Source organism: Cladosporium halotolerans, assembly GCF_011745625.1.
Source record: "Cladosporium halotolerans strain TM138-S3 chromosome Unknown Sca10, whole genome shotgun sequence".
NCBI classification, from domain to species: domain Eukaryota; kingdom Fungi; phylum Ascomycota; class Dothideomycetes; order Cladosporiales; family Cladosporiaceae; genus Cladosporium; species Cladosporium halotolerans.
Window position 1 is genome coordinate 1 of NW_027191461.1, and position 227,261 is coordinate 227,261.

The following is a 227,261-nucleotide window of genomic DNA, read 5'->3' on the forward strand; positions in this document are numbered from 1 at the left end:
GGGAGGACGGGGTTGTGGAGGTTTTGGTGAGGTTGAAGGGGTTGGGGGCGTCTTGTGAGGGGGCGGGGCGCGGGGAGGCGTGGAAGGGGGGGTTGGAGGTCGCGGCGGGGTATTTTGGGGGCGGGCTGGTGCCGCTCGTGCCGTATTTGGTTTTTGGCGGGTTGGGGGAGGCGTTTGTGGGGAGTTGTGTGGTTATGGTTGCGGTGTTGTTTGTGTTTGGGTGGGTGAAGACGAGGTTGGTTGGGGAGGAGGGCGGGTGGGTTTGTGCGGGGCAGGGGGTGCAGATGGTTGTTATGGGGAGTTTGGCGGCGGGGGCGGCGATGGGGTGTGTGAAGGCTATTGGTGGGTGAGAGGGGGAGGTTCGCGCTGAGGAGGGTGGAAGCGTCGGCTGGACGCGCTCTGATTGCCGCTATCTCGCTTTTATGGACTGGTCTTGGGTCTTGGACGACTCCTCGGTGGAACTCCCGACATCCGAGACGATAAGCCCGAGGATCCAGCAGTTCACGCTGAAGAATACCGCGCTTGCCATCCAGAGTCCGGGAACGAAAGTTGAGTTGCCGAGAAACTCGAGCTCGAAACCTTGCTGCAGCCACAATGCCTGTCCTACGATCCACGATACAAGAGCTGAAACGCCTAGCGCTGGCCGTCGAAGGAGTGACGATGTGGGTAGGTAGAAGGGCAGGAAGACCATGTACCAGAGAAAGTACTTGAGCCTGTGTCAGCATATCGACAGTAATTCGTGCTTGAGATTGTACCTACCTGACTTGTGCAGACTTTGTTGAAGGTGACGAAGGCAAAGGTCTGCGCAAGCATGGTGCTAGCGAGGTCCTTCTTGGCCAGTGCAATGGGCATTACGATCAAGGATAGAGCAATCTGAGGAATGAAGGCGAGAGATTCGATGCGAAGTCCCGAGGCAGTAGGCCGCTGAGAGCTCAGATGCAGCAGCGTGTTGTAAATAGAAAAGTTGTGGCGGTGATCAAGGCGGCTCAGATGATAGGTGTAGCTATGTTCAATGAAAGGCTCTCCGTACCTACCTGATTTCAGCGTCTATTGTATGAGAGCGTCATGATTTGAGAACGTACTGCTTGAACATTGCCACATTCAAGAGCATGAAGGTGGAGAGGCTCGACAGTGCAAGGATCATTCGCTCTCGGCTCAGGAGACTGCGAAGTAAGTTCACGTCAAGCCCTGAATCAGCTCCGCCTAGCCACCAGAATATGCTGGCAGCATAGATGAAAGGATATATCTTGAAGTGAACACCAAAGCCAAGGAGACAGCCCGCGAGCATCGTGCGTTTCTGCAGTGCTGCCCACAGCAGACCAACCACAATGACCACGACAAGACCCTCGGAGCTGCCACGCGTGCTGATGTTGGCCACCATTGGGTTGAGTAGCCAGATAGAGGCGAACCTCATCGACCTCTCGGGCTCCATGCCCCGTCCACGCAAAATACGGAAGATCAGCCATCCGGTGACCACGTCGCCTGTGGCGAAGAGAGCCTTGCCGAATTCGAACCACATGCCACCCCAGGTTGTCGGATACAAGAGCCAAGCCAGGAGAGGGGTATAACGATAGGTGGCTCGCTCGTATGGCGAGCGGCCGTGGGCCAGGAATCGGGAGGCATCGGTGAAGACCAGGTAATCGATATCCGTATATTTAACAGGGCTATTGGCATCCTGCCATCGACCATAGAAAAGCAACACCAAACGAAGAACTATCGAGGCGGCGATGACCGCCCATGGCCTGGAGAAAAAGGGCGAAAGAAATGTCATGATAGTCCTTGTGACCAGCAGGAGACAACGGTGTTGCGTGATCCTTGAATGCGGTACTATAATTCAATAGAACACGTTCCCTGCCCCGGCGATCGTCACGCTGCTGCACGTCCAGAGTCGGGGCCTGCGTGCGCACCGGCGTGTCTGAGACCTCAGGCCTGCAGGCAAGCGGCGATGATGCCAGCTGCCAAGCCGACAGCCCTCCACACAAACGAAGGAGCAAGACGCAGCCCAACCGTGGAGCCTTGCTCGCCCTGGCCCATTACCTCACTCGCTCCTGCAAGAAGCACAGCTTGCCTAGTCTGCCTTCTCACGGCCTCACTTCGCCTTGCCCGCCTCACGCCTCAGCCGTATACCACCGCGCACCTACAACACTCGCCTACCCCCACCCGCGCACTCAACAGCTGGATCCACGGAGGCCCGCGTTTCCCCAACCGAACGCACGCGCGCGATCCTAGTTGTCCCCACGACAGCTGCATAGAAAAAGACTCGTCCGGCCAGGCGCGCCTACTATATTTTATCGAAGGACCGAACACCCTTTGCGCTCCGCATACCACCTCCAACACCGCCAAAATGACTGGAGAAGCTTGGTAGGACAGCTCGAAATGTCGCAGACCACGGCACCGCGCGGATTGCTGACATACCTCAAGGCTGTTTCTCCTCGCCGTGCTCCTCAATGCCGTCAACCTCTTCCTGCAAGTCTTCTTCACAATCATGTACTCTGACCTGGAATGCGACTACATCAACCCGATCGACCTCTGCAACCGCCTGAACATGTACATTGTCCCCGAGGCTGGTGTCCACGCGTTCTTGACCGTCCTGTTCTTGATCAACGGCTACTGGGTGCCACTTATCCTCAACCTGCCTCTCGTGGCCTGGAATGTGAAGAAGTATGTACACTTGAGTCTGGTGCCGGATTTGCGGGGCAGACCTCAGCTCGTACTGGGATCTTTATTTACTAACTATATCTACAGGATCCTCGAGAACCAGCACCTCCTCGACGCTACCGAGATCTTCAGGAAGCTCAACGTGCACAAGAAGGAGTCTTTCATCAAGCTTGGCTTCCACCTGCTCATGTTCTTCTTCTACCTCTACTCCATGATCGTTGCTCTGATCAGGGACGAGAGGCGATAAGCGCGTACAGACCAACAACAAACTCCCCAGTACTTCTCGATTGTTGCAGAAATGCTGGTGGAGCGAAGCGATGCGCCGCAAATACCTAGGACGTAGGGGATATTATCAGAATGAAATGGCGGCGTAGGGAGAATTGTCGCGAGGGAATGGCGACTGGTGGAAGAGGGGTGAGGAATGCAAAGATAACTATGGTTCAACGTGATCACGAGAAAGATGTATATGCCTGCATGGGTACTCGGCGGCTTGATGAAAAGTTAAGCGTAATGGCGCGGATAGAGTATTCTTCAATGATAATGTCATATGCATCCTTTTATCCTGCTCATGGCAATCTTGGTCTCCCAGTGAGTGGTTGGTTGGACACTGCACCGCAAATGCTTCTCTCTTTGCTGTCCAGATGTCGCATGATCTGAGACGCATTTACCTATAGTAAACTCATATCATTGAATGCCTGAAGTTGGTGCCTGAAATTCAGCTTTGCGCCTGACTCGTGCGTCCAACTTTCATGCGGCCAAGCGATACCGATCGCTCAAGGTCCCCGCTACATCTTGCGCACAGCGACATTGACCTCGCCTTGGAACGAAGAGACTGCTCGTGTGCGCCCAAACATGTCTCTCGTTCCCGCACGCAACGGCGCAAACGCGCCGCCAGCGCGCAGCTCAGACCTAGCTCGAGACGTCGGCAAGACGTCGACGAAGGGCAAGGTTCCCACTGGATACGCCGAGGAGATCGCGATATCGGAGCAAAGCTTCCGCAGCCTGCACCGCGAAGTGCAGAGTCAGCAGTCGGTGGGCAAGAAGCGCAAGCGCGAGACCAAGGGCGACAGCGGAGTGGTCTACGGCGCAGGCGCGTACAAGGGACCATGGGCGAAGTACGAGGAGCGCATGATCGACAGCGACAGTGGCGAGGAGGTCGAGGTTTCGGGCGATGAGAGCGGAGAGGAAGTGATTTATGAGGAGGATGCTATTGCGGCTGTGCCGGGCAGAGGCACGCTTGCTGGCACGGGATACGAGGAGACGAGCGCGGAGAAAGAGACGAGCACATTCGAGGGCACGGAAGAGCGCGATTACCAGGGTCGGACGTACATGCATGTGCCTCAAGATCTGGGTATCGATCTTGTGTCTGACTTTGAGAATCTGGACCTCAAATGCTATACACCGAAGAAGCTGGTGCACACTTTCAAGGCGCATGGGAAGAACGCACATGAGAAGGCGCTCACGAGTCTGAAGTTCTTCCCCAACAGCGGACATTTACTTCTGAGTGCTGCTGCGGATGGAAAGGTCAAGCTTTGGGACGTCTACCATGACCGCGAGCTGCTGCGATCATACAATGGACACACGAAGAGCACCGTGGATGTCGACTTCACACCCAACGGAACCAAGTTCGTAACAGCATCTTACGACAAGCAGATGAAGGTCTGGGACACAGAAACAGGTCAATGCACTGGTCGATTCAGCACAGGTTCCACGCCGCACGTAGTACGATGGCAGCCGGAAGATCCTTCGGGCAAGGAGTTCCTGGCTGGTATGCACGACAATAAAATCGTGCAATTCGACACTAGAGCCGACGACAAGAAGCCGGTACAAGAGTACGACCACCATCTCGGGCCAGTCAACACGATCACATTCTGTGACGAAAACAGACGGTTCGTCACAACATCTGATGATAAGTCTCTGCGCGCATGGGAGTACGGAATTCCTGTTCCCATCAAATTCATCGCCGAACCTTACATGTTCCCTATGGTCAAGTCTGCGACGCATCCCAAAGGGTACATCCTTCTGCAGTCCTCGGATAACACGATCAAGGTCTATTCAGCAGGTGACAAGATCCGGCAGAATCGGAAGAAAGATTTCAGAGGTCATAATAATGCCGGATATGCCATCGACGTCGATGTGTCGCCCGATGGCGGTATTGTTTCTAGCGGTGATTCGGGCGGATTCGTCTGCTTCTGGGACTGGAAGACGTGCAAGATGTGGCACAAGATCAAGGCCAGTGATTCGGCGGTCATCACGACGAAGTGGCATCCGAGGGAGACCAGTAAGGTGGTGACTGGCGATGTGAATGGTGTGATCAAGTTCTGGGATTAATACCTTCAACCAGCAAAGCACGATTAGTCACGAATATGTAGCGTACAGCGATACCCCGTCCACGAAATCTCCCAACCTGCCAATCCATCGTGCCCAGTAATATGACGAAGTCAAGCTTAGTTGCATACAAGGATCGGAAAGAAGACTTGGACAGACACTTGTCAACTCAGCTGAGGTAGTCATGCGGATTGACGTACAATAGCGTCAACCTCATCCTTCTCGCGGGGACAAGAAGAGACATTGTCTAGATCAGCCTTTGTGCTTTGTGGGGTGCATTGAATCCAGCAGCCATTGCTCCACGATCGCGATCTGATGTCTTGTGATCATGATAACATGCGATCTGTCAGCTCGTTGCGTATGGAGATTTGGTAATGACACCGGACATGCTCATGATCCAGACGGTGTATCGCGTCGCGAGCGCGTTAAGTGCATACATCATCGACAGGCGATGATGCTATTGCTGCGTAGGGTCCAGCTATGCCTTGATTCTTGCTACAGTAGTACTTGTCCCTAGTGGCCTTGGCTCCGCGGACGGCCTCTTGTACCCGAGATCACATATAATACGAGATGCCATTGCGCCTCTGAATAAACGCGGCAATTCTTGATTCCTCTACAACCATTACTGCAACAACTTCACATTTTAATACTCAATCTCCAATATCCAATACAAAAATGGAGGGCCTATCCCCCGAAGACAAAGCCAACAAGATCCGTGGTTTCCATGCGTACGTGTCGCACCAGTATCCTTTGGGCATGCTGCTTACCAAGATGTAGCACCCTGAGCAACGACAGTGTCTCTCAAGAGGCAAAGGAGCACGCCCAGGAGCAGCTCAAGGCTCTGGGCGCTGGCAACTTCGACTATGAGTCCAAGGTTCCCGACGAGCAGGACAAGAACCCTGGCAACGTTGCCGGAGGTCTCAAGGCGTAAGCGACACTACATCCTGCATATCTCGCGTTTCAGCACACTGACATTGCGCAGTGCGATGCACAACCCCAATGTCTCCGCCGAGGGAGCGAAGGATGCGGAGAAGAAGCTCAACAACATGTGAGGAGCCGACCCAGGATGGTTGAATGTTCCTGTCACTGGCAGTACATGTGGCAGCTTTATGAATCAAGAAACGTACGCTGTACAGTATTCATGACACGATTTGACGCAATTGGAAACACCTCCACTAGCCGCCAAGAGGTGTGCTGTCATGGGAGTACTTGACTCGCGCAATGTCATTCCAACTACGAGCATTCGGATTGTCTACACCCGTGGCGCCGCGATTACAGTTGCGAATGAGTGATCATCGAATCCATAGACCACAAAGTTTCTCGAGGCACGGGTAGTACGAGTAGCTGCACTGACCTGTACCGATTTGCCACTGTCATGAAAGAAAGCGGGGGCGACGTGCAATACCTTCCCTGATATGGTCAATGCACCGATTTGCAATATATCGCCGTTGCCAAAGACACCGTTGCTTGTACAAAATGCTCATCAATTCGATCGAAGGAAGAATTATTATCCTCGGATAGTATCTGTGCCTGCAGAAAGAATCCTTGGTTCGAGGGAACCACCTTCAGTGCCGCCGGACTTCAACTCCGGCGGTTTACATCCGAGTGGCCATGCCGCGTGAAAGCGACAGAGCCCTAACCGCGAGAAATGCCCAAGCTCCTCCAACACAGATAGACCTTAACAGCAGTTTAATATCATGGGAGCCAAGTCACTCGCGGGGAACCCGAGGTCCCTCTGCGTCGGCGGCAGAAAGCCGTCGCAGAATCCGTGCCCACGCCTCAAGGTCGAGCGCAGTCCAGCGCAAGACCACTATTGCCAGCAGAGCTCAGCAGCAAAAGCAGCAAGTACAGCAAGTACAGCAAGCAACTCCTCCCCGTACACCTGACGAGGTCGGCCAAACGGCGATTTCGCAAGCACAGCGCCTCCATGCAGCTCTCGTCCAGTCGAATCTGGCATCCGTCCACTCGGCCTCTGCACATTATGTCGACTTCCAGGAGTTCGTGAGCGTAGTCGAAGGCCTACAATCGCAGAAGAACTGGCTCAATCGGGCTTTACGAGAGACGACGCTGGCACAGACTTCCATAAGGAGAGACATGCGTGGCGCTATGACAATCAGCCCAGCATTGTTCCAGGCTACTCTGTTCATCTCGGGGACTTTTAGCAACACGTGCGGCTTGTCTTACGCGGACGTCAAACTAGGCGTCGGCATGGCTTTCATGCGAGGCGCATCGCTGGAGGCAGTCAGGAGCGCCATCACCGGCGCCGAAGGCGAACATTGGATCTCTTTGGCCGTGGCCCTGCTGGCAGGCTGGGAACTACGCTTCGGCGACCGAGAATCTTACGCCATCCATATGGGGGCATATCGACAGATGTTCGGCTGCCCTCTCGCACTAGAAGAGAACAGCACGGCGCGGATGCGCGACTTCGCCTGGGAGACCCTGCGCGAGCAGCTGAACGACCTCACCATCTCGGCGCCCATGCGGAGCTCCAGGCCGTCCCAGTTCTGGCGCACGCCGCAAGGGTTCGACGTCTTCGCGCCTGCCGTCGCGCCCGAGGTGAAGAGCCTGCTGTCGATCATTCGTGATCTGATCGCTTTCGACCCAGAGCCGCTCGAGAATCTTCCGCGGATTCGGAACATCGGCCTAATGACCATGTCGTGGAGCCCTCACCACGGCGAGTCTTTCGAGCCGTCAGAGACGTTCGAGGGGCATTGGGACGCCGCTGAGCTGATTGCACTGCTGCACGTGCGAGCCGCCGTCCTGTCTATCGTGGCTCTCAACTCTCACATCTGCCACACGAGGCATCGGGCGAAATCTTACCTCGACATCATGGGCGCGGCAGACGTGCACGCGTATTCTTGCGGGCACTTGAGAACGGATGCGTTGATCGGGACGAAGTACCAGTACGCTGCTGTCTGGGCTCGGTTCGCTATCGCTTCGGTGTCGCGAGATCCGTCTCGCGACGCGTGGCTGGTGCCATGGCTCAAAGCCACCAATATCAGGACATGGGAGTCTCTGCGGGCGCTCATGTCCCAGCATATTCTGCGCGATGAGTTTGAGACCCAGGCTCGCATTCTGTTCGACGCCATTTCGCACGAGCTGTCGGAATGATGATATCTGCCATTGTTGCAGCCGAGGGCGTTCCCTTTTTTTTATCTTGTTTTTTTCTGTCCCAGCATTTTGAGCGCAGTAAATACCTCCAATCGTTACTTTGCTTGTTCATATGCACTGTGAGCCCGATCAAGCCGGGTTGTACAAAATACGAGAAGGATGCCTAAGGATTGGGAGTGGGCTTGCATCTACCTGCTCAATATGGTCTGTCAGGTAGCTGTGATGTTGGCTGCTCGCCTCAGGTACGTTGAGCAGTGCAGATGAAGGCCGGATAATAGATGTTAGAAATTGAACATTGGAGCTGGATGAAGAATGAAATCGTGCATTCATAGTTGTCTATATCGTCCCGCGTGCCATGCCGGCGTGCGCAGACTCGACTGTAAAGTGGCCACTATGGCCCGCGAAAGAATCCAAAATCTACAAAACCTCCTTCCTCTCCTCGCTGTTGCCTCCGCTGGAGTGCCTGTCCGCCTCTGCCTTCTCGCTCTTGCCGCCAGCCACGCCCTGGGCGGCAGCAGAGTTGGTCCTGCGGGTCATGCCGGCCTCGAGGAACTCCTGCTTCCTGTTGCCGTAGCGGTCGTACATGAAAGGCTCCTTGATGGAGATGGGGACGACGTTGAAGACGTTGGTGGACTTCTTGAAGATCGTGTCCATCTCCTCGAGCGAGCGGTAGCGAGTCTCGGGGAAGAAGAGGTAGACGGTCGGGAAGATGAAGGCGTTGATCACGGCGAAGATGATGTAGGTTTGGTAGCCGATCGTCTCGAAGGCGACGGGCGTGATCATCACGACCATGAAGTTGAAGATCCAGTTGCCCGAGGTCGATAGGGCGTTGGTGGGCGCGCGGATCTTCAGCGGCACGATCTCGGCGGGGTAGAGCCAGGTCATGCCGAGCCAGCCGATGGCGAAGAAGCTATTGAAGACGAAGAGGAAGACGGCCTGCGCGATACCCGCTTGGGTGTTGACGTTGTCCGGGTCGAGGGTGACGAAGTAGTTGGAGATGGCGAGCGCAGCCATGGACAGAGACATGCCAGCGGCACCGAAGAGCATCAAAGGTCTACGGCCAACCTTCTCGACGATGAAGATAGGGATGAAGGCAGCCATGAGGTATTCGGTACCGTTGCAAGCCGCGAGAAGCTTGGGATAGTTGTTCTGGCCAAGACCGATTCCAGCGTAGAGGGTGGGCGCGTAGTAGGTGATGAGGTTGATACCTGGAAGTAATTAGTTTTGACGCCAAGAAGAGACATCTGATCATCTTACCGGAGATCTGCTGGTACATCTGGTTGACGTACGCAAGCACAACACGGTGGAACTCGCGGTAGTCGGACATCTCGAACAAGCTGCGGTATGATCCCTTGGACATCTCGACAACAGTCTGCTTGACGTCGTCAAATTCCGTAATAATGTTCGGGTCGTCGCGCGACATGTCGTTGACATATTCCAGAACTTCCAAAGCCTCATCTTCTCTGCCTTTCATTACTAGCCAACGCGGGCTCTCGGGGAGGTTCATGATGGTTCCGAAGATGATCAAACAGAAGACGATTTGGAAGGCAAGAGGGAACCGCCATGCGACCTCATTGTCACCGATCCAGGCACTGAATATGTCAGCATATATCTCCTAATAAGAGGTGCTAGAAGTCGCTTACAAGCCATAGTTGATCCAGTAGCTGATGGTAATACCAGCCGTGATCAACATGCCCTCGATCATGACCAGCTTACCGCGCTGGTGAGACTTGGCGGTCTCGGACTGCCACATGGGCACAGTACTGGTGTTCATTCCGTTGCCCCAGCCAGTGACCAGTCGACCAACACTACGACTTTGTAAGTGGGGGTCAATTTCATGTTCGCAGATGCATACTCACATCCACTGAGGAAGGTCGTAGGAGGTGCACTGGAGCAATGCGCCAATAGTCATGATGATCGAACCGATGAAGATGGTCTTCTTGCGACCAAGAGCATTGCCGACGAAGATGGTGAAGACAGCACCACAGAAACATCCTAGGTTGTAAGATGCGACTGCGATACCCTGGTAAGTCGATCGGGTGCCTCGCGGGAGGTCAGAGGTGTTGAGTTCTTCGACGGTGTTGATTGACGGGAAGTATTTGACGAAACTGGGCAAGTCGAGAAGGCCTCCCGTCACGCCTTGGTCGTAACCAAAGAGCCTAGATATCGTCAGATTGAGTTGCTTGAGAAGACAAGGACGTCACTAACAGGAAGTCCAGTCCGGCAATGAACGAGATAGCATAGCTAAGGGTGTCGCCCCGCATGCCATAGTATTTCTTGACTCCCAGCATCTTGAAAGCCAAAGGGTCCAGTCAATGGCTGTGTGGTGATGCGGATGTGACAAGTGAGAGTCGCGTGTCTGCAGATCGGGAAGAATGTCGAGACATGTGGGGGATGCGAGCATATAAAGGGTAGCAGCACCAACATGCAGCGCCCAAGGGCCGGGGCTAATTCTCCCTCCATCAATAGCGGCGGGACCCCCATGACCATGTGGCACATGAGAGCATGTTCTTGGTCTTGGCCGATGAGACACGCATCGCATTGGCCCCAACAGCGTCCGCGCGGACGTCGAGTGCGCACCGTCCGCGGCGGACTCTCGTAGCGCCCAAACAGATGCGACGCCCCAGCATCTCCGCACCCACACAGACTGGGGCCGAGCCTGGAGAGGCCGACGACAGAATTGATGTCACATCGCTGGTGCTGTGCGCGCCGTCGGTTTCCCTCAAACGGGCAGCTAGCCTCGTTGGCCACACGTAACGGCCGGAGTTATCGGCAGCGGTAGGGTTTGGGTTCGTCCATCATGCGGCTCTGCGGGCTCTACTGTAGACGCCACCGCGCTTAAATTGTGTCGCCCTGCGATTCAACAGAGACGTCTCACGTTTGTGATTTTGACCAACGCGCGCACACCTGAAGTCAAGCCTGGCCAGCGAATGCCACGCTGCTAAGAGTATGCAGCAGCCTCTTGACCGGCCAAGCTCACCGTCACGCCCACATATCAAGCGTGCCCAGAGGAGCTGAGCACACGGCTTAGCGAAGAGGGATCGGGCGCGTCGGGTTATGACAAGACGCTAGTTCCGACTCTTTCCATTGATCGGCGTATCGGCCATGTGCGCCACTGACGAACGCCGAAAAGTGCTTGTCTTCGCGACACAGCTGCGTCGGCCCAATCACACATTTTCCAGCCTTGCAGATTAATCTCCCGCATCATAATAACAATGCTCGCGAAGCCGCCGCAGCCGTGGAGGTGCGAGCCTGGCGCTTGCGCAGGATTGCCTTCCCCTTCTCGTGTCGTCATCCTTCGCGGTGGCTCTCGGCTTCCCTCTTTGGGACAAGTCCGACGAGACTCCAGCTCCACCTCCATCGCTACATGTGTGGAGTCGCCACGGGGTGTGCGAGTGGGTCAGTCCACTTTCCCAGCGGCTCAGAGTGCGCAAGACAAATTGTCGGGTGCGACTCTCCAATTGTTCGATCGAGAGATCGGCGTCATCGACGTGGAAGCTTTCGGTCCTTTTCTCAGCCGTCTGTCACCCTCGGCCGGATTGTTTCTGAGCCAAGACCTGAGCAGTCACGTTCATTGGATTCACGAGATGGTAATAATTAGCCTGTTAAGGGCTCAGTCGATCGTCGAAGCAGGTGCAGCCGCTCAAAGGGTCTTTGGCATGTATGTTGAACCTCTGGCAGCATTGAAAATAGCAGCGCGATTCAGTGGAACCGAAGGTCGAGACTTCGAAGAAACCAGCGGGGTCGCGCGCCTTGTATGCGATCGACATCACCGGCAACTCTGTATGGAGTCCCAGCGTGCGCCTGCCCAGCGGCAGCACGTGGCAGTGGGAAGATCAATGATGTGCAGAAGCGCCAAGGCCGCAGTATCGCAACGCTTGAAGATGTTCGCGCGTTCCGTAGATCGGGCACCAAGCTTCATCCCGACGAGATGTCTCGCAGCTTGGTAAGGGAAAGCATTGTAGGCATTTCTCGTCACCTAGAAGGGGCGAGTCATGCGTATATTACGAGTCAAGCATAGACGGCAACGCGGGCATCTCGCCGTACGGTGAGGATAGCCCGACGGAGTACTAGTTCATCGCGATTGCTCAGCCGCGTGTCGGAGATGAGCGAACGGATGCCAGAGCTTCCTCGGAAATTGTTACAGCGTGCTCAGGTAGCCTAGACTTCACTTGCCCTTTGTAGCGTGCTCGAGTCTCGTGGGAGGTTTGTCGTTTGCGAGCATGAACGGCTAGCTCCGAGTGATACAGGCTTCCTCGGATCAAACCAGTCCGCGTCATTGTGGTGCGATATCAGATAGCAGCTAGCTGAAGCTAGAATTAGTACTGTAACATCTACGGTCCACCAGATTGTGGGCTACTGCCAGGGCTGTTGCCATCACTCTTCACAGGGTGTCCGTCTCCCCGGTGCCTGAGAGGTATTGATTAGCACTGACCCACTGTGGAACTGTGTTGCGAGCTAATGAATTAGCAAAAGGTCCAGAAGTAGCATCTTCGAATGTAAAAGCTATCTAGGCTCTGCTGGGCCGCAACTTCTGTTTTCTTCATGACCACTGTGATCGCGTGTCGTATACGAACGCCTGCTTTTATGAGGCCTTTCTGAGACAGTGCCGAATTGACGAAGACTTTGATCGCTGGCACAGGTAGCCATTTCTTGTCCCTATCCCATGAAGACAGGCCTTCCATTAGTGGCCGGCGTTTGAGGCGTGTGGCAAGAATATTGTGGCAGGACTGGGCCTGCGAGCATTGATGAGCGCACTCCCTGTGGCTATCATGCAGGATTTTCGACAGCTCACCTAAGCAACAAATTCTTGCAAAAGTGTCTCTTGCTCGATTCGCGAAAGGCGTCTCTCACGTACATGCTCTTCTTTGAGCGTTAGAATTATCACGGGATTCTGCGGCGCAATGATACATCGCACCCATTCACTCTGGAGCAATTGATGCCGAAGAACACCGATACGGTCTTCGAGATTGTTCAAGAGCCCGGCGCCCTCGCCAGTCTGCAAGCGTGCGATTGCCTCAGATGCTATGGCCGTCATGAACGTATGCAGAGAGGCCGAAAACGTCACGGCCGGACTGTACAGGCGCTGGTGCTCGACCATGAGGATAGCGCCTGTGTAGAATCCGCCAGCGCTGGACACGCATCCCTCAAGGCTGCTGCCAATGATGACATCAACGTTCATTGGGTCGGCATTCAGCATTTCGGTCTATCTTCTGCCAGTGCAATCTAGCATGCCATATGACCATCCACCCAGATGTTAGCGAGCAAGCATTCTCTGTCTGGTTCGAGGACAACTCGCGTCTCATCCAGAATGATCCGGTACTTGTAGTTGTGCTTGATCTCGATCAATCAGAGCAAATCAACCATTTCACTAAGTTACTCAAACACAGCCTCTGTGAGAACAAACCTCCGAGTGAGCGGTCTACGTTCTTCGGCCAAATGAGAGAGCACACGTTCCAGATCGTCCCATGTCGTTGTGATTGAACCACCTAACAATGCTCCTGGAGGCGTGTATTCACCTACGAAAAGGGAAATCGACCAAACGATCTGCAACGATGATATCGCCCCGTTTACAAAATGCCGAGATCATGCTGCTGATAGTGGAGAAGCTCTGCGAATAGACGAAGGCGTCCTCGGTCCCGAAATGCGAGGCGATATCTTGCTCGAGCTTCAGATGGACATCGAAGGTGCCGTAGAAGCCTGGAGCAGAACAGGGGCCGACACCATGCGTGCGTATAGTCTCGACTGCAGATTGGATGAGCTGTTGGTCTCCGGACAGGTTATGGTGATTGTATTTGGCGAGCTTGGTGACTGTTCTGCCCTCGCGGAGCTTCGTTTTGGGCCTGAGAATGCGTCCCGGTGTAGCACGGGTAGCTTCTCGTCCAGGAAGCGCGATTCGGAATTATCTTCGACAAGAACTTCCGGCGACCACTCCTCGACCAGGCCCTCTATTTCTGCTTCGCTCAAAGAGATGCGGTTGCTTTTCTTGTCCGGGCTGTAGCTCTTCGAGAACATGTACCGCAAAGCGAGAAGAAAGAGAATTAGCTCCACTATGCTGCTGACAACATCATTCTGGTGAGGAGAGCGCACGTAGCGAACGATTATAACAGAGCCAGAAATGGTGTGGAAGGCTTTGAACACTTGCCGCGAGCCAACGGGCCTGATTGGATACCGCATGTGATGTCTCGAGCATCGGAACCACCACCAGACCCTTTGACGCTTTAGAGTAGCGATCTGATGACCTTTGGTATTAACCTACTGTGAGACTAATGGAACATCTTATATAGAAACCATTTCAGGCAACAGCAATACAGACCCAGCATTGCACGGACAACTATCGTGCGCGACATACTCGCTAATTGGTTGCCGCCCGAATCCATCCCTGAGACTCCCTGGTTCGGCCGGGACTGCAGGAGGTGGTCTCCATGCTTTTATCGCAATATCTCTGGGAAACGTTCGTAGCGTTGTCTAGACAGGGCAGCATTCCCTCTGTAAACACAGGAGCTGCACGACAATCGAATTGGGTGCGGGCTGGCGCCAATGAGAAACGACTTAGGGCTGTCAGGGTCTTCGGTACGTCTGAGCCGCACAGGCGGCTCTCCGAGAGCCGCTCGTGGCAGAGGCATTTGCATGTGATCCTAGCACATCCAATGGCTGGCACAATGCTCGGTCGGCTGAGCCAGAGCCGGCCATATATCTGTCGACAATGTACATCGCAGTTGGTGAGGTCGCGTCGGCCATTTTCAGTGGGGTCAGCGCTTTTGCAGACGGCCAGCCACGAGGGTAATGGAAACGTGCTTGAGCTGCTCGAGTCGCGAGGCTATATCAAGGAAATAGCAGGGTCAGTAGCTTTCCTTGAATGTACATATCAATTGTGCGCAGCTAACGAATGGCACAGCGACCGCGATGCGCTCAATCAGATCCTGCAGAAGAAGCAGGTCGGCATCTACGCCGGTATCGACCCCACCGCGCCGTCCCTCCACCTAGGCCACCTCCTCCCTCTCATGGTGCTCTTCTGGCTCTACAACCACGGCCACCACACCGTCTCTCTCGTTGGCGGCGCAACAGCACGCGTAGGCGACCCTAGCGGACGCTTGACTTCCCGCGAAAAGACGCAGACCTCGATCCAAGAAGCGAACTTTCAGGCGCTGTACAAGGAAGTTGGAAGACTGTGGGAGAATGCTGCCAAGTATGGGCAAAGGCATGGCTTCGAGCCAAAACAGACTTGGAGGAAAACACTGCTGGACAATGCGGAATGGCTGCTCAAACTGAATGTTGTGAGCTTCCTCCAGATGCTAGGTACTGGGATGCGCATTGGGACTATGCTCGGCCGGGATACGTACGTAAGTCCTTTGCAGAGGAGATATACTGGGTGGACATCCATTCTGGCTGACACACTGCAGGGTTAAGAACAAGATGGAAAAGGGCGACGGCATGTCGTTCGCCGAATTTACTTATCCATTACTTCAAGGATGGGACTGGTGGCATATGTTCGCAAATCACGACGTGCAACTGCAAGTCGGAGGCAGCGATCAGTATGGCAACATCGTGGCTGGAATGGATGCAATTAAGCACATCACGCTTAACAACCCCGAGACCCTCGAAGGCAAAGACATGCTGGACGCCAGCGGGAAGCTCAAAGACGAACGCTCTCCTATGGGCATCACTGTACCACTTCTCACCACCGCCAGCGGCGAGAAATTCGGCAAGAGCGCTGGAAACGCAATCTGGCTGGACAAAAACATGACCTCGCCTTTCGACCTCTATGGCGTAAGTTTACAATGTCCCTGCGCAGGCCTTCTGGATTTCATAACTCACGCACGCTCTACAGTTCCTCCTCCGCTCATCTGACGCCGACGTCGCCCGCTACCTTTCTCTATTCACCTTCGTGCCGCTCAGCACCATCAAAGCAACCATGGCAGCGCACGAGGAAGACCCCGGGAAACGCCTCGCACAGCACCTCCTCGCCAGCGAAGTGCTCGAACTCGTCCACGGAAGAGGGGAAGCCGTCCGTACCCGCGAGCAACACCAGGCGATGCGCAACCCTAGCATCGCAGGACTGAGAGAGATGAAAGGCGAGCGCACAGTCCTGCCCAGGTCTCTTGTCGCCGGGACGCCGTTCGCCCGCGTACTGTGGCACGCTGGGATCGCGGGGACTAAATCCGAAGCGGCGAGATTACTGAAGAGCGGCGGAGTGTACGTCGCTTCTGGCCCTGAGCAGCAGTTTGCTCAGGTGAAGGACCAGACGCCAGAGGACATCGAGAGCTTCGCGGATGATGTGATTGTTCTTAGGATGGGGAAATGGAAGGTGAGGATCGTTGAAATTGTAGATGACGTGGTGTTTGAGGAAGAGGGCAAGCAAGCTCAAGGGTGGGAGGAGTGGAAGGAGAGCAACACGCGCTCTTGAGCGCATGTACAACACGTAGCTGTAATCATACTTGTAACCATAGAAAATCTTCGCTGCAACAACTCAAGAGGACGAAAACCATGCCTAGGGTCACTTTCACAAGGACATGAGGTGCTCGCACGAAGTGGGTTCCGAAAGGCCGGCATTGCATAAAGAAGGTTTAGAACAAGCAATTCCCATATCCACGAAGGAAACCCCCTTGTAGGCGCTCGAACGCTTCGTCAAGCAAATGATCGTGTCTCGTATCTTCATAACCTCATATGCCGCAATCAGCATGAATACCACCCTCAACCGCATCCGTCTCCACACATTCGCAGCGAAACCTCTCCCGGAACTCATACGGCGCCAGCCCCTCCAGAGCCTCCATCGCCAATTTCGCCGCCCTCACGCGGGAGTATCTGGCCGATTTTCCCCTGTCGTGCGCGATGATCTGTTGGTGAACCATCACGACCACCACGACTTCTTTCTTGCCCGGCACGTTCATTGCGGGGACTTCTTTGGCCATCATACGATATTTCCTGCAGCCGAAGGTCTGGTCGAGCATTTGGTGCAGTTTGGTACAGGGGTGATTGTTCGCATAACCGTCGTAGAGGCTCATGTCTGCGAAGTACGGCAAGATATGGATGTCGAAAAACCGCTGAACCTCATTGTAATTGAAGTTGGAGTCGATGAAAACAGCACCTACGTATGCTTCGACGATGTCTGCTAGACATTTCGGTGGTTCTGAGACCGTGGTCCAGTAGTCTTTCGCATCAGGGCCAGTCAGCTCTTTTGCGTCATGCAGCTCCGTGACATAGTCCCGAATCTGCTGCTCCATGATTGCATGGTTGTGGCGTATGTGCTTGTAGAAGCCTGTGTTGACTGCGATCATGCCGAGCGCGCGGTTCCCGATCATGGCCATCTTGTGCTCTGTCAGCCACTGTGGATCCTTGTCAGGAAACTTGTTGAAAATGTAAGTGATGCTGGCCATGTCCAGAAGTGCGTCCCCCAGAAACTCGAGACGTTGATAATTGGGCAGCTTCTCGTAAAGGAAGGGCTGTGAGGGGTGGATGAACGCCGAGCGAAGAAGTCGTGGGTACTGGAAATGGTAGTCATGTTTTTGCTCGACCTTCTCGGCTGTGTCTCTTTGCGAGGCCGACGATTCCGCTGTCTGGTATTCGGGTAGCTTGTACGTTGCTTCGTAGTCACTCCACTTCAGCATCGTGTGATCCTTGCTCCTCACGAGCTTCGTGACCACACTGACAGCGTTGTCCCATTGGTCGCGTTGCCAATTGCCCGGCTTGTCATGGGCCATGAACGCAGCACCGATCATCGCCTCGCAGACATCAGCAATTGTCTTTTCGCCCAAGTTGTGCTTTGAGCCAACACGGTGCTCTTCCTCCGTCTCTTCGGTCTTCACCGCACCCTTGCCCTCAAGCAGCTTCATGCCTTCGGGATACCACAGACGCCTGGAGAAAGACCTGCTCCGAATGTATTCGTAAAGTTTGAGCTCTTGGGCAACATGAAAAAGATTCTTGTTGCAGAGCATGAGCATGCGTTTCACGTGGAGCTCGAACTCGTTGTCATTCGGGTTCTGGATGAAAGTCGAGATTGTCGTCGCAGTCTTGAGAAAGCAGTCTCCCATGAACTCCAGGCGTTCGTAGTTATCGCCCATTCCATCCTGAAAATTGATACGCTCATCTGTCTCATGGTCTCCACTGTTGTCCGAGTCTTTGGTTATAGTTGCAAGTGCTGTTGTGAGGTCGCATTCCACACCAATCATATCTGCCGCTTCACTTGCAATAAGATACGACTCGAAGCGCCATATAATTGCAGGCCAAATGAAGCAAGAGACAGCTATGCAGATAGGAAGGACCGAAATTTGCAGCGGCTGCGGGCAAATGAAGGCTTTGGTGAAATCCTGAAGTTCCTTGGAGGATGGTGCGGCGAGAAAGTTGCGCCGAGTGACCACTTTCTGTGCCTCCATTACTGGTTGGTCGATGTCCCAGACGTCTTTGAACTTCTCGCGAGTGCTTTTCCACATGCTGTTGCTGTAATTGAGAATTGTACCTTTCCATTTGCTTTTCGCGGTGCCCGCAGGAACAGGGTCCAACGCTTTGCGTGATGGATCGACGCCCTTTGAGTAGAACTTTCTCCCGCCATCCCACTTATCGACAATGAAACGATCAGTGAGGGCCTCGTTCGGCATATCTGCAGACCACTGGTAGCCCTCGAGAGCTGCAACCTCGTGCAGGAGACTCCAGTCAAGGAAAGATGATGGAGACGCGCTGCTCTCATGGTCACCGTTCGTCACGGGAGCAAGCCAGTAAGAAAATTGGCGAACGTCATCCTCGTATGTCTTGCTGAATACATCTTTGAAGACGCGCAGAGTGAACGTAGTTAGTAGTCTTACGACTTCATCCGTGCACAAGAGCGGTTGATTGACAGACTGCGACACAACTTGAGACATTTTGCCATCGTTCAGGAAGATCGGGAAAGAGGGAAATTGCGGCATTGGTGTCTTTGTCAACATCGCAAATGGCTGGTGGTCTCGCTCAAGGCGGTCGGCAAAGTCAATGACGGTCAGAAACAGCCTGTCTGGTGAGTCGCCTCTCGACTGCTTCCAGATGATTGGTTTCGTCTTCATGTCATAAGCCAGAGTCTTTTTCATACTCACAGCGAGCAAAGCGTTGCGCATTGCTGGTAGCTTCTTCACGTAGGTCGGATGCAGATGGATGTCGAGATATTCCTTCCTCCGAAGTTCAAGGCATGCTTCGAATGCCGCCGAACGTTTGGCTAGTGTCTTCTTGGTGTGAACGCGACCGATCATAGATTGGATGGGCGACTCCACAGGGAGCAGGACTTCGGCCACGAACTTTTCATCACAACTGGTCACCACGTATGTCGGATGTCGTGGCTCGTTCGTGTCTGTTGGGATTGCAGAGACGAAGTTCGCCAGGAAACCCAATGCATTACCGTAAGTCAGCTTCGCCCCTGTGGAGGGTTCCGTGTAGACCTGAAGGTTCTTCTCCTTGGCCATGATTTGGTCGACCTGTTTGTCGTTTCCTGACAACAATCTGTCTTCTGGTAATTGCTGGCAGAAGCTTCTCATTGCCATTTCCTGGTATCTGACCTCGCTGACAAGTTGCGATTGTGAAGAATTGTCTTTCTCGACCATGTGAATGAATTTGGAATTGTTTTGTCTGGCTCTGCCGCGAGATTGCACATACTGCACCATCGTGTTGTATAGAGAGAATCGGACCACAAGGTTGCAGTCAGGGACGTCCAAACCTTCTTCGGCAACTGAGGTTGCGAAGAGGCAATTGATTTCGCCTTTCCTGAATTTCATCATCGTCACCACCTGCTCTCGGAAACTAAAGCTTTGCTCGTCCAGTTCACGCTTGTTTTCCCCAATCAAGAAGCCAGCTCTGAGATGCTCCGACCCGAGGCGCTTGAAGACTGCAGCAAGTAGGCGTGCGGCACGGCGCTGATTGACGAAAACAAGACATCTGTAGTTTGAAGGCTTTTCGAACTCCATGCCCAAGAATTTCGCGAGTTCTCGGACCTTATCGCTCAGACCATTGTCGTCGGATGCGCAGTCTGGGCGAGCTTTCCATCTCCCAACCACATACTCGGAAGCCTTGCGAAGCTCTGCCAGTTGATCATCCAGCTCCACTCGAGACTTACCATCAGTAGAAGCGTAGAAATTTTGCTCCACAAGAGCTTCATACTTTAGTAGCTTTTTCTCGGCAAGAGCATCGACAAGGTATTGGTCAGCACACCAAGGCCCCAACTCTGCAGCAATGTCCATAGCAGTGTTGAACACTTTGTGGAATACAACGATGTGAGAAAATCGTGCCTTCGTGGCCGTCAAAAACTCGGTCTCAAACGGGCTTCTGAGGGGGCCATATAGCATGACGTGCTCGTCTTTTCTCTTGAGAAATTGCTGGAGACTCAAGTCTGTTGCGGTCGCAATGCGACTGTGAAGAAGACCCTCCAACTCGTGGGCAGCTTGAAGAACGTCCGCTTTAGAATCGATCGGGCTTGCAGTCATTCCAAAGATTCGTGGGCGATCACTTTTGTTGGGTACGGTGAGATAGTGGTCCTTGATGATTCGAGCATATGGATGGTCCTTCTTCGTGTGATGAGCCTCATCAATGACGAGCAGATTGATCTGCCTGATCGTTATGTAGCTCCGAGCAAGGCAGTCGAGTAGTATATCGGCGGTGCAAACAACTACTTTGTTCTCCGAGAAGTGCCGATCCCAGACAGACTTGTTCCATCTATCGACCTTCATGGCACCGCAAAAACGAGCAATGTTGTGGTCCAAGTTTGCTTCAAGGACGGCATGTTGCTGAAACACGAGGGCCACAGAAGGAACGATGAAAAAGGTGATCTTGGGGGGATCCCCTGTGGCCCGCAGCTCCAGCTCTTGGTCTAGGACCCAGCGAATGAGAAGTACTGCTATGAGCGTCTTGCCAGATCCAGTGTCAAGTACAGCAACGGTGTTTTCTTTCTTGGCTCTCTCAAAAAGCTCCAATTGATATTCACGTGGATTCTTGACAATTTCAGTGCTCTCTTGTCTCGCCATTAAAGAAGGAATGCTAAGCAGTTCATCGTCCGGCTGGTCGGTGCTCTCTTGCCTTAAACGCAGCCTCGGAGTCTGCGCTGCCTCGGACTGCAGCCATGATTCGAACAGAGTGTTTTGCAACCTTCGTGTGTCCGATGACGCCGTTGGGGCAGCTGCCAGCTCGTCGTCGCTGTCGTCGCCACCGTCCTTCATCTCCATGTCGTCGCCAAAGGTATTGTGGGCAGTGCCACTTTCGTCGAGTGTCATCTCCGACAACATGACCGTGGCGTATTCTGAGCTGTGTCAGCGTCACATGGTCGACGAGGAAAAAAGGAAGTCGAAGTGTTTGTGGTTGAAACAAACACTGCGAAAGTTAGGAAAGCAGCATCAGACCTGCGTCAACGCCTTCGCCTTTCCACCCTTGTCCATGCATGATACCAAAAGAGGGGCTCCGCCGTGAGTTTGCAGCGGAAACGGATGCAGATGCAAGGAGTAACGAGGCTCGGCAGCTACCTACTGTGCCACAAAGTTGTTCGTTCGTCAACAGACTCCAGCAAAGGCAAGCCTGGACTTTGGATAGCGGGGCAGCGATGCGGGCGCGGGGCGGCCCGGCCTTCACATGCGCCGATGCGCGAAGTCAAAGGTGGGAATGTGAGCTGTCCCGCCTACCTATCTAGGAAAGCCCTCGATTTCTCATTTCATCTTTTGCAAGACGCCCAACATGGCCGAGGAACCACGAAGCATTCGCGCAGTATACGATGATGCCGAGCAGCGACGCGCGATTCTGGAGAATTTTCCAAGCAACTCCTCTACGTTCCAGGACAGCCTTCTTGCCGCCCTCCAGCTGTACGAGCAATGCTTGAGCATCGCGGACCGCATATCGCTTTTCAGTCCAAACGAGTCACTAGAAGACATCACCTCCGCCGACCTTCAATTCCTCTCATTGCACTTCCGAGTTGCCGAACTATGCATGAAAATCAATGGACAAAACCGCAAGGAAACTCTACATGCGGCCCAAAGGCACTACGAGCAGTACCTGAAGCTGCTGGACAGCTATGACATCTTGGAGAAGAGTGATGCGAGCTTGTTGGAGCAATACCGCGAGTCACCCGACACTTTTACCACAGCGCAAAGTAGAGACCCTGCAACGAAGCGAGACATAAAGATCAAGCGGTTTAAGGAGGAAAAGTCGCTGAGGCAAAAGCTCGAATACCTGCGGAAGAATCCTTCGGTGCTCCACAACGACGATGATGCGTACCGAGAGCTGCAGCTCACGGACATTGCATATTGCACACATCAGACGTTTGCATCGTTGGAGTCAATCGGACAGGAGCTGCACATCCTGTCTCTAGCGCCTCCTGGCCCGCCGCCCGACTACGCGCAGCAAAGGCCAGATGATTCACGCGATCGGAACAGACAATCGGATGGATACTCGGAACGCCTCGATGCCCCACACCTGTCTGCTGGTATGAAGGGACCCCTCCTTGACAGTAAAGGCAAGCCGCTGCGACCTTTTACGCTCCTCGGAAGTAAGCGACAAGACTTTAGAGACGGGGTGTTCAGGCCAGATCACAATCTGCCGACTATGTCGATTGATGAGTATCTGGAGGAAGAAAGGAAGCGCGGCGGTATCATTGAAGGAGGTGGAGAACAGAGTGGCATCAAGCCTCAGATTGACGAGGACGACTATGAGCTCGCAGATCGTGAGACTATGAAAGCGAGAGAATGGGACGAGTACGTGGAAGCGAATCCCAAAGGAAGCGGTAATACCATCAACAGAGGGTAAGCAACAGCATATAATCCAACGCATGCAGCTCCGACCTAGAAATATTGCTCGTAACTACAGCTGCGATTCAGTGACAGTGAAAACGCACGACTGCGCGGACTGGCAAAATGGTGAAATGCATGTTGAATTCGTGAGCCTCATCACCAGCTAAAAGCCTCAACCTTCATTGGGAGGCTGTTCCGTCGATCATCACAACGCCTTGAACGCCAAGCTGGCTTTTTTCCAGTTTGAATTAGTAGTAACCTCGGCCTCTGCGTCCTCTACCCCTTCCGCCTCCACCGTGACCTCCCATGCCACCCTGTTCTTGTTGCATGATGGCGATCTGCTGCGCACTGAGGCCCTCTGTGTTCATGCCAGGGCCAAAGCCTTGCCCACCGCTTGGTCCAGAAGGCGGCTGGAATTGACCTTGCGGGTGGGGCGATTGGCCTCCAAACCCACCTTGGCCGCCGAAGGCTGGTCCAGAGGGCGGCTGGGGTGTGTGTCCACCGGGACCACCGCCAGGCATACCACCCATCATAGCCATGAACTGGTTCATGTCCATCTTGCTCGGGTCCATGCCTTGCGACATCATTTGCATCATCTGGTCCATGCCAGGCATACCGGGTGGTGTGGGTCCGGGCATTCCTGGCATCCCTCCACCAGAGTCTCCGCCCATGCCGAGCATGGCTTTCATTTGCATGTCCTCGTCTTTCTGCTGAGCGATCGTGCCAGCCATACTCTGTTGGCGTACGCAATACTGTGTCCAAGTGTACTCGTCAAAGCCGTAGTTGAAGAAATCGGTCTGGTCGGTTCCAGGCAAGCGCCAGAGCTTGGAGTTCTCGGCAAGGTCGGCATCGATGTCAAGGAGTGTTATGGGTTTGTTGACGCCAGGCCAGCTGGGATTGGCACTGAGATTGACGGTGCTTGTGCGGATCTGAGGAAAGTCTTTGCCCTCTTTACCGCCGTGGGTAGGCGCGCCTTTGACCGTGGTGGTTGCGGAGGTTCCATGCTCGGTTTTCGGGACTTTTGATGGGGGTGAAGGATCGACTGAAGCAGTGCGATCAAGCGTCGCGGACTGTGGTTTCGCAGATGTTGCGCGAGGTGGTCTACACGAATGTCAGATGAGAGCGGGCGGTGGAAACTGGGCGCATCACCTACACTGATTCTGCTTTCACCCCCTCTGGCCTCTCGGTTGTAATTTGAATGTCCTACATATCACAGTATTAGAATCGCATTGCTTGCTATGTATGTGGCAGTGGTCGCGTACATCCTCGCTGTCCTCTTCCTCCTCGCTCACGTCCATTTGCTCTGCCTTGACCTGAGCGTCGCCATCCGCAGGAGCCTGATCGGCGTGATCCTGGGTGTCAGTGCCGTAAAGATCATCCTCTTCGTCCTCCATTTTGCAGTGTGACGCGAGTAACTGCGAGTCAAATGGTCAATGGTGTATGGATAATGAGTGAAGGTCGAGACAAGGTTGTCTTTAGCGTCGCACGGCACGCGCCAGGTCAAAGCTCTGTGTCCAAAGTTCGCGCAAGCAACGCGCGAAGCTGCACCTCAAATCAACCTCACTGCATCAACCTTTTTTGCGCCACACATCCAGCGTCCCTTGTTTCCTGTCTGGTGTCAGATACCCATTGGCAGGCAGCTTTCCGACATCTCTAAGCCCTGCGTATTGTGGTTGAAACAGTCGCAAAACAGGTGAGCATCCCCTGTGTTTCCTCCCTTCACACGTACCCTCCGCGTCCAGCAGAGAAGCCTGACAGTCGCAGTAAAGAGTCGAGTGTTCAGAGACATCGAAAGTCTCGATCTTGCCGCAATGGCATTCGGCCGCTCAAACTCTTTGAGCATCAATACTGGCGCAGCCAATACGTTGTACGTTCCTCTTTCTCTATGTTCACTCCCCAACAATCTTTTTTCAAGTCGGCACCGGTCATGAATGGCATTGCGCCTTTGACTTCACGCAGCGAGTCGCAGCGTGGAAGCTGGACTTCTTTTTGTGAAGTGCACGGGCTAGTCACCGCCTGCGAAACTCCTTCGGCGCCAAAAGGCCAAGATGCATCGCTGGTTGGAGGAGAGTCCTTACGCACGAAATTAAGAAGATCTGGCATGACTGGCTGTCTTCTAGAAGCCGGTGGTTGTGCGCGCGATGCAAGTCTTGGTTATGACCCGTGGCTTGCCAGTGACTGGAAATTGCCTGCTACCCATCATCGCTGGTTGCAGAGCCTACCGTTAATGAGATGCGGCCGTTTTGACAATTCCAGCATATTTGCCGAGTCGAACTTGTTGGACGAGGTCCAAGAAAGAAGCTAACAACATGCAGTGGATCACAGCCAAGCGGGGGCCTTTTCGGCGGTGCCGCATCGACGTCTCAACCTCAGCAGAGTGGCGGTCTTTTTGGTAGCGGCACCGCTCAGACAAGCCAGCCGCAGGGTGGAAGCCTGTTTGGCAACCAGCAGAGCACCGCACAACCATCTACAGGCGGTCTGTTCGGCAATAGTCAGTCGAACCAAAACCAACAAGAGCAAAAGCCTGCCGGCGGCGGCCTTTTTGGCGGAGCTCAAACGACCCAGACCCAGCAACAGAACACCACTCAGCAGCCAGCTGGCGGCGGCCTTTTCGGTGGGCTACAAGCAGGCTCCAGCACTATGAACAAGCCGGCCGGTGGCTCATTGTTCGGCAACTCTACTACGCAGCAATCGTCGGGTGGTCTCTTTGGCGCCAAACCTCAACAGCCAGGAGCGAGTCTCTTTGGCAACAGCACAACTCAGCCGCAGCCAACATCTCTTTTCGGTTCTACACAGAATCAGCCCCAGCAACAGCAGCAGCAGCAACAACCTCAGCCTAGCCAAACGTCGCTGCTGGGCGCTTCCCGTTACAACCAATCTCAATATCAGCCGTTCGTGACAGGCCGCCTTACCATGGGTCAGGGAGGTGGGGCAGCGCCTCAGCCCACCACCACGCCCGCCACCAAGCTCGATTGGTCAAATGTACGCAACACTACACGATTCAACGACCTTACCGACGAAGCGAAGCAAGATATCGAGAGGATCGACAAAATGATTTCCACGCAGGAGGAACTTTGCAAGCAGATCGAGGCATTCCTTCCAAACCATCAGAACGCGCTCGAGACGCTTGGCCCTGACGTTCAGATGATCACCGAAAAGCTCGAAGAAGTCGATCGCAGCCTTGCGGTCGACGCGCAAGGCGTCCAGCAAGACAAGAACATCACTGAGAGAGACGAGATCGACATTGCGCGCTGCATTCGCATTATCGACAACCTCCGGATGCCGGCGCAGTATGTCTACCACCCAGCTGCGAACAGCGGCCGCCAACCTCAGCCACCCGCTTGGGATGAGACCTATGATGTGGACCTTGTCGGCAACTATTTCCAGCCGCTCACGCAAGACATGGCTAGACTGCTTGCTGGATATTCAAGCAACCTGGCTGAGATCGAAAGCCACATGGGTACCATCGAGCAGTCAGCAGTGGTGCAGGCGCAACAGCTAGCCGCGGAACGCTCTGGGCTCGGCGGACAGCGTGATGTAGGCGCGGACAGCGTCAGGCAGCTTGCTGACACTCTCAGAGGCTTCGAAGCAAGCATTCTTGCCGCTGCTGGTAAAGTCGGTGGGTGTCGCGAGGGCGTGAATGAGCTTGTTCTAGGAAAGCTGGGCGGCTCGCAATCTGCAAGGAGGCCTTGGTAAATGGCGCTAGACAGACAACTACGGCCAATTGCGGCGGGACGAGGAAATAGGTGTGGCCAAAGTGGTATCAGTGTGTCCGGTCAAAGGAAGACGATGCTTTGCGCCAACATTGCATGGGTTTGTAACAGTATAGCCGTTCGAAATGTAATGGGCATCACGAGCTTCTCCGAAACTCGATCTACCATCTTCCATATTCATTCCTAGATGAAAGCGTTGCCTCAAATGACGCTAGGTTTTCTCGCTACCCACGCGCGCGTCATTGCCATTTCTTCATCGGGGAAGCAGGCTCTGGGGGCAAGCAAGGTAGGTTTGCAATCAAAGCTTGGGGTGCGGAGGGTTAGGGTTGGGGTAATCCACCAGTAGACGCGATCAATGGATGTACTGCAAAACCGTGGTTTGCCTGTAGGAACTGTATGACTGTATTTTACAGACAATGTTTCTCTCTCTTATTCAAGATTGAAGCGAACGGATACACGACACAGGGTCAGATGTGGTGTAAATCATGACGCTACTTGCGATGTCAAAACGACGCTTTTGCAACCAGACTGAGACACCATCTCCTACTAAACAAGCTATACCCAAGCCTTCTCGTAATGGAGAAAGATCGTAGCTCTACACGCTCTCGATTTAACGATGTAAGACGCGAGGTTCAACCCTAATTGCTACCCAATACATATCCGCGGCCCACCGTTGAAAGGCAGGAATACGCACCCAGGTCGAAAACTCCTTCCGGTCCACCTCTCGGGAACGAACGAGTCTACCTCGTCACCATGCACGTCTATCATACGATGCACCGAGAATACTTGGTACCCAATTCGTGTCCCTGGGGGCATCAATATCCGATCACATCCATCTTGTCCACCTCCGAGTGGCGATATGGTATCGTTCAAAGCTTCCCTCGAATTCCGTGGGATAGGTGGATGCAGACGCAGGGACTCATCAAAATATCCTCATAGATACTTCATTACTCGCAGGTCATGGAGGCTCGGCATGTGATCGGAACCAGGAACCATCGCTCGAATATATTCGGCAAGCTTGTCGTGGATCTTGGGGTATCGAGCAAGCATAAAGAAAACGTTCCCCAATAAGCTCGACGTCGTATCAGGTCCAGCTGAAAAGAAAAGGCTTAATAATCCTCCGCGTATCGTTGCTCGGTCGTCCGTCATCTTGGCGAACTCTACGAAACTGTTTTTCGCGCTTTTGTGTTAGCCCTCATTACGTTTTTCTGCACTCAAAGCGCTGTTGACATATCTGGACATGAAGTCATGTAAGATCCTCTGATCCTGCATAAAAGTGGATCTCGGATCCATCCACGCCATCAAACCGAGAGCGAAAGCGCTGACAACATCTTTCGTGGCTTGCGACTAAGCTCGTGGGTTCAACCCAAACAAAGATGCGCAGAAAGACCGCCTGCTCGCATTGGCACTCCCTTCTTTTTTCGAAGGCCTTAAAATGAAGCATAATCAAGAACTGAGAGCTGCTGTCGCTGCTGTCAAAGAGTGTACGGGAAAGATGATCGAAGGGCGTGGCGCAAGACTTGACAGCGAGACACCCAATGTCAATGAGGAAGCTCCTGAGAACGGCAGAAAGGACATTATCGGCATGCTCATGGCAGACCACGGTGTCAGAAATTAAGAGACGCTCATCAACCAGAGCATGACCAACCTCGACGCTGGCCATGACACTGCCCACTTGACGATCAACTGCGCCATCTGGGAAATGTGCAAGCATCCCGACGTGCAAAAGCGTCTCCGTCAAGAGATCCGCCAGAACCTCAAGGATCCAGCAACGGTATCTGGAGACACCTCCACTGATGATGGCAGTGTTGACAGCCTTCCTTATCTCCAGGCGGGTTGCGACGAAGTCCTCCGTCTACACCATTCGGGTCCGACGGTCAATCACGTTAGTATCGAACCTACTACAGCCAATGGCCAAGTCTTTCCAAAAGGCACAACCGGCATCATGCCCATCAGCGCATATAATCTTGCCCCTCAGCTTTGGAAGAGTGATCCATTGTTCTTTGATCCCGGGAGATGGCTAAATGATTCCTCCCTTGGTGGTGCGTATGAATGGAAGGCATTCTTGACATTCTCAACCGGCGCTCGTGTCTGCCCAGGCGAGCGGCTTGACGCGCAGAGCTGAAACATTTGCTGGCCGGCGTAATTGGCAATTTCAATTTCAGCTGGGCAGGTAGAGGTGGAAACGGGCAGACCCAAGAGCTTATCCTTGAGCACGGCATCACCAGCAGGATGATCGGTGGTATGAAGGTGAGGATAAAGCAGCTTGATAGCTGATGATCTAGCGGGTTGACGATCTGAGCGAGTCAACGCAATGCTTTCGGTAGATGCGTACGCACCATTTGGTACACTGTACGCGCATACGGAGGATAACGTGGACTCGGACATAGAGAGCGTCGAATATCATCGTCAATAGCTTGCTCTTTGAGCCATTGGTACAGTAGTAATAGTTGGCTCACATCCAGAACGGCGCCGTGAGCTGCCAAACGAAGTGCAAGAGTCCCTCTACCATGTCATTGACGCTGATATGCGCGACGTGCAGTTATGGGCTCTCGTGAGAATCGTAGCCGGTCAATGTTTTTTGTGAGCGATGTCAAGAACGCGTAGTTTTGGAGTCTGTCGCGAGGTCGGGTCCTGACGTCGTCAAGCGGCGTGTCGGCGCGGCGCGGGCTGCCACCGGTCGCCGTCATAAGGCGACACGTGAGCTCGAAAGGATCACTCTTCCTCATGCATCGTTGGCGGAACTCAGTTTTAAACCTTTCTTTGCTAAGGCAGTCATTGACGCCCTTTGCCTTGCAAGTGAGTTGTAAAAACAGTAGTCTTCCGAAACGAGTGGGAATTGGCTGGTTACGCCAGACTCCGCCAACGCGTGGCCCCCCGGAACCAGCATCCCCGAAACATGCTCCCACGCCCTTGAAAAGAAGGCAGTCTGCGCCCGCGCACTCGACCGTCCTCGCCCGAATGCAGCATGCCCTACCACTCTCGCATCTTGAGCAAAGATGAAGAGCTCGGGAAGCGCGACGACGACTTCCGTCCCAAACGAGCTCCGACCTACAATGGCTTCAACGTCTTGCGCTGGCGCAAGCGTAGGCTGTTCGCCCTGATAGCCGGCCTGGTCCTGGTCTACCTTTTCGTCGCGAACCCTCCTGCCGACCTCCGAAGAGTGGATGGAAGAAGATACGGTCAACCTGCTGCGCAGCGATCATTCGAGACCGTTCCAACTTCGTACTCTCGCCGCGAACCAACCGGACCTCCCCCTCGACTCGTGGACGACAGAGAAGAGGATGACAAAGATAAACAATACTATGAAGGTCCGATCAAGTTTTACAGACTTGCGTCAAGTCTGCACGCTATCGGACGGACAATGGGTCAACGGAACAACAATCGCAACGTGCTATTCGCGGCATCGTCGTTAAAGAGCGTCGCAAACTTGATGCCAATGGCTTGCGAGATGACAAAATGGGACAGGAACTACGTACACATGGCAATCATGGGTCGCGAAAATATGTCTCTCGACCAAATACTAGAGATCAACGGCGTCTCGAGAGATGAGTTCCCCGTCGCGTTCCATGACGGCCGAGGAGACTACAGCGAATACAGTACGGATCTGCGTCTGGAGGTAGCTGTCGGGGGAGCTATGAGGCACATTAACGAGTTCATGCATCCGCAAGCGATCATCATGGACGACAGTGCGATTGAAGACAAGCCCTTTACGCGCGCCCTGCGCGCAAGGGGGAAAGAGTATCGCCGCCCTGTCATTGAGATACCCGAAGGCGCATATGAAGAATTCATGTGGATCACCAGACTCGATTCGGGCAGTCTGGGTGGTTGGTTCAAGCCGCAGATCGACATTCTCGTCCACGCCCCGAAGGAAAGCTCTGGCTCGCTCATTAGACTATTAAAGAGCCTCGAAGATGCAAACTATGCCGGCTTGCGACCACCGCGACTCACGGTGGAGCTGCCCAACAATATCGACAAGTTCGCCGGCTCATACCTTAGCGGCCTCCAGTGGCCACCTGGCGGCGACAAGTCACCCGTGGGCGAGAATACGCTCACACTGCGCCATCGCATACCCGTCGATCACGCCAGCTCCGAGCAGTCCTCCTTGCGCTTCTTGGAATCCTTCTTTCCCACCTCTCCCGATTCCCATGTCCTGCTCCTTTCGCCTCAAGCAGAACTGAGTCCTCAATATCTCCAGTATCTGCAGTACATCATTCTAGAGTACCGATACTCATCATTCGGCTCCCCATACTCTGGTGAGCTGCTTGGTCTCTCCCTGGACATTCCTTCGACATTCGTGAACGGCAGCGGCGGCTTCCAACCGCCTGTTGTAGCAGAGATGAAAGCCCATCGATACACTGACGATGAGAACTTCAATCAGAAGTCGCGGACGCCTTTCGTCTACCAAGCACCATCGTCAACTGCTAGCCTTATTTTTAGTGAGAAATGGGCCAGTTTTCACGATTTTGTGTCAAATCGGTTGGCGGCCAGCCACAGTGGGAAGGCGCAAAAGGTGAAGAAACTGGTCTCTGAGACTGAACCGGCCTGGCTAGAGTATATGTTGGAGCTTATGCGTGCACGAAATTGGCACATGCTGCATCCCGCAAAGAGCTTCGTGACGGTCCACAACGAGCTGGCGCAGTTGCCGGAGGAGTTCATCAGAGAAGAAAAGGCCCCCAAAGAAGACGATTCTACTCAGCCACCGTACCACCCGGAAGAAGAGGCTTTCTTGACCGCGGACGAGCCGCCCAAGATCGTTCCGCATCGCGAGAAGGAATCCGTTTCGGGTACCCAGGCGCTGCACGAGACAATGCCCTTCAGGGGTGATCTTCCAGAGATTCCACATCTACCCCTCCTTGACTACCGTGGCGAACATTCCAGCTTTCCTGAGACCAACGAGATTCGGCAAGAGTACGTTACCTATTTCCGCGAGCATATTGGTGGCTGCGACGCACAACAAGCGAAGCGGAAGCGCATCGGTCATGGTCTTGGAACCGATGATCTGTTTTGCCTGCCGGACCTGGAACCGGAATACGATGAGGAGGACGAAGATGAGCAGGTTGCAATGGCGATTGCGGAGGCCAGCAATCCTACTCCACCGCATGCGCGAGAAGCTTGAAGAGCGCAGCTGCAATGATCAGCTGTTGATGAGGTCGCCCGCGAGAGTCTTATCGCCTGAATTCTAGAGTATACCCAGCATGTCACATTCAGTATAGAGCACATTTTGGCCAGCTTCACATGATTTCCCAGGCGATATGCGCAGGCCGTCTCGACTGCCATTCCCCCGTTCCCCACACGCGCTCTTCTAACGTCCAAACGAACAGAAAAAGCAAGACCAAGCGCGGCCGATGTCGATCCCTTCCATCGTGCAACCCGCATATCTCCGCGCGCTCGCGGGGTCTTTCATCCGGGGTCAAGGCTTCACAAGCCAGGCGGCTGAGAAGCTTGCCTGCACGCTTATGAACTCTTTCCAAGCCTCCCATGTGCCGCGCGCGTCATGAAATACGATCTGTCGCTATCGGCTGGATGTAGAGATGATCTTCGCAGACGGCCGTCTCGCCGTTCGATATGTATGCATAAGTACTTGAGTCTTCGCTTTCCCGTCTTCATGGATCCTAATTGCTCTGCTGTTGCTTCCTCCTTATCCCATTTGGACTAGAAATCGCCGGCTCAATCAATTAGGCTGGCGTGCAATTACAAATCGATGAAATACGACAGATCGCAAACATGGGTCAACTAATGAAGATGAACTGGTTCGGGAGAGGATTGCGTCTGCAAGTGGCTGTGATGGTCTCTTGTCAGATGGCATTTAGTATGCACCGTCTTACGCCTCTTTGATTGTGCAGGAACCACTGACGACCCTTTAGTCCTCTTCGGTTATGACCAAGGAGTGTTCTCCGGAATCGTGGGCAACGAGGACTGGCTGAATACATTTGGACACCCCAGCAGCGGACTCGAGGGTATAATCGTCAGCATCTACAACCTTGGCGCTTTCTCTGGTTGCATCTTGACTTTCCTTGTGGGCGAGAGGCTCGGTAGACGACTCTGCATGTGGGTCGCGATGATCTGGATCGTAAGTTGGAGAAAACATCCGCATGCTCGTCCGCCCAATGTGCTGATATTCGATAGATTGTCGGCGCAATTCTCCAATGCACCTCGTATTCCGTCGCGCAGATCATGATTGCTCGTTACATCACTGGCATCGGCACCGGTATCGAAACCAGCACCGTCCCCATGTACCAGAGCGAGCTTTGTGACGCGGAGCGTCGAGGAAGACTGGTTTCTTCGGAGCCACTGTTCGTGGGTGTCGGCATTGTCATCGCGTACTACTTCGACTATGGCATGAGCTTTGTCGAGGGCGGAACTGCCTGGCGAGTTCCCATCGCTTGCCAGGTTGTCTTTGCTCTGGTGAGTTCAACCTCAGTGCCTCGGTAAGGTATTGCTATGAAATTCGCTAACCAACACGATAAGGTTGTCGTCGTCCTGACATTCGGTGTACCGGAATCTCCACGCTGGCTCTACTCCCATGGCCGTAGCGACGAGGCACTACAAGTGCTCTGCGAAGTATACGATGGAGACCCTGAGCACCCTCAAGTGGCGAAACAGCAACAAGATATTCTTGAAGCCCTCGCGCTGGAGCGCAGACACGGCGAATACAAGTGGAGCCAGATCTTCAAGCGCGACGAAGTGCAGACCGGAAAGAGAGTTCTATTGGCGTACGGCATGCAATTCATGAACCAGATGGGAGGTATCAATCTTGTCGTGTAAGCAACGCCGATCAATTGCTTGGAGTAAGCCTGTCCATCAAGCTAACCACGATACAGATACTTCGTACCATCCCTACTGGAAAATAACGTCGGCCTTACTCCGAATCTAAGCCTGCTTATCGGAGGCGCAGTCCAGTGCATGTTCGTCGTCGGTTCCATCTTCCCGACAATGTTCCTCGATCGCTTTGGTCGTAGGAGACCCATGATGTGGGGATCTTTCGGACTGGGAATCTCTATGATGCTGTTGTCTGTCATGTTGAGCTTCTCATCTCGACCTCAATTCAGCGAGAGCCTGCGACAAGGAACATCGTACGCTAGCGTTGCGTTCTTATTTACGTACATGCTAATCTTTGGGTGAGTGAATTTGACGCTTGAGATGGACATCAGATACTAATAATGGACGATAGTGCATCTGTGAATTGCATCCCTTGGGTGTAGGTGACGACCAATTTTTTCATCATCTTCTAGATGCTAATGAGACGGACAGATACGTGCCGGAAATTCTGCCGTTGCAGGCAAGAGCCAAAGGTGTGTTAACGACGCTTCTAAGCTCTTCTGCTACGCAAGCTAACGATTCCACCAGGAACCGCCATTGGAATCAGTTCGAACTGGCTATGGGTATCACGAATCACTCTTTGACCCATGAGAACGAGGGCGGCAGCTAACGAGACTCTAGAATTTTGTCGTGGTGATGATTAGCCCGTCGCTCATCAACAACGTAAGTTTCCTGCCGGCAAGATTACAATGCGTGGTAACATGCTGACCTGTCTCCTAGCTGGGGTGGAGAGCTTACTTCATCTTTATGTGCACCAACCTTCTTTTCGTTCCCATTATATACTTCTTCTACCCGGAGACCGCCAAGCTCACGCTGGAGGAAGTCGACTACCTATTCGTGAGGGACGGACACAAGGGCGTCAAGCAGCTTTGGCACAGGAGCCAGCCGGTGCTGATCAGCTTGAAAGAGGACGTGGGAAGCAATGTCGCTGAAGAGGGGTTGGCAGACTACGGAGAGACCAAGGGAGAGCAGGAGAAGACTGGCGATGTGCTCAGAGAGGAAAGCGCGGATCACATCGAGGCGAAGTCGCGATAAGCGGGCGCACCGTGTAACATCGCTGGGGAAAGGGAGAGGAGGCAAGATGAGGCCACATATCGTTACAAGTCATACATCTCACGCTCTTCGATCACCAAGTTCAACTCCTCCGTCTCCTGCGTCATTCCGAGAGGAAAAGCCCTCATTCTGATGTTCCAACCTCAGTCGTCCTCCACTCAACGTTCCGAGTTTGCTAGCAACCCAGTTTGCGACCCTTCTCATCACGCCCCACAGCTTCTCTTGACCGTCTTTGACACCTGCTTCATCCCGCGGATTCTCGTGCGCTTCAGCCTGGAACTGATATTTCAGACAGTCCTTCACAGTGACCAAACCCGTCACCCTGCCTCTGTGCTCTACCAAAATCACGCGAGGACCAAGTTTCTTAAACAGTTCCATCACTGTCTCGAGAGGTAGGCGGGGGTGCACGGCCAGTGGCGTTGAGTCGACGAACTTGCTGAAGTCGACGCTGGCAGCATTCGCCGTTTCCGCCATATCGTCGAAGCTCACGGCCGGTACCGATGCTGACGGCGTTGTCGCGGAGCGGCTCGTACTTGTGTCCGGGGAGAAGGTGCATTTGGCGCGGGATGACACGAGAGAGTCACGCCTCGCGCGGTCGAGAGCGTATCGCAATTCCGTGCGGCCGATGTAGCCAAGGAGAAGCTTGGAGTCCCTATCATCGACTATAGGGAATCCTTGGTACTGAGACTCCGCAAGGATTGCTTCAACTTCGTCGAGACGGAGGCCTGTGGCTGGCAGACAGGTCGGGTTCGCAGTCATTGTCTGACTAACAGGGACACCGAATGTGTGCTCCTCCTTGTTGTCGAGGAAAGGCATACCGTTGAACCAGATCATGCGATCCGCGATGCCACCTTTGCCGAATCGTTCAGAAACAACTTTGGTGACACCTACAGCAATCATAGTAGGCAGGATGTATGTCAAGGCACCAGTAAGCTCGAACATGATGACCACGACAGAGACAGTAATGTGCATAATGCCACTCAAGGCAGCTGCCGCGCCAAGGAAGGCATATGTACCGGGTGTGATGCATGTCTGATTCGGTTCACAGGCGGAGAAGAAGCTAGCGTCAGGAAACGCCTCGTGCAGAGACTGAACCAAAATGCCAACCATGCGACCGAAGGATGCACCGATGGCCATGGACGGCACGAATATACCTGCGGGAACCTTGCAGCCGTAAGATATGACGACCAGGAATATCCGAAGGAATGTAGCAATGAGTAGCGCGAAAACCGTAGAGGTGCGATAGCTGGGGTCGCAAATTTCGTCGAAGTCATGGCCGCCCTCGCATTCCTGGAAGAGAATCTCCATACTCTCGGTCATGTCAATTCGCAAGAACATGTTCGGGTAGCACAGAATAGCCGTGAAAGTCGCTAGCAAGGTCGCTTCCAGAATTGGGTATTTCGCAAGGTATTTCTTCCTGAAAGCTTGGGCTCTCAGGTTCCACTTGATAACAAAAGCGCCGTATAGTCCGCCAAAAATGCCAATTAAGATGTAGAAAATGATCTCGAAGAAATGCCAACTGCGATCATATTTGACCGTAAACATGACAAGTTGGCCAGTACGAAAAGGATTCATGCCAGCGAGGACTGCCGTTGCGACCAGGGCGCAAAAGTAGGAACGCCACATCGTCTTGAGGGGGAAGTAATTGCTCATCTCTTCAAGGCTGAAAAGTACACCTCCGATTGGGCTACCGAAAGCGACAGCCACGCCAGCCGCAGCGCAAGCAGAAAGAATCTCTCGAGTCTTTGCTGCGTTGCGACGATACTTTTCGAACAGTCTGCTGATAACGTTTCCTGTGCAGACTGCATAATGCACACTTGGCCCTTCCTTTCCTACGCTCAGACCCGATGCAATAGCCAAGGGGAGGCCAATCGATTTGATGACGAGTGTCCGGAGCCCTAAGAAGCCCTTCATGACGAAGCCAGCAATGATACATTTGATTTCGCTGATACCGGATCCAGCGGCATAAGGTGCGAAGCTCTTGACCAACCGGGCAGAGGTGAAGGCAAACATGGTCGAGAACAGAATGTAGAGCAGGTAGTTGATAGGCCAAAAGGTGCTCCAGTGGTGCCACTCATCGCAGCCGTCTTCAGCGCCCCAACAACAGAAGCTTTCGTTCAGGTAGAAAGCCGTGGTGCAATATCCTCGCTTGATATCAGACAGCCATTCCGTGACAATGTTCAGGAAAGCTGCGTTCAACCCGATCGCGGCTCCGATCAAGCTGACCACGATCCAGCCCTGTCCGGCATCGTATGCTTCCCAAAGCTTCCTCCTCCATCCTAGCCTGCCTTTGCGCTCAAAGAAGCCCGCGCGTTCCTGTCGCCGTGCTTTGCGCCGTTGTTGTTCTCTTGCTGCATCTTGTACCCAGTCGATGGTTGTGAAGTCTTCGTAGCGCTTGATTTCGTCTATCTCTTCAGCAACGACTTGATCAGCTTGAGATATCTGCTCGCCATCGCCTTGTTCTGCAGTCGAGAGCGCGGAGAGTCGTCGGTTCAGTGTGTTAGATCGCGATGAAAGGGAGGTCGCGTAGCTGGGACGGCGCGAGGGATCCGGCACCGAGCTCGTGCGGCGGCTCATCGCATCCTCATTTGTTCGCAGTATAGTCCTTGAAAGCGTAGCTTATTTTCTCCATTTAATCGTCCACGGCGTCCTGTTATCCACCGACCAAACAGACGTCGGATGGCTGATGCCTGAGGTGTCTCAGCCCCATTCGCGGGTACTGCCGTTCAAGGACGGCGAGCTGTAGGACGTCCGACATCATGCATACCGAAGCAGGCAGCTCATCACAACCGCCTCACTCCACCTCCTCGTTTCCTTCTTTACGCGCCAATCATGGGCGGGCTCACGTATGGCACCTATGGTGCTAGCACCGCGCTCACCGTCATCGGACTTTGTATGTTGGGGACTCTCAAGAGCTTGGAATACTGCAATACGGAGGGCTAATGCGGGTTGGCAGACATGCTGTTTAATGGCGAGGGCGAGGCATTCAACGTATGGCACTTTTGATATTAGATGGCCAAGGAGCATGTCTGACAGCGAGGGAACAGGTCGGCGCGTTCATCGAATCGATTTCGCCCTACGCTTGGGCTAGCACTGGCATCGGCCTCTGCATCGGCCTCTCAGTTGTCGGCGCTGCATGGTACGAACAACCCTCTGAAGGATAGAGCGAAGGATATGGAGGACTGGCATGCTGAGACAAGGAATTACAGGGGAATCTTCATCACCGGAACATCGATCCTCGGTGGTGGTGTCAAGGCACCGCGCATCCGCACCAAGAACTTGATCTCCATTATCTTCTGCGAGGTCGTCGCCATCTACGGTGTCATCATGAGCATTGTCTTCTCCGCCAAGCTGGGCCAAGTCAGTGGTGATGCCGCATACTCTGGCAGCAACTACTACACTGGCTATGCTCTCTTCTGGAGTGGAGTACTTGTTGGCATGTGCAACTTGGTTTGTGGTGTCAGTGTTGGCATCAACGGCTCCAGCGCTGCCCTTGCCGACGCTGCGGACCCTTCGCTGTATGTTATTTGGACACTGGAACAATCTCGTGTTTGAGGATCACTAACATGCCCACAGTTTCGTCAAGATCCTCGTTATTGAGATCTTCTCCTCTGTCCTTGGTCTCTTCGGACTCATCATTGGGCTGCTCCTTAGTGGTGGAGCGAATGACTTCAAGTGAGTCTAGCGTCTGCGACAGAAGCAGAGACCTTATTTGTAGAGTTCCGCGAACTCTAGTGCCGCCGATACCCCAACACCTACAGCATCTCCGGGCGTTCTGGACACGAGCGAGGAAGCCGCGGATTCGAATTGCCTTGTATAGATACTTGTACGTATGTAGAGCGAGGAATGATCTTCGATGATTTGATTTGCACATAATCATTCCCGATGTCTGCTTTGCATTACTTACAAGTTGCTCAAAATCTTGCCCATGATTAAGGCGTCACAAGTCTCACCCTTCTTGAGCGTTGGTTGAGTTGTAGGCAGGCAGAGCAAACCATTCGCTCCCTTGAAGCTCCCAATCCTCGAACTACGTTGGCCGCCGGTACTCGCCGCAGACAGTCGCCCGTCAGACTTCACGGAAACGAGTACTCGGTGGTACTCGTTCCTCTTGGTATCGCACTTGACATCCTGCTCTAGCACCACCTTCACCCTTGGGAGACCCACTGGGCTAATGCCGCCCATCTTGTGGAGAGACGGCAACACGAAAAGGTGGTACGTCACCACCGCCGAAGCAGGATTGCCTGGTAAAGAGAAAATAGACTTTGTCTCTCGCTCTCCTGTGTTGGACTTGAATGGCACGGTGGCATACGTGGTCGGCTTGCCAGGTTTCATGCTGACGCGGCCGAAGTGAATGGTGCCGCCGAGCTGCCGTTCGATGGTAGGTTTCAGCAGGTCGAGCTCCCCCATGGAGACACCGCCAGAAGTGACGATCACGTCGACGCGTCTCATCGCATCTCGCAACGTCTGCTCTAATGCGCCAGGCTTGTCGGAAGCGATGCCAAGATCGATAGCTTTGAAGCCCGAGCCCCGGATGGCGGTCAGTAGCGTTGGTCGGTTGGTGTCGCGTACTTCTCCGTGCTTGAGATTACCAGAGCGGTTGTGCGGGATGATCTCGTCTCCTGTACTGAGCACACCGATCACCGGCTTCTTATAGACTTGGACTTCTTGAGTGCCGACCGAAGCAAGAAGGCCAAACTCACCGCCAACAGCTGTGATGCCTTCACCCTTCTTCATTACGACATCGCCGGCTTGTACATCAGAGCCGACCTCGCGCACGTTCTCGCCGGGCTCAATATCCGCTGTGAGCACCTCGATCTCACGCTCTTCTTTGCCGTCTTCGGTGAGCGAGAGGAGTACGGTGTCTTCGACCATTACAACAGAGGTAGCGCCTGGTGGCAGCGGAGCACCGGTGGTGATTCGCGAAACTTCGCCAATTTTGAGATCGTCTACATCGCCCGTCCCAGCTTCAGCGTGGGAGATACCAACCACAGGGAAGCGACCCTTGGTGCTGGGAACCATCATGTGCTTTGAAGCTATGATCGCGTAGCCATCCACGATACTAGCGCGGAAAGCGGGCACGGATTCTCTGGCCGTGACGTCTTCCGCTAATACTGAGCCGACTAGGTTCTCATCTACAGGTGCGGTTACCACCAAAGGATCAGGTGTATGCTCTGAGATTTGCTTGAGAGCATCTTCGACGGAGAGCATTGGGTAAGGTGATTCGCGGTAGCGTCTGGTAGGGCCTGCGTTGGGATCATTCGATAGCGGCCGGTCCTCAGCTGACGTATGTGCTTTTGGCATCACGTGTCCGCCATGGCCGTGTTTGTGGGAGTGGCCGTGATCGTGGTGGTGATGATGGTGCGAGTGGTCAGCCGCTGAGGCTGCAGACCCAGAACCAATACCGGCATCCTGTTCGAGCTTCTGAGTGCCACCGGAGTGCAGGGATCTGGAATCCATTCCAGCGGCCTGCTGACATGCGTGAGGGAGCATCTTGATAACGGATTGTAAATTCTCCTTTGCTCCCTTCGGCGAACCAGGTAGAGTCAGGATGAGTGTGTTGTTGCGGACACCCGCTACCGGACGAGACATCACTGCGAAAGGTGTCACAGCAAGCGAGGACGCAAGCATACCGTGAACCAAGCCAGGCGCATGTTTATGAATGAGAGGAGTTACAGCCTATCTATCATCAATTCCTGTACCAGTCCAATTCGGCGCACCGGTGTTGCGCAGGTTATGTGAGCTTACCTCGGGCGTGACATCTTTTTGCGCAAACCCAGTGCCACCACTTGTGACGACTAGATTAGCGGAATGGGAACCATCAGTATATCCCGTAATTGCCTTCTGAATAGCAAGTACATCATCCGCGACTATCTTGGTCTCAGCCGGCTCCCAGCGGTCTCCGCCATCCTGTTGGAAGACGTCTCGCAGGGCAGGAATGCACTTATCCGTCAATGGATCCTTGCTTGCCGTCTCGGAGACGACAATAATTGCAGCTCGAAGTCTGGCACTCATCGCAGCTCGTAATTGGGTCGCCATCATGTGACGTTACGCTTACAGGCGGGCGGATGATGTTGTCGTTTGGGCCTCAAGCGCGGGCCAACTCCGCCTCATGACAGGGTGTGGCGTCGGCTGCACAGGCGATCCAAACTGACTGCCGAAACGGGCAAGTGACGAACCAAACATCAACACGCTGCGAATCGCCATCCCGCCCTCGCCGCCCGCCTCCGCCACTACAATGGGCGAGCTCAGCAGGGCGTCGAGCAGGCGGCCGCTGATAGTGCCCCAAGATGATACGGACTCTCTGACCTCGTTCCCTGACCCGGCCCCTGGGTCGCCGACTGCAGAACAGTCGCCTCCTGGACAAATGGACGAGAATCTCTACGGCCTGCTGGACAGGTCGGGCCCTACTATGTTTGACGAGCGCCCTGCAGTGAATGCGGATGATCCTCGAGCGCTCTCTGCGGCGACCAGCACAGTCCTGCAAGGTGTCCTGGACCACCATGGTGCCATCAACCTGGTCAAGCGACTATCTGAGACCCTGGCTGAGCGCGATGCACACATCACTGCTCTCCAGCGCCTTTGCGAAGAATACAAGGTCCCGAAAGACCGCGTCGCCGATGCTGCAAATCGCGTCAAACAAGCCGAACGCCGTCGTCTATCTCTTTCGGCTGCATCCGAGGATCTAGTACCGTCCGGATCTGGAGGTACACAATCTGAGAGCAGCGTATGTTTACATGCAATCTTACTCGTGTGACAATCTCTATTCTTGGTCATCTAACGCCCTCTCAGACTCTCGATATCCCCCCCAAGGCATCAATGACCGCTGGTGGGACTATAAGAGGGCTCACCAAACTGTTCGGTGGCGTGCCACGGAAACGTGATCCAGGTGGACGATCTATGTGCGTTATCTCCCTTCAATAAATGGTTAGAAGTGCTGACGCTTTCCTTCTAGTACTCCTTCTTCTTCGCGATCTGCCTCAATGTAAATACTGCCCGTATCCTCGAAACCCCAGTAGTCTGCTAACATTCATCTCCCAGCGCCCCGAAAACCAGCGAACGAGCAATGTCAATCGACAATCGCTCGATCGATGCTCAAAGCCAGGACAGTGCGAGTTGGACCGGAATATTCACCGGAGGCACCATAAAGCGCCGAGAATCTAAACCTCCCCGTGAGCCCGTCGAAATGCAAGCACAGCACGATCCAGACGACCTACCACCGACCTTGACCGAAAACTCCCAAGACCCACAGGAAGCCGAGTGGAACCGCTTCATCCTCCGACTCAACAACGCCCGCAAGCAAGGCGGCCAGCAAGAAGCGCAAGGAACGCTCCTCGGCGCCGCTCGCTTCGGCCGCGAAGGCAGCGCCGGCCGCGCCAAAATGGAAACCCTCCACCGCCTAATCATCGGCGGCATACCCAACCGCCTCCGCCACCCGATCTGGATGGAGCTTTCGCACACCTACGCCATCATGAGCCCGGACGAGTACCGCCACTACCTGGCAGAAGGCGAGCGCGAAGACCCCGTCGAAATCGACGCGATCCTCAAAGACGTCCCGCGCACCCTCACGGAGCAGTTCGACTACTACGTCGACAAGGGCCACGACAAGCTCAAGCGGCTGCTCATCGCCTTCATCGCCAAGTACAAGGGCCTCGGCTACACGCAAGGGCTCAACATGATCGCCGGCCACCTGCTGCTCGCCATCCCGGCCGAGGAAGACGCCTTCTGGGTCCTCTGTAACATGGTCGACCACTTTTTTCCGCCAGGCTACTTCTCGCGCGACGCGCCGATGCACGGCGCGCTGGCGGACAACGCGGTTCTGCGCGGCTACGTGCGCGAGCTGATGCCGCGGCTCGACGAAAAGCTGTCCGAGCTCGACATCGACGCCGCCGCGACCTTCCAGCCCGGCTGGCATTTAGCAGCGCTCGCGAATCGCTTGCCTAGGACGGCTTTGCAGCGCGTCTGGGACGTCTGGCTGTGCCTGCCGCGCGCGCAGACGTTCCTGTTCAACGTCGTGCTGGCGATGATGAAGCTGCGCGCGGACGAGATCCTGGCGCTCGAGTCGGGCGCAGAGTACAATGCGCTTGATTGGAGGGTGCCGGACGAGCCGGGGAAGATCGACGAGCTGCTGCGCACGGCGCTGCTGTTGAGGAAGAAGGTGGACGGTGAGCAGGTGGCGCAGAGGCGGGAGGCGGAGACGAAGAAGTTGAGGAGGAGCTCGAGCACGCATGCACTTTACTCGCGCGACTAGAAGTCGCCGGATGGGTGTCAAGAGTGTTTGTGGGCGGCGGTGGGAGGTGCTACTGAGGATTGATTTCGCGGCTTCGCAGGGTTACTAAGACGTCGCATGGTTTGGATCAATTGTTTGCAAAAGATACCCCGACATTATTCCTCAGGCGGTGCGTTTGATTGTTATCACAAAAAGATACAAGAAATAAATAGCGTAAAAGCGTTATCTACATGCTATTGAACATGCCCATCCCAATGCGACCAGATATCTTCCCTTCGCAAACGCCGCGCTGTCCGAAAGCCATCATCTTCATAACCTGAGAAAGAAAAACCCATAAGCCAATGCTCCCGAGCATCACGTCAAAACGACGAAACAGAAATCATCTCGCAAAGGTCCACTTACAACCGCGCGCTCTCGCCGCCGATCTTCTTCGAGCAGAACGCAGCGAAGTACTCGTTGAGCGCGTCGACCGTGCCGCTGCCCTCAACAAGCTTCACAACACAGCCGACATACCCATCGGGACGCACGACGACGACGCCACCCTCCTCCTCGCTCAGCCCCATCTTAACGTGCGCCGCGGCCTTCGCCTTCGGCACGCGCACGTCGAAGACGTTGTCGGCGTAGACGTGGTCGTAGTAGCGCGAGAGGAGATCCGGCAGGTCGTCCTGAATCTCGACTTCAGGGCGGTTGGCGTTGAAGACGGTGGCGAAGGTGAAGAAGGCGGAATGCGGGTTGTGCTTCTCGAGGTGGTTGACGGTCGCGATGTCGGGGCGCTGGTAGGTGGCGAAGAAGGAGCCCTTCTTCTGCAGGTTTGACGCGAAGTCGAAGAGCGCGGCGCGCGTGCGCTGCTTCTTGCCGGCAAAGATGTAGATGCGGTAGGAGCCGTTGAGGGGAATTTCCTGCTCGAGGTGCACGGGGTTGGCGTCGGAGACGCGCGTGACGGTCGAGGGGATGAGGATGCGGCCGGAGCGGAGGGCGGTGGTGCCGGCGGCGTTGGAGAGGAAGAGGGGGTTCTGGGCAGAGTGCGAGTCGGACCAGTTGAAGGTGTTGGGGCCGTAGGCGACGCCGTAGCCGGATGTGAACTCGCAGGCGGATTTGAAGGTCTTGATGAACTCGTTCTCTTCGGCGGGCTGCTGCTCGCCGGCAGTGTGCTTGTTCACGCTGCCGACCTCGCCAGCGCTGGGCTGTCGCTGGGAGAAGAGCTTGGCATAGGCGGCGTCGAAGTTGAGCAGACTCTCGGCGACAGCCTTACGCTCGGACTCGTAGGACTTGAGGATCGAGCGGTCAGCGAAGCCAGTCTCAACGTGGTGAATCTTCCATGCGAGGTTCTGCGCGTCGAGGAAAGCGGTGTTCATGCCCTGTCCGGCCTTGGGAGAGTGGGTGTGGCAGCAGTCACCGCCCATGAACACACGCTCGTCAAGAGTGTAGCGCTCGGCAATACCCTGGCCAATAGGGTAGACAGAGTACCACTCCACGCGATCCCACTCGATGAAGTAAGGCTTCAGGATCTTCTTTGCGTGTTCTTGCACTTCCTCTGTGGTGGCTTGCTTTCTAGGGTTCCAATCGTCGTCGGTGGAAGAGGCGATCTGAATATACAGGCGGACCATGTTGTTCTCACGGGGAATAACCATGATGGAGCCAGCGTCAGAGTGGATCGTGCATTTCATCTAGAGCGGTCACGTTAGTTTCTCCTCATTTCCTCGACTTGAGGGCCGCCCATACCTTGATATCCGGAAAGTTCGTCCTCACGACGCCATCCATCACGCCCCACACGTGGGCAATGGGGTCCTTGTGGACGATCTTAACACCCAGCTGCTCGCGGACGAAGCTCCTAGCACCCTCACCGCTGAACAGGTATTTGGCCCGCACCGACTGCTTCTCGTGGCCATCGACGTGCGCCAGATCGACCGAAACCGGGTATTCGCTGTCCGCGCCATCATTCTTGAAACCAGCGATCTTCCAAGGCCTGTCGATGTGTACGCCATTCTTCTCCAAGTCCGCAATAAACACCCTCTCGATGAGACCCTGGTGGAGCAGGGTGGTGAAGGGGTAGCGCGCGTCAATGAAGCCAGGGCACGAAGGCCAGGTGCCCGTCCTCTCAATGCCCTTGCCTGCGGGATCCCAGAAGGCGACTTCGTACACCTTCGCGGGGTCGTTGTCCATGATCGCGCGCTTCAGGCCCATGTTGCGCAGGAGGTCGAGGGATCGCGGCTGAATACCGTCGGCACGACCTGTGAGGGTAGGTTCGGGGCGCATGTCGACGTGCTTGATCTTGTAGCCCCATCGTGCCAGACAGGTCGAAAGCAGCAGACCAACGGGCCCTGCGCCGACAATGACAATGTCGTACTTCTCTTGCGTAGCCATCTTGATAATGCTGGAGGTGACGGACGAGAGCCTCGTCAGGAGATGAGCGAGACTATAGGTGCGCGACGGCTATAGAGGGGTATATATTGACTGGCGCAAACCGTCAAATGATAGGATGGGAGCTATCCAGACACGCGAGGAATAGCAGGAGAAACGTGAGATTGACGTGAGATGCGAAATAGAGGAAGGCTTGTCATGGCGGGAGATGGCGAAAGGGTCATACTTATATCTGCCGTCGAGGCTCGGTTCAGTGTCTTCGTACACGCCATGGCCCAGGACGATGGGCACGGCAAGCAAATCGGTAGGCACAGGCACAGCCAGATCAAGTCCCAGGTTTAGCATCCGACCAGCGGGGGCCGACGCTAAGGCGCGGGTGCCAGACTCGGCAGCGCGATGATGACAGCACGCAACGCGGAGTGCATCACAGCCCATTTCGGAACCGTCGTCGCCTGCCGAAGGTACCCGTGCACAGAGATGCAGGCCATTGGTAAAGCCGAACATTCTCAAAGCTCATGGATGACCGCTGGAGTAAGCGATCCAGAGTGACAGTCGATTGTGCAGAGTCGATACAAGGCGACTGATATTCGTGGACAGGACCTTGATAGCATTCTCGAGTCGCAACACGATTCAAATGAGGTCTTTCAAGATCGACTCTCGCCCCAGCTCAAACTCTTGGCAAGCGACAGCCTTTTCCTACGTGACGGAGGGCGGGCGAGGCGGGACACCCTGGAAGTGTGGTCAGCACTCACAAGAGCGAGGCCCCTCACTGGCTGGGGCCATTTCTCGGACCTGGGGGTAGATCAGCCCTCCACCACACTGCACCGGCTGTGTCGGTGTCGTTCGCACAGATCGGTGCACTATCGCGTGGCCATTAGGACGATGGTATGCAATGTGCCTGATCATGCCAGGTGGCCGGCATACAGCACATGCAAATGATAGCTAAGGTCAGGCTAGGCGGCCACGCATCTCTCATAGAGTACAGGCAGTGTGATCTTGTACTTCATATAGACGCGTTTCCTTGATCGACCTCCCGAGGTTGTGAACAGCGCCCACATTTCCGTTCCACATCCGTCTCCGCCTTGATAAGGCATCCCTCAGCCCACATCTCCCGCGCTCAACAGCCATACTCACCAAGGCGTGCAATCGAGACAGGCAGCTGGCAATCGTAGTCGGCAGCTCAGAATCCAATTGTGCGGCTCGAAAGACTTGCAGCACAATCGACTTGCGACAGGAGTCTCCGGCCTAATCGGAACTTGTGAGCTATACAAAAATGCCGTCTAATTTGTCTGCAGGCCTTGAGCCTAGCACTACCTCCCTCTGGTCACCAATCGTCTTGATCTTCGTGCCTATTCTCACATGGATTGTGTATCAACGCTTCTTCCACCCTCTAGCCAAAATCCCCGGCCCCTTCTTTGCTAGCCTGACTCGGTTATGGATTACCAAACACTCATGGGATGGTGACATGAACACCACAATCATCTCTTTACACAAGAAGTATGGCCCTCTCGTCCGCACTGGCCCCAATGAACTCTCTATCTCAGACATCACTGCCATCAAAACGATCTATGGCGCCGGCACACAGTTCCGCAAATCCGATTGGTATTCAGTCTGGCAAGGCCACAGGAAATTTGACCTCTTCGCGGAACGAGATGAGAAAATCCACGGCCAGCAGCGTCGCCTCGTCAGCCGGGCATACTCAATGGAGGCTCTTAAGGACCTCGAGCCTCACGTCAACACCGCCGTGAGCACGTTCCTCTCGAAAATGTCCTCGCTCAAGAGCAGCACCATAGACATGGGCAAGTGGACGCAGCTCTTCGCCTTCGACATCATCGGCGAAATCACCTTCAGCCAATCCTTCGGCTTCATGGAAGCCGGCGCCGACGACGGCTCTTTCCAAGCAATCGAAACCGCCCTTAAATCCGCCGCCTGGATCGGCCAAGTCCCCTGGCTCTACTGGCTCCACGACTCCCTCGCGCCCTACATCGGCACGCACCTAGGCATCGCCGCGCGCCACGGCAGCCTGCGCGCCACCGCCGCCCGCGAGGTCTCCGCGCGCCAGACCCGCGGCTCCGACCGCAACGACATCCTCTCCAAGCTCCTCGCCACCCACACCGAGCACCCGCAAGCCTTCGACGCCCAAGCCCTGACTTCCATGGCGACCTCCAACATCTTCGCCGGCTCCGACACGACCGCCATCTCCACGCGCGCCATCATCTACCACCTGCTCAAGAACCCTTCCCGCAAAGCCCGCCTCGTCGCCGAGCTCGACGCCGCCCGCGCCGCAGGCGCCCTCTCGTCGCCCGTCTCGCTCGCCGAAGCAGACCGCCTGCCCTACCTGCAAGCCGTCATGTACGAGGCGCTGCGCCTGCACCCCGCCGTCGGCATGGCGCTGCCGCGTGTCTCGCCCACGAGCGGCGCGACGATCGCCGGCCGCTTCGTGCCTGCCGGCACGGTCGTGGGCGCCAATCCGTGGGTCATACACCGGGACGCGGGAGTGTTTGGTGACGATGTGGAGGCGTTCAGGCCGGAGCGGTGGGTTGAGAAAGCGGCGGCGGAGAGCGAGGGGGGTGGGAAGGGAGGGTATGGGGATATGCAGAGGTTCTTCTTTGCCTTTGGGTCCGGGGCGAGGATGTGTTTGGGGCGGAATATTAGTTGGATGGAGATGTGAGTCGATTAATTTTCTTCTTTTGTGGGAGTATGGTTTTGCTGACGGGAATACTTTGCAGGTCTAAGCTCATCCCTACCCTCTTCATGCATTATGATCTGGAACTCGAAGAGCCGGAGAAGGAATGGGAGACGAACTGCTGGTGGTTCGTGATGCAGAAGGGGCTCCACGTGCGCTTGCAAGAGCGTACTCCGGTCTCTTGAAGGGATGAGGACTGGACACAGGAACTCGCAACGTAGCTGAAGAAAAACGTGCTGCGAAGTATCGGCGCGATATTGGGTTGACGTATATTGTTCATAGCATTTCACATAAGCGTTGTTTAAGCTCTTCTATCGACGGATGGTCCGGCCTCAGCATTTCCCGCACGCAGGCCTCCATCTTCCCAGACGGGTCTCCAATGCGATCGCTGAAGTTGGTTGGGAAAGCGTTTTGTTTCAGCGCGTGCAGAGTCTCGTGTCGCTCCATGCCTAAAGAGTAGTCAGTAACAAAGCCTTACTGACGAGGGATCTGTTGTGGATACTTACGCGTCCCAAACGGCCAGAGCAACTCCACCGCCACAACGCCCGCCGCAAAGACATCCAGCGCGGGGCTCGCGTTTCCCCTCCCTTCGTCTGCCGGCCTGTACAATTCCGTCCCGACAGGCGATTTGCTCGAGTCAGAGCCGTTCACATCAACGCCGTCGCCATCCTTCGCCAGTGCAGTCACAAGCCCAAAGTCTCCGATCCGCACTCTAAGCGATATCGGGCTTGCCTGTCCACTTCCGCGACATCCGTCGCAGAGGAAGAGATCGACGGAGCCGTCTGGATGGCGCGGGTCAGTGTTGGGCGCGAGGAAAATGTTCCCCGGTTTTAGGTCACGGTGGACTATTTGATGATGGTGGAGATAGGCGACACCGTCGAGGACAGCGAGCAGAATGCGGATTGAGGGTTGGAGATGAAAGCAGTGTCTCAGTGGAGGAGCCGATGTCGATGGGACTTGCTCTTGAGACAGGAAATCTGTGAGCGTCATTGGGTACATGGCCATTTGCATGTGGACGGCGAGCTGAGGGCCTGACGTGTCGAATTGCATTCCGTCGGTGCCGGTCACGATGCTGGAGTCGCTGGCGCGGGAGATTGACTCCACGTCTTCGTCGCTGACTGTGGCTCGGGTAGCGTGGGATGCTGTCCGGCGGAGGTCGTTTTCGCTACCAGTGCTGGCTTTCGAGGCAGTGCTGTTTGTGGTTGCTCGCGATACCTGGGATACGAGTTAGCATACCAGCTGGAAGACGGCTCAAACCGGACGTCCACGCACACTATCCTCGAACAATATGTTGTCTTCGCCCGATTCCGTTATGACTCGGCCTAGAGAAATACTTCCGGTGCGTGTATTATCGGCACCTCCAGCAGCATCTGCAGAACCAGGAGACACCACGTCAGCCGGCGGGTCGACATTGATGTAGTCAAGCCAGCCATTGTAGTATCTGACGATGTTCGGGTGGTCCAGTTGAGCGAGCGTTCTCAGCTCACTCAGCAAGGCATCGATTTCTGTCTGACCGCGAATCATGATCTGTTGTCGTCGGCTCTCAGAAATTGGGACTTTCTTGACAGCATAGGTCACACCGTCCAACTTGTGCTTGCAAGCATAGACAATGCCGTACCCGCCTTTGCCGAGGACACCTAGTTCCTCAAAGTCTTGCCGGTAGCGAGTGCCGAACATGGGTGGTTGCGGCACATATGGCCCCAGAGTGAGCGGAATGGAGGCAGTTGGGCTGATGTGCAAGTCCTCGAAGGGCATGTCGAAAGTAGACGGTGAGTGTTCCGCCCCAGTCAACAATCGACGGGCAGGAGGACGCAAATTGGCCGATACGTTTCTTGACCGGGCATTGCTTTGAACAAAGGCATTCAATCCATCGCGGTACTGTTGGCGGACAGATGAATGCGAGTCTTCATCAAGTCCCACTGCTGCTAGACCAACCTTGGCCAGCTGAGCGCTCAAAGCCTGATACCTGGTCTTCCAGTCAGTCTTTCCCGCTTATTGGACAGGAAGCACAATACAAAGCTTACCTGTGACGTGCTTCAATCACAATTGCTGACTCGCTCGTTGATCGACCGGCATGTTCCTGGCGTACATCGCGCAAGCACTTTTCTTCGAGCAAGGCGTGTAACAGCACATCCTTACTAGGACCGGCGACTGCGACAGCACTGGAAGGCTCCTCTTCTACCGGCGGTGTAGCCAAGTCTAATGCCTTCGATCGCGAAGCACTCGAGAAGTCTTGAGAGGTCTCGTTATCGTCTAGTTCCTCACTGTCGGAGGCGCTGGAGCTGGAGTCTGAGTCTGGCTGTCTGCGGAAGAACTTTGACATTATGCAGCCAGGCCAACCATTCTTTGGATTGACGGTGTCGTGAAGGCAGACCGTATGCGTTCGTTCTTGCTTCTTTAAGGAAAGTGGAGAAAACGATTGAAGTTGTGTAATACAAAACGTTGATACAACAGAATGGAAATCGTTGGTAGAGAAGCTGATGAAAAGACGACTGACGAAAGCCGGCAGGCAACCGCAGCCTTGAAGAGATATTGATCGTGACTACCATCCAACGTTCATCAATGACCATCTGGCAGCATTGGAGGACAGGGCGTGGGACGACAAGTCGGATTCGTCTCTCTTCCACGGCCTTCCTCACGCGCGCCGCGACAACACTTCGCCGCCTGCAGATGCGCGCGTGAGTAGAGTCACAGAGCCCCAGCCGTGCTTGACGTCCAATCTGTGATGCCTCAGGCACCAAGAACCCCTCGCTGCCGCGCTGCAGATGGCACAAGGGCAGCTGCTCGGAGGTCTCTGCTTGGCACGTCTGCTCCGCTTTAGAAACGCTGCTACGACGCCAGCGCCCAAAAAATAGCAGCCAACGAGGGGCACGCCCACATCTACCACGACGACCTCACCCTGGACCATCCGAACGCGCACGCAAGCTGTGATTCACGCGTCACGACCGCATACTAGACGGCCCGAAACACACACCGATTTCACGGCCAGCAAAACGAGCGTATAGCCTGCCATGGCGGGCATCTTCGAAGGGCCGCGCAACAACGGCGGCACTCTCTTCCTCGGCGGCCAGAAGATCTCAGGCTCCGACATCAGAGATCAGAATGTGCAGGCTACTCAAGCGATTGCAAATGTAGTCAAGTCCTCTTTCGGCCCCAGTGGCCTGGACAAGATGATGGTCGACGACATTGGCGAGGTGACAGTCACCAACGACGGTGCGACGATTCTGAGCTTGTTGAGCGTGGAGCATCCGGCGGGAAAGATTCTGGTCGATCTGGCACAGCAGCAGGATAGGGAAGTGGGAGACGGAACTACTAGTGTGGTCCTCATAGCCGCCGAGCTGCTGCGGAGAGCGAACGAGCTTATGAAGATGCGCATTCACCCCACGACCATTATCACTGGATACAGGCTGGCGCTGAGGGAGGCTGTGCGGTACATGAACGAGAACATTAGCACAAAGGTCGACAACCTGGGCAGGGAATCGCTCATGGCGATTGCGAAGACCAGCATGTCCTCCAAGATCATTGGCGCCGACTCGGACTTCTTCTCCAACATGGTCGTCGACGCCATTACCAGCGTCAAGAGCGTCAACGCTCGCGGCGAGGTCAAGTACCCTGTTAAGGCTGTCAACGTGCTCAAGGCGCACGGTAAGAGTGCGACTGAGTCCGTCCTGATCAAGGGCTACGCCATGAACTGCACCGTTGCCTCGCAAGCCATGACGACTCGTGTGACCGATGCGAAGATTGCCGTCCTGGACATGAACCTGCAGAAGGAGCGCATGAAGATGGGTGTGAACGTTGTGATCGACGACCCTGCCCAGCTTGAGAAGATCCGCGAGCGCGAGGCTGGCATTGTTATCGAGCGTATTGAGATGATCCTCAAGGCCGGTGCCAACGTTGTCTTCACCACCAAGGGTATTGACGATCTTTGCTTGAAGCACTTCGTCGAGAAGGGCGTCATGGGTGTGCGTCGTTGCAAGAAGGAGGATCTCAGACGGATAGCCAAGGCCACCGGCGCACAGATGGTCTCTACTCTCGCCGACCTCAACGGCGACGAGGTCTTCGACAAGGCCAACCTGGGTGAGGCGAAGGAGGTTGTACAGGAGCGCATCAGCGACGATGAGTGCATTCTCGTCAAGGGCCCCAAGGTCCACACTGCTGCGTCCATCATCCTTCGCGGAGCCAACGAATACAGCTTGGACGAGATGGAGCGTTCCGTCCACGATTCGCTATCCGCCGTCAAGCGCACTCTGGAGTCCGGCCGCATCGTCCCCGGTGGCGGCGCCGTCGAGACTGCCCTGCACATCTACCTCGAGGAATGGGCCACAAGCGTTGTAAGATGTAGCCCTCCCCTAAGATTTTCCCGTGCTGACCCATTCTTTCAGGGCTCAAGAGAGCAACTCGCCATCGCAGCCTTCGCCTCCGCCCTCCTCGTCATCCCCACCACCCTCGCAGTCAATGCCGCCAAAGACTCCTCCGACCTCGTTGCCCAGCTTCGCTCCCGCCACGCCCTCTCGCAGCGCACCTCGGACCCCGTGCCGCACCCGCCCACGCAGACGACCGCCTCCAACGGTCACCCCTCAGCGCCCCCTCAGCCTCCCTCGACCTCGGACGCCGACGCCAAGGCGATCGCCAAGGCCAAGGGCTACCGCAACTACGGTCTCGACCTTACCAAAGGCCGCGTGCACGACAGCATCAAGGCCGGCGTGCTCGAGCCCAGCATGGGCAAGGTGAAGCAGCTGAAGAGTGCCGTCGAGGCGTGCGTTGCCATCATGAGGATCGACACGCTCATCAAGCTCGACCCCGAGCAGAGGGGCGAGGACGATGGTCACGGTCACTGAGATTGTTAGAGTGGAAGAGTAAATGAAGAAGCTATTGTAGTGAAAACGATTCGATTCGATATGCATGTACGCGGATAGACGTTTGTACGCAAGCCGTATGACAAATACATGGAAGAGATGACTTCTCTATGGCTTCTTTTTATGATTTTCTGCAACTATGCGTATCCGCATTTCCTTCTAGCCCCGTGCTAACAATCACAGTCTTGGTCTAATTGTCGATACCTGGCAGCTGCCGCCGCGGACCGAAAAACAACGCCAGATTGGCTCCTCAAGGCGATATCGCGTAACTGTATACCGTTTCAGCGCACTGTAATCAATTACATTTGTTTATGAGTGGTATCGAACTACTCGGCTGGAACAGCCTTCTTCGCACCACGCCTCGTCGACTTCGCCCCACCTCTCCCGTTCCTGCTCTTTCTCTTAGGCGCTTCAAACTCACTCCCTTCGTCGTCCTCATCTACACCCGACCCAGGCTCCGCCGCTGCCTGCTTCCTTTTTCTGCCTCTTGGCTTCGAGCTACCGGCAACGGTCGAGTCCGCATCGTCAGCGGCAGCAGCCTCATGTTGCGGCTCAGGCTCAGCAGAAGCAGACTCGCCGGCCCTGCCAGTTCTCTTCTCTTTCGCCTGCGCCGCCATTCTCTGCAAAGCTCCTCCCATACGCTTACTCGTGCCCTCGAGCCGCTTCCTCGGAGCGAACGCCTCGCCGCCGGGCCCTTTCCCAGCTGCTCCGACGCCCACAGACCCATCGAAGAACTTCGTGATATTCGACTGCGTTCCCTCGTCCATCCGCCGATTCATGTCCCGAATGACAGGCACAAGGACCTCGTCCGTGCGCTCCTGCGACCAGCCGATGGTGGCCATGAGGAAGCTGCGCAGTGCATCGAGGTCGGGCACGCCCCACTGGAACTGCTGGGGATCGGAGTCGACTTCGGGGTCCGTGTAGGCGGCGTTGACGCGGATGTCGGGGAACCCAGGCGGGAGGAAGAGCTTGGTCGCGTTGCGGCGGAACTTCTTGCGGAACGCGTTAGTCTTGTCGTCTTCTTTCGTGATGGCCTGCGACTGCACGCCTTCCCACCAGCCTCTGAAGTCGTCGAGTCTGGGGAATTCGCCGATGATTTCGAGGGCGGTGACGGGGCCGATGCCGGGAAGGCCTTCGGTGTAGTCCGATCCCAGGAGGTGGGCGACGTCGATCATTTTCTGGCGCGTGAGATCGAATTCCTTCTCGAAGTCGGAGGCGAGGTAGCATTCGACGAACTTGGCCTGGTTGAAGAAGTTCTTGTAGATCCGGGTGCCGCCGAACAGGAAGCAATCGCTGTCGTCGGTGACGATGCCATCAACAAGGCCTAGTTGTACCAGTTCTGCGCATTGGGCTTCGGCTTCCATCGGCGCTGTGACATATGGTAGTCCGAAGAGCCGCAGGAGCTGCTGGCATTCTGTGATCATAATATGGGTCACCTCGTCAGCGTCTCGGCGATCTTTCTTTTGCTGATTGCGTAGTTGCTTCAGCTCGTTTTCATAGTCCGCGATATTCTGCGCTGTTGGCTTGTTATTCAGTTGGCTGGCAAAGCGGGCGTGCTCTTCAGCTTCCTGTGCGAGGGCACGCATTATCTCCATGTCTTCGGGATCCGAAAAGTCGTCAAAGTCGTCTTCTTCGTTGCCTTCTGCAGGTAGCGCCTCTTGAGTGACCAGCCCAGAAGAATGAGCCTCAGGCGCGTCGGGATCGAAATCGATTTCTTCCTCTGCCGGTGCAGCAGCGGGCGTAGGCTGAGCTTTCGCCGTCATATCCACATCCTCGAAATCTGCAGATGGTGATCTTGATGCGTGTTGAACGGGTCCACCGGCAGGTTCAGCAGACTTTTCTTTTAGCTTATTGGCCGCTTTGGATGCTCCGTCTTCGCTCTCACTCCACTCGAGTTGTTCATCTTCTTCGGCGTCCTCGGCATCTTCGGTGGTCGGCTTGGCCGTCTCGTCCTGACTTGGCTGTTCGGCAGGTTGGTCCAAGTCGGGCTTGAACGTGTCGCTCTCGCTGTCGCTGTCAACCTCTTGAAAAGGAGCTTTCGTCACCGGCTTCGGCGGGGAAGGCTCTCTGTGATCCGGCTCGCCTGGCGTTGGTGGCTGAGCGCGTACTTCATCTGCGATGTCACCCAGATTTTGTGGTTCACCTTCGGCAACCGGTTGATCTTCATTCTGATCTTGAGTCTGATCGACTGGCTCGAACTGTTCGTCTTTGTTTTCTGGCTCATCCGCTTCCAGGTCAACGACTTCTCCGTTGGCAAAGCCACGCTCGTCTTCAGCATCCAGGTCGATCACTTCATTTTTCTCTTTGCGAAGCGCATCAGCATTTCCGCCTCGATCTTCGAACCGGAATTGCTTGTTGAACTCCCTTGCTTTCCTACGGTCTTCGTTCTCCATCTCCTGTTGCCTTTTCATGTCGGCCTCCACATCTCCGCTGAACCACGGCGGCAGCGGCTCGGCCTTCTTCTTCTCCTTTTCAGCCAGCTCCGGATTTTCAAAACCGCCTGCTGCTTCCTCCTTCCTCTCCTGCATTTTCTTCTTGCCGAGAAGACTACTTCCTAGGTCGAGCTTCTCGAAAGGTAATGGACCACTGAAACCATGATTCTTTGCTACACTGGTAGGCTTTGGCTCAGTTGGTGGAGCAGGCTTTGGTTGAGCCTTGGGCTGTACATTGTTGAACTTTGGTCCAGGCGGAGTCGCCTTTCTCTTTCCCTTGCGACTCTCGGCGAGGGCAGCCTGGAAGTCCATAGCTTCGTCTTCGCTTCCACTGCTGTTCTCATCGTCTCTCGGTGCTGGAACACCGAAGGAGGTGACCTCATGCGACTCAGGCGCGATGTCGAATGCGCGCTTGTTGACGATGCTCGCGATGGCTCGACCACTGCCCTTGGGAACCGGCTTGGATTCCTCGACTGCTGACTGGCGAAAGACTTCAAGCATATCATCTTCGTCTTCAGACTGAGCGCGGTCTTGACGAGCTCCGTCATCGTCTTTCTGCATGGACATAGCAATTGCTCGTTGTAGCTCTTCGTCTTCATCATTCTCACCGTTCTCTTCGAAAAGATCCTGATCGTGGTTCGCTTCTTCGCTTTGCTCTGCATAGTGATCTGCAATAAACAACGAGTTTGAGTCGTCCTCCACGGGTCGCGTCGCCTGTTGTCTGCTATCTTGTTTTCGAGATTGATAGAAAGCCCGCCGTTGCCTTGTCGTATCATCGTCTCGTCGTTCTTGCGCTTTTGGCTGCTTTGGAAGTCGGTTGAGACCCTCTATCGCAACGTCTTCAAACTCGTCCTCCTCAGACTCTTCCTCCTTGACCACAGGCTCGGGCTTATCGATATCGATCGCTTCGTTGGCGGAGGTGCCCTCGTTACTCACAACACCCAGAGCCCAACCGCCTTCCACGCCATCGTTCTTCACCAACACGTATTCTCTTCCCTTTTCACCCGAAACTCTACCGACGCCATTGAGACCGAACGATGCATCGTCCATGCCATTAATGTGCATCAGGCGCTGCGTCAACTCGTTCCTTTCTCTCACTCGCTCGATTTGGAATTTGGAAAATTCCATGCGATCTGGGAACATTGTGTCCAGCTGCTCTTTCGAATGACCCATACGCAGGCGGCTTCGAAGCCTGGCAGCATTGAGGATGTTGTACCGATCTGAAGCCGGTAACGACATAAAGAAAGGCGAGTCGTAGTCGATCTTAGAGAAGTCATACACGTTGAGGTCCTCACCTGTATCGAACTGGCGAGCATAGGCCTGCAACTCTTCTATGCTCATGATCCTAGGGTCGTTCTCCCCACTCATCTCGTTCATCGAGACGTCCAGATCCGGCAGGTGATATGCGTCTTTCTTCCTGAATTTCCGATTCTGCTGCCTCTCCTGCTGCGTCATCTGCAGCTCATCCACATACACCAGGTCCTCGTCACGCACAGTCTCTTCCTCAACGGGCGGCCTGTCCCTCGCTTCTTTCCTCTTCTGCTCTTCCTCTTCGGCACGGCGCTGCATCTGCACAGCAAGAAGCTTTCCCGCCGTCCTAGCCGCATCATCCCTTCTGCCCTCTCTCCTCTGCTTGCGCGCGCGAATGACATTGCGCTTCAGCGCCGGCGCGCCGCCGTCGAAGACGAAGACCGGCTTGATACCGAAGAAGAGCAGCTTGCAGATACGGCGGAAGAAGCCGACAACGTGACTGTTGCGCAGAGCATTTCCCTCTTTATCGCGCACAGCTTTTAGAAATTGGTATATCCAGATGGAGGCATCGACAGCCAGGCGCTTGCGGTTCAGCGTTTCGAGCTTCGTGGGCCGAGCACATGGCTGCACGATGGACCAGAGGCCGGTGACACCCATGGCGGATTATGTGTGTGAGCGCCTTGGAATATCGGCGCCGCTGCGCGACACGGCGCGGGAGGTTCACGGAGTCAAGAGAAATGTAAATGTGTCTAGACATCTACCTCGAATCCGCGAGACGCGAACGTTCGCGGTCGATGACGCAACTCGGCTTCACGGGCGTGGGCGTGGGAGGACGCGGTTGCCTTGGGCCCGAGCCCTACAACGATCTCTAGACTTCACTTGAAAGCAGTGATAATGTACTTGAAGGATGGGGCAACGACTTCCAATGTCCTCTCCCGATCGCTGCTGCTTACGAGAAGCCATGGAACTGTTCACGATATGCTAAGGTCATAGAACCGAGCGCCATCAGCCTAGCTCTAGCTCAAGCCAGTGGATAGGTAAGATATAACTAGTGATGCTAGTGGTAGCGATCATCTTTGTCACGAAACAAGTTTTACAAAAATACACACCGCCCAAGAACAACATTGAACTGTTGCAACAACATCTACCGAAATCATGGCCTCCCCCAAAGCAGCCGCAGAGGCTTTCGTCAAGTCCTACGCCGACGCCATGGAGCTCTCGTTACAATCGAACACTACCGTCGAGGCTTGCGCTCACGCACTCGCATCGCACTACACTCCCGCCACCATGAACTTCACCATGGGCCACCAAACCTCTGCCAATGGAGTCCCTGATTTTTGGCTCACGGGAATCATCACTCACCTCAAGCGGTTCGACAAATCCGGCCTTGGGTGGAGAATCCATCTGAAATCATCTCGTGTAGAGCCGCTGAGCACGACCGCCGCAGCTTGCTTTCTGACGTGGGAGATTGAGCCCGCGAAGGGCGAAGGCTGGGCCTGGGAGAACATCTACGGATGGAGAGGAAGTCAGGATGCCGGCGGTAAGGGTTACTGGGAGTATATCGTCAGTGACAATGAGATCGGGGAGTTGATAGGGCGATTCCCGGAGTTCATGCAGTTGGAGGTGTGATTGGTTTGCGTGGCTGATGAGTCGAACGGGGTCGTTGAGTCTGCCACATCTTGAATGCAGCCTATTACTTTCAATAATATCTTCATTCACAACAATGAATCCAGTCTCTCTCTTCCATAATGTACACACACGTTGCAATGCCAATTATGCAACAATTGAAGCATTCGGTGAAGTGAACCCCATGCGCCGGCAGCCTCGGCCCGCGTCGATCTTCAAGTCCCCATGCTCCAGGAACCATCGACCGAAGGCCCTCAGCGAAACCATTCCGACTCGATACAGCAAACAAAAAAAGCAAATTTCAAACCGCAACAATGGGCTGGTTCTGGGGAAACAGCGACAACTCTCAAGGCTCAACCGCCACCAATGACCCCTACAGCAAACTCGACCCAGCGCTGCGCGAATTCCTCGAAAAAGAATCCCCTCTCAAATACATCGACACGCAACGGCAAACGCCCGCCTCCGACCCCTCACACCCCGACTACCGCGCCCAACTCGGTCTCGACAAGCCCGGCGTGAATCAAGAAAACCAGAACGCCGCCCCGCGCGCCGACAAGCCCGCCGTCCCGGCCGAATCCCTCTACCAAGACGGGCGCTACGCCCACCTCTGGGCGACCTACCGGCCGGAGAGCGAGATCCAAACAGCCTCGAAGTCGGACCAGGACCGCATGCGCGATGTGTTCGACGCGTACAGCGAGCGCAAGGCGGCGATCGGGCGCGCGGCGATCGAGAACTGCGTGATGGAGCAGATCGCGGAGAAGGAGTGCTTCACGCACGGGTCGTGGGCGAAGCGCATGACCATGTGTCGCGAGGAGAACAGGGCCTTCCTGCGCTGCTACGAGATGCAGAGTCGGTTCTTGAAGGCGCTGGGGTACCTGAGCCAGCCGCGGAGTGCGGATGAGGAAGAGAGGATTCAGATGCATGCGGACAAGCTGTATCAGCAGATGCTGGATCGGGAGGCGGCGGCGGAGTTAGCGAAGAAAGAGGGCCTGGAGGCGCCGAAGGCCGCGCCGTTGATCAATGAGGAGGCGACTACGAAGGCGCTTGGGGAGGACAGTGCGTGGTCGAGGACGAGGAAGCAGGCGGCGGAGAAGAATATTTCTACGGCGCTGTCTTCATTCGCGCCGGAGAAGCAGGCGGCTATCAAGGAGAGGATCAAGAATATGAATCCGCAGGAGAAGGAGCTGGAGCTGCAGTTGATCGCGGCGGAGACAAGAGCACAGCTTGAGTATGCTGATCAGGTCAAGGGTGCTATGGATCAGGACAAACAAGACCGTGCAGCACGGAGAGAAAGAGGCAAGGAAACGCCAGGCGATACTCTGAAGCGACTTTGGGGTTGGGATCGGTGAGCCTGGAGGAAGAGAGCAAAGCGTAGCAATGTGGGAGACAGGGTTACTCCCGTGTATAATTTACTGGACATGTCTACATAGCAATGATGAACTCTCGGTCGCGGTCCGTCAGTGGGATTCACAAGATTCAGACCTACACTTTGACATCCAGCTTGAACCTGTTGAGCGGGCTTCCTCGCACACCAACATCAATCTTGAAGACAGCACCTGCATGCTTCGTGCTCCAAGGGTACTTTTCCGGCTCCTCCTCCGCCGCGCTCGTGATCACAAGCTCCGTTCCGCAGAAAGCAGGGCAAGTGACGCAGCGTGTGGGCAGCTCGATTTCAGCCAGCTTCTTGCCCTGCGGATCAATGCGGAAAACACGTGCAGTACCGTGGCAGGCGACCCAGAAGTTGCCCTCCTCATCCTGGCAGTGACCGTCAGGAACACCCCCTTCGACCGGGCACGTGAAGAGAGTGCTGGGCGATGAGAAGTCAATGTCGCCAGTCGCGGGGTTGTAATCGTAAGTCGAGATCTTTTGAGTAGGCGAATCGGTGAAATGAACCTTCTTGTCATCCAGGTTCCAGCTGAGGCCGTTGGGGATGGTGACTTGCTTGCGCACGCGATGCAGCGAGAGGTCGGAGTCGAGACGAAATAGGATGCCTTCGTCGGTAAGGTTGCCGTTCACAACCGTCGGGTCGTTCATGGTGCCCACGAAATACCTGCCCGCAGCGTCGACCGCGCCGTCGTTGCTCCTCATCCTCTCCTCAAGCGTCCTGCCCACGCCGGGCTTTCCACCGCCATCCTCCTTCCTCTCCTCATCCGTCCAGAATTTTTTGATCCATCTGGTCTCGCCTGTCTTGCGAGTGTAGATACCATATCCTAGCTTGCCACCGAAAATGAATTCCTCATCAGTGCCCTCAATGTCGGCGGTGGTACCAATGGAGTACTCCAGCTGCTGCTCCTTCAGTGAAGACTGGCCCTTCTCAAGTTCGACAAAGAAGATCTTTTTGTTGATGATATCGACGAAGCGGAGGGTGTTGGTGCTTTTCTCCCAGAAGGGCGCCTCGCCCAGACCACAGGAGGTGGTGAGCCATGGCTCGGTGATGGTGTACTTTTTGACTTCGTTGGCCATGACAGAAGCTTGTGACAGGCTCGCAGCGACTATAAAATGTAAGTCTGTGAAGTAGAGGCACAGTGGCAAAAAGAAAATAGATTCGTAGAAGTTCCTACTTGTCCATATCAACAGAACAGTGCAACGTCATGTTTGCGGCTCTTTTCCCCACCAAAAGCTGCTGGACCCCTCAAAATGGGACGGCGGGGCGGCACCGACGGACCGCAACGAAGACCGACGCTCTTTTCGACCACGCCTCTTTCGCATGCTTGTCGACCGCAATCTAGACATAATCGTGATGGTACCTTATTGATCGATCGAAACAGCAGCGCAGGGCCGCGAGCCGTACTTGCGACACAAGGCTTGCGGTTCTCGCCGAAAATCGCCTCGCTACAAACGAACGAATGGCAATAATAAATCCGCCAGATTCTCCATCCAGCCTATTACAGACGAGTGCGCCATTATTACGAAGCAATTTTGAAATTACTGCCGTCCTTGCGAATACGAGGCGAAACAACAAATCAGCCTTCTCTCCGGCCTTGCTCGGTCGCTCACAGACCTCATCATTGCTTTTCATCTCATCACATCTCCCAAATACACCGAACACTTCACCGTGCCAACACTAGCAATCACTAAACCCCCTTAGCCCTTATCATTACTGAACCAGCGCATCACCCTCAACACCCAACACCTCAAGCCCCCTTCCCATCGATCACACAGCCCGGCGCTTACACACCACGCGCATGCACCCACGCATACGCGCCGTGATCGCCCGCTAACCCCACGCCGCCCTGCATGACACCTCACTCATGCAATGTGTAAAGACCGCCATGGCGCGCAGAACGCGTCTCCCATCCGCATGAAGGGCAGCGCGCCCCGCCCCACGCAGACATGTATGCAAGACACTCCGCCCGCCTGGCGAGGCTGACTGCTCTGACAGCCTCGATCCAGGCTTTCAGGGCGCGCGAAGAAACGGCTGCAGCGGGAGCGGCGTGGCACGCCTGGATTCGACCGAGCGGCCGGTCGGCCGCCTTGCAGACGGTGAGTGACAGCTGCGCTGGGCTGGTTGGCGTGTGTGGCGCGGCGGGGAGGGTGTGGTGTTGCCGCGCTGGTGGGATTGTGGGAGTCGAGGTGATGATGATGACGACGCCGCGTATGTACAGTACATACGGTGATGTCGACCAGCGCGTCCGTAGCGGCGGGCTCGAGGCCTGCGTTGGGTCGCATGCGCGGGCGGTCTTGTGACGAGCGATGCATGCGGGAGGGCGTTGAGCGGCCTTGCGTGCTGGGCTGGCTCGTGGGTGTGGGTTTGATTTGGCTGTTGGTCGTACTGCAGTTGAGGGACTTCGGGAGTGCTGCAGCGTCTGTTGGGTTCGCCCGACTTGGGTGTTACAGGTGCGACGGTTCGTGGGCCAGGTTTCGCCAGCGCGTGTCAGCGGGGTGTGGTGTGTTCATTTCGGCAGGTCCTGAGTGTCGGTGCTGTGGTAGCTGAGGATGGCTGTTCGTTTACGGCACGGTGTTGATTGTACTGGAACGGAAGGGCTTCGGCGGAACATTGTGATGGAGGGTTGGCCAGGATCACAGTCCATCCTATCATTGAGGACTCGAAAATTTGATCGATGTTGGAATTCATACGCCTACCTATATTCTTCATGAGCTGTCGGCGCTCCCCAAGAGCGAGACGACGTTGGACGTAATGTCAATACTGCCACGCATCAAACCGGTCATCAAATATCGCTACAAGCTCACGGTACCTGCACTACCCGGCGATACTTGCTCGTACATTGACGCACAAACGAAGGTACCCAATGAAGAGCCGCATCGCGCAACCCATACACAAAGAAACGGGGCAGAGTCGGCTACACGCATCTACATCCCACCGTCGCGGCATTCCAGCAAGCCCTCGATCGCGTCACACGTAACCGTTCGCCGCTGCGCCGCGAAAACGGGTTGCGCCGTCATCCAGATGCTTTTGGTAAGAGATCCGAGATTCCAGGCGCCACGAGGAAGGCGGGAGGGATGGAGCGTCGTGCGAAAAGAGTAGGGTCCGGCCGGGCGACTCCGCGTCTACAGTAGTGCGATGGTGGAAGTTGAGTTATTAGAATGATGGATTTCGCCGAGCGGGCGAAGTGCGTCGCGTGCGAAGCCGCGTGCTCGTCGTGCCACGTGCGAAACGGCTTCCCGAGCCGTCCAATTCCTTCTGCGCGTGGCCTTCGCGAGGTATGCACATAGCCGCGGGATTATTATGGGCCGCCGGCGATACTACCGTGTCAATAAAGCATCGTTAGAATTCATACTGACGGCATGGATGCCCCCGCTGACGGCGCGCCCTCCGCTCTCTTGTTGGCAGACGGATAACCCGGCTGTTGTCGACGCCAACTGCCGCGCCGCTGAGGCGCTCCATCCGCGAGACAAGAAGACGAAGCCACAAACGCGCGCGTGCGCAGAACGGGAGCTGCAGCCGTGCCAGGGCTGCGTATCAAGGTTCGCAGCTAGAAGGTGGCTTCTAGCTGCGAACTCATTTACACGAGGCGATGGCGCCCCGCAATATCGCAGATAACGTTTCTGACATGATTACGAATTTATGACTTTCAAAAAAAGCCGCAGATCAGGCCCCAGCGACGAATACAAAAGCGGAGCTGCTAGAGAAATTGGGGTGCCGTCAAACACGTGGACTTCGCGCGCGCCGGGGATTTGTACCAGGTGAAACTGCAGCACACTTTACCCGGAGGAGCGGGTTCGCCCTAGATACAGTACTACCGTTCTAGGTGTACCATACCGCACAGGAGCTTTCCCCGCCCCTTCCACTGTGCATGCAAGCCACCGAACGGAAGCTTGCGCCATTTCCACGCGCTCGCTTAGATTCGCGGCGCAGGAACCGTTTCGGTTTTGGGAGCTGCAAGGCGGGTGGCTGGTTGGGGCGTAAGCGTGCCGGGGAAAGGAGGATGAGGGTGGGCGGGTGGGAAGCTGGGTGGATGCGAGGGCCGCGCCGGCCTGCGTGGGCGCGCGGATGTTCGCATGGACGTTGACTGCTGGCAGCGCGTGGCTGATCGCGGTGACAAGTCGCTACTCGCATGGCGTGGCGAGATGAGCCTTTCGCTACGGTAGTTGATTCGTGGGGCGATTCCCGACGTCGCACGACATCAAGCATGTCTCGCGTGCCCGCCGCCGGGGAACCTGGGACGCATGGGAGCGTGCAGTTTGCAGGTCAACGGCAGACGGCAGGCCCCCAGGGCGCGAATCCACTGAGCAAGCGTCCAGGCTAATTAGAAAGCTGCTGACTTCGCGCTGCAACCTCAATACGAGCTCCGCTTCAGCGCCAGGATCGAGATCCCTCCAGTTCGCTTAGGCAGGCGTGGAATATACGACACGTGCGCGGTGGGAACCAGGCGTGCCAGGAATGCAACGCTAGCGGGGGGCACGAGGCGAGCGTCATTTTGCGGACGCTAGAAGGCGTGGGAAGGCACCAGCACGGGCGCAGGCGGGCTGCTGCCGGAGCGTCCAGCAACAAGTACCTCATGTATGCGAGGCACAGGCGGGAGTGAGACAAGCAGAAACGGGAGCTCATTTCGCACGCAACTAGGGCTGAAGTCGTGCCTGGCCGCGGCGGGATGGTGTGACGCGGGCGGCGCGCGCAGAGGCCCGCGTCTGCGCTTCTGGCTTGAACCACGTGCGGCGCCGTCACTGCGGCAGTAGCTCCGGCCTAGCTCGAGCTTCGAGAAGAAGTCGGACGGGCGCTAGAGGGCGAGGAGGGTCGAGGGCAGCGATAGGGGCTGGCGCGATGATGGTGGAGGTGGGGACGAGGGATGCGAGGCTGCGAGATCGAGCCGGCGGGCGCCTTTGCGACATGACTTGCAGCAGGGAAGGCTGACTCGCATGCCGGTAAGCGAGGGGGGGACGGCGGGTGTGTGACGCATTGGACGGCGGGCGCACAACAACAGGCAGACAACGGCCAAGTACCCAGGTTGCGACGGACGGCGCGCATTGTTGCGCTGCGCAGTGCCACGGTGGACGTCCCCCGGGACGGACGGGGCCAGACGCTGCGGCGCTCTGACTCGTGCAAGACTGACGATGGCGAGGGCGGCGACAGAGTGACAGCAGCAGCGGCCGTGCATAAGGAACGTGTAGTGCGTGAGAGTGCGTGCAGCATGCAGCCGATTCAACGCACCGGACTCGACCTGGGCGCATGGTGCGGGAGCAGCGCGGTGCGGACGAAAAACCAACGCGCGAGCGGCCAATGGCGATCAAAGAGAATGCGAGGCTGGATGGCGGCGGAGGAGGAGGTGTGCGCTGTCAAAACAAACACCGTCTGCGTGGCGTGGCGCTCACGCTCGCCCACGCCGCCAGTCGCCGCCCGCCGCGTCGCCCTGCCGCAGAGCACATGATCGCAAGTCGATGCACCTCTGCGTCTCGGCCGCAGACAGCCCGGCCTGCTGTCTGGCCCTACTGCGCTGCAGTTGCAGTCGCACGCCCCGACCAAGCACTGAAGCACTGCATGCACCAGCTATTGTTGCTCGCGCGCCGCGCCAATCGCGCCGCGCGACGTGCGCGTCTCACCAACTCACCTCGTCCGTCACCGCCACGCCCTACCGATCCCTCTGCCGCCGGCGCTCACGCAACGGCATCTTCCACCCTGCCAACGTCTTCACGGATCGCGACGAAGCCCACCCGCTGCGCCTCCCGTCGCCTCAATCTCGCTGCCCATCGCGCCCCGATGCGCTCCGTGGGAGGACTCGGTTCCTTCCCACTCTTCCCTGCCTCGAGCACACCGCGGCGGCGCGGCAGGCCGGCAATGCGCTCGCGAAGCACCGCGGTGGCGTCCCCGATCGGCGAGAGCCCGGCTGCCTGCAGTTGTCAGCCGATATAGCGGGCGCGCATATCGCTGGGGGCACACACGGCGGCCGTCGACGTGCTTGATGCCCAATCTCGCCTCGCAGGACGAAACCAAGCGTGCGCGCCAGGCAAGCGAGGTCGGCGACGTGGTAGCTGCTGCACCATCCACCCTCTCATCGACACGCCGCGGCGCCTGGCCAGCCGTTGACTGCGTCAAGGGAGGTGCAGGTGATGTTGCAAGTGGCGGAGAAGGCATTCGCTGCGGCACATCCTCCTAGTCCCTGGTGTCTAGCAGCGCTGATCGGCCACGAGCTAGCTGCACGCCAAAGGAAATTGCCCACGACCCAAGGCCCCTGTGGCTGCCTTGCCTCATCCTCGCCGTGTGGCCTAGTGGAACCATCGTCCCACACTTTGCTCGCGGTGGCAGTCGAGGCGCAGCAAAAGCAACGCTGGCCAGATGGGGTCAGATTCGTGATTAGGCACTCGCCGTGGGATATCGCAGAAGTCTTCGAGCTTATCACAAATACTATAAGGCCTCCCACCCGCAACGGCCCCCGAAAGCTTCCGTGACATGAAGAAGGGCAACCTAGGGGTGTCGAGGCATCAAACGTCCCGCGGCAGGCTGTGACGAGAGTGAGGATCAGCCCGAAACGAGGAGCCCTTTTTTTTCCGACCTATCGCAAAAAAGCATTGTCGCATCGCAGCGCCAGGCAGGGCAGGGCCGCAGCGAGACAGAAATTAGCCTTCCACTTGACTTCTGCGGCTCGTGCTGGCGTTCGGCCAGCGCTCTGGCGCGCTAGATCCCACTCCACTAGCGCGGCACACCTGCCTGTTCCTCCCCACTGCCGCAGTCGCAGCCAGCGCGTCCGGCATCTGGCTGCACCGCGCCGGCGTACAGTACCTCTACCTTACCCACTTGACGAGTGATACCGCCGCGCCCCGTCGTCCCAGGCCCACGGATGTGTCTCGCCCGCCCGCCCGTCTACTGTGATCTGACCCTTCCCCCCGAGCGCCGCTCCACCGCAACGGCGCCGCGGGTCTGCACGACAGCGCGGTGGGCGCGTGTCTGTGTCGTGCCCACTGGTGCCACTACTGCCCACCACGGTGCGCTGCTGCTGTGAGCCTGCGAGTGATGCGTGCGCGTGCCCACCGCGGCCTCCTTCTGGGCCGTTGGTATGAGTACTTGCAGGAGGGATGCGCGTGCGAGGCCGCCATGCTGTGCCGGACGGGCGTGCGTGCCAACACCTGCACCGCCCGGTATGCCGTACATGAACTCATAATAACGACCACGGTGGGCGTGCGCGCTCTGCGGTGCGGCGAGCCGAGTCAACCTGAGTCCAGGGCCTCGGTGATTTACTGCATGACGTGCGCAGCGTGGAGTCTGGCATCGACTTCCGCCGCCCGGCAGCAGCGCCAACAGGGAGTGCCAGCGACGGAGGGCGGCCTCGGAGTGCGGTCGAGAGTCAGTCTGCGTGCTGGTCGCCGTCGCCGTCTTCACCCACCGCCACGCCACGCCCACCTACCGCGCTGCTCCTGACTCGCCTGCAGACGGGCCCTTGGGCGGTCTGCCGCTGGCTGCCACGACGATGATGCCTCGCCGCCGGCCTCCAGCGCGGCGGGCGGCGGTCGTCAGCCAGCAGGCGGCGCACCCGCTAGCGACGTGCGACGTGCAGTGCGAGGCTCCGGCGCACACGGCGCGATGGATCTGCGGCGCACGAGTAGTGACGAGTGTCTGGCTCCTGCCGGCGCGCGCGCGCACGCCTGCAACCGCACATCCCGGCCCCCGCGGCCCTGGCGCCCCCCCGGCGAAGTCTCGTGTGTTGGTGCTGGTGTCGGTGCGCTGATTGATGCTGCTGCTGTGCTGTGTGCCTGGCCGTGCTGGCCGTGCTGGCCTCGCCGCCTCGCCGCCTCGATGCCTGGCTCTGGCTCTGGCTCTGGCTCTGGCTCTGGCTCTGGCTCCTGCGTGCTGCCGCCCTCCTCGGCGCCTGACGCCCGCTGAGGCCCGCACGCCCGCCCGCACCCCCCAAGGCACGCGGTGCCAGGCTGCCCGCCCAGAGCCAGGGTCGGGTCGCGCGAAGTGCTGCCGCCACCATGCTTTCACACCCATGCTGCTGGTTCGGCCTCCGCTGGCTCTCGCGCACGCTAACCACCATGACCCGCCTAACCCAAACAAATCTGACATCGCCCTCGCCCTTGGCTGGCGCGAGGGTCCTCGCTCGTCTGCCATCACACCGCTTTGGTATATCTACTGCCCATGACCCGGGCGCGGGCGGCCCACGACCCGTCTCAATCCGCCCCCGACCCTTCCTTTAGCCTCCACCTCTCGACTGCGCACCCTTCACGCCCGCTGCCAGCTCGTCCTCATCTGGCAACCCAATACGTGTCCCTGCCCAATCGCTCTTCCCTCGCCATCCCGCCCCGGTCTCTTCCCAGGATCCTGCTTGCCCGCCGCCCGTTTCTCTGACTCGACATGAGTGGCACGACTCTCTCTTGATATTGCCGTTGTCACCCTCCCCTCACCTGTCGTCGCTGCTGGATAGCGACGAACTCCTCCGACCCCATCCAAGCTCCTTGTCCGCGTCGGACGAGCGAGCGACCCGGACCTCCATCCAACGTGGCTGCCACCGACGTCCAAGGCCTTCACCGCGGTCCCTTCGCTCACGATCGATCCACTCCGTTGTCCGCCCACTGCTCGCCTCACTTTGAGCCTTCAGTGCGTCGGTTCAACGGCAGCCGCAACGCTTTGCGACCCGAGCTGCTTCGCTCATGGTCCGACAAAAGCGGCAGCGAAGGGCACCAAGGGAAGGATTTCATGTCCAAGCAGACAGGTGACTGGAGTCTGCAGGGAAGCTCGGCCAGGCTTGCCGGCGACGCAGGACGTCCAGCTACCTCGTCAGCACAGCTCTCTCAGCACGGTCAGCAGAGCAACTCCGTCAGCCTGACGAACGACTATTCGACGACTCCTAGACCAGTTCAGCAACAAGGCGGGATCCAGCTTCCTCCACTATCGCAAGCAACCAACGCGACTCAGGGCGGCTTTCCTCCGCGTTCCGTTGGACTTCCATCGATTCTCAACCCTGCGAACGACGATGACCTGCCCCGTGGCCAGAGGCGGAAGGCTGATCAGCTCGACTCCCCGCCGTCATCGGTAGCTTCGCTTCCTCCGCTTGTTACTACTGCAAACTCAGAGCACTCTGGAAACCCGCTGCAGACGCCCTCCAAACCCGGTCCTCCCTCGATCAACCCTCCACAAAATCGACCCACTCTTACTCCGAGATCACCAACATTTCAGCGGCCTGCTACTTACCAGTCTTTCCAGCCGCCCACGGGAACGATTTCTGCGCAAAGATCACCATTTCCGATTTCACCGCGCACGAAGAATTACACCATCGAAGCAAACTCCCAGCCATTCCCGACTCCGCCTGCTGCAGTCCGCCCTGGCGTTGAATACCCCGCCCCCTCTTTCGATCATGCGGTTGCAGCTCGGAGGATCAGTGGCAACGAGGCTCGCACGACAAGGGCACCATCGTCCAGCGCGAGCCCGAGCACCTCCTACTCGAGTTTCAGCCAAGCCGGTGGCACGGACGACCGCCAGCGCCCGGTCGGGATCCCTATTTCGTCGTCTTCTGGCCAGAACGTTTACCAGATGATGACCCTCGAGACGACGTCTGGCACGGTGCAGCTTCCCGTGGATGTGCAAGCCGCTTCCAAAGTGGCTGACGAGAAGCGTAAACGCAATGCAGGCGCCAGTGCGCGATTCAGGCAACGCCGCAAAGAGAAAGAACGGGAGTCATCAACCACCATTGCCAAGCTCGAGCAGCGGCTAAAGGCGGCTGCTGAAGACGCCGACTTCTACAAGCGCGAACGCGACTATCTGGCTGGCGTTCTCCTGCAGGTCCCAGGCGGTGACCGCCATTTTCCTCGCCCGCAGTCACCTCGCCACCGACGCTCTTCGACCATCCCGAGCGCCATGAGCGCGTCCGGCAGTGCTGGATACATGTCTGGCCCCGAACAGCTCGTAGCGCGCAGTCCAGACCAAGGGCGGAACGTCCGCCGAAGGACGTCTGTGCACTCTCTACCGCCTCCGGCATCTGTGCCCTTACCAGGACCACAGCCAACCCACGGCTTCGCCGGTCAACCTTACGCAAGGACACCTCTGGCTCCACAACCGCCGCCATACCACCAGGGCTCTACAACTCTGCCGTCCCCACTTGGCGGCGTCGGCTCAGCGCAGTTACCACCACCGCAGCTGCAGCCACCGCAGCACACTAGCTCGTCCAACCTGATGCAGGCACCGCCGCAGACTGGCCCCTGGAACCCGTATGCGACCAACCGTCACTCGCAGCCCCCGCGGACGCAGTCTTAGCGCGATGGCAACTGGCAAAAGCCCTAGCAACGACAGGTCACACCAAACGTTTGGATGTGATATGAAAGAAATGCGGCCCAAGCACCGCTTAATGTTTCCTTTGTTACTAGAAAGCTAATCCGTTTCCTTCAACCCGGACTCGCATTCCAACCATGGAGCGGCGGGTGCCTCTTTGTCCCGAGGAAGAGGACAAGAAAAAGATACCCTTTTGCTTTGCCATTTCTGAGCTCATTCACTTTGTCGTTGGTGGGAGGCATTACGGGGCGGATTCTTGTTACTGTTGCTCATCGTCTTTCTCGTATCTTCTGCTCTTCCGGAGGTCTACTGTGTTTCCCTTTCATTCAGATTGTACTAAACTCGAAGATACCCCCAGATCGTTAACTTTTTTTCTTCCTTACCTTTGGCTAGCTTTTCCCCGTCAGCGCTACGCTCGCAGTTACTCCTGCGCTTGCTGCTGCCGCATCCTCTAGCAATTCGATCACATACTGTACCTAAAACCTAATTGTACCAAAACAAACCTTCACAGCTCAGCGCCTGCCCACGTTTCAGCCTAAGAACTCAAAAAGAACCGTCAACGCCTAATCTCCAACCTCGCCACGCTCCGGGAAGTCTCCTACAGGCCCGGCCTGGGCTCCACCTCACCAAACACAACGCAACGGTCGATGATCACGAGATACGCAATGGCAACAACTGAAAAATTTCCCGCAGCTCGCCACTCCGCCGATCCCCCAATCAATCCGTCAATCAGTCAGCCGACGCCGCAGGCAGCGTTACTAAGCCCCCCCGACACCTAATCCGATCCCCATCGCTGCCCAAGGGCACGACCTCACCCGGACGCTCCCCGACCGCCGCTCGCTGCAGCTCGGGGACAGGCCCGCGAGGCGCTCGCTCGCTCGCTGCGAGCCGTACGACGCGGAGCCCTCTCTCTCTTACTCTTGTGGAGCTCGATCGGGGTAATGCAGGCATTGAGAGGAAGGGCGCGCCCGCGCGCGGCCCCGCGCTGCGCGGTGCTGTCTTCCCGGCCTCCCCTGCTGTTTCTTCAGCCACGCGGCGCCGCGCGTGCGCGGGGATGGGGCGGCGTGATGGGAACGGTGATGTGACTGCCTGCGTGCCTGGACGCGAGAGCGAAGGCGGAGCGGGAAGGGAGGGGAGGGGAGAGTTTTGGCTGGGCGGCGTGACTCGGTTTGCTTTGGGGGATTTGCCTGGCTGGCAGGCAGGGCTTGGACTGCTGTTGATGGACGGCGGTGGCGGGGAGGCGGCGCGCGGACGCCGCTTGTAGTGACACTGGGTTGTTTGGTGGTCGGAAATAGAGTTGGGGAGCTCATGCGCGGGCGTTGAGATGCGACAGGTTGGCGAGGATCATTGACGTTGCGGACTTTCTTTTTTGGAGTTTCGCGCCCGCGGTTGCTTTGGGCAGTGAGTTTAGGCTTTTGGGGTGCGAGGCGCGATTTGGCGCGGTTTCAGCGTTCCTGATTTGAGTGTGATGGCGTTGCGTTGCGGTAGCGGACCTTCCTTGAACAGTGGTAGGCTTGTGTGATGATCTTTGGGTCGCAACGTCTCTATGGCGTGATCGGTGTACCTGAGATTTGTGTTTTCAAGAGAGCGGCGGGCGTTGATCCCGTTGGGCTGTTGTTGGGCCTGCTGACGGTAAGGTTTGGACGGCCGTGTTGGTTTCGAGGACGTGGGAAGAGGTCCAGCCCGGCGGTCTCACAGGGCTTATGGGCACGCGGACTGGTTTGCGGCGGATATGTTGCGGTGTTTCTTTTGGCCATTCATTCGGAAATAGATTCATTGGTCTTGCTGTTGGTGTCTTCAGAGTTTCGCTTATGTGCATACGTGTGCCGATGGTGTGGGGATGTGCTGGTCGTCCGTCGGCTAGCGATGCCCCATCGCCCAGATGCTACCCAAGCAAGGCTTAAAAAGGTATACTCTCGGCAGCCTCCCGAGGTTTCTTCAGCCCGCGTGGTCGAAGTTTACAATTTGTAACCCGCGGTCCAATCGACGCTCGGGGAACCCATTCCTTTTACGAGGTACGAGACTTGCACATTGACTTTCTCTTGCAACTGGAAGTCTACGCAAACCTTAAGCACGTGTCGACGTGACAGCTTCGTCAGCAACACGGTGGAGCGACGGTTTGATTGACTCTGGACGCTACCGTGCAGCACACATTGTTAGGTGCAGCGATGATATAATTGCATTCCATTTTCGTGATTCGCCATACCTCGCCTGGCCGACCAGGCTAGGGGAAGCTAGCATTGCGCTCGTGCGGCGTTGTGCACAAATAAACCTTCGGGGCGAGATGCTACCGTTGTCCATCACAAAAGTTTCACTCAAAGCCAAGGCGTGAAGTGGCTGGCGAGCAGTCGACTCCGCAGGGCGGGATGGATGATCCCTGTAAGCGGCCGGTACCTGAGTGCGGAGGGGCTCCTTTGGTCTGACGCAACCACCGCGCGTGACTCGCGCTTGCAGTAGCGCCAGAGGGCATTGCCGACCGACGCCGGGTGTTATTAAGCTTCCACTTCACCTCCACCGCGGGACTGCGACTCCACAGAATGAATCGTGGTCGATGGTATTATTATGCGTCCGCTATTGATTTTAAAGTCACCTGAGGGCCTGACACGACGTGCATGTTGCCGTGAACCTTCAGCGCAGACTTTACACCTCGTCCTGGCGATGATGCGCTGATGCAGATCCACGGGAGTGTCTGCACCGTCCACCGCCAGGAGACAAGGAGCCATCGTGCCATCATAAATCATGGCGGCCCATTACTCGATGTTGAAAAGCTTTCAGCTAGCAGAGCCGCTTCAACACCGTCACGCTGTCCTGGAGGACAGTCGACGGGACCATTTTCATGAATAATGACATCGAAAAGCCCTGCATAGCCGTCACGGCAATACCTGCTGCAGGACGCAGTTTGAGCTGCGTACTCAACTCTGCACCACACGCTGACGTCTGCTTGTCAGAACCTTGCCCGAGAAACCTGCGATGCTATCGAGCAGATCGTCCAAGTCCATGTCTTTCACGCTATTTCCCTCGTCTCGGCCCCGGCGTGCTTTGGAGCTTGGCTGTCGAGATACTGCAGGTTTAGGGCGCTGCGGTTTCTCAAATAGCCAGTCCAGATCTTCATCTGACGCTACCACATGGCGTTTCCGCGCAGTGGGGCTTTTGAGGGCACACGGGCTCTCTCTCGGGGTTGGATCGGGTTTCGGTTCCGCTTGAGGTTTACCACGGCTTTTGGAGACTCCAGAATTATTGCGTGGCTGATCGCGTACACGAGTCGGGTCTTTTGTAGGTCTTGCCGGGCCGGGCCGTGTTATGGCATGGAGCTCAGAGGTGTGGGCTGGAACCATATCAGGGCAGACGGATCCCTTGGGCGAAGTGGAAAGTGTATTCTGGATGCGCTTACAAAGCTCCTCTTGCGGTCGGGAACGGCGGACAATATTAACGTCCGTTTCCGTAAGGGCACCACGGCCTTTCGTGGCTCGCCTGGTGGTCTTGCTTTTCACTGGCTCCTTGACAATATCACTGCCGGTGGCATTTGCCTCGCTGACAAATGTAGTCGGCTGTTGTAGTAGTTCGTCCTCTTGCGGCTCGCTTGTTGTTGTGTGAGGATCCATCTTCCTAGCTCGCGAAGAATGTCCATTTGGTTGACTGGCTGCTTTGCGACTTCGCCGCTTAGGCGGTTGCGAGGTTCCCTTCTCCAGCGACTCATCAACCCTGGGTGAAATAACATCTTCGTGTATCTCTGGCAGAAGCGCTTGGGCAGCCAGGGAGGGCTCTTGCACGGCGGCCTTCTTTCGCCTTGCCGGCTTGCTTTCGGCTTCTGGTGCACGCCTCAGTTTATCTGTAGGCACAAGATCTGCTTCATACCCCAGTGTGACTTTCTCCGTAGCACTGACAGCCGCTTTCCTCCTTGGCCTTTTAGATTGTACCGCAGACTCGCTCATTGCATTTTCAACAACATCCGTCTTGACTGCAAGATCTTTCGTTGGCTTTTTCTCCTTTTTAGTCGTGTCTCTCGACTTCTTAGCTTGAGTTTTCCTCGCAGCCGTTTCGTTGCTTTCCTTTGGCGCATTAACCGATTGCGATTCAGGAGCTTCCGGTTTTCTTCTCTTCGCTTTCGCAGGTACCGTTTTCGGAGGTGAAGCAGGGGCATCTTCAGAAACGACTTCTGGTATTGTTGATACCGGCTCTCCCTTATCGCAAGCCCTCTTTCTCGATTTCAGTCCAAAGATGAATGTGTCCTCAGCTGCCTTGATCGGTGCCTGCTTTTTCTCTGCGATGCGCGGCTTTCGAGCCGCTTTGATCTCGCTCGAATCACTGGTCGGTGCCAATTCTTCCGCAGGAGCATTCGAAATGCTTTTGCCGTCTAGTGTCGTCTCCAGCAGCTTCCGGCATGCTCGTTGGGGCTTTTTGCATGGTTCCGAGGCCGTCGACGCTGTCAGAGGTTCGTCTTTTTGGCCTCGCAATGGAGACTTTGAGATTTGCTGCGCCCTTGCGATCTGCTTCCGTTCTTTGACAGCCTCTTCTCTCAGATGTACAAGCTTTGCGTGACCATCGTCCGCCTCTTTGCTCACTCTCCGTCTCTTTGAAGGGGGCTCGATCGTTGGTTGCGCTGGTGCGATTTGCTCGGCTATGGATGTGGGAAGGGCGAAGGAAAAGCCGAAGTCTGCTGTGATTTCTCGAACACTATTTGGGTCAGTATAAAGACTCGAAAGTGCATAGACAAGGCATGCATACCCCGCTCCTCTCTGTCGCATAAGATGTCGCTCGATTCTGGTCTCTGAAATACCGTTAGCCTTGGTACTGTGGAGAAGAATGTGCCATGATATTACCTCGAGTAGGAGTACCCTGTGACATGTTTCCTGTATAGTATACACTCTGCGCTTCATGCGCCACAGGGATGGTGTTGGAATGCTCTCGTGTGCGGACTGTTTAGAGCTTGTTCGATGCATGTTGACGTCTTTCCTCTTCGAGATACGGTTTTGGAGCTAAGGTTCGGCGCGACGCGGGGACGGCTGCGGGCGCGGCTGCGTTGCCCCTCCGCCGGCGCTGTTTGTGTACGGAGGACGTTCGTCAGGTCTCAAGCCGACTGAGAGTTGGTGAGCACAGCGATACCGACCAACGACAACGGCGCCTATAGCGGCCATCGTACTAAGAGACACCCGTAAACATGGTATGCGTCTCCCCCTTGCACTCCAAACTATCGCCATTGCTAACGAGCACCAGTCTACATTCCGCGCCTCCACACTTTCACCTGGATCGGAAACTGGCAGCGTCCGCCAGTCGCCATTCCGCCGCCAGAACTCGCACGCCGGCCAGAGAGAATCCACGCCTTCGAGCTCGCCTACCAAATCTCCCGCCTCTGGATCAGCGATGCGGATGGGCTCTCTTTCACCTGAGAAGGCTTCACCTTTCGTCCGCCGACCGAGCCAGATCAACAATCAAGCCTCCGAGCGGCCATCCAGTCCACTCGCGCGACCACCGAGCGGATTCGGCTCTCCTCTCAGGAACGTAGCAGGCGGAAGACAAGCAAGAGTAGAAAGCAGCAGCGACGCGAGCATGGACAGACTGGAATCCCCACAAGCCTCGCCAACGCGTCGCATCTCCCCCGTCGAGATCCCCAGCTCGCCCGTCCTCGACTCCCCCTCGCCTCTAGACGGCATGCGCCCGCCGCCCATCCGCGAACCCTCAAACACCGCCCTCAACATCCCCAACCAAGCCAACCTCCGCCCCACCTCCCACCGCACCGTAACCGCCTCCTCCGCCTCCACAATCCGCCAACCAAACTTCACCGCCTCCGCCGCGCCGCGCCCAACCCCCAACCCCAACACCAGCCTCTCAGCAGGAGCAGGAGCAGGCTACACGACCCTCCCGCCACCCCTCCTGCACGCCCTGCGCTCCAGCTTCGAAATCCTCGACCCCTCCGCAACCGGCAGCATAACGCCCGCCACCCTCCCCACCACCCTCGAACAAATCGGCCTCCCCGCGCCCCCACCCAGCCAACTCCCCGCCTACTTCCCACCTCCGCACAGCACCTCCCTCAACCTCGCCACCTACCTCGACACGCTCTCCAGCCCGCTGACGCAACTCTCGGCCCCCGAAGAGCTCCTCGCCGCCTTCGCGGCCTTCGACACCGACGACAGCGGGCAGATCGACGCGCGCGAGCTGCGCGAAGCCCTGCTCAAAACTGCCCCCGAGCCCGGCGAGGAGGACTACAGGATCGGGGAGCGCGAGGTGGAGGCTGTGCTGGGGGAGTTTGTGGGCAGGAGGGCGTTTGGCGCCAAGGGGCTGAATGCGAATAAGGGGAAGGGGGATGTGTTCCGGTATAGGGATTTCATGGCGAATTTGACGGGCGGGGGTGGAGGGGAGGGGATGGAGCAGGGGGTGGGAGCCTGAGTTGGAGGCGTTATTTCGACGCGAGGGTACATTTCTATTTGATGGGTTTCGGAACACGATGGAAGGGCGTTCAGTGAGGACTGGGAAAGAGAGGGAAGGATGAGCGGGATTAATCGAGATGACGAGTCACACGTGAGACCGATGCCTTTAATTCGCACTGTCTGTTTTGTTTAAATACCAGGGTATCTACGCTACGAGAAAAGATCCGACAACGCCTTGCACATGCTGGATGTTTTGACTTGGCTGGCCCCGCCAGCACGAGCCCTTGTGTGTGTGCTGTCATATGTGTGAAGAAGTACCGTATGTCCTTGCCTGCCTGAACTGCGCCTGTACACGGAAAGCCGTCGTGTTTTTTGGTCCCTGCTTTGACCTGGGACTCCATTGGGGACGTAAAGAAGGTAGAGGTGGTATGTGTGTGGATGCAAGGAAACGTTGTCAGATTGTGTCGACTGTTCTTTGAAGAGTCGCGAATTGGACGCCGACAGCGCGTCGCGTCGATGTTGTGAAGCCTCAGAAGGAAGATACGAAAAGCCGTGATGACAGAAGAGAGACATGGAAGAGAGAGAAAAGGTCGATATGAGGAGGGTGGCGTGCAGGCTTCCGCGCCAGAAGTTTAGTAGACGCCGATCTCAGCGACTCGCACGCGCTCACGTAGACCCGCCACACCGCCAGACTCCAAGGTCTTTCGGCAGCGAGTGCACATTCTCAAGGCACACCAGCTGCAACTCCAGAACTGGCCTTCGTCGTCGGCATGGCAGACAGCGCATTCCACTTGGGCGTACTTGTTGCGTGAAGGTAACAAACGCGTGTGCGAGCGGTAGCACTTGATCTGTGTGAACGAAAGCGGGGGAGCGTAGGCGAAGCCGGAAGACTTGAATTGGTGGCCCAAATTGCGGTTCGTTGTGTCAATGTTCAAGTCCAGGTCCGCTTCGGTGGCTGGTTGGGGAAGCGCGGTGTGAGATATTGAGGAGTATGGGTGTATGGTGGAGGCGGTGGCAGAGGTTGGGAGGTTGATGAACGGGGGTGTTGCGCTGGTGTAGGCTGATGTTGATGTGACGACGGTGTTGGCGGACGTGCTGTTGTCGGTTGCGTTGCGCGACTGAGCTCGAGATTCGGCGCGGCGGCGTGCGGTGCTGAGGCCGTTGAGAAAGGATGAGGCGGATTGCAGTGTTCGGGCTTCCTACAGGTAAATGCATTAGACGGTGTTCAGGCGCACATCGGCGAAGTGAGACATACATTGAAGATAGCAAAACCACTGCTGCGTCTTCGTGCTCTCGAGACTTCAACGTCTGGCGCCGGCGGTGGGGTGGCGTCGTCCGGAGTGTCCATGCGGTCTTTGAGGCCATACTTGTGTGGACTATCTTCTGGGATAGGCGAAGGTGCAGGCAAGGTGGGAGACAACGCGGACACGCGTAGGTGCATCGGCGATTCTTCATCTTCCACAGAGCCTTCGGCTTGAGTGTTATTTGGCTGGTCGGTTATAGTGTCACTGGCGCTAAGTGGCCTAGACGCCCTCTCCTCAGTTAAAGTGGCTGTGGGCGATTCGCGAGGCATCGGCATCGAAGGTGACGGCGCCGAATGGCGATGTGCATGCCTCGCTCTACTGCGCTCTTGCTCATCTTCGGTGATTTGATAGTCGTCGTCGTCGGCCGTGCCATCAAGGTTGGGCGCCGTGGCTGCCCTCGGAACTTCAATGACAGTCCCGGTCAGTTCAGCATGCAGAGGGGATTTGCCATCCAATCGCTTGAAAACGTTCATCGAGCTGCGGCGCGGCATCCGTGCAGTCTTCGTGCGCGATGCTCTCAGCACGCTCTGGGTCGAGTTGGCGTCTGAGTCGTCAATGGCGCCATTCTCCACAGAGATGTGGTGCGAATGCTGGTTGCCCATGCTGATTTCACTGTTCGAACGGTCGTTGAGGTGCAATGCTGGTGTTCTGCGATGGCGCGGTCGGCCTCGTTCTGGCGAGAGCGATGCGGGCGTGGAGACCACGACCTGCGATAATTCCTGGTTAGGGTCTGTCCCACGAATTGCCTGCTTCAGTTCATAGGCGGGTAGGGAGGAGGCGCCGTTGGTTCCGTCGACGGACAGATTAGCAGGGCGATGCGAACGGGAGAGCAGAGAACGTGGTTCGCGTGCTGGTGTTGAGGTATGCGAGGGAGTAGCAGGCGGCGAGTGTTTGTGCTCAGGCACGTGGGAAGCGGGTTGCTGCTGCGTGTTCGTTTGTACTCCGGGCGTTCCTGCTTCGACATCAATCCGGGAAGCGCTCGTCGTCGGACATGCCGTCTCATTTTGGAACCAATCGTCCTCGTCTGGTCCGGTGGTTGTTGGTTGGCTGGATTGAGATTCCTCGTTGGTAGATTGCAGCGGACGTTTGCGCTGGTCGTGCGGGAAGTCTTCTCTACACGGCGAAAGCGAGTCTGTCGGTGAGCTCGACCGCTGGTAGTGGGCCGTGGCTGCCATGACGGACAAGATGTCCAGCCGCGCCGACTGAGGGCGGAACTTGCGTGAAGCAGGCGCCATTGGCGAGGTGACTTTGTCCTTTCGACTGTTCGATATCAAAAGAGGGCAGCATAGGGAAGGGAGGCGAGGTAAGGCACAGTCTCAGGTGTTTAGCTGGGTACTCCACCTCAAACAGCAAGCGAGGGCAGGCCCGAAACATATAGCAAAGTACCTACCTGCTGACCGCATCGACGTACGGCGAACAGACCATGCGGCCACGACATACACGCCCCGCGCACGCCGCCTCGATCCGGAGAGTCGGGTGCCATCACGATGGCATCGCATCGACTGACCGATGCGCACAGCAACAACCGGGCGGCCGAGTGCGCAATCAGACGACGGGCGGTCTTACGGCGCCTGGCCGAGCTGCTGCCGCCTGCACTGCGTCCTCTGCCGCCGCGCGCGATGCAGAGACTGCAGGTCAACGGCGCACGAACGGGCAAAGTGCATGGACACACCCGGTTGGAGGGCATGGATAGCACAGAGGGCTGGCCGGGCGAGGATGGCAGTAGACGGCAGTGGATGGCTCGCGTGCGGTAGCACCAGGCCAAGCTTCTTCCACGCCGGGGTCTGGCACCTTCCTGTAACACGCCCAATTTCGCCCAGCAGCCTATGCCTGACGCACTGTGCGGCGCATGCCGTCGGGAGGCGTGCTCATCTAATCGACGCGCGCCCTCACGGAAGCACCGAAATATGGGCGGCCATGCAAACGAGAAAGACATCGGCGGTTGCCTCTGCTGTACGAGGACCGCGCTTTAACACCGATGGACAGCGGCGGACGTGCCCTCGGTGCATCTCACAGATCTGCGCAGGCGATGCAGGAACGCGATCACCGTTGGCCGCGCGCCAATCAGCGCCCGCTGATCCGCCAGCTCAGCACTCGGTGACGACATTTTGCTTTGGCCAGGCCTTTGCCATCTTACATCCTCCGTCCAGCACGAGGACGATGCCATCTCCGACAGATAGACAGCGTGCCGGGCATGCCTTTGATGCGCATTCCCTACACCGCGCCTCTTCCACCGCCTTCATACATCCCAGCATCAGCAGCTAGCACCGAAGGCGCACTTCACGCGCTGCAGTCTTTCCTCACCTCCACCAAACATGGCCAGAGGGGCAACGGGCGAACACTCCTCCTCACCGGCGCCGGTATAAGCGTTGCTAGTGGCCTCGCCGACTACCGCGGCAGCAATGGCACATACACCTTGAACAAGACATACCGTCCGATCTACTACCACGAGTTCTGCGCCAGCCATGAGGCGAGGAAGCGGTACTGGGCCCGCAGCTTTCTGGGCTGGACGAATCTGAACCGCAGCAAGCCCAACCCTGCCCACAACGCCGTCGCTGGTCTCGGAGATCTCGGCCTTCTATCCAGCGTCATCACGCAGAATGTCGACTCGTTCCACCCTCGAGCACATCCCGATCTGCGCACCCTGGAGCTACACGGCTACCTCCGCAGTACAGTCTGCATCTCATGTCGGACTGAATACGACCGAGCGAAGTTCCAGGCAGACCTCGCCTCTCTGAACCCCGCATGGGCCGATTTCCTCGCCGAAATGCTGGATTCGGGAGCGCTCACTACGGAGAACCCGGAAGAGAGGAGGAAGAGAGGGCTGAGGACAAACCCAGATGGTGACGTGGACGTGCCCGGGGTGGAGTACAGCTCTTTCCGCTACCCGGCGTGCCCGGTATGTCTGAATAAACCTCCAGAGGGCAAGACGGTGGACGTGGACAAGGATGGTGCTTGGGTTGCCAAATCCCCTGCTACGGCCGGCGTGCTAAAGCCGGCGGTCATTATGTTTGGAGAATCGATACCTAATCCCGTGAAACTGGCTGTTGAGAATGCCGTCGACGAAGCCAGCCGTGTTCTTATCTTGGGGTCTTCCCTCGCGACGTACTCTGCATGGAGGCTGGCGAAGAGGGCCAAAGAGCAAGGGAAACCCATCGGCATTGCGAACATGGGAGGGGTCAGAGGCGAGAAGCAATTCTTTGCCGACCTGGTAAACAGCGGAGACGGAAGCGAGGGAGTGAGATGTGCGGAGACTCTCGAGACATTCCTGCCGCAGTTGGTGGACAGAATACGACAAACTGGCTTCACTCCCTCGCCAATAATCGAACGCGTTATGAGGAATCCAAACTTCCAGCCTGCGCCTTGGGCCTAGAGATTCGTCACCAACATTGCTTCAGGCTGGCAGAGATGTATCCTCTGGGCAGTGCTGACAGCTGGTAGCATTTGCCTGTCAACTCATGCCGCTTTTTGGCGCAGCTGGATCTATTAACAACGGCATTATCACTTGCGGAGCTGGAGAGGGCTCCATGAGCTTACAGATCGAAGGAAGCGAAGCTCGTGTCATGCTCCAGCCAGCCCAGATGCCTTGGAACAATGGGACACTGGCGACGAAGGAAGACAACTGTGTCAGCGCCGCTTGCGATCAGCTAAGGCGTCCGTCCAAGCATCGGCTCAGCCATGAAGTCGAAGCACAAGCAACGAATATTCACACACCCTCACCCCGTCAATGACCCGGCTGCTAACATGTGACCTTCGCAAAGGCATGCCTACACGGGCTTGAGGCTTCGGAAAATAAGTCAATTTAGCAGATAAACTTTGATGCATTATGATCGCTCGAATTCTTACTGCTCGGCTCCACGATCGTGAATAGAACAACGCCAGTCTACATTCATCCGAGCCTTCAGTGGCGACTTGCTCCGCGACCGCTAGAGTAGTAGTGGTGTAGAGGCATCCCACGGTCGCATTCTCCAAAGCCCAGCGAGTGCCTCCCGAGCAGCCGCGGCTCCGGACGGCGCGGTGCGAAGGACTAAATTTAGAAGTCCCCGCAAACCGGCGAAGCCCTAAAGAGCGTGTGTTCGGCACGCGGGCATCTCGTGTGTCTCTGCCTTACTTGAAGGAGCTAAACACGTCGTATTCCTTTGAACCATAATGTGTCTAGCGAACGTCCTTACATCATTAGCCAGGGACAGTGTGCAACGCCAATGCAACGACGGGCAGCGCCCATGGATAGTGAAGGCCCGCGCCTGACTGCGATACGAGACACTACGACAGTGGATGCAACTTTCGATCCTGAGTAGGTAAGGCATACCACTAGGGCCCTAAGTATAGCCATTCGGAGCTTTTACGATGCGCGTGATCTGCGTGGAGAGCTGGAGACGACATGGCCATGGAATGCGATCTAGCGGCAGCGTACGGCGCCGAACACGACGGGCACAAGCAAGGGTTCACCGACGCGACCATGATGTCTGCGGTGAAGGCAGGTAGGTGTATAAAGTGAACGAGTGAGCCCGTCAGGACATGTCTTTCTCTCCCATCATCCAACAGCTTCACGTCCTCACAACAACTTCATACCATCAACCCAACAACCCACCTCCAATTCTCAAAACCAACCAACCCAACAACCCACCATCACCAAAATGCACTTCTCCACCCTCACCCTCGCCGGCCTCGCCGCCTCCGCCTCCGCCGCGACCTTCTACGTCGACAACAAGTGCACCTTCCCCCTCTACCTCCAATCCAAGCACGACGCCTCCAGCACCGGCGTCATCACCCTCCCGGCCGGCAAGACCAACGCCTTCAACACCTACATTCCCGGCGCGGACGTCAAGCAGAGCAGCATCACCGTCTCGCGCCAGCCCGACCTCAGCAGCCCGCTGCAGGCCGTCTACAACACCGGCTCCAACCCGGACCGCACCTACTACGACCTCAGCACCATCTTCGGCGACCCCCTCAAGGCCGAGGGCTTTGAGCTGCTCGCTGGCTCTGCCAGCAATGGCTACTCGGTCTCGTGCAAGCCGCGCCAGTCTGGTGACTGCCCGAACACGTACAGCCCGAGCAACCCGAGCGGCAAGAATGCCGTTTTCAACCAGGGCACCAACGCGAACTTGATTCTGCAGCTTTGCAGCTCGAACGGCAACTCTTCTTAGGCGGTCGAGATGAACGAGCTGAGGTGGCGGAGAATGGCGGGTCGATCGACGAGCGAGGTGGAAGTGGTTGGCTAGACGCACGCATTGCATTGCATTGCATTGTCCTCATGAGTTACGCAGATACATAATCTAATCCATTCTTTCACGCATCACACCGTCTTCCGCATCCTGACCAGTTATCCATTGACAATCCCAAGCGAATTCTCGCGCTCATTCACCATCCCAAACTCACGCCCCCGACGACGCCCCCATCGCCGTCTTCACACCCTCCCTTAACTCCCTCTCGACCTTCTCCTCCGGCTCATCCTCAAACGCCGCCGCCACAATCGCGTAGAACAACGGACTCAGCACGACGAACATGACAAACGCAAACGCCGCAAGCCCCACGCGCTCGTGGACCAGACTCCACACAAGCAGCGGCATCGCCGCCCCTTCGCCGCCGCACACTCCGGCTACGAACAAGCCTGCCCCGCGCGTCAGCCAGCGCACACGATTCGACGGTTCCTCTGCGCAGCTCAGAAACGGGAGCGGCACTCACGAGCCTTCAGCGTCGACGCCTTCTCGCGCCGCTCCGCCGCCTCCCCCTCGTAGATCCGCAGCTTGACGTCCCGGCACACGGCCCAGCCGTCTTCGCGCCCGAAGATCTCGAGGTACATGGCGGCTGGGTAGGCGCGCAGCTCGCGGCCTTGCCCGATCGTCCAGCGGGCTGCGATGTGTTGGGCGTGGGAGGCGGGGAGGGAGCGGTTGGTGGTTAGGAGGGAGGCGATGTAGGCGCGGACGGAGGCGGGGGAGGCCGAGGGGGAGGGTTGGGAGAGGGTGGGGGAGGGGGGAGTGTAGATGGGGGTTTCTTCTTCGGTTTTGTCTGGGGGTGGGGTTGGGGAGGGGGACATTGTGGTTGGTTTGGGGTGGGTGAGAGGGGGATTGAAGAGGGTAACGTTCAAACTGTTCAGATTTCGTGAAGATCTCTGGTGGATATGCTCTGGAAACGAATGCCTTTGTGTGGCTGTGAGAGTCGGGTACAGTGGTTCAGTGGACCTACGACGTTTAGGCCTGATGCTGAAGGATTCGCTAGTTCGAGGCGGAGGGCGGATTTGACGGCATGTCGAGGGGTTGCACCGAAGGGTTCGAGACGTTTATATGTGACAGGTCCCGTGTTTCTCACGTGGATAGAGGAGCGCAGTAAGATTCCCCTCATACAGACCGCTACGAGATTCAAATTGAAGTCCCATCCCTTGTGTCGTCCTGCGTTCACCATGCCGTGCGATGTGGTTGCCGTGTGTCTTCGCTCAACACCTCCGCGAGGCAGCGTAATTGCATAGACCTCGAAAGCCGCAGTGGCTGAAGTCTTTCCAGAGATAATATCACACTATCAGCCTCGGTATCGGCGTGCAGCGAATGGCGACAAAACAATGATGCTTATTTAACCGCCGAGTAAACTTACCCTCCTTTGTCAGCACGCACGCGGGAGTGGAGACGCCCCGACACCCGACTCGCGGATTGCGCCTCTTCGTTGACTGCCGAGAAGCCCGAGCAAAGAGACGGCACGCTACGCCTGCGATACCCTTTCGCATGTCTGCTGGGTAGACTGGCTTTGTTCAAAATGGCTTCTTTACCACCTTCACGAATTTGCGACATCGATAGACAGAGCGTATATGCTCGCCCGCCTGCCCAACCTTGCGATCCAGCGTAGTTATTGCGCGAACGCTGCTTATCTTCGGACATCTACGAACACTGTTGCGCCGACAGTTTTGGCGAGGAACGTCTTTCCGATCGCAGCCAGCAGCATACAATCACCTGATCAGAAGAGCCGCGCATTCTCACATTCGGCGAGAAGCCATTCAGACAACATCAGCATGGCCGACGCATCCCGCGAAATGGAAGCCAACGGCGTGCCCAAGAAGGGCGAGCCAACCGCCGCCGCAGCGCCAGAACAAGAAGAGCAGAAAGAGCTGCCGAAGCTGAGCGCGGCCGAGTTCAGAGTGTACAACCGGATGGCGGAGCACATGGACCTATTCGTACGCTCGCCCCTACCCTGCCTCACAAACGACCGCCAAAACTAATCCCTCCTCCCCGCAGCACAACAACTTTCGCCAGACCTGGAACCTGCTCTACTCCGCCTGCACGTCCGGCAAGAAGCCGCAGGGCATGACGCTGCGCGCCTTCCTGCAGGCAGGCGACGACTTCGCGCACCACCTGACGATCCACCACACGATCGAGGAGCGGCACATCTTCCCCGTGCTGGCGAAGAAGATGCCCGCGTTCCGTAAGGAGCTGGAGCTGCTGTCGCAGCACAAGCGCATCCACGACGGGCTGGAGAAGTTCGAGGCGTATATTGCCGAGTGCCGGTCGGGGGAGCGCGAGTTGAGGTTTGGGGAGTTAAAGGGGGTAATGGATACTTTTGGCGAAGTGCTATGGGAGCATCTGGATGAGGAGGTGCATGAGCTGAGGGCAGAGAATATGAGGAAGTTTTGGACGCAGGATGAGATGAGGCGATTGCCGATGTGAGATGGCGTTGTGGGATCATGCGATATTGGGGGTATATGTTTGGTGATGAGTTCTTTTCTTTTTTGGGTTTCAATCAGCCTTCACGTGGCTTTCTTCGCGGGCTTGAATTTCTCGTGCCATTTTCGCTTTGTCCCGAGTGCGGACTTTCCTTCTTGCGCTCCTGCGCCCTCCGCACCGGGAGTGAGGTCGAGCGTGTAGTCTTTGAAGGCTATCGACTTGCCGCCTGCGCTGAGTATGTGACGGTCTGCGATTAGAGGAAGATCGACTTTCTCTCGTAACTTTTCCGGTAGACCGTCTTTCCAAGACGATTTGAACGCTGAGACAGAGATCGCATTCTTTGGAGCATCGGCTTCCAACCGGTTGAGACCGACCCAACGTACGACCTTGTCTTGGTCAATTGTTGTGAGATCACTTGACTTTGAAGCAAAGGCACACAGCACGGCCTCGTACAAACCTGCTGGAAGGTCTTCGAGGCCATCTTTCAGGCTCAGTATGGCGTCAGAGTTGAGCTCTGAAGTAAGGTCGACGGCGTTTGCACGGGAATTCTCGAGTATCGAGAGCCATGTTTCGATCTTGAGTTTAGCGCTGGGGATCATGCAGTGGTTGGTTGTGACGTCTGAGAACGCTGAAAGCTCCCGGAAGGCATTGTCGCACTCTGCGTCGCTGAATGGGACATTGGCTAGTAATTGAGCCTTTGTGAGGGCAGAACGAGTCGCAGATGCTTGGCCCGTTGTTGCGAGGACTGGGAGGATTTGGCGAATGTGTGCTGCGGCGATTGACTTAGAAACGGGCAATGTCTCCAACGTAGACTCCGGCTTGGATATTGCAGTCAATTCTAGCCCTGGAATCGCATTATCCGAAGCATGGGCTTCTACGCCGGATTGCAGGATGAAGACAGTGTTCGACGAGTTCTTTTGCCGGATGTTGAAAGTCTTGGTCGGCGTGCAGAGAACCGCATTGCCGCCAGCTTCGCCTGCTTGGCCTTCTGTTGACTTGAGTTGTAGACTGTTCAGGAGAATGTCAGCGCCCTGGTGGAGCTGGTGCCTTGTCACACGAGCGAGTGACATACGCTGGTGGATTTTCAGATGTCAAGAGGCTCAGCAGTTCTGGAGGCAGTTCGAGCAGACGAAACGGCTGGTGTTGCTCTTCCGGACGGAGCGACAACGGTATGCCGGCTTCGGCCTGCGTCGACATGGCTGTTATCTTGGGTGTCTTCTCGATCGATCTGCTGACGCTGCAATAAAGTATTGCGCGTGGTAGGCGCGCAACAGACGATCGACCGACCCGACTGTGGCGCGTGTGCACGGGTGATGCGAGACGCAAGCGGAGGCCTCTAGCCTGCCTCGCCTGCCGCACCTTGGGCCTCCCCCACCCATCGATCGCGCGTGGGCTGCTAGCAAGGCCAGCCTAAGGTGTCCAGCCTGCCAACCTGCAGCGCGGTACGGCCTAACGCAGGCGGCCCCATTGTTATGCAGCCAGCCGCGCCTCAGCACCACCTGCCGCCCACGACCGCCCAACCTTGCTGAGTGTTGTGTTTTGTTTACCGTCCGCGGCCACCAGCGCTGTACCACCGTCCCGTCGACACCACAAACACCACCACCGCGCTCGCAGCAGCTGGCTGGCGCGCGACCCCTATCCACCCGCCATACCGCTATCACACGCGACGTTGGACCTGCCGAGGCTCGAATGCCAGCCCTCCACCGCTAGTTGATATCCGACCGGAGTTCGTCGACCATGGCGGTCGTCGTCGCCGCACCGCCGGCCCTCTCTGGCGACCTTGCGTTGTATCATACAACCGACCCTCTGCTCGCCAACTCCCCGCTGCTCATATTCCATGGCACTGCCGCCTCGGTCAATGCGACCAGCTCGCGCATCCAGGTTCACATCTTTACGCCAGCTGGTCTGGGGTCATACGCAAGACTGGCAGTAACACCAAACTCTCCTCTGTACTCCGCCGTGAGCAATTTGCCGCGCGAAGAACAGGGCGACGAGGTCTGCCGCAGCATTGCATTCGGACTCAAGAAATACTTCACCGAGTTGCCAGATGGCGTCAAGAAAGCATGGCAGGCGCAATCGCGGACCCCACTCGCGGCGCTGTTTGGAGACGATCATATTGCGATTCTAGCCAGCCGAATGACCAAGATTGAGAATGTTGAGGAGGTTATTGAAGATCTTGCGCGCGTCTTTGGAGAACAAAAGCTGCCGTGGTTGGACGTCGACGTGGTACTGCCATCTGGAACCATCCAAGAGCCGCCGTCGAGGACCGAATCTGATGGGCCGGAGATGTTCGACGACGCGGAAGCCTTGAAGCACCGTTACGGCCAGTATGCCGAGTTGATCGCAGCTCTGGGCGAGCCTTCATTCTTGCCCACTTCGAGGCTCAGACGTGCGCCCTCCAAAGCCAACAGTATAGGCAGAAGCTCGTCATTCCTGAAGAAACAAAAGGAGGTGACTCGCAAGGAGATATCAGAGCTTTTCGAGACCGAGGGTAACTACGTTTCGCGGATTCGTGAGCTTCAGTCCCTAGCGGACACAATGGGAAACGACCTCAAATCATCTGGGAAGGCACAGCTGAAGGAGATCTTCCCCGAGGACATATCAACGATGGCAGAGTTGAATTCCGGCTTTTTTGATGCTCTGCAAGAAGTGCTGAACTCGACAGAAGAGGCTGCACTCCAAGACATCGATGCCATGGCAGACGATCAGCCAACTCCTGAACAGGCGCGTCAGGAAGTTAACGAGGATACACAAGGCATTGTTGCAATTGCGAAATGCTTTTGCGAATGGTTTCCCAAATTCGCGGACTCCTACACCTCTTACATGAAGTCTCATGCCGCTGCCGCAACGCTGTGTCGCAACACACTCCGCGGCGGTGAAAGCGCGCTGTCCGCTGCTCTTCACGAAGTTGGCGAGCAAAAGCTCACATCATTACTCATCGAGCCTGTCCAGCGGCTCCCAAGATACACACTTTACATCGACAACATTGCAAAGCAGCTGCCAGCGAAACATCCGGCTCTTAGGCAGTTGATGAAAGCGCGCGACATCATTTCGGACATCTGCACACAAGAAGACGCAGGCTTGGAGGCTTTGAATCTTGCAGAGAAGCTGCGCGCTCATGTGTCCGAATGGCCCAGTGACTCTGAAGTTAAAGGTCGTTTGGTCACCGCTTTTGATGCTCTAGAGATCGCGCCTCCTTATAGGTTGGACACTTGTGTTGGGCAACCCATAATCATTCTTGTCTTTACTGACAGCATTGTCTTCCTCGAGAAATTTGCCGACTCGACAACAACCGCGCGCTTTTTGATGGCTGAGCTAGACAGCAGTCATCTGCCACGGTCAGGGCAACAGGGGAAACCCCAAGACCTCAGGTTCCTTCGCCGCGTGCAATCAAATTTGTACGAGATTACACAAGCACTTGATAACCAGGCTGTCCAAGTGGTGACCTACTCCCCACTACCCCAATCTTCTGGATCTCACGGCGGCCCTGTGGCTGATTCCCACGTAATGTATATGCCAGAGGGTCCCTACGAGGGTAAAGTCAGCCGGCTCATCGAAGACATCACCAAAGCCAAAGTCGAGGGTCGCTTCAGCGAACAAGAGCGTGAATCTCCCAAATGGGATGTGAGATCGAGCCAGCCTGTGCAAGATCAGATCAATCTGTTCAGCGCTGTTTTTGAGGACTCTGTGTGGGAGCATGTGGCTGCACGTGAGGGCTGCGCTTCGACAAGGATTGTTTTCGATCTCGACAGGCACTCTCAACGCCCCCGCGCTGGTCAGCAGGGTATTCGAACTGTCATTGCGCTTGCTCCTCAACGCGATGGGACGTGTCGGGTCTCTGTTGATTCCATCGATGGGCCTGGCAGCCGAGAGCACGTACCGATGAGCGACACAATCTCTTACGTCTGTAGGAAACTCGGGTTCCTGCTGGAGCTCCATTTCAGCGTCAATCATGCGGCGATGAGGTCTAGCCTCCTGGAACGAAACGCGGATATCCTGAGATCCATCGAGCTTGAGGTCAGAGAGGAGCAAACGCAAGAAGTACATCCAGTGCCATCGAGGGAAGGTTCTCATCGCCACAGGCCAAGATCCCCTGTGAAGATGTTGTCAAGCTTCCTCTCAGCTAGCACGGGTCCTGGGACCCTACCACCGAGCTACCTCAAGAAAGATCTGTCGCATTTGCCATCTCCGCGTATGCTTCCACCACAGCAAATTCCTGCGCCGAAACCTCCGAGCAGAGAGAGCAGACCTTCATCCAAAGACCAACCTACGCCAAAGTCACAGATGTCTATGCGATCCACAGAGAGCCTTATCGGCCCACTCAAGAAGCTTGAAGAAACCTTGTCTGCATACATACTTGCGTTGCAGGCACGGAAAGGCAACATTGTTGGCCGTAACTTGAAGATGCGTGCCATGGCTGATGAGCTGTTGGTCAACGATCTATACAACAGTCTGCTTGAAGATCCGAATATGATGGTCGCCGCGGCGCAAGCACCCGTCGATGTCCTCTTCGCGGCGTTTGAGAAGTTCTTGAACGCCGCATGGAAGGAGCAGATTGGTCCTGTCATGCCCTACGATACCATGCAAGCGATTCAGTCGAGAGCGGAGACCTCGTTCCCAACCGACTTTGACGAGTACTTTGCTGCGACTATCAATAGCTTTGCTCCGCAGAACCAACGAGCCTTCAAGGGCATTATGAGGCTCTTGGCTGATCTCCTTGATGGTACCGGCAATGATGGAGACCGTGGCACGCTTACTCTTGCATTTGCAGAGCTGCTTGTCGTCGATGGTAACCCGCATGACTTCGTCGCGCTGTTCGACCGTTTCGTCGAAGACACTGATACCTACTTTGGAGAACCACTCTCGGAGGCTCAAGTGCAATCTGAGGCTGCCGGTCTGGGCCACAAGCGATCACGGTCCATGAACACTGGCTCCCTAAACTCTAACACCTCTTCGCTGAGGAGGAAGTTCGGATTCGGATCGCTGTCTAGGGAGAATAGCAAGTCGGAGCACGATTCAAAGGTGTCATCCGTCTGGCGCACCCTCAGCAAAAGCACACGTGGAGAAAGTCCTGCTGGCAGTATCTCCCGTGGAACATTGCTACGCTCTCATTCTACTGATCTCGACGGCCGCTTAACCGTGAGGCCTATGTCTCAGGACGAGGCTGTCGCTCGCAAAGGAGCTAGCAACCTTGACGAAATCGCAACCTCGCCTGGATCAACTTCGAACTCTCAGCTTGGACTATCGACCATTGGAGAACATCCCAGCTTCATCCCTACTGGTCCGCCCAAGAAGAAGAGACGTAGTTCGCTCTCCGACTTGCATGCAGCAGACTTCCCGCTCAGCTCGCAGCCCATATCACCCCCATCGGCTCGCCGAGTACCGCCAACGAACGGTGCCAACCTAGACAAATCACTGCCAAATTCTCCAATGCCGACCACACCACCATCCTCTCGCCCAGGAAGCTCGAGGTATGGCTCTCCCACTCGCGAGCCGCTCCGGTCTAGACTGCCCTCTTCTTTCAGAAAGGAGAACTCGCCTGGCCCAGCCAAAGCGTACAGCACAACCGAATCGAGACCGAAGACAAGCGGATGTGACGAGGTCACCATATCCTCTCGACAGCTTCCTACTTCAAACATCCCCACGCTCGCCCCTAAGACGGGCTCACCGCAGCATCGTCCTACACTCTCACGATCCGGACTTTCTGAGCGACCCGGTGTCGGCAACATCGTCAAGAAACCCTCTCCTCAGCCCGAGAAGAAGCCAAGATCCAACACCGTCACCGGCACGAGCAACTTCACTTGCCCTCCATCGCCAGCGACCAGGAAGCTCCGCATGCAGTCGCCGCAAAAGCTCCGCGAGCGCCTGCAGAACGAGCACTCCTCCCTCACATCCACGCAAAACTCCCTGCACGACGAACTCTCCCGCATCGGCGACGAGCTGCTCACAATGCCCGTCCGCCGAGGCTCCGTGCAGGCCCCCAAACCCCTCAGCGTCCGCGGCGCGCCCCCCAACTTTGCGCAATCTACGTCCGCCGGCTCAGCGCCCCAGAGCAACCTCGACCTCGCCCAGCGCGTCCTCAAACTGGAGGCCCAGCTCCCCTCCCAGTTCGAGGCCGCCACGACCCGCATCTCGGCGATCCACGCGGACCTCGCCTCCTCGCTCGCCGTCTCCGAGACCAAAGCCCGGAAGCTCGACGAGCTGTACCGCGAGTCGAATTCCGAGAACGAAGCGCTGTACGCGCGCTTCAACGACGAGCTGGGCCGGATCCTGAAGGCCGTCAGGGGCGGCGAGGGGGTCGCGGAGCTGAAGAAGCAGGTCCGCGAGGGGCAGGAGGAGGTCGCGAGGCTTAAGAGGGAGAACGGAAGGTTGAAGAGGGAGAATGTGGGGTTGAGGGCGCAGATGAAGGAGTGAGGTGAGGGGTGAGATGTTGGGGGTTCCTTTTTTTTCCTTTTTTTTTTTTTTGGATCCTTCTTCCAGTGACGGTTTAATGATGAGATGACCTGTTTCTTTGCGCTTTCGTAGTTTCTTCTTCTTCCTGAGGGCAGGGTTGTATTATGATGTCGTTGGGGTGGGGTCTGGGCATAGCATAGCATGACATTGCATGGCCGTGGTTAGGGTGTAGACTAATCGGTTGTATGAATTACTGTTCTCGTTTCGAAACGCTTGACGTGGCTATGGACAGTGATTCATTCGAAGACCGTGGAGACAAAAGCTTCTTGTTCTCATTTGATGCTAGAGCGTTGAGCTTGTCGTACGACCAATTACAAGTAGGAAATGTGAAGCTATTCTGCATTATCAGCTCGTTTGATCTCCGCGCCGAGTTGTTGGCGATAATGATGTCTGTAACCCATGCGTCAAGCTAAACAACGCGAGTGCCATTCTTCACACGACAATGTGCCGACCAGACCACGCACTTTATCCTTCAGCGATAACCGCAGGCCTCTTCAAGTAGCGTTTCGCCATCCATCCACTCTCCCAGGTCGAACTCTAACCCCAAGTCATGAACATTCGCCCATTGCCTACCACCCAGGTCCCGCCACCTCTGATCATGGATGCAGCTCTGGAACCAGTCTTGAACGATGGCTGTCTTGTCATCGGGCGCGTCGCGTTTGAGCCATTCTTCGAAGATCTTTTGTTTGCCGTGTCCATCCGCCGGGTCGTAACCGCGCCAGAACGCGTTCCCAATTTCTCTACTCATTTCAATGTGCTCAAAGTCGTAGTCGTTTCTCCCTGAGTGCGAGAAGGCGTCCTGGTGTATCCTGATACTGCAGGCCTTGAGGCCTAGGAATTGGTAGAGCCAGTAATGCTTATCTGGTGCGATCTTGCGGACAGTGAGTCGGACAGCTTGGTCTCCCTCTCCATGTTCGTGTGTCGATTCTGCGCTGCTCTCGCGTCTGGGTTTGCACGCAAAGAAGAGACACTCGTACCTTCTCAAACTACTCGGGGATCCAGGCTGCTGCATCATTAGGAGCGGGCCTAAATCCTCGAAGAAGCCGATGTGGTGGTCGGTGCGGGATTCCACGCTCCTCGTGCGAAGCACATACTTCATGCGCATGTACGGCTCTCCAAGTACTTCCAGTCGCTCCGCGAGACTGTAGAACTCCGGTACTTTCCAGAAGTAGAAACAGCATTTGTGTGCATACTTTTTCTCCCAGTGAGCTTTGGCTTCGGCATTGATCGTCTTGCATGACAGAATGAGATTGAGCTATGCGCTGAGGTCGTTGTCGGGCCACTCGCTTTCTTCGTGCATGGCGTAGAGGTCCTCTACGGCTCGCTGGCGGTTAGTTGTCAGGTTCTCGAACGTGTAGTCGTAGATTCGAAGACGGACTTCCGGCGGAAGATCTGTCATTGAAACGCGGGCTGGCTCCTTGAGTGATTGATTGAGGCGCTCTGGTTGCTCCATGGTGTCGGCGAGTGTCGGGCTGATGGGACTCAACGAAGGGATCTTTCATGTGCGTTGACAATCGAGTCTTCGGGTCGATTCTGTGTGTGGACTGACAAGGAAGTGCACGTTTGCAGTGTGCGAGAGTGCTTCGTTGGGAAGCGCAAGCCAACACCCTCGCGCCTTCCCGGTGATAGCCCCAGGCAGCAATCGACGTCGACGTGAGCAGCATGGGAGAAGATAAAATTTCAGTTCGTGTGCCATGTTCATTATGTGATTCATTGATCCTGTGCATTTTCATACATTCACCACTTTGTTTTCATTTACGAACCCTGCAGGTCTTGACCCATGCCGCCCATCGTGACCATCTTCGTGACCATGTACTCATCAATGCCATATTTGCTTCCCTCACGACCAAAGCCAGACTGCTTGACACCACCGAACGGCGCCGCAGGGTCGGAAATCAGGCCTGTGTTGACGCCCACCATGCCGACCTGGATCGCCTCAGCGACTCTGTAGCAGCGCTGGATGTCCTTGGAAAAGAAGTAGCCTGCGAGACCAACTTCTGTGTCGTTGGCCTGCGCGATGACCTCCGCCTCGGTTTCGAATGGGAAGAGACCGGCAACAGGACCGAAGGTCTCGTCGTGTGCAATGGCCATGTCGGGTTTCATGTCACGGATGACAGTGGGCTGGAAGAAGTTGCTGCCGAGGTCGGGGAGGGCTTGGCCACCAGCAAGGATCTTACCTCCCTGCTTGACGGCATCCTTTACGTGGGACTCGACCTTGCTGACGGCGCGGTCGTGGATCAGAGGGCCATGGGTGATGCCCTCCTCGTAACCGGAACCGACCTTGAAGGAGTTGACCTTCTCGGTGAAAGCCTGCGCGAACTTGTCGTAGATGCCCTTCTGCACGTAGATTCTGTTGGCGCACACGCAGGTCTGACCAGAGGATCGGAACTTGGATGCGATGGCGCCTGCGACAGCAGCATCCAGGTCGGCGTCATCGAAGACGATGAAAGGTGCGTTGCCACCGAGCTCGAAAGACAGCTTCTTGAGGGTATCGGCAGACTGCTTCATGAGAAGCTTGCCGACTCCGGTGGAGCCAGTGAAAGAGACCTTGCGAATCACATCGGATGAGGTGATGGCCTCACCAACCTCGGGGGTGTTCTTGAGCGCGGTGACAATGTTTACCACACCAGCGGGAATGCCGGCCCTGTGAGCGAGTTCCGCCAATGCAGCAGCTGTGAATGGCGTCTCACCCGGAGACTTCGCAACGACTGTGCAGCCTGCTGCGAGCGCCGGACCAATCTTGCGGGTAATCATGGCGGCAGGGAAGTTCCACCTGAAATCACATTAGCTTCACAATTTGCTTGATGTTTCGAACTAAACTTACGGTGTGATCAAGCCAGCAACACCCACAGGCTCCTTGATGGTGAACACGCGGTTTCCAGGAACAGTTGCAGGGATGGTATCGCCGTACACTCTCGGCGCCTCCTCGCTAAACCACTCAAAGAAGTTCGCAGCGTATGTGACCTCGCCCTTCGCATCCGCAAGCGGCTTGCCGTTCTCCCATGTGATCAGCCTCGCCAAATCCTCGCTGTTGTCCACCATCAATTGGTACCACTTCCTCAGCATCTTCGAGCGCTCACGGCCCGTTGTCTTGCGGAACGACACGAGTGCCTTCTCTGCCGCCGAAATGGCGTCTGCTACATCGTCCTTGCTCATCTCAGGCATTGTGCCGATGACCTTGTGCGAGGCCGGGTCGGTGACCTCGAAGGTCTTTCCTGACTTTGCATCCACCCATTGTCCATTGATGTAAGCTTGCGACTTCAGCAGGCTTTTGTCGTTGAGAGGCGGAACTGAGTGCTGCATGCTGGCGTAGGATCTCGAAGGAATGACTCTGAGGTGGTTTGTGTGCTGGATGTAGGATCGCAATGCTGGCTTGGAGCCAACTGCTCGAAGAAGTGGTTGCATGACGTTGTGGTGATGTGGAGTTGGATCGGACGAGAGGAGAGGGAGGCAAAGGGGAAAGGTCAGGCGCTCAGGTCATTAAGAAGATTCTCCTCGGGGTCGGTCGGTTCTGCTGAGCTGATTGCGCCTAATGGTGCCGATATCCTGGGGCACAATGGTCCACTACCGTTTGCGAGCAGCTTAAGCCCTGTCGCGAGCTTGGACATCAATCCTACATCATCGCATCTGCTATCTGTGGGGTAGAGTCGGCGACCGAGGCCAATTCGGTACGAAGGGTTGTCTACAGTCGTTCGTATTTGCATGAAAACGGCCTTCGAACGAGCCTTTCGTCTTCATTTCGTGAGATCTCACCTTGAGGGCGACATCCAAAAGGCATGTACATGCGTGCATGTTTCCACATTGTCAAACCTAAGCTGCGCTATCACTCCAGCATTGGCGGAGTGCTTCTTACCATATTGGGAAGGTACACGCGGTTCTCGCATGGGCTTGTCTTTTGCGGTGTTCCCATGGCCTTTTTCGATTACCGTGTAGTAATGACAGACAATCGATACTCGTCAGCACGATAGCATCATTTGCATGCCTTGGTACTGGCCGGATCGCGTGGGTGAAAACCATCCTCGAATCTATGGTTCGGGCTGCAGCGTGCATCACCGAAAAACGAAGAGCAGCAAGCAAGTCGGAGGCCAATGTTAACTCATAACGATCGAGATCTTTACGAAGACGATGTTAAAGAAAATGGCCAAGATTTGTGCCAGTGACAGCAAATGCCCTGAAAAGAAACCATGACCACCTTGTACTGCTTTGGAAGGGATTTGGGGCGAACAATGCTGCACCATAGGGTTAGGGTTGGGGTAATCTAGTCGTCATCCGCTCGGTTAGAAACACCCAAGCCGAGCCAAGAACAACTGAGTAGAGAGGCCGAAAGCTTACATACAATGGGACACTGAGTGAAGATAAGCAGCGACTATTCCCATATTTACACAGCCAAAAATTGAGTCTTGCAGCGCGCTACATCCATTTTGAGACTGTCTGTGAAGATATACGGCTTGGATCACTTCCATGAACTGTCAAAGGTCACCGCATGCGACATGTGAGCGAGTGAGTTACATGGTTGCGCACCAACATGAGCTATGCTATCAACCTCAGGCATCCACTGTGAAGGAGTCTCCCATGAAGCCGACAACCTCGGACAGGCTACACGGTTATGCAGATGATGTTCTCGGGACGGGGAGAATACGAAGCCATTCATAATTATTCTGTAACATCGAGTCTAATTGCAATGTACCGATTTGGTCAGGCAAGCGAGACGTCTCCAGCTCTGACCACTGCTTCAAAATGCATGACTTGCTGGTGTAGATTAGACCTACGCCTCCCATCAGTGAATTTCTAGGTGCTGATATGCGCTGCATGGCGTCCCCGGCCTCCGCATCGGCACCTGTCTGATGAAATGCTGATGTGCGCGTGCGAATAGAACAGAGTTCAGCCTACACGAGTACCGAAGTCCATTCGTCCGCATAGGCCCTGATCTTTGGGTACATGTAACCTAGGTCTTCAGGCCTCCAGCCGTGGTTCTGAATCGTAGAGTTCCACTAACACGGGTCAGATCTCAAATTGATGTGCTGACTACATGCGTGTGTGAAGATCACTTGCGCAAGACTTGCGAATGCCTGGGGAGAGTTCCGAATTGGTGTCGAGCGCTTCATGCGCGGACCAGCTACTCACATATCCTTTTCAACGGGCGTCCTTTCGCGTTCAAAGCGTGAAATTTCCGGCGTTGCATTCTCCAAAGACTGGACACAAAGACAGGTCCCTCACCCTTCTCCCTCAACACAGTAGTCACTCCGCCGCGTGCCTTTGTCTTCTCGTGGGTTCGAAAGAACGACAGCGACTGCAGATCGTGGCAGACTAAGATATACAATCATGTCTGTGCGTCAATGTTCCCCAATCTTCGTGGCGATGTACCAACGATCTCCTGAACCGAAGATCTTTCCATTCTTCAAGGACCATCACCGGGATGGAGTGGTTTGGCGCGATTTGGGCAGATAGCTGAAGACAGCCAAGGCTACTTTACGTGTCCATTGCTTTGCCCGGGCGGCTTAGCCTACCAAGTCCCATAGAGCTGGTCAGCCGGCGCCCGTCTGTTGGCCGTTGTACGCCTCGCTAGTTCGACCGAGTGCCTAATGGCATGAGACATTTACAGCGCTTATGCTGTCACCGATGGAAACTGAACTTCTGGATAGTTGGACAAGGAAATGACCGGGCCGGATGTGCTTTGTGTATAGAAGAACAAAAGAAGCCTGTTCCCATGAGCGCTGGGTTGCCCAGCTGCACAAGGCCAACCCTCAACTTGAAACAAGGAGAAGCGTGCGGGCCGTTAAGCTAGAAATGTCAATTTCAGCGCGAGGAAGTTCAGCGTTGAAGCAACTGCTGCAGCGCGGTGAAGCACCGCACTTCGGCATAGCCCCGCCCCGCCACGTACCTGCATCTCGGCGCCCTAGTCGAGGCAAGAAAATAACTACAGTAAGGTACTAATTAAGCGGTCACTCACGAACGGTTCCCGATCTTACCCCAGGATCAAGTCCTGAATACGACTGTGCTCGCGGTACTTGGGTCCGCACTACGATGAGCCTCCGAGGTCTGCTCTGGCCCTGAATACGGTGCTCTGACTTATGCTGTTGATGAATCGACGACGTACCTCGGACCAAGGACCAGCGATCCTCCAGGGTGCTGACCCCGACATAGCGCTTGAGCGTCGTTTCACCCAACCAACCACGATTCGGCCTGCTCGCAGATTTGCGAGCCGTGCCAAAGAGGCATGCGAGCCGACGCCGGACCGGGCAGCCGTCGACCGCACATTTGCCGCGGCGTTGAGGCACTGGCTGGGCCTTCTTCAGGGTTTGCAGGGGCGACCCCTCGACAAACACGACGATTAACGGCGCTAGCCGATCCGGATGCCGCGGCTCGCCGAGCCCAGAGCTAAAGTGCACGAAGGCAACACATCACGAGCTCAGTGAAATCAGCATCTGAGGGTAATGAAGGCTTCACTTGTCGATTTGTTGCGGGCTTGATCTTCACTGCCTGTGAGCATTGGCTGTTGGCATCTTTGCTGTACCGCAACGCATTCGTTGCCCGAAATAGCGATCGTTTCTTGTCACTTGGCTGACATCCCGCGGCGCCCGCCTTGAGGATAAAGTTTCTGTTAGCATGCTCTAGCATCAGACACCCTGACTCTCCACGCACCAACGACTCGAATCTGGGCTCCAGAGTCCACGTGCTCGGGCAAGTCTTGAGTCGTGTTTGCGGCGCTGAACGCCGCTCTCTTGCCTCAAGCAGGCTGAGACCCGACTCTTTAGCAGCGTAACGTAAGCAAGTTTGGGGCACCAGACCCGCTCGGTTTATGCCATGCGCGATGCACCGCCGGTCGCGATAGCGCACCTCCTTTTGAAACGGCTGACTCCAGGTTGCGGTCCAGGAAAATTGTGGGAATGCCTGGGCCCTATGTTTGAAGCCTGTCGAATCGCGTCAGATCTGCCCTGCTGTTGATATACTACCGCTCGCTTTCGCCTTTACTGTACCCTCGTCGATTTGGCTTTCGTTTCAGGCATTCACTCATTGCGTTTCCCTCACATCACCATCGCCGGCATCATGGTCCAACCAGCGGGTCGTGGACTCCAGGTCCTGACCATGTATTCATTCTTTGCGGCTTTGACCACCATTGTCGTGGCGCTGCGCCTGTACTGTCGCGCTTATATCCAGAAAGCGTTCGGATGGGATGACTACGCTGCCGCCATGTCATGGGTACGTATATTGTCGACTTTATGCGAAGGGCTGTCTGCTAAACACCATCTGCCATAGGTATTCTTCATTCTATTCTCTTCGTTCGCTATCACAGGTACCCACCACGGTACAGGTCAGAAAGTTGCCGACATCCACCCTGCCTCAGAAGTTCCTGTTGCGCTCAAAGTAAGAGAAAACCATGGTTATGCTTCCGATTCTTTCGTCGTATAGATGCTGATGGTTCATAGTTCTGGTGGCTATGCGAGCCTTTCTACGTCATCTCCAACATGGCTATCAAAGCCAGTATTGGTATCATGCTTCTCCGCCTCTGCGTCCGTCCGATTCACAAGATCGTCGTTTGGACTGTCCTCGTCGTCACTGAGGTCTACAGCGCCTTCTTCTTCTTCATTTTCCTCTTCCAATGCTTGCCATCCTCTTACTTCTGGACTCAGTACACGGGCGGCAAAGGAACCTGCATGGATCCATACATCACGGTGGCAGTATTCTATGGCTACTCCGCTGTCACTTGCGCTGGAGATTGGACCTTCTCTATCCTGCCAGGCTTCTTGGTTTGGGACTTGCAGATGGGCCGGAGGGAAAAGGTGTCCGTGGTCTTGATTCTTGCTGTCGGTGCTCTGTACGTCCATCACTATCTCACGCGAGACGCTCTTGATCAAAAGCTGACAACATCGTCAACAGCGCCTCCATCGCAACAATTGCCCGCATTCCCTACGTGAACACCCTTGAGAAAAAGGCAGAGTTCCTTTACGCGACTACGGACGTCGCACTTTGGTCCTGCACCGAGACTGCACTTGGTATCACTGCCGCGTGCTGCGCTACGCTTCGACCGCTTCTACGCAAAGTCATGCCCGCGCTTGGCTTCTCGTCCTCGCACAACCGATCACGCGGTGTCACGAACACAAGCCGCATGGGGGACACGAGGACCGGCAGGACCAACCGCGGACCTTACACGCGTAGCTCAAGCCGGGGCGAGGAGGACGAGATGAAACTGCAGGGTCTGGAGCACGCACGCGGAAAGGAGTTCGGCACGCTGACCTCCGCGTGGCACCCTGAGGACGAGCGAGACATCGAGGTTGGAAGCAACACTTCCGAGACGATGATTATCAACACGAAGACCTCTGTCTACTACCACACCGAAGAGGAGGTTCCCGAGAGGCGCTAGGGTGAAACAACACCTTCCATACCATACCCAAGTGTAATTTCTGTATGCGAACATGTCATACGAGCAAATGTCCTGATTACCATTGTTTGAAATTCTCAAGCTCATTTCCTTCTTTTGATGCGTCAGAATCCGATTGCCACGGGTGATGCTATAACCAGTCGATACTTGACTGCCAGAGTGAAAGGACATACTTATTCCATCGTATTCCATCCATGTGCACCTGCAAGCTGAAGGTGAGTGATAACCCGCCATATTCGATCATAGCTTTTGATATGGTAACACCATAGAAGCAGATCGAGCCCGAATTCACTGATTAGTAAGTGGTACCGTTGGCATATAGTTCAGAATCGCTCGGTGACCTAGTTACCAACCCCCTGGTACGACTCGAGGTCAGATTAGGGCTACGCGGCTACAAGGGCAATTTTTATCATAGGTTTCGAGACAGGCACCTCAAGGTACCAATTTGGTCTTATCGATAGGGCAACCTCAAAGCTTCCAATTCCCATAGTCGCAACCACCCTAGCAGACCTCAGAAAGACAAAAACCCTCCCACACACAAGCGCACAAAAATGCAAGCCGACCGCCGCCGCCTCAATGCGCCCGCAGGCGGCACTGCTCCTCCCACCTTCGCACCAACCACGACTAAACCGCCGCGCCGCGCCCGCAAACCCGACGAGCATCGCAAGATCTTCCTCCAAACCGGCATCGTGCCCTCAGCCGCCGGTTCCGCCTACTACGAACTCCCACCTCAATCCATACCGCAGGCCGATGGCCTCCTGCAGCCCGCGACCTCGAGCTTGAAAATCACTTGCACCGTCCATGGCCCGCGTCCTCTACCACGGAACGCAGCTTTCTCGCCGAATCTGCTGCTCACGACACATGTGAAGTTCGCGCCGTTCGCGACACGTAGCCGAAGAGGGTGGATTAGAGATGCGAGCGAGAGGGATCTGGGCGTGCATTTGGAGACGGCGCTGAGGGGCGTGGTTATTGGCGAGAGGTGGCCGAAGAGCGCGGCGGATGTTGTCATTACGGTTCTGGAGGGCGAGGAGGATGGCTGGCATGGGATTGGGAAGGAGGCCGAGGGCGGACGAGCGGGCGGCTGGGGTTCAATGAGCGTGCTCGCTGGGTGTGTTACTGCTGCGAGCGCGGCGTTGGTGGATGCGGGCATTGATTGTGTGGATCTGGTGTCTGGTGGGGTTGCGGCGCTCGTTGGTGCGGAAGGAGAGGGCAGGGATGAGATTGTGGTGGACCCAACACCTGCGGAGCATGATATCAAAGCGGCCTGTCTGGTTGCCTATCTGCAATCAAGGGACGAGATTACGGAAATGTGGATGAAAGGCGATGCTGGGAATGAATTGGAGAATCTGCTCGAGCAGGCTGTCAGATCAGCGACGTTGTCAAGAAGCGTACTTGTCGATGCGGTCAAAGAAGCCGCCGAAGCCAAGGTTGGCCTTCAGGAGCCCATAAATGGACGGTCAAAGAAGGGCCAGGATGTTACGATGACCGGATGAAAGGAAAGAGGAGAAGGGGATGAAAGCTTTCTACGAGAGGAAGTCGGCAACCGCTCGCTCGCCAATGGGATTTGGTCTCAAACCACGGTTGAAAAGCCGTTTCTGCTCCTTCGATGCAGCAATGGAACCAAGCAATGTGCAGTCAGACCAACTCATTCTGTGGCCTGCCATCCATAGTGCATGATCGATCTCGAGCGACGTCAGATAGGCGAGAGGATCATCGCGATGATGGCCAACCCAAACCATTAGATGATTCTTTCACAAGCACGGGAGACGAAATGCGAACGGTATAAAGACCCGAATGAGGGATATTAGCTTCTGCATTTCTCCATTCATTCCATGTAGCGGCATAATCATAATCTCATCCTCGTGTGCGTGAGAATTACAAAGAGTTTCATTTCGCAAAGAAGTAAGCCGTAGGGGGGTAGTATCAGAACTCAACATCTTTCGCCGTCACCTTGCCCGCCTCAGCCTGTGCGTCTTGGTCACCCTCCATCGGTGGCAAGCTGAAGGGTGCCACGAGGAACTTCCTCCGACTCAGAGTGAAAGCTAGATCTTCGCCTATGCTGTTGCCGGCGCCTGCGCCACCTTCGCCTCTTTCCGTCACCAGAGGTAGCTTGTGAACTTTGACCATGCCCTGTGGTTGCTCCTCCTTGGCTGATGTTGTGGTGGCATAATGTGACGGGTGTGTAGCGTCCATAAGATGTGGGAAAGGAGTCAACTCAAGGACGCCATCCGAGAGGGTTTCAGCCCATCGCGTAACGGCACTGCCGCGAGGGTACAGCGTTAGAGGAAGTGTGGCCATGACGGTCAGCTGCGAAGGATATTGGCGGAGGAGTGTTCGCAGACCGTGTATGAACCGGATGAAGTTTTCGGGTTTCGCGGACTGAGGAGGGTAAAGCGCTGGCGACAGGATGGTTGGTATCACCAGTCGATGCACTGCAGATGGAGGTGATTGGGAGAGCGCATTTGAGAGCGAGGCCAGAATGGGCTGAAGAGGAGGTCCAGAGCGAGGAAGAGGAATATGGTTGATCTTCGCATCAGAAGGAAGGGTGAGGCGTTTTGTGAGGTCGAATGTGTGATAGAACGGCAATTCTTGCTTCATTGGATCTTGCGGATTGGAGGAAATGGAGCGATCAGGAAGAGCTGTACTTACCCGTCAGCATTGAGCCGACACAATTGAACACAGCGACTCTCAAAGGACAATTTAATTCCTGGGCTATCAAAGTGATCCACGCACCTCTTTCGCCAGCTTGTCCCAAACGTTCATATCGCCAGGCGATTTTCATCTTGTCTGTTGTGACACCATCTGCACTCTTCTCTTGATCCGGCTTCTGTTGGTATTTGCTGTCCGCCAACCCAGGTAATTCCCTCACCCAGCCCTCGCCAACGCCAACAACGTGCACCACATGTCCCTGCAAGATACCCTCAGCGGCGTAGTATCGCAGCAATGCGCCAGCAAAATCAGTAGTCTCATGTTCACCAATCAGCAGACTTGAGCCGAGCGCAAGCCCACTGTGGCCACCAAGTAGACCATCGATTGAAGGCGCACCGGTGGAGGTGACGGGATGCGAGGTCAACGGTGAAGGCCGTACGCCCGGTAGCTGCTCTATCTTTGTCGGTGCGTCTGCCACGGTAAGTGATGCCGGCGAAGCAGGCTGTCGGCCTATGCCAACATTGCGTTTGCGGAAGGCCATTGCGTGCGTGCGGTCGAGTTGTGGTCAAGGAATGAAGTCTCCGCGTCACTGAAATCTGAGATCTGGAGGTTGCGAAACTTGCGCGCTTGTCCAATCAGACGGACGCCAGGCTTCGTACGAGCAACATCACGCCACCAGCTGCGAAGGCGACGATTGACCCCTCCATTCTGTTTTTCTCAGGACGTCACCATGAACGTCTTCTTGCTTCTGATGGTGGGACTGGCCAGTTTTCTTGTCCTGGTGCTCGCACTGTTTGCTCTGTCATCATGCCTAGGCGACGAGATACGTGCAGCGTGGAGCGGCCGGCAGAGACTAGCTCCCACCACGTTTGGTCTACAATACGCTCGCAGTATGGGCCACGGAGGAAACCAAGCTGGATGGGAGCAAATCGAAATGGAGGATCTCTTGGATCGGCCTTACAAACACGAAGACTGATGGGATGGGCTTGCGGTCCTCACCGCAGGCGCGCGACATCGTCGTGGCCCAAACGAAATACCTTTCGTGACTTACAGCTCCCGATCAACATCGCTGAACCCTACTGAATTCGACCGGTCACCGGCGCAAGTCGCTGCATGTCAGCTCGCTCTCGCTTTCGACCACGCGGATCTTCCGTCAATTCAATAATCCCGCCTTACATGCAACAATTAGCACAGGGTTTCGCACCCATGTGCACCAAATGGCGCAGTTCGAGTTTGATTGTCATTTCAGCAATGGACTTCCCAAAAGTTACTACTCGATGCGAGGAAGCACTTTCCCGGTCTCAACATGTAGCCCCCGCTCTCTGTTCAGCTCGCTGGGAGTGCCGCTCCAGCTGCAAAGATTGCTCGCATTGGAACGCCACATATCTGCTCATACAAGTACTACCGCCTGGAATGACCAGAAGATTTAAGGCGGTGCAGGATGAGGCAACTGACATAGTGGGGACGGACGATCTCGTGGCGCGATACTGCCGGTATGGAGCGAATGTGTGGTACCAGCGGAACACTAAAGGCTATCATACGTCGGAATGGATGAACGGGTCACCACGTGCTCGGGAATTCTTGCAACAAGTGTTGGATGATGCTTATTCTCACGAAGGCTGTACGGTGGAAGAAGTTGCGGTAGACCTCGTCGGAGATGCTGCACACTCATTGGTTGTATCGTCGTCTCCACGAAATGAGCAACTTATTTTGTCGGGTACAAAATAACTTTGAACGATCAGTCAAGGTCTGCATAGCCCCCAAAACATCAAGCACGAAACCATTGCCATTCGCAGAACTTCGCTGTAAATGGTCGCAGGCCTGTGTTAGCCTCGACAAAGAACTCCCTCGCATCCTTAGTCAGCCTTACTAGTACTGTGCTGTTACACTTAACGTTTCCGCTGGCCTTTGTACACGTATGCACCGTCTCGCAAGCGTATCCGTGACTTTTGACACATGAGGGAACACTCTCCGTATAAGTCGTGACCACTGATCTGACAAGCCGAGCTACTCAAATTCGTAGCTTTAACCAGCTACTGAACACCGGAGAAAGGTAGCACGTCCATTGATTGATTATTTCATGGGTGTCATTATGGTTACAGTACCAGACGGGGCTTGTGGTACCCTGGCGGAAATAATCTCTGTCTGTGCTGCGAGGCCTATCGGCAATGGCCCCACCTGGGTCTCCTTCGTCCTGCTGATTCAAGCAATTTCTCGTGATAAGCTAAAGCTAAAGCGATCTACCTGCTCGCACGCAAGTCGGACCCAGTTCGCGTCTTTGGTGCCGTGTACCCGAGCCCTCGGTTCTGTGCAACATCGTCCAGCATCGACCGAGCGTCGTCCAAGGGAACATCCGGCTGACGAGTGGGGCTTCACATTGAGGAAGCCATCTATTTAAGCGAGCTTCGGCAACAATTTCATCTTGCACGACTCATACTTCGGATGTATTACTGTTAACAATGAGTAGCACAAGTGTATCCACCATGCAAAAGCACGCTAAGCTTGAGTGTGGATTGCCTGCCAAAGGTGCAAAAGGGACTGATTCTGGTGAAATAGCACTTCAGCTTTGCCGAGCCGCTTCAAGTGATCATCGCAAGCCTAGCATGGGTTACAAACCGACGCCAAACTCTAGCTAGATGTAGACCGCGGCCTAGTCGAATGATGATACGCTGCTACAATCTATCCCGGAGCCTGGCGACTGGCCATTTCCGCCTCCAGACTCGACATCGGTTTCCCTCTCTCTTGGACCTCGAAGCTGGCCTCCCATGATTGAGACTATGATGGTAGCCGCCTTCAAGAAGAGCTTCATCTTGGGCTCACTAAGCTGGTTGGCGATCTTGGGAAGTGGCCAGGCCCAGAACTTAGATGCACCACAAGTGCCCTCGACGAGCGGCCTCATTATTGGCCATCGCGCGCCCAATACATCCAGTACCTTCGAATTCCTGGGCATCAAGTATGGCCAGGCTCCCATAGGAGACCTGAGATTTGCTCCTCCTGAGCGATATAGTCCACCGCGTGATACTATCTACAACGCTTCGTACTGGGTGAGTGCTCTCCTGCCATGTACGAGGTACTCAAGGCTGATGCGAATAGAATGCGTGAGTCCACGCGGTCAAAAAGTAACCAGTACACGCTTGCTCACTTGCCATCAGAGACTGCCCAGCGAATATACCACCAGAAACCAAGTTTCCAAACTTCACTGGGAATGGCCCCGAAATCTTCAGTAAATTTACTGCGCGACTTGGAAATCGGCAAGATGAAGATTGTCTCGCTCTGAATATCTGGACAAAATCACTTCCTACGCATGGATCCCAGGGTCCTAATAAGCCAGTCTTTGTGTTCTTCCATGGTGGACGCTTTACCATTCCTGGCCCACACAGTCCCTTCTACAATGGCCAGTATTTTGCGGACAATGAAGACGTAGTTGTCGTGACTATCAATTACCGCTTAGGCATATTTGGTTTTCCAGGGGCGCCAGGCGTAGAGCAGAATGCTGGACTTCTCGACCAGCGTTTGGCAGTGGAATGGGTGCATGAAAACATTGCTGGCTTCGGCGGCGATCCGGCTCGTATCGTCATATTCGGGCAATCCGCGGGTGGCTCTTCTGTTGACTATTGGGCATACGCTTATCAGCAAAACCCCATCGTAGCCGGCATGATATCACACTCTGGGACAGCCCTGAGCTTCATCCCGAATACACCGGAATACTCGCAACTGATTTACAACAACGTCTCTAGCACAGTCGGATGTGCTGACGGGACCGACACCCTCTCCTGTCTTCGGAGGAAGAATATCACAGAAATCCTCGCAGCTGCTCGGAAGGTTCCAACACTCCCGACAGAAGCTCTCGTTCAGGCCACCTTTCACCCGACTGTCGATAACGTCACAGTCTTTGCCGATTACGCTACGCTTGGAGCTACGGGCGCCTTTGCAAGAATCCCATATCTTGCCGGAAATGGCGACTATGAGGCTGGTTTTTACCGCGTGAGCGCCTTCAACGCGAACATCACCTTGTCTCCAGATCAGTGGGGCCTTTACAACGAGCGAGCTTTCACCTGCCCAACGAAGTACGCGAGCGACTTCCGCGTGTCACACGGCGTACCAACCTGGCGATACCGCTACATGGGTGGTTTCGACAATCTTCGCCTTTACGGCAGTTGGGAAGACTACTCATACAGTGGCTCTTACCATGGCGTCGACCTGAACGAGCTTTTCGGTACTGCTGAGGATGTCACGGGCGAGCCGAGCACGTCGGCCCAACAAGAGTTCTCGAGATATATGCAGGGCGCCTGGGCAGCGTTTGGACGCGATCCTGAGCATGGCCTTACAAATTATGGCTGGCCAAGCTATAAATCCGGCAGCCCAAGTCTGATAAGATTGGCACCTGGGAATCAGCCGGTTGGTGAAGTTTTCGACCAGGCTTTCTATGATGGAAGTTGCCCGTTCGTCGAAGACAACGATCCCAGACCAGGCAGAGGTGCTTTCTGAGCTCGAAACTCGATAGTAGGTGACACCATATGCTCATTTGAGCTCTCAATAGAGCGGATTATCTAGTGTGTTCTCGATCAAAGCCCTAGCGATACGTCCTGAGAACAAAATATTTAAGTCTGTCGAAGGCCATTCATTCACGACGTACGTCACGCATCTGACTGATGATGCTCAATCTTCTCATTGCCAACGTTTCGTTTGCGGGGCCGTGAAGTGGATTTCCAATCATCGTCACAACCATCACCAACAAAGCTGAGCAATCAGGCGGGATTGCCTATTCGGGCCAAACGCCGCCACATTCGTGACCAGCACGGCGGCATGCGGTTCTCGTCGTAATTCGGCTGAATACAATCTGTCAGCCTCTTAACTTCTTCGATCGTTCCAATGCAATGTGCCAATAACGACATCTTGTCACATTAATCCTCACCTGCTGCCAAAATTGAGCGCGGTGGAGAGCTTTGCGATGCTGTCCTCACCGTTTGCCGGCGGCTTAGGCCTCGTCACTCACCAACCTGTCACGAAACCGGCTTCTGTAAGATCGCATGAACGGGGACCTTCGATCGAGGAGCTTGATTCGATAGCCCTGCCTGACTATGGCTCAACGAAGAACGGATGTACCGCTTCATCCGTACAAGACGATGCAGGCAAATCACAAGACGAGCGGCCTTCTGGAAGCTGCGCAGTGATCGATGCGGACGATGTCAGTCGACCGCAGTCTCCAGTTGCTACTGGCGCGACAACTATTGCGCCTAGCTTCTGGTACCCAGCTATGAACAAGTGGAGAGTGCTTGCCGCATGCCTTATATATTTCGGCAACGGGATTAACGACGCCGTCAATGGAGCACTTATTCCTTCCATGGAAGACCAATACAACATTGGCTATGCAATCGTGTCGATGATCTTCGTCGCGAATGCAGCTGGGTTCATCCTTGCTGCACCAACTAGCAACGCCATCGCCAGCGCTCTAGGTCGCGCCAAATGCCTCATGCTTTCCGAAACCATCATGATCACCGGCTATGTGATCATAGCTTGCACGCCGCCTTTTCCAGCAGTAGTAATCGCATACCTGTTCCTTGGGTTCGGCTGCGCTCTCAACCTTGCTTTGAACAACGTCTTCTGCGCCAATCTCGCCAACGCCACCGTCGTGCTGGGAATGGCGCATGGCGCGTACGGCGTAGGGGGCACAGTCGCTCCCATCATGGCGACGGCAATGGTATCGAATGGCATCCTCTGGTCCCGCTTCTTCCTCATCACCATCGGCCTCCGCGTCGCCTGCTTCTTCTTTGCCGGCTGGGCTTTCTGGAATTACGAGAAAGAAGGCATCAACGGCTTCAACAACAGCCTTCAAGAACCCCTCACCCGCCGGAACACAACCAGCACCGGCGCAGAACCAAGCAAACTCCAAGTGCTCTTGCGCGCACTGAAGAACCGCACGACCCTCATCGGCGCCCTCTTCATCTTCGCCTACCAGGGCGCCGAAGTCAGCGAGTCCGGCTGGTATATCTCCTACCTCATTGACTACCGGCAAGGCGACCCAGCCAAAGTCGGCTACGTAACCGCCGGCTTCTGGGCCGGCATCACGCTCGGCCGCTTCATCCTCACCCACTTCGCCTCGCGTGTCGGCGAGAAGCGGTTCGTCGCAGGCCTGACCGCTGGCGTCGTGGGCTTCCAGCTGCTGGCATGGTTCGTGCCGAACATCATCGGCGGCGCGGTGGCGGTCTCGATCCTGGGCTTCCTGCTTGGGCCCATCTATCCCTGTGCGACTACGGTTTTCGCGCGTCTGCTGCCGGGCAACCTGCAGATGAGCGCGATCGCGTTCATCACGACGGCGGGGTCGAGCGGCGGGGCGGTGGTGCCGTTCACGACGGGCATCCTGGCGCAGGCGGTGGGTGCGTTCGTGCTGCATCCTATCTGTGTGGGCTTCTTCGTCGTCATGATTGGCTGTTGGGTCGGGTTGCCCAGGATGCAGAAGCGGACGGAGTAATGACGGCAATTGGGCCAGAGTGTTGGAAGAGAGAAGTAGATTTCATAGGGGTATCTCGAAAAGCCTGTATACCAAAACCCAACCGCGTCCTTCCATCCTTTTGTAGCCTCATTTCTTTCGTTTCTCATGTGCCTTTCGTCTCTCAATCAGCCTTTCTCAGAACTCCCAGTTCGACAAGTCTCTCCCAAACTTTGTCCTTCGCCACCGCTGCATCAGCGTCAAACTTCAACCCGTCCAACATGAAACCATCTCTCCTGCAGCTGTAGGCGACCAAAAGCTCATACGTCCGTCTTCGGATTGCCGTCTCCTCGTCAAGCTTTGCTCTGTAAACCTTGTCTTCGCTGCCCTCCGGACCATAGAAGCCCTGCGTCAGAGGGTTCTGCTTCATGTCCACTCTCGAAAGCTTTCCCAGTTTGCCCAACGTTGCCATCGTCTTCCTCAGGCGCTCAATTCGGCAACCGACCAATGTCAGGGATTCCAAACCGCTCAGAGGCGCGAGCGGTCGGACATCCCTCAGGTGATTGAATGAAAGGTCGAGGGAGCGGAGATTGGGCATCTGTATGCCGAAGTTGGCAGGCAGCGCTGCCAAGCCGCAGTCTGAAAGCTCGAGATGTTTGATTGACATGAAAGCATGGTCGAGGTGCAGCTCCGGGATCGTGTTGCGAGACAGGCGAACAGTCTGCGCATCCAGAGGACTGTCGAACACTGTGATGGACTCGTTGTCTTCGATGTCTTGAGCGCACATTGACAGGAGCTCGAGCTTCTTAAGCGCGGAGAGGCCGTCGACGTGAGCGAGGAAGTTGTTGTCAACTTCCAGGGTTCGAAGATTGGGAAATGCAGAAACGTCAAGCTCCTGCAGCCCGCATGATCGTAGCGACAAATGCTTCAAGCGAGGCATTGTCTTTGAGACCGCCAAAGACTGGCCGATCGGGTTTTTGTCGAGCTTCAGACTGCGCAAGGAAGGCAGCTCTTCCAAGCCTGCAATGGACGTTATCTCATTCTCGCTGAGGTCAAGGTCGACGACCCTCCCAAATCGGAAGTGCTCAAGGTTGACTTCGCGGATCGTGTTGTTGCGGGCACTCAATGTGATGAGACCGTCGAGGTCGGCGATACCATTGAGACTTCGAACCTTGTTGCCATCAACTCGCAGCTCCCTCAAGTGGATTAGGTGCCCCAGTCCGTCCACGCTCTCGAGATTGTTGTTCGAAACATCCAAATACTGGAGGTGCATCAGGTGCGCCCATGAAGTTAGACTGACCAATTGATTTGATTGAGCGTTCAGTTGGCGGACAAAAGGCGGTACACCTTCCAGTTGTGTCAGAGCATTGGCGGATACGTCGAGCTTTTCGACCCGGGCACAGTGCTCATCCAGGCTGTGCAGAGACTTCAAAGACTTGTCGTGAAGGCAGAGTGATGTCAGATCTTCCCAGTGGATTTGTTGCCCTTGGACATCGGTGATTGCTTTGACCAACTCCGTGGTGGCGAGAGTATAAGGATCTCTAAGCTCCACAGCAGCATAGCTGGCCAATCTAGTTGCCAAGGCGCGCTCCGAAGGTCTCTCGTGATCCTCTTCATGCACCGTAAAGTCTGGCAAGTCGCTCAAGAGGAAGGTGTTATTGATGTTTGCGTTCGGGGTCGTAGTTGCCAGTTGCAATCTCGCCATGTCAATTGGCATGTTCCTGTTCGGTGGCGAGGGGAAGGTGATGTGGGAAGGAAGCTGTGCTGAGGCAGAAGTCTCAGTGGTGTTGCCTTCTTCGGTGGGAGCGCCGTCAGGCGCTTCGTCATTATGCTCTAGAGTGGTGTCCTCTCCTGGTAACTTTGGGGTGTCAGGCACAGGAATTTCCGCTTGCTGTGGTGTGTCTTTGCGCTCAGATTCAGCACCCTCGTCGCCAAAAGATAAACCAGTGTCATCGAGCTCGTGATGGACAACGGTGTCGGCGCCTGCATCTTGAGATGGTTGTCTAGGCTGTACTCGGACCGATTTCTCGACAGTTAGGTCGGAGATCTCACGGAAAGGGTCGTCATCGCTTGATAGAGCGTCGCGAGGGTCGAGGAACTGTTTGTGCTCAAAGCTCTTTGAACGGATCCAGCAATGCTTGGCCGTATCGAAGGTCATTCCGTGCATTTCTCCTCCGATAAGGTGTGCCACTTGCTGCGGCGCCAGTGTTCTCATGTTGTCAGACCTGTGGGTACTGTACAGGGGGTAATTTCTTTCGAATCGCTCATCCTCAAATTCCGCTTGCGTATTCTCCTCTTCGTCTGCTTCAGTGATACCTCCGAGCGGGCTGCTCGAGGTATTGTTGCCACGAAGCAACTCGATGACCTTCTTGGCTTCATTGATGTAGTCCTTGGTAGCTGGACCCTGAGATGGGGTCGTGTTGCGAGGGCGCGCAATCTTGCGCTGCGCAAGCACGCTTGGCTTAGCGATGTTCTGTCTTTCGCTGTTCTGAACATCCTTGATCTTGCGGGTGCTGATGGCTTCCTGAAGCTGGCTGTGATATGACAGATTTGCCTCTGTCACGCTCTTTTGCAACTCCGAGTCGTGCAAGGTACGGCGACGCTTTGGCGTCGGACTTTTCAAAGGTGACCTTGGGAGCGGCCTCTTGCCTTCCCCAAAACTTATGCCCCCAGGAGTCTCATCTGCGTCTTCAACGTAGACCTGAGGAGGCGACCTCATCTTTGGCAGGCTGAGCTTCGAGGAGTCTGGTGCCTTGATGTGCTGAGGTGGTGACACAGCTTTTGAAATCGACAGCTTCGATGGTTTTGCCGATCCAGAATCGCTATCTTTGCCAAAGCTGCGCTTTGACTTGAATGAGTTGAGTTGAATCTCGGAGAGGGAATCTTTGCGAAATTCCAATGGCATCCTGCAGCCTGGAGCTTGGACATCCAATCCCGGAGAGCCTTCACGCGAAGGCGGTGCTAGTTCTGTGCTGACTGGAAGTCCCGAGAATTGAGCACCGTCGGTCTCATCCACAGTGATCTCGGTCGCATCCGCGAGCGCTTGGTCGACCATCTTGAAAGCATAGTCGTTTAGTTCATCGATGCCAAAGGACACCGTTCTCTTCTCGGCGCCTTGGGCACGCTGGTGAGCTGCCGCGAGCTCAGAAGACTCATTCTGCGGCGGCTCGCTGAAGTCCCAAGCTCCAGAGGAAGCAGCTTGCTTGGTGATCGGCATGTCTTCCTCTACCTCTGGAGCATCTGTGAATCCAGACACGTGCCTTGCGCCCATGATTTCGGAATCATCTTCCGCACCGTCGATAGTGGGATCGGTAATTCCCATGATCCGATTCAACACCCTCGTGCGGTTTGGCGTACTTTGCTCAGCGTCGTCCGTGTCGGACTGGCCCGTTCCTATCGCTAGCTCAATCTCGCGGGCGCGCTGAGAGGTCTCGGTCTTATCGATATCCTTGCGCTGCCTGATGATTTCGTTACGCGCAGCGTTCTCGTTACGGATGGCGTTGAATGAAACTTTGCCGTTCGAAGTCGTACGCTTCGCGATGAGGACCGGAGTAAGATCCTCAAGGTCGCTGTCGGTAATTGAACGGTTTCCGCTGGCATCTGTGGCCTCTGGGGCTAGAAGTGCAGAATGATAAATAGTGTGACGCTTCGAATCCGTATTGCGCGTGGCATCGGCATCGGATTCGCCTTTCTTCACTTCGACGGTGCCATAATTGGTCGGGCTTGTTGGCTCGTCTCCGTTGATCTCATGGCTTGCGCTCTCGGCCGGCTTTGTGATGATTTCTGACTTGGCGCTCTCTTCAGACGCAGCTGACTGGGGGCTTGCGGATCTGAGGCTCTCAAGCTCCGCGTGTGCTTCCTCGTATTTCTCCTTCCAGTCGTCGACCTCTTCTCTCATCCACACAAGTTTTCTTTTCGACAAATTGTAATCCTCGGCCAGCTGGCGGCGTTCGCTCTTAGCCCAGTCCGCCCTGCGCTCGGCGCTAATTGTCTGTTTCGCAAAGTCGAAAAGTTTCCGTTGCGACTTGAGAAGCTCGGCTGAGCCTTTGTCGAATTGGCCCTTTTGGTAAAGCAGTGAGCCCTTGGCTTGCTGCCTCTCGCGCTCAGATCTCTCTAGCTTCTGGCGCAACTCCTCCGAGCTTGTCAGGCGTTCCTTAATCGCCTGCATGCGGGTTTGGTATCCTTTGTTGGATTCGCTCAGCTCCGTCATCTTGCCCATCATCTCAGACAGCATGTCGACAACGCTCGAGTCCGAGGCGGGTGACTTCGGTGAGTTGTCGCGTGAGTCCTCGCCGGTGCGCGGATCGTAAGCCGACTGCGCGACTGGCGGGCTCGAAGGAAAGGTGTACATGGGTGTTTGCTTTGGCTGCGCCGTAGCGGGCCTGGCGTTCGGGGAGATCTGTTCCATTGGATTTCTGGGCTTCAGGCCCATGTGACGATGCTTCTTCTGTGAACAACTGTCAGCGGCTTGAGTTCTTGTAAAAATGTTCTCAAGCCCTGAAGGTCCAAAGAGGTCCGTCTGGTCGCCATAGCCGAGCTGGCCGTCGACCAGGCGTTTCTTCCAGGCGAGCGACTGTTGCTTTGCCGGCGAGCTGCTTTGCGCGCGTCTGTTGACAGTGCCGTCCATGTTGGCCGTGTTGCGGCTGCGCAGGGTGCCAGGCTCGGACTGAGGGCTGGCAGCGGCAGCCGTTGCGGCCGCTGTGTCGTGGGCAGGCGCCGCTTCCCACGCGGTGTCATTAGCAGGGAGACCTACCAGCCAAGGAAGGACGCCGGAAGACGCCATGTTTTCTTGGGTGGGATGATGGTCTTTGCTGCTGTGCACTGCTGTGTAAATGCGGGATTGTGTGCGCTGCTGATGTGGGTTGGTGTTGGATGATGGTCGCATATGTTTGGGGCGCGTCAACATTCAACACTCAAAGCGCTAGCTCGCGGCGGGCGCTCCCGCTGGATCTGCCGCCCAGACTTGGCAACGTCAGCGTCGATCGCACGGGCTGTGGGATAGCGTGTTGCGTATAGAGCGTCAATGCATTGAGAATTGGTCTTGGACAATCGTGCGATATGTGAGGCGTTCGGCATGGGCAAATGGTTTGGTCTGTAGCCTGATGCTTGCGAGTCTGAAGCGTGGGACTTGTGCAAGGGTAGTCCTCCCTGCAAGTAAAGAGAGTCTCGAGGCACAACACAGTTGGGCATGACCGACATAACGGACGATGATGGCCTGCGAACTAGCAGATCATTGGTATTTTAGCGCTAGACAGGTTCCCGGATAGCTACCAGCCAGTATCGAGGCAGAGTGGGTGGCCATTACTAGCGCGCGTGTGCACACCTACAGTCGCTGGGCGACCGTTTAGCTGCTGCCTCTCACCGCTGATGTCAACGCAAGCTAATGCGGTCAATGCAATGACTCGTTCCCTAGCGTACTGGAAAGAATCTACCAGACGCCGGGATGGCTTACCGTTGGCACTCGACAAGTCGCAACGCTCGTTTCGACGATTTGTCGGATTTGGGACGGCTGCAGCTGGGGCTTCCGGCCTAGCAACGGCATAGCAACGCCCGAGAAGGCGCGTCCCTCCCGCCAACCTAACCGCCAACGTCGCGTGCTTGTCCATGAGAGACGAACGCTCGGCAGGCGGGCTGAACAATGCTGTGGCGAGGCATACTCTGCGATGGCCGTGAATGCTCATAGATGAGTTCCACGATCATCCTCCGACCGACGAAAGGCCACGGGCTGCGGTAATTGTCGCCGGTCGCTGCCTAGCATGATCAGAACACACAGGCCGATTGGCCACCACTGGACCTGCGCCTCCCACTTCCAGCAGAGCAAGCAGTATCGCAATATCGACGCAGAAGCATTTGAATCATCGTCGTCCAAAGTTCTGGGTGCTGACCCCGACGATGATTTGCCAGCTCATGCGCGTGTGGCAAAACGCCGGAGGATCGAAAAGCTAGCGGACGGCTTTTTGGAGGGCAAACCGCTGTTCATATCTTCCGCTTCCGCTGGTGGCCCAGATTTAAGTACAATCGTCGACAAGCTTCTTGAAGAGAAACGAATGAGTTGGGACGAGGTTCTCGACGACGCGGGCGAGGATTTATGGGCTGATGGCCGAGATGGATGGGATGCGCTGAGAAGACGGAGAAAAGCCCGAATGGCTTCGAGGGTCTCTCAGAAACGTCCAGCAAAGTCACGACAAAGTAAAAAGTTGCAAGATAAAAACCCTCTACCTGATCATGCCAATGGATGCCGTTCTGGACATGACATCGCGGAGTTACCTACCAAGCTTTCGACGGCACCTAGTAATGAAGCTCTGGCGATGGCAGCTAGGCTCAGGGCATGCAAGGAGACCACAGCCTTGGACAGTATCGCGGGACCCGACCAGTCAACGACCTTGCCAAACTACGTTACACATTCAGCTCCTCCCACTGTCAAAGCTCCATCAAGCTTCAAGCAGTGTAGCTCCTCGAAACCGTTTAATCCAGTCACACCAGCAGAAACCACTATGGCCGACGAACTGAGACTCTCGCGGACAGAATCTCCCTCTCATAGACCTAGAGCATTTACTCTGCCCGCAATCAGCTTTGACTCCGATGCCACCGTGGAGGATGCCTTCGTAAATCCTGGCGGCGAAGAACCCTTTCTACCATTGCAAATGGGTGAAGCCAACGGGAACATGACTGAAATGCCGACAAAGATCCACCAAGGACCGCAGACTCGAGATCAGGAGAGCTCGTTCAATCAGATGAATGCAAGCCAGGTGCGGAGCAATCAGGGCCAGCCAGGGAAATCTGTCATAGATATCGAGGCGCAGGATCGTCTGTATAGTGCGACTACGCCTGTAAGCGACCAGAAATCGCGTCCAGCCTGCCTCAGCACCAACAGCACTCGACTCCAAAACACTCGAATGTCTCAGGAGTCGTCAGCGAAAGGTTCTTATCAAAGTCCAGAGATCTCTCTAGACCGTCAACAGACGACACTCTCGGAAAAGATGCTCAGTCAGTCCTCACAATGTTCAAGCCAATCTAGACTCACAGCCTCCTTCAAGGCAGCAAAAGCGGCCTACACAACAGCGGCCAAGTCTCAAGGGGGAAGCACACCTTTCGTTTACAGGAAGAAGGCAAGAACGTCAGAAGATGACCAGGATCAGCCTGAGCATGCTCAGCACAGTGAGTGGGCGGAATCTCGACTGTCTGAGGCTGCACATGCGACACCTCAGTCGAACAATCAAAAGACTCACCCGGAAGTCTCGGCCGTTCCGCCCTCGCTCGATATGTCTTTTCAACACGACTGTTCTATCGCTCCGAATCTCAACATGGCCCTTGTAAAAGAACATATCAACAGACCCCTTCCGAGCAGCCCAGGTTCGACGCGACGCTCATCTTCTGTCAAGGAGTCCCTGAGGAGAGAGATGCGGCTATCTGGGGCAGACATTTTTCGAGCGCCTGGTGAACCTCTTTCGTCGCCAGTGAACAAGCATGATCAACATGCGGACACAATTTCGCGTGGATACAATCGCAGCCCGAAGAGCAAAAGACGATCAACAGGAGTCTGGCCTGGAACGCAAGCATTGCTCAACCAAGCGCAGCATGACTTTTTCATGTCACCAGAAAAGGCTTCTTCCGCTCCAGCAGTGCCTTTCAGCGAGAGGGAAGAGCACCATGGGGATCTTACTGAAAATCAAGAGTGTGAGGAGGATCGCCGCCCGCTCCGCCAGCTATCTCAAGAATGCCTGCCAGGTACTCAGGCTTTGATGGACAACTGGTCTCCTTGGTCAACGGCCAAAAAGTCGAAGAAGAGGGCAAGTCTTGTGCATTCCCCACTGTTGAGCAAGGGGATGAGTGCCAGCACCGATCTTGAGAAGAAAGGTCTGAGATCCAGCATTAAGGATCTACATACGGCTGAGCTGCGCAGTAGTAGCCTTCGGTTCTCTACATTCGCTAGCGAGACTCCAGCACGTCAACGCATCATGCCCAGCAACGAACCTCAGTCTGCAAAGTCAACGCACGCACCAAATGCAAGTCTGCAACCTTTGGACATCGACGAACCGACACTAGAACCCAAAAGCTTTGCCATCCACGTTGACGGCAGCGAAGGCGACACCAATCTCAACCTCACCAATTTCTCTTTCTCAGCGACTGTCGCACAGCCAGAAGGAGACGTGGGAGCCTCCATGATAGATTGGAGCTCACACGACAAGATGCCGAGCTTCGAAAACGCTCAACGTGCGAGCATTGAACCGCAGCCAGAAACGATATTGGCAGACCTTGCAAGCGAGTATCTATCTACGGCTGACATTGACGGCGTTCTGGGCACTCGATAATGGTCTTCTTGAGCAAGCATTTGTTCAACTAAGTTTGTAAACTATCTCACCGGGTTGGGTAAACACCTCTACAGGGCCATGGTTTTTTTTGTGTCGAAAGGAACCCTCTCATTCTGCCAACTACAATCAGAGTAACACAATCCCAAGAAATCCTCTCCTTGCTCCCATTTTCCTCGAACCTAGAGCACCTGCAAGGCGTCCACATGCGCAGTATCAAACCACCCATGCCCCAGTCGCTGCACGCAGCGTACACCCAGTCCTATGGACCATGTACCCCAAGCAGTCTCAGCGCCTACAACCCCCATCACATGCCCCTCTCACCTACCGAGACATCGGACGTCCGAAGCCTAGTCCAGTACAGTACGTAGCAGATACAAACCATCCCCGCACAGAAACCTACCAACTGCCAGCGATCCGCACACGGAATAAGTAGTATTCCCCCATCGCCTCAGACTCAACAACCTACCTACCCAATCCAACCAACCCAACTCAACCCATCCCATCAAGCTACCCCCACGCCCACGCCCGCCCTCCCCTGCAAAAAGCAACCGCATCCGCACCCGCACCCACAGGCCACGCCACACCACGCGAGCCCAACCCAGCCCAGGCCACAGCCATGCGGCCGCCTCGAGCTCCGCCTGCTCTCTCTCTCTCTCTCTCTCTCTCTCTCTCTCGCAGACGACTCCTCCCTGCAAAGCATGCTGCCGCGCCAATCTCGCGCAGGAGAGGCCTCGCAGCCCAGCCCGCGGCGCCAGGTAAGGCTGAGCGGGGCGCGGATTGGTGGAGCTTTTTCGCACTGCGCTGCGCTGCGCTGCACTTCCCGCAGGCTTGCTTGTGTACCTTAGGCAGCTTCAGCCGGGCGCTTACGAGACTGTACATACATACATACATACGTACGGGCCTGGCGAGGCGAGAGCGAGGTGGGGGAGGGCACGTACAAGCGAGGGCTTGGGGCATGGAGAGCTCCGGTTTTTTGGTTTTTTGGTTTCTTTTTGCGAGCGCGAGGGGGTTTGGGCGCTGGCTGGCGGGTCATGTGCTGTGCGTTGCTGTGCTGTGGGCGGGTGGGAAAGTGTGGGCTACATACATAGGTGGATGTGGATGGGTAGGACTAGTGGGCGGGTGGTGCGCTGTAAGCCGTGACTCTAGTATAGTGCAGTCAGTAGTGTAGTCAGAAGCTAAGGTAAGGTAGGCACAGGCAGCGCGAGCTCGGCGAGCTGATGAAAGTGCGATGCAGTTTGCGACTGCGAGAGCTCGGCACCGGAGCCGAGGCGGGTTCGGCGTGAGGGTGGGCGTGGGAGATCAGAAGTGTGAAAGCAGGAAGCGTGGTGGGTGGGTGCCGGACCCCACGGCGCTGGTGGTGGGACGATCGTGGTTCGCACCGGGCGGGCGAGGGCGCAGTGCGCGTGCGGGCAGGGATCGAGGGTAATGGGCCGCGTGCAGCTCGCGAGCTTTGTTTGGACGTCAGGCATCAACGTGACCTGCGCGAGCTGCGAGGGCGCATGGAGGAGGGGTTGCAAAATGTGACGAGGGGCGCATCGGCGATGCGAGAGGATGTGTCGAACGAGACAATTTGAGCTGTTTGATTGGAGAAGAATGGAATGACTTGAAGGAATAGTAATTTCTCTCTAAACTAATTAAGCAAGCGAGTGTATGGATACCACCTGACCGCTGTATCTCCAATCGAGTTTTGACCTCCGGAAACGCCGGTCGGTAGATCGTGGAAAGAGAGAGATAAATCGCGAAGAGCAAAAGAAAACGCGCATTTGGGTATTTGAAAGAAACTGATCCTGCGTGAAAGCAAGCAAGACTTTTGTTTTGCCTCCCGATTCCCCGTGGAATGTTAATGCTCGCAAATGCAATTTGAGAAGCGTGAACGCTTGAACGCAAAATGGGCAGACGCCGTGACGTCGTCCGGGATATTGCGTGAAATCCTGATTATTGTACAGCCGCCGCTCCGTATATGCCGCGTAATGTCAGGGGAATGCCTTCCCGTTGGCCGAACTCCGGTGGTTGGTGTATCTTTGTGTACTTGGTGATAGTGATGTTGTGATGTTTTGGTGCGGGGGATGGTGACTACTGACGCAGTCCGATTCGCTCGCCATGTGACTCAGACCGGTAGGCAACAGATTGCCACCCAATCTAAAGGTGTGGCGCAGCGAGTATGGGTCCGACGTTGGCGTCAAAGCGCATGCTCCAAAGGCGGATACCGGTCATGAGCTTTTCGGTACGTTCCAGCTCGCGGTCCCGGCCGAAGATGGCGTCAACGAACTCGCAGCCGCTGTTCTTGCCCATCGTGACCTTCTTCGCGTCACGACTTTCCTTCTTAGCCGCCTTCCACATGTAGTTCTCGCAGATTTTCAGGAGCTTGTTGAAGCGTTGCCAGAGTCGCTCGCCGGAGTCGAGGAAGTCATCGACCATGTCGCGTGATTTGGTTTGCCTGATGCGTGACATGGTCTCCTCAGCTCGCTTGATCTTGCCGGCCAGTTGAATCAGCAGCAGCCAGAGCTCGCCTGCAATCTCAGTCATCGGAGTCGCCGGGCCAAAGAAGAAGACGGTCCAGTCATAGATCCATTTGCCGAGCGAGTTGGCATCGAAGACGCTGCCGAGAAGAAGGATGGGCTCCTCGGTTGGATCCCAGTTCTTGTAAGAGTAGCCGGCGGGGATGCCTGCGCGGCGAGCGTCGGCCTCTGTCGCTTGAGGTGGCGGCTTTGTCGGGTTGCTATTGCTGCTGCGAGGGCGAGGCGGCACAGTAGTGTGGGTCGGCTTCGAGGATCCTGAAGCACGTCGCGGGCGGGACTTGGTCTCTGTAGAGGTATATATAGGCACCTGATCATAACGATAATGATCAGCTCGTGCCCCGTAGTGGTAACTTGGATGTTGCTCGTATGGCGGCGGGCGCGTCGGCGACTTTTCGTAGCGTGGAAGATACTCGTAGTCAGGATCGAACTCGTCGTAGACGGGTGGCGACCGCCGGGCGGAGTAGTGCTTGCTGCTAGAGTGCCGGCGCGGCTTGCGGCTGTCCTTGTGGCCAGACGCCCGATAGGAGTAATGGTATCGGACGCCAGCGTGCTTGCGATCGGAATCACTTACATAGTCGGCACGTTGCTTGGGCGTGGAGTACGAGGAGCTGTAGTAGCCGGGCGAGGAGAACTCGGGCTCGGTCTCATAGTAGGATTTGCGCGGTGATGTCGTGTAGGTCGTCTTGTAGGTGGTGTAGCCCGCATCCTGGGTCGCGCGCCGGGAGTGACCTTTGTTCGGCGTCGAAGAGTAGACGTACTGGCGAGGGGAATAGTACGTGCTAGTCATCCCGGGAGCGGGCGTGTGAGGTGGAGTTCGGTAGTCCTGAGGCATGTAGTAAGGCGGGACCACCGGATGTTGTGTCTGGAACATCGAGAGGCGATGAGGGCGTCCAGACGCGCCCGAGAATTGTCGTTACTGAAGGGGTTTTTCGCGCCGGTGTCGTTGCAGTCGTGTGGCCTTATCTGGGGTTGTGACGTCGGTGACAGGGCGGAGGTGGAGAGCTGGGGAGGTGGACGCGGCTCCTGTTCTCTGAAGTGTACATTTGGCTGGTGTGTGGGCGATTGCAGCGTGTGCAATCAGGACGAGATCCTAGGAGACCCCGAGACTGAGTGGCGAAAGGGCGAGCTGGTTGGTCGGTGGTGTGCGAGTGGTAGACCCGGTGGGCTATGCAGAAAGAGGAGAGGGAGGCTGGGAGAGGAGGCAGCCGAGAGTATAAGGCGGCGCCGCGTGGAGATGTTGGACTAGCTGGCGTTAGGCGTTGCAGCAAGGGCCCGGCGGCAAGGGATCGCGTGTGGCGCTGGAACGTCTGGCGGCGCGCGGTCCGTTGCAATCAAAGCCAAATGGGCGGGTGGACAGAGGCGGCGGCCGTGCGGGATGGCAAATGACAGTGCGAGAGGGAGATGAGTCGAGGGCCAGGGGCAGGGCAGGCGGTGGTGTTGGCGACGGCAGGGCAGAGGGCGCGCGGGTGGGCGGCGGCGGCGAGTCGCGGACTGAGCGTCAGGTACGGTAGGGCCTGAACGCGGTGGAGTCGCGGCGCGCGAGCTGCAGCCGGGCCGGAAGGCTGCCAGACGTGTGATGCACGCCGACAGGGCGCAGCAGGCGAAAAGGCTGTTTGCGCTGGCCAGTGGCCGGCCTTCTTCGGGCGGTCTGGTGCGGCGCTGGTGTCGACGGCACGCGAGGGTGTGTTATCCAGGGCGTGATATTGGTATTTGATACATCGCCGCTTCTCGCGCCTCCCAGCACCTTCGCTCGCCCGTGCTGCGCGCTCTCGTAAGCGGCGCGCTTGCCGCTGGCGGTGCGACGAGATGCTGCCAAAAGCGACCAGAGCACTCGGCGAGTCAGCGCCGTGTCACCCTCGCACATCGCTGCCCACAGGGACCGGGGCGATGGAGGGCTTGACTCCTCGACTCCTGCGCGCTCCGCCAGAGCAGAGTATGACTGCTGCCGCGCACTCTGCTGGTGCTGTGCGAGGTGCGTTCCCAAATATGGCGTGCAGGGCTGGGCTACAGGTCGCTCTGCTGCAGCTGCGGGTGCCGCGTGTCGTTGACTACCTGCCTACCTTACCTTGCACTATCGTGCCTGTGTGCCTAAGGACGGTCGTCTTGCGAGATGCGACGTCCTACCTACCTAGTAGGCCGGCTGCAGGCCAGACACCGCTGCGCCGTGTGAAAAGTCACTAAGGTACTGTATGTACGTCGGTACGCCGGAAGCTCTGCTGCACCCTACAGCCTGCAGCGGTTCATGCCCCATGCCCCCCTTCCTCCCTCCTGTTTGCCCGCGGCGCCGTCACCGCCACGGCACAGCGCATCGTCCTCGCCCAAGCCAGCGCGCCCAGACGCCGCCAGCCGCTGCAAGACACGCAGCGCGCCCAATCGCGAGGCGCCTGCATCGCGCTCTGCAGCCGTACATACAGATGCGTCAACGTGCGCTGCTGCGCCGTTGCCTCTGCCTTACCGTCCTCGCCCAGCGGTCCGCGCTCGGGGAGCTGGTGCGGCGGCGGCGATGGTGCATCACTGGCAGCGTCAGTGCATCACACTGCGGTCGTGCGGCCCTCGGGCGGGTGCGCTAGGCGCTGGTGGCGGGCGGCCGGTGCATCCTCCTCGTCTGCCGGAGCGAGACATCGATATCCCCAAGATGAGGATCCGATCCGACCGCCGGGCGCCTTCGCTTCTGGAAAAAGGGAAACGCTTCCGCCCCTCCATGTCTCGCCGTTTTGGCAGCCGTTTGCCTGCGCCCGGGCACGCTCCAACTCTGTTTTGATTATTGATTATTGTTGTGGCATTTTCGTCACGGCGACTCGCCACCCTGCCACGCCCCCGTCGTTTCGTTGAGCTGCCCACAGCTCCCTCGCCTGCAATCCGCCTTTGCGCGCGCCATGACGCCGCCCTCGTCGCCGCGACTCGAGCTAACGTCCAGCAAGCTGTGCCTCCAGAGCTCTCCTCTCCGTCTCGCGAGGCGGTCACCGACATCTACTGGTTACCGACAGGAGTTGGATCTGTCGCGGCCCACTTCGCTCGACGCGACTGCGCGGGCGCATGCATCCGTACCGCCGCAGAGCAGCGCACAGGCCCGCCTCGTGTCTCATTGGCTCCTGGAGCATCTGAGCCATGCGTCAATACCCAAACAGGTCATATCAACAGACGCTCGCCCTGTGCAGGAACAGGCGGTGGGCAAAAATTGATTGCACCGCTGGCACCTCTCGTCAATCTGTCGCGTGCGCCGTTGCCAGAGCCGGTGCAGAGTTTTCACCTCCCATCTCATTACTCATACCGTTGATCTGGCTGCGCTTCCGAACGAGGTCTATCCTGGCGTGCAATTCATGCGTGTCTCGAGGCCGTGCGACACGCGGGTGCGAGCTGCCGTGGCTGCGTGTACGCTCCACCTGCACCCTGGGCTCGGCAAGCATTGATAGGAAAACACGGACGAGGCTGCGCAAGTTCATGCCGTCGAATTATTCCTCGCGTTCGTCCGCGCCTCTCGTGATGGCCTGAACCAATCTCATTTGCCGCTCCGGTCTCACCTCGCGACGCACAAATAAATCCACACCGGCTCGCCGCAGATGTCATTGAGCATCGTCGCTCCTGTGCACCGGTGGCATCCCGCGCGCAATGCAACCTGTCATTCGATCCTCTGCAACCAGCAGGTCACCTGAAAACCCACGCAGGGGCTGGCTGTGCGACTGCCACGGCCGGGTGGCGGCAACGCGGCGCTCCCGGGGACAAAGAAAACCAGTTCTCTGAGCTCGTGAGCGACCAGTCGATCCCGCACCTCGAGGCTGACACGGCGTCAACGCGACATCCGAATTGAAGCCCTCGCGTCTTTGCATGAACCGTTCTCGTCACGCTGCACGCTTGTGGGAGTTCGCTCGACGCGTTTTCCCGCGGGCCCTGCTATAAGTCCAAGCGTTGTAGCTGCACTGCGTATCCAGCAGCCGGGTGCCTGCTGCGGGTCCCACTAAAGATGAAACCAGAAAGGCCAGTCCCTTCTTGCGGGGGTATACCCTTGGAAGTTCAGCACTATCATCAGTCCGCTGAATGCTCGCCATGACTATTCCAGCAGGGCAACAGCCTCGCGCTATGTTTGTTGATTTTTTCGCTCGTGAAGACGATGTCGTCACAGGTAGGTTTGAGCCACTAGATTCTTCCAATTTCAATATAGTTCATACCTGGGAGTACTTCGTCCTGGACGTGGTACCACCGCGTTATTGTTTGCACGTGTGGTGGTCAGTCTGAGAAGGCGGCAGGAACGCATCTCAAACACTAATATCATTCGGACGGAGGAACCTTCCCTGCAATGTCAGTCGCCGCATTGAACGTCAACACAACAACACCGACGATCTTCCTTAACGACAAACCGATACTGGAAGTCACTGTATCAGAGTTTGCTGACACGGCTCCTGTCACTCTTCCCGTCACGCCTCCCGACACTCCAGCATTTGTACTCGGATCACCAAAGAACGGCATTATTGCTAAACGGCGCGACATCACACGAGCAATCAAGTCGATCACTCAAAGGCATCTCAGGAAACAAAGGTCTTTCTCTGGCAGCTTGAAGTCTCAGCGCAGTTTCCGAACCTTCTCCTTGGAAAAGCCAAAGGAAATAAGTGCAATCGAGTGCAAACGCGCGCAGCACCGAGCGAAGAGGGCGCAGCGCATGGCGGGGCGGTCTGCCCAGGGGCACCTCAGAGCACCGCCGGCTCTTCTTGCGAAGAAAGCGTCTTTCGAAGGCAGCGAGATGCATTTCTTCGGCGAGTTCAAGGCCAACCCTGGGCCGTGGGACCACTATGGATGCGTCGTGTCGTAAAGGGGCAATGAGAACTGTTCGGTTTGTGCATAGCGCTGTACATAGGTCATGATATTACGATCCTTCCCTCGACTGCTCAGAATGGCTTTGGGCATCAAGCCCTCACGCAAATTTGCTCGCTTAAGAAAGTCAATGGCACGATTCGTGTCGATCTCGTCGCTGCAGGGTTGTCGAGGTTGATTAAAGCTCTCCTAATTCTCCGTCAAAGCGGACCGCTCCTTGGACCCGCTCCGCCGCTCTACCCCACGGCACTGACGCACTGCCGAGCGCCTTCGACTCCAGCCACGTGCGGCCAGCCAGACGGATCCGGCTTCCCGATCACCGCCTACCTTCCGCCTAGGCATCACAACACCGACGCATTCATATCCGGCGCAAGTACTTTGCAGCCAAGCCAGCAGCCCGCATCGCTGTACAGCAAGCTCCCTTCCAGAGTTGCACAAGTTCCAACATCCTCCCTCAGCCCAGGCAACCTCCAGCCATGAGCTCAACAACATCCCCTCACCAACTCCTCCTCCTCGCCGACCACCTCAAACTCTCCCTCCTCGAGCGCCAGCGCGCCGTAACCCTCAACCTCGAACCCAACAAGCAAGACGCCCACATCACCCGCTCCCTCACCTCCCTCCAAGAAGGCCTCGAGCACCTCGAATCCCAGCACGCAGACCTCGGCGAAGCCGACGACAACAACTCAGACCTCACCAAGCTCCGCAAGCAATATAGCGACCTCTACGCACAATTCCATGGCTCCGCGCCCCCAACACCCGCGTCACGAAAACCAAACAACCCGGCTCTGAGCGACGACTTCGCCGCCGCGCAGGAGCGCCCCGGCCCCGGCCGGCGGAACAAGAGCGTGCGGTTCCGCGACAACCCAGACGAGCAAGAGCAAGAGCGAGAAGACCCCGCCGAGGCCGCGAACCGCGCCGCGCTCTTCTCCGACCAGGAGCGGTACACGGACGAGCCCGCGGCGCCGAGCCAGGACGAGCTCTCGAACCAGCAGATCCACGACTACCACAAGCAGGTGCTGCGCGAGCAGGACTCGCAGCTCGACACGCTGGGCCAGAGCGTGCGGCGGCAGCGCGTGCTGGGCATCCAGATGGGCGACGAGATGGACGAGCAGAACGAGCTGCTGACGGACGTGGAGGGCGGGGTGGACAGGCATCAGGGGACGCTGGATAGGGCAAGGAAGAGGTTGGGGAATGTCGCGCGGAAGAGCAAGGGGAATTGGAGCTGGATTACGATTGCGATTTTGATTTGCGTGTTGGTGCTGTTGATTGTTGTGCTGAAGTGAGGGGACACGACGATCTTAGATGGCGTTTTAGCTTGTTCTGTTTGGGCGGGCATTTTGTACAGAGATATCCTGGAGTTTGTTGTGTTGGGTTTCGTATATCTAATGTTAGACGGCTACGGGTACTCCAATAATACTCTAAATGCCATTTCATGCCAATATTCACAAGGGTTGATTAAGGTGGATCTATCTTCCCCGCTGGTCTAACAAGCCGAGGTTTATCGGTGGGATGGATCAAGTTGCCTTTGGAGACGGCTGATAGCACACGAATCGGCACCCCAGACGTCATGATCTTCGGTCTCGCATAAGCTGACTCGGCGGGCGAGTTGTCACTTCGAATATTTGTATACATGGCTCGCCGTGGGCCGCCTTGTGTAAAGCATCGTAGACAAGATTGATCACTCAAATTGAGAGACAATAACGAAGTCTCTTCCAACGCTTACTCAAACAAATCTTATCAAATCAGCTAGAATGCATCTTGATCTCGAAGAAAAGGTCATTCTCGTCACAGGTAGGCTGTATAGCAACAAATCCCAGAATCACTATCGCTGAACCCAACTCCTTCCCAGGCGGCACCAAAGGCATCGGCCGCGCCATCGTCTCCTCTTTCCTCGCCGAAGGCGCAACAGTCCATTTCTGCAGCCGCACCGCTGCCGACCCAGACCCCTCCCACCCCGCCGACCGCGCCATAAGCGCCACAGTCGACGTGTCGCAGCCCTCGCAAGTCGCCTCCTGGGTCACGTCCTGCGCCTCGCAAAGCGGCCGCATCGACGCCGTGGTCGCCAACGTCAGCGCGCTCGCGATCTCCACCGACGACGCGGCGTGGCAGGGCGCCTTCGCCACCGACCTCATGGGCACGCGCGCGCTCGTTGACGCCGCGCTGCCGTACCTCGAAGTCTCCAAGGGCAGCGTCGTGACCATCGCGTCCGTGTCCGGCCGCGTGCTCGACTTCACCGCCCTGCCGAGCCCATACGGGCCGATGAAAGCGGCGCTCATCCACTACACGGCGCAGCTGGCGCGGACGGGGGCGCCCAAGGGGATCAGGGCGAACACGGTTTCGCCGGGGAATATTTATGTCGAGGACGGGGTTTGGGGGAATGTGGAGAGGGAGCAGCCGGATTTCTTCAAGAAGCAGTGGGCGGAGAATCCGCTGGGCAGGATGGGGAGGGCGGAGGAGGTGGCGGATGCGGTTGTGTTTTTGGCGAGCAAGAGGGCGGGGTTCGTGACGGGGGCGAATATGCTTGTTGATGGAGGTTTGTCGCAGGGGATTCAGTTTTAGAAGGGGTGAGAGGTGAGAATTGTAGTTTTGGCTGGTATCTATCAGGTACAGACTCTAAAAATGTGGAAATTGACCTGGAGTTGCAGTCCCTGGTTTTCCACGAGAGATCGATTCGACCTGCACGTATCAACACTTCCTCATCGATCAATCAAGAGCGGCGGTTGACCGCTTCGTTGTCAGTTGATCAATTTGAAGTTTGAACAGATCTGTTTGGGCGTTGCATGGTTCAGAGATGTGCAATGTCGTTCACTTGAAATGAAAGAGGGAAGCGCAATATTGCGGACGATGTGGGGCGATCGGTCTGTTATGCAAGAGTATTATGCATGATGGTGGATAAAGTGGATGCATGCCAACGGTCAACCATCGCTTGGCTCGAGAACCTTTTCCTAGGAAGCGAGTGCCCACCGTCTCAAAATGCCAGTTGGAAAGGTCATTCGTACTTCACCCAATGATGGCCTCCCATCAGAATGAGCCCCCGGCGTTTTCGGATGAAGAGTACCATATCCGTCATTCGAATGGCCACGATGAGTCCAGGCAAATATGGTGGCCTTTCATGCAAAATCTGGGCTGGGTAAGGGCAATCACAAAGGCAACTTTTCAAACAAGCGTTGACCACCCAGTAGAATCGAGGATGGTACGATCTACCGACGTACATGGACCATTCGAAGTCTCCAGGGATGCTCCTGATCTTTCCAAAAGGTGGCCAGAAGCCAGTGGGCCACATAGCTGCCACAGTCAACTCCAACTCCACAGGTTGGGTCAGCTTGTTCGTAGTGGACGAGGCTTACCGAGGCAAAGGGCTCGGCCGAGCTTTGTGGGAGGCTATGATGGAAAATTTCCACACATGTGGGACTAAGATCATTGGGCTCGACGGTGTTCTCGAGCAGAAAGGCAATTATGAACGAAAAGGCTTTGTTGAGTCTACTCTGGGTACCGTCAAGATCATGAGTCGTCCATTGGTCTGCAATAAGGGCCTGCCCAACAATGTACAGGCTGGCCCTAAAGCAGAGATGGTGATCCTGGATCAGGTGCCGCATGATCTACTCGCAGAACATGAGTTGAGGCTCACTGGCGTGCAACGGACCGAGCTGTGGACAGAGGAGAATTTATTCAGACGTCCGGATGCCCAAGGCTGGGCTCTCGTTCGCCGCGCACCGCCCCAAGGCGTAGACGATATCCTGGCGTGGACTGTGATACGACGCTGTTCGGGCGGTGCCCGCATCGGACCAGTCTATGCTGACAACGCGGTCTGCGCCAGGAGCGTACTCGCACAGGCCATGAACGCTGCCGATGTGGACTACATCAAGGCGTTGCCGCTTGAGAACGAGCCGATGAACACGTGGTCTTCGGAGCGGATTCGGCAGAAAGCGACCATGATTGCTGAAGTTTGGACGGGCAATCCAAATGCAGTTACGGTGTTCGAAGAGCTAGGATGGTCGTATGGTGGTGCAGATTACCACCGTATGTGGTTGAAAGGCACAGCACCAAAGGCACAGAGTGAGGGCGGGCTTGCGCAAAGGGGAATGTACGCTATCTTTGACGCAGCCATTGGTTGAAGGCAAGTCGAGTCCCTAGGCGAATAGTCTTACTTCGGCTTGTATGGCATGCGATATCCGGGTTGCATCAGGATTGATCGCTCTAGAAATAGAACCACAGGCGAGTGGGACATATCGGCTTCGTTGGAGGACATCGGGTCTGAAACAAGTGTTTAGCCTACCATGACGTATTCTGATATTGAGCCCTCGCTTAATGACAATGCATTTACCGTGCCAGGCAACGCTAAGGAACGGATGCTTGTGCAAAGCATGGAGACGTGACGATGGAAAGAATGCCAAGTCACGCCGAAAAGCTTCCGCCAACGAAAAAACGACCGTGCCGTCTCTTCAACGTGGAGGATCGCCAACCGAGGCTGCGATCTTCAGGAACGGCCTCCGGTCGCAGATCTTACCTACTACAACAACGGGCTGACGATTGTGCATCAAATCATGGAACTTCTGTCATGGGTAGACGCTTACTTTAGGGTCCTTGCATGATCACTGATCGGATTCCAAATGCTCGTGTGTAATCACACGGAAATTGAGAATTGCCCTGTTCATCCTTATACTTCATGCATCATTTGCGAGCGCCACTTCCGTGCCGCCGTCGGGCGGTCCGGTCCCACTTGCGTACCTATTTCTGAACACGAGAAGTAACAGCTCCATTTGTGCCAAGGCGATGGAAGTCCACTGAATGCGACTCTGCCGAATGTGACATCTTACTGCGTATATATTGTGCTGCGGCTGACCCTTCATGCCGAGTATTATCAACTCGCAAAACAACACATCTCCAACAGCCAAAGCCATCAGCAAATCAGACGATTTTCACAATGCTTCTCTCTGCCGCCGCCCTCATGCTCAGCTCTGTCTGCAGCGCCCTCGTCGTGCCCCGCGAGAACAACTCCTCTGAGCCGCAGCCTTCTCAGAAGTTCATCGTCCACTCCAGGCCCCAGGGCTCGGACAGCTTCGACAAGTCTCTTGGATACCTTTTCGCTGAGTACTCCTACGGCGGTGGCTACTCTGCTACTCTGCACACCGCGAAGTCGGACGCGATTGCCGGTGTCATTTCCGATGTCAACGATCCCGACAACGCCGCCCTCAACTTCCCCTCCGGCGACTACTCCCAGGGTTTCAAGCTCTCCGAACTGAGCGAGCAGTACCCCAACTCCCTGGCTCAGATCTACAGCGGCCAGGATGGCACCCCTGGCATGGCCATTGAGGATGGCCTGCTCAAGTGGAACTCCCCTGACGGCACTCCGATCAGCTGGTTCGGTAAGTAGCTGATAATCCTGTTGTACAAAGAGCTCCACTGACGATGACCAGCTTGCGAAAACTGGGCTCTCCGTTGGGGCCCTGCAACTGCGCTTTTCTACAAGCGCGAGGGCACTGCCACCACTGAAGGTTGTGTGGATGTCGACCTCGTTGCCGAGTACGAGTAAGTGTAGCTGCCGCACTGGACGGACTACGAATCTCGAAGCGATTTAGTCCGGCCTTCGTCTCGTGATACACGAGACATCGGTTTCTGGAGAGTGTTGGGTCGGCTTGGTAGAACGATCTAAAACAATGCTTCCGAGGTTCGAACCCATAGACAATAGATCATAGACCATGAATCGATATGCTCCTGGCGCTAAATTCCAGGGGCTATTCTGAATACTGTGAAACGAGCCATTTCCTTGACAACGTCGTCATGGCTTGTCCTGGCCCTCTTCGATCCATGCCTCGAAAATCAGGTCGCCGGCCTTGACTTTCCGGAGTGGAGTTGTCTTCATGTTGGGAATTGGCGGGTCATCCCCCCGGTGATCAGGCTGCGCGGGTATCCAGGGCTGCGGATGGCTGACAGGCGCGTCTCCTTCTTCTTTGAGATCGATGGCTACAGTGAACGTGCAGCCTGTCGGCAAAGGTTTCAAGATGGTTTCGCAGTTGGTGATTTTGCTCATGATCGCACGAAACTGCTCCTCCATATCGACCGTTGGAAGTACATCTACCTTGTCGCCGTGGACATCGATTCTTTCCAGGGGCGTGTCGAGGTCACTGGCGGGCACAGCTGGGAAGCGTGACGCGTCGAAAACAAAACGCTCCATGGCTTGGTCGTCCTTACTGAAGATGACTACAGCAACGCTGGCTACGACTCCCTTCAGCAGCTCTCCTTCGACTGCGGTGATTGCGTCGTTTATCCACTCGCAGACTTTAGGATGGCGGCTCTGACGTACTGGATGATTGTATTTCCGTGCCGTGAGAAAAGAAGTCCTTGGGTAGATTGACCTCTCATAGAGAATCGTGTGGATCGCAACCGTGAGGAAGTCTGTGAAGGCGGCTACCAGTGCCCGGAACGTGGGCTCTTCCCCTGCCATTGCGATATCCTTCCCTGCGTCAATGTAGGCGGCACGATCTGGTTTACAGCAAAGCCTGTAGGCCGACAGTGTCCAAAATGCATATGACTGAATTTTCCATGATGGTGGAGCGGATGTCGTTCACTTCGATGTTTGGTGGAAGGAAGCTGGGATGTGGCGTCAAGTGGATGCCTCAGGCGCGCAACGGCTTCCGCCCACTGCAGTTGAGAGTGACCAGTTTTTTCACCTCACTGAAAGCACAACCACGTGTCAACCCTATAAGCTTCGCAAAGGAGCTTTCTCGAAGTCTAATCAAAGCAGTGTATACGCTTACAACGCATATTGGTGTCCGAAGGACCTCGGCGCCAAGAATCCGAACACCCCGCGGGCGACAACGACGTGATCCTCACAGCAACGAAATTTGAGGACGAACAGCGAGTCATCTGTGGCCGAAGCTTCGAGCTGGACCTCTCACTACCGTCCCGACGACACCTCGAAAGTACACATTCTATGTTGCACTGCCTGTCCAGCGGGCACTAGCAGCTTAGCCACACCCGGACCCGAAAGATGGAGGAGCAGCTAGTGCGGTTGCTTACCGAAACACAGTCTCCCAGTGAAGGGCCTAGGAAGGACGCCGAGCTGCAACTGAAGCAACAATATGCGAACCCAGACTTCCCCATCGGACTGGTGCACATTGGCCAGCACAGTGAAGTGCCGGTGCAAGTTCGCCAAAGCGCCCTCCTGTACCTGAAGACCTTTGTCCTGGCATGCTGGTCACCGCAATTTGAAGACTACAATGGCCACTACTCCGCCGATGAAGGCAGGAAAACTCAGATTCGCCAAGCGCTGCTGGACATTGCGCTTAGCGGACGTGACGAGCGGAAGATCAAGAGCGCAGCCAGCTTGGTTGTCAGCAAGATCGCCACCGTCGATTTCCCAGATGACTGGCCAGATCTCCTTCCAACTGTGTTGAACGTGGTCGCGACAGGCTCCGATGGACAGTTGCACGGCGCTTTGAAAGTTCTGAACGAGCTTGTGGATGACTGCTTCAATGAAGATCAATTCTTCAAGGTTGCCCGTGATCTGGTCAAAGCCGTTTACGATGTTGCAATTGCCGAACAGAGGAAGCCGATTCTGCGTGCACTCGCAGTATCTGTTTTCAGATCGACATTCGACACTTTGGAAATGGTGATGGAAGATCACAAGGCCGCCGTGAAGGGCTTTGCGGAGGAGACGCTTAGCGGCTGGATCCCCTTCTTCTTGTCGATGCTGAAATCTCCGCTACCTCCTGCTCCTTCAGAGGACGTAGAAAGCACCGACGCGAACGTTGCGGAGACCTACCGTGGCGTTGTCGCTCTCAAGCTCCAGGTCGTCAAAGTGCTGATGCGGATACGAAGCATTTTCCCGTCTACTCTTTCACAGCAAAGTCCCGAGCTTTTCTCCGCTACTTGGAGCGAGCTGTCGACTCTTCAAGCACAGTACCACCAAATGTACATTGAAGAGGATCGTCAAGGACGTCTCGAAGATGCGGACAGCTTACCATACACTCTCGACTTTCTGGTGCTTGAGGAGCTCGATTTCATGCAAGCTTGCCTCAGAGCACCGCCTGTCCGTAAAGAACTTGAACAGCAACTCCAGAACCAGAACAACTGGGTCACAGAAGTCATGAAAGTTGCAGTAGCTTACGCGCAAATCACAAACGAGGAAGAAGGATTATGGGAGATTGACGTCAACATCTTCCTCTCCGAAGAAGCCAATGTGACTGCCAACTACACGCCGCGTACCGCTTGCGGTGACCTCGTCATCAAATTGGGAGAGTGGCTCAATGCAGCAACCGTTGAAGGCTTGCTTTCTTACACTAGGCAACTCTACATGGAGAACTCGAGCTGGAAGGCTAAGGAAGCGGCTCTGTACCTTCTTAATCAGCTATTGAGTGACTTCCAAGACGTGGAGAAGAGCATCGGGCCCGAGTCTGCCAATGGGTACGTCGACTTCATTAAGCACGCCTTGCAAGAAGAAGAGGCTTTCCTCCGCGCTCGTGGCTACTTGGTGGCAGGCAGCCTGACCAGAACCTCTGGTGATGCCCTCATGCCTGTTGCCACCTCATTCATGGAAGCATCGCTACACGCAATTTCTAACGACGAATCTGAGGTTGTCAAGGTGTCTTGCATCCGTGCGTTGCAGTACTACCTTGCCGCCCTGCCGCCATCAAGCACTTTGTCGTTACAACCGGCCATCGTCGCGGCTCTCAACAACTTCCTTACTTCTCAGGATCTCAGCGATCTTACCGACAGTGATGATCTCCTCATCACAGTAATCGAGACCCTGCGCGACGCCATTTTGCTGGATACTCGGACATGTCTTAATGGCGGTGGAATCGACCTGCTCTTCACAGTTGCTAGCCAGGGGGCAAGCAACTTCCAGATTGCACTCCTGATCACAGAAACATTCGAAGAAATCGCAAGCACAATCTCGGCTACCGGCTTCGAAGAGTTTGCTCAGCTGTCTGCCAAGGTCTTGTCGTCTCTGATGGGCGCATTCGACGTAGCCTCGCTCACGGAAGAGGACGCGCTCGCAAATCTTGCCGCCGAGCTCTTGTCGGTTCTGGCTGGAGAGGGCACAACGCCGTTGCCGCCGAACTTCGTGGCCACGTCTATGCCCCGCTTGAACAGGCTGCTTCTGGGATCTCAGGATGAAGAGCTTCTCAAGTCTGCCACCGCTGCTGTGAAGAACATGCTCATCCATGACCCGGAGCAAATGTTCTCGTGGCAGGACGAGGCCGGGAAGGGCGGACTCGAGGTCGTGCTGATCATTATCGACCGGCTGCTCAACCCTGCTGTGGACGATAATGGCGCAGCTGAGGTCGGTGGCTTGGCTGCGGAGGTGGTCGAGAAAGCCGGAGGAGAGAGACTCGGCCCCTACCTGGTGCAGCTGCTGAACGCAGTGGCTGCTCGACTCAGTACTGCCACTCAGGCACATCTCATCCAGAGTTTAATCCTGGTATTTGCGCGCCTATCGCTGATTTCGGCCCATGAGGTGGTCAGTTTCCTGGCGGACGTGCAGATCGGGGACCAGAGTGGCTTGCAGGTGGTCATGAGCAAATGGCTGGAGAACTCGGTCAATTTTGCTGGATACGACGAGATCAGGCAGAAGTAAGTGCATTCGCGACGACGACTTCAGAAATCTCATGCTAACCATGAACAGCGTGATCGCGCTCTCCAAGCTATACGACCTCCAAGACCCCCGCCTCGCCAGTGTACAGGTGAAAGGCGATCTGATCGTTCCTCAATCCGACCGCATCATGACAAGGTCGCGCGCACGCGCGCAGCCTGACCAATACACTATGGTATCAGCCCAGCTCAAGATTATTAAGGTACTCGTTGGCGAGCTCCTTTCCGCCTCTGGTCCTCGCACACTCGACGCCGGCGCAGCAGCCGATTTCGACGAGGAAGGCAGTGACGACGAAGATTGGGAGGACGATCCCAACGATTTCCTTGACCTCGGCGCAGGCATGACCAAGTCGCAGCTCATGGCGCTGGGCGCGGAAGATAGCGCCTCGCTGAGAGGGCGGGACGACGAGACGCAGAATCTCCTGCTCGAATTCTTCCGCTTGAAGGGAGCGAGCCCGGAATTCGGGCAGGTCTTCAGTGCGCTCACGGCGGAGGAGCAGGAGAAGTTGAGGACGATGGGCCCGTGATGAGATAACACTTATTGATTTTATGTTGATGATGGATTGAGGGACGACAGCGGGATAGAGCATTCGCGTGCATAGCGCGGCATAGCTTGCTGCAGGTAGTTTATGAGATGCTTTTTTCACTCGCCCGTTGAACGAATCGTGATGTAAACCTACCGCAGTGCTCTGTCCCTGCCCCTGGAGCGTATCTGACATGCATGCGGTCACGCGTTCTAGAAAGCTTCCACGTTGTCGCTGATCGCGGACACCACATGGTGGCGCAGCTTAAATCGCGCGCCGCCTAAATCCACCCCGCCGCGCTTCCCCGCTGAGCGGCAACGAGTGGGCCGCTAGCGCGCGACTGCCTCGCTTGCCTACGCCATGGGCTAGCTTGCGGCGAAGCAACTGCGGCCCCAAGCCCTCGTCGCATGCTTGGTCGAGCGCCCCGAACTCTCTCTCTTCACGTCTGCAGACCTCACGTTTGTCTCTCCCCAACCGCGCGCGCCGACCAACCACGCGAGCACCCTGTCTGCGCATTGACTGCCGCACCGACTCCGATACCAGTACGCCTGCTGCTCATACCCTCGGCCAGCCCCGCGCATACACCTCGCATGCCACTGCACCTTCGATAAAGGGAACGGGTCCGCGACTTGATGGCCCGCAAGGCGAGGCAGAGGATCAGCTATGGTGCGTACGCCCGACACCTAACCGTGAACTGATTCCGCACGCATGCACGTCGCATGCGATGCGGTTGTGACACCGATCGCCCGCTTACTGATCACCGCGCACTCTGCTGACACTGCTTCAGTCCTGCCCCTCGCCAACCAAAAGGGCGGACATAGACTAGGCGTCAACGGCCTCGCGGTCGATGCCGAAAGCTCTACCCTGTAAGTTCTCCGCTCTGCGCAACATTCGCGCGCTCTATCTCCGATGTTGACGACTGCATAGATATTCCGGTGGTCGTGACGGCGTCATATGCGCCTGGGACCTCGGTCTCGACCTGAATGACAGCATCACTGAACCTGCTCCCGATTTTAAGCCTCCTCCCACCGTCTTCCGCCAGCAAGTCCAGGCGCACACGCATTGGATCAACGACATTGCACTCTGCCAGTCAAATCAGGCGCTCCTCTCTGCTTCGTCCGACATAACAGTCAAGCTATGGCGACCCGCAGCGACTGACGGTACTCCGCCGCAATCAATCGGCCTCCACAGCGACTACGTGAAGACTTTAGCCGTACCCTCACCTACGAGCGATTGGGTCGCGAGTGGTGGTCTGGACAGAAAGATCTGCCTCTGGGATTTGAATGGGGCCGGGCAAAAGCTATGCATAAACGTTGGCGAGGATGAAGCTGGAAGCCTGTCGAGTAAGGAGAAAGGAAGCGTGTATGCACTGGCAGCCACGAACAATGTGGTCTGCAGCGGCGGCCCAGAAAGCACGGTCAGGGTCTGGGACTCGAGGACTGGCAAGCGCATAACGAAGCTCGTTGGCCACACAGACAACATCCGCGATGTGCTTGTCAGCCAAGATGGAAGCACAATCCTGACGGCGAGCAGTGACCGAACCGTCAAAGTGTGGAGCACGATTGCTGGACGCTGCATGTACACCCTCACAATGCACGACTCAAGCGTGTGGAGTCTGTTCTCGCAGGATCCGGAGCTAAATGTCTTCTACTCTAGCGACAAGAACGGCATGGTGGCCAAAACTGACACCAGAAACACGATTGAACTGGACGAAGGCCTCTCTGTTGCCGTTTGCCAGGAGCACGAGGGAGTGCACAAGGTCAAAGCCGCAGGAGGTTACCTCTGGACTGCGACAAGCAGACCTAGCATCAATCGATGGGCCGATATTAATACTGAAGGTGCCGAAATTGACGTGCCCGATAACTACACCTACAAACCTCACCGTTCCAGCATCTCGACCAATGTCTCGAGATACTCGAGCCCTCCGAATCGCAAAGAACCAAACTTGCCTTCTAATGGTTTAATGAAGAAGATCCCACTGAAGCACGTGCTACGACTGAGCAACGCAGCTTACTTCCCGACTCCAGTCTTGACGGACAACGAGACAACCGAAACGAATGGCCCTCCCGGTGGCCGTAGATCGACTATGGAGAGATCAGGGCAAGAGCTCATCGTGTCGCAGCCTGTACGCGAACAGCCAGACTACGCCATAGAAGGCCAGAACGGCTTGATCAAGCACGTCATGCTGAATGACAGAAGACGCGTTCTCACGCTTGACACAGCGGGTGAAGTTCTCATGTGGGACTTGCTCAAATGTGTGCCTATCCGGTCGTTTGGCAAGCGTCATATTGAAGACGTCCGTGACGAGGTTGCTACTAACGGAACTGTGGCAAACTGGTGTACTGTCGATACACGAACGGGAAGCGTTACAGTCGTCCTGGAAGAGAACAATTGTTTCGACGCCGAGATGTATGCTGATGAGCTGGATCTGGACGAGGAAATCGAGTTTCGCGATGATCAACGGATCAACCTGGGCAAATGGGTCTTGCGTTATCTATTCTCGAACCTGATCACCGAAGAGATTCAGAGGGACCAGGTCTACAGGAACCAACTGATGACTGCGCAAGAGCAGCAAAAGCTGCAGCGGGAGAACGCCCCAGGAGCGATACAAATTCCCCAAGCAGAGACTAATGGCTGGCACTCCGAGGCTTCAGGCCCGCCTTCAGCATCAACAGTGAAACCAACGAATGGTTTCTCAGCTGTGCAGACGCCTGGTCTTGCTATTGGACAAGTCACTCCAGGGATACCCACGACCTCTAATAACAAGATGACAGCTGCAGCTCAGGCTCCGTCGGAAGCTGGCAGCGAAGGCGAGCCTCTCGGCAGGACCGTTTCGCAATCATCTCGAAAGTCTACAGACCGCCACAGCGATTACTTTTCCGCCGCTCGCGCGCCCAACCCTGACGTGACTTCGCCTGGACCTGCGAAGATCCCCGTCACTCCTGGCGAAGGCAACGAGGAGCCCACTACGCCATCGGAGGGCGCAGCGGGTGCGACGTCAAAAGACACTCCTAGCAAAGAGGGCCTCTTTGGCAAGAAGTTCCGCATGGGAATGAACATGTCGTTTAGCGGCATGAAAAAGATGGGTCGACAGCCGCAAGCTGCAGACAAGGACAAGCCTGCGCCCGTGGAAGAGAAAGAAGAAACAGACGACTCTCGTTCAAGCAAGACAAGCAACTCGCGCGTTGTCGACGACAACCTGCTGGGGACTGTTCAGAAGATTCGTTACTCGTATGAGGACTCTCTTCAGGCGCAATACCAGTCGCAGCTTGCTCGTGAGAATGGTTTGCCTGTTGCTATCAAGCCTCTCGAGCTACAGTCTGCCATCACTCCTTCGCTGCCCGCAGAGACACCAGTGCTCAAACCACCCCTCAACACTACGATCTTGATCCAAGAAGATCGCCCCGAAGCCGGCGGCGTCGCAGATCTCTTCGAGGGGACTGTTGGCGCTCTCGGAGAGATGTGCGATCTCGTGGAGCAGGCAGCACCCATGTGGCTTGGCGAGGTTCTTCTCAGGAACCAAGTCCCACACAAGGATATCCTTAAGATTAGCTTCGTGCTCGAGCCATGGTCGCAGGAGGGCAGCCTTCATGCTCCGCTACCCAGCATCGCTGCTGACGGGAACAATCGCCTCAATGCTAACAGAATGTTGAGGGCAAAGAAGATCTTGGCGTACGTAGCGGAACGCATCGAGCCGCAGGCGAGTGAGGACGAGAAAGAGGGCGCGCTCAAACCGGAAGAGTACCTTGAACTGTGGTGCCAGAACCAGGTATGTCTCCATTACAGGTCTAAATCTACGGATCTGTGCAAAGCTAACGTACTTCCCTCTTGTAGATCGTACCGGCCAACATGACCCTGGCTACCATCCGCTCGTCCATGTGGCGTGGTGGAGGCGACGTCTTGCTATACTACAAGTCCAACGGACGCAAGCAGATCAAGCATGCGCTGTCGCCGCTGTCGCCAGCCACCCAGTCTGATCAGCCTCCTCCAACCACCAATCTCCCGTTCTCGCCTCCGCCAGCTGAGCAGCAGGCCGAAGAGACGAAGCCGGGCGCTTAATGAGCCTTTCCTCACGGATGCACCGGGCACTCGTCCGTGATTTTCTTGGAGGTCCTTTTTTTCTTTGCAGATGCATAGCGGTCGAACTGTTGCTTTGTGCATGATCGTCCCAGCATAATTGTGCATGTCGGAGACAGGCGGCTGGTAATTGTGTACAGATCGGCTACAAACCCAGGAAGTAAATTACGCATAGGTAATGCTTCACAACTGCGAAGCTAATTTGGAGTCTCCCCGGTATACGTAAAGTCCTCGTAGATCGTGATGTTGTGAGAGGTTGTAGCTCCTTTCCGGACGCAATGAGCGCATACTCTGGGTGACGGCTTCAGATGTATCTGAACATATTGTTCTTGACGCTGCGCTTCATGGAAACGGGCTGTCCGTCCTCGAATTCGACGCCTGCCTCGCCGCCGTCGCCGGCCAGGCCCGACATCTTCTGTCGAAGCTCCTCATCCATTTGCGCCATTGTCTTTTTCCCGCTGCCAGGCTCGCTGCTACTCTTCTGTTCGGCGCTACGCTCGTCGGCCTCGAGCTTTGCTTGCGACGGCGGCTTCTGGGAAGAGGAGTTGGACGTTGAGCTCGAGAGGCGAATGGAGTTGGTCGTGTGAGGAGCGAGAGCGGTGCGGCGGAGGATTGTTCGAATCATTTTGAAGATAAGTGTTGGTTTGATCTTTTCGCGTGTACCTACGTTTTCACAACGATTTACTTGTGAAGCGGACGTCGTCTACTAATAGTTAAGAACAAGTTTGGCGTCCGAGCATCAATTGCATCACAAGCTGTCAGTGAACATTTGAACGAGCCGCTCGGCAAATCCCGCCCCCGAACATCGAACTTCTCCAGACTTGAGGGAACTTCGAACAACCCTTCCAAGCGCGACCGCGCCGACCGCACGACCGCACCACCAAACCCGCATCCAAACACCACCGCCAACATGCCGGTCGTCAAGGGCGGCGTCTGGACCAACATCGAGGATGAAATCCTCAAGGCCGCCGTGTCCAAGTACGGCCTGAACCAGTGGGCGCGCGTGTCCTCGCTGCTGGCGCGCAAGACGCCCAAGCAGTGCAAGGCGCGCTGGGCCGAATGGCTGGACCCGGGCATCCGCAAGATCGAGTGGAGCCGCGAGGAGGACGAGAAGCTGCTGCACCTGGCGAAGTTGATGCCGACGCAATGGCGGACCATCGCGCCCATCGTCGGCCGCACGGCCACGCAGTGTCTGGAGCGCTATCAGAAACTTCTGGATGAGGCCGAGGCGCGCGAGAGCGGCGAGTTGGGCCTTGGAGGGCCGGAGGGCGGCGAGGCTTCTGCGCCGAGTGCGGATGATGTGAGGAGGTTGAGGCCTGGCGAGGTCGATCCGGAGCCGGAGTCGAGGCCCGCGAGGCCCGATACGATCGATATGGACGAGGACGAAAAGGAGATGTTGTCTGAGGCTCGTGCCAGATTGGCGAACACACAGGGCAAGAAGGCAAAGAGAAAGGCGCGCGAGAGGCAACTGGAGGAGAGTAAGAGGATGGCCCAGTTGCAGAAGCGCAGGGAGCTGAAGGCTGCAGGCATCAATGTCAAGGTCACCACGCGGAAAAAGGGCCAGATGGATTACAATGCCGACATTCCTTTTGAGAAGGCGCCGGCGCCTGGATTTTATGATACCCAAGAGGAGATGGCGAGGAACGAACACTCGAGGGAGATGTTCGATCCGAGGAAACAACAGCTGGCGAACAAAAGAAAGGGAGACGGGCAAGAAGCTGGGCAGGAGCCTAAGAGAAGGAAGAACGAAAAGGATAGCGGAGCTGCTGCGTACGCTGCGGCGGCGAAGGCAGGTCAATTGCAAAGGATCAGGGAGGCCGAGCAGAGCAGCAAACGGAGAGGACTGACGCTGCCTGCTCCTCAAGTCAGCGAGAGCGAGCTGGAAGATATTGTCAAGATGGGTATGACTGGCGATCGAGCGAGCACGCTGGCCGAAAGCGGCGACAACGATGCGACACGAGGACTGGTCGGAAACTATTCAAATATGGTTGGAAACACTCCGATCCGCACACCCAGAGCGCCACAGGAAGAAGACAGGATCGCCAACGAGCTCAGGAACGCTCGCGCGAGGACGGAAACACAGTCAGCACTGCTAGGCGGGGAGGCCACTCCCGTCTACGAAGGTCTCAACACTACGGGTTACGAAGGCGTCGCCCCATCAAAACAGACATCCGCCACACCAAATCCTCTAGCAACCCCTATGCGACAAGGCATGGCAGGCGCGACGCCTGGTGCTGGACCCGGTGCAACACCTATGCGTACCCCGCGCGACAACTTCAACCTCAATCAAGAAGATGGCAGTATGCAACTCGTGGGCCAGACACCCCGTGACATCCGTCTATGGGAACAAGCCACCAGATCTGCCCTGCGCGGCAAGCTCTCCAGCCTTCCAAAACCAAAGGAGATGGACTTTGAGCTTGACCTCCCGGACGAACAAGTCGAGATCTCCGCCGCCGAGGCAGAGGCTCTACAACAAGAGGACTCGGCTGCCCGCGACAGGCGCAATGCTGCTCTCGCCGAAGCTGCCGCGCTCGCCGATTTCAAGCGCCAGACCCGAGTAGTGCAGAAAGGTCTGCCCAGACCCAAGGCCATCGACATCGACGCGATGCTCAAGTCCGCTCACGAGAACTCCGACCCAATCGCCCGCCAAATCGCCGAGGAAAGCGCCCTTCTGCTCGCCCACGACGCGCGCAAGTTCGGCGGCGCAAAAGTCACCGGCTCCGCTCGCTCCGCCATCGAGGCGCTTGACGAAGAGTCCATGCAAAAGGCGCAGATGGAGGTCATCCTCGAGATGGGCGCAGAGGCTTCGGCCCGCGCGCAGTTCGGCACCGCTTTCGCGCGCGAGTGGGAGGCCGCGCACGACGCCGGCGGCAAGGTCCTGCCCGGCCTCGCGGGCTACGGCGAGGACGAGCTCGACGAGTCGCAGCTGCTGACGGAGGCGTTCGACGCCGCGCAGGACGCTCTCGCGGCTAGTGCGCAGCGCGGCCAGACGCTGGAGAAGAAGCTCGCGAAGCACCATGGTGGATACCTTGAGCGTAACAGGCGGCTGCGCGCTAAGATCAGCGAGGCGGCGGAATTCCTGGAGAAGACGAAGCTGGACTCGCATGTTGCGCGGACCGCACAAGTGGCGGAGGATGCTACTCTGCGAGACCGGTTGGAGGGGCTGCGAGAGGAGGTGAGCTTTGTGCGCAGGCGGGAGAGGGAGGCGCAGGAGGTCTATCGCGACAGGAAGACAGAGCTGGACGGCCTTGCTTAGAGTGCCTTGTTCCGGCAATTTGTAGACATATGTATCACAACGGCTATCATTGCCAGCACGGGTGGCCGCTTGACTAACAGTGAGAACGGGTGTCAATTTGTTAGTGTGACAGTTCCAAAGGCAAACGAGGAATATGGGACACGACTTCTTTGCAGCTAGACATTTTGATGCGAAAGGAATGGCTTCAGCTACACCGACCGCATGATACGAGACAGAACACCAGTCTTGCGTTAAGGGCAGAGAAACAGGACAGTTGAGTTCAACACTTCTGAATACTCAATACACTCGCATTATGCATTAAGTTCCTATGGCATATACAAAAGCTCCTCAGCACCTCATCATCCCACGAGAGAGAGGATGTTGTGCTGAAGAGCCGCTTTCGAAAGGTATCGGTGTTACGCAGAGAGGAGACAAACAGGTCTCAGCTAAATGCCAATTCGTTCCAAAAAGGCCACATCTCGATCTTCCAAAACCTCCGCCTCGACTTCCGTTCCAATTTCAATCAATCCATTCTGATCCTAGGATCTTCTTTCGAAGACTCACAAGCCTTCATCTGCACCTTGCGGCGCATCGGGTTCGCGATCTTCCGTCAGTCGACAGACTAGCGAGGCATTTACGCGCCCTCGTCGTCGTCACCGACGCGGATGGCACCCTGCTGGCCGAGGCCCTCGCTCCAGAAGCCGCCGAGGTCGACGTTGGTCTCGGGGATGCTCTGGTGGGTGAACAGGAGCCAGGCGCCGAAGACGGGCTTGGCGAGGATGTCGAGGACGGCGTAGGCGATGATCTCCTGGTCAACGTTCATGTTGCGGGAGCCGTCGGCAATGCCCCAGACGCTGAGGAAATGTTAGTTTTGTTCGATGTTTGAGAGGCTGGATGCGGCCAAACTTACATAGGGTAGACAGTCCAGATGATGAGGGTGAAGCCACCAATGGCAGCGAAGAAGTTGCCAACCTTGCCACCCTTGGCGGAGGCGGCGTTGCGGCCGTGGACAACGAGCTGCCAGATGACAACGAGGTAGGCAATGCAGGCAATGGCGTACCAGCCCCACTTCTGGGCGGTCTGCTCAGAGCCGAAAGAGGCGAAAAGGCCGGTGAGGACCATGATGATGTCGGCGACAATGGCGATCAGGATGTTGGCACCGGGAAGACCAGCCAGCAGGGCGAGGTCGAGGAGCAGGAGAGGAGTGGTGACGGTCCAGTCAACGTAGCGAGCCCAGTAAACCTGGCGGTAGATGTCGTGCTCAGTGGACGGAACGTGCTTGTGGTGCTGCTCCTCCTTGGTGTGGTGCCAGCCAATGCCGTGGCCGCTGGCCATGGCGAAGTAGGAAAGGGCAGCGAAGGAGACGATGAAGGTGGTGAGGATGTGGTAAAGACGCTTGGACTGTAGGTACAAATGTCAGATTCAGGCGCGAAAAGAATACAATTATTCCAAACTTACAGTCGGGACGTTCCAGGCAAGACCAGAGAAGACGATGGTAGCGACGGTCATGACAACAAAGACAACCCTGAGCAATTGTTAGCAAATGTCGGCAGCCGAGTTCATGAGCTGCAGCAATGCTCCGGAGCTCCCGGAATGGGGTGCTTTTGCAACGCGGAGCTTCAAGACGCTCAGCGAAGCTACTGCCCATCACGGTGTGCTGACACAAGCTCTGCTTCACTGCAGCGCGGCTCTTGAGAGACATACCAAAGGGTCCTGTTGCCAGTGTCGGTGGCGCTCTCATACTCGGGGAGCGAGGGGACGACGGTAGGGATGGGAGCAACAGAGCTCGAGGCCAGCAGGCTCGAGGTGTGCGTGGCGAAGGCCTCAACTGGGTCGACGATCATGATGGCAGCGTAGTGTGATGGCTCGCTGGATGGGTTGTGGATGGGAGGATAGTGGAAGGGAGGAGAGAGGAAGCAGAGCTGCGGGTAGAAGAGGTGAAGGCAGGGTCGAGCTGGTGCCTAGGCGATGGGGAGGGGAAAGTCGCACCAGCGCATGCTGCTTCTGCATCGCGATCGCAGGAGCGTGGCTTGCCGCTGGTTAGCGCGCATCATCATCGTCATTCGTGGCTGGCGCGTGTAGACGGCTCATAAGCCGTGCCTTGATCGCAGCAGCATTGGCGACATTGATGGTCGCATCGAGTTACCCGCTCGAAGCAGTGTAAGCTGCCGTCTCACGCTCGCCGTCGCGGCGAGGGCGAGATTCGTCTCGCCGACGGCCGGCCAGCGTGTTGCGGTGCTGGGAGACGGCGGCCGTGATCATGACGTGCAACACGGCGCAGCTCCAGACAAGCATCCAAGCTTCCCAGCTCCCAGCAGCTGTCCCCGCAAACAATGCAGGGATGATCAATCTGTCACCGCGCCGCCGTGGCTGCATCTGGCTAAGACTCTCCGGCTAGATCGTAAGTACCTCTGTATCCGTTCCTACAGCCAGTACGTACCGCCGGTCTGCGACCCTGCGACCCTGCGGCAGATGGCCAGGCGCCCTGGAATGCCTCGACTCCTCGTCGAGCCACACGCGAAGCGCTCGCGCGGGCACGCACTGGACGCCTTTCCCTACGCTTCGGCCGGATCCGCGGTTGGGGCAAAACATTGAGCGCTGCACGCCGAAAGGCAATGATGCAATGCGCCGTCACGCAAAAGGCTCTCGAGACACCGCGGGCCTCCGACCCCGGCTAGCGAGCGCAATATCAAGGCAGGCGAGAAGCTTGCAACGCCCTCGAAGGCGCCCTCTGCCGCCTAGCCGCCCGATGCACAACCACACCCAAGCGCACACACGAGGAAGCGCCGCTTTGGACATGGCGCCGCACGCGCACGCGCAGTCGAACGCTCGCTCGTTCGCTGCAGCCTCGCCAGCCTTTGACCGCTGGATTGGCAACGTGACGCTCCCCCTCCATGCGCGCTCCGCGCCGTCGCCATTGGCTCGCGCAAAGCCGCGCTCTTCACGCGCACCCTCCTTGGCCGCCGCGGGGGCGCAGGCATTATTGCATGCCCTCTATGGCGCTGACGGCCGTTCGCCTGGTCGTCTCGTGATGAGCTCCAGGGTCGATTGTTGCCGCGTGTGGCTGGACAGGTGAGGTGTGGTGACATCGGTCAATGGGCCGTGCGAGTAGCGTGACCGCCATGGCGGTCTGTCTTGCAGCCAATAATGTCGGCAAGTAAATGGATAGTTGGGTACCTACGAGGTCGGCCGAAGAGTGAGGTTCAATTAAAAGAAGAAGGTAATCTGAGAAGCATAAAACCATGGCGCCTCCGGATCTTGAGGAAGGCACGATGGTGAGAACGCGGAGCACCGCTCACAATCACCGAGGTAAAGGTACATGTATCTAGAGTCAAAGCATTGGGCCAGAATGCGACATTCTGAGAACGGGAAATTAGGCATGCAATACATGTGCCGACATCGCCGAAGAGCAATCAGGTAATGCAGGGCTATAATCTTGTCCCTAGATTGACATGCACTGCCTTTTCGTTCGAGTACGCCCTGAGACCTGCCTCACCCAACTCCCTTCCAATCCCAGACTGCTTGACGCCACCGAATGGGACTCTGTAGTCACTGTCGTTACTACTATTCAGCCAAACCATCCCGGCCTCGATCCTCCTCGCTATCCGATGGCCTCGCGAAATATCCGTCGTGAAAACCGACGACCCTAGCCCGTAGCTCGAATCATTGGCGCGCTTAACAGCTTCTGCTTCGGTTTTGAAGCTCGAAATTGTTACGAATGGTCCGAAGACTTCTTCGCGGTATATGCGCATCGAGTCGGTCACATCGCAAAATATCGTGGGCGAGACGAAGAAACCTTTGCCGCTGGAGGACGCCGGCTCACCGCCCGACACCAGTGTCGCGCCTTCCGAATTGCCCACATTGATGTAATCGAGAACGCGCTCGTATTGGGCCTTAGTGACTTGGGGGCCCTGGAAGGTTGTTTCTGCGAACGGGTCGCCCACCACGCTGACTTGCTGGGTCTGCTGCTTGAAAGCTTCGACGAACTTCTCGTAGACGGATTCTTGGACGAGGATCCGTGAGGTCTGTGGTCATCATGATTAGCATGCAAGAACAAAAGGGAACGAAGTCCCGCATTCAGATGGACTGATTTTACTCACGGCTGAGCATACCTGGCCCATGTTGGACATGATACCAGCATGAGCCCACTTCACGGCCTGGTCAAGGTCTGCATCCTCAAAGACCAGCAACGGAGATTTGCCTCCGGTCTCAAGCGTAATGTTCTTCATAGTGCCGCTGGCTTGCTTCATGATCTCCTTTCCTGTCGCCGTGCTGCCCGTGAAGGCAATCTTATCGATGTCCGTGTGTTGCGCAATCGAGGTGCCTGCGACTCTTCCATAGCCGTTGAGAATGTTCACTACTCCAGAAGGAAAACCGGCTTCCTTGACTAGGTTGGCAAAGTACAAAATCGAGAGTGGTGTTTGCTCTGCTGGTTTGAGAACGACCGTGTTCCCACATGCCAGAGCCGGTCCCAATCTATATCCACCGTTAGTATCAATCGATCTCTCTGCGCCACGATACTCATTCTGCGGACATACTTCCAAGCGGCCATGCCCAGCGGGTAGTTCCATGGTATGATCTGCCCACATACGCCGACGGGTTCCCGAATTGTGTATGCCAGCTTGACCGCACTGTTGTCAATCGTCTGTCCATGGATCTTGTCCGCCCAGCCAGCATAGTATTTCAGTGTGCCAACCACCTCCGCGATATCCTCATCTCGTGCAACTGTGTATGGCTTCCCGTTATCCCAAGTCTCAACAGTAGCTAGAACCTCCTTGTGCTGATCGACCAGCTGGCTGAGGTTGTACAGCAGCTGCCCACGCTCCGACGGCGGCAGATCGCGCCAATCACCATCGAATGCTGTCCGCGCAGCCTTCACAGCTTTGTCAACATCTTCGGGTTCGGCAGCGTGGACAGAAGCGATTTCGGTCTCATCGGTGGGGTTGATGGAGGTGATCTTGTTGCCTTTGCTCGAAGGCAGCCACTTATTGTTTATGAAAAGGCCTGTGGGCTGAGAGTATTTGATTCCATTTGGCGCAGTAAGGTCGATGCTCAGCGGCTCGGGTGTCGTTGCGAACCTCCGCCGCCAGGCATTGAAAGGTACCGCGAGAGAGGGTCCGCGGTTGAAGGACGGGCGAAGAAGGGCGCAAGAGCGAGGAATCATGGTTTGAAGAAATGGAAGGGATCGTCAGACCTACTCTCCTGCATTGCTATCGCCACGGTGTGTCAAACGATGTTGGCCACAGGTCGCGCTCCTACGAGCAAATGTTGAGAGGTCTTGCGTAAACACAACAGCTACACCCCGCGAGCAGTAGCGGCCTCGAGGCGGCGTCATGACGCCAAGAAAACCGCTATCATGCGAGGCAACATCACCCTGCAGCATCAGCGAGATTTGAAGGTGACACAAAATTGATTGTAGAGCAGAAAATTACTAACCGATTGACAAGAGGCTGAAGAAAAACACTCAAAGCGCCCAGGAACCTTTGCTTCGCTGCAAGAAACCAAAAGTTTCCTCTAGCCCGCTGATAGCCTCGCCTTTAGCTGTTTGCAAACTCACCTCACAACATTACCATTGAGTGCCAGATATCAGTAACCCTGGAGAAAAATCAAACCCGAGACTATCAAGAACAAATATTCCTCCAGGCCATTCGGACAACATGCCATCCAGCAATGCCGGCATCCCCAATCCAATCCCCGCTCCAGCAGCTCCAGACTCGCACATTGACCACGCCACCGCCATCGCATACTGGTCTTCCACAGAGCCAACAGTCAACGGAGTCCTAGGCGGCTACCCACAGGTATCTCGCATCGACCTTCAAGGCAGCAGCAACTTCTTCGCCAAACTCCGCCGCTCGTCCAAGACACACCCGCCCAGCGCCGGCAAGCTTCGCCGAGCAGCAGACTGCGGCGCAGGCATTGGAAGGATCACCACCGGCTTCCTGAGTAACGTCGCGGAAACCGTCGACATCATCGAACCGGTCAAGGAGTTCACCGACAAGCTGAAAGCGGGCGAGGGCGGCGTCGGGGAGATCGTGAACGTGGGCTTGGAAGGCTGGTCGCCAAAGGGCCAGTACGATTTGGTGTGGAATCAGTGGTGCGTGGGCCAGTTGACGGACGCGCAGTTCGTCGAGTACCTGCGGCGGGTGACGGCGGCACTGAGCGCTGGCGGGTGGATTGTCGTCAAGGAGAATCTGAGCAATCACCACCTGGGCGAAGACGTGTTCGACGAGCTGGACAGCAGTGTCACGCGGACGGACGAGAAGTTCAGGGCACTATTCACAAAGGCTGGGTTGAAGATCGTGGCGACAGAGCTGCAGAGGGGCATGCCTAAAGGTCTGTTCGAGGTCAGGGCGTACGCGCTGCAGCCGGTGTGAAGTCTGCATGGTCAAGACTGTTTAATAGACGAAATGAAAGTTGTGGATGAATCAAATTCATGTCTCGCGCCTGGACTATCTAGGTTTACAATTTTTACTAATCGCTTACATGTAATCGCTGGCCTGGGCGCGTCCACCTCTTCCACCGCCCATGAGACCGCGACGCGAAGGATGAATGTTTTCCAACGGATCCTCCACCGGCTTCGCACGGAGAGGAGGCGGTGGAGAGCGTTCGACCGAGCTTGAGTTTCTGCGCCGAGAGGGCAGCGACCGCGGTGGAGGCGATCTGCTAATTCGCCTGCGGCGAGGCGGAGATCGAGAAGGCGAACGAGAAACTTCGGATGCGGATCTGGCGCGTCGGCGGGGAGGAGACCGGGAACGGGAGAGGCTGCGATCCATTGGTGAAGGCGATCTTCGTCCACCTCGTTGGCGGGGAGGCGATGGTGTTCGTGAATAGCTCCTTTCTCTGCCATTCCGCCGGGGCGGGCTCGGTGAACGGCTATAACTCCCGGATCTTGCGCGGCGCGGTGAAGGTGATCTTGATGCCGAATAGCTTCTTGCTCGACGTCGCGGTGGTGTGCGAGAGCGAGAATTGGACGGCGAACGGGTATAACGAGCGTCCCTACCACGTCGTGGTGGTGTGCGGGAACGGGACCGCGAATCGGAGAGCGACCGAGAACGACTGTAGCTTCTCGCCCTACCGCGTGCCGGTGAGCGGGAGCGCGAGCCGGACCGGGAGCGAGAGGAGTAGCTGGAATAGCTACTGTAGCTCGATCTGCTATTACTGCGTCCACGAGAGCTACGCGAAGGACTCCTTGCCGGGGGCAGGGGAGCTGGTGCAGGCTTCGGCATGTTCTTCAACCACTCGCGCATGCCTTCGGTGAGGGCGCCCATCCCAATCGCCGTAAAGAAATTGATGCTGAAGCGAGTATTCTTCGGATCGTCGGTAGGGAATATGCCAGTAAGTGCTGGTTGAAGCTCGTCGTCTTTGAGACGCTCGGTCAATTGTTTCATGCCGACGCCTTGCGCTAGGTCTTCAATGAAGATCTTGATGAAAATGCGAGATGAAGATGTGGTCTCCTCCTCGTTCAAATGAACGCTGTGCAAGACGTGCCAGCCGATGGCATCAGTGGATAGCAGATGGGCAAAGAATTGAGCAATGATTCGAAGTCGGTTCGTTTCGTAACGGTGGATTGTGTCGTAGTACTTGGCGAACATGCTTTCAAACAGATCCCTCCATAATCTGTTGAGTTTGCAAAAGCGCTCGCCAATCAGGCCGAAAAATTTGTTGTAGGTACGCTCTTGACTGCAACACTCGATGATCATGCTGGGAAGCTCGTCTTCCCGTCCAGCAGGCAGATTGATACGCATAAGCTTATGGCATGCCTCTTCGAAGACTCCTGATGACATGATCGTCAAGTAGATAGAGCGACGGAGGTTGACGAGGTCGGTATTTGACTGGTCTTTGATCTCCATGGCCTTCTCGGCTTCGTCCTCGCTCTCTTCAGAATCGCTCGCATCTTCATCCTCGTCGTCGTCGTCGTCTTCGCTTCCAGAAGCTTCGCCAAGAACCTCGGCCTTGAATTTGCGATACTGCTCTTCGTTTGCCTCCCATTCCGGATCAAACTTGAAGATGTTTGTGCCTTCTTCGGTATTGAGCTGATCTTCCAGACTGGGCGAATGTGTGATCTGGTCCTCCTCTTCCACAAGGTCCAATTCTTCCTTCAGTGCTGGATTGTTTTTGTATTTGTCTTTTCGGATTTGGAAAAGCACTTCAATCATATACTGCACCCTTTTGTCGATGTCTGCCTCGTGCAAGATGCTCCTGAACTGGTCGTATACAGCCAAAGCAATCTGCGAATTCATTTCCTCCATGTGTTGACCAACTTCTTTGGTCAAGCCGACTGCGATCTCCACGCTATCATCCGTTGGTTTGTGTAGAAGCAAAAGCAAGATTTGAGCAGCAAGCATCTCGTGCGCTACCTGCTGATTTATCAAATGCGCAATAAAGGCGGTACTGCTGTGACAAACACTTTTGTCGTTGCGCTTGAAAGCCTTCCGGAATTGGGTGATGAGCCGGTTGATTAGAAGCTCGCCCACCTTGGGTAACTTCGTATTGACGATTGCAACCATGGCTGCGTAGATTGGAGTGAAGGGCAAACTGGCGGCCTGCGCTTTCATGATACTCCTGCAAAACAGGCCTCGCCCGCGGATCAGGTTCTCGTTGAATAGCTCCGGCACGATGTGTTTGATATTTGACACATTGACCTTGTTGATCAACCCGTTGATACTCTTCTTGAGGGCTTCCCATGCCATGCGCTGATATTCCTTGGACGACTTGTCGGTGATTTGCGCCTGCAGTGCCTTCAGGCGGGCGGGAGGTATGTAGGTTCCACCTGACCGCATGTTCAGAAGTCGATCATATTCTGCCTTCGCCGCAGCCTGTTTCTCGGCCTCAGAGAGAGGTTTTGCGGGCGCCTGCTCTTCACGGTGGCGGTCGTCGAGCTGTCGCTTCCTTTCGAGCGCGCGTTCGCGATCGACATCGCGAGGGAGAGGTTCTCTGCGCCGGGGCGGCGAGCGCGAACGAGAATATGAACGTCGGCGAAGGGATGGTGCCTCACGGCGTGGGGACGGCGAGCGCGAAGGCGGCGCACGCTTCCGAGAGCTGCTGTCTGGTGCTGTGATTTCTCCGTCGACCGAGGACTGGCGCGTCGCGGGCTCTGCAACGGCGGCCATGGCAGTTTCGGCACTCATTGCTCCATCCGGTGTAGGTTGACAGGTCCACTGGGCAGAGCTGCGAGCCACTTGGTGCTGTTGGCGAATGCGCAGAATAATGAGCGTCGCTTTCTGGGTTGTAAGAAGAAGGTCTGTCGCTTGTCGCGCTGTAGACAGCGCACGGGCCACACTTCGTCACTCTGGCTCTTGATTTGCTTCACTGGAGGCGAGAGCCCTTAAAACTTGAACAGCATCCCGAATATTGCAGACAGAATCTGACAAGTGAAAACTGACATCGATGCAGCACGTTTCAAGTGCAGCACTGAGATCCTGTCGCATTCGCCACTTCAGTTGTCAAGCGAACGGATTAGCCCACATGAACCGTCCACGCAACGGCAACCGCCAGCCACGGGCACCTCGCCAACAAAGTGGCACACCCGGACATCACCAAGCTCGCAGACCACGAGAATACAATGCAAATGTGCCGACTCTGCCACAAGTCACTCAAGGCGCAGCGGTCTCTATAGTTCTCAAGCAAGATCAACCGACAGGACGCGAGGTCCAAGGCGTCGTGCAAGATCTCTTGACGAAAGGGAACCATCCACGCGGCATCAAAGTTCGATTGACCGACGGCCGTGTGGGTCGAGTCCAAAGGATGGCATCTGAACATCCTGTAAATGACCAACCGCCGCTCCCCCAGTCACCGGCTGGTCTCACTGCGAGGAGAGAAGGTCGGCAGCCACCCACGTATCGGGACATAAGATACGAAGAATACCCTTCGGAACCGCCACCCCGTACACTCCTAGATTTTTTGCCCGAGACCGAAGATCGTGATGATAGCGCGACAGCCCAGACGGAACCTATTAATTTCTCATCTGCCACATCAAAGTGCCCAATCTGCGGCAACTTTGAGGGCGACGAGGCCGCTGTAACCCACCACGTAGAAACTCATTTCACGTGAGACGCAAGCCACTACAATGCATGCGAACGATGCTCTCGTGCCTTCCGCTCAATGACTAAGCACCGCGGCAGACTGCCATGAAATGAAACCAATTCGTTCTGCTTTCTCAGGCGCTTCGAAGTTGAGCTCCGACGCATCTCGCCGCAAACCATGCATTAGTCGCTGTGACACGAATGGCGGCATGGTTGTGGGTCGGAACAGGCCTGCAGACCGGATTTCTGCATTTTGGAGCCATCATCTTCACAAGCTTCGAGAACTGGATGAAAGTGTCACGTTTTTGCTCCTCCGACCTGCGCAAAGAACAACGCCCATGGCCTCTACTCAATTCGATCACTATTGCGAACGCTTTATGCGCATCTATTCACTGTCTATTAGCAGCTCTTTGGCGAAACAACTACAGCTGTCCTGCCAAACGACCTCCCTCTCATGCGGTCGGTCCACTGCAGCTCACGCGCGTAGCCGTTGCAAAGATCATTGGTTCTAGACATAATGAGGCGACTTTGCTATGGTGTGCAAGACTTGACCTGTTCCTCGTGGGTCACCAAAGATGACTGTCCGTATTCAAAAGCGGACGTAAGCCGTCATGCGCTCTGTTCGGTCGCTCAGCAGCTCATCATCGCAGTAGTGGTCTCCAGCTTCAGTTATAGCTTGGTTACAAACTTACGGAATGAGGCTTGCCTAGCGTGACAGTCCCGTTGTTTTGACAGCTTAGGTCGTGCATCTTTCCGGCCGCTGTCACGGACCGCTTCCCAGCCTCCCCGGCAATGTCGCTACCACACGCGCATTCAAACCGGCTCGCACTACCTTGAGCGCTCGTATGTGCACTCTCCAGGCTGATCAACCAGCTTTGACAGTACCCCCTACCTGGTTGGCCCGCCTCAGGCCCATGCGCTGTGCGCGGGCGATTGCGCGAGACTCAAGCATCCCCTCGCATGCTCAAGAGCTTTCACTCGCTACCAACCCAGTGTTGCAGGGAGCATAGATGCCGGCGTCACATAAACGAACGGGTTTCCATCGGGTGGCATGGCCAGCGCATAGGCAAAGGCGATTGCCTCTGGGCCGTAAGTATGTTTGATGGTTCAGAGGCCGCTCGATTTTCGGTCACATCTTCCGCAACATCAAACTCGCTCAAACGTGGCTCTGACCCCGGTGTTGAAGACTGAGTAAAAGAAATACAAAGGACTGCATGTGGAGCCTGAGGAGTCTCCTCGACTTTTGTATTGCCCCAAATCTCTGGTCTACGCGGTCTTGCTGTTCGTTTCGCGGCTTCTACCAACGGGCGGTTTTTTTCTTCTTCTTTTCTGTGGCAGATTTGGTTTTGCGTTTTTTGGATTTCCCCAAGAATGCAAGTCCTGTCCTTGAGCTTCAAAGCTCTTCTTGCCGCTCACTGACCCTTTTTCTCAACCTCAGTCCGCTCAAGCAGACGTCGATTCTCACTGCAATCATCCGCTTTGAAGGCGCATGTCAAGACGAACAGCGTACAAGACCTCACCGCAAAGTTCAGGCGTCACTCTTGATGGAGTAGAGTGACAGAAGTGGCTTCACCGCTTCACAGCCGCTGTCATCTTGCTGTCGACCCTGCGTCTTCCCTGAATGTAAACCAGCGTTTTTGCAGCAACTGTCCGCTCCGCGTCCTCAACCCGCACAACTACTGCGCAAAGCCTTACACTTCGACGTAACGCGCCCGACTACTTGCCATTACCCGCATCATGTCGCAGATGCGCAATGCTCCATACTACCCGAACCTGCACGATCAGATGGCGGTGAATACATCTTGTGTGCCAGACACGGCATACACGCCGTACCCATTCACACCGAACGATCTTCAGAGCATGCCTTTCAGGTGGCATCCCTCTGTGTATCCGCAAAGACCGGACAACTATCGTCCCACCTACGGACAGCCTTTCCGAAACGCGATGGCTAAGCAGCAGCACGCTATCGGCGGTGCCACTTGGATGCCGCAAATTGACAGTGGCCATAAGAATTCTCAGTACCCGCCAATGCGCCATTCCGAGTCACAAACATACCAACAGCAGTCGGAGCTTCAAACGCAGCCTTCCTCCTTCTTTGATGAGCAGATGGAATATCGCCCGGAGCAGTCTGCACTTTTCAACCCGCTTGCAAGTCACGCATCATACAATGGCAGCCTACCTCGTCTAAACAATTCGGTGGCGCCTTTCGGAACCAGTCACGCGCAGCCCATCATGGCCGACGCTCGTTTCATGAACAAACGTGATGAGGCACCATCCACGCTCCAGATTGTCACCCACGTTGATACTGCACAGTACCAGCCCGTTCGTCCGGAAGATTGGGGGACAGCATCAATCGAGTGCGGGCTTGACGGCGATTATGACGATGCTCTGTCTCCAACGTCGACTACGGCAACAAGCCATGGACCATACACTCCAATTGGGTCGGACGGAGACGTTGGTTTCCCAGAACCTGTCCTACGTCGCATATCTCAAGACTTGAGCTCAAGCTTTGGCTCTACCGGTGAAGGCATGTTTGGAACCATGCATCGCAGCTTTGACATCCCGCCAAGTGGGTTCGTTCCAACTGTAAGCAATCCAATGACTTTGCGCGCTTCGTCGTTGAGCTTGCAATACGGCCATCATGAGGATACTCGCTATGCTGGGCTGCCGTTCGTGAAGGAGAACGTCGATGGGTATCCGGCCAATGATCGCCTCCGCGACAGCCGGTCTTTGATGGATCATGTATCCTTCCGTGATCTCGACGGTCTACCGTCTAACATTCCACTCTCGCAGATCAAGCGAGAGCCACTTTTGAACCTGCGCTCCAAGAGCAATGGCGAAATCTCTCAAACAGCTGCGAAGGATGACCAGAATGCCGACAACGAACCCTCGAGCCGTAGCAACCGCGACAAGTATCTCCTCGACATGCGTGAGAAGGGCTTCACTTACAGAGACATCAAGCGCCAAGGACGCTTCCACGAAGCCGAATCGACTTTGCGTGGACGCGTTCGCGTGCTTACCAAGGATAAGTCGGAAAGAGTCAGAAAGCCGGAGTGGAGCGAGAACGATGTAGGTTGCCGTCCCCGTCGCTGGTTGAAGAGGCTATCCGCGGAGCTGACATTTACCGCAGATCCAACTGCTTCGGCGTGCAGTTTCAGTGCACAAGAAGCGCCGGGAAGATGGGGCTTACGTACGCCGCCGTGACGGTAAGCTGCCGTGGAAGCGCATTGCGATCTGGGTGAAGGAGAACGGCGGAAGCTACATGTTCGCTCCTGCCACCTGCGCGAAGAAATACGATGACATTGGAGGTCGCTGAGGAGAGGTCGGAATTGCTTTGCTGGTGACATTGCTTTCAGGGATATGTCATTGGGTTACGGTTGTTTCCACAATCATGGTTGGAATTACAGGCGATCAACGTAGTTGGTTCCCAGAGCCAGCTACAACTCCTCACGGAGATGCATGTTGATTGGGAAGGCTCTCAGTTTGTACGATAACGAAGTTAGTGGAAACAGGTTACTTGAGCAGGATCAATAGAATAATAATGCAAGGCGATGATCATCATAAACCTTGGGTACGCTCACGCAGGGAAGCTTGTCCATTGCTGTGATATCTTAGAAGAGTACAACAAGGTTCTCATCCTTCTTCTGTGAGCTGCTCTTAATTCCTGACGCATTCCTTCCACCCTTGATCTTTCTTTCAGGTTCCAAATGCACGCGTGTAGACGGTGCGCGTTTGACCCTCTCGTGCCTTTGCTTGAAGTCGCCCGAGCTCCCAGGTCCTCTCAATTGCAGCTTCAGTATGCCACGTGCCACAAGAACGGGCGTAATAGATCGTCTCTCATGACGTTAGCCATATGAGACTGTTGCAGCTCAACTTGTACCTCCCAGGCCTGCTTATGCTCATTCTTCGGCAATAGGATAGCTTCATTGTTGCCGATGTCCCGCGCAATCCTCCGAATCGCATCTGGCTCGCCCATCCCTAGGCCCATGTCCATCTCGTACTCCTCAGAGTCTGGTGTCATTGTCCAGTCATGTACAATCAGCTGGGCGGCCGGGAGGTTTTGTGTCTTCGGATCAGCGTTCATAAGATTGATCCTCGAGCGGACAAGTAGATCCGATGCCGCTGTCTTCGCTGCGGAATGGATAATTGTAGCTGTACGCTCGATAGTCGACAGGTCGTAGTACATGCCGAGGGTGTTCATGCCCTGACTGGCAACTACAGGTACTTCAGCATTCCCCATCCAATGAGGGCCTAGTGGCGGCAAGAGGTGGCCGCGTATATCCTCGGAGAACGACACGGACGACGTGGAGGCATTGCCTCCACTGGTAGTACCGCCAGCTGCCCATCTTCCGCGCGTGAATGCCCGCCAGACAATGGCGATGAGGACGTCACGTGCTGTGACGGCTTCTGGTGGCAGAACCCCAGTGTTTCTGGCTCGTAGCCTGCGGCGGGCGTTGATCATCTCAGTGGTCTCACTGAGAATCTTGAGCTTGAAGCTGAGGACACCAGCTTGGTTGGCGGGCTGGGGGAGGGCACTAGAAATTTCATTTTTAGTCAGTCCACGCGAAAGTCCCGTCTGCTGCTGTTGCTGTTGCTGTTGCTGTTGCTGCTGCTGCTGCTGCTGCTGGTAGATGTCCCGCGCAAGAGCCAGGAATGCGGGAGCTCCATTGCCCTCCGAGAGACGTGAGCGCGCCAGAGATACTGCCATGGCCTCCTGGTCCAGAGTGTCCTGGTCCAGCGCGCGGAGAGGCATGCCCTCAGACATCAAGCGGAGGATTGTGGTCACTCCCTTGATGTCTGCAGCGGCATGGTGCAGACAGATGACCAGGATGAGGCCACCTTCGATAAAATTGGCCTGTATGGCACAGGCGCGTTGCTCTGCGGCATTGGAGGTACCAGAGCAAGGTAAGAGGCTCTCGCCGGTCATATGTCTCGGTGCAAAGCCATGCCGGAGGATCGTAGCGTAGCTTTCACTGGTGGCGCTGAGATCCGTGATCGATGCCGTAAAGCTATCGACCTCTTGTAACGTTACTCTGATGGCCATATGGCTCATTTCGTTCAGGTATACTTTCCCTGCAAGCATAGGGATCTCGTTGACAAGGCTCTTTACGGCCTTGTTGAGCTTCTCCACGATAGCGTTGATGGATCCATTGTTGGGTTTCCTTGGAAATGCGAATGCGTATCTTAAGTACGTATGCCCAGCGGCTTGATCGAGGGTTGATAGGGTGAAAGTTGCCATGTTGTCGATACTAATATCAGGAAAAATGGAGTGGCGGGTATGTAGGATGGCTGACGGAGGGGTTTTGAAGGTGTGAGGTTTGCAGTATTGACTGGAGGGGAAATTTGAGGTCAGGTCAAACTACGTCTTTGGACATTGAATGCGGCAGGAACGACCTTCCGTGACATGTGATCGTAGAAGCGTGCGAGAAGCTTGGGGTGTATTGTGGACAGTGACACTAACAATTCATCAACGAGCTGCCGTCGCTCACAATGTAATTCGATCGTTTTTCGCGGCTGCCTGGAGACATTGTCAGCACCATCAAATTCTTGTTGTGCTCTTCGGTAGTTATTGACCTGCATTGGTCCCACCATCGTCGGTGAGGTGTGCTCGCAGAGACTTGTCTGCCCCAAAACATTAAGCCGCTCGCCGACTCGTGCGCAGCCATGGATTACCGGTTTGTAGTGTCAGTCGTATCCACGTGCCAAACCCTTCTTCAGCTTTTGTCACCACATCAATGTCTGTCACGAGCCTGCTGCCTTCGTTGCGGGCCCGGGGCGCTTACCTGACATCGTTTGATACACTGGTTTGGCGCAAAAAAGGACAATCGACAGTATCATCTGTTTGCCTACAAGCGACCAAGGCAATGTAAGTAGTATTGGATAGGTGCAGTGTTTTGGCAGTTCTCGAAGGATTATACATCATGCCCCCTTGCCATGTTTTTGTTTTGCAAACAATGAGAATCTTGCGCGAGATGGGCAAGACCTGACGTTAGAACATCTTGGCAGTAGATGTAAGAGCGCATTCTGACCACATGGTTCCCATACTGCTGTGCCCATTCACACCTTCGGTGGCAGAACGGTGGGTGGTGCAGGCCGGCTCGTTGTCCTGGGAAGCTCGGGTACGGTGGTTGTCGGCACACAAGCACAAGCGCTGCTGACCTGAGCGATAAGATCGTCCTTCTTTTTGCCCTTTCCACCGCAAGCCTTTTGCGCATATTTCGGAACCAGGTTCTTGTCATCATTTTGCCTGACCAAGAAGTCGCCGCAAAATTCCTCACTTTCTTCGGAGTGCCTTTCCAGGGCTTGGCTGCAGCGATTCTTCTTGCACACGGGAGCTATTGGGCATTCTTTACTTGTCATCTTGACAACGAAGGAGCCACGTTCGATTGTGTGGACGAAGATGAAGCCTGACTTGAAGTAAGCGTACGAGGACCAGGATCCCAGGAAAGCGACGGTGCCACCGCCCTCGTTCTCGTCATCTTCAGGGTAAATGTCGAAGAAGCCGGCCTCACAGATCCCCGCGCCTGTAGGATCCTTGGTCACCGAAGAAATATCCAGCACATTAAGTCCATTGCCGTAGTTTGATTGGTAGAGGTAGTCGCCGACGACGTATTGGTTGTGGTCGATGGAGCGAGTCTTTCCAGCATACCAACCAGTGTATCTTGGGTTCTCCAGGTCACGAATGTCAAAGATGTGGGTGGTAGGAAGACCTTGAGTCATCGGTCCAACATCCGCATCGCGCTCGTCAAATTCATCGTCCATGAAAAGGTATTCCTGGTTCATCACATCGTTGACGGCTCCTACACGAATGATCAGCTTTGCCGTGACAGAGATGCTGACCAGGAAGAGAACTCTCCAAAATCGCACTGCGTAACAGGAAATCTTAACTTACCCTGGTGGATGTATTCAGCTCCAGGAAAGGTGGTGATTGAGATGATGTTGGTAGTATTGCCCACTTTATCCGTTACATCGTAAATCGTGATCGTGTCCTATGCCGAGAGAATGTTAGCGTGGGCACTGTCACCGTCGGTCGAAAAATCACATACCTCATTGTATCCGTAACAGATATCACGGCCTTCGTACCTCTTGTCTGGACCTCGGTACACCAGACATTCCGCATCGTGCACGTATCCATCACCAGCCGCACAACCAGGGCTCCATGGATTGGCAGGATCGGTCATGTTAAGATAGATGAGCCCACCGCGGCAAGGTAGGTCTCCTCTGACCCTGATTGTTTCGTTACCGCCAACCGATCCGACAGCAATGGCGTAATTGAGTTCCTCGTTGACGACAATGTTGTGAGTACGACCGACGGGAAGCTCATCCCAGTGACCAGTGAGGTCGTCTTGCGTGAAGTTGGTCGGGCTCGCCGGGTCGAGAGTGAGCAGTTTTTTCATATCGAAGACTTGGACTCCGTGATGGATTGCCTCAGATCCGACCACAGCGTAGTCGCGGAGGATTCTGATCTCCCTCCAGTTTGATCCTTCAGGATCGTATTGGGGAAGGCGACCGAGATATATCATCTTGCCCTCGGAACTGATTTCGGCAAATGCAGTACCATCATATTGCCCAATGGCAACAAACTCTCGACCATCTGCGGATGTCCAACCCCAACTTGATGATCCACGCGCATGGTTACTTCCCAAGTCTGCATGAGACAGGAAGTGATACAGGTCGATCTATCAACGTCAGCCTTTGTCGTCCCACCCTTAATCCGTTTTTATATCTCACATTGTTGCATCGGAAGGTGTTGTTGGTGTCCCCCGGAATGGCTGCAGCAAAGCCATTCTCACAGGGTGTGTAGCCAAGTTCTGGGTAGCGCGAGCTATCCATTTGGCCAGCTGCAAGTTCGGCCTCCCATTGTGCCTTTACGCCCAATTAGTAAGAATGCGTGTCATTCTCTATAGCCGCGGGGTCGCACCATCTTTAAGCCCATTATGCGAGCATGGACAGTGCCATCAGCGTACTCAGCAGCGGAGCCCTGCCCGGCGGCCCTGCTCACGCCAATCATGGTGGAGCAGAGCGCGACAAAACAAGCGATACGAGCCATTTCGAGAAGAACCAGACCTCGAAGAGCACGTGGTAGAAAGAGTCCGAAGATTGTCTGCGAGATGTGACGGCTATAGACTTGGAACACCCTAGCTCTTATACATTCCGGCCGTTACCTGACACTTGCCGAGAAGCACAGCTAGGCGTATTTGGCGGTGTCGAAGGTGGCTGAAGGTCAAGGCCCAAGACTCTGAGAGTCTGAAGCTGGACCGCCCACATGGCTTTGAAGACTGTACTCAGCAGAGTCTTGTGCTGATATGGATCCTTGGCCAATGCGACCTAAGGATACGGTATACTTGGGATGCGTACTTGGAAGTTGATAAAGAGAACCTTGGCATTTCCGTGCCGAAAGTCACGACGTAGTTTGCAATCGACTTCCATCTGTCGTCTGTCTTACTATCCTTAACGAGCGTTTCCAGAAATGACGGTCTTGCGACCTGTGACTCATGGCACATAGGTAAGCGAGGACTTGCTTCCGCTCCTTTGGATTCTACAACTTTGCTTTCACAACACGCCATTAAGTAAGTGGCCAGGACGGGCACATGTCGTCCTGCTTATCAAGTCGCGCATTTGAGGCATCTGCGGGGCAGGCCTTGGAGTCTTGGGTTGTGAGCATCACCAACCTTGGCGATTGTCCAGCTTAGGCAGGTGGCAATGATCCCGATAATGGAAACCCCGTGTAGTTGTCGTCAGAATGGAAGTGGAAGTGTTTGCTTGAAAAGACTTATTAGAGTTGATGGCAAGGTCTGTTAACTTCTCTCCACTTTTACGAAGTCGGCCGTGGTGCAGACGTCTCCGGCAAACGGCACGTGGCGTGGTGCCGGTGAGAGACGTTTCGTCTCTCACCTGTCTACAAATCACCTCTCGTCCCTTTTTGCGTGATATACATTGGCAGTGGGTCGTTGTTGTTACTGTTGAGCGAGGCAATTCTTTCTCACCTCCAAGAAGCTGGCAATCACAAGCCTCTTGTGTTGGACTCGGGTTTTGCTGGCTTGAGAGAAAGCTCGGGATGTGGACAAGGGCAAATGTCCGTGCAATGCGGATATTTACAACAGCGACAGTATACTGAATTCTGCAAGAACTCGAGAATATTCGTCGCACAGGCCGACAACAGACAGCAAAAGCCGTGAAGAGTGCATTGACCCCCATCGGTCATGTATGGTGAATCCTGGATCGGTTCTTTGATTGGTAGTCAAAGGCAAGGCTCGAGCAAGACCACCCACGTATAACTATCTGATATATGGCAATGAGAGGCGAGTCTTGTACTGATATCAGTACTGTGCAATCCAAATGCATGTAGTCAGACACCGACGTGTGCATTCATCTTTACGTCGCCGTGGTCGCCTCGTTTAGCCGGACGATCGCGGCTAAAACGTCATCAGCTCCACGCCGAAGGCCACGCTGGACGAGTGGCCACTCAGCTGGGGTGCAGCAACATAGGTGAGTCTGTTGAGAAGGCTAAGACCACGATAGCTGATTTTTTCCATCATATGTGATACACTCCAATTCGAACCGTAGCACTCACTGTTGAAGTGATTCTTTTACTCATACCTTACACCAAACCATGGCGGGCAACGACGATCTGTACATGGTAAAGAAAACCTACAATGGCGTTGACACTCGAAAAATGCTAACATATGACGCAGGGGTTCGACCTCTCTACGCAACAACTCAAGTGTCCGACCTTCTTTCGGAACTTTTACTTAGAACACGGAACTGACAAGCATTAGGCATCATTGTGAACTCCGATTTGAAGCATCAGCACGAGGCAAAGGTCGACTTCGATGCTGATTTTGGATCCAAGTATGGCATCCACAAGGGCGTTCTCACAAACCCAAGCGAGGGTGAAGTGTTTGCGCCAACAGCAATGTGGCTCGAAGCTGTCGACCTAGTGCTTCAGCGTCTCAAAGAGGAAGGCGTCGACTTCAGTAAAATCAGGGGCTTGTCCGGCGCTGGCATGCAGCACGGTACAGTGTTCTGGTCAAAGGAGGCCGAGAGCTTGCTGTCGAACCTTGATTCAAGCAAGACGCTTCTGGAGCAGCTGGAGACGAAGCAGAAGAGTGCCTTCGCGCACCCGCACAGCCCCAACTGGCAAGATGCTAGCACGCAAAAGCAATGCGACGAGTTTGATGCCCAGTTGGGCGACCCAGAGACCCTCGCGGAAATCACCGGCAGCAAAGCACACCACGTTCGTTATCCTTGAAGTGTATTCCTCTAGTATTTCTGAAGCTCGGACTAACCATAGAACAGCGTTTCAGCGGACCTCAGATCAAGCGTTTCCGCACCAAGTACCCAGACCACTACGAGAATGTCTCCAGAATTTCTCTGGTATCGTCTTTCTTGGCCTCCGTGTTTTTGGGTGAAATTGCTCCGATTGATATTAGCGATGTCACAGGCATGAACCTCTGGCACATTGGCAAAGGCGACTGGCATGATGAGATGCTCGCACTCACTGCCGGTAGCAAGGACGGAGCCGCCGACCTCAAAAAGAAGCTCGGCGTTGTGCACGAGGACGGTGGCAAGACCTTTGGTAACATCAGCGAGTACTTCGTCAACCGCTTCGGTTTCAGAAAGGACGCCAGTGTCATCGCTTTCACTGGCGATAACCCGTCGACAATCCTCGCGCTGCCCCTGAGGCCATCTGATGCCATGGTGTCTCTGGGCACTAGCACTACTTTCTTGATGAGTACCCCGGCCTACAAGCCAGACCCAGCCTACCACTTCATGAACCACCCGACTACTGCTGGGCTCTACATGTTCATGCTGTGCTACAAGAACGGCGGGCTGGCGCGTGAGCAAATCCGCGACTCTCTCAACACCTCCGCCACGAACCCCACCAACTGGGATACATTCAACGAGACTGCGCTGGCCACGCCGCCGCTCTCGCAGAAGAGCGATGCTGACGACATGCGTCTGGGACTCTACTTCCCCAGGCCCGAGATCGTTCCCAACATTCACTCCGGCCAGTGGCGATATGCATACAACCCCAAGTCAGGAGACCTCAAGGAGCTTGCCGCAGATTCGGTGCCCGATGACGCCCGCAACATCGTTGAGTCGCAGATGCTGTCCCTGCGCCTGCGGTCACAGAACTTGCTCAAGCCTGAGCCGGACCAGGAGACTGGAGCCATGCTCCCGCCGCAGCCGAAGAGAGTCTACCTTGTCGGTGGTGGTAGCGCCAACCAAGCCATCGCACAGCTCTGTGGTGAAGTCCTTGGCTCCACCGAGGGCGTCTACAAGCTCGACATTGGTGGCAACGCTTGCGCCCTGGGCTCTGCGTACAAGGCTGTTTGGGCGTGCGAGAGGAAGGAAGGCGAGACCTTCGAGCAACTGATTGGCAGCCGCTGGGACGAGGAGAAGTTCGTGAAGCGGATTGCGGGAGGCTACAAGAAAGGCCTGTTCGAGAAGTACGGCGATGCTGTCACGGGTTTCCATAAGATGGAGAAGCTTGTGGTGGAAGAGGCTGGCAACGCGAAGTCGCCGGCTACGGGCGGCACTGTGTTTGCCAATGAGAAAGGTGCGGGCGCTATCGCGAAGTAGAACATCCTTGACGGATGGACGAGTTAGGTTCGCCAGAACAAGAATTGATTAACGTTAGATCATGACCTGTGAAATTCGACTGCTTTGAACTCCCACGCAGATGCAATCATTTCAACTCGAACGCTAAGTGCAGTTGCAATCCAAATGCCAAATCGACGTGTTCATACATCGAGTTTCATGCAGAATACTGTACCCAAGCGATTTTTCTCACGTGTCTAAAGTCGTTGAGCCTTGCCTTCCTTAGATGGTTCCTGGTAACATCGGCATCCTCATGACTCCCTAGTTCGCTCAGTTCCCGCTTAGGAGCGACACTTGACTAGATGTCTTTGTCCTCCCTTGCGATTTGTGGAAAGTGTCTTGACGCCGAGTGAACGGGCACACGGAAGCCATGGCCAGCAATGCGTAGCAGATCGTAGGTCGGAGCTATTCCATTGCAGACAAAGGCGCTTATCCGCGATCTGGAGGACTAAGGCAAGGCCTTATGTCCGCAATGTTGGCAGCAGTGGCCTGAAGCTATTCCACTGTATACAGTGCTCTCGATGCTCCTGTTCCAGGGCTAACGCTTGCTTGTTCCCCAAGCGCCGCCGCCGCCGCTCTTTGTGTCTTCCTGTGGCTTGTACGCAGCCGGCATCTTTTGCGCATCTCTAGCCAGGAAAGCCTTTACTTCTGCCGCATTGAAGGAGGTGTTTGGCGGCGTCTGGGACGGAATCGAGGTTGTGGCGCCCGCGCTCTCGGTGCGTCCATTGCTAGCCTCGCGACTTTGGCTCGCGCGCTGCGCCCAGAAATTTGCGGGCGCTTGTGAAGGCTTCTGCGTTGGGTTTGTATGCTGGGCTGGCGACGAGTTGCCTGAGCGGTTCTGGAGAGTTCGCGAACCGCTTTGCTGCTTTGAGCGCGCTTGCCACACGCTGAATCTGTTAGCGTATGCATTTTCCAGGATGATCCATGGAGAGTACGTACTTCTGCGGCTGGCTGGCCATTATTAGTATTATAGTATACGTTGTTATGCGAATGGTGGTATTGGTCAAGAAAGGGTGGTGGAATATGACGATCCCCCGACGTGAAGCTCGCGCAGCCTCGGCCCAGCTGCTGTGATGTGAAGAACAAAATAGAAATGATTCACGGAGATAAATCATATGCAACTTTGTAATGCAAGTTCTTTAAAATTATATTTCAAGCATGCTTTCAAACAAAACTGATTTGCCTTCACTAGACGATGGTCCCTGTCTGCTCGCTTCTTTGGGCCTTCTGGGTATCACAATCCGTAACGCCGTATACAAAGTACTGCCCTTTCCCTCCCCATGTAGCCTATCGCTCATTGTCGATGGACTCAAGATTTCGTTCTCATGTCTTCGTCGACTTCACGAGCTTCATTGACTAGCTCTTCAATGTCCTCAGGCTTGAGCGCAGCAGCAGACTGATCTAGGTCTACGACCACGTTCTCCAATCCCTTCACCAAGTCTTCAATTTCTTTTCGTTGCTGCAACACTCTTTGTAGGATTTCTGCGTTCTCGGCTTGCAAATCTTCCTGCCGCGTTTGCAAAGACAGGGACTGTTGCGAGAGGGATGGCGCTAAGTGTGACAGGTACAATTGCTGAGCCGGGAGCGAGTGTGGCCTGCAAACACATCGAATCAATGTTTGTCCAAGTCTGGTGTGAACCATGTTGCTACTTACGGCACTGGCGCCTGCACAGGCTCACCATTCGCCTCTTCCTCCGCCTTTGCCTTACGCTTTTTCGCATCTTCTATCAGACCATCGAGCTCGTTGAGACTGGGCACGACATTGCGCTCGGCGAGGATTTGCTCAAAGTTGATGCGCATGCTCGCGCCCAGTCTGTCCGTAAATTGCTCGTGAAGGTGTCGCAAGCTATCGGGCACTTCTTTGGCGGGCGTAGGGAAGCATGACGCGAAGTTATTGTAGCTGCACGTCTTCAGCACGTGTGTAATGGCATCGCCGTAGAGCTTCTGAAGGGCAGTCGCTCGTGGGCCTGGCGCTGCTGCTACGGGCGGAGGCGGCACTGGAGACGGTGACCGTTCGTTCTCAGGGGCGGGTGCATCTTGCATGGATTGTTCGTCGGTCGCCATGTTGCACAATGTTTTGGCGCGTCCGCAGGAGAGCGTGGCTGCTCGCGCCCGCCAATTGTCCCAGAGCGTTTCGAAGTCGCGCGACCCTGAAAGTCAACAAAGAACCACAGTCTAGCGGCTTCGTGCATAGGTCAGCCATCGCGTTGCCAACGTGCTCCACCTGGCGCAGGAAAACAACCACATCGACTCGCTATTACCAAAATGTTGAAGCAGACTTTCCTGCCAAACTACGATTGCACTCGCACGCCTAAATGTAGCGATACAGCGAGCGTGTCGGTCGATTCCACCAGAGGTTACTCAGGCCAGGAGGCCTAAACTTCCATTGGTGGTTGCAGACATGAACGGTCGACAGACGGTCCTGGCACCACTGGCAACACCTCTGTTCTGACACACTTCCTACATCAAACCCTCGCTCGTCGGCAGCCTATCCTACACCTCAAGGAACACCGGTGGCCAACATTCGATGCCAAGATATGCTGTTTTTCAACCATGGCGCAAATAGCCGCCCGATGTCCTCGCGCGCGGCTGAAGACTTTCGCTATGTCTAGAGACTGCTACCGATCCCAATATAGCACCTCTAGCCGCGATACACAGACTCGTCTGCTGCCCTGCAGATGATGACGTTCTCATTCAGGTACCCGCCGTCAAGAAGCCATTGAGCGGCCTGCCTACATGGCCGCAATCTATGGCCCAGGTCGAATAGCGCCGGGCTCGCGGCTATCTCTCGTTTCATGTCCTTCGTTGATGCCTTTTTCTGGACCGCAACCTCAGGATTCTTCGAAGCGAAGCCTTTGTCGGCCAGTTTCAGTTGTTTGGCGCCCACGCATGGCATCTTGAAACGTTCGCAGGGTTGTTTGATCGACGGCGTGAAAGGTGGGAGGCCTTTGGAGGCCGTTGCCTCAACCTCTATAAAGTGACCGCCTGGCCACCGTAGGGCGAAACATCAGAAAGGCCATCAGCAGCAGACCAACTTCGTTCTTCCTATTTCCTTAGTTTCTTATTTCCTTGCGTCTTTCCTTTCACACCGTCTTAGTCTGGCACTTGGCGTTTGAATCCGTCTTAATCGGTAATCGTTTTTCCTTCCGTCTCTCTTTAACTTGTGCTTGACGCACAAGAGCGCCTGGTCTGCGCTTTCTCTCTATCACCAGTTGAGCGGCCTTTTACGACTTCCATTCACGAACCGCGAAGCAATCCAAGCTTGTATACATGCCCTTGTTCAACGAGCTACCGATCATGCCCAAGGAGCCAAGAGCTCCTACTTCTTTTTCTGTGGAATCAACAACCGCACCATATCCACAAGCTACTGGTACCAACACGCAACGAAACGCCGCGATCTGGACTACGTCCGACGATGAGATCCTTCTACGCGCCCGGGCATCTGGACTCAATTGGCAGCCAATCGCAAGCAAGCACTTCCCTAACAAGACCGCCAACGCATGTCGCAAGCGCCATGAGCGTTTGATAGAGCGTCGACATGTAGACGACTGGGACAACCGAAAACTCGAGTTGCTTGCCCAGGAGTATCTCGCCTGCAGGAAAGAGATGTGGGAAGTCCTTGCCGCTCGTCTCGGGGAGCGCTGGAACGTCGTTGAAGCAAAGGTAACTCTATCCTTCATGTCAGGATTGACAATTGCTTACCTGCCAAAGTGCATGGAGAAAGGTCTCAAAACTTTGCAGATCACAGCTCGCACAGCATCGCGCAAAGCTGCAGCGGATCAGAACCAAGCCTTCTGTGAAGATCGAGTTATTTCAGACCACAACAGCGACTCAGGCATTGTGCTGTGTTCGGGCTCCGAACCTGATATGGAGGTAGAAGAGAGCGTACCTCCTTCCAGGCATGGCGCGAGCGCGTCCTGGTCAGCGTCCTACAGCAGACAACACCATCATTTGAACCAGGAACACATCCGCTCCCGAAGCCTCCCTTTGCCCCTGCCACAGCTGCCGCAGTATCAGCCTCCACCTCCGCGCACGTCAAAACTCGATCGACAGGGCATGGCTAGGCCAGGAGCTATTGCCGAAGAAGAAGCTGCCACTCAATTCGGAGCAGCCAATTTGCAACGACCTGCTTTCTTTATTCAACGATACTCGCCGGAGACTCAGCAACGGATCAGTATCCAAAGCGTGCTGTCGCCAGCAGAACCATCTGACGGCTCTTCCGGACACGAAACATCAATGCATTACGGCCATGACATGAGAGAACGTGAGCATAGACGTTGATCGTGTTGATCGTTGATCTCATCCTTTTCCCACGTTCGTCCATTCATTCAAACACCCGGAGTTGCGTTTGGCAATGTACGATTATTTTTCCTCTGATTCTGGCCTCAGCGTTTCCCACACTTCCATGTATAATAGATTATGAGTTGCAATGCCTCCAATGCCAGTGCCGGTGCCAATGCCACTACCAATACCTCCAGTGCTTGCTCGCAGATGGCATCAAACGAGAAACCGCCTAGCAAATGCCCATCATCTGATCCGAGGATTTGAAGGGCTAGCAAACAACCTTGTCACCCGACCTTGCTGATCCACGCGTTCACGCACTAAAATAAAAAGCTGTCGTGGCCGGCGTCGTAGGGCATTTGTAGGGCACCCGAAAGGCGCAGCCGCATCGTCATCAGTGCGCTACACCCCGCGCCCAATAACATCGACTTGACAACGACGGTATATCCCAGCCACGTGCGGTTACCGGGCAAAGCAGTTAACGCGCCGACGCTATTCCCTTCCATCATTAATACCGAGCGCGCTCTTAATCTTTGTTACGTGGCAACTCCGATGGTTGCGTCGCCGGTCGACCGTTAGACTTCTCCTTGTGCCTGCGTTCATGCGGCTTCCGACGCGGCGCAGTTTCACACGCCCGGGCATTGGGCTATGTGGCAGCACAGCCCTCGCCTCTTCACTTCACCATCCGCTCGTTAGACGAAGTAGTCTTACACGCCAGACGCATGTCCTTCTTACCGCCGCCGCCTCTTCGCGCCATAAGAATCCCCCCGGCTCCGGTCTGAGATCGCCGTTACAGTGGTCTCTCATTGCTCACCAGGCTCGCGACCCGACTTTCTCTTACACTCCTGCAACTGTTAGCACGATGGGAGAATCTCAGCAAGTGCGGGCACACTCGCATGGACATGGACACCATCACCACCACCATGACAACACGTTCCTTACAAGCGCGAACCGAAGCGACCCCGGTGTCAAGATCACAAGAGTTGGATTGTATGTCAACCTGGGCATGGCGGTCGCGAAGGGAGCTGGTGGATACATATTCAACTCGCAAGCGTAAGACTTCCTCGATCGATGGGTTGGAAGAAACTGTAACATCATAATGGAGAACTGACACGGGGCATACAGATTGACCGCAGATGCCTTGCACGCTCTGACCGACCTGGTCTCCGACATCATGACCCTCGCTACGATTTCCTACTCCCTCAAGCCCGCGACCTCGCGCTTCCCAACCGGCTACGGCAAGATCGAGTCCCTCGGCGCCCTCGCAGTCTCTGGCCTCCTGCTGTCCGGTGGCATCATGATCGGCCTGCAAGCAATCATGGCCCTCAGCCAGCAATTCTTTCCAGAAATCGCACACATCCTTTCACACCTCGAAATCTTCGGCCACGGACACTCGCACAGCCACGGCGCGGAGAACTTCGGGCCCAACATCAACGCCGCGTGGCTGGCCGGCGGCAGCATCCTGATCAAGGAGTGGCTGTACAGGGCGACGATGAAGATCGCGACCCAGAAGAGGAGCTCGGTCTTGGCTAGCAACGCATACCACCACCGCGTGGACAGCCTGACGGCGTTCGTGGCTCTGGTGACTATCTCGGCGAGCCACTTCCTCACCAGCGCGGCGTGGCTGGATCCGGTTGGTGGTCTTGCGATCAGCGGTATGATTGTTCAGGCGGGCTGGGGAAACACCAAGTCCGCTATGTTGGAGCTGGCGGACGTTGCTATGGACGAGGAGGTAAAGGAGAACGTGGAAAAGGCCGCTAAAACCGCCTTGCTCGCTCAAAGTAGCGGAGAGGCGGAGGTCAGGGGCGTACAGGGAATCAAGAGCGGGCAGAACTTCCTCGTGGACCTCGAGGTCGCCGCGCCGAGCATCTGGACTGTGGGCGATTTGGAGGCGGTGGAAGCCGCTCTGAGGGAGAAGGTCTCTGCCGATGTCAAGGGTGTTCGCAGGGTCACTGTCCGCTTCACTACCGACAAGAGCGGAAGAGAGCCCTTTGCTCAGGAGTTTGTCAAGGGACGGGCGAGCGATGCGGAGGAAGAGCATGATCACGATCACGACCACGACCACGACCACGGTCACTCGCATACGGCGGGCCAGTCAACCTCTACGCAGGCCAATGGCTCCGCCACCAAGAGAAAATAGATCTTTGGATATACACGGCTAGGCTTTTGGCGAGCCTGGCATCTGTAAAAATACAAAAGAAAATATTTGGAAAGTCCATGCAACGACCTCACATGACTGGAGCGACGTTCATTGATGAAGGGGCTTGTGACGCCGCAACCTGTCTCCAACAGCATAGCGTATCGACGTACAAGTCATTTCCGCGTGGTCACCGCAATGGACAGCTGCATACTCACGGCGTACTGAGGGGCTTTACCCGCCTCTCGATGGCAGACATCAGGGTGGCACCATCGTGGTAGCGCCGCCGGGCTTGGTGGCTCGGAGCACGGATGGAGTCTTGTATTAGCTTGAAATCACCTTGCAGTGGACCAAAGCATTATTCGAGCGTGCTCTTGTTTTGGATAGCAACTTTTGAAGCCACTGATAGATACATAGTTCGGATAGATGGGCATACGGTACAAGTTCTGTGTCTCCAATTCCATATTCATCATGGTCGGACAACATACTCAAGTGTAGTCCCGGTAGCATCCTTGCCTTCTACTCATACAGGCCAGTTCCGCAAATTATGCCCCTTTGCACACATCCAACTCCCAAGTGCCCACCCATGCTCCTGTTTTGTTGTTCCAGCCAGCTGATATACTTCATTGCAAATCGAAGGCAACCTGCAGTGGTCATAGATTCCTCCCTCTGCCTACGGCGCCTTGGTACCCGACGCGCTCTCACCATCCCCTTGCTGCTCCATAGCCTTCTTCAGCGCCTCCCTCTCCTCCCTCACATTCACACTCCTGCGCCTGATCTTCTCCACATCCCCAAAGACAGCCGGCACCAGCTCCTTCTTATTCACCTTCCCCATCGCATTCCTCTTAATCGCCTCCACGACCGCCAAGTCCTGCGGGATCTTATACGCGACCAGCTTGTCCTTCAGCGCGCGGCGCAGATCCATCGCGCCGAACGGCTTCCCGCCCTTGCCCGCCGTCTTGCCCTCCTCAGACAGCACGACGACGGCCGCGACCTTCTGGCCCCACGCCTCGGACGGCAGGCCCACGACGGCGCACTCGCTGACGGCCGGCAGAGCGAGAATCTCGCGCTCGATCTCCAGCGCCGACACCTTCTCGCCGCCCGTCTTGATGATGTCCGCGCTGCGCCGGCCCTGGATGAAGTACGCGGGCCCGCGCGCCCAGGGGCCCGACTTCCCCTGCCCAGACCCCTCCACGGCGCGCCGCACGGCTATATCGCCCGTCTTGAACCAGCCGTCGGGCGTGAACTCCTTCGCCGTCGCGGCGGCGTTGCGCCAGTACTCCTTGAAGATCGTGGGCCCGCGCAGCTGGATCTCGCCCTGGCGCTCCTTGCCCGTCGCGGGGTCTGCTTCCGCGCCGAGCGGGATCTCGGCCTGCGCGCCTGTCGCGTCGTCGGTTTCGACGAGGCGGGCTTGGACGGAGGGCAGGGGCCAGCCGACGGAGCCGTCGATGCGGTCGACGTCGTGCAGGCCGCAGGAGAGCGCCATGCCGACTTCGGTCATGCCGTAGCGCTCGAGGAGGACGTTGCCGGCGGACAGCTCGGTCCAGCCGTCGCGGGTGGGTTTGGGCAGGGCGGCGGAGCCGGAGATGTTGAGGCGCAGGTGCTCGCGGGAGATGGCTTGCTTGGTGGCTTTTTGCAGCTCCGGGGAGAGAGACGGGAAGGTCTGCAGCATGCGGGCCCAGATCGTGGGCACGACTGTGAAGAAGGTGATGGGCGGTCGGGGGTCCTTGTTGGTGCCGTTTGCTGCGCCGTTCGTGCCGTTGGATTCCAGGAAGGGCGCGGCGAAGCGCTTCCAGACGTTGTCTACGTTGAACGGAAACATGAATTCGATGCTGCTGCCGGCCAGCAGCGGCGTGAGGAGCGCATTGACCGTGCCGTGGATGTGGTGGAGCGGTAGAACGTGCAGAAGGCGATCCGACGTAGAGTACTCCCAGGCCTCGAGCAAGCTGTGCGCCTGAGCGGTCAGAGTCGCATCCGACAGCATGACACCCTTCGGTCGCGCGGTGGTGCCAGATGTGAACAGCATCATGCCGCCTGCCGCCGACTCGGTCATGCCAGTGAGCTCGACATCGAAAGTCTCGTCCGATCCCTTCTCTAGCTTCTCCAATTGAACAAACACCAGGGTGTTCTCCAAACCCTCCTTCAGAACCTCCTGTGCCTGCTTCGCATATTTCGCGGACGAAAGCAGCGCGAGCGCTCCGCTGTGGTCCAGGATGTATCTCAATTCACCCGCGGGAAAAGAAGGTGCCAACGGTACGGCGATGGCATTGGAGGCTAGGGCAGCGAGGAGAGTGACTGAGAGCGAGACTTAGCTTTTGAAGGCGACACCAAGAGGCATTGGAAGACGTCTTCCACAGGCGATCCGCACCTACATAGTCATAGCCATTCTCCACCATGAAGGCGATTCGCTCGCCGGCAATGCTGCTCTCATCCTTGCCCGTCTCTTCCAGCAGCTTTTCTTTGGCACGCGACACATCGCGTAGCAGTGAGCCGTAGGAGAAAGCGACGTCGGAGTCGTAGTTGACCACGGCGGTAGAAGAGGGATCGTGCTTTCGGATGGCCTCGAAGAAAGCCGAGCGCTGGATAGCAGCCATTGCCTGACGTGAAGCAGAAAACGCACGTGAGTAGCGAGGCGCGAACGAAGATGCAATTACTGGTATAGACGCAAGGCGCAAAGGCCGGTGGTGTTTAGGCAAAGAGCGAATGCAGGTTGCCAGAGGGCGACGGGCCAGCATGGTGAGGGTCAAGAGGAGAGGAGCAGGCGGAGCTGACACGGCATGTCATCCACCTCGCATGCACCGGCAGTTGGTTGGCGTGGACAGATTTCGGGTATCGCAATGGTCGCTGCTGCTAATCGCTAATCGCTCTTCAAGCACCACCGACGGCTTCGAAGAAAGCTGGGGCGGGTCGCCGAAGCCGCCGGGCGACATCGGCTCTCCCCACAACTCCGGCGAGATGTGTATTGACTGAGGATGCGACGAGGTCGTCATCGGGGTGAAGTAATCCCGGCGGACTCGTGAGAGGCATATTGTATGTAGGCATGCCTTTCGCAGGTGTCCGTAAATGCAGGGTGAATAGCATGGATTATTGGCGGATGAAACCAAGCGCCATACATAAGCCAATCTCAACGGGCGGCAAAAGATGTCTGTCAATCGTGGCCTATGCAGCCATGTTGAAGCAGGGAACCCTCGACTTGCTGAGATGCACGACATCCAAGCCCCTGTGTCTTCGTGTCTATAACGAGAACTAGAAGCTCGACATCGCTGAAGTGTGGCACAGACTATGGCCTGGTTTCAGGAGCCACTATTGTGCAAGGGTATCCCGCGCTTACATACCTAGATCCTCAGCGACCATTGTTGAGCCACCAGCGCCTGTGAAAGGGGTCGCGTGCGCAGGTACGATGATGTGGACGCGTTGCAATACGCAACGATCATTGGTAGAGTACGACTACAATGTCAATTTCACGCAGTGGAACAATAGAGCCGGCGTGCGAGGTTGTGTCAAAGGATGCGTACGCATATTATAAGTGGTATCACTCGTTCGTCAAACTAATACGAAAACATCGTCCAATAATCTCCCGTGACTCGTCGGCGCGCCGTCACGCAGTGCGCCAGACGGGGTATCGTGTTTCTTGCAATAATGGCCAGCACTGTAGAGCCATACATTCTCGTCTTCAAACAGACAAACAGCTTACACCGACTCGGCGGCGCGAGCGGCGCTGTTGTCGACCTTGCCGCGCCTCTCGCGGCCCTTGTCGGACCAGGGGAAGTGGGCGACGGGGATGATGAAGAAAGAGTTGCTGGGGTCGGCAATACCGGCAAGGGCGTTGTACCTGGAGAGTTGGTTAGACGTTGAACGGATCGACAGCAGATGTTGAACGTGTGAGCTTACCAAGCAATGAACGCAGCCAGGATACCAAATGCACCACCAGCCCTCAAGCAAGCAGTGTCAGGGTGCGCGCCGTCATGCAGGAGGTAGGCAATTCCGAGCATGAGAAAGGCCAAGTCCAGGGTGAAGAAGAGCAGGAAGAAAGCGACGGTTGAGCGCAGGGTGCAGATAAGCATGAGGAAGGTAAAGATGAACCATCCCATCAAGTACAGGCCGAAAGAGTTCAGGAATGGATCAGCAGATTCGGCCTCGAGAGTCGCCATAATCTGGAATCCACCGGGGGTAAGGATAATAGCGGTGCCAAGCCAGAAACCACCGTAAGACGAAAGTGCAGTGGCACCGAAAGTGTTACCGACAGCCATTTCCCTGTAGTACAATTAACAATGCGTCCAGAGGAGAAGTTTGACTTGCTATCAACTCACCACATGCCAGCGAGAAGCTGGACAAGACCGCCATAGGCGAAAGCAGCACCAACAACGATGTTGGGCTCCGAAAGACCGCGAGTACCAAGGTTGATCAGGGACAGGACGAAAGTGGTGAGGGCGAAAGCGCTCAGACCCAGAGGAGCTGGGTTGGCGAACTTGCGGCCCTCAGTGGGCTTGTAGAGACCAGGCTGGAATTCACCACCGAAGGCAGGAAGACGGACGGAGTCCCCAGTGTTGATGTGAGCGAGTGGGTTTCCGCCGTAGTCATAAGGCTTGCGCTGCTTAGCCTGCTGGTTGGTGGCATGGTCATAGTGGTCGGTGTGGCCGTTGACCGGAGACTCCAACGACTCCTTGTTGATCTCGTTCTGCTCCTGAGCCGTCGACATTGTGGCGGTGTTTCCCTTGCGGCAGCGGTAGGTAAAGTATGTGCGGGACGGAAGGTGCTGTGCTTGGCTGGGCGTCGCCTTATGTATTGGCGAAGGGTGAGCTGCAAACACAAACAAGCAACGATGAGTGTAATATGCGAAACAACAACGGTCCCTCGCGAGCGGGACGAGTATACACTATATACCTTTGGCGCTCGCACTACTGAGCAGTCTCCTCCTCCGTCGGCCAAGCACCCTAGTACGGGGTGTGTGGGGAGACATCGGTTCTCCAATGTTTGGAGAAGCTAGCAGGGCATGGTGGGGACGGACCAATGGAAGATGGTGATGATCCTCTTGCCGTCGGTTCGGCAAATATCAGAATTGCTGACGAGACAGCGCCGGGCGAGCACGCCTCGCACGCTTATGGCGCGCGCAGATCGCCGCACGCCGCACCATCCGGCTCCGGCGCCATTGATCTGGCACAGCGCATTGGTGTTGCAGGCCAGTTGCCATGCAGAAGGATGCCCGCCGCTTCCTAGCGAGGCGATAGCGGCATGGAGCGTGCTGGCCGCGGCCGCTCAGGCTAGGGCCGCACGAGGGCAGCGTTGACGACTGGGGGGAGCAGAGGGCCCTGGCACACCGGGAGGCAGAGCGTGGGAGCGTCGCAAGGGCCGCACGCCTCGCGGTCAGCCCAGCACTCGCCAGCAGACGCATTGCTTGGGGACGACGGGGATCGCTCGCTCCCCACGAACGCTGCGGAGCATCCATGACGCGCCGCGGTCGATGGTGTGGACGCGGGCAGCAAATCATGGCGATGGCAGAGGGCGGCGAGCCGCCTGATGTCACCGGCGGCGGCCATCGAGAGCTTGATCGAGCCAGTGGGCGCACCGCCAAGCCCGCCGCATTGCTTGTCTCGACATGTGTGAGGCGGCGTCAGCGCCAGCGCCCGTTCGCGCGAGAGCTCGCGGAATCTCCGGCAGCGGTGCGCGTGCGCTGGAAACATTCCATGAGCGCAACGGCGGGCAACGCTGGCTTGCGCAAACAACCGCCCAAACGCCCTCACCGCGCAAACAACTCGAATCCTCCCGTCCGTCCAGTGCGACCGGAGCCCTCAGTGCCCCCCACCCGGCCAGTCTGTGCGCGCCGCCTGGCCCTCTGTGCCTCCGTGGAGTCCATAGTTTGTTGCGAACGTGTCGTGCGTGTGTCGTCAACCCTGCGACGATCCGCCGGCTGCCGTGCCGTCAGACAGTTGCTGTCTTGCCAGCTGCCACAACTCGCGGTGCTCGCCAGCGGTCGCCTGCGCGCCGCTTACTGCTTTCGTGGCGTCCGATCGTCCGTGGCCCGTCAACCGAGGCCTTTCATCTAAGCTTTGCGGGCCACAATTTCATTACATGAGAGCGCTTGGACTGCCCGTCCGTTCGCTCCCGGCGGCGACGAGACGCGACAAGACGGAGGCTTGTAACCGCGACCGCACGCGCTGCACGCATCCCGGTCGGCGTGCGCGGTCAGCAGCGCGCGGGCATTGGTTTTGTCTGTGACATCCTGGAGTTCGCCGCCGGCGTCGTCGGCAACACGCTCGGCGCGCTGGCCCGCCCTCACGCGGTCGGCGGAGCGGAGCACAGGGCCTGAAGGGCCTCCCACCCTGCCTGAGCTGTTCTCAATTGTGGAGCAAATATACCACAGCGCTGGCACCGAACGGCCTGTGTCTGAGAAGAGTTCGAGCCCGGCCTGCAGCGTCTCGGTTCCTTCTCGCGCTCTTCACCTCCGCCCACAGGACCCATCGAGCCATCCACGCATCCCCCACAGCGTGCGCAAGCTTGTCTCGACCTGCCTGCAGGGTGCGAGCGAGGGTCTCTTCGCAGACTAAGGCACCTTACTCCTTTCGCGGGCCACTTCCAGCGCCCCTCAAACACGCTGGCCGTCTCAACCCAAATCCTTCGTCGGTGGCTCGACGGCCTGAAATTGCATGCTCGATAGTGCTGAACGCCACCAGCGTCTAAGCAAGCGCCTCAAGTCTTGCCTTTGTGCTTGTCGCCTCGCTGCTGCAGCCCGACGCCGCGACGAAGCAGCCGGCATGTCCTTCAGCGCGACGGCTAATTTAATACAAATCCCATTATTGCGCTGGACATTTGGCTTTCAGGCTGCAACAATTACTCCGCTTAGCCGGCCTCGCGTGGTGGGGTGAGATGCGCGACAAGTCAAGCGAGCGCGTCGCTGAGTGCTGCGCTCGCCCTGCATTGCACGTCTGTCAAAACATCGTCACATTCTCACAGTCCCATGGCGCTCATCTCGTGCCTGCACGAGGACAGGACTATAGCATACTTCCATCGGACAACGTGCCGGCATCCGCGCTCGGCGCCCTGCAGACATCGATCGAGAATGACTTTGGGGTACCTGGGGACAAACCACACCCTCGGGGTAGCGGCGCGGCTGACGTAGAGTTCGATCGACTCCACCCTATCGTCTTCTAGGGAACATTCGCCAATGACGACAGCATGCCGATGCCAATGAGAAGATCGGGAACCGATGAAGAATCACACGACTGCTACCACGGAGCATGACCCGAGATTGGTTTTCACAGGTACGTATCTCCTATGTTTACGTCCTGTCGATTACCACGTCGTCTCCTGATCGCGCATTGAGTTCGCCCGCATTGCACTTCACTTCTCCTTTCGAAGAATGCATCAACAAACCCTCTCAAGCAGCGGTCACACCGGCATCTGCTGTCCACGTTGCGCCATTGACGATCTGCGCAGCATCGGAGCTCAGGAAGAGCACGACCTCAGCAACCTTGTTTACGTCGCAGATCTCGATTCCTCCCCAGTCAGGGACTGTCGGTGAGAAGTCAGTTTGCTGTCAACATGCTCATCACATCTGGCTTTTCAACTTACAGTTGCGCCTCATGCGCGCAATTCCGTCCTGGTTGCAGCCCTCGGTCGAGAGCGTGAGCGCGATGTTGGTGTCCATCTGGCCAGCGGCGACGGCGTTGCAGCGGATGCCTTTGGCGCCGTAGTATGCAGCAGTGTTCTTCGTGAGGCCGATCAGACCGTGTTTGCTTGCGGTGTATGCCGCGCCTACGAAATCGCACCGTTAGTGAACTCACTCTCACGATCGCAGCTTCTTGGCCTCTAGACTGGCCACCTTGTGCCAACATACCACACGTAAACCCTCTGAAGCCGGCAATGGAAGCAATGTTGACAACGCTGCCCGTCTTGCCCTCCTCAAGCCACTTCTTGATCGCCCTCCCACTGATCATCGCCGGCGCAGTCAAGTTCAAGGCAATGACCTTGTCCCACATCTGCCTCTCCATCTCCGCCACAGCGTCGAATCGATCAATGCGGCCGGCCGAGTTGACGACAAAATCAATGCCGCCGAACATCTTCTCGCCCTCGGTAAACATATTCTCCACGTTCTCATCCTTGGTGATGTCCGCCTGCAGCACGAGCGTGCATTCCGGGTACGCCGCTGAGACCTTCTCCTTGAAGTCCGCGATCAGCTCCGCGTTGATGTCGGCCACGACGACGTTGGCTCCAGCGCGCAGGAAGGCCTCCGCAATGGCACGGCCGAGCCCACCGCACGCGCCTGTCACCAGGGCGGTCTTGTGGGCGAAAGGTGTCTGGTTCATGGTGGACGTCGTGCGTGGCTGCTTAGCGTCTGCTGAAGCTGGCGAGTCGGAGTGGTCTCGCTTCATCTAATGGGACTTTGTGCGAGGCGATATGTTCTTGTTGATCAGGGGAAATACGGGAATTTTCTCTCAATCGTAAGTCTGATTTGCCTAGAGCAAGTGCCGCTACGACGCTGGTTACAAAGCAGGAACAAGCCGAAGACGAGCTGCCCTAAACACAGGCAACTCGCAAGATTTATGTTGAGTCGCACATTTTCGCGCCGGCACTCCAGGCTACCCGGAGACCCCGATGCCTACAGCACAACCTTTCGCCTCCACCGGCTGTGGAACTCCTGATGGCCTGCGATGGGTCGCACAAAGGCTGGCGGTTGTATCCACCGCTGTCCATAGGATCACATTGTACGAGCGTGCGGTATAGGGCTGTGCTGGGCCGATTTTCTCGCTTCGCTTAAGCGAGTGGGATTCTCGCCTCGTAAGTGGCTCGTATCAGCTCGGAGGACGCGCTTCCCGGTCGGCGGGCAGGGATTCCTGGTGAACCCCGCGCTTTTGTGGGGCGATGAGGCTGCTTGGAGAGAGCTTGGTGCGGGTGCCTGACCGACAACTGCCGCTGTCAACACTCGATACATGATCTTGTCTTTTGTATCCGCGAGCATTGTAAATACCCATCACGGCGTTGAAGCTGAGTGGAAAGGCTGATAGTCTTACTCTTGCAGTCTGCGACCAGCTACCGCAGAAAGGATCCTCATCCTGCGCCGTGACGCAACCATCGCGACAGAGCTCAGCTCAGCCGTACGCTCAGCCAGGTAGCACTCGTACCTCCATCATCCACCGTGCCAACATTCCCACCCAACAAGTAACATCTTATAATTATCCTCACACCAACATCACCTCACAAATTCCACCCCGCCGCCCAACATGACCGCCGGCTCCGAAACCAAACCCGCCCCACCCCAAAACCACACCGCGCGCACCTACTTCGACCACTCCTCCGCCCCACGCACCAACACCGACGCCGTCCTCGTCGACTCCCTGCGCAGCGAATACCCCAATCTGCACCTGACCATCGTCCCCCAGTCCTCCTGCAACCTCCTCACCTTCGCCAGCGCCGGCAACGGCGGCCTCGCGGCCATCGACAAAGAGCCAGACCGCCTGCGCTGGAGCGTCTTCTCGCCGCCCGCGACGCGGCTGGACGGCGACGACGGCGCGCTGGCGGAGCACGTCAAGTTCGGCAAGTTCCTGCTCGACTGGCAGGGCAAGGAGTACGTTGTCTTCGTCGCCGAGGGCCGCGACGGCGGCAGCGCGTACCCCAGCGTCACGAACCAGTACGTCCTTTCGCCTTCCGTGGACGCGACGGACCGCCTGCTGCTGGCGGCGGGCAGGTGGGCGAACGAGCTGCACGGCGAGGTGTGGGTGTTCGACGGCGGGCGCTGGCTGAAGTCCGCGCAGCTGTGGGAGAGCGTCGCCAAGGCGAGCTGGGACGATGTGATTTTGGACCAGGACATGAAGGATGCGATTCGCGGGGACGTGGATCGTTTCTTCGACAGCAGGGAGACGTATGAGAATCTGAAGGTGCCGTGGAAGAGGGGCATCATCTACTACGGTCCGCCGGGGAACGGCAAGACGATCTCGATCAAAGCCACGATGCATGCGCTGTATGAGCGGAAGCCTGCGATTCCAACATTGGGTGAGCGATCTTGAAAGACATATTCACGAGGACTGAGCTGAGTTAACCAAACCGCAGTGAGACACATTGTTCCCGATCATCCTCGTGAACTCAGCCGCCCTCCCTACCCCATTTGAAAAGGCCAGCAGACTAACACCCCCCACCCCCAGTACGTCCGCAGCCTCTCCTCCTTCGCCGGCCCCGAATACAGCATCAACGCCATCTTCGCCCTCGCCCGGCGCAGCGCCCCCTGCTACCTCGTCTTCGAAGACCTCGACTCGCTCGTCTCCGACTCCGTGCGCTCCTACTTCCTCAACGAAGTCGACGGCATCAAGCGCAACGACGGCATCCTCATGCTCGGGTCCACGAACCACCTCGACCGCCTCGACCCGGGCATCGCCAAGCGCCCCTCGCGCTTCGACCGCAAGTACCTCTTCCCCAACCCGGGCGGCGCCCAGAGGACGGCGTACGCGCGGTTCTGGAGGAGGAAGCTGGAGGGGAACAAAGAGGGGCTGGAGTTTCCGGACCGGATGTGTGGAGCCATCGCGGGGATCACGGGCGGGTTTTCGTTCGCGTATATTCAGGAGGCGATGGTGGCGAGTTTGTTGGCGATCGCGGCGAGGGGGGAGAGGGATGTTGCTGTGGAGGAGAGGAGGGGGTCGGCTGATCGCGTTGCGGGCGACTTGGACAGATTGTCGGTCGAGGACCGTCGGGCTGCTCTGAGGTGTGCGTGTGGGGTTTGCAATGAGGGGGAGGAGCCGGATTTGAGCGGGCTGGTGCTTTGGAGGGAGATTCAGAAGCAGGTTAAGATTCTTAGGGAGGAGATGGGGGATGGTGGGGACGAGGAGGATGCTGCTGCTGCTGCTGCTGCTGCTGCTGGGAGCGCATGATGTGAAGCATGTGTTGACATATCAGAAGATGGTTGAGAAAGTGCGCACAGAAATGATGAGATAGATCGGTGATTGCATGGCGGATGGCTGGCATATGAGAGAGGAAGAAAGGCTCACGGCACACGTTTAGCTTATGACATGATGACTGACATTGAAACGGAACGACTTATCAGCATTATACGGCGATCACGGAAACATTTGACAAGGATCGCAGGCTCACTGTGGAAACTTGATTGAAAAAGTACAAATCATATCATTCATGTCCTTCGCGTTCAGTTCATGTCCAATTCGTACCCAATCCATTCTTCCCAATGCCTCCCGACATCGAAGTAGTCAAGCAGACCGGAAATCCAGAATGACATCGGAACCGCCTCGTGACGGCCGATCATCGCAAAAAGCCACTTGCACAGTTCCCTCCAAAAACAGACCTTTCTGGCCCCGTCCCCTTCCCTTCCCTTCCGCCCTAAACGCCATCGCTAGAAGTACGCACAGCACAGACAAAGCAATCCACACTCCCCTCCCCGGGGCACGATCGTCAAAAAATATTCAAAAAAAACTTCAAAAAACACCTCGGCGTCCTCATCCATCAAAAGCAGAACATCACGCCGTGCGCCCCCACGTTGTCGCCGGCGTCCTCCCTCTGCACCTCGCGCGCCTTCTGTCGGCTCGCGGCGCTGGGGCTGTGAGGGCTGGCGTTGGCGGCGCGCTTGCCGTCCTTGGCCGAGCCGGCCGTGCTCGTCGTCTTGACCAGGTCGAGGCCGTTCAAGCCGCCGCCGCTGGCGTTCCGCTCTTCCGCGGGCGTGATGGCGTCGTCGTCGTGCGCGCAGGAGCCCGAGGACGACGTCTCGGAGAAGATGGAGGAGGGGGAGGTTTGCTGCTCGGCGGGGGCGGGCTCGCTGTCGGTCTCGGTCGGAGAAGTGGTCGCGTCCTCTTCTTTGTCGAAGTCGTGCGCTTCGTAGGTTGGGGGTTGCAGGCGCCAGTCTTCGAGGCGCTCGGCGCGCCAGTTGATGCGCATGCGCTTGCCGTTGCAGATGACGATGTCGCTGGCGCGGACGGCGTCGGCCATGAGGAGGGGCGCGCAGCGGCGGACGTAGCGGCGGACTTGGGTCGAGGTGCGCACGTGGGGAGGCTGCCATTTTCCGTCGGGGCTGAAGTTGGTGGGCGCGGTTTCGTAGACGTTCTGGGAAGTGGATAATGCGGAGGAGGCGGTGGTTGTTCGAGAATATGGAGGGCGGCTGGATGTGGAAGTCGTTGTGGGAGTGAGTGGATTGTGTTCGTTGAAGTCCTCGCGAATGGCGGAGAGGTCGATTTCTTCCTCTTCTCGCACAGGTGCGCTCAAAGGAATCGTCTCTGTGATCTGTTCGGGAGCTGTTGCGGTAGTGGCATTTGAATTCGCCTCGTTGCCGTGCTCACCAAACGAAGGACACATCTGCTGCAAGAGGCGCTCCTGCTCAGCGATGACCTCAGGGTTGGTGATGTCGTTGTTCGCAGGCGCTTGCGGTCGTCGCCTGCGGCGAGGTACTGTGCACTGCTTCGAAATATTCCGCTCATCGATCGCAGGAGCAAGATCGATACCAGCGCCGATGTCGTGGATCAAGTCAAGAATCGCATCTTCGCTCTTGTGCGCCAGCAAGATCTGATCGGTCTCGAGACGCAACCTCATGATAAACTGCTCCTCTGCTCTGAACAATTGAGGGTCCTTCTTATAAGCCTTGTTCTGGGCAGCCTTTGGGATCAGATGAGCGAGCTTGCTGTTGGGAACGAGCACTTCGTGGAAAGCGTCAGGAGCCAGACCGATCTCTGCGTGCTGCAGGGTGTAGGATCGCAGCAGCCTGTGCGGTTTGCCATCTTTGGTGACGCGGTGAAAGTTAAGCAGCGTCCCTCTGACCTCGACGAAAATGTCCCTCCACTCGCTCTGCGCAACGCCATGCAACGGGCTGACGGATTCCATGTTGACGAGCATCCTGACGCCGGCTGACACGGTGCAACTGTACTCCGGCAGAGCCTCCCTGCCGCCATCGTTGCCTCGCCGTGAAACAGGCTTCCGTTGTGCGGCAGACGCGTAGCTCGGTGGGCTGTCCGAGGCCGGCGAGCAGGTCGTTTGGAATGAGTTGAAGTAACTCTGAGCCTTTCGCGCGGGTCTCGTCGTTGCCGTTCCAGCAACGCTATTAGTGTTTGGATCTTGCGGCGCAGCTGGCGCCGCCGACGGAATCGTGCCTTCCGTTTCCAAGATTGTCACAGCCAGCTGGCTCAAGACTTGAGCTTGGCCCTGGCTCTCTGAGTTCGCCATGTGAGCCGTTTGAAGAGACCGCTGTGCGAGGTGCAGCTTGTGCAGCTCTTGCAGTCTCCGTGCGATCTCGTCCCTGCCAGCTTCGATTTCAGACCGGGACAGCATGGTGAAGTGAAAGCCGGCCGGTAGAGGCGACCGGGTCGTTTTCGGTCAAGTGATGTCCTTGCACCTTAGGCGGCGCGTGGTGTCGGTGAAAGTGTGGGGAAGTGCGCGTGGTCGATCCGGAGTGGTGGGACCCGCCCAGGTAGTCAACGAAGGCTCATTGCATGCGTTGGCGGTCGTGAAGTTGTGTCGTCGATATTCCCTGACGGCAGAGGACGGTGTTGCCAGACGCTGAGTAGTCCGCGAGCGACAGGGTCAGGTGTTATTGAAAGCGAACAAAAGGGCCAGAGCAGAAGACCCCTGCAGGTGGGCTTGTGCAGGGCAAAGTAAGAACGGGCGGAGAGGGTGGCGGATGCGCGACTTCGAGATCTCGCTTCCTGGGCGAGGCGGGCCGGAGTGCAGCAGGTTAAGGTGCAGTGAGCAAGCGCTTTTTGCTTGGGTGAGATCCGCCAGGCTGCACGGCGTTCCTCGCGTGGTCTGGTCGAGTGCGTGGCACGCGTGGCCGTGCGGACTACCGACTTGGTGGAATGTTCGGCTCGGTGCGGTCGGAATAGGGTAGCTGAGGAAGAATGTCTGGTTCCCGCAGCTTTGTAAGACAAAGAAGAGGATGACCGATTCGCACTCGCGAAGGACCAAGTATTTCTTTCAGGTCTGGCCGGTCCTCAGTAATCGAAGCAAGCTGGCGGCGAGTGTTTGTTTGCTTGTTTGCTTGCTTGCTTGCTTACTCGCTCTCGTGGTGGGCGAACGCCAGCGTCGAGCAGTGGGCTAAGGTATCTTGCGCGCGGCGGCATGTGCCGGGTAGCAGCCACTGTGCCCAAGAGCGCCAGGGCACGGGGCCTAGATCAGGATTCCTCGCCAAGGCGACGCAAGCGAGGTGCTGTCTCAGCGGAGGAGCGCGCACCGTCGGCGGGTGGCGCAGGTCCAGCTCGCTCTGGGGTCTGGCCGCTGCTGTCGGGCTGGTGAGGTGGCCTGTCTGCTTGGCCGGCGAGGTTGAGACGATAAGGTGAGCAGTCAGCCGCTCGTGGAGAGGTGAGGAGACGGCGTGCGAAGATATCGCACACGCAGCTGGCCGATAAGCACCCTCTAGTCTCTCGTGTGTGCTCGTATGTGGGAAGCAAAATCGGACGGACTGCCGAATGCGGATTGCTGGGCTGGGCGGACAAGCAAAAGCAGAAGCGACTGGGCAACGGGCGACAAACGTGGGAATGCGTGTCTGTGTGTCTGTCTGCTCCTGCTGCTCTGGGCGCCGGGCGTTGGCGGCGAGGAAGGCGAGCCGCCTTTTCTTTTCTCCTGCTGTGCGCGGCGGCGCAAGGGCCCGCCCAAGAAACATGTGAAGGCCGCATTCTCCAGCGTTCCCCACCGCCCATGATCCGCGATTACCACATGGCCTGGCGCGAGGCGGCTGGCAATTCGCCCGGCCATGTGACGCTCTCCACCGCGCGCTGCCCGCACCCCAGACTGATCGTCGGGGAAAACAAGGCGGGGTGGAGACTTTTGTGTGCCGTCGCCCGTCTCCAGCCGGAGTCTCCACACCGCACGCAAAGCGCGCCCGGCATTTGCCAGCGAGCGAAGAATTCTCAGCCCCCGTCACGCGAGCCGGGAAACACGTGAGCTCACCGCACGTGATCCAGAGGAATACGAGCAGCACGCAAGGCGCTCACGCGTCTGCCACACCACGGAAGCACACAAGCTTCGCCTGCTCCCACGGCGCGGAAGAGAGGCTGTGTGGCCTGGTTGCACGGCCCTGAGCTGAGCTGCGAGACAAGGGCGAGTGGCGGTGCGGGCCACGGTCAGCATGAGATGCCTTACGTCAAAGCCAACGGTCGCGCGCGCACGTGCGGGCGGAGCAACTCTTTTGGGGATGTCTCAGGTGGAGCTGGGAACGCTCTCTGGCAGGACATCAAGCTGCGGCCATGAGAGCCGTGAACGGGTTGGTCGTAAGCTTGAGAATAGAGCTTGACGCATATGCTGCTCCTCTCGAAAAGGATAAGCATGAACACAGTGCCTGAAAGCGTCGTTGCGAATGGATTTAGACGAGTCAATACGACAACGCGGCCATTGTCTCAATTACATACCCAATTTCAAGCCAACCGCATCAACACAGCCCAATACAACACTGGCGTTCGTGACCAAATCAGAAATCTCTCATCATCAAAGCAGCCTCAGAAAATACACCTGCTGGTCCTTCCAACTCCGCGCCACGAGAAATAAAAAAAAATCATTAAGTAAATAATTCATCATCCCTCCCAAGGCATCGAACAGCCCTCCTATCCTCCAACACAACAAGCCCGCAATACTGTTGTTCGTAAGTCAAACTGACTCGATCGCTCGCAAGGCGAAAAAGTCACTTTTCACTCCATCCCGCATAGATACGAGAGGCGCATGTACAAGTCCGGCGGCACGTGTGCAGCGTCGAATCAATCAATGTAGAGCAGCGAGATGGCCGCGCGCGCGAGCTTATGCCCATAGACGAACCACATTGGTCCCGCTAGACAGCAAACCTCCAGCCAACGTGCGCGGACGGCCGTCGCTGCACACCTCAAGCCGCGGCGACGGCCGTAGTGATCGTGTTCGTCCTGCGCCTGCGCGTCTTGCCCTGGCCCTCCGTGCGCTGGTTCAGCACGTCGCGCAGGGCCTCGTCGTCGCGGTCTTTGTCGACGTGGTGCACTCTCACGTGTCTGTAGTGTTTCGTCCGTGTCAGCAACAAAAACCCCACTAGCGCATGTGACTCGATTAGATGATCACCCACCGCTGTAGATTGTCCGGCCGCGGATACCTGTGCTCGCGCTCCGGGCAGAACGGGCAGATGTAGCCCGGGCTGTTGTGCACGAGGCCGTGGCGGATCATCTCGTTCTTGCGCTTGAAGCCCTTGCCGCCCTCGGCGCGCGAGCAGCCGGCGACGGGGCAGTAGTGCGGGCGGCTTTGGCTGTGGACGTTCTTGTGCGAGCTGCGAGGGCGGTCGTCAGTCAGTGTTTGCGGTGGATCTGTCGGTCACGCGGCGTGGGCGGCTTACTTTAGGAGGTATTGCGTTTGGAAGGTCCCCGCGGTGCAATTGGGCACGTCGCATTTGTAGAGGCCTTGGATCATCATTGGAGCGGGTGCCGGGGGCAGTGCGTGCATGCCGGGAGGTGGTGGGAGTAACGGCCGAGGAGCGTTCTCTGATACCTGGCCGACGTCGATGGGAGTTGTGTGATTTGTGCTGTAGCCTTCGGTGCCCGAGCTATGGTATCCTCCGCCGCTTTCGCCGCTTGACGAAGCCGAGTGTAGAGTCGGTATCATCGGAGGCATGCCGTCTGCCATCGATGGCCGGCGGTGACTGTATGGTCCGAATCCCGGGTAAGCTGGCGGCGACGCATAAGCTGGACTCTCGCCGAGCGTGCTCGTCGGAGAGCGTGCCATTACAGGCGGGAAATAGGCTTGGGGCGAAGTCTGGACGCTGGCTGGATACGGGTGGTTGGACAGCACAGGGGACTGGGCGTTGGCAGACCCGAAGGACTGACGGTGATTATGAGAGAATGCCTGTTGCCGTGGGAGCTCTTGCGTCGCGGCTTCGGCTAGCTCAGTGAGGGTACTTGTCAATTGGTGAATCGAGGGCAACCTTTCGGCTTGTGGAGATGCAGCAGACGGCGACGGAGGCTCGAATGGAGCGAGATTTTGTTCGACCGCTCCGTGGATTGTGTGCTTCGAAAGAGTCGGCGAAGAGCTTATTGACTCTCTCCTTAATCCTGCGGGAGCTGCAGTGCCTGAGTCCGAGGTCTTTAGCTTTAATGGCGAAGCTAAGCCAGAGCGTAGTGGAGATTTTTCTTGAATGGAGGATGAAGCCTCAGCCTGCATGGAGTCCGCCCTCGTCCGCGATGCGAACTGTTTCGATGCGATGATGGGGTCACTTTGAGCCTCTACCGACCTCAAAGTTTTGGCATGAACAGCTTGCGTGGTGCTTGATTCGCTAGACGCAGCGTCATCATGCGGTTTCGGTGCATCCTGAGCTGTCCGGTGCTCAACAGGGGCTTCTCCAGCTAGGGGCGGCTCATCTGCTTTGTCCGTCATCATAGGCATGATGCTTGAAGCCGTTTTCTGTGGCTTGGAGGGTGCCTCGACGTTAAAGCGAAAAATCAGATTCTGCGAGCCAGTGAGGACAGCCAGTCCGGGATCGTATCGAGGATCTTGCGGCGATGAAGATTCCGATGATGAGTAAGACTTTGCTGAAGGTTCTTGAAGTTCGATTCTGACCTTTACGAGTTCTTCGTTTCTCGGAAGTGCGTGCTGGTCGTCGTAGTACTCGCACTCTGGCATCCAGAGGTCTGGATGAGCGTGCTTAGCTACGTTGTCGCTGTCGCGCACAGGGCCTATCCAGACAGCAGGTAATTAAGGGGTGGTAAAATGATTTGACGGCTTTGCGTCTATGTACTTTGTCAAGAGCCCATATAGGCGTCGGCAGCTGGGTGTATTAAGTCGCACGTGACGAGCTGTGTAAAAGTTGATAGAGTGATTCGGCAGGATACTGTAGGTTCCTACGTGAATGTCAGTCTGCTAGTATTACGACTATATCACAAGCGTTTCGTAAAGCCGCAAAATAACTATATGCATAGACTAGACGAGATGCGATGGCGTGTCATTCGACGCGTGTGCTTGATGCACACCGCTAGCATTGTCCAGCTACTTTCAACGTGAAGAAGGACAAAGGAAGAACGAACGAAGTTCAGGTACGGTAGAAGAAATACAAGCATCACAATCGCATGCTCATTGACATAGTAGGACGAGAGACGTACCAGCACATGTCCCACAGCGGGTCCAAACAGCCAGACACGTCCTCCAGTCAAGCTTCGCAAGAGCGCGGGAGCTCTCAGTCGGATGCTGGCACTTTCGAGTGTGGCTCGCAAGAAAGTGGACTGCGCAATGCGTCGCCGTGTGCAGTAAGGATCCTGTTGTTGTGTGGTGAGCAAGACTGCGATCAACAGCAGCAGCTGCAGAACAGCGGCAACGCAAATGGGCGCTGGTCGCGACGGTGGCCAGGTGGGCGGCGGCGATCCGCCAGCTTTTCCCCAGAGCCTCTGCCGATCGATGGGCGCACCTCTTTTGTCACGGTGGTGTGACCCCTAAACCTTCGTCTGTGAACGGCGCAGGGCGAACAGTAGTGCGCAGCAGCCAGACAATGACGTTGTCGCGGTGTTTGCGGTGGCAGCAGTGAGGCTCTCGACGAAGAACACCAAGGCTGGACGGCCTGGGCAGAGCTGGAGGACGGGCGGATCTGGACTCGTGGGGCTTTTGCTTCTGACAGCCCCGACTCCTCATGCTCCCCCGCCTTCCTGCACGCCCCGATCCTCACACCAGCTCCGTGTAAGCAGCCGAACCTGCGCAGGTTCCCGGTTGGCTGCAGCGATTAGCCTCAATGCGCCCGCCTGAGCCGCAGCGGCTCTCAGCTCTGCCCTGATCGAGGCTAGACGCCGCAGGGCAGGAGGGAGGGAGATCGCGGCGGGAGCCCTGATCATGGGCACGAAACCCTCAAGCCACGAAGACATGGCCGGCTGGATTCTTCCGCGCGCACGCAGCACGGCGCGGCAAGTGGAGGTGCGACGATGGTGGGAGGAGCTCTGTGAAGGATGCATCCCGCCCGGCAGTCGAGGTGAGCCCTGCATCACGGTCTGGGTGAGCCGCGCCGCTTCACGAACAGCTAGCTACCTTGTAGATTTACCTGACAGGAGCTGTTTGTTATTGAACCTAGATAGCCTCTCGCACCTCCGGCGGCGCTACCTTTAAGCCTCGTTGCTGAGAGGGCCGGCTTCTCACCGAAGGCTACCTGCGGTCTAGCCAGCACGGTATGCATGAGGAGCTGTCAGGAATCACCAGCCAACCGGCATTCTGTACCTCCCTTGTTCATCCTCATCCTGTGTCTGGCACAGGCACGTGAAAGGCCCTGGGCACGCCGGGGCAGACCCTTGGACGCAAGGCTGTCACCAGGATGGCCAGCGTGCTGACGTGCCCAGGTGTACCCACCGGTTTCACATGTACCTCAAAAACGTCACTGACGTAGTCTATCAAATCATGGTGCCAGCCTCTAGAGTGGACAGAAGGTTAGGAGGAATTGACGTGTCTTGTACAATCAAAATGATTGAACGCCAACAGGAAGCTGGAAGAAATCACGTTGTCACATTGCATTCTCATGCTTCGCTGCCTCAGGACTCTTGTCCGTCTCGAACGCCCAACAAGCATCGTCTCGAAGCGAACAGCGTCTCGTAGCGTAAGACTATTCGCAACACGAGGTCATCCAAAGGTCACCAATATGAAGCGCAAAGGGGCGTCGAATGACGGTGAATCGCCATCAAAGAAATTCAAATCCCATGTGCCCGAATACCACGAAACACCTTCGTTGAAGGAGGAGGATGGTTCCATCCAATGGCCAGCACCACGAGCTCAGATGGAAGCGGCAAGGGACATCATTCTGGAATGGTGTAGTTCGACAACTTTCCTTCTTCGCGGCTCTTGCTAACTAATTCAGCGCTGGAGCGAACAAGAAGACATTGATCGTACCAGACAAAGACGCCGATGGCCTCTCTTCGGGTGCCATCCTAAGACACACTCTCATCCTCCTCGGCCTGCGTGAAGAGCTCATCGACGTACATCTTCCGAAGAAAGGAGAAACCGTCCACAGCCCTTCCGAGCGTGCACTGATAGACGCACACCAACCGTCATACATCTTCGTCCTCGACCAAGGCAGTCGACACAGCCCTCCCCTCGCCACCAACGACCACACCTGCCTCGTCATCGACCATCACTTCGCAACCCCAACCGACTTCCCCGAATCCTCCTCGCACGTAACAGCCTGCACATCCCCCCCAGTCGCCACCTCCTCCCTCCTAACCTACCTCCTCTGCCTCCCCCTCCACCCCTCCGTCCGCCCCCTCACCGCCTGGCTCGCCATAGTCGGCACGCACGGCGACCTCGGCACAGCCCTCAAATGGCTCCCGCCCTTCCCCGACATGACCGAGCCCTTCAAAGCCCACAAGAAGAAAGCCCTCAACGACGCCGTCTCCCTCGTCAACGCCCCGCGCCGCACGGCAACCTACGACGTGCGCTCCGCCTGGGACGCGCTGGCCACGGCCCCGGGCCCCGCCAGCCTGCTGGCCAACCCGCGCCTGCGCGCCGCGCGCGCGGAGGTCAACGCCGAGGTCGAGCGCTGCTCGCACGCGGCGCCCAAGTTCTCCGCCGACGGCGCCGTCGCCGTCTTCCGCATCCGCAGCGCCGCGCAGGTGCACCCCGTCGTCGCGACGCGGTGGGCGGGCCACCTGAAGAGCAGGGCGCTGGAGATCGTGCTGGTCGCGAACGAGGGGTATTTGCCGGGGAAGGTGAACTTTTCGTGCCGTGTGGCGAGGTGCGCGAAGGGGAGGGGAGGGGGGGAGGAGGTGGATATCATTCGGAGTTTGAAGGGTTATGCGCGGTTGCTCGAGGAGGGCGGGGAGGGGGAGAGGACGCCGCTGATTGAGCGGCTGGGAGACGATTTTGCGAGGGGCCATGTGCAGGCTTCGGGCGGGATTGTGACGGTGGAGGAGTTTGAGGAGTTGATGCGTTTGATGAAGGTTGGGGTGAAGCCTGCTAAGAAGGAGGGGGAGGAGAAGGCGAGCCCGGGTAAGAAGAAGGCGGGGATCGATCCAGGGCAGAAGAATACTTTGGCGGGCTATTTTGCGAAAGCTGAGAAGTGAGAACGCGATGAGGGGACCGATGGCCTGGTTTCAGGCGACATGTCTGTGGCTTATGCCATCGTGGACCAACTGCAGCAACACAGGGGCAGACGTCGGGATATCTGGAAAAGATTGCGCTCTTAGCGGTGAGCTTGACAATCATTTGCTAGAATATAGTGGCTTGAAAGGCCCATTAAATTCGATACCACGTGTGGAAAGAGTAATCGAATAGTGCTCTTGGTGGATGGATACCATCAATCCTATTCAGCTTTTGTCTGCTCATTCGTGTTCAAAGACGAAGCGTCAGAGCTTGTTCCACTGGGGTTGAGAGCGTGGAAGGAAAAGTCCATTTCGCCGACCAGTTTTCTGACGTGACTATCAAAATACATTAGTATATTGCAGACAGTGGCTGGCGCGTAGAGGACTCACTTCACGAGCTTCTCGACATCTGATGTCACACATGTTCCGCAAATCTGTAACACTGCGAAGGCACTGTATTCAGGCTCCACGATGTGTCGCACGCTCAAGATATTCTTGTCGATCGACTCCAGTCTCCGCGCGAAGCCGTATTTTTGTGGGAGCTCAAGGTATGGTGGCAATGCCTGGCCGTTCGTGAGGCAAGACGACAGCAGCGAAAGGATCGAGGTGATTTGGTTTGAAGTCGAGTGGTGGTCTGCCACTAGTCGGCGGAAGTCATTCGACCAGGCTGTATGCTCTGCTGCTGACTTGTCTGCGAGGGAAAGGCTTTGCGATGCGTATGACAAAAGCGCTTGGTAGTTCAGTATGCGCTGCACGCATTCGATGAGCCTGATCAAATTGATTAGTAACAGTCTCATACCTTCCCATTGATCTTTGGATGAATGCTGGCTTACCCTTCGTATTCCTCTTTCGGGAATTTGCCACCGACCCTAATCTGGAATTGAGAGAATGCCGAATTTGCTCTCATGTTGGTCAAGAGCGCCACTAGTTTGCCAAACACAGTTGTGCGGGCCTTCTCGAGGTTGTAAGCATGAGTGCCTTTCCTGCGCACGTCGCCTTCGACGCCTTTGACCCTCGACTGCACTACTTCGTGGATCAAAGATGTCAAGTTCGCAAGCATGTAAAGCGAGGCTCCGAGGTCTTTGCGCAGCTCCGATGACTCCGAGATAGGGTACGGGAAGATGGTCCAGATCCATGCTACAAAGAGACCCCCAGCGACGGTTGCCAGGCGGTATGGTGCAAGGAGGTAAGTAGGGTATGCCGGTTGTCCATTGGATTCGGAGACGGCGACACCGAGGACTTGAACTTGGAGTTCGTAGCCGACAATCAAGACCGTGCTTACAACGCTGAGAATGGCTGAGAAGAGGAAGTCAGACTCCATTAAGAAACTTGAATGCTTTTTGTTCACGTCGCGACAGCGTTTGGAACAGTGACCGGTGCTGCATCAGTGCATCGGCTAGACTTACCAACGATAACGAATTTGGGAAACTTCAACAAGCCGTAGAATCCTATCATGATCCATAGCCAAAGGAATATGAAAACACCAGCAGGGTGTCCGACAACAATGTACCAGATGATGTAGGAAGCGATCATGGCCTAAAAATACGTGTACTGTCAGTGGCGAACGTGAATTGGATGATTGAGACTTACGATTGCAGTCCCGATTATACGTAAGCTGAATGCCCATGTGCTTTGTCCCGCTAGTCGCGACATCGAAATGGCGATCATGATCATGGCCCAGAGCAACCGGTGTCTGAGAAAGAATCTTTGGGTATCGTGCAAATAGTTGATGATAGCAACGCTCATGGTTGCACACATGACGCGAAACCCAAACGCTGAGTGTCGGCTCCTAAAGAAATCAGGTATTAGGCGAATCTTGTTGCCGATTTTTTCCAAAAGGTTTTGAGGAGGGAGATGCTCGGGATCTCGCTTTCGTTCGAACTTCGCACCCAAAAAGAGGCCTTGCGAAGCACCGTCCTCCATATCTGTGAGGTACTCGCTGTGCCGGGAAAGATCTTCGCGGCCAATTGCTGCTTTGAACCATTTACGCAAAGTTCGGGCACCGGGGAAAATGAGTTTGTTGCGTTTCAGCTTGCCATCCTGCTTGATCTTGTCGGCGAACAGGGCCATGTCGAGAGTAGCACGTCCAGCTCTGTACAACTGATACTCCATGTACAAAGCAAAGAATAGCTCGTTCCTCAAGCGATCTGGTACGCTTTCGTCGGCACCCTGTGCCTCCTGTCTAGGGTCGAAAGACTCGTTGAAGAAGTTGTCCGGAATGCGGATGCCTTTCCTCTGGCACCATTGCTCGAGTGTTGTCTGCTTCGATTGATGAAAGTCATCAATTTTCGTCTTGAGCCAAGCTGCGAAGGCGGATGAGCCAGGCGCCGGAGGTCTCTCACCGTTGCCTTCCTCATCACTCAACTTCTTTTTGGGAGCTTTGGTGAGCTCGAGGGTCAGCATTATGTGCTTGAATCCGGCGCTTATGGCGTCTTTCATCTCCGCAAAGGGACCGTGGAGCGTCTTCATCATCATGTGTAGATTCTCAATCTGCTCTTTGTTCAATTGAATCTCCTCTGGAGATAGCTCAGAGCTTGCCCAGTGCCGCTGCTCGGCATGTCTTCGTAGAACGTCGATGCTGGAGCTCAGTCCAAGGATAGGGACGAAGATCAACTGAAGCTGCTTCCACGTATGTGTAATGTCTTTAGAGCTCATCTTGCCGATAGCAAACTCCCGTTTGGCCGGAGTTATGTCGCCACCGAGCTTCGTGTGAAGATCCATGAGTTTGAGGAACACGCCCTTCATAGCATCTGCAGCCGGAGTGTGCAATGGCCCTTGAAATTTCTTGGCTTTCTTGGGATCCGTCTTGATCTCATCCATGTGCCTCTGTTGCAAAGCAACCGGGTCGATAGACTCCATGCTCTCCATGTAAGCAGTCTGGGACTTCAGCATGCCTTCAAGACACCTGTAGCGCAGATCACGTTAGCCTGGCTGTGAGTTATGCCCACAGAACTACCGCCATACTTACATGATATACCCCGTCATTTCCTTGAACACCACCATTCTAGAGCTCACGGGGAAGATAAAGAAGTGAACACCTGTGGCGAGGGCAAATCCCGTCAGGAAGGCCTCAATAAGACGCTCAGTGAAGCTGATAGCGTATGTCATGTTCGGAAAGCTAGGACCGTAAGACATGCCCACAATGACCAGAATTGAGTAAACGATGGCCGGAAATTGAAATTGAGGCCTCGCAGACCGCAGATAGTTGACCAAGTAAATCTGCACCATCAACCAGATGGCACACACGGCGGATGCTGATGAATTGTATGCGGTCGGAGCATCTCCCGGTCGCGCAGTGTGCAAGCGTGCTTGTGTCGATGTATATAGAGCCAGAAGATTGACAGCGGCTCCAAGACATACTCCAATGACGTTCATGGACATCGTTTGGATGAACTTGCCCCGAGGCATGATGGGAAGGCCGAGAATGGACATGATTGCAATCAGGTAGCCCAGCGTCGTGTAATGAGCAGCAACCTTCGGCGACTGGTACATTGCAAGCGCGACAATGGGTGCCACAGAGCCTTTGAACATCATCATGCAGGTGGGCACGTCCAGGCCAACTTTGGCCCACAGCTGCTTGAGCTTCGAGGGTTGCTTCTCTGCAGTTTTCGCATCCTGGGAGGGTTGCGAACTCGCTCTAGAGCCGCCAGGGACCTTGGACTCCGCATCCTGGCTGTTCGAGGAGTTGGGGTTCTGTTGCTGGTCCATCTCGCTGCCCGCTGCGGCTGAGTTCATGTCGCGTCGTGTGTACTGGGCCGCACTTCAGCCAAAGAAGCCAAAGGCATGTAGGCACAGGTTTAGCGGAGATCGAATATTAGAGCAAGCCTTGCTAATGGCATATTCAGGTGAAGATCCCGGATGGGTTCGCATGAAATGGACGCGCGGATGGAAAGGGAATATTAGGTTCAAACGGTGGCGCCGCTAGAGAGCATCAGCCAGACCATGCTCCTCGTCCAGCTGCCGATCCATCGCCTGCATCCTACGGACATCTGAGAATCCTTCCGTGTACAAGGATGTTCTTCTGTAGATGTCAGTACACGGAAGAGAAATCGCTTACATGCCCTAGCATTTGCTGAGGTTGCGATTCTGCTCGTGTGAGGCGGTAGGGCTGACGTCACATGCATTAAAACCCCAGTGATCCCACGACATAAAGGGCGTAACGACACACGCAACATTTGCTATCTGTTCCACTCCAAAAAAGGACTTCGCTACAATACCCTTGGCACAGCACTAAGCCGTTGAATGAGAGTCGCATCGACTTTAGAAGCTTCGCTATAAGGGGAAAGCAGAACAGTGGTCGACGTGTCATTGCATATCAGCTTCGTAGGTTCTCAGATATTCATTGTCTGCATAAAAAGATAACAATAAATTCTGTTCATGCTATCAACTCTTGCCCCACCCATCGATGTTGACGACACAGGGTTCGCCGCCCGAACGGACAATGCACCAAACGACATCCTCGTTGCTGTCATTAACTTCCTGATGCTCGGCGAATGCCCTTCAACTTTTCAGCTCATCGTTCGGTCGCTGGAAATCACTCTCATCAACTTACGGTATAAGGGCAAAGTCACCTGGACCTAGGTCTTGCCTCTTTTTCCCGCCCTCGCTCACGACCGTTCCGTGTCCGGCAAATGAGAAAACCACTGTATCCTGCTCACCATGATGGTGGACAGCGGATGCAGAATGAGGCTTAGCCACCATCCTGGATGCACAGATGTTCGGAGTGAGCCCGACCAATGCATTTGCCCTCTCCATTCCCTCCGTCTGCCCGCCCGAGACTTGGAGGGAGGAGCCTTCTCTGACTACGACCGGTTTCTGTTCGGGCATGATGATGTTGAGGTATCCTTTGGATGATAGCCAAGACTGAAGTGCCCGGGTGGTCTCGATAGAATCGTTCTCCTGTGATACTGGAAGACGGCATCTTACGAGCTCGACAATCAGTGTCCTATGAGCTACCAAATGAGACGACTGACGTAATGGTCCACCGCTGGCGCGGATGTCGGCGGCGGCCTGGACGTGTGAAACGAAATGGATTCACATCATGCCCTTACATTTTCCTATCTGCTTTTTTCGCCTAGGGGATGGATGGCAATGTCGTACACAGCGAATTTGATGGCATGTATCGTGAAAGGCCCTCGGTGGGCGAAACATGTTGGTTCCCCTGGCCTTTCCAAAACACGGCCTTCGTCTCCACATCGCGTGGCCCAACCCCAGCTTTGCCAAGCGATGCATCTGACAGCGTCCATGGGCCGAGGCATCTCGGACGCCGCAAAGGCTGAGACACGCAAACCCAGCCAATAACAGAGTTTGGGTTGGCAATAGCCGCAGTCGTCAGATGACCTTCACGCTGCCGCTCGTACGCGTGAGCTGAGCAGGCCGGTGAGATCATCCCGCCGTTGCACATGCTCGGCTGCCGAACGGAGCGCTTTCACATGTCAGGACATACGACCGAGCGCGCGAGCGTGACCCCAGGGATTTGTAGTTCTTCCTTCATACCGCGTTCCCTTTCCTTCCTGCATCTGTCAACACCTTGATACCCCTTCCTTTCTATACAATTTTCATCACGATGTCCAAAACATTTTCCACCAGCGACGTGGCGTCGCACAACAAGCCTGATAATCTCTACATCATCGTCGACCAGGACGTCTACGACTTGACCAAGTTCCAGGATGAGCACCCTGGAGGAAAGAAGAGTGAGCGATCTTGTGCAGCTACAAAAGAATGAATAGTCTGACATGCATGCACAGTCCTCCAGCGTGTTGCCGGCAAGGATGCCAGCAAGCAGTTCTGGAAATACCACAACGAGTCCATCTTGAAGAAGTACCAGAAGCAGCTGCAAGTCGGCTCCCTCGATTCGAAGCCCAAGGCCGCCGCTCCTCCCACGCCGCCTGCGACTCCGCCCGCGGAGAAGAAAGAGAAGGTCAAGCCACAAGCAGAGCCAGGCGTCGTCGCACCCGCCCCGGGTCCGGCTGCTGAGGAGGAGGCCGAGGCGATGGATTCATTCGGCGACTTGATCCCTTACGCAGATCCCTCTTGGTACCAAAGCTACCACACTCCTTATTTCAACCAGACCCATGCAGACCTTCGAGCTGAGATTCGCCAATGGATGGAGGACGAGATCATGCCGAACGTCACCGAGTGGGACGAGGCAAAGAAGGTTCCGGACAGCGTGTACAAGACTATGGGCGAGCGTGGCTGGTTGGCTGGCCTTCTCGGCGTCCACCCCTACCCCACACATCTCGTGAAGAACCCGCCCAAGAGCGTCCCTGCAGAGAAGTGGGATCTGTTCCACGAGCTGCTGATCACCGATGAGCTGTCTCGCTCCGGCTCCGGAGGCTTTGTCTGGAATGTGCTCGGTGGATTCGGAATCGGTTGCCCTCCCGTTTACAAACACGGAAAGAAGGCTCTCAAGGACCGCATCCTGCCTGGAATTCTGAGTGGCGACAAGCGCATTTGCCTTGCCATCACTGAGCCTGATGCTGGATCTGATGTCGCGAATCTGACTTGCGAGGCCAAGCTCAGTGAGGACGGCAAGCACTACATTGTCAATGGTGAGAAGAAATGGATCACAAACGGCATTTGGTGAGTACTTCTCCGCATCTTTTACCACCCCAATTACTCATATATCCCTACAGGTCCGACTATTTCACCACTGCCGTCCGCACAAGCGACAAGGGCATGAACGGCATCTCCGTCCTGCTGATCGAGCGTAGCTTCGGCGGCGTCAGCACCCGCCGCATGGACTGCCAGGGTGTCTGGTCCAGCGGTACCACCTACATCACCTTCGAAGACGTCAAGGTGCCCGTCGAGAACCTGATCGGCAAGGAGAACCAGGGCTTCAAGGTCATCATGACCAACTTCAACCACGAGCGTATCGGCATCATCATCCAGGCTGTCCGCTTTGCGCGTGTCTGCTACGAGGAGAGCGTCAAGTACGCCAACAAGCGCCGCACTTTCGGCCAGAAGCTCATCAACCACGCTGTGATTCGCATGAAGCTTGCGCACATGGCCAGACAGATTGAGGCTTCGTACTCATGGCTTGAAAGCTTGATCTACCAGTGCCAGAAGATGAACGACACCGAGGCCATGCTGAAGCTGGGCGGTGCGATTGCCGGCTGCAAGGCGCAGGCGACGACCACTTTCGAATTCTGCGCACGCGAGGCGTCCCAGATCTTCGGAGGTCTGAGTTACTCTCGCGGTGGCCAGGGTGCTAAGGTCGAGAGGTTGTACCGTGACGTCAGGGCATATGCCATCCCTGGTGGTTCAGAAGTGAGTATCACACCAGTCATTCATTCTAACAATCGAGCTTAACTAACCAACGCATAGGAAATCATGCTTGACTTGAGCATGAGGCAGGCACTGCGTGTGCACAAGGCGTTGGGCATGAAGCTATAGATGGTCTCGTGAGCGATTCGACAGGGCGAATATAGCATGCCACGTCGCCCCACGGCTTTCGAATAACACAAAGTCTGAAACAAAATGGTGGACATCTTACATTTTCATGATGCTGACCGCGGGTGCCTGTCCCACTCGAGCACGTGATCTCAGCCCAACCCCTCCCCCCTCCCTTTTTCCTCCCACAGCAAAAAGCAAAAAGACTCGCCTTACACCGGATTCGAACCCGGCAAAAGAACCACCTCACCTCGTTCGGGGGGTGTCAAGAAAACCACTGGTTAAGGTGATTTTGCTTTCGGTGGTTGTGCCAGGTCAGCAGTCCTCGATGACTGGCGAGGCCGACCCAGGGGGTCTCCGTCATAGTGCTTTCCACTGCGCCACATGACCGAGTCGCCTACTCATGCTTCTGGTTATGTCATACGCAACTGCACAACAATATATATGTGGAAATTGAGGCATGTGATTGCGTGGGGTCCGTGAGCGGGTGTGGGGCTGGGCGTGGGGGTGATGTGAGGTTAGTGAAGTGAGGTTAGCGATTCCACCTTACTGCATCTTGCCAGTCACTTCGTCGCCAGATGTATACGTAGTGATAAGGTCCAATGTATGCCTCTTTTATAACACTATCGTACAAGTTCTATTGGGATGCATCCGGCAATTCATCTTGTCAGACTGATGCTGTATGGCGACCAGGAACAAATGCTGCAAGGCCAGTCTGTCGGCCACAATCGGGTGATCTGTATGGAGAAGCGCCAGACTGGCACGCTTGCTGTTTCGATGCTTGTCCTCTTGTCGCGTGTCTCAGAGCTTCCAGCAAGATCGAGACCTGCACAGACTCCCTCCCCAGCCTCAAAAGCGTGTATAGTTCTGTATCTCCCTTACCTCCTACCGTCTCCCTCTCAGGTGAAGATACGACCAATCCTCTCACCCAGTCCCGTCAGCCACGTGCCCAGCCCAAATCCTCCCTTGACCGCGACTCTGCCTGTGCCCGTGGCCCGGTTCCAGCGCCAGATCCACCACGCCGCCGAGCTCACAAATGGTAACAATGCAGTGCCAACAATCCCACGCAGCAGAATCGTGCTCTGCTTCTGCACCGCCTCCCGTACCTCCGAATATCGCTGATTGCTAAACGACACCCGCGCATACTGCGTGCGGAAGCCGCTGGAAGGCAGCTTGTCGGACAGAAACTCCTCGACGGTCTTGCGCGCGAGATACAGCGGCGAGCGCACGCCCGAGTGCATCTCCCAATAGTTGGCGCTGGCGAGGTCGTTGATCGTGTGGGCGTCGGGCACGCGCTCGGCCGTGTAGGATTCGAGCGCGGCTTGCGGGTCGGCGGCGTTAGCGTCGAGGTGGGAGAAAAGGACGCGCACGTCCTCGAGCCCGGCGTTCATGCCTTGGCCGTAGAAGGGGAGCATAGCGTGCGCGGCGTCGCCGAGGATCACGCCGCCTCCTGGGCTGTAGATGTGGGGAGAGCATTTGATGGAGATTAAGGGAAGGTGTGGGTTTGTCGTGAATTGGGAGTGGAGGGCCGAGGGCGAGATCAAGCCGGGAACGACGCCGGGAAAGTTTTCGTTGAAGATCGTCTGGAGTGAGTCTTCGCTCGACTCAAGCTCCGCGAACGTGGCGGCGGGGGCGAAAAGGGTGCAGGTGAAGGTCTTGTCTGTACTGGGGATGGCGATGAACATCTTATCGTCGCTAGGCCATATGTGAAGATGGTTGGGCGAAGTGGCGAATCCTTCAGCGGCGGAAGGGGAGGGTTGGCTCGCGTCCTTTGCCGGCGGGATTGTGAATTCGCACCAGAGAGTGTCGATGTATGTCTGGGCGTAGTCCATCCTGAGGTACTTCATCATGTGGTAACGCACGCTACTGTGGGCTCCATCGCAACCAAGGATGAGTTCAAAGTTGATCTCGATTTCTTGAGGTCTCGCAGGTGGTTGTTGGTTCTGGTTGGCCTGGGCTCCATCGGCAGTCTGAGGAGAGCCGTTCGTTTTCCGTTCTAGCCAGGCCTTCTTTACCTTAAAATCAACTCCCGTCAATTTGTGGTGAAAGAAAAGCTTGACGTTTGGAAGCCCTTCCAGCTCGTCGAGAAGGACCTTGTTCAGGTTGGCACGATCGACAGCACGAATGAAACGTCCGTGGACATCATAAAGCTGAGACTCTTCAGTGACGTTCCCTTTCTTGTCCTGGCTGTGAATCATTCGGCCATGCATTGGAATCGTTTCTGAGAGGACGGCATCCACGAGTTTGGGCGAATCGGATTTACGCATGGCATTGATGCCACGTTCGGAGAGTGCCAGATTGATCGATTTGGTAAAATTAAGAGGCACTGTCGAGGCATCTCTGAGATCTTTCATTTGGTTAGCACCTAACTTCGCCTCACAACACTCTCGCCCATTACTTGCCTCCTCGCAACTCGTATACTTCGACGTCCCAACCACGACGCGCTGCATAAAGCGCGGCCAAGGCCCCGACGGGACCTGCTCCAATTACGACACACTTCATCTTGTCGTTGATGGAGACGTCCTGATATCGACCAGCAGGGACAAATTTATTTTATTCCATATCACGCTGATCAATCAAAAGATCTAGAGTCATGACGAACTCGTCAAGCCGGCAAACTCCGCGGTGATGCGCATAATTCAGAACGTAAGTGCCCTGTCAGCGTATCATCCAGCATGCACCCATCCTCTCACTAGCACCCGATGGAAAGCTTAACCCCAGCCAGACGATCGCGCTGCAGGGAAGCGTCCAAAAAATTGTAGGACCGTCTCCTGCATTGCCATCATCCTCTTTTCCTTCAACGTTTGTCCTTTAATACACTCGTTTGACAATGCGAGCCACCGCCCTCGCGCGCAACGCCCTGCGCCAGCCTGCTCTGCGAAGCGCCGAGTGGGCGGCCTGCCGCAGGAGTTTCGCCTCATCCGCCCCCCCATCCATCCGTCCTCAGACTTCATCGAAATTGGCACCTCGCACAGCACAATGGCAAAGCTGCAGGTGGCAGTCCGCTGCCGCTGCCATCCAGGAGGCTGCTGCCCACGATCCGACCAATCTCACTCAGGATGCGATTGTGGAGAACCTCGACCCTAAGGAGGCGGCTCGTTTGGACAAAGTCAGGAACATCGGTATTGCCGCGCACATCGACTCCGGCAAGACAACAGCGACGGAGCGTGTTCTATTCTATACTGGACGTATCAAGGATATTCACGAAGTTCGTGGCAAGGATGCAGTCGGCGCAAAGATGGACAGCATGGACTTGGAGAGAGAAAAGGGTATTACCATTCAGTCTGCCGCGACTTTCTGCGATTGGATCAAGAAGACTCCGGACCCTGTCACTGGCGAGCTGAAGGACGAGAAATACCACATCAACTTGATCGACACTCCCGGTCACATTGACTTCACCATCGAAGTCGAGCGTGCCCTTCGTGTGCTGGACGGTGCTGTCATGATTCTCTGCGCCGTCTCTGGCGTGCAGAGTCAGACTGTGACTGTCGACAGGCAGATGAAGCGTTATAACGTACCTCGTATCAGTTTCGTGAACAAGATGGATCGCGCTGGCGCGAACCCTTGGAAGGCTGTCGAGGGCATCAACCAGAAGCTCAAGATCCCTGCTGCCGCCGTTCAGATTCCGATCGGCGCGGAGAACGAGTTCAAGGGTGTTGTCGATCTGATCAGGATGAAGGCTATCTACTCTGAGGGCGAGAATGGTGAGATTGTTAGGGAGGATGAGTGCCCTGCCGACCTAAAGAGCTTGGCTGAGGAGAAGAGGGCTCTGCTCATTGAGACCCTGGCCGACGTCGACGAGAACATTGCCGAGATCTTCCTTGACGAGCGTACACCTTCTCCTGATGAGATCAAGGCTGCCATTCGCCGCGCCACTATCAGTCTGAAGTTTTCGCCTGTTCTCATGGGTTCTGCCCTCGCAGACAAGAGCGTCCAGCCCATGCTTGATGCAGTCGTCGACTATCTCCCCAACCCCGCCGAAGTCGAGAACCTCGCCCTTGACCGCAAGCGTTCCGAGACTCCTGTCAAGCTTGTCTCCTACAACAGCCTTCCATTCGTCGGGCTTGCTTTCAAGCTCGAAGAGTCCAACTTCGGGCAGCTTACGTACATCCGTGTCTACCAAGGTTCTCTGAAGAAGGGCGCCAACGTCTTCAACGCCCGCACCGGCCAGAAGGTCAAGGTCCCGCGTATTGTACGCATGCACTCCAACGAGATGGAGGAGGTTCAGGAGATTGGTGCTGGTGAGATCTGCGCCGTCTTTGGCGTCGACTGCGCTTCCGGTGACACTTTCACCGAGGGCGGTCTCGGCTACAGCATGAACTCCATGTTCGTGCCCGACGCTGTCATCTCGCTCTCCATTGCTCCCAAGAACACCAAGGATACCCCCAACTTCTCCAAGGCCATCTCCCGTTTCCAGCGCGAGGACCCGACCTTCCGCGTTCACAACGACTCTGAATCTGGCGAGACCATCATCTCCGGCATGGGTGAGCTCCACCTGAGCATCTACGTGGAGCGCATGAAGCGCGAATACAAGGTCGAGGTTGTGACTGGTCAGCCCCAGGTCGCCTACCGTGAGACCATCCAGTCCCGCGTTCCTTTCGACCACACCCTCAAGAAGCAGACTGGTGGTGCTGGTGACTTCGCCCGTGTCGTCGGCTTCATGGAGCCTACTGGCCAGCTTGGCGAGAACGAGTTCGAGCAGGCCATCACTGGTGGCACCATTTCCGAGAAGTTCCTGCTTGCTTGCGACAAGGGTTTCAACGCTTCGTGTATGAATGGACCTCTGCTCGGTCACAAAGTCATGGGCACCTACATGCAGATCAACGACGGTGCCACCCACATGACGGATTCGTCCGAACTTGCGTTCAAGAACGCCACCCAGCAGGCTTTCCGCAAGGCCTTCCTTGCCGCCAGTCCGCAGGTCCTCGAGCCCCTTATGAAGACTGTCATCAACGCGCCCAACGAGTTCCAGGGTAACATTGTCGGCCTCCTCAACAAGCGCAACGCCACCATCAACGACACCGAGATCGGCGCCGAGGACTTCACCCTCACCGCCGACTGCTCGCTCAACAGCATGTTCGGCTTCTCCAGCCAGCTTCGTGCCGCTACCCAGGGCAAGGGCGAGTTCTCCATGGAGTTCAGCCACTACGCCCCTGCGCCTATGCAGCTGCAGAAGGAGCTCGTGGCCAAGCACGAGAAGGAGAGGGCTGAGAAGAACAAGAAGTAAGCGTCCTATGGGGCGAATGAATTAAGGAAGTTCGGCGTTGAAGACGAAGAGAAGCTATTGTATGATATCCGCGACGGTGCAGCATGATCTCCTGATAGACAGGGCATACATGTAGAAATGTCCGGGCCGCGCGCTCATGCCGGATCCGGATGCACGGGAGCGTTGGGAAAGCGAGGGCGCAACGAAAGTTCATGTACAGTAGCATCAGCCCTGGTTTGTCGTTTTCCATGTAAAGATACACCATTGAACTTGTTTGGAAATAGATTCGGGAGAGAAGGGAACGAGACATCTCTACTTCATTCAGATTCACGAATGCTTTCACCGATAACAATTCTGTCGGCCACGTTTCGGCAACACTTGGTATCTCGCTCAATCTATAGCATGACAACACCAACACCGTCCATCTTCGTCTTGTCGATCTGGTTGTTTTCGTCCACGCCGCCACCCAGCTTCGGCGTCCGCCAGTTGAAAAGGTAGAAGTTCAGCTTGCCGTCGCCTGGCTCGAACTTCTGGTCCTTCAGGAAGAGAGGGTTGTCGAGCAGGGTCAGCGCGTTGAAGACGTGGAAGTCTTCCTTCTTCGCGAGCACCAGCGCGTCGTGCACGAGCTCGTCGAGGCGCGATTTGAGGCCCGCTTGCACCTTGTCCGCGGGGCCGGAGGCGAAGGCGCTTTCCGAGGCGTAGTAGTAGAGGTAGGCGGCGCGGATGGTCTCGGTCGTGGAGGCTTTGAGGACAGTGGACTGGCTAGTGTTAGCATGTGATTCATTGGCCCCAGCGGAAACCTGAGCGGGTTCAACTTACTTCGAGCAGGTAGTATGAGATGAAGTCCGTGATCTTCCCTTCTTGCTCGACCACGTACGACCATACGACGCCCTTTGCAGCTGCCGAGCAGAGGAGGTGCTCAATCTCTTCATTGCTAAATTCCTGCTTCAGGTGGAAGCGGTCGAGGTAGCGGACGAGAAGGTCTTTCACTGCAGGCACGTCTTCAGACTTCATGGGACGGAGACCCTTCGTTGATGTCTTCGACGGAAGGAAGTATTTGCGGATTTGCATAGCTTCCGTAGAACGATGAGGCAAGTGGCTGAAGCCGGTCTTGTAGAGGTGCTGCCAGTCGAGAGAACGGTGATAGTAGCGACATGTTGTGACGGGTGTGGGAAGGAGAGTTCCAGCGGTGTAAAGGGCTTGGTAGATTCCGTTGCGATAGCACTGCCGGGTGACTTCCTTGATGAGAACAGGAGCGAGACGCTTTGAACGCAGTTTGCGGTGAATGGTCAGGAAGTTGATTTCCACAGCGTTGACCTTGCTCTGGCGGACCTTCAGGCTGGCTGGTACTCCGGAGATGAAGGCCACAAGCTTGCCCTTCTTGCTCTCGTCTGCGGTCTTTGTGCGCACACCGATATGCCATTCCTTCTTCCAACCCGGCGGCTGCAGTGCCCACTTGAGAAATTCAACGGAGTAGTTGAAGCGGAACGAGCCATCAGTGTCCTCGACATAGTGGTTGTAAAGCAGATCATACAGCTCCTGTAGCTCTGCCTTCTCTTCAAGGTCCAACAGATCCCATACAAAGCCGTCCGGCAGTTTCGCAGGCTCCGGCTTCGCGCTCGCCTGGCAAATGTGATCCGGCAAAATAGGTCCTTCTTTTGCGCCGCCATCTGTGGTTTGCAAGAGATTGGGCTCTTGGAATTTCGGCACAGGCTGCGTGTTCCAAAACTTGTAGTCCTCCTGTTTCTTTCCCTCTGGTTTCGGCCCTTGGCTCAGCGCAAGCTGCTGGAGAAGTGCCTGGAGATCTTTTGCCTGTGTGACATTTGGTGCGCTCCCGGTGTTTGTCTTCGCTACGTCGCCGTCGGTCTGAGGAGCTTTGCCTTTGTCGACATTCTTCTGGTCTTGTCCAGACATTTTGAGGCTTTGAAGCTTTTTCGGTGGCTTCAAATTACGGGGTGTGTATGCTGCCGGGGTGTGAAGGTTTGTTGTTTCTCAGACAAGCTCATCAGTCGCAAGCAAGCAAGCGGGTCCCCGAATCGCTTTGAAGTCCGGCGCTGAAGCGTCACAGCTGGAGAAATTGTGCCCCGCCGCGGGGCAGATTCGGAAACATCAGACGACTCAATCGCAAACTCAGGAGGAATACATTAATCTTCTTATTGGTTTGACATTCCACTATAATGATTTCCTTTGTCGAAACAGGGAGGCGCCAAATCATCGATCGACACCGAAATTGGGGGAAAAGATGCTTCAATTAAGACTGCTACGTGCACTGATTGACTGGCTCGTTACGTAGTCGTCGAAAAAATGGACCAACTTCTGCTCACAGGAATGAAAAAGGCCAAGTCACGAATTTGCTTCAACACTTTATGGTTGCCTTCAACGTCAGCCGATGTTTCGGGCGCCTTTCTGGCTTCACGACGTCTGCGAGGTAGCAGGCATCTCCATTTCTGTCTGCGTCCAGACCTCTCCATCGGCCGTCGAAGTGACCTGGAAACCTGTATTCGCGTTGCCATAGAAGGCACTTCCATTATACGGAGGCTTGCCGAGACTTTGCAGTTTGTCAGTTGGAAGATTCGCGCCACAGCATTACGCCCAGGAGAGACTCACCAATCGTCAACGTAGCTCCTGCGAATTTGAAGGTTGCCCGGTTGGTAGAGGAACCTAACTTGGGGATCATTGCATGAATGCCAACCTTGAGCTTCTTCGGGCCTCGCTCCAGTCCCTTGCGCCATAGAGACTCCGCAGTCAGTTTCGAACTCAAGTCCTGGGTTCTTGTCGCTGATATGGAAGTGAATCGGTGAGCCAGTCGGGGCAGTCGGCAGGTTGTTGAGAACCACTACATTCGAAATCTGCCATGGTGAGGCCTCGATGAGGACGTTGCAGGGTTCTTGGCCTTGCGGAGTAGGCAGCGCAAGGGCAACGGTCAGAAAGACGTGGAGGTAAATCAAGGCATTCATCTCGCTAGTGGTACTTGTTGTCTTGGCTGGTTGAGCTGACTGAATATGTGGTTGGTGGATTGAGATCTGGTCAGAGAATTTGTAATGAAGAAGGCTCTGCTCTTATAGCCTTGTCAACAGTGAAGTCTCTCCATTCATTCACCTTACGCTTTCCGCGTCGCACTACAAACGTGGTGAAGTGGCGTCTTGGCCTGCGAGTGTTGGCATAGCTGAACACACCAATCCAGTTTGCCTTATGAGAAAGGCAAAATCGCAATGGCGTGGCTGAACATCTTTGGAAGTTTGCATGGATCATCAGACCTGTACGTGGCCATTTCTATACCACCGAGATAAAGTAATCGACTTCTATGTGAGTGTTTGCCTTTTTAGCAGCATAATAGTCTTTCGCCACGTGTATGTGGCAAGATACTGGCGGACATAGAGCCATGCCTTTGGCCCGCTGACTGGCTGCGCTCTCAATCGCCGTCCATCAATGGCCAACGATACGGTAGTACACGGGTCCCGGCATCATCGTCATGCCAAACTTGCAAGTTTTGGGGTAGTCTCGAGGCTGTGAGTTCGGTGGCACGCTGCACAGCATATTGGGTCTGGAGCTGAGGTGGGAGAATCGCGGTCATCTCGAAGCGGAAGTTGCGAGATTCAGATCCAAGAACGTCAAGATTCCAGCGTAAACGCAGCAAGTCTTGACGCAAGCCAGACCGCATCCTTTCTATTTTTGTCTACCTTACGTACGTTTTCCAATGGGTATCAAACGACCTCACGAAGCCATGGAGGACCAAAATAGCCAGGCGCCGCAATCGCCCTTCATGTCCATGTTCGAAAGCTTTCGCGCAGAATTGGACGAGCACCACGACCGCAGAGAACGCATCATCAAGGCTTCAAGAGACATCACAGCCGCATCCAAAAAGATGTGAGGATAATCACAGTAACTATACAAAAGAACATAAGCTAACAACGATGCCAGCATTTTCACTCTTCAGCGGTATATCCAACCTTCAGTGGCAAACACAACGGCCTGTCAGCCACATTATGGCTAACCCATATTCTAGCCTTCGTACCATCAACCAGCCTCTACCTCAGCACATCAACAAGTCCAATGCGCAGTATTACACAATTATCAAGACCGCCTATGCCTCCATCTCCAAGGATGTGCAGAATCTCAACGCTTACCGCTACGCCCGCCAAGTATCCGGCGGCAATCAAGAGTACATTGAAGCCGCCTCCTTCGAGCACTACCTGACTACTGCATCTCTTCTCACTTACGAAGAAGCGTGCGCCAAAGTCCGCGCGCTGGACTCGGAAGGCCCGGGCGTGGATCTGGGTTACGAAGACTACGTGCTGGGAATCTACGACATGACGGGCGAGCTGATGAGATTTGCCATCACCGCTATGGCGACGAGCGGTGCTTTGCCTGCGCCGTCTTCCAGCGAGAACGAGAACGACATGGAGGTCGATTCCGCGGCCCAGAAGCGCAACATTCTCACCGATCTGCGCGCTTTGCGCTCCGCTCTCGAGTCGCTCAACACCAACGGCACGGGGCCTTTCGGCAAGGAGGCCGACAAGAAAGCCGATGTAATGCGGCAGAGTGTCGAGAAAGTAGAGCGGGCATTGTATGGGCTGACCGTACGTGGCGCCGAGAGACCTAAAGGTTGGATGCCTGATCTGAGTGAGTCGAGAGCGGTGGAGGTGGAAGGCTGAAACGGATGTTCTTCCTGTAGCCCAAGCCGCGATGTTGAAGAGACGATCAAAACGCAATGACGAGTGCAGCAGAAGGGTAATCCGATTTGAATCTATCTTGATGAATTCACAACTTTCAACGCCTGCGCTAGTATTTCCTTTTTGGTACAGAACACAAAGAAACTGACAAGTATGAGGGAAGGCAAGTACGGGACCTCGGACAAAGTCTCTCGTCTCCAAAGACGTCCTTGCGTCTCAGATGGTGGGGAGTAAAACAATAGGCGGGGGACCGTGAGTGGCTAGAAAGTGAATCGGACTGGCCAGGGCCGAAATCCTGGCCCAGTCCCGTGGTATCGCAGTCGAAAACATAAAAGGGAACCAGTTGTATGGGCAATGACATTGCCTGTAGACGTCAGGCTTAAGCGCCAGTGTTTGCGTTGTTATTGCCGCCGCCGCTGTTCTGTAATATTTGCATTAGTATCTTGTTCTCTTGACGAATTTCAAAGGTCAACTTACGAATTTGCCAGTGACGCCAGCCCAGATGAGAATGATGATGACAATGACCAGAATGATAGCCACACAGATACCGAAGCAGATCCACTTCTTTTTGCGGGCAGCTCTCGCGCTCACGATGGCGCGGTCCACCTGCACGTTACCCTGCTCCAAGTTCTCATGCGTATCCATGGCCTTCTGTTCCACGTTCTGTACCATAGGCTCCTGCTGAATGACGATAGCATCCAGGTCCTGGAACAGCTCCTGCAGCTCGAGCATGGTCCTTTCAATCTGCTGGATAGCGGCGTGACGCTGGCGAACGTTGGAGAGAGCACTCTGAGCCTGCCCCCTACGGTCGGAGTTCATGAGTGCCTGCTGGAAGATCTGAGTATCCGCGCCCTCCGAAGTAGCCTCCCTGATCTCCTCCTCTGTCGCATCCGGGCGCACGATAAGAAATTGCCTGCGCTGCTGCTCTTGAACATCTTTGCGGAACTGGCTCTCGACCTGCTGGTAGGAGTTGATGGCTTTGCGAATGCGGCGGTCGAGCGCGTCAACCTGGGGCTTGTTGCGCGGGTCTTGCGATTCGGGGCGCGACTTGATGCGCTTTACGCGATCGGCGAGTCCGCGGTAACCGCTCATGATGTCGGCGCTAAGAGAGTCGACCTCCTTGTTCGAGCCACCAGAAGACGAGATGAACTGGCGCTGGCTGCGCTGCAGGGCAGCAAGACGTGACTCGAGGTCATCAATTGCACGGCCGACAGCGCGGCAGTCGTTGAGAATCGCATTGGGGTCGCTGGGTTGCTGAGGTTGGCCGTAGGTATTGTCGGACTGGCCGTGACCCATGTTCTGCATCTCCATGGGTTGCTGACCTGGTAAGGAGTGAGCAGCCATGTCTGTATTGATAGTTTTAGATCTAACATACCGTATTGAGGCGGGGGCGCGCTGTCGTAGGGGTTGGATTGGCCGTAGCCGCCGCCGTAGCCATTGTTGTACTGCTCGTCGCAATCTAGTCAGCCATGATGTTCGAAGAGAAGAAGCCGATACCATTGCTGCAGTTGCTGGCTCCTCGTTTGAAAAGATACATGGAGTATACCCACAGCCATTGTTGCCGCCTCAGAAAGTTGATGCGCTCTGGAAGTCCTGTTTACTCCTGAATCGTATTGTGGTGGTGTTTCGGTTGGTATGCAAGCAGCAAAGGATGTCCCTGCGCTGTCGAATGCCGTGTAATGAGAAGCTCGTGCGACGTAGTGCCGAGCGGGGTATCTCTTGCGCAGCGAATACTCGGCGCGAGATTGTATGAAGTAAGAGTTGAGATGCCTGGTCTGGTTCTAGAGAGGCTGGCGCGGCCAGTCCCTTAATTCTCGAACCGTTGGCAGCTCCGCCCCCTCGCGCGACGCTGGCGCTAGGCTAGCATAAGCTTAAAAATAGTCCGCGCCGCCTGGCTTCTTCGCCACTGTTGCGCGACAACTCAGCTTGTACATGCAAGGCGACAGCTTTTACTTAGCCTCACTACATACGCACACACGTACGCATCTAAGCCGCTCACGCAAGTGCGAAGTGGCGAATCACTGCTGCGGCCCCTGCTCGCACAATCGGTAGTTGATCCTGTCGCGTCCGTCTTCAACTTTGATCGTTACGAAGGGTGACATCCATGACACTGACAGATGTACATAATTGACTTAGCGGGCCACAGGCGATAGCCTTCAAGATCAGCTGAGACACACGCACTTCAGGGTTATGAGAGACCAATCGGTATATGCATTGTGCCTCAGAAGTCTACCACTTCCACATCCCACCTCTCAGGCTCCGGCCTCTCGTCGGAAACCTCGTCATGACCTCCCTGCTGGTCAAAAAGCACCTCATCGTGCGATGCTGATCCTAGAAACAACATGGGATCCGGCAAGTCCCCCAAGCGCTCTTCGTAGCCTCCAACAACTCCTCTCAGATTGTCCCTCCATTCCCACAGCAGCGCATATCCCTTCACCAACTCTTCGAACCCAATACCGAACTCTTCAACACTCGCCGCGACATCTTCGACCAAGTTTTGTCTACGAGTCAACAAGCTGGCGATGAGGAAACATGACGCCGGCTGCACCATGCCCGAAAGATCCGGGTGCCAGTTTCCGTCGGTCAGAGTCAGCTCAGTCAGGTTCAGTGCTATGATTTCGGTGTCGATGTCTGAGTCTAGGCCACAGAAGTGGACGAAGGAAAGTAGGTCCCTGCTTGGCGTATATGGCAGCATCGGGGATGTGACTCGGGCAACGAGCTTCCCGATTTCACAGCCTCTCGCCTGGTCGTGACTTGGCTCCGCGCTCTCATCGACGCTCATCGACTCCGTTGAGATTTCGTGAATTCGCTTCACTCTCTTCGCGGCTTGCGCTCTCGTCTCGCGCTTTGTCTCTGTAGCTGCTGGAATGCTGGCCTCTTCGGTCTCCGCGTCATGATGGAAGGATCGCTTTTTGGTATTGCTCGCTGCGCGCCTCTGTGACGACGGTCTTCCCGCAACTGGCTGCTCGGATAGTTGCGATGTCCCTTCTTCCGTGATATCGCTGAGCATCCTCGTGTGATTTTTGCCTGCTTGCGTTCGGCCCCTGTTGCTTCCACGCCCGCGCGACGCGGCGCCCCTCGAACGGCCTACGCCTCGCTTTGGAGGCATTGTGCTTCTTTTATGACGGGTATCGAGGTTTGGAGGAACACTTCTTGCCAAAACTGTGCCTTTCAATCAGAGTGATCGAGAGTGAGTGTCAGTTCGACGTCTTCGTAACTTTGGCGCGTAAAAGTCCTTTGTTCCATTGTTACCAATTCCGGCTTACATTCTGCGACGGACCCGGCTAGTCGACATTGGAAAATTCGCAGCGGTTGGACAAAGGCGAATGCGGCTTCGTGAAACATGGCAGATTCTCCTGCCTTGGCGGTTGGGATTGATCGTGAGGTATGTATTGGAGCATAGTGACCGCATTTTGGAAGCTGTATAGACCTACGTCCCACCAAGCCATGACTCAGCATTCCACGGGACACAAAGCATTTAACATCGGGACACGGTTTCAACCAAGGTATGTCGCAGTATAGTAGTCCTCAGAGCATCTCGCTTCAACGAATTGGTGCATAGATCAGCGCGAGCTGATCAATCTCATCTCCTTCCTGCCCCATGAAACCCACAACAGCGAATCCAGCGTCGGCAGTATAAGTCGTGCAGTCGCTCGTGCGAGTACCAGCTTGCAAGGTCCGGCCCGAGCTAGTAGTAGCTTGAATGTAGAAGTTTCTTGTGTGGCTATTTTTCTGGCCGGTGCAAAGCACAGTCTTGGTCCAGTTCTCACCAGACGCCAGGGTCAATGAGGCTGCAGTACCGCCCGTACCGCCGTAAGTAAACTTCTCCCCGCTGGAAAGTTGGACGCTGACCGAGTCGAGTCTTTCGGCTCCTCGGAATGTGATAATGGATGCTTTGGGCGATGCAGGGAGGGAAGGCAGGCTGTTGAACCATGTGCCGTGCGGACCACCGGAGAAGGCACTCTGACGGTATGAGGGTGAGACGGACCAAGACATGGTGGTGAGGATTGGGTTGTGGTCGGACAGAACGGCTCCTTTGTGGTCTGGGTTGGTGTTGAGAAAGTTGTTGCCGTCGTACTTGAAATCCGAAGCGGCCAATGTAAGAATGCGCGAGCCACGGAAGAGGAGCTTGTCAACGATCTCGCAATCGTTGCTCTTCGCAGGGTTGTCGCATAGCAGCGCATCTGATCCGGCGGTCGGATAGACACCGTTGCGTTGCAGCTGTATCCATGGGTCGGTGAGGCCGTTCTGCGTCTGGAAGCCAGTACGGAGGACAGTGTCTGCAGAACGCGTGTAACGGCAATTTGTGTCACCCATGACGATAACAGCATTGCCCTTAGACCATGCATCGATATAATCGGCGACTTGCTGCAAGTTGGAATTACGCGCAACGTGATCCTCGTCCTCGTCGCTGCTTGCAATCAGCATGTGGGTTCGGGTTGGTAATTCGCCTCAGTATCCTCACTCACCCTGCATCGGCGTGGAGATTATAGACATCGATGTAAACGCCTTCAGACGGGTTCCAGCGCATGAACGTGAATCCCTTCGGAGTCAGGCAGTCAGCGCCAGAAGCATTGGAACAAGTGTTCCACTTCACGCGAGTGTAATTGATCCAGTTCTTTGTGGAAATGGAGTTGAGACCGCTGCCGAATGGCACACCTCCGGAAGTTACAGAGCGGAACTGATGGTTGTCGGTCTCATAGATCGCTGCATGGTAGTTGAAGTCTTCCTGCATGTGGATGATGTCGTAGCCATACTTGGCAAAGTATTGGCCAATCTGTTTCGAGTTGTCTGTCTTATCACCAGGGACATCGTTGCTCTGCAGGATCTGCGGAAGGCCAGCGACATTGTATGACAGAGCCGTGAATTTACCATTCGTAGCTGCGCCATGAGCCAGTTCCGCCGCAAGAGCGACGAGGAAAATAGATGCCTTCATCGTGGGAGGCGTTTATGGTGATGGCCGTCTGTCGCATTGCTGCGAAGGATTGCTGGACCTTTTATCGCCCATAATCGTTCGCTTACTCGACCAACAATGGCAGTCGGGAAGCTAGGCTGATGAGGAGTGCGAATGACTTCCTGGTTTCATCTAACGTGCAGGCTAAGCGCTGTAACATGATAGCTTGCGCGCCCAATGAAATAGCACTTGCTGAGCAACGTGATCGCAAACCCGCTTATCGGCCATGTCGCAGCTGTCGAGAATATATGGGAGCGTCCCAAAGACGATATGCTCCGGTCGGGTAGGGTTACACGTGTTCCTTCTTCTCGTGATTTTGGAGTTGCTCGGAGAACCCTTGGAAACCGGGGCTGCGCTAGCACCATGGTTTTCCTTAGAAGGCAGGCTAGTGAAAAGAAGATCGCCATCTTCGGTAAGCGAGGTCGGTGGGATGATGGAGTCTATACGCATCGCTAAGATAGTTTGCCGGCCCCACACGGATATGGCATGGGGCGAGAGTCTTTGCCTAAGTTCCCGGACTGTACTGTTGAACAGCTGGAGCGAGCTTGCGATGCGTTCAGCGTTGTAGAGGCCAAGAAATATTTCGCCACCCAGGTCAAGGACTGATAGCAACCGAACGAGTATTGCATGCACTCAAGGCTCTTCCCGTCACCGGACACTTGCTCGAGAAAGCATCAGCTTTAGATTGTTCTATTAGCGACCACCTTCCCGACGCATGCATGAGTGCCAAAGGGCAACGATGAAGTGAGAAAGCATTAATCAATAGGCAGCCAGGAGCATCGCAAGTAAAACTGTACTTCACTGAAGTGACCAAAACAGCCAGAATGTTGTCGCAAATGGACGTTTTCAGAAGGCAGACTGTCTGCCGACGGCAGCAATCGGACGAACAAAACTGTGCGACACCACTCTCAGATAGCTAGGTGGCGGCGCGTAGCCAGAGCACACTTCCACATCGAGGTTACGAGGGCACCTTCGTACCTCCCTTGTGCGTGGTTCTCACGAACAAGTCAGGAGCAAAGCGAAAGCTCGGAGGCCTCGAGCAGGGTTTCTGCCGGGGCGCTCGTGTCACACAACAATGCATGCGGAGTCAGACCTCAACAAACTTGCATTCGCGACACAGCAACACTTGAGCTCCACTGCAGAATCTGATGCATCCGTGACGCGCCGAAGATGATGTAAAAGAAAGGCGCTTGACGAGTCGAAGATACTGGATCGATGCCAATTCACGAGACCATCGAAGCCCTCGTCGGCCACCGTGGCGCGTCGAAAGTCTGGAGGAGCGCCCACAAGGGCATTTGCCTGAGGCGTCGCATGTCAAGAGTATTGAACATCGCCGCAGCGCACGAACCGGAACACGAGCACAACACAAGCGAAGGCAGCTGAGACGGCAAGGAGCTGTCCTAACGTGCGTTTGATGCATCGGTGATCCGATGCGAAAACGCTGGGATCAGCAGCTGGCGATGGAGGCGGCAAAAAGACGTTGGCACGGAGATTGTGGTTGTTAGCAGACTGGAATGCGTATATATCGCTGGATGCGCTGATGGATTAAGCAGGCTTTCGTGTCATGACGGGATGGTGAAAGTTGGGCAAAAGCCATTGCCAAATTTACAACGAGCGATGGGCTTGATGGTGAGAGGTATCGATGACGCGGTCGCGTTTGCGCGCATTGCGACAGTACACATGCGCACGAATCGCTTGATGGCAGAGGAGAACGCCATCACACGCTTGCACGGGCGCATCAAGATAGGAGACTCAACGACACGGTCGCATCGAAGGCAGTACCAAAGACATCAAGAATCATCGAGATACATCAACATTGACATACAGCGCATGCGACACGATTGAAGAACCGAGACGAGTAGTGGCACAAGCAATAGTATTTGTATTTGAACAACTGTCACAACACGTCAAGTCTAGTTACAATTTGGATTCATCTTGGCCGCCTCCGAAGAGAGCGTTACACCCTGACACCGCGCTGAGGTGTGAATCCATAGTCAGGGTGGGTTTTTTGCGAGGTTTGCCCGTGCCTCGAGAAGTGATGGTGATGATGATGATTTTTTTGGTGCCTGGGAGCTGAAGATGCTCACCAGGCGGTTTTTGAGTATTTTGCTGTGAAGCGAAGGTGTACTCAGTCTGCAGTGCCAGTGCAGAAGTGAAGGTGAATGTCGGTGGTGTGCCGAGATTTTTTTTGGGTTTTGGTTGCTGAGAGTCTTGATGCTCGACCAGCGGGTTTCTTGCTTTGAGTTTGGTGCTCAGAAGCGAAGGTGTTTGAGATTCGTGAAGAAGACATTGCTTTTCGTGAAAGTCGGTGCCTGGTTTTGAAGTCCAGGGCTTGAGCTCTTGAGTGAAGAGAGTGCTGATGGTAGTGCATCAAGCGGGTGTGAATTGTCGAGAGAAGAGATCGTCGACAAGGTGGATTGGAGTAAAGACAGGCTGATCGGCAAAGCGTTGTCTTCCTCGATTCGCCAGACCCTCCGCAACACAAGAACCTTCCCCCTCCCCCAAGGGTTCAGGCGTGTGCATCCGGGTTGTTGAATCTTCAGCCGTTGCTTTGTCGTCAAAGGCTTGTTGCGAACTGCGCACACGTCCATCGGGTCATCACTCCCAATGCGGCAGGTCCAGTTGCGGAAGAGAAGTGGTGATCCCTCTAGTAATCAGAAGGGAAGAACCGACGACCACCGAGTTGGCGGTCGATCTCTCTGAAGGACTCGTCGATGCGGTCCAGCGCGTCCACTCCTTCGGCATGCTATGTCTCTTGGAAGGAGCGCCAGACCGCTTGCTCGCGCAAGTCGGCTTCTTGTTGGCGGTACTTGCTTGAAGTGCACCGCCGGGTTGCGCGCATGGCGCGGTTGTATTTGCGACAGATGGAGTTTCTGACGCTGCGGCTGTAAATGTGTTGTCAGCATCTTTGGTCGCAGCGCCAGTGTTCATGTGCACCAGTGAGAAAAGAAATGGAATCCCGATGGCCGCTATTTCGTTAAAGTCCAAATCCCGCTGGCGCCAGAAAGTCGTGGTACAACTTTGAAGTTCCAGGGTCCAGAATTTGAGCGGGACTTTGCCGCAAGCCCAGCCAAGTCAGAAAGTCTCACGGTCGCAATCTGCGCTGTCGCGCTGCAAGTGCTTGCAGCACCTCCAGAATTGCGCATTGATGAGCAATCCAGCGCCAGAAAGTCCAGATTTGATGAGAATTTGATGGATTCCGTTAAATCTTGATGGAATTTGATGAAATTTTTCTTTTGGTTTTTTTTTTCCCAGTGGCAGATTGATGAAAGTAAAGAAATATATGAGATGGTACTTACAGGAACTGTCTAACTGCGAGAGCGGAAGACATGTTGGTGGTGGTGGTGATGTTGTTGTTGTTGTTGGTGTTGTTGTTGTGATGGTGTTGATGGAAACTTGATGTTTGCTTGTGCTGCTGTCACTTGCGCTGTTTCCAGAGATGTTTTGTATGGAAAGAAGAGAAAGAGGAAAGGGAGGAAGAGCAGGGGGAAGGGGGAATTTATAGGACTCGGGGCGTTGAGATTTGATGCGAGAATCGATGGTCTGTTGAGATTGATTGCGCACTTCGTAATGCGCGATTTACTACCTTCGCCGGTAGAAACACATTCAGTAATGCTTGCAAAGAAAATACGTGAGAGCGTTCTGAGCGCGATTGATGACGAAGTGCGATGTGGTGCTATCGAACGCTATAAGGTAAGCGGAATAATATGATATGTGTAAGCGGCTCGCTCAACGAGGGCGCGCCGCGTTCGGGCAGCAGTAAAGAGGACACGTATACACGGGTGCGTCGGGGTCGCGCAGCCGCTATACATGCGCATAGCACTCTGAAACACGTTTGCACAGTGTTGATGGCAGTGGATGAGATGGCGACCAGGGCGCGGTTTGAGTTGGTCTATCGGTGGTCGGCGACCATGTAATCATCACTTCCGATAGCAGCACAGCTCTTGTACTCTCGCTTGGTCGCTTTCAATGTCATGAAATCTTACCTATTTCCAGCGTAAGTGATTGTGTCCTAGGAGGGTGCAGTTCTCAAACCGTTCATCTGGTGTTGTGGTAGGGTCCGCGCCACCCTTGTTTGGCGTGAAGGCATGTGTCAGTGAGATGCCCAATCAAATCCCCTCTCCAGGAAGTTGCAAGCCTCTGTGCAGCTACCTTTGCCATCAACACATTGCATGTAACGCTGTTCCATCGAGACGTGAGGTCAAGAAAGAAGCTGCAAGGGCAGTAGCCTGCAGGACGGGGCGCGCCGGCCGTTTTCGGTCCGCATCTTAGCGTTCCGAGGGCTTCCGGTCTACAGCTTAGGGTTACTAGGGTTAGCCACTACGCCTTTCAAAACACCTATCTCAACACAGACTCGGGACGGCAAGCTGAAACTGCGCTCAGAGTACTCAAATTGTATCGACATATATTCACGTCCATCTTCATGTCCAATTCCATACCTGGCGGATATTGTTGTGCAAATCGGTCAATTGCGAAAAGGCTTGCGTGCAGAACACATCTATTGTGTCGACGAAATCGTCGACGCCGACCTTGCACGCCACCACCTCGCCCGATACGCGGTCAAAAGTCAGGTGTTTGCTAGCGCATCGTTTGCTCGTAACTGATGCATGTCTCACTTCGAAAAAAAGAACGCACCAGAATACTGCCATTTACCGCTTGATAAGACCTCCATCTGCCGGAAGCACTCGCGCAATGAGGAGACACGGCATCGACCGACATATCCTCGATGCTCATCAATCGTCTTTATCCCTCAATAACGCCACACTCGCTCTATACCCACTTTGCAGGCCAAATCCCCTTGACCTCTTCCATCAACCATTTCGCAAGGACAGCGTTCACCTCCTCCGGCTTCTCTTCGGCCACCCAGTGCGACGCATCCACTCTGGCCTCCTTGAGATTTTTGCACTGTTGGCGCATTCTGGCCATCAGCTTAGGGTTGTCTGTGGCACACACGGTGTCGTAAGTAGCATGGACCTGTTCAGCGTCAGTAATGGCAAGGTCAAAAGCTGTGCAACGCGCGCTGGAGGTACGCACGAAAAGCACAGGAAACTCCAAATCGCCGCCGTTCTTCCTCTTCTCAAGTGTGTACGCGCGGTTGCGCTCGTGGTTCATGTACCAAGCGTCGGCGGGCCAGAATCCAGTCTTCTCCATGGCGGCGACGAACTCGTTGTAAGCGTCCTCAGACTCGTAAACGGTATACTCTAGAGGAATGTGCCTGAACTTGGGATCCGGCTTCTCCGCGCCCCCCATCCAGCCGCCGTCCTTCACAATATGCGCCAAAGGAGCTGGCTTCCCGACCGCGTTTGGGTTACCCTTGGTGCGAGAAGCCCGCAGGAAAGCAGGGATGTCAGCATCGAAGAAAGCCGAAGCCTTCTCGAAATCGCTTTCGTAGAACTTCTGGTATGCCCATTGACCGTATGGGTATTCCGCCTCAGGGTAGATGTCACGATCGACGGTCTTGAGGAGTTCGTCCAGCCCGAACTCGATGGCGCCGTAGGGAACGCACAAACCTGCAGCAGCAATGCAGTGCTCAGGGAAATGTGCGGCGAACGTCCACACGGAGCCGCAGCCCCAGTCATGACCTGTGAACCTGTTCAGCGCTGCGGTCTAATACCCTCACTTGTCTACCGCAGCGACCTACCGATCCAAATAGCCTTGTCGCGGCCGGTGTGCTTCAGCAGTTCGAGCATGCCCTTGTTCACGTTCTCCTGTGCATAGTCCTCGGTGACCTTTCTTGCTGTGGACCGACCATAGCCTGAGTGAACGTCAGCTTTCGCTCTGCTGTTTCCGGAAATGGCATCTCTCACCCGGCATGTCAGGAGCAACGACTCGGAAGCCGAGCGAGGCAAACGCGTCTAGCTGGGGCTTCCAGAGCTTTCCTATGGCGGGCCAGCCATGGATGAACATAAGAAGTGGTCCATCGGTAGGACCAGCGGCGAGGTAGAATATCTTCTTGTCGTCCGCGTATGTGACTTCGTGTTCCTCGAAGGGTGCCATTGTGAATGATTTCGGGGTTACGCGGTTTCGGTCTCAGATGTTCAATGTAAGATACGTTTGGAGGCGATGGAGAATAACTCAGGATATTTGGCATGTCTTCGAGCTACGTCTGCATACGGCCGTACTTGCCCAATCCGGTGATCCCCGCTCGCCATGTGTTATCATTGAATTCTGGGAAGTGAGATTCCGAAGTCCGTCCTGATTAACCTCCAAATAGTTGTGAGTGACGAAGCAGTGACTGCCGACCGCATTCGCGTAATTGTCACCCAGGATCGCAGCTGTGAATACTTCTGTAATCTTCCCCTCTCCCCAAGCCGAGGCGTTTACCCGTGTTGTAGCACACTTGTGCTCTTGTGCTCCGATTTTGTACCGAGGCCCGTTGCGGCGGGTGGGTCACAGCTTCCGCCCAATGCTTTGTGAACCGGTGGACCTGTCCTTGTTCGTCCGAGGATTCTCCATCGTGATACACTTGTGTTCTCCAACAAGTCATCCTCTCATCTCTTGCCCGGTTTCCGACCGCGATCCATCTCGTTTGCTGATATACAAGGTTTCAGTTGCCTTAGAGATGACACGGCCGGGGCCTGCTGGAGACCGCGATTGCGCGCGTCGTGACACGGCAAGCAATCAAGGGAGTCTGCATAGAGCGTTTGCGTCCGACGACTTGCCTGTTCTGTGTGTTGTTTTAGTGGTGCTCAATGGCTGCGAGGACTTGAGACAACGACTTTTCGACTTCGAACTGGAGGTCGCTCTTTCCAGTTGCTGAAATTGCGTGCATGCCGTGACGACGCGCCTTCTTACCCATACATGTATTCCAGGAATCCTCACACGAACCTGCACCTGCAAACACCCAAAGATCCACTTGACCTGCACGCTGCTTGCTCCTCAGTTGATTGTCATTGTGGACCTCGTGTGATCTGACTGACGTCCAATAGCTCCAACACGCGACCCATCAAGCGTTGGCCTCACCGACGATCTTCCACGATGTTGCTACTGCTACTCCATCTCTTGGTCGCTCATGTGTTGGCCATTCCCACGATCTCAACCAAGGGCTCCAAGTTCTTCACCAGCGATGGCAACCAGTTCTTCTTGAAAGGTCCGGTATCTCACACGACCGCTACGTTGACAACCCTTCGCTGACAACAGGCAACAGGCGTTGCGTATCAGCTCCTCCCAGAAGATCCGCTCATCAACAATAACCAATGCACGCTCGACGCTGACCTCATGAAGCACCTCGGTGCTAACTCCATTCGCGTTTACCATGTTGATCCTCAAGCCAAGCACGATGACTGCATGAAGACCTTCGCAGATGCGGGTATCTACATCTGGCTCGACCTTGACACTTTCGACACGTACATCCAGGGCCCTGGCATGGAAAAGCCTCAGTGGAATGAATCACAGTACAAAGCATACCAGCGTGTCATGGATGTTTTCCACAATTACGACAATCTAGGAGGATTCTTCGTTGGCAACGAAGTCTTGACCTCGCCGGAGACTGATGTCGCTGCTCCTTACGTCAAGGCTGCCGCGAGCGACATGAAGGCATACCGTGATCGTTGGTCTCGCTTCACAGAATCTGCAACTTGGAAACGTACCTTTACTGACGTTGTGCAGACAAGGGCTACAGAAAAATTCCGATCGGATACACAGCAGCAGACGTCGCAGGCCTACGACCCATGCTGCAGAATTACCTTGCTTGCGGACACGATCCCGCAGCAGCCGTCAACTTTTACGGTCTCAACGCCTACGAATGGCGGGTCAAGTCCTCCCTGCTAGTGCCATTGGCCTTCTCTAACATGCTCACAGGTGCGGCGACTCTACTTACGATACGTCAGGCTATGTCTTTCTCCAGAAGAACGCTTCCGAATACAACGTTCCCATCTTCTTCTCCGAAACCGGCTGCAATGTACCCACGCCACGCAATTTCGACGACCAAGCCGCCATTTTCGGCGACAAGATGGTGGACACGTGGTCGGGCGCAATCGTTTACGAGTGGATCCAAGAAACAAATAACTACGGCATTGTGTCCTATGGACCTAGCACTATGACGACGGCTGCAGGCGGAGGCGTGGAAGAGGGTTTCGGAAGGACGGGCACGCCAATGCCAGTCAGCCCCGACTTTGACAACCTGAGCAAGCATTGGGCCACATTGTCGCCGTCGGGCGTGCGCAAGGACGACTACAAGCCTTCTCTGAGCGCACCGCCCTGCCCAGCTTTCACCACTGGTGCTTGGGAGGTAGAGGCCGACGCTCCGCTGCTGACTCTTGCGCATGGAAGTGGAGGTACGTCTAGCACGTCCAGCAAGACCGCTCATCCGACTGCTTCCGCTTCTGCTACTGGCAAGGCTGCGGCGGACGAGCAAGGATCGGACGAGGGCGACTCGGACAAGGCTCAGGACGAGCCGGCTGCTACGTCAAGCAGCGTCGCGCAGAATGTGCCCGCTCCGTCGGGCTTCGGTCTCCGCTCTGGGCTCTGGCTAGGAGCTTACGTTGCGCTGTGCGGCATTGCCGGCTTTGCGATCCTTTGATAATGTGCGATTGGCAGGCGTCCGGGGAGCACTCTCTTGCGGGGCGCTGCTTTCCGATGAAAATGGATTTCATTTCCGAGTCAAGTGATGGGCTTCATTGCGGCGTACTTGCCCATGCAGATGTAACATATTTTCGGCGTTCCAGACAGCAGAATGCAATGACATGCTGTAATTCACCCGCGCATGGTCGATGACTTTGACGCGTTACCCTATGCTTGTAGAATGACATTCTCAACCACCATCTCCTGATAGGCGCATTCGCAAGTACCATCGCGACGTGGCATCGCACCCCCATCCCGTCAAACCTGAAGCCCTCAAAAAACGCCCGAACACCTGCGCTCAAGATCAAAAAGCTTCGCAAGTCGTCAAGTGACACACCAGCGTCTCGCAATCAGACCCATATCAATCAGACTATCCACCATCAAATTAGTCAGTGTTCCTTCTGCTCAACCAAACCAGCGTGAAATCCACGAACCATTGAGATAGTCCGCCGCCATGAGCAGCTCCAGGCACAGCTCGGCCGGCACATCCATGTCCGGCACGTCCTTGGAGTTCTTGTGCTTCTCGTTGTAGTAGAAGTACTCGCAGACTTTCTCGAGCACCAGGCCGCTGCGGTTGCGGAAGTCAGTCTTCAGACATTGCGTGCGATGTGGCGTCCGTCGTGCTTACTTGATGTTCTCGAAGCGGCAGGTGTTGGTTTTGGATTCCGCGAAGCCGACTGTGGAAAGAGTGTTCGTTAGCATATTTGTAGGAGTCGGGTCTTGAGGAAGAGGTGGGAGCGTACGCGACGGGTCGAGCATGCGGCGGATGGCGGCGCTGATGCAGGCCGATGAGCGCTGGACGACGAAGGAGTAGCCGTCGGAGGAGATGAGGGTTACGTAGTCGCTTTCGGCGGACATGGTTGGTGATGTTGTAGATTTGACTTTTGGATCGGGAATCGGGATGTCTAGAGGCTTGGGGTTGTGACTTGATGTGGCGTTGGATGTTTTGTGCCGCTGGCTGAAGTTGCTTGCGCTGGGTTTCTTAGGGTTCGGGTTGGGGTTCGCTGGCCGCCAGCTTTCGGTCGACCTATGTTTTCCTACGCGGGTATGGTCCGATTGAATTGAATCACATGATAAGTTGCCAGCAGTGGAATAATACTAGTCCATTCTGGCTGCTATATTGCGATTTTGGTCGTGTTGTCGTGCGGTGAGACAAAGTTGGTGAGCTTTCTCAACTTGCTGTTGCAACAGGACATGGCAGCACATATTTAGGTAACCACTTTCTACCGTAAATACACAGACACCACGGATCGTCGAATCTGCCCGGACTGATGTATTCTCTAATCTTCAACTGTCAATCTAACATGCATCTACATCAGGTTTTCCACATGAACCGCAAAGGCAAGGCGTGAAAGCTCGCAGATGACTATACCACGCTTCATGGAACTGCACGCACATGCCAACCAAGATCGTGCGGCATTGCGTTGCATTGTTCCCCACCACAACCAGACACACCTCGGGTCGCTAGTACCAATTCATTGCCGACGCAGTACAGTGTCCAACCAGAGGCCACAGAAGCAAGCCTCACGACCCGAGCATCCCAATACACCAACGGAAATCAAAACGTCCCAAGTATTCAACAGATCTTACATTTTGTCCGAAATATCTCACGTACAGTGGCCCTTCTCCCCTCCACATCTCATGCGCCCCGTCCAGAGGCTCTTTTCCAAAGACTCCCAGCACCGCCCATCTCTCACTCTTACTCTCGCTCAAAACCCTCAAGGCTTCTTCTTCTCCTCCTGCGCCGCCTGCGCCGTGTCCCGCTGCATCTCGCCGATCGACTTGTTCGCGTCCTTCTGGTCGCCGCGGTCCGCCTTGACCTGTTCTCGCCGTGTCAGCACTCATATCCCTTCACCGAAACTCCAACCCCCACTCCCCCCCAAACAACAAGGACACATCAGAAACCTACCGCGCTCTCACTATCACTCGCCAGCCCCTCGTGCCACTTGCCCTGGCCCTGCTTCTGCTCGCGCAGCTGCTGCTGCTTCAGCGCCTCGGCCTCGTCCGGGCGGCCCTCGTTGTCTGCGGGGGTTTGTCAGTCAGCTGGGGAGGAAGGAGGGCGCGGGGCGCGGGGCGGGGCGGGGCGGGGGGGCCTACGGAGGGTGCTCTCTTTGCCGGCGGCGCGGGCGGCGGAGGTCGCGAAGGAGCGCGGGGCGAGCGGGCGGGCTGCGAGGGGGGCGCGGAGGGCGGAGGGGGGGAGGCGCATGGTGGGCATTTTTGGAGGGGGGTGGGTGGGAGGTGAGGTTGGGTGTGGGGGGTGTGGTATGGGTTAATAAGATGGGAATGTAGGTGGAGGTCTGGAATTATGATGGGAAAAGGGCAGAGGAAGAGGTAAGAGAAGCGATACAACGACGTAATGGCTCGAAGTCAAAGCGGCTGGAGCTTGCTGGGGATTCCACACCGGGGACGTCTAGACAGAAGAACGCGACGACAAGGCGCAGATCGGGCGAGCTTGGGCAGCTGGCACCTCGGCAATGGGCGACTTTGCTCCAATGGCTTCCAGAGCCCGTTAGTGCTTTCGCCGGCGCACGGGAAGACGGCTGGGCCTGCGCTGGTGATACCTGATGGAGACTCCCAAACGCGAGAAACACTACGTCACCACGTCTGCCGAGGCGTGCGAGCGGATTGGGGAGCGCATCGGAGAGTGTATACATCAGCAGCAGAGTCAACGTGGTAGCAACGTGGAGGCATGCGCATTGACACTGCCATGCAGAGAGCTTAAAGTCAGGCAGACTGCAAGATGCGACATTTATTACTGAGGAACTGCTCGAAGCTCAAGACGAAGGCTTGATAGTCAGCGACTCCGGATGCATGCCATTGGTCAGAAGTCGCCGCATGAGCTTGCGCCTGAAAACACACGCTGCTTCGGCAGAGGCGTCATCGTACAAGTGCACGGCGCTGTACAAGGGACGCCCTTTCGTGACCTACCTGATCTCGCTACACTCACAAGCCGATGCGCGGATGATCCGATGACTGTACAGCGAGGAACTTACAGTGAGACACAAGATCAAAGTAGCAAAGTAGATTCCATTTTCGTCACGAAGACGGCCGGGTAGACGACCGCCGACGTATCTAACGAGAGCAGGTGATGTAAAAGAGACAGAGAACCAAGCGCGCAAGAGATCCCCAACCATAGATGTTTCAAAAAATCCACTCCGCCCGATCCTGTGTTTGCCACATGTGGCCCCAGACAATAGAAAGGTCAAAAGAGGCTCCGCCGCAGAAAAGCAAGGGCTGAGAAAGAAGCAAAAGTGGTATCGACCAAATGTCATCCCCGCAACCTCCCCGTCAAAACACCACTGCCGACGTGCGGCTGTCGCCAGCACATCGAGCAGATTGAGATAAAAACAAGATCAAACCAATGTACGCTCATACCAGCCAAAGGCAAGAACACCTTTCGCTGTATTCGAAAATAGCCCAGCAGTACAATAAACACCAAGGCCGTTAAGGCTTTCTCCAGATTCGTGTCGCGCTTCGTGAGGTAGATTGTCGCAAAAAGAGATGTCCTTTTTTTTGCCATAAGATTTCGCCGCCGTTGATTGATCCAGGGGATCGTGAGATAAATCCAAACTCCGTGCGCAATGCGCAAGAGGAAATGAAAGATCCAGATATGCTGTCGCAAGTCGTTTATACTTTCGCCATTGTTGCCATCAAAATGCTCGCTCGCAAGAAAAGCAAAAGTCGTGACACGTGCTGCCTGCTGCTGATGCTGATGTGAACGCCGTCGTCCCAAAGGTACTGTGAGGCCGAAGGTTCCGGGTATCAAGAAGGTTAAGAGTGATTTTTGGTTTTTCGTGATGAAAGAATTTGTACAGCGCAAAAAAAGCTCTTGAGTGAGAGGAATCCGCTTGACCCGAGAAGGGACGGTATCAAGCGGGTGTGAGAGCGCCTCGCCAGACCGACGACGTGGAGCGCCAAGCAATCAGCATTACAGTACAGGCAGCACACGCTGGATTTACCAGCGGCGCTGCATGTGGTGGTGCTGCATCTGGCGGGCCGGCGAGACGCTGAGAGGAGGGCTTGCGACGGAGCGGGTCGACGGGTCGACGATAGGGATGGCGTTACGGGTGCGCTGCGCCATGGGCTGGTGCAGCTTCATGTTGTGCTGGTAGCCGGCGGGGGCCGGGTTGAACGTATTCGGAGCGGAGGAGAGGAGGAAGGAAGGAGTTGGCTGGACCTGCTGCTGGAGCGGAGAGCTCTCGGGAGAGCCAGATGACAGCGATCCGCGGTCGGAAGCGGAGGAGGAGTGGATGGACTGCAGGTCGTCCTCGGTCAGGAGGTGGAAGGGGCAGAAGAGCTCGTCGTCGTCGAACTCGAAGCTCTTGGCGGCCTCCATGCGCTGCAGGTACTCGGAGTACGCGGGCGGCTCAGGGACGATCTCCTTGACGCTGCGCTGAGCCTTGAACTGGCGGTTCGCATTCTGCGACGCAACTCTCGGGCCCCTCCGGCTGCGACCGTGGTGGCCGTGGGAGTTGTGCGGCGCATGGGAGGGGATGGAAGGGTAGTGAGGCACCCCGTAATGATACTGGTTAGACATTGTTGCGATGGAAGTCGGTGGTTGTGATGGCGGAGGAGGGCGGTATTGTGCGGTGAGTGTGGGCTGTGTGTGTGTGTGTGTGTGGGAGGAGCAGCACGGGCGGAAATGAGCCAACAACAACGCTAGCTAGCGGTTGTTCCCGAAGACGGTGGCGAGCGGCGGTGTGGAAGCGGTCGAGGGGTTGTGCGTCTCGTGAGACGACGGGTGTAGATGGCGCTGTGTGTAGAAGGAGATTGATGCGAAGTGCTGCGAAGCTGGTGGAAGAGTGAAGTTGCACGGGACGGGCGGGTGGTGTCGAGAGGAGAGTGAATGGTGGTGGTGGGAAGGGGAGCGAGGGAGGGAGCGACAGGCTGGGGCGGCTGTGCGGTCTGATTGGCCGGGCGCGCCCTAGGCCGGAAACGGCATAGCGCCACGGGGGTCCAAAGCTACAAGACGTCAGAAGCTAGACGCGGACGGCAAGAACGAGGGCGATCGCGCCGGCGCATGCGGCACTGCCGTTCCAGAACAGCAGATGGGCGGGCGGCAGCCTGAGGTGCCGCGAGCCTGAGACCGGCCATCATTGTGTCTCGATTGCCGCGCCCGTTGCTCTGCGCACCGCCGTACCGTGGACGTTGGTATGCTAAGATACCGTAGCCACCACGGCCGCTATTTTGGTGAGGCGGGCTCGCAAGGCCACTGCGCCCTGGGGGGATGGACTGGCGGAAGCGCGCGGTGGTCGGTGGCGAACGACGAGCCTCACGCCTCCACCACCACCCCCTCGACTGCTAGTGAATGAACTGCACGCAGACACGCAGACGCCGTCCTGCATTCCGTCGCCTTGGCCTGCAGCAGCTTGCAGAAGTACAAGCCTCAGACCCGCCCGTCCACGCCATCCTGCAGTGCCTGCCTCGCCGTGCCCGCCCTGCGCTCGTCCGCTTCCGTCGCCCGGGCGCTTGCGAGAGAGCTGCAGCCGTGCGTGCCTCAGCCCTCAGGGCTCGGGGCGCTGGCGTGGCTGGCTCGCTTGCGTTGCTCAGGCTGCACTGCGCCTCTTGCCCACGTGCCCACAGACCGCTCTTTGCGGCTCAGCTGCTGTCAAATCACAAACAATAATGCAGCGCTTCACCCCGCCTCCACACTGCTCGCTGCCA

At 55.9% G+C, this 227,261-nt stretch overlaps 86 protein-coding genes across 86 annotated transcripts; 43 read left to right on the top strand and 43 right to left on the bottom strand.

Annotated features, from left to right (window-relative positions):
* Positions 1–371: 371 nt before the first annotated feature.
* On the bottom strand, positions 372–1,893 carry WHR41_03715 (uncharacterized protein). The gene is made up of 3 exons (XM_069372321.1): positions 1,083–1,893; positions 760–1,030; positions 372–706 (listed from the first exon to the last, which is right to left on the bottom strand). Exons 1-3 carry the CDS (start codon positions 1,769–1,771, stop codon positions 410–412), a joined length of 1,257 nt encoding a protein of 418 aa, XP_069230630.1. The 5' UTR covers positions 1,772–1,893; the 3' UTR covers positions 372–409.
* Positions 1,894–2,032: 139 nt separating this feature from the next.
* WHR41_03716 (uncharacterized protein) lies at positions 2,033–3,223 on the top strand. The gene is made up of 3 exons (XM_069372322.1): positions 2,033–2,361; positions 2,422–2,661; positions 2,746–3,223. The coding sequence occupies exons 1-3, from the start codon at positions 2,345–2,347 to the stop codon at positions 2,903–2,905; spliced, it is 417 nt and encodes a 138-aa protein (XP_069230629.1). The 5' UTR covers positions 2,033–2,344; the 3' UTR covers positions 2,906–3,223.
* A 287-nt stretch (positions 3,224–3,510) lies between these two features.
* On the top strand, positions 3,511–4,989 carry WHR41_03717 (uncharacterized protein; the record flags this gene model as incomplete). Its single annotated transcript, XM_069372323.1, has 1 exon — positions 3,511–4,989. The coding sequence occupies one exon, from the start codon at positions 3,511–3,513 to the stop codon at positions 4,987–4,989; it is 1,479 nt and encodes a 492-aa protein (XP_069230628.1).
* A 590-nt stretch (positions 4,990–5,579) lies between these two features.
* On the top strand, positions 5,580–8,533 carry WHR41_03718 (uncharacterized protein). Its single transcript, XM_069372324.1, has 3 exons — positions 5,580–5,714; positions 5,764–5,913; positions 5,969–8,533. The coding sequence occupies exons 1-3, from the start codon at positions 5,662–5,664 to the stop codon at positions 6,036–6,038; spliced, it is 273 nt and encodes a 90-aa protein (XP_069230627.1). The 5' UTR covers positions 5,580–5,661; the 3' UTR covers positions 6,039–8,533.
* WHR41_03719 (uncharacterized protein) lies at positions 8,399–10,660 on the bottom strand. Its single transcript, XM_069372325.1, has 5 exons — positions 10,306–10,660; positions 9,957–10,256; positions 9,741–9,905; positions 9,355–9,689; positions 8,399–9,305 (listed from the first exon to the last, which is right to left on the bottom strand). Exons 1-5 carry the CDS (start codon positions 10,386–10,388, stop codon positions 8,515–8,517), a joined length of 1,674 nt encoding a protein of 557 aa, XP_069230626.1. The 5' UTR covers positions 10,389–10,660; the 3' UTR covers positions 8,399–8,514.
* Positions 10,661–14,736: 4,076 nt separating this feature from the next.
* WHR41_03720 (uncharacterized protein) lies at positions 14,737–16,566 on the top strand. Its single transcript, XM_069372326.1, has 4 exons — positions 14,737–14,938; positions 14,996–15,436; positions 15,501–15,867; positions 15,929–16,566. The coding sequence occupies exons 1-4, from the start codon at positions 14,748–14,750 to the stop codon at positions 16,502–16,504; spliced, it is 1,575 nt and encodes a 524-aa protein (XP_069230508.1). The 5' UTR covers positions 14,737–14,747; the 3' UTR covers positions 16,505–16,566.
* Positions 16,567–16,760: 194 nt separating this feature from the next.
* WHR41_03721 (uncharacterized protein) lies at positions 16,761–21,332 on the bottom strand (the record flags this gene model as incomplete). The annotated part of the gene is made up of 1 exon (XM_069372327.1): positions 16,761–21,332. The coding sequence occupies one exon, from the start codon at positions 21,330–21,332 to the stop codon at positions 16,761–16,763; it is 4,572 nt and encodes a 1,523-aa protein (XP_069230509.1).
* A 442-nt stretch (positions 21,333–21,774) lies between these two features.
* On the top strand, positions 21,775–22,839 carry WHR41_03722 (uncharacterized protein; the record flags this gene model as incomplete). Its single annotated transcript, XM_069372328.1, has 1 exon — positions 21,775–22,839. The coding sequence occupies one exon, from the start codon at positions 21,775–21,777 to the stop codon at positions 22,837–22,839; it is 1,065 nt and encodes a 354-aa protein (XP_069230506.1).
* Positions 22,711–24,282, bottom strand: WHR41_03723 (uncharacterized protein). Its single transcript, XM_069372329.1, has 3 exons — positions 24,086–24,282; positions 23,977–24,026; positions 22,711–23,924 (listed from the first exon to the last, which is right to left on the bottom strand). Exons 1-3 carry the CDS (start codon positions 24,215–24,217, stop codon positions 23,072–23,074), a joined length of 1,035 nt encoding a protein of 344 aa, XP_069230507.1. The 5' UTR covers positions 24,218–24,282; the 3' UTR covers positions 22,711–23,071.
* A 101-nt stretch (positions 24,283–24,383) lies between these two features.
* On the top strand, positions 24,384–26,708 carry WHR41_03724 (uncharacterized protein). The gene is made up of 3 exons (XM_069372330.1): positions 24,384–24,516; positions 24,588–24,690; positions 25,139–26,708. The coding sequence occupies exons 2-3, from the start codon at positions 24,635–24,637 to the stop codon at positions 26,517–26,519; spliced, it is 1,437 nt and encodes a 478-aa protein (XP_069230512.1). The 5' UTR covers positions 24,384–24,516; positions 24,588–24,634; the 3' UTR covers positions 26,520–26,708.
* A 2,796-nt stretch (positions 26,709–29,504) lies between these two features.
* Positions 29,505–31,655, top strand: WHR41_03725 (uncharacterized protein; the record flags this gene model as incomplete). The annotated part of the gene is made up of 1 exon (XM_069372331.1): positions 29,505–31,655. The coding sequence occupies one exon, from the start codon at positions 29,505–29,507 to the stop codon at positions 31,653–31,655; it is 2,151 nt and encodes a 716-aa protein (XP_069230513.1).
* A 608-nt stretch (positions 31,656–32,263) lies between these two features.
* On the top strand, positions 32,264–34,491 carry WHR41_03726 (uncharacterized protein; the record flags this gene model as incomplete). The annotated part of the gene is made up of 10 exons (XM_069372332.1): positions 32,264–32,348; positions 32,404–32,609; positions 32,666–32,944; positions 33,008–33,300; positions 33,361–33,657; positions 33,711–33,737; positions 33,791–33,831; positions 33,887–33,921; positions 33,980–34,021; positions 34,079–34,491. 10 exons carry the CDS (start codon positions 32,264–32,266, stop codon positions 34,391–34,393), a joined length of 1,620 nt encoding a protein of 539 aa, XP_069230510.1. The 3' UTR covers positions 34,394–34,491.
* On the bottom strand, positions 34,472–36,988 carry WHR41_03727 (uncharacterized protein; the record flags this gene model as incomplete). Its single annotated transcript, XM_069372333.1, has 1 exon — positions 34,472–36,988. The coding sequence occupies one exon, from the start codon at positions 36,986–36,988 to the stop codon at positions 34,472–34,474; it is 2,517 nt and encodes an 838-aa protein (XP_069230511.1).
* A 192-nt stretch (positions 36,989–37,180) lies between these two features.
* WHR41_03728 (uncharacterized protein) lies at positions 37,181–38,287 on the top strand. The gene is made up of 5 exons (XM_069372334.1): positions 37,181–37,304; positions 37,368–37,402; positions 37,459–37,550; positions 37,621–37,929; positions 37,988–38,287. Exons 1-5 carry the CDS (start codon positions 37,244–37,246, stop codon positions 38,088–38,090), a joined length of 600 nt encoding a protein of 199 aa, XP_069230514.1. The 5' UTR covers positions 37,181–37,243; the 3' UTR covers positions 38,091–38,287.
* On the bottom strand, positions 38,252–40,464 carry WHR41_03729 (uncharacterized protein). Its single transcript, XM_069372335.1, has 2 exons — positions 40,157–40,464; positions 38,252–40,087 (listed from the first exon to the last, which is right to left on the bottom strand). The coding sequence occupies exons 1-2, from the start codon at positions 40,448–40,450 to the stop codon at positions 38,315–38,317; spliced, it is 2,067 nt and encodes a 688-aa protein (XP_069230515.1). The 5' UTR covers positions 40,451–40,464; the 3' UTR covers positions 38,252–38,314.
* Positions 40,465–40,567: 103 nt separating this feature from the next.
* On the top strand, positions 40,568–42,893 carry WHR41_03730 (uncharacterized protein). The gene is made up of 4 exons (XM_069372336.1): positions 40,568–41,135; positions 41,201–41,310; positions 41,364–41,393; positions 41,450–42,893. The coding sequence occupies exons 1-4, from the start codon at positions 40,647–40,649 to the stop codon at positions 42,657–42,659; spliced, it is 1,839 nt and encodes a 612-aa protein (XP_069230648.1). The 5' UTR covers positions 40,568–40,646; the 3' UTR covers positions 42,660–42,893.
* Positions 42,894–43,036: 143 nt separating this feature from the next.
* Positions 43,037–45,002, bottom strand: WHR41_03731 (uncharacterized protein; the record flags this gene model as incomplete). The annotated part of the gene is made up of 2 exons (XM_069372337.1): positions 43,037–44,305; positions 44,361–45,002. The coding sequence occupies 2 exons, from the start codon at positions 45,000–45,002 to the stop codon at positions 43,037–43,039; spliced, it is 1,911 nt and encodes a 636-aa protein (XP_069230647.1).
* A 1,270-nt stretch (positions 45,003–46,272) lies between these two features.
* Positions 46,273–48,087, top strand: WHR41_03732 (uncharacterized protein; the record flags this gene model as incomplete). Its single annotated transcript, XM_069372338.1, has 2 exons — positions 46,273–47,666; positions 47,729–48,087. The coding sequence occupies 2 exons, from the start codon at positions 46,273–46,275 to the stop codon at positions 47,868–47,870; spliced, it is 1,536 nt and encodes a 511-aa protein (XP_069230650.1). The 3' UTR covers positions 47,871–48,087.
* On the bottom strand, positions 47,941–50,333 carry WHR41_03733 (uncharacterized protein). The gene is made up of 4 exons (XM_069372339.1): positions 49,710–50,333; positions 48,958–49,651; positions 48,192–48,900; positions 47,941–48,134 (listed from the first exon to the last, which is right to left on the bottom strand). Exons 1-4 carry the CDS (start codon positions 50,006–50,008, stop codon positions 47,962–47,964), a joined length of 1,875 nt encoding a protein of 624 aa, XP_069230649.1. The 5' UTR covers positions 50,009–50,333; the 3' UTR covers positions 47,941–47,961.
* Positions 50,334–50,548: 215 nt separating this feature from the next.
* WHR41_03734 (uncharacterized protein) lies at positions 50,549–52,668 on the top strand. Its single transcript, XM_069372340.1, has 2 exons — positions 50,549–52,016; positions 52,068–52,668. The coding sequence occupies exons 1-2, from the start codon at positions 50,697–50,699 to the stop codon at positions 52,521–52,523; spliced, it is 1,776 nt and encodes a 591-aa protein (XP_069230644.1). The 5' UTR covers positions 50,549–50,696; the 3' UTR covers positions 52,524–52,668.
* Positions 52,669–52,867: 199 nt separating this feature from the next.
* Positions 52,868–56,881, bottom strand: WHR41_03735 (uncharacterized protein; the record flags this gene model as incomplete). The annotated part of the gene is made up of 1 exon (XM_069372341.1): positions 52,868–56,881. One exon carries the CDS (start codon positions 56,879–56,881, stop codon positions 52,868–52,870), a length of 4,014 nt encoding a protein of 1,337 aa, XP_069230643.1.
* Positions 56,882–57,379: 498 nt separating this feature from the next.
* WHR41_03736 (uncharacterized protein) lies at positions 57,380–57,853 on the top strand (the record flags this gene model as incomplete). The annotated part of the gene is made up of 1 exon (XM_069372342.1): positions 57,380–57,853. One exon carries the CDS (start codon positions 57,380–57,382, stop codon positions 57,851–57,853), a length of 474 nt encoding a protein of 157 aa, XP_069230646.1.
* Positions 57,854–58,164: 311 nt separating this feature from the next.
* On the top strand, positions 58,165–59,199 carry WHR41_03737 (uncharacterized protein; the record flags this gene model as incomplete). Its single annotated transcript, XM_069372343.1, has 1 exon — positions 58,165–59,199. One exon carries the CDS (start codon positions 58,165–58,167, stop codon positions 59,197–59,199), a length of 1,035 nt encoding a protein of 344 aa, XP_069230645.1.
* Positions 59,200–59,332: 133 nt separating this feature from the next.
* WHR41_03738 (uncharacterized protein) lies at positions 59,333–60,313 on the bottom strand (the record flags this gene model as incomplete). The annotated part of the gene is made up of 1 exon (XM_069372344.1): positions 59,333–60,313. One exon carries the CDS (start codon positions 60,311–60,313, stop codon positions 59,333–59,335), a length of 981 nt encoding a protein of 326 aa, XP_069230642.1.
* A 7,624-nt stretch (positions 60,314–67,937) lies between these two features.
* Positions 67,938–69,491, top strand: WHR41_03739 (uncharacterized protein; the record flags this gene model as incomplete). Its single annotated transcript, XM_069372345.1, has 1 exon — positions 67,938–69,491. The coding sequence occupies one exon, from the start codon at positions 67,938–67,940 to the stop codon at positions 69,489–69,491; it is 1,554 nt and encodes a 517-aa protein (XP_069230641.1).
* A 5,090-nt stretch (positions 69,492–74,581) lies between these two features.
* Positions 74,582–76,020, top strand: WHR41_03740 (uncharacterized protein). The gene is made up of 2 exons (XM_069372346.1): positions 74,582–74,667; positions 74,721–76,020. Exons 1-2 carry the CDS (start codon positions 74,665–74,667, stop codon positions 75,888–75,890), a joined length of 1,173 nt encoding a protein of 390 aa, XP_069230521.1. The 5' UTR covers positions 74,582–74,664; the 3' UTR covers positions 75,891–76,020.
* A 44-nt stretch (positions 76,021–76,064) lies between these two features.
* WHR41_03741 (uncharacterized protein) lies at positions 76,065–78,410 on the bottom strand (the record flags this gene model as incomplete). The annotated part of the gene is made up of 2 exons (XM_069372347.1): positions 76,065–77,070; positions 77,127–78,410. 2 exons carry the CDS (start codon positions 78,408–78,410, stop codon positions 76,504–76,506), a joined length of 1,851 nt encoding a protein of 616 aa, XP_069230522.1. The 3' UTR covers positions 76,065–76,503.
* Positions 78,411–79,369: 959 nt separating this feature from the next.
* WHR41_03742 (uncharacterized protein) lies at positions 79,370–80,548 on the top strand (the record flags this gene model as incomplete). Its single annotated transcript, XM_069372348.1, has 1 exon — positions 79,370–80,548. The coding sequence occupies one exon, from the start codon at positions 79,370–79,372 to the stop codon at positions 80,546–80,548; it is 1,179 nt and encodes a 392-aa protein (XP_069230523.1).
* Positions 80,549–81,812: 1,264 nt separating this feature from the next.
* WHR41_03743 (uncharacterized protein) lies at positions 81,813–82,322 on the top strand (the record flags this gene model as incomplete). Its single annotated transcript, XM_069372349.1, has 1 exon — positions 81,813–82,322. One exon carries the CDS (start codon positions 81,813–81,815, stop codon positions 82,320–82,322), a length of 510 nt encoding a protein of 169 aa, XP_069230524.1.
* Positions 82,323–82,550: 228 nt separating this feature from the next.
* WHR41_03744 (uncharacterized protein) lies at positions 82,551–83,212 on the bottom strand (the record flags this gene model as incomplete). Its single annotated transcript, XM_069372350.1, has 2 exons — positions 82,551–82,786; positions 82,861–83,212. The coding sequence occupies 2 exons, from the start codon at positions 83,210–83,212 to the stop codon at positions 82,551–82,553; spliced, it is 588 nt and encodes a 195-aa protein (XP_069230517.1).
* A 688-nt stretch (positions 83,213–83,900) lies between these two features.
* WHR41_03745 (uncharacterized protein) lies at positions 83,901–84,928 on the top strand. Its single transcript, XM_069372351.1, has 2 exons — positions 83,901–84,337; positions 84,399–84,928. The coding sequence occupies exons 1-2, from the start codon at positions 83,975–83,977 to the stop codon at positions 84,825–84,827; spliced, it is 792 nt and encodes a 263-aa protein (XP_069230518.1). The 5' UTR covers positions 83,901–83,974; the 3' UTR covers positions 84,828–84,928.
* Positions 84,691–86,099, bottom strand: WHR41_03746 (uncharacterized protein). The gene is made up of 2 exons (XM_069372352.1): positions 85,897–86,099; positions 84,691–85,832 (listed from the first exon to the last, which is right to left on the bottom strand). The coding sequence occupies exons 1-2, from the start codon at positions 86,019–86,021 to the stop codon at positions 84,908–84,910; spliced, it is 1,050 nt and encodes a 349-aa protein (XP_069230519.1). The 5' UTR covers positions 86,022–86,099; the 3' UTR covers positions 84,691–84,907.
* Positions 86,100–86,561: 462 nt separating this feature from the next.
* WHR41_03747 (uncharacterized protein) lies at positions 86,562–91,238 on the top strand (the record flags this gene model as incomplete). Its single annotated transcript, XM_069372353.1, has 1 exon — positions 86,562–91,238. One exon carries the CDS (start codon positions 86,562–86,564, stop codon positions 91,236–91,238), a length of 4,677 nt encoding a protein of 1,558 aa, XP_069230520.1.
* Positions 91,239–92,955: 1,717 nt separating this feature from the next.
* Positions 92,956–94,839, bottom strand: WHR41_03748 (uncharacterized protein). The gene is made up of 2 exons (XM_069372354.1): positions 94,102–94,839; positions 92,956–94,050 (listed from the first exon to the last, which is right to left on the bottom strand). The coding sequence occupies exons 1-2, from the start codon at positions 94,680–94,682 to the stop codon at positions 93,033–93,035; spliced, it is 1,599 nt and encodes a 532-aa protein (XP_069230525.1). The 5' UTR covers positions 94,683–94,839; the 3' UTR covers positions 92,956–93,032.
* A 3,170-nt stretch (positions 94,840–98,009) lies between these two features.
* WHR41_03749 (uncharacterized protein) lies at positions 98,010–99,707 on the top strand. The gene is made up of 4 exons (XM_069372355.1): positions 98,010–98,477; positions 98,535–98,642; positions 98,705–99,093; positions 99,156–99,707. Exons 1-4 carry the CDS (start codon positions 98,325–98,327, stop codon positions 99,637–99,639), a joined length of 1,134 nt encoding a protein of 377 aa, XP_069230526.1. The 5' UTR covers positions 98,010–98,324; the 3' UTR covers positions 99,640–99,707.
* A 501-nt stretch (positions 99,708–100,208) lies between these two features.
* Positions 100,209–101,150, top strand: WHR41_03750 (uncharacterized protein; the record flags this gene model as incomplete). The annotated part of the gene is made up of 1 exon (XM_069372356.1): positions 100,209–101,150. One exon carries the CDS (start codon positions 100,209–100,211, stop codon positions 101,148–101,150), a length of 942 nt encoding a protein of 313 aa, XP_069230658.1.
* Positions 101,151–101,438: 288 nt separating this feature from the next.
* WHR41_03751 (uncharacterized protein) lies at positions 101,439–102,869 on the bottom strand. Its single transcript, XM_069372357.1, has 2 exons — positions 102,391–102,869; positions 101,439–102,296 (listed from the first exon to the last, which is right to left on the bottom strand). The coding sequence occupies exons 1-2, from the start codon at positions 102,845–102,847 to the stop codon at positions 101,581–101,583; spliced, it is 1,173 nt and encodes a 390-aa protein (XP_069230657.1). The 5' UTR covers positions 102,848–102,869; the 3' UTR covers positions 101,439–101,580.
* Positions 102,870–105,083: 2,214 nt separating this feature from the next.
* Positions 105,084–106,794, top strand: WHR41_03752 (uncharacterized protein; the record flags this gene model as incomplete). Its single annotated transcript, XM_069372358.1, has 2 exons — positions 105,084–105,369; positions 105,434–106,794. 2 exons carry the CDS (start codon positions 105,084–105,086, stop codon positions 106,792–106,794), a joined length of 1,647 nt encoding a protein of 548 aa, XP_069230656.1.
* Positions 106,795–107,257: 463 nt separating this feature from the next.
* WHR41_03753 (uncharacterized protein) lies at positions 107,258–108,778 on the top strand (the record flags this gene model as incomplete). The annotated part of the gene is made up of 1 exon (XM_069372359.1): positions 107,258–108,778. The coding sequence occupies one exon, from the start codon at positions 107,258–107,260 to the stop codon at positions 108,776–108,778; it is 1,521 nt and encodes a 506-aa protein (XP_069230655.1).
* Positions 108,779–108,920: 142 nt separating this feature from the next.
* WHR41_03754 (uncharacterized protein) lies at positions 108,921–113,519 on the bottom strand (the record flags this gene model as incomplete). The annotated part of the gene is made up of 1 exon (XM_069372360.1): positions 108,921–113,519. The coding sequence occupies one exon, from the start codon at positions 113,517–113,519 to the stop codon at positions 108,921–108,923; it is 4,599 nt and encodes a 1,532-aa protein (XP_069230654.1).
* Positions 113,520–116,325: 2,806 nt separating this feature from the next.
* WHR41_03755 (uncharacterized protein) lies at positions 116,326–117,048 on the top strand (the record flags this gene model as incomplete). Its single annotated transcript, XM_069372361.1, has 1 exon — positions 116,326–117,048. The coding sequence occupies one exon, from the start codon at positions 116,326–116,328 to the stop codon at positions 117,046–117,048; it is 723 nt and encodes a 240-aa protein (XP_069230653.1).
* A 1,599-nt stretch (positions 117,049–118,647) lies between these two features.
* On the bottom strand, positions 118,648–120,773 carry WHR41_03756 (uncharacterized protein). The gene is made up of 2 exons (XM_069372362.1): positions 120,139–120,773; positions 118,648–119,874 (listed from the first exon to the last, which is right to left on the bottom strand). Exons 1-2 carry the CDS (start codon positions 120,436–120,438, stop codon positions 119,188–119,190), a joined length of 987 nt encoding a protein of 328 aa, XP_069230652.1. The 5' UTR covers positions 120,439–120,773; the 3' UTR covers positions 118,648–119,187.
* Positions 120,774–124,849: 4,076 nt separating this feature from the next.
* Positions 124,850–125,656, top strand: WHR41_03757 (uncharacterized protein; the record flags this gene model as incomplete). The annotated part of the gene is made up of 1 exon (XM_069372363.1): positions 124,850–125,656. The coding sequence occupies one exon, from the start codon at positions 124,850–124,852 to the stop codon at positions 125,654–125,656; it is 807 nt and encodes a 268-aa protein (XP_069230651.1).
* A 295-nt stretch (positions 125,657–125,951) lies between these two features.
* Positions 125,952–127,357, top strand: WHR41_03758 (uncharacterized protein). The gene is made up of 2 exons (XM_069372364.1): positions 125,952–126,164; positions 126,223–127,357. The coding sequence occupies exons 1-2, from the start codon at positions 126,125–126,127 to the stop codon at positions 126,930–126,932; spliced, it is 750 nt and encodes a 249-aa protein (XP_069230660.1). The 5' UTR covers positions 125,952–126,124; the 3' UTR covers positions 126,933–127,357.
* Positions 127,358–127,383: 26 nt separating this feature from the next.
* On the top strand, positions 127,384–128,488 carry WHR41_03759 (uncharacterized protein; the record flags this gene model as incomplete). Its single annotated transcript, XM_069372365.1, has 2 exons — positions 127,384–127,503; positions 127,556–128,488. The coding sequence occupies 2 exons, from the start codon at positions 127,384–127,386 to the stop codon at positions 128,486–128,488; spliced, it is 1,053 nt and encodes a 350-aa protein (XP_069230659.1).
* Positions 128,489–129,096: 608 nt separating this feature from the next.
* Positions 129,097–130,128, top strand: WHR41_03760 (uncharacterized protein). The gene is made up of 2 exons (XM_069372366.1): positions 129,097–129,739; positions 129,791–130,128. Exons 1-2 carry the CDS (start codon positions 129,298–129,300, stop codon positions 129,904–129,906), a joined length of 558 nt encoding a protein of 185 aa, XP_069230535.1. The 5' UTR covers positions 129,097–129,297; the 3' UTR covers positions 129,907–130,128.
* Positions 130,129–130,152: 24 nt separating this feature from the next.
* WHR41_03761 (uncharacterized protein) lies at positions 130,153–130,818 on the bottom strand (the record flags this gene model as incomplete). The annotated part of the gene is made up of 1 exon (XM_069372367.1): positions 130,153–130,818. One exon carries the CDS (start codon positions 130,816–130,818, stop codon positions 130,153–130,155), a length of 666 nt encoding a protein of 221 aa, XP_069230536.1.
* Positions 130,819–131,364: 546 nt separating this feature from the next.
* Positions 131,365–134,494, top strand: WHR41_03762 (uncharacterized protein; the record flags this gene model as incomplete). The annotated part of the gene is made up of 2 exons (XM_069372368.1): positions 131,365–133,949; positions 134,002–134,494. 2 exons carry the CDS (start codon positions 131,365–131,367, stop codon positions 134,492–134,494), a joined length of 3,078 nt encoding a protein of 1,025 aa, XP_069230533.1.
* A 422-nt stretch (positions 134,495–134,916) lies between these two features.
* WHR41_03763 (uncharacterized protein) lies at positions 134,917–138,795 on the top strand. The gene is made up of 4 exons (XM_069372369.1): positions 134,917–135,157; positions 135,279–135,357; positions 135,419–138,260; positions 138,326–138,795. The coding sequence occupies exons 1-4, from the start codon at positions 135,124–135,126 to the stop codon at positions 138,548–138,550; spliced, it is 3,180 nt and encodes a 1,059-aa protein (XP_069230534.1). The 5' UTR covers positions 134,917–135,123; the 3' UTR covers positions 138,551–138,795.
* Positions 138,796–138,872: 77 nt separating this feature from the next.
* WHR41_03764 (uncharacterized protein) lies at positions 138,873–139,193 on the bottom strand (the record flags this gene model as incomplete). Its single annotated transcript, XM_069372370.1, has 1 exon — positions 138,873–139,193. One exon carries the CDS (start codon positions 139,191–139,193, stop codon positions 138,873–138,875), a length of 321 nt encoding a protein of 106 aa, XP_069230531.1.
* Positions 139,194–139,478: 285 nt separating this feature from the next.
* On the top strand, positions 139,479–141,824 carry WHR41_03765 (uncharacterized protein; the record flags this gene model as incomplete). Its single annotated transcript, XM_069372371.1, has 1 exon — positions 139,479–141,824. One exon carries the CDS (start codon positions 139,479–139,481, stop codon positions 141,822–141,824), a length of 2,346 nt encoding a protein of 781 aa, XP_069230532.1.
* Positions 141,825–142,118: 294 nt separating this feature from the next.
* WHR41_03766 (uncharacterized protein) lies at positions 142,119–143,970 on the bottom strand. The gene is made up of 4 exons (XM_069372372.1): positions 143,508–143,970; positions 143,262–143,328; positions 142,714–143,204; positions 142,119–142,657 (listed from the first exon to the last, which is right to left on the bottom strand). The coding sequence occupies exons 1-4, from the start codon at positions 143,645–143,647 to the stop codon at positions 142,438–142,440; spliced, it is 918 nt and encodes a 305-aa protein (XP_069230529.1). The 5' UTR covers positions 143,648–143,970; the 3' UTR covers positions 142,119–142,437.
* A 1,190-nt stretch (positions 143,971–145,160) lies between these two features.
* WHR41_03767 (uncharacterized protein) lies at positions 145,161–147,086 on the bottom strand. The gene is made up of 3 exons (XM_069372373.1): positions 146,342–147,086; positions 145,904–146,279; positions 145,161–145,828 (listed from the first exon to the last, which is right to left on the bottom strand). Exons 1-3 carry the CDS (start codon positions 146,965–146,967, stop codon positions 145,232–145,234), a joined length of 1,599 nt encoding a protein of 532 aa, XP_069230530.1. The 5' UTR covers positions 146,968–147,086; the 3' UTR covers positions 145,161–145,231.
* Positions 147,087–147,460: 374 nt separating this feature from the next.
* Positions 147,461–148,177, top strand: WHR41_03768 (uncharacterized protein; the record flags this gene model as incomplete). The annotated part of the gene is made up of 1 exon (XM_069372374.1): positions 147,461–148,177. The coding sequence occupies one exon, from the start codon at positions 147,461–147,463 to the stop codon at positions 148,175–148,177; it is 717 nt and encodes a 238-aa protein (XP_069230527.1).
* A 105-nt stretch (positions 148,178–148,282) lies between these two features.
* Positions 148,283–150,931, bottom strand: WHR41_03769 (uncharacterized protein; the record flags this gene model as incomplete). The annotated part of the gene is made up of 1 exon (XM_069372375.1): positions 148,283–150,931. The coding sequence occupies one exon, from the start codon at positions 150,929–150,931 to the stop codon at positions 148,283–148,285; it is 2,649 nt and encodes an 882-aa protein (XP_069230528.1).
* Positions 150,932–153,305: 2,374 nt separating this feature from the next.
* Positions 153,306–155,340, top strand: WHR41_03770 (uncharacterized protein). The gene is made up of 2 exons (XM_069372376.1): positions 153,306–154,894; positions 154,956–155,340. The coding sequence occupies exons 1-2, from the start codon at positions 153,563–153,565 to the stop codon at positions 155,139–155,141; spliced, it is 1,518 nt and encodes a 505-aa protein (XP_069230664.1). The 5' UTR covers positions 153,306–153,562; the 3' UTR covers positions 155,142–155,340.
* Positions 155,341–155,618: 278 nt separating this feature from the next.
* On the bottom strand, positions 155,619–157,064 carry WHR41_03771 (uncharacterized protein; the record flags this gene model as incomplete). The annotated part of the gene is made up of 1 exon (XM_069372377.1): positions 155,619–157,064. One exon carries the CDS (start codon positions 157,062–157,064, stop codon positions 155,619–155,621), a length of 1,446 nt encoding a protein of 481 aa, XP_069230663.1.
* A 498-nt stretch (positions 157,065–157,562) lies between these two features.
* On the bottom strand, positions 157,563–160,338 carry WHR41_03772 (uncharacterized protein). The gene is made up of 5 exons (XM_069372378.1): positions 159,747–160,338; positions 159,557–159,691; positions 158,872–159,504; positions 158,718–158,814; positions 157,563–158,625 (listed from the first exon to the last, which is right to left on the bottom strand). Exons 1-5 carry the CDS (start codon positions 159,873–159,875, stop codon positions 157,883–157,885), a joined length of 1,737 nt encoding a protein of 578 aa, XP_069230666.1. The 5' UTR covers positions 159,876–160,338; the 3' UTR covers positions 157,563–157,882.
* A 958-nt stretch (positions 160,339–161,296) lies between these two features.
* Positions 161,297–163,506, top strand: WHR41_03773 (uncharacterized protein). Its single transcript, XM_069372379.1, has 4 exons — positions 161,297–161,465; positions 161,521–161,551; positions 161,605–162,062; positions 162,125–163,506. Exons 1-4 carry the CDS (start codon positions 161,439–161,441, stop codon positions 163,409–163,411), a joined length of 1,803 nt encoding a protein of 600 aa, XP_069230665.1. The 5' UTR covers positions 161,297–161,438; the 3' UTR covers positions 163,412–163,506.
* WHR41_03774 (uncharacterized protein) lies at positions 163,440–164,430 on the bottom strand. The gene is made up of 2 exons (XM_069372380.1): positions 164,369–164,430; positions 163,440–164,316 (listed from the first exon to the last, which is right to left on the bottom strand). Exons 1-2 carry the CDS (start codon positions 164,386–164,388, stop codon positions 163,968–163,970), a joined length of 369 nt encoding a protein of 122 aa, XP_069230668.1. The 5' UTR covers positions 164,389–164,430; the 3' UTR covers positions 163,440–163,967.
* A 113-nt stretch (positions 164,431–164,543) lies between these two features.
* WHR41_03775 (uncharacterized protein) lies at positions 164,544–165,534 on the bottom strand. Its single transcript, XM_069372381.1, has 2 exons — positions 165,084–165,534; positions 164,544–165,024 (listed from the first exon to the last, which is right to left on the bottom strand). The coding sequence occupies exons 1-2, from the start codon at positions 165,491–165,493 to the stop codon at positions 164,739–164,741; spliced, it is 696 nt and encodes a 231-aa protein (XP_069230667.1). The 5' UTR covers positions 165,494–165,534; the 3' UTR covers positions 164,544–164,738.
* Positions 165,535–166,608: 1,074 nt separating this feature from the next.
* WHR41_03776 (uncharacterized protein) lies at positions 166,609–167,891 on the top strand. Its single transcript, XM_069372382.1, has 2 exons — positions 166,609–167,092; positions 167,141–167,891. Exons 1-2 carry the CDS (start codon positions 166,700–166,702, stop codon positions 167,708–167,710), a joined length of 963 nt encoding a protein of 320 aa, XP_069230670.1. The 5' UTR covers positions 166,609–166,699; the 3' UTR covers positions 167,711–167,891.
* A 245-nt stretch (positions 167,892–168,136) lies between these two features.
* Positions 168,137–170,305, top strand: WHR41_03777 (uncharacterized protein). The gene is made up of 2 exons (XM_069372383.1): positions 168,137–168,763; positions 168,836–170,305. The coding sequence occupies exons 1-2, from the start codon at positions 168,312–168,314 to the stop codon at positions 169,848–169,850; spliced, it is 1,467 nt and encodes a 488-aa protein (XP_069230669.1). The 5' UTR covers positions 168,137–168,311; the 3' UTR covers positions 169,851–170,305.
* Positions 170,306–170,520: 215 nt separating this feature from the next.
* Positions 170,521–172,722, bottom strand: WHR41_03778 (uncharacterized protein; the record flags this gene model as incomplete). The annotated part of the gene is made up of 2 exons (XM_069372384.1): positions 172,216–172,722; positions 170,521–172,142 (listed from the first exon to the last, which is right to left on the bottom strand). Exons 1-2 carry the CDS (start codon positions 172,580–172,582, stop codon positions 170,521–170,523), a joined length of 1,989 nt encoding a protein of 662 aa, XP_069230662.1. The 5' UTR covers positions 172,583–172,722.
* Positions 172,723–173,342: 620 nt separating this feature from the next.
* On the bottom strand, positions 173,343–174,915 carry WHR41_03779 (uncharacterized protein). Its single transcript, XM_069372385.1, has 3 exons — positions 174,158–174,915; positions 173,739–174,101; positions 173,343–173,679 (listed from the first exon to the last, which is right to left on the bottom strand). Exons 1-3 carry the CDS (start codon positions 174,544–174,546, stop codon positions 173,538–173,540), a joined length of 894 nt encoding a protein of 297 aa, XP_069230661.1. The 5' UTR covers positions 174,547–174,915; the 3' UTR covers positions 173,343–173,537.
* Positions 174,916–176,268: 1,353 nt separating this feature from the next.
* Positions 176,269–180,703, top strand: WHR41_03780 (uncharacterized protein; the record flags this gene model as incomplete). The annotated part of the gene is made up of 3 exons (XM_069372386.1): positions 176,269–178,285; positions 178,352–179,834; positions 179,955–180,703. The coding sequence occupies exons 2-3, from the start codon at positions 179,066–179,068 to the stop codon at positions 180,701–180,703; spliced, it is 1,518 nt and encodes a 505-aa protein (XP_069230546.1). The 5' UTR covers positions 176,269–178,285; positions 178,352–179,065.
* WHR41_03781 (uncharacterized protein) lies at positions 177,102–178,459 on the bottom strand. The gene is made up of 3 exons (XM_069372387.1): positions 177,682–178,459; positions 177,417–177,599; positions 177,102–177,356 (listed from the first exon to the last, which is right to left on the bottom strand). Exons 1-3 carry the CDS (start codon positions 178,214–178,216, stop codon positions 177,223–177,225), a joined length of 852 nt encoding a protein of 283 aa, XP_069230547.1. The 5' UTR covers positions 178,217–178,459; the 3' UTR covers positions 177,102–177,222.
* A 586-nt stretch (positions 180,704–181,289) lies between the features above and the next one.
* Positions 181,290–183,098, bottom strand: WHR41_03782 (uncharacterized protein; the record flags this gene model as incomplete). Its single annotated transcript, XM_069372388.1, has 1 exon — positions 181,290–183,098. The coding sequence occupies one exon, from the start codon at positions 183,096–183,098 to the stop codon at positions 181,290–181,292; it is 1,809 nt and encodes a 602-aa protein (XP_069230548.1).
* A 2,536-nt stretch (positions 183,099–185,634) lies between these two features.
* On the bottom strand, positions 185,635–188,318 carry WHR41_03783 (uncharacterized protein; the record flags this gene model as incomplete). The annotated part of the gene is made up of 4 exons (XM_069372389.1): positions 187,865–188,318; positions 186,109–187,606; positions 185,845–186,042; positions 185,635–185,773 (listed from the first exon to the last, which is right to left on the bottom strand). Exons 2-4 carry the CDS (start codon positions 187,386–187,388, stop codon positions 185,635–185,637), a joined length of 1,617 nt encoding a protein of 538 aa, XP_069230549.1. The 5' UTR covers positions 187,389–187,606; positions 187,865–188,318.
* An 813-nt stretch (positions 188,319–189,131) lies between these two features.
* On the top strand, positions 189,132–190,792 carry WHR41_03784 (uncharacterized protein; the record flags this gene model as incomplete). The annotated part of the gene is made up of 3 exons (XM_069372390.1): positions 189,132–189,166; positions 189,219–189,542; positions 189,592–190,792. The coding sequence occupies exons 1-3, from the start codon at positions 189,138–189,140 to the stop codon at positions 190,790–190,792; spliced, it is 1,554 nt and encodes a 517-aa protein (XP_069230550.1). The 5' UTR covers positions 189,132–189,137.
* On the bottom strand, positions 190,699–194,654 carry WHR41_03785 (uncharacterized protein). The gene is made up of 6 exons (XM_069372391.1): positions 193,779–194,654; positions 192,401–193,715; positions 192,217–192,346; positions 191,644–192,106; positions 191,201–191,578; positions 190,699–191,146 (listed from the first exon to the last, which is right to left on the bottom strand). The coding sequence occupies exons 1-6, from the start codon at positions 194,543–194,545 to the stop codon at positions 191,032–191,034; spliced, it is 3,168 nt and encodes a 1,055-aa protein (XP_069230551.1). The 5' UTR covers positions 194,546–194,654; the 3' UTR covers positions 190,699–191,031.
* Positions 194,655–195,123: 469 nt separating this feature from the next.
* WHR41_03786 (uncharacterized protein) lies at positions 195,124–195,951 on the bottom strand. Its single transcript, XM_069372392.1, has 2 exons — positions 195,363–195,951; positions 195,124–195,308 (listed from the first exon to the last, which is right to left on the bottom strand). Exons 1-2 carry the CDS (start codon positions 195,635–195,637, stop codon positions 195,194–195,196), a joined length of 390 nt encoding a protein of 129 aa, XP_069230552.1. The 5' UTR covers positions 195,638–195,951; the 3' UTR covers positions 195,124–195,193.
* A 211-nt stretch (positions 195,952–196,162) lies between these two features.
* Positions 196,163–198,825, top strand: WHR41_03787 (uncharacterized protein). Its single transcript, XM_069372393.1, has 4 exons — positions 196,163–196,503; positions 196,558–197,392; positions 197,446–198,079; positions 198,137–198,825. Exons 1-4 carry the CDS (start codon positions 196,377–196,379, stop codon positions 198,203–198,205), a joined length of 1,665 nt encoding a protein of 554 aa, XP_069230553.1. The 5' UTR covers positions 196,163–196,376; the 3' UTR covers positions 198,206–198,825.
* Positions 198,826–199,101: 276 nt separating this feature from the next.
* On the bottom strand, positions 199,102–200,704 carry bna4 (Kynurenine 3-monooxygenase; the record flags this gene model as incomplete). The annotated part of the gene is made up of 2 exons (XM_069372394.1): positions 199,102–200,549; positions 200,605–200,704. 2 exons carry the CDS (start codon positions 200,702–200,704, stop codon positions 199,102–199,104), a joined length of 1,548 nt encoding a protein of 515 aa, XP_069230554.1.
* A 328-nt stretch (positions 200,705–201,032) lies between these two features.
* mef1 (Elongation factor G, mitochondrial) lies at positions 201,033–203,429 on the top strand (the record flags this gene model as incomplete). Its single annotated transcript, XM_069372395.1, has 1 exon — positions 201,033–203,429. The coding sequence occupies one exon, from the start codon at positions 201,033–201,035 to the stop codon at positions 203,427–203,429; it is 2,397 nt and encodes a 798-aa protein (XP_069230555.1).
* Positions 203,430–203,693: 264 nt separating this feature from the next.
* Positions 203,694–205,406, bottom strand: WHR41_03790 (uncharacterized protein). Its single transcript, XM_069372396.1, has 2 exons — positions 204,228–205,406; positions 203,694–204,166 (listed from the first exon to the last, which is right to left on the bottom strand). The coding sequence occupies exons 1-2, from the start codon at positions 205,320–205,322 to the stop codon at positions 203,804–203,806; spliced, it is 1,458 nt and encodes a 485-aa protein (XP_069230674.1). The 5' UTR covers positions 205,323–205,406; the 3' UTR covers positions 203,694–203,803.
* Positions 205,407–205,731: 325 nt separating this feature from the next.
* WHR41_03791 (uncharacterized protein) lies at positions 205,732–206,421 on the bottom strand. The gene is made up of 2 exons (XM_069372397.1): positions 206,016–206,421; positions 205,732–205,956 (listed from the first exon to the last, which is right to left on the bottom strand). The coding sequence occupies exons 1-2, from the start codon at positions 206,363–206,365 to the stop codon at positions 205,821–205,823; spliced, it is 486 nt and encodes a 161-aa protein (XP_069230673.1). The 5' UTR covers positions 206,366–206,421; the 3' UTR covers positions 205,732–205,820.
* Positions 206,422–207,052: 631 nt separating this feature from the next.
* On the top strand, positions 207,053–208,188 carry WHR41_03792 (uncharacterized protein). The gene is made up of 3 exons (XM_069372398.1): positions 207,053–207,275; positions 207,330–207,347; positions 207,415–208,188. Exons 1-3 carry the CDS (start codon positions 207,106–207,108, stop codon positions 208,061–208,063), a joined length of 837 nt encoding a protein of 278 aa, XP_069230672.1. The 5' UTR covers positions 207,053–207,105; the 3' UTR covers positions 208,064–208,188.
* Positions 208,128–209,861, bottom strand: WHR41_03793 (uncharacterized protein). The gene is made up of 4 exons (XM_069372399.1): positions 209,632–209,861; positions 209,457–209,526; positions 208,559–209,403; positions 208,128–208,502 (listed from the first exon to the last, which is right to left on the bottom strand). The coding sequence occupies exons 1-4, from the start codon at positions 209,635–209,637 to the stop codon at positions 208,461–208,463; spliced, it is 963 nt and encodes a 320-aa protein (XP_069230671.1). The 5' UTR covers positions 209,638–209,861; the 3' UTR covers positions 208,128–208,460.
* A 441-nt stretch (positions 209,862–210,302) lies between these two features.
* WHR41_03794 (uncharacterized protein) lies at positions 210,303–211,091 on the bottom strand (the record flags this gene model as incomplete). The annotated part of the gene is made up of 1 exon (XM_069372400.1): positions 210,303–211,091. One exon carries the CDS (start codon positions 211,089–211,091, stop codon positions 210,303–210,305), a length of 789 nt encoding a protein of 262 aa, XP_069230678.1.
* A 533-nt stretch (positions 211,092–211,624) lies between these two features.
* WHR41_03795 (uncharacterized protein) lies at positions 211,625–213,017 on the bottom strand (the record flags this gene model as incomplete). Its single annotated transcript, XM_069372401.1, has 2 exons — positions 211,625–212,492; positions 212,551–213,017. The coding sequence occupies 2 exons, from the start codon at positions 213,015–213,017 to the stop codon at positions 211,625–211,627; spliced, it is 1,335 nt and encodes a 444-aa protein (XP_069230677.1).
* Positions 213,018–217,471: 4,454 nt separating this feature from the next.
* On the bottom strand, positions 217,472–219,294 carry WHR41_03796 (uncharacterized protein). The gene is made up of 4 exons (XM_069372402.1): positions 218,843–219,294; positions 218,677–218,790; positions 218,070–218,617; positions 217,472–218,009 (listed from the first exon to the last, which is right to left on the bottom strand). Exons 1-4 carry the CDS (start codon positions 219,030–219,032, stop codon positions 217,806–217,808), a joined length of 1,056 nt encoding a protein of 351 aa, XP_069230676.1. The 5' UTR covers positions 219,033–219,294; the 3' UTR covers positions 217,472–217,805.
* Positions 219,295–219,459: 165 nt separating this feature from the next.
* Positions 219,460–221,556, top strand: WHR41_03797 (uncharacterized protein; the record flags this gene model as incomplete). The annotated part of the gene is made up of 4 exons (XM_069372403.1): positions 219,460–220,125; positions 220,183–220,584; positions 220,644–220,782; positions 220,836–221,556. The coding sequence occupies exons 1-4, from the start codon at positions 220,014–220,016 to the stop codon at positions 221,554–221,556; spliced, it is 1,374 nt and encodes a 457-aa protein (XP_069230675.1). The 5' UTR covers positions 219,460–220,013.
* Positions 221,557–221,632: 76 nt separating this feature from the next.
* WHR41_03798 (uncharacterized protein) lies at positions 221,633–222,593 on the bottom strand. The gene is made up of 4 exons (XM_069372404.1): positions 222,341–222,593; positions 222,226–222,274; positions 222,032–222,165; positions 221,633–221,967 (listed from the first exon to the last, which is right to left on the bottom strand). Exons 1-4 carry the CDS (start codon positions 222,453–222,455, stop codon positions 221,963–221,965), a joined length of 303 nt encoding a protein of 100 aa, XP_069230680.1. The 5' UTR covers positions 222,456–222,593; the 3' UTR covers positions 221,633–221,962.
* Positions 222,594–223,315: 722 nt separating this feature from the next.
* WHR41_03799 (uncharacterized protein) lies at positions 223,316–223,812 on the bottom strand (the record flags this gene model as incomplete). The annotated part of the gene is made up of 3 exons (XM_069372405.1): positions 223,316–223,417; positions 223,507–223,619; positions 223,695–223,812. The coding sequence occupies 3 exons, from the start codon at positions 223,810–223,812 to the stop codon at positions 223,316–223,318; spliced, it is 333 nt and encodes a 110-aa protein (XP_069230679.1).
* Positions 223,813–225,552: 1,740 nt separating this feature from the next.
* Positions 225,553–226,134, bottom strand: WHR41_03800 (uncharacterized protein; the record flags this gene model as incomplete). The annotated part of the gene is made up of 1 exon (XM_069372406.1): positions 225,553–226,134. One exon carries the CDS (start codon positions 226,132–226,134, stop codon positions 225,553–225,555), a length of 582 nt encoding a protein of 193 aa, XP_069230587.1.
* Between the last annotated feature and the right edge of the window lie 1,127 nt (positions 226,135–227,261).

Coding starts and splice junctions, on each gene's coding strand:
- WHR41_03715 (XM_069372321.1), bottom strand. CDS start 1,771: ATGACATTTCTTTCGCCCTTTTTCTCCAGGCCATGGGCGGTCATCGCC. Junction 1,031..1,082: donor AATGTGGCAATGTTCAAGCA/GTACGTTCTCAA, acceptor GAAATCAGGTAG/GTACGGAGAGCCTTTCATTG. Junction 707..759: donor ACAAAGTCTGCACAAGTCAG/GTAGGTACAATC, acceptor CACAGGCTCAAG/TACTTTCTCTGGTACATGGT.
- WHR41_03716 (XM_069372322.1), top strand. Junction 2,662..2,745: donor GTGGCCTGGAATGTGAAGAA/GTATGTACACTT, acceptor CTATATCTACAG/GATCCTCGAGAACCAGCACC.
- WHR41_03718 (XM_069372324.1), top strand. CDS start 5,662: ATGGAGGGCCTATCCCCCGAAGACAAAGCCAACAAGATCCGTGGTTTC. Junction 5,715..5,763: donor AAGATCCGTGGTTTCCATGC/GTACGTGTCGCA, acceptor ACCAAGATGTAG/CACCCTGAGCAACGACAGTG. Junction 5,914..5,968: donor GTTGCCGGAGGTCTCAAGGC/GTAAGCGACACT, acceptor GACATTGCGCAG/TGCGATGCACAACCCCAATG.
- WHR41_03719 (XM_069372325.1), bottom strand. CDS start 10,388: ATGCTGGGAGTCAAGAAATACTATGGCATGCGGGGCGACACCCTTAGC. Junction 10,257..10,305: donor ATTGCCGGACTGGACTTCCT/GTTAGTGACGTC, acceptor GACGATATCTAG/GCTCTTTGGTTACGACCAAG. Junction 9,690..9,740: donor TACTGGATCAACTATGGCTT/GTAAGCGACTTC, acceptor TGACATATTCAG/TGCCTGGATCGGTGACAATG.
- WHR41_03720 (XM_069372326.1), top strand. CDS start 14,748: ATGGCTGGCACAATGCTCGGTCGGCTGAGCCAGAGCCGGCCATATATC. Junction 14,939..14,995: donor TATATCAAGGAAATAGCAGG/GTCAGTAGCTTT, acceptor CGAATGGCACAG/CGACCGCGATGCGCTCAATC. Junction 15,868..15,928: donor CGCCTTTCGACCTCTATGGC/GTAAGTTTACAA, acceptor CACGCTCTACAG/TTCCTCCTCCGCTCATCTGA.
- WHR41_03723 (XM_069372329.1), bottom strand. CDS start 24,217: ATGGAGGACGAAGAGGATGATCTTTACGGCACTGACACCCAGGATCAC. Junction 24,027..24,085: donor AGGAAGAGGACAGCGAGGAT/GTACGCGACCAC, acceptor TGTGATATGTAG/GACATTCAAATTACAACCGA. Junction 23,925..23,976: donor GGGGTGAAAGCAGAATCAGT/GTAGGTGATGCG, acceptor ACATTCGTGTAG/ACCACCTCGCGCAACATCTG.
- WHR41_03724 (XM_069372330.1), top strand. CDS start 24,635: ATGGCATTCGGCCGCTCAAACTCTTTGAGCATCAATACTGGCGCAGCC. Junction 24,691..25,138: donor ACTGGCGCAGCCAATACGTT/GTACGTTCCTCT, acceptor AACAACATGCAG/TGGATCACAGCCAAGCGGGG.
- WHR41_03728 (XM_069372334.1), top strand. CDS start 37,244: ATGGGCGGGCTCACGTATGGCACCTATGGTGCTAGCACCGCGCTCACC. Junction 37,305..37,367: donor GCTCACCGTCATCGGACTTT/GTATGTTGGGGA, acceptor GCGGGTTGGCAG/ACATGCTGTTTAATGGCGAG. Junction 37,551..37,620: donor TCAGTTGTCGGCGCTGCATG/GTACGAACAACC, acceptor AAGGAATTACAG/GGGAATCTTCATCACCGGAA.
- WHR41_03729 (XM_069372335.1), bottom strand. CDS start 40,450: ATGATGGCGACCCAATTACGAGCTGCGATGAGTGCCAGACTTCGAGCT. Junction 40,088..40,156: donor AAAAAGATGTCACGCCCGAG/GTAAGCTCACAT, acceptor GATGATAGATAG/GCTGTAACTCCTCTCATTCA.
- WHR41_03730 (XM_069372336.1), top strand. CDS start 40,647: ATGGGCGAGCTCAGCAGGGCGTCGAGCAGGCGGCCGCTGATAGTGCCC. Junction 41,136..41,200: donor GTACACAATCTGAGAGCAGC/GTATGTTTACAT, acceptor ACGCCCTCTCAG/ACTCTCGATATCCCCCCCAA. Junction 41,311..41,363: donor GATCCAGGTGGACGATCTAT/GTGCGTTATCTC, acceptor CTTTCCTTCTAG/TACTCCTTCTTCTTCGCGAT.
- WHR41_03733 (XM_069372339.1), bottom strand. CDS start 50,008: ATGTCAAAGTTCTTCCGCAGACAGCCAGACTCAGACTCCAGCTCCAGC. Junction 49,652..49,709: donor GTGATTGAAGCACGTCACAG/GTAAGCTTTGTA, acceptor CTGGAAGACCAG/GTATCAGGCTTTGAGCGCTC. Junction 48,901..48,957: donor ACATATTGTTCGAGGATAGT/GTGCGTGGACGT, acceptor CTCGTATCCCAG/GTATCGCGAGCAACCACAAA.
- WHR41_03734 (XM_069372340.1), top strand. CDS start 50,697: ATGGCGGGCATCTTCGAAGGGCCGCGCAACAACGGCGGCACTCTCTTC. Junction 52,017..52,067: donor AGGAATGGGCCACAAGCGTT/GTAAGATGTAGC, acceptor CCATTCTTTCAG/GGCTCAAGAGAGCAACTCGC.
- WHR41_03745 (XM_069372351.1), top strand. CDS start 83,975: ATGCTCGCCCGCCTGCCCAACCTTGCGATCCAGCGTAGTTATTGCGCG. Junction 84,338..84,398: donor CGGAGCACATGGACCTATTC/GTACGCTCGCCC, acceptor TCCTCCCCGCAG/CACAACAACTTTCGCCAGAC.
- WHR41_03746 (XM_069372352.1), bottom strand. CDS start 86,021: ATGTCGACGCAGGCCGAAGCCGGCATACCGTTGTCGCTCCGTCCGGAA. Junction 85,833..85,896: donor ACATCTGAAAATCCACCAGC/GTATGTCACTCG, acceptor TCTCCTGAACAG/TCTACAACTCAAGTCAACAG.
- WHR41_03748 (XM_069372354.1), bottom strand. CDS start 94,682: ATGCAACCACTTCTTCGAGCAGTTGGCTCCAAGCCAGCATTGCGATCC. Junction 94,051..94,101: donor GTTGCTGGCTTGATCACACC/GTAAGTTTAGTT, acceptor ATGTGATTTCAG/GTGGAACTTCCCTGCCGCCA.
- WHR41_03749 (XM_069372355.1), top strand. CDS start 98,325: ATGGTCCAACCAGCGGGTCGTGGACTCCAGGTCCTGACCATGTATTCA. Junction 98,478..98,534: donor ACGCTGCCGCCATGTCATGG/GTACGTATATTG, acceptor CATCTGCCATAG/GTATTCTTCATTCTATTCTC. Junction 98,643..98,704: donor AAGTTCCTGTTGCGCTCAAA/GTAAGAGAAAAC, acceptor GATGGTTCATAG/TTCTGGTGGCTATGCGAGCC.
- WHR41_03751 (XM_069372357.1), bottom strand. CDS start 102,847: ATGGCCTTCCGCAAACGCAATGTTGGCATAGGCCGACAGCCTGCTTCG. Junction 102,297..102,390: donor GGGACAAGCTGGCGAAAGAG/GTGCGTGGATCA, acceptor GGGTAAGTACAG/CTCTTCCTGATCGCTCCATT.
- WHR41_03756 (XM_069372362.1), bottom strand. CDS start 120,438: ATGTTCCAGACACAACATCCGGTGGTCCCGCCTTACTACATGCCTCAG. Junction 119,875..120,138: donor CCAAGCAACGTGCCGACTAT/GTAAGTGATTCC, acceptor CGTTATGATCAG/GTGCCTATATATACCTCTAC.
- WHR41_03758 (XM_069372364.1), top strand. CDS start 126,125: ATGCATCTTGATCTCGAAGAAAAGGTCATTCTCGTCACAG. Junction 126,165..126,222: donor AAAGGTCATTCTCGTCACAG/GTAGGCTGTATA, acceptor ACTCCTTCCCAG/GCGGCACCAAAGGCATCGGC.
- WHR41_03760 (XM_069372366.1), top strand. CDS start 129,298: ATGCTTCTCTCTGCCGCCGCCCTCATGCTCAGCTCTGTCTGCAGCGCC. Junction 129,740..129,790: donor CACTCCGATCAGCTGGTTCG/GTAAGTAGCTGA, acceptor GACGATGACCAG/CTTGCGAAAACTGGGCTCTC.
- WHR41_03763 (XM_069372369.1), top strand. CDS start 135,124: ATGGCCCGCAAGGCGAGGCAGAGGATCAGCTATG. Junction 135,158..135,278: donor GAGGCAGAGGATCAGCTATG/GTGCGTACGCCC, acceptor ACACTGCTTCAG/TCCTGCCCCTCGCCAACCAA. Junction 135,358..135,418: donor GATGCCGAAAGCTCTACCCT/GTAAGTTCTCCG, acceptor ACGACTGCATAG/ATATTCCGGTGGTCGTGACG.
- WHR41_03766 (XM_069372372.1), bottom strand. CDS start 143,647: ATGATCGTCGACCCAGTTGAGGCCTTCGCCACGCACACCTCGAGCCTG. Junction 143,329..143,507: donor ACTGGCAACAGGACCCTTTG/GTATGTCTCTCA, acceptor ACAATTGCTCAG/GGTTGTCTTTGTTGTCATGA. Junction 143,205..143,261: donor TTGCCTGGAACGTCCCGACT/GTAAGTTTGGAA, acceptor TTGTACCTACAG/TCCAAGCGTCTTTACCACAT.
- WHR41_03767 (XM_069372373.1), bottom strand. CDS start 146,967: ATGATTCCTCGCTCTTGCGCCCTTCTTCGCCCGTCCTTCAACCGCGGA. Junction 146,280..146,341: donor CTGGGCATGGCCGCTTGGAA/GTATGTCCGCAG, acceptor CGGTGGATATAG/ATTGGGACCGGCTCTGGCAT. Junction 145,829..145,903: donor TGGGCCAGGTATGCTCAGCC/GTGAGTAAAATC, acceptor TGATGACCACAG/ACCTCACGGATCCTCGTCCA.
- WHR41_03770 (XM_069372376.1), top strand. CDS start 153,563: ATGTCGCAGATGCGCAATGCTCCATACTACCCGAACCTGCACGATCAG. Junction 154,895..154,955: donor CGGAGTGGAGCGAGAACGAT/GTAGGTTGCCGT, acceptor CATTTACCGCAG/ATCCAACTGCTTCGGCGTGC.
- WHR41_03772 (XM_069372378.1), bottom strand. CDS start 159,875: ATGGCTCGTATCGCTTGTTTTGTCGCGCTCTGCTCCACCATGATTGGC. Junction 159,505..159,556: donor ACACCTTCCGATGCAACAAT/GTGAGATATAAA, acceptor TGACGTTGATAG/ATCGACCTGTATCACTTCCT. Junction 158,626..158,717: donor AGCTGAATACATCCACCAGG/GTAAGTTAAGAT, acceptor TCATTCGTGTAG/GAGCCGTCAACGATGTGATG.
- WHR41_03773 (XM_069372379.1), top strand. CDS start 161,439: ATGGCGGGCAACGACGATCTGTACATG. Junction 161,552..161,604: donor CTCTACGCAACAACTCAAGT/GTCCGACCTTCT, acceptor GACAAGCATTAG/GCATCATTGTGAACTCCGAT. Junction 162,063..162,124: donor CCGGCAGCAAAGCACACCAC/GTTCGTTATCCT, acceptor ACCATAGAACAG/CGTTTCAGCGGACCTCAGAT.
- WHR41_03774 (XM_069372380.1), bottom strand. CDS start 164,388: ATGGCCAGCCAGCCGCAGAA. Junction 164,317..164,368: donor ATGGCCAGCCAGCCGCAGAA/GTACGTACTCTC, acceptor TAACAGATTCAG/CGTGTGGCAAGCGCGCTCAA.
- WHR41_03775 (XM_069372381.1), bottom strand. CDS start 165,493: ATGGCGACCGACGAACAATCCATGCAAGATGCACCCGCCCCTGAGAAC. Junction 165,025..165,083: donor CCTGTGCAGGCGCCAGTGCC/GTAAGTAGCAAC, acceptor ATGTGTTTGCAG/GCCACACTCGCTCCCGGCTC.
- WHR41_03776 (XM_069372382.1), top strand. CDS start 166,700: ATGCCCTTGTTCAACGAGCTACCGATCATGCCCAAGGAGCCAAGAGCT. Junction 167,093..167,140: donor GGAACGTCGTTGAAGCAAAG/GTAACTCTATCC, acceptor TACCTGCCAAAG/TGCATGGAGAAAGGTCTCAA.
- WHR41_03777 (XM_069372383.1), top strand. CDS start 168,312: ATGCGGCTTCCGACGCGGCGCAGTTTCACACGCCCGGGCATTGGGCTA. Junction 168,764..168,835: donor TACATATTCAACTCGCAAGC/GTAAGACTTCCT, acceptor CGGGGCATACAG/ATTGACCGCAGATGCCTTGC.
- WHR41_03779 (XM_069372385.1), bottom strand. CDS start 174,546: ATGTCGACGGCTCAGGAGCAGAACGAGATCAACAAGGAGTCGTTGGAG. Junction 174,102..174,157: donor CAGCTTCTCGCTGGCATGTG/GTGAGTTGATAG, acceptor ATTGTACTACAG/GGAAATGGCTGTCGGTAACA. Junction 173,680..173,738: donor CTGGCTGCGTTCATTGCTTG/GTAAGCTCACAC, acceptor CCAACTCTCCAG/GTACAACGCCCTTGCCGGTA.
- WHR41_03781 (XM_069372387.1), bottom strand. CDS start 178,216: ATGAAGCGAGACCACTCCGACTCGCCAGCTTCAGCAGACGCTAAGCAG. Junction 177,600..177,681: donor CTTCAGAGGGTTTACGTGTG/GTATGTTGGCAC, acceptor GCGATTTCGTAG/GCGCGGCATACACCGCAAGC. Junction 177,357..177,416: donor TGCGCGCATGAGGCGCAACT/GTAAGTTGAAAA, acceptor TCTCACCGACAG/TCCCTGACTGGGGAGGAATC.
- WHR41_03785 (XM_069372391.1), bottom strand. CDS start 194,545: ATGAACTCAGCCGCAGCGGGCAGCGAGATGGACCAGCAACAGAACCCC. Junction 191,579..191,643: donor CCGAAAGAGGAATACGAAGG/GTAAGCCAGCAT, acceptor CAATTTGATCAG/GCTCATCGAATGCGTGCAGC. Junction 191,147..191,200: donor GATGTCGAGAAGCTCGTGAA/GTGAGTCCTCTA, acceptor GTATTTTGATAG/TCACGTCAGAAAACTGGTCG.
- WHR41_03786 (XM_069372392.1), bottom strand. CDS start 195,637: ATGCCCGAACAGAAACCGGTCGTAGTCAGAGAAGGCTCCTCCCTCCAA. Junction 195,309..195,362: donor GGTGACTTTGCCCTTATACC/GTAAGTTGATGA, acceptor GAAAAGTTGAAG/GGCATTCGCCGAGCATCAGG.
- WHR41_03787 (XM_069372393.1), top strand. CDS start 196,377: ATGTCCAAAACATTTTCCACCAGCGACGTGGCGTCGCACAACAAGCCT. Junction 197,393..197,445: donor TGGATCACAAACGGCATTTG/GTGAGTACTTCT, acceptor ATATCCCTACAG/GTCCGACTATTTCACCACTG. Junction 198,080..198,136: donor CCATCCCTGGTGGTTCAGAA/GTGAGTATCACA, acceptor ACCAACGCATAG/GAAATCATGCTTGACTTGAG.
- WHR41_03790 (XM_069372396.1), bottom strand. CDS start 205,322: ATGTCTGGACAAGACCAGAAGAATGTCGACAAAGGCAAAGCTCCTCAG. Junction 204,167..204,227: donor TCTCATACTACCTGCTCGAA/GTAAGTTGAACC, acceptor AACACTAGCCAG/TCCACTGTCCTCAAAGCCTC.
- WHR41_03791 (XM_069372397.1), bottom strand. CDS start 206,365: ATGAATGCCTTGATTTACCTCCACGTCTTTCTGACCGTTGCCCTTGCG. Junction 205,957..206,015: donor AGGAGCTACGTTGACGATTG/GTGAGTCTCTCC, acceptor CAAACTGCAAAG/TCTCGGCAAGCCTCCGTATA.
- WHR41_03792 (XM_069372398.1), top strand. CDS start 207,106: ATGGGTATCAAACGACCTCACGAAGCCATGGAGGACCAAAATAGCCAG.
- WHR41_03793 (XM_069372399.1), bottom strand. Junction 209,404..209,456: donor CGCGCCCCCGCCTCAATACG/GTATGTTAGATC, acceptor ACTCCTTACCAG/GTCAGCAACCCATGGAGATG. Junction 208,503..208,558: donor CTGGCGTCACTGGCAAATTC/GTAAGTTGACCT, acceptor CAAATATTACAG/AACAGCGGCGGCGGCAATAA.
- WHR41_03796 (XM_069372402.1), bottom strand. CDS start 219,032: ATGGCACCCTTCGAGGAACACGAAGTCACATACGCGGACGACAAGAAG. Junction 218,791..218,842: donor CGTTGCTCCTGACATGCCGG/GTGAGAGATGCC, acceptor ACGTTCACTCAG/GCTATGGTCGGTCCACAGCA. Junction 218,010..218,069: donor TGGAGTTTCCTGTGCTTTTC/GTGCGTACCTCC, acceptor GACGCTGAACAG/GTCCATGCTACTTACGACAC.
- WHR41_03798 (XM_069372404.1), bottom strand. CDS start 222,455: ATGTCCGCCGAAAGCGACTACGTAACCCTCATCTCCTCCGACGGCTAC. Junction 222,275..222,340: donor CCGCATGCTCGACCCGTCGC/GTACGCTCCCAC, acceptor CTCTTTCCACAG/TCGGCTTCGCGGAATCCAAA. Junction 222,166..222,225: donor TGCCGCTTCGAGAACATCAA/GTAAGCACGACG, acceptor CCGCAACCGCAG/CGGCCTGGTGCTCGAGAAAG.